Below are 288,358 nucleotides of genomic sequence, written 5' to 3'. Positions count from 1 at the left end.
TCCTGCACTGTATTCTTCACTCACATTTGGCTGCTCAGCTTCTGCTGACTGGCCTTTCTAGATACCACTCAGTAAACTGACTGAAACATAATCTCACTTCCAGTCAAATGCCTCTAAGCAGTAAACAGTTACCAGAATGGGTAAAAGGCTTTGTTTTGGATCTGCCTGGTTGGCAGGACCTGGATGGGCACAGGCTTTGCTTTTGCTGCTGCTAAGCCAATTACCGTACACTTCATAACTAGAGAAATGAAGTCTTGTAGCACAGATGCAAAAGAATAGCTAACGTGCTCAGTAGTGACCAAAATTTTTTTAAACAGTATTTGGGCTGGGGATTGAAACACAAGGAGAAAGAAGGGAAATGCAGTATTCTGACTGCTTCAGAGTGAATGTCTCTTCTTCCTCCCCACTTTTCATGTAGTGTAATTCTTATCTATTGGATTCAGAGCAAGACTGAGGTAGTGTCCTTGGAGAACAAGCCCTTTATTTGGTGGGAGCACTAACATATTAATATGTAAGGTAAGTGAGCAGCTTGTTTCATGGTATGGAGCTGACAGGGAGGAGCTCTGCTGCAGGGAGGAGATTCATTATGGATCTGTGGTGGACCCTTGGGGCATGTCTTCATGTGAGATGAAACAGGTGCAGAGCAGGCAGCTGTTTGGAGCTGTGATATTGTGACTTGGTCAGCATATTCTGTCTGGAGAGCCAAGGAGGAATGCAAGGCCAGATCCTCAGCTGGAGAAATCATCATCAACAGAGTTATGACACCTGAGAATCTGGCAATGCAGTCTTCTCCTGAGTTGGAAATAGATTAGTTTTTATCCAATTTTTTCTGGATTATACTTGAGTATGATAAAATCCAGAATGTCCCTATAGAGATGTCTTAAATACACTCAAAAAAATAAAACAGTTAAGATAAACAGTAAGAAATGACCAGAGTACATTTAAAGAAAATTGTTGTTGCTTTCAACTGCTGCTACTTTTGAGAATTTTCTGTTTGCTTTAGCCTAGTACTTGACTTGGCACTTTTCTGTAAATTTTGATTTAGCCCAAAGTTGGAGCATGACAGACCTGTTACATCCGCTACTTGACTGTGGCCATGTTTCAGCAAAAGAGTTATCCATTGATTTCAATAGTATTTAAGGACATACTTAACTGCTTTGCTGAATTGGGGCATATGTTTTTATTCCTTATCTTTTCATTGAGAATAAGACTATACAAATGAATCTAGAAGCTAATCAGTTTCTAAAATATCATTAGCAATGAGGGACAGAGCTAGGAGCTGTTCATCTGGACAAAAATGTCAAGGTGGCCCAGGTTAAGACAAGACACTCATTGGAGTTTCAGGTTTAGTTTTCACTGTGCTCTTTTGCAACTGACAGGTAGAGAGATGGACACAAGAACCCAACTCCCATCACAGTCTTTGGCAACATTCCCTTCCCATCACTTAAATGCTTAAACGCCAACAAAACAGAAGTGCCTGGTTACATAAAAGAATATGAGCAGAACTGTTCTTCTGTCTCTGGAACGTCCTCTTCTGTCTTCTAGGTGGCAAAATCCTTTTGTTTCTCTTAACAGTAGTCCAGCCTCTATTTAAGTCTTTGAGCCTATCTAGATTCTGTGGCACCTGATCATTTGCTACTGGAAGTGGGATGACTCTGAAAAACTGACATGGATTTAACTTGCAAATCTGTGTTTTTTGCTTTTGTTGCACTAGAGCCTTGGGGAGCTATTGGGTCTGGGTTTCTCACTGATGTGGGGCCAACTTAATAAAAACCTGGTCCCCCTCTGATGCTCAGGGACTCCAATGATGCACTGCAGTAGCTCAGCAAGGGGGGACACCAGAAAGTATCAGAGGAGATGTGGTTTGACCAGGAAGCCTGGCCCACAGAAGACAATGAGGTATGAGACAACTCCTATGAATCAAAGGAAAAATGTTTCTGAATACAAATTTTAATTTTCAACCAAAAAAAGGTTGGTTTCTATTTTTTTGCCAAAAAGTTGAAATTTCTGGCAGGGAAGAAGGAATTTTTTTTTCTAGTGAGCTCTAGTTACAAACATCATTAAGAGGATATAATGCTGTAGCCTATAACATCTATTTAAAATTGTATGCCAAGAAGTTTACATACTAGCTAGCAGGCTTAAAAGGGAAATTCAAATTTCAAGTCTGCAGCACTTTTATGGCAAGTGATATTTGAAAGAACTTCCTATTAATGGTTCCTGTAAATGTCAGGGTGACTAAACTGAGTCATTTTGATCTCTAAATGAGAATTCTTGTACTTAGGTTTTTACTTCAGTACTACTTCTTTCATATCCCGAGCTCTCTGCTTTGGAAATGGAGATATATTGAGGGCTAAATTCTGCCCTCAGATATATGTGCATGGATCCCACTAGTTTTATGGGGAACCATGCATATACCTCAGAAGGAAATAATCAAATTTAGGGCAAATTATCTTATATGGCTTATGAATACCCTACCAACTTTCCATTCTGCTATATTGATGAAAAGTGATTATACTGTTGTCACTTCTTTCTAAAAGTGTTAAAATAAAACAATTGGCATAGAAGTTCCTCTTTTCTGACTTGAAATGGTTTGTATAAGAATAGAACATACTGTAGAAACCCACAGCAGCTGTTTTGGGAGGGGAAAGTAAGTGAAAATAATGAAACGTAAAATTATGAATCATCCGAAATTCACATATATACACAGAGCTTTAAAACATATTCCCACAGTTCAACTAAATGTTTACCCTATTACTGAACATATAGTTGAAATGAAGGTAGTTATTAAAAACCCAATAAGTCTGAAATTTTGGCTTATGTTACAAGAAAAAGTAGGTGTTCACTTTAGAACTCACTGGATGCTCACCTGCATTACAAAACCACCCCACACAGTTCAGTCAGAGAAACTGGCAACATACACAAATGAGTTAATAAGGACTAGAGTAAGCGAAGTACAATAATTAAGGTCAGGTGTGAGGGGCATAGTATAAAATGTGCACAAAAAATCACTGTACTGTACCTGGCTCTAGACAGTACGATGCATCCCTCTCTTACAAGAACAGGAAAATTTCCACATTTTAGAAAACAAGGATTTCTAATGAGCTATTAATTCATATCCCTTTGCCATTGGATTATTGAGGAAGCTACATTGTTATGATAAATTATAGCTGACATTTTGTTTTAAGGTAGAACTGTGTATGTGATTAAATGGAAAGCTTGTTGTCTTCTGGCCCGTTCATTCCCCAGAAACTTTTGTGATTCCATCACCTACTGTGTCTGGTGTATTTTCTTTTACTCTGATTTTTATTTTTCATTTTTATTTCTTACCTTTTGAGCTCATAGAAAGCAAGTTTCAGTGTCGGAAGTATGAGAATTTCTCTATAGTGGAATCCAGTTTGTTGGCATTTTTCAGTGGAAACAGAAATAATTGGCATCTGACGAAGTGGGTATTCACCTACGAAAGCTTATGCTCCAATACATCTTTTAGTCTATAAGGTGCCACAGGACTGTTTGTCGCTTGTTATAGATCCAGATTAACACGGCTACCCCTCTGATGCTTGAGAAATAATTGGGTCAATCAAATGATTATTTGGGCTCATAGGAATATACTGTGAGAGGGAGATATTCAAGCAATTTGAATTGAGGAAATAACTACAGTGAAAAAGTATGCAAGCAAACACTACTGGGCAACACTGGAAGTACCAATTAAGTAGATTTGATGTGCCACTTATCCATTAATTAGTCACTGAAATATGCTGCACTGAGTGTGTGCCTTAGTAGTCCTTCCAATTAAGCAGGTGTGACACTTATCAGGAGGATACTTAACTGGATGTTATTGTATGTCTTTTCCCTCTGATGGAGTATTGCAATCATATTTTCAGGAACACTTTTGCATAAAGAAATTCCCTCAACATTCTTTGACCTTCAAAACTTAGTTTCTCCTCTCATGTAAGTGGATCCCAATCTGTTTTTCTAACATACTTCATTAAAATCCTTTCCCTCTCTGGCAAAGTAGGAGTCCATGACTGAAAATGTCAAAGTGATTTCTTGGCTCCTGCCAAGCTCTTTCTCTCTCCCTTTCTCTGGTTTTCATAGATGGTTATGGAATTAGTTCCTTCAATATCATGTGCCCCCTGAAACTCTAATAGCAGAATAAGAATTGTAGCAGAATATTGCAGGATGTAGGGTTCATAATCCTATTGATCTCTCATCCTGCTAATCTTAAACAGAATATTCTTGTTTGATTAAAATCATCTGTCTTTGACAACCTACTCTATTTAACACCCTCAGACAATTTGGAAAACTACTGGAATTCAGCGACTGCTTATATCAGATCATGTGATTAGATGATCTAAAAACTCCTAATCAGTCTCTTCTAAATATTGTATGCAGCTAATAAATTTTGTTTCTAAATTTTGGTGTTTAAGGGCCACTTTTGAAAGCATGCTTCTGCAGCTTATGGTTTTACAGGGCAACAGTGACAACCAGTGGCCAGTTTGTTTAATCTGACGAGTTTTCACTATGGATGTCTTCCAAGTTATTAGCAATCCACTTCTGCTCTTTAGAGGTAGAAGAAAGAGCCAATTTATTGCCCATGTGTATCTGAACTCTGCTTAGGAGTAGAAAGTCACTGCTTGTCTCCTTGAGAAGATCTTTGTTTTTAACAATTCATGGTACGGTTCCTAAATGTAAGTCAAACGAGACAACTGCTAACCCATGCTGTCATCCGCAATTCTGTCACGTGTGTGTGTGTGTGTGTTTAAAAGTATCATTGACTCTCTGATGCAGCATGACACACAAATCAAATCTCATCAACAATGTAAAGGGAATGATTTTTTTTTCTTCTCCTGAATGAAAAGAAAAAAGCTACTACGTATCTGCAAGAAACGGGTCATTTTACTTTACTGGCAAACAGTGTGAATGCATGTTATTTACTGCTTGAATAGATCTGATTTGAGAATATCCTTTGTTACCTAAAATTTAGGCCATTGCTTGTTCCTAAGCTTTTGAAAAGCCCAAGATATTAATAGGGAAATAACATCAAACACTGCTACCACAATGATTTTTGTAAAGCTGGTAGTAAAAAATAAACAAACAAACATGCCTGGCTTTATGGATTACATGAAGCTAATGTTGATGATTTAGAACCAGATTCTGAGGCTCTTACATTGAGTAGTACCTTATTCCATCAGTAGTTCTATTGGAATCCATAGAACCTACTTACGTAGCAAGGTGCTACACAACTTCAGTAGGGTGTCAGAATCTGGCCCTTAATGTGTAGCTTTGTTTTATATTCTTTCAGACAGTTCTATTTATAACATTTCAAAGCTCGGTACAAGCTAAATGGTTTACAGCAAACTGGAAATACCAGTCCCCCAAGCATCTTATGACATTTCTCCTTTGTATCAAATTGTTTTTTCTCTTCAGTGTAGCTCCAAACCTTCATTTCCTCCTCACTGGCCCTGCTTTAAGAGTGCTTATGGCAAATTTGCTTCTGTAATCATAACCTGAACCCATCTGGGGATGAGATTGGCTGCAAGCTTAGTATTTCCACTTAACATATTCATGATTAGCATGCACAGAAGGAGTAGAATTAGGATGAATGTTTTTGGAACAGTACAGATAAATTCTCATAAATGTAGTACATCATCTCTGGAAATGCACAGTGCTGAAATGTAATGAAGCTGAACTCTGTAGAGAGTATGGTATTCTCAGTACCATGCCTCTCCTAATGAACTCATTTAGATTAGAAAATGGATTTAATATTTTATTGGAATTAACCTGAGCCAGTAAAGGGGATTACAATTTCTTTCCATAAATATGGTGATATTACAGGGTGAGGTAGCATGTTACATGAATATTTAGCACTTTAGGAACATTGTCATGAAGCCAAAAAGAGAGTAAGGTAATTAAGTTTTAATATGGTGATACTGTTCTTATAATAATTAAATTTAAAAAATAATAAAAGTATATTATAACTTACATTTTCAAAACTAAAGAAAGGCTTAAAGTTAAAATCTGGTACTCTTCCTAAACAATCTATTTCAATAGAGTTTGGGATTTGAATTTAAAATACTAAAACTACTAAGAATATTTGAAAAATTGGGTAGCTTGCATAACCATTGTAGGAAGGAGAGAAAGAGGAGGCATGTTTCAGTGAATGTTACTCGAAGCATTGTCTCTACAGCAGCGCTCTCTGTTCATGAAAAAACATGTAGTGAGAGGCTGGGAAAAGAAATCAGAATACAATTTTGAACCAAAAGATAGAAAGATTTTCTCCCCTATGGGCCTAAACTTTGCAAGCTTGTGAAAAAACAAACTTGTCCCTGTCCCCATATCAATTACAGAGAATCTTTGTAGCCACAGATTGATTAATAATCAAAACTTATACTCTTTCTTTAAAAAGATAATTTAATGAAAGAAGGATAAACTATCATGTTTATAATCATTGTAGACTGCATGTAAAACATACGATAAGTTTACTGTAAATAATCTTACTCAAAATGTAGGGCTCGATTCTGGCTTGCTTGCAGTACGCATCATAACGGAACACATCTTTTGTAAAATCAGCTGCTGCACGTATGCTTTTGAACAACTGATGATTTTACAAGCTATGATGCAAACATGCTGCACCAGAGGACAGAGGTTATACTTAGGGCTATACTGAGCAACTACAATTAAAGCTGAGCAACGTACAATAAATGTAATTAGACTGATGTACCAATCTGGGAGAATTTTTCCCCCCAACTATCCGAGTTTCTCACTTAAGATGAATTTGAGTGTTTGAGTACATTCTGAGCCCACTCCAAAGGATTATCCTATGTTGGAGCCTTTCAGCAATTTCAGTTTAAAAACCAGAGTAAATTTTGGAACTTATTTAGTTAAAAATTCAGTCACAATGGCTATCCAGAATGATACTGTTACATTGATGCAAAGAAAATCATTATGGCTGCACGCTTCGTGTTATTGATCATCCTCCTATGAATTGTCAGCATGTGACTGTTTAACAGTAAAAAGGTTCAAGAGGAAGTATTGAGGAGCAGGAGCTTGCAAGGGAGAAAGGGGAGGAAGGCCTGGATGAGTAGACAAATAAATACTACCACAATTTATTTTCTTAGTTAAATTATTTTTCTTGAAACAGTACATAACACAGTAGTTGTAAGCCACAGTCTGTTCAGAGCTCAGCAGTGTAGAACCCTTCCAACCAAAATGGAGGATGACCTTTGTTTCCTTCAGCCATGCCCATATCCTTACACAACAATAGAATCCCATCCCATGGGAAATTCTGACATTTCAACATTTATTTTTGTCCCCAATAAGAAGGAAAAATTGAAATTTCATATTTTTTCTGCAACATGATGATTTTGAAAAATGTTCACTTTTTGTTATTTCCAGTGTTTCAGTTGATTGAATTTATCTGCAACACTTTGATTCAAGTCTGTTCAATATGATACTGAATTTTCCTATAGTAGCATGTTATCTCATGGAAGTTGTAGCTTGGGAGCCTGATGCCCCCATTTGTCTCTATGGGCCAGATAGGTTCCCCGGTTGGACTACATCTCCCATAATGCACCCTGGATCATAACTCCTATGATGCACCATGCAGTGCTGTCAGAAATCTACACTGGGTGATGTAGTTTGAGCCCTTCCTCCCACCATTCTCTTCTATGGGGCCAGTTTGCTGGAAGACTACAACTCCCATAAGGCAAGGCACTGAGAGGGTAATGAAGCTGGAAGTTTTGTTGAACAATTTAAAAATGAAACTGGTGTTGGTGTCAATGCCCTAGTAGTCACAAACCTTTAGTGGCTTCCAGCACTCTTATCACCATATCTATCTCTGAGAGCAATGTCTATGAAGAATTTCATCCCCCAACACTGAGCTCTTTTAAAAATATGGCCTTTAGAAAGCCAGAAATTCTCATGAGATACCTGCAGCTGAGGAGCACACATTTCCCCTTATTTTGATAAAAGATGTTCCTATCATATTCATTGAAATCTTGACCATCTGTATCCATATACTATAACCAGATGTCAGGATGCACATCACAGATTGTATGGCATAGTGAAGGTGGCAGGAAATGGGTTGCAATAACATAGTAGGACTAACATTTTTTAGTCACAACGTCTTAATAGCACAACTTTCAGTTGTAATTTTTATTACCAAATGGGTTTTCTTCCTTGGGCTTTTATCTCTGATCTCATTCAAAATGTTAATCTTCATAATTAATTAAAATGATGATGTTTTATAGACAGTGATTAAATTATCCTATATTGCTTGCCTAAGGTGGTCAAAATTAATCAAAATAAAGAGTGAAAGTTTTGCTATTTTTAATACAACTGATATGATTCCTGAAGTTTTTTGATCAAATGAAAGGGAGGATCAAATTAACCAGGGATTGAACTATATATTTTCACTTAATTTCAGGATATAAAACCAATGTTTTTAGAAGTACATTTGTATTTCACTCTCAATAACTTCCAATGGGAGAAATGTTCGCTCTTTCTCAGATTTAGAACCCTTTATTAAAGCAAAAACAAGAACACATCACCAGCAACATAAATTACTTGATTCCTTTGTCTTTTAAAGTTTTCTTTTTTCTTCTTTTCACAATACTATAGAGAAAAACCTGGTCACTTATAAATTATGAGTCAAAACATTTCTGAACTCATCCTACAAAGCATTGATGTGCCAGATGCCAAAGTGACCCGTGCCCCATGCTGCAGAAGAAGGTGAAAAACCTCCAGGGCCTCTGCCAATCTGCCCTGGAGGAAAATTCCTTCCTGACCCCAAATATGGCGATCAGTTAAACCCTGAGCATTTGGGCAAGACTTACCAGCCAGCACCCAGGAAAGATTTCTCCGTAGTAACTCAGATCCCACCCCATCTAACATCCCATCATAGACCACTGGGCATACTTACCTGCTGATAATCAAAGATCAGTTGCCAAATTAATTGCCAAAATTAGGTATCCCATCATACCATCCCCTCCATAAACGTATCAAGCTTAGTCTTAAAGCCAGATATGTCTTTTGCCCCCACTACTCCCCTTGGAAGACTGTTCCAGAATTTCACTCCTCTAATGGTTAGAAACCTTCATCTAATTTCAAGTCTAAACTTCCTAGTGTCGAGTTTATATCCATTTGTTCTTGTGTCCACATTGGTACTAAGCTTAAATAATTCCTCTCCCTCCCTGATATTTATCCCTCTGATATATTTATAAAGAGCAATCATATCTCCCCTCAGCCTTCTTTTGGTTAAGCTAAACAAGCCTAGCTCTTTCAGTCTCCTTTCATAAGATAGGTTTTCCATTCCTCGGATCATCCTAGTAGCCCTTCTCTGTACCTATTCCAGTTTGAATTCATCCTTCTTAAACATGGGAGACCAGAACTGCACACAGTATTCCAGATGAGGTCTCACCAGTGCCTTGTATAATGGTACTAACACATCCTTATCTTTGCTGGAAATACCTCGCCTGATGCATCCTAAAACTGCATTAGCTTTTTTAATGGCCATATCACATTGGCGGCTCATAGTCATCCTGTAATCAACCAATACTCCGAGGTCCTTCTCCTCTGTTACTTCCAACTGATATGTCCCCAATTTATATCTAAAATTCTTGTTACTAATCCCTAAATGCATGACCTTGCACTTTTCACTATTAAATTTCATCCTATTACTATTACTCCAGTTTACAAGGTCATCCAGATCTTCCTGTATGATATCCCAGTCCTTCTCTGTGCTAGCAATACCTCCCAGCTTTGTGTCGTCTGCAAACTTTATTAGCACATTCCCACTTTTTGTGCCAAGGTCTGTAATAAAAAGATTAAATAAGATTGGTCCCAAAACCGATCCCTGAGGAACTCCACTAGTAACCTCCTTCCAGCCTGATAGTTCACCTTTCAGTACGACACGTTGTAGTCTTCCCTTTAACCAGTTCCTTATCCACCTTTCAATTTTCATATTGATCCCCATCTTTTCCAATTTAACTAATAATTCCCCATGTGGAACTGTAGCAAATGCCTTACTGAAATCGAGGTAAATTATATCCACTGTGTTTCCTTTGTCTAAGAAATCTGTTACCTTCTCAAAGAAAGAGATCAGGTTGGTTTGGCACAATCTATCTTTTATAAAACCATGTTGTATTTTGTCACAATTACCATTGACCTCACTGTCCTTAACTACTTTCTCCTTCAAAATTTTTTCCAAGACCTTACATACTACAGATGTCAAACTAACAGGCCTATAGTTACTCGGATCACCTTTTTTTCCCTTTCTTAAAAATAGGAACTATGTTAGCAATTCTCCAGTCGTAAGGTACAACCCCTGAGTTTACTGATTCATTAAAAATTCTTGCTAATAGGCTTGCAATTTCATGTGGCAGTTCCTTTAATATTCTTGGATGAAGATTATCTGGGCCCTCCGATTTCATCCCATTTTTTTTAAATTATGTAGAAAGTACTCTGGTTCCCTGATAGATTGAATCTATTCCATGTGACCAGGAAGGGAAGATTAGCTGATGAGATGTCGATACACTTTTTCAGAGGAAGAATATTTTGTGTTCTCGTTCTGAGCCAGTGAGGGAAAAAAATTGGTCAATGACAGTAACAGAGAATTGCTTTCTTTTACTCTAAGTTGCAGTGTAGGTGAGGACTGGGGGGACTGTGTAGGTAAATTTACTTATTGGCCTTATACCACCAAGGCCATCTGTGACTGGGGTGGGGGGGCAGTTGCTGAGCATGGCAGCCCTCTGAAAATACTAAAAGGTCTGGCAAAATATTATAGACAGATATATATATATATATATGTGAAAGGGAATTCCATAGGGGCATAATGCATGTGGTCTCTGGTGAGGTTTCTTCACAAGGTTGGGTAAACATCTAAATGCTAAATATTTAAAGATTCCCTAATCACTAGAGTAATGTGCATTTAGATTTTTTCTCCGTTTTGAGTCTGCATATTTTTTTTTAAAAAGTTTATTCCCTCTGGAGACAGGCCAATAGGACTGTTATATTTTGGGCAAGCTATTGGGTGCAGGAGGGACCAGACTGGTTTCTCTCCTGCTGTGCCACAAGAATAACTTCAGCATCAGACTCAGTTCCTTTGTTCCATCTCACCAAAGAGAAAGTCACATGCCTCCTCAGCTGCTTCTCTTCTTGGGAGCCTGCCCTTTCTCCAGGGACTGCTTGAGCAAAAAGGGTAGAGGAGGTCCCCAGGGGTGAGATAAGTAGCTGGGTGCCTACCTGCATCATGAGCTGTAGAACATGAGTGGGTGGGATCCCATTAAAAGGCCAGAGTTCTTGGTCATCTACAATCCTTCTTGCCCATTCGTACTAAGCGAGAGCAGTCCCAGGGCAGCTAAATGCCATTCTCCTGCCTGGTCTGAATCAGCAGAAAGATCTGGCAGCTGATCTCCAGAGCAAAAATAAGTTTGGATTTTGCCTGATGGCCCAAATTTTCTAGTGAGTTACTGCCCTCTTTTATTTTAACTATTGTAGTCACAGCCCCCAGGGCTTGTCAATCCAGCACCTTTTACAAACACCATAGAAAGTGTGCTTTAAAACAGAAAGAGAATCCTACTAAATTGTAATTGTCCACAACAGCTATTCTTTAGTTTGGTCATAAAAGCTCGTCCGTATCAGTTTCTGCTAGGAAACTTACATGTCTGTCTTATATAGTTATTGATTGTAAAGCAGTTCTTGGATAAAAAGTATCAAGGAATAAAGTATTTGTACTGCATATTGTGCCACATGATTTGAAAATGTGGATAAAAATGTTTGATGGAAAAATATTTCACTTGTGCTTTTGAAAAAAAGCCTGGAAATGTAAGGTAGAGTTTCCCACAAAGGGTCAGACATACAGATATATTTGTGCTATCCCCTTGACAACTCTTATCTGTATCATTTCCAGTCCTGGAAATCAGTGATGTGAAGTACATGAGCTCTCTAACCTCATCTATTTTCCTTTAATCTTATGAGCAGACTTGTTGAAATGCTGTCCATTCAGTAACATTTCTTCCACTATACTTATTTCTTCCTACTTGCATTTTAAATACTCCGCTCAGGGGAAAAAAAGAAAAGCCAAAACAAAACCCACACCTGTTAAAAATTGGACTACATTCCTCTTACTCTCTCTTTCTGATGGACATAATCAAAATTCTGCAGCTTCCTCTTTGGTGTTATGTTCTTTACATGACATCTAGAGGCCAAAATTGATGTGAGCTGTAATTAATCTTTGTGAGGCTATGCAGAACGCTTAGTATGCCAGAGATAAGAATCACATTGTCTGAATGTTTAATATTAGTGAGCATCCCACCAAAAATCTGCATTCAGCAACTGCATTTGCTTCATCTGACAGATGTAAAAGATCCGGTGAGAGAAAGCAATCTTAAGAAAAATGTCAGACACAAATTCACTTTAATTTATACACAAGATGTGTAGTAATCTAACTGCACACTGGATCGCATATAAAACAGAGTACCTGACATTTGCCTATGACAGTTAAAACCCTTCATGTCAGGGCCGCCCGGGGGGGGGGGGGCGGGAAGGGGGCAATTTGCCCCAGCCCCTGGGCTCCACAAGGGCCCCAAGAGAAGGGGTGTGGCTCCGGCCCCGGCCCAACCCTGCCTCCGCCCCTTTCCCGGAGCCTCAGCGCATCCAGGAGTGTCCCTGAACAGCTGTGCAGCATGCCTCAGGCCCCGCTGGAGCTCGCAGCCCCACCCCCTTACCATGCGGCTCTGAGGGGGAGAAGCTCAGGCCTCGCTGGCGGCACGCTGCACTGCTGTTCAGGGATGCTCGACACGCTGAGGCTCCGGGTGGGGTCAGGGGAGTTGGATAAGGGCAGGGAGTTCCGGGGATAGTCAGGGGACAGGGAGGGGGCAGAGGTTGGGGGCGGTCAGGGACCGGGGGAGGTTGGATCGTGGGCATTCTGGGGTCTGTCAGGACTCAGTGGGGGGTGGATAGGGGTTGGGGCAGGCAGGGGACAGGGAGCAGGGGTGGGGTCCTGGGGGGGGTGGGGGTCTCTGGGGGATGGTGAGGGGACAAGGAGCAGGATGGGTTGGGAATTCTGAGGGGGGCAGGCAGTTGGGGGGGCAGGAAGTAGGTGAGGTCAGATAGGGGGCAAGGCCAGGCTGTTTGGGAGGCACAGCCTTCCCTCCCTAAAGCTCATTCAGCAGTTTGAGGCTTGCAGAAGAACCAAGCTGTTAGCTTTTCCATTAGGGCTACCATCCCTTTCACTTCTCAAATGCCAAATTATAGTCTACATTTAATTTCAGTGCCATAGGGAGATTCCTGTCAGGGGAGGGTAGCTTCATTTAAAATTAGCCACTGGGGGAGGGATCACATGAGAAGAGCAATATCCTACAACACCTACCTCCTTCCCGACCCTACCAAGGAAGACACCTCCCCCCCCCTGCATTCCCTGAGGCTTCAGAGGTGTTAATTCAGAGGTTCTCAAACTTTTTTCCTGGTGACCCTTTCACATAGCAAACCTCTGAGTGCGACCCCCCCCTTATAAATTGAAAACACTTTTTTATATATTTAACACTATCATAAATGCTGTAGGCAAAGCGAGGTTTGAGGTGGAGACTGACAGCTCGCGACCCCCAGTAATAACCTTGTGACCCCCTGAGGGGTCCCAAACCCCAGTTTGAGAACCCCTGGATTAATTTAATTTTAGCACCCTGTGTCCATTCACATGCATGTGCTATTTTGAGAATGTCATTTTTCACAAGATAGGCTCATCCCAGATTCTGGAACAAGCTTAAATGCTCAGTTCATGGAGTATGTACATAAGCTATACTAAAGACAAACCCACAGTAACCATCTCCAGTTTGTGAGGGACCCCATGGAGCCAGTCTCTAGGAAACAGATAAATGCATGGAGGTTAAGTCCATTAATGGCTATTAGCCAGGATGGGTAAGGAATGGTGTCCCTAGCCTCTGTTTGTCAGAGGGTGGAGATGGATGGCAGGGGAGAGATCACTTGATCATTACCTGTTAGATTCACTCCCGCTGGTGCACTTGGCATTGGCCATTGTCGGTAGACAGGATACTGGGCTGGATGGACCTTTGGTTTGACCCAGTATGGCTGTTCTTATGTTCTAACCTAAATGAACCCAAAGTTATGGAGACAGATATGAGTCAAGGAAGCCAACAGAGTATCAGAAACCTGGAAAAATCTCTGACTGGATGGGCTCAGGCGTTTGTTCACAAGCTGAGGTGGTTCAAAAGTTTTGGATTTTTGTTAAGCAGAATTTTTTTATTGCTTCTTTAAACAATCAAACACAGCAAGCAGCAAATATTTGGCCACACGTTTCTGAAACCCCAAACCATATTCAGGTTTTGGCAGACTAATTTCAGCTTTTCAATTAAAAAACCACAACAAATTTTGAAGGAAAGCAGACATTCTCCATGATTTTTTTCTGCTTTTTAAAAACCCCTAGTTTTCGATCTAAAAAAAGTTTTGAGAGAAAATATTTGTCCAACCCTTTTAATGAGCTTTAGTGCCTTTTAGCACTAGCTGATTCTGAGAACCAGTGATGTCTTGTAAAGAAGTTTTCTCAAAACTGGGTTTGTGCCGAGATGCGGAAGGTTTATTTTTCCCAGGGCCGCTCATGGGGGGGTGCAAGTGGGGCAATTTGCCCAGGCCCCACAGGGGCCCCCAGGAGAATATAGTATTGCAATTTTTTTTATGGAAGGGGCCCCCAAAATTGCTTTGCCCCAGGCCCCGTGAATCCTCTCGGCGGCCCTGCTTCATGTAATCTATAATGCTAATGTAAAGAAGCTGATTAAATTCTTATTCATTGCCATCTAAATTCTCAAATTCACCTTCCCTTTACTACTTCCAAATCCCACCTTATGACTCTCACTTTTGACTCCATCACAGTGTATCCATCAAAGATATGGGGCAACAGTTTGCTACACTACAGACTAAATGATAGGGACATGTCTTATTTCATGTGCAGTTCTGTGAGATTGAAACTTCTCATACAATAAATGCCACACTTACTAAGTCATTATAAACAGAATTCTAAATGCATTTCCAAATATCCAAATGTGGCAACCAGCAGCTAACTCGCATCATGCTATAAAGTTTAAATATTGATGTCTGTGCACTTTGCATAGACTAAATAAGTAATTTCCCCTAGATTTGTCTGTTTTATTAAACCAGAAAAAGAGGTGAAAACTGTGGTGAGGTATTAACAGTGGGATATTATTCACTATTAAACAGGAAGATCTAATACTGTCTTTCCCAAGCCTTTGTGTCTCTCTAATCTTTTTAGGCTGTGTATTTTAACTTCTTTTTCCAAGACTGCATATGAGGTTTACTATTATCCATATCCTGTTTCAAAACTTTCTCTCTCCCGGGATACATCCCATTGACTAACAATTAACTAAGCTTGTTTCAGGTCATACACACTTAAGATTTCTGAATTGATTATGCTGAGCACTTCTAAGTGTGAATCATTTGTACTTACTCTTGTAGCCTTGAGATTCAATTTGGATTACTGTCAATCAACGGCAACTATTTGGGTGCACAAGTAAGACTATTTATTAAAAATGGTGCTTATAACTTGTATAGTGTGTTTCATCTAAGAATTTGAAATTACTTTAGAACCCTCCAAAATCAGATTAACTGTTACACTTTATTTGAAGTCTGAACACTTTACAACTTTTAATTACATGACATTTTCAAAATGGTAGCTCCTGTTTTTGTGGCACAACCTGTTCTGGTGATCAGAGCGGGGGACTTCACTGGGGTTCCACTTAGGCACAAGGGTCAAGGGGGATCAGACAGAAACCTGTGTGTGCATTGGTAGCAATTTCTATCACATCTGTGCACCAGTCATTAATCATTAACCTCAGTGTACTATAGTCCTCCATTTTCTCAACAAAAGAATAGACTACATTCGATAATGTTGTGAGGTTTCTGCTTAAAATCATCATCTGGGGTCTGTGCAGTAAATGTACAGTGTCATATACCTTCTCAGTGTTTTCTATTAGCTTACTGCAAAACTCATCATTTTGATGACAAGACTATTTCAAAGTACTGACATCCTGAGCACATCTCTGTCGTTCACCAAGGTCACACAGGCTCTTAAGTGAGGCGATTTTGAAAAATTTTCACTTTAACCTGTCTGTCTGAAGTCATGCTAGCATCTTGCATACCTTGTGAATAATTTTGGAACATTATACTCAAACAAGACTCTCTGGATACATGTCTAGCAATTTTAAAATCTTGTCCTACTTATGATTGTGAATTTAACTCTGAGTTTTTTCCTAAATGTAATGGTGTAAGTCAGAGGTGGCCAACCTGAGCCAGAGAAGGAGCCAGAATTTACCAATGTACATTGCCAAAGAGCCACAGTAATACGTCAGCAGCCCCCCATCAGCTCCCTCCCCCACTCCTGCTCCCAGTGCCTCTTGCCCACTGGCAGCCCCGCTGATCAGCGCCTCCCCCTTCCTCCCTCCCTGCACCTCCCAATCAGCTGTTTCATGGCATGCAGGAGGCTCTGGAGGAGAGGGGAGGAGTGAGGGCATGGCAGGCTCAGGGAGGAGGCAGGAAGGGGTGCAGTGGGGGCAGGACCTGTGGCAGAGCCAGGGGTTGAGCAGTGAGCATCCCCCGGCACATTGGAAAGCTGGTGCCTGTAGCTCCAGCCCTGGAGTCGGTGCTTATACAAGGAGCTGCATATTAACTTCTGAAGAGTTGCATGTGGCTCCGGAGCCACAGGTTGGCCACCCCTGGTGTAAGTGAACTAATGGGATAAGTAAACTACATTCAAAGTAGAAATGATAGTGGTTATGGAGATCAAATAAGAAAGAGTACTGTCACAAATCTTGTTAGTTCTCCCTGTTGGATGCTCCCCAGTCTGTCCTGAGGGACTCCAAATGCTGAATCCCATGTGCTCTTCACTTGCTGCGGATGGGTAGAGTCTATGCATTGTTCTTGGCTTTGCGCCTTTAGGCTCCCACTCCAGGTGTAAATGGTGTCTAATCCACACAATCTCCAGAGCAGAGCAAAGCAGCCAAAAACAGACAAGTGAATAAGGCCCATTGAAATATTGTTAGAGACCAATGCTTTGTGAAAGGGAGCTGGGAGAGCTCCGTTCTTGAGTCTCAACGTCTCTGGCTTTCAATGGTCCCCATTCACTGTTGCCTCAGTTCTCTTAGCAATACTTCCTCAATCCATCATCATGGGGAGCCTCCAGGCACTGATGTCCAAGTTAGTCTGTGGCCATGAAAGTTTTGCAGAGCAGTGACATTTGGGCAAAGCCATTTACCATTGAGAAATCTTAACACATTTTACACTTAAAGCAGGACTGGACTATTCAATCTCCCTCATGTCACTGACTCATTATAACCAATAGAATTGTAGGTGAATTATGCATGGTGATTGGTTGAGTTACGATGGCCCGCTCTTGAGAGTTGCCTGAGCTCGTGACCTGAGTCTGCCTGTAGGCTATCTAATCATAACAATTAGATACCATATTAATTAATGACATAAGTAGAGCCTCTTTCTTCAAATTTAGCCTACAAAGATTTTAATTAATATTAAATACATTGAAAGTCTGAAGAATCTGCAACATTCTGTAAAAATCATTCAACTCTCTCACACACGCACAGATGGACACAGCAGCTAAATTTCTTAGAGGATTCAATTTTTATTTTAACTCTAACAGATTTACTTGTAAATCATCAGGAAAATTTATTCTATACTCAGAGTATGTACTGTAAGTTTGGGGAGGATATGCCGTATCTCTGTTTTTAAGTGCAAAATGAACTCAGACTTCACTATGGTGTCATGACTGGCACTTCCATAATGTATTCTAAAATGTTATCTGGGAGGTGACTGAATAGCTCAGAAGAAGTGTTTCTGTAAGTCACTATGCTAAGTACAGTCCAACATACTGTAGTAGGTACTAGCCACAAAGTTACTACCTGATGTGGCTGTTCAGTGTTCTGTGTGAAATATGGTGATGGTCTCGTTCCACTTCCCTGTGTACAGGTCCCACACCACAAAAAACAAGATCATAACTATATGACTGTGATCTTGTGGCACTAACTGGTTCCTTCGTTCTCAATTTTAGAAGAGAAGTCAGAGAAATTTTACAGCAGTGTGAAGAATCATTTAGTTCTGCTGCACATATAATATACATGTTCTATGAATAAAGAACTTCAGTTTTCAGTACTATCAACCTTGCATTTTTCACAACCACTAAATTCCCTTAAAATGTAACATTATTTTAGAGTTAGTTATACTGCATTTGGGAACAGCTGTATTTAGTAGCACCCTTTTTTCTGTGTGTTGTCACTTACTGTGCCTGCAAGTGCTCACTCACTGGTGAGATTATTATTGTTTCCCCTCTCCTTACACAATACTGCAGGTTTGGTTTGGCCACTGTCCTACAGGTAGAAACTTTGCCATTTGTGTTTAAAATGTCTTTTTAGTGAATGGTTCTTTAGAAATCAATGAGCTGCTTTGAAATGGCCATTTTTTCAAGTTGCTAATCTCTTCTTTAGCATTTCCATTCTATCAGATCTCAGTATAGTTTAAAGCTGAAGCACAAAATACTCTTTCTCTCTCTTGAAAAGTCTTTCAGAGCCTTCTATTTTTTATCTCTAAGTCTCAGCTTCAGCTGTTGGATTTGGGAAACGTTTGGTATTTAAATACTGAATTTTGATTTTCTTTACAAAGATGAAGAAAAAAAATAAGTTTAAAGATTCTTACAAGAAGCCATATTCTGCAGTCATTACTCAGTTCTCACAAAGGCAAAACTTCTGTTGATTTCAATGTACAGTCTTTCTCAAGCTACCCCCACAAATAAAGTCTGACATTAGTGGAAATTTTGACTGAGTGAGGACTGTAGTTTTGGCCCTGATGTTACACTGTCTGACAAATACCAACAAAACCCTTTAGCACCGTTTGTACCTTCCATCATTAAAAAGCAGCATCCGTAGAAAATTTTTCATGCATGTTACACTTTACCATTGAACTGAACCTGAAAGTTTAAGGATAAAATGGTATTTAAAATAATTGTCAGGTTAACTTCAGAATCTCTTGGAAACAGACACTCATATTTCTCATCCACAGAACAAGGAAGGTGAAGAGTCTCACAAAAGAAAAAATTCTAAAAATGTATAGATATATTCCAGAGTGTAAAAACAAACCCTTGTATCTTGCAAGTAAACTCCTGGAAGCTGAGTAACATCCACACTGTTGAACTTTATATGCTAGATATTTTGTTTCATCTTGTGATTTGATTCTTTAAAATTCAATAGTGACGTGATATAATGAATTTTATTTGTCTGATCTTCTTTTATATGGATCCTGTAGTTATGTTAGCTTTAGAAAATGTTAAACCTTTGCCTCAAGATTTCTTTCCTCCTATTGAGGAACTCATTCCTTTCACTAAAGAAGTTTGTCAGAAATATTGAGATGAGGACTCTCAATATACACATGTATTGCAAGCAAAAAATTGTATGCCTGTTTATCTGAGTTTTATATGTATAGGGAGTATCTCAGGAGATTGGCTATTGATATCAAAAAGATATTAGGAACCAACTATGCAGAGCCCTAAAAAGATATCACTAGAGGAGATATATCCAGGTATCAAAATATAATTGACAACACTAGAGACTTACAGCCTATCAATAATGCGGGGTTGCATTTAGCCACCCATTCAGCTTCTTTATTTTATGACATTATTATGGTGGCATGTTCAATCTGTTATTTGGGGGGAGAACACTATTGCAGAACTTGTAGTTAGGCTAAGAATCTGGCTTATCGCTCCTATGGCTTACAGAGGAGCCAATATTCCAGTTATTGAGGCTGTTACAACAGGAGGGAGATGAAAAATCAGTTGTGGCATAACTATGCACTAGAATATTAGCTATAGCACAAAGAGGCACAGTATGAATTATGGCCTTTGACGAACAATGAGCTCTGGGTGAATGGAACCCTATGGCTTCATGGACCCCTGTTGAAGTAATTGAACACTACTCACCTTCTGTAGTACAATGGAAGGGGTTTGCCTGTGGGAAGGTCATCGCAGATTCAAGGCATAGCCCAGTGTCAGAGAGTGGATGCAGTAAATGTTTATAGTCTAATATGGATACCACCCCTGCATTGTGTACATATAATTTACAGCTATAGATATGCCATTCATTTATCTGCCAGCTTTTACCAAGTTTTGTAATTAATAACTTGTCCTTAAGTTGCTAAAGTCTTACCCAAGATGAACTTTGTGTGGTTTAAGGTTTTGTTACAAACTCAAACCTCAGATCAGGTTAATCCAAATGGTTTCTAAGGTTTTGCACATCTTAAGTGAATCTGGTACCATTTCTGAGCAAGGTTGGATCAATTAGTGGTTTTAGCACGGGATTCGTCTCCCCATACAGCCATCAGATCCCGTACGTCCTGTTCTCTCCATGCTGGGGGTCTTTTGTGATTCGGGGACTCAATCATGGTCACCTTTGCTGATGAGATCTGCACTCACCTGCAGATTGCCACGCTGGCCAAACAGGAAATGAGATTCAAAAGTTTGCGGGCCTTTTCCTGTCTACCTGGCTAGTGCATCGGAGTTGGGAGTGCTGTCCAGAGCAGTCACAATGGAGCACTCTGGGATAGCTCCCGGAGGCCAATACCATCGAATTGTGACCACACTACCCCAAATTGGACCCAGCAAGGTCGATTTCAGCGCTAATCCCCTCCTCGGGGGAGGAGTACAGAAATCGATTTTAAGAGCCCTTTAAGTCAAAAAAACGGCTTTGTCGTGTGGACGGGTGCAGGGTTAAATCGATGTAACACTGCTAAATTAAACCTAAATTCATAGTGTAGGCCAGGGCTGAGTGAAATAAACTAGGTGGAACCCAGCAATTTTGACCAAGTTTGATTCACAATTTTGCCTTTGAACCCGAAACTCAAAGCAAAAGCAGTTGCATAGACCCTTGTGAATCAAAACTTCAGGGATCTGCACAATTTCTACCTCTATGTAGTCCTGGGGGGTAGTAAGATGGACAAAATAGTCTTAGGCCTCGTCTACACTGGTGGGGGGGGTCGATCTAAGGTACGCAACTTCAGGTACGTGAATAGCGTAGCTGAAGTCGAAGTACCTTAGCTCAAATTACTTATCCGTCCTCACGGCGCGGGATCGATGTCCGCGGCTCCGCCGTCGACTCCGCTACCGCTACTCGCTCCGGTGGAGTTCCGGAGTCGACAGGAGCGCGTTCGGGGTTCGATATATCACGTCTAGATGAGACGCGATATATCGAACTCCGAGAAATCGATTGCTACCAGCCGATCCGGCGGGTAGTGAAGACGTACCCTTAGTCACTGATTGAAATGATTAAACTTATGAGACATCAGGGGAAAATGTGACCCTAGTAACTGGAAACATGGAAAGATAACTCAGCAATCTTATCTAAAGATTTTGTATTCTAAATATACAAAAAGTAGATTTACATGCAGTATATAAATAAGATGGAATTACTTAAAATTGGCCTCCACTATGTGTTAAACTTGATCGTTATTACAAAAGCTTACTTAATCCCTTTAAAATTTGTGTGCTGCCATATGTGAATAAAATTTTCTGTTCCAGAAAACAGGTTTATTTTTTTCCAGGCTAGGTCTGCCAAATATCAGATATCATAATAAATGCAACTGCCACTAAGTTTTATGATGTGGTTAATAATGCTCTTGGAAACAGCAAACTCTGTCTGTAAGATTTGCAGAGGAACTCTTTTTCCTGAAAACGGCAGTGTCTGGGTCATTTTAGAAGCAATCATGGGAAAAATATATATTTCTGTTAGTGGCCAGGCATTTGTAGGGTATACATTTTTGTTTCTTACTAGTGAATGAATGAATACATATTGACATTGCTATCAATATTTTTGTAGTACAATCTGTTCATAATATATGCCACACCATTGGATCATTTCCTTATAGGTTATATCTAATACTTTCCTCCTAAATATAATAGGCCATTCAGATTTTCATGTATTTATTTTGCTGCCCTCCAGTACTCCTGTCCTTGCTTCAGTGTCTCTCATTTAAAAATGAAATCAAAGCGTACTGGGGCAATGTTTATACTCTTTCGTTAAAAAGTTTATTAGCTTTTCCATGATCGATTTTGGAAACTTGGAACAATTCCATTATGTCTGATGCATGAAGCACTCTGTGGGGGAAATTATGCTAAATGCAAGCCAGAAGAGTAGGAAGATTAAACGGTGGTACCTGAGTACTTTTGGGGGCAGAGGAAGGGAGCTGATTGGTTGAGAGGACAGTCATCCTCCCAGGACCCAGCAACTTATTTTTCCATTCTCCTTCCCCTCTGTCCCAGTATCCTTTCTGCTGTAGAAACTTTCACTTAAAAGAAACTCTTTGTAGAAGGCCTGTCCACTTGCTACAGAAAGATCCACTTTTTCCTCCCTGTTAATGACCAGTTCTTTCTGTCCTTGGGCAGTTGTATACTAAATGTGGCTTGAAGCTGGGATCTGTAACTTCATAAAGTGGTGTCCACACTACGCTTTTGTTAGTCCTTCCATGGTGACTACTGGTTCATCTTCATCAATGGTAGGACAATGTTAGGAGTGCTAGTGTAGTTAGACCTCCAGGCAGCTGCATTTGTAAGCTCCATTAGTTTGATTTTTTTTAAAAGGTATTTAGGCATCTAAAGATACAGATTGGTGTCTAGTGGGAAATTTCAAAAGCACTTGGGTGCCTAACACCCATATGCACGTTTGAAAATTCTACTAAATAACTAGCTGCATATTTAGGGCCTAAATATCTTTAAAAATCTGACCCTATGTCATCTAACCCTGTACAGAACAAGTCTAAATGACACTGTGCTCAAAAAGCTGGCAGCTGCCCGTGGCCCTATCCATAGTGTGAGCAGAACCAGTGGTCGAAATGGCAGGAAGTTTTTGGAAGAAAGCCGAGAGTATACCGTGTCTCCTGCCATGAGGGAATACTTGAACTATTTAGCTGAAATCTTCTGAGAAAGGAAGCATCCCTGTTGTTTGGACATCCAGGACTGACCCCGCCTAAGGGGAATATCTGTGTTCATCTTCTAACTCTCAAGAAAGAACTAGAGCTGATTGTTGGAACCCTTTAGAGGAGTGCACTGAATTCTGCTCTGCTTAATAAGGGAATTCTGAAGAATTTCCCTTTTCACCTCCCATACATAGATCTCAATGCATTTTGCAAAGGAAGGGAAATACCATTATCCTCATTTTACATATAAGGAAATGTCATCTAGAGAGATTAAATGACTCGTCCACCATCAAATTGTAGGGTAGGAGTAGAACTTGGAATATCACCCAGGTCTCCTGATTCTCAGCCCAGTGCCCTGTCCACTAGACCCATTGCCTCTCCATATTACTTTTGTATTTAATTTTACTTGTAAAGGGTTCAAGACCCTTGATTCATGAGGGCATGGCACAGGATCTCTTACACATACATATGCATTGTGGGCATATCTGTTCTAACCACCTGACAAAGCTGGATTTGAGAAAAGGCAAATTATTTAAGTTGGCTCTTTCTGTTGTATGGGAAACAATTTTAAGTGGTCAGAACACAGGCATTAATTTGTCTCACCCTTCTTAAATGGACAAGAAGTAGCAGGGCAACAGGGAAAAATACACTCTTTTCTTAATGTATGTGTATTTTGACTAGTTCTAATCCTCTTTTATCTTCATTTGATTTTAATAATTAGTGTTGGACTGATTTTATTTTCTCCTATAGAACCTTTAGCCAGGATATAGGAGATATGCTGCTATTACTCTATATCATTAGTTCTCAACCTGTGACCCACTGGCTGCTTGCAGCCCAATCAGCACAGAGCTGCGGCCCATGTGACATCCTTAGGGCCATACAGGTAGTATTGGCCCACATAACACAATGGTAAATAGATTGAGAACTACTGCTCTAGATCTTACTTTCTCTTTTTCCTGGATCCATGAACAATGTGCATAGACGGTGAAGAACTTGGGGCAAGGGAATCTTTTAAACATTCATGCAAAGTTTCTGATGACTAGAATGTGAAGCCTGGGGCTCTGTGACTAGATGCTGAAATTCAGAGATATTATCCACTGAGATTACAAAGTGATGTTTCACTATTATCTGGAGTTCAACTGCTCTGTCTCATTTGCCTTGACGTATTCCTCCCTTTCTGGCTGAGTCATGTGTGCTTTTGCTTAAGTGTCTCTTTACATTCTGTAGAGGAACTTTAGGAAGAAAAACAATTTTCACATTGACAGGTCTGCAGTGGAAGGTGGCAGAACACTGAGGGAATGGGTGTCATTTGGGTGCTATAGTGTAAGCTTCAGAATCCAGCTGTATTCCACTGGAAAAAGTCTAGTTTTAAAGAAAATTCAGCGCATCTATCCAAAATCTATCAGCATTAGTACATTTGTAACGAAAGAAGTGAATTTCCTAACAGCAGTTCTCTAATCTAATAAACTATGCTTGGCCATTTCTCTCTCACAAAGATCTGTGTAGAGATAGTAGACCTGCAACAACTCTAATTATTTTGTCTAGAATAGACTGAATTGTTTGTTATGCATAAGGTATGGGCAACATAAAATAACATGGAGATCTGGTTGGATTTTGTTTTGATAATCATCCAGACTTTTAGCTGTTTATCCTTGGTTTATCTAAACCTCTCTGGTTTGGAAATTACGTTTTCTGGAAACTGGGAGTTGAGATGGAGTCTTGCACGAAAGTTAAGCAGGCTGGTTCACATTTTGTTTAACCCAATTCAGAACCAGTGGGTAGTTCCAGCCACAAGAAAGAAGTATCTCTCATAAACATCACTTCAAAGACAAGAACAAATGGATATAAACTGGCCAATAACAAGTGTAGACTTGCAATTAGATGAAGATTTCTAACCATCTGTGATGTTAGCCCCTCAAAGTAGCACCCTTTAACCCCTGTGTTCATCATATGTATATGGTTGTGATATTTCATATAAAGCACACCATGTAAGATACCATATGAAAGGTCATGATCATCTGAAACTCATTGTTCTGTCAAAATATGTATATCACTATTGTGCATGAAGTTATGGGATTTTGCTATGTGGTGGTTGTTGAAATATGTTGTGAGTTTGGGAGAGACTAAAAAGGTTGTGACCCACACCCATGCAGGCATTTAATGACCATTGATCAGCAGGGAAATTGTAAACAAGAGATTTACAATTCTGTAAAAGACAGTTGCACAAGCACCACACAATGGGGATTGCTCAACTCTGTGACTCTCAAAGCCCACCAGGATATGCCTGGGCCAGTATCTTCCCTGGGAGATGAACTGAGAGTATAAAATAAAGGACAATAGCATCATAAGACAACCTATCACCTTCCCCACCTATGCTGAAGGCAACAAGAATGCTGGGAACACAAAGACTTTGAACTGAGAAGACTGGTCCCAGGCTGAGAAGGAAATTCAGCCTGTGCATTAAGAACTGTAACCAGCCTGAAACATCCAGTGGGGTGAGATGTAGGGGTGTGTTTTTTATGAATCCTCAGATGTATCTGTTCTCCATGGTAGGAGAGAATTTTTTATATGAACATTAAAAAAAAGCTTTTGGTCTGAAAGACCATAACTTCAGTAAAACAACTCCAGTCCTATTTTAGTACAGAACTGGTTCAGATAGAAATGTTCTTGTTAGTCAGTGGTTGATTTTTGTGCAATATTTAGATGTCATTGTGATCAGTATTACAAAGTACTCCCAGAGGCCACATTGTGCTGGGGATTCTAGATTACACATAATATTCTGTGCCGCTAAGGCGTTTACAATCTAAATCAGAGGTGGGCAAGCTATGGCCTGCGGGCCACATCTGGCCCGCGGGACTGTCCTGCCCAGCCCTTGAGCTCCTGGCTGGGGAGGCTAGCTCCTGGCCCCTCCCCCCATGTACCTCCTCCCCCACAGCCACACCGCCACATGGGCAGTGCTCTGGGCAGCGGGGTTGTGTGCTCCTGCCGAGCAGCATGGCAGTGTGTCTGGCTCTGGCCAGGAGGCATGGCTGCCAGACACCATGCCTCTCAGAGCAGCATAAGGGACGGGGCAGTCAGGGGACAGGGAGCAGGGTTCGGTTGGATGGGACGGAGGTTCTGGGGGCTTGTTGGGGCAGGGGTGTGGATAAGAGTTGGGGAACAGGGAGGGTTGGATGGGGGGTGTCCGGGGGGCCTGTCGAGGGGCAGGGGTATGTAAAGGAGTCAAGCAGTCAGGGGACTGGGAGCAGGAGGGTTGGATAGGGGGTGGGGTCCCGGGGGTGGTTAGGGGTGGGGGTCCCGGGAGGAGGTGGTTAGGGGACAAGGAGCAGGGTGGTTGGATGGGTAGGAGGTTCTGAGGGGGGCAGTCAGGGGGTGGGAAGTGGGAGGAGTGGCTAGGGAGCGGGGGCCAGGCTGTTTGGGGAGGCATAGTCTTCCCTACCCGGCCCTCCATACAATTTTGCAATCCCAATGTGGCCCTCGGGCCAAAAAGTTTGCCCACCCCTGATCTAAATAGACAAATCAGACAAAGAATCGGAGAAAGGAAGTGATTCCCCATTTTTCATATAGGTACATGAGGTACTAAAGGATTAAGTGATTTGCCCCAAATGACACAAGAATGTGACAGAACCAGGAATTAAACCCCCATCTCCTGGTTCCCAGTCTACCTTCTTAACTGTAAGACTGTTCTTCCACTGCAGTGTCTGGTGTTTCTTTATAGACAACTAGTACACGTGTTAGTGAAGCCTAACCATATTTAGCATCTGAAATCTGGCTAGATCAGAACTGAAAACAATTTAACAGTAGTTTCAAGGTTACTCATAGAAAAGAGACGATACAGTGCCAGGGGGTCACTGTGGTAAAGCATACACAAATTCTTGCCATGGCTGCATGTGCAAGCAGATGAGAGAGAACTGGAATGGAGTGAGAAGGCAAGAAGAGAAGAAATAGAGGTAGAATCCAGTTTATTTGGAAGTCATATAGTTCCATGTTCCAAGGATAGGTAGAAGGAGCTAAACTTACAATTTACTCTAATTAAAAACCTAAATCCATATAATTAAAAACATGTTTAGACAATATTATTATTGATATGAATAGAGATCAATATAAAATTAATAAAAACACATGCTATAATGGTGGTAAGATTTATTTTTCCTTTTTTGACCCAGAAAAGACATACTCATTTATTTATTGTAAGTATCAGTCAAAGTTGTGTATTTAGAGACCTCTCTATTGAAATAACATTTGAGTCTTGGTTATATAACAAAGTGTCCTCACCCCTAGTCAAGTGCTTAGAGGTTATTTCTCAGGGCTCATTCTTGCACCTTGACTTCTTATGCTATTGATATTTTTTCTCCTTCCTTTGATTAACATTTGTCTTTTTCCACTTTGGAAATCCAGTCTTATGAGACAGTCAACAAGGCCTTGTTCCCTTTGGCATGATGCCTGCAGCAGCACAATGTTTTAACTAATGGGTTATATTCCCATCTCAGTGTGCGCCTGGGACTTTCATTAATGTTAATGGGAACTATGTGAGTATATCAAGGCGAAATAGGACCCCTCAGTGTGACATAAGAACATAAGAACATAAGAAAGGCCGTACCGGGTCAGACCAAAGGTCCATCTAGCCCAGTATCTGTCTACCGACAGTGGCCAATGCCAGGTGCCCCTGAGGGAGTGAACCTAACAGGCAATGATCAAATGATCTCTCTCCTGCCATCCATCTCCATCCTCTGACGAACAGAGGCTAGGGACACCATTCTTACCCATCCTGGCTAATAGCCATTTATGGACTTAGCCACCATGAATTTATCCAGTCCCCTTTTAAACATTGTTATAGTCCTAGCCTTCACAACCTCCTCAGGTAAGGAGTTCCACAAGTTGACTGTGCGCTGCGTGAAGAAGAACTTCCTTTTATTTGTTTTAAACCTGCTGCCTATTAATTTCATTTGGTGACCCCTAGTTCTTGTATTATGGGAATAAGTAAATAACTTTTCCTTATCCACTTTCTCAACATCACTCATGATTTTATATACCTCTATCATGTCCCCCCTTAGTCTTCTCTTTTCCAAACTGAAGAGTCCTAGCCTCTTTAATCTTTCCTCATATGGGACCTTCTCTAAACCCCTAATCATTTTAGTTGCTCTTTTCTGAACCTTTTCTAGTGCTAGAATATCTTTTTGAGGTGAGGAGACCACATCTGTACACAGTATTCGAGAGGCGGGCGTACCATGGATTTATATAAGGGCAATAATATATTCTCAGTCTTATTCTCTATCCCCTTTTGAATGATTCCTAACATCCTGTTTGCTTGTTTGACCGCCTCTGCACACTGCATGGACATCTTCAGAGAACTCTCCACGATAACTCCAAGATCTTTTCCTGACTCGTTGTAGCTAAATTAGCCCCCATCATGTTGTATGTATAGTTGGGGTTATTTTTTCCAATGTGCATTACTTTACATTTATCCACATTAAATTTCATTTGCCATTTTGTTGCCCAATCACTTAGTTTTGTGAGATCTTTTGAAGTTCTTCACAATCTGCTTTGGTCTTAACTATCTTGAGTAGTTTAGTATCATCTGCAAACTTGCCACCTCACTGTTTACCCTTTCTCCAGATCATTTATGAATAAATTGAATAGGATTGGTCCTAGGACTGACCCTTGGGAACACCACTAGTTACCCCTCTCCATTCTGAGAATTTACCATTAATTCCTACCCTTTGTTCCCTGTCCTTTAACCAGTTCTCAATCCATGAAAGGACCTTTCCTTTTATCCCATGACAGCTTAATTTACGTAAGAGCCTTTGGTGAGGACCTTGTCAAAGGCTTTCTGAAATCTAAGTACACTATGTCCACCGGATCCCCCTTGTCCACATGTTTGTTGACCCCTTCAAAGAACTCTAATAGATTAGTAAGACACGATTTCCCTTTACAGAAACCATGTTGACTATTGCTCAAGAGTTTATGTTTTTCTATGTGTCTGACAATTTTATTCTTTACTATTGTTTCAACTAATTTGCCCGGTACCGACGTTAGACTTACCGGTCTGTAATTGCCGGGATCACCCCTAGAGCCCTTTTTAAATATTGGCGTTACATTAGCTAACTTCCAGTCATTGGGTACCAAAGCCGATTTAAAGGACAGGTTACAAACCTTAGTTAATAGTTCCGCAACTTCACATTTGAGTTCTTTCAGAACTCTTGGGTGAATGCCATCTGGTCCCGGTGACTTGTTAATGTTGAGTTTATCAATTAATTCCAAAACCTCCTCTACTGACACTTCAATCTGTGACAGTTCCTCAGATTTGTCACCTACAAAAGCCAGCTCAGGTTTGGGAATCTCCCTAACATCCTCAGCCGTAAAGACTGAGGCAAAGAATCCATTTAGTTTCTCCGCAATGACTTTATCATCTTTAAGCGCTCCTTTTGTATTTTCATCGTCAAGGGGCCCCACTGGTTGTTTAGCAGGCTTCCTGCTTCTGATGTACTTAAAAAACATTTTGTTATTACCTTTGGAGTTTTTGGCTAGCCGTTCTTCAAACTCCTCTTTGGCTTTTCTTATTACACTCTTGCACTTAAGTTGGCAGCGTTTGTGCTCCTTTCTATTTGCCTCACTAGGATTTGACTTCCACTTTTTAAAGGAAGTCTTTTTATCTCTCACTGCTTCTTTTACATGGTGGTTAAGCCACGGTGGCTCTTTTTTAGTTCTTTTACAGTTTTTCTTAATTTGGGGTATACATTGAAGTTGGGCCTCTATTATGGTGTCTTTAAATAGCGCCCACGCAACTTGCTGGGATTTCACTTTAGTCAATTTACCTTTTAACTTTTGTCTAACTAACCGCCTCATTTTTGTATAGTTCCCCTTTGAAATTAAAGGCCACAGTGTTGGGCAGTTGGGATGTTCTTCCCACCACAGGGATGTTGAATGCTATTGTATTATGGTCACTATTTCCAAGCGGTCCTGCTATAGTTACCTCTTGGACCAGCTCCTGCACTCCACTCAGGATTAAATCTAGAGTCGCCTCGCCCATTGTGGGTTACCGTAACAGCTGCTACATGAAGCATTCATTTAAAGTATCAAGAAATTTTATCTCTGCATTTCGTCCTGAAGTGAAATGTTCCCAGTCAATATGGGGATAATTGAAATCCCCCACTATTATTGGGTTCTTAATTTTGATAGCCTCTCTAATTTCCCTTAGCATTTCATCATCACTATTATTGTCCTGGTCAGGTGGTCGATAATAGATCCCTAATGTTATATTTTTACTAGAGCATGAAATTTCTATCCATAGAGACTCTATGGAACCTGTGGATTCGCTTAAGATTTTTACTTCATTTGAATCTACACTTTCTTTAACATATAGTGCCACTCCTCCCCCTGCACGGCCTGTTCTGTCCTTCCGATATATTTTGTACCCCGGAATGATTGTGTCCCATTGATTGCTCTCAGTCCACCAGGTTTCTGTGATGCCTATTATATCAATATCCTCCTTTATCACAAGGCACTCTAGTTCACCCATCTTATTATTTAGACTTCTGGCATTTGTGTACAAGCACTTTAAAAACTTGTCCCTGTTTATTAGCCTGCCTTTTTCTGATGTGCCAGATTCTTTTTTATGTGACTGTTCATCATCTGATCCGGCCCTTACATTATATTTCTCATTCCTCTGCTCCTGACTATAACCTGGAGATTCTCTATCATCAGACTCTCCCCTAAGAGAAGTCTGTGTCCGATCCACACGCTTCTCTGCAGCAGTCGGCTTTCCCCCATCACCTAGTTTAAAAACTGCTCTACAACCTTTTTAATGTTTAGCGCCAGCAGTCTGGTTCCACTTTGGTTTAGGTGGAGCCCATCTCTCCTGTATAGGCTCCTCCCATCCCAGAAGTTTCCCCAGTTCCTAATGAACGTGAACCCCTCCTCTCTACACCATCGTCTCATCCACGCATTGAGACTCTGAAGCTCTGCCTGCCTACCTGGCCCTGCGCGTGGAACTGGGAGCATTTCTGAAAATGCCACCATAGAGGTCCTGGATTTCAGTCTCTTCCCTAGCAGCCTAAATTTGGCTTCCAGGACATCTCTCCTATCCTTCCCTATGTCATTGGTACCTACATGTACCACGACCACCGGCTCCTCCCCAGCACTACACATAAGTCTATCTAGATGCCTCGAGAGATCCGCAACCTTCGCACCAGGCAGGCAAGTCACCATACGGTTCTCCCGGTCATCACAGACCCAGCTATCTACATTTCTAATAATCGAATCTCCCATTACTAACACCTGCCTTTTCCTAGAAACTGGAGTTCCCTCCCCCGGAGAGGCAACCTCAGTGCGAGAGGCAACCCCAGCACCATCTGGAAGGAGGGTCCCAACTACGGGAAGGTTTCCCTCTGCTCCCATTGACTGCTCTACTTCCCTGGGCCCTTCTTCCTCCTCAACAGCACAGGTGCTGTCTAAGCGGAGGTGGGACAATTCTACAGTGTCCCGGAAGGCCTCATCAACATACCTCTCTGCCTCTCTCAGCTCCTCCAGTTCTGCCACCCTGGCCTCCAAAATCCGTACATGGTCTCTGAGGGCCAGGAGCTCCTTGCACCGACTGCACACATACGCAACCCGCCCACAGGGCAGGTAATCATACATGCTACACTCAGTGCAATAAACTGGATAGCCCCCACTCTGCTGCTGGGCTTCTGCCTGCATTGTCTCCTAGTTAGTGAAAGGCTGGTTTACAGAAAGTAGTTTTGGAATGTAGTTTGGTTTATAGGTTTTAGGATTTTAGGGGGGGCTACAGGGAAGGGGTTATGGCCGGCGAGGGGTTCCCACTCCCTTCCCACTCCCCTTCCAAACTCCCTTGCGAAACTCCCTGTTAGCAGACCAATGATGGAAAGGATTGTAAACACATACTGTGCTACCAAATGGCTTTCTGGCTAGAAAGAGTGGATGTCTAGGCCTGTGTTGAATTTTGCTGATATTTTTACCAACAGATTGTGCCTAATTTCAACACAAAATGGTTAATAAAATGCATAAGCTGTGATCAAGAGAGCATAAGATCATCTTCCCTCAAATTCCTTTTACTTGTGTAGTCAAGTAAGGACTCTAAAATATTTAAATGCATTGAAAAAAAGAATCTGCGATAGAAAGAATATCAGTTTGAAAAAGAAACTGAGGAAATAGTAAGAGCAGAAGTGACCAGGAAACAAACCTCTGTTAGTTGTGAGAGACGATGCCTGGTCATCAGCTTTGTTAGGTTTTTAGAATGAAAGATTACACAAATGCAAGTGAATCTAGAGGGTTCTACAGGGGATGCCTCATTCACCTTGTTTAGTCTAGAAGGACAAGCATTCGGTAATAGTGTGTGGCAGTTACTAGACATGCTCAGGTTTCAGAGTAGCAGCCATTTTAGTCTGTATCTGCAAAAAGAACAGGAGTACTTGTGACACCTCTGATAGTGTGGCTGATGTGATTTAGGTCCTATGATGGTGTCCCCTGAATAGATATGTGGACAGAGTTGGCAACGGGCTTTGTTGCAAGGATAGGTTCCTGGGTTAGTGTTTTTGTTGTGTGGTCTGTGGTTGCTGGTGAGTATTTTCTTCAGGTTTGGGGGGCTGTCTGTAAGCAAGGACTGGCCTGTCTCCCAAGATCTATGAGAGTGATGGATCATCCTTCAGGATAGGTTGTAGATCCTTGATGATGTGCTGGAGAGGTTTTAGTTGGGGACTGAAGGTGATGGCTAGTGGCGTTCTGTTACTTTCTTTGTTGGGTCTGCCCTGTAGTAGGTGACTTCTGGGTACTCTTTTGGCTCTGTCAATCTGTTTCTTCACTTCAGCAGGTGGGTATTGTAGTTGAAAGAACGCTTGATAGAGATCTTGTAGGTGTTTGTCTCTGTCTGAGGGGTAGGAGCAAATGTGATTGTATCATAGAGCTTGGCTGTATGGATTGTGTGGTGTGGTCTGGATGAAAGCTGGAGGCATGTAGGTAAGTATAGCGATCAGTAGGTTTCCAGTATAGGGTGATGTTTATATGACCATCGCTTATTAGCACTGTAGTGTCCAGGAAGTGGATCTCTTGTGTGGACTGGTCCAGGCTGAGGTTGATGGTGAGGTGGAAATTGTTGAAATCATGGTGGAATTCCTCAAGGGCTTCTTTTCCATGGGTCCAGATGATGAAGATGTCATCAATGTAGCGCAAGTAGAGCAGAGGTTTTAGGGGACGAGAGCTGAGGAAGTGTTGTTCTAAGTCAGCCATAAAAATGTTGGCATGCTGTGGGGCCATGTGGGTACCCATAGCAGTGCCGCTGATTTGAAGGTATACGTTGTCCCCCAATGTGAAATAGTTATGGGTGAACACAAAGTCACAAAGTTCTGCCACCAGGTTTGCCATGACATTATCGGGGATACTGTTCCTGATGGCTTGTAGTCCATCTTTGTGTGGAATGTTGGTGTAGAGGGCTCCTTCATCCATAGTGGCTAGGATGGTATTTTCAAGAAGATCACCAATGGATTGTAGTTTCCTCAGGAAGTCAGTGGTGTCTCAAAGATAGCTAGGAGTGCTGGTAGCATAGGGCCTGAGGAGGGAGTCTATATAGCCAGACAATCCTGCTGTCAGGGTACAATGCCTGAGATGATGGGGAGTCCAGGATTTCCAGGTTCGTTCACCTGCACATCTACCAATGTGATATATGCCATCATGTGCCAGCAATGTCCCTCTGCCATGTATATTGGCCAAATTGGACAGTCTCTACATAAAAGAATAAATGGACACAAATCAGACGTCAAGAATTATAACATTCAAAATTCAGCCGAACATTTCAATCTCCCTGGTCACTCGATTACAGACCTAAAAGTTGCAATATTACAACAAAAACACTTCAAAAACAGACTCCAACAAGAGACTGCTGAATTGGAATTAATTTGCAAAATGGACACCATTAAATTAGGCTTGAATAAAGACTGGGAGTGGATGGGTCATTACACAAATAAAACTATTTCCCCATATTTATCCCCGACCCCCACTGTTTCTCACACCTTCTTGTCAACTGCTGCAAATGGACCATTTTGATTACCACCACAAAAAGTTTTTTTCTCTCCTGCTGGTAATAGCTCACCTTAACTGATCACTCTCGTTAGAGTGTGTATGGTAACACCCATAGTTTCATGTTCTGTGTGTGTGTGTGTGTGTGTGTATATATATATCTATATATAGATATCTTCCTACTGTATTTTCCACTGCATGCATCCGATGAAGTGGGCTGTAGCCCACGAAAACTTCTGCTCAAATAAATTTGTTAGTCTCTAAAGTGCCACAAGTACTCCTGTTCTTTTCTTTAGACATGCTCAGTAGCTGTTTCTGAAGCTACATAAGACGTTCTCATGCAGGACAAATATTTTTGTAGGTACCACAAATTCACCATTTGAGAACCAAGCCACTCAGAGTGGGTGGCTGTAGGTTTTAAACATAGCCCTGTGTGCGCTTAGCAGCTGATCAAAGCAGGACCAAGAGATGTCTGCTGTGAGGGATGGGTTTCACTTCCCCTACTGCTTTGAATAGAGGTGTTATTGTCCCAGACACACAGGAAGAAAGACAAAAAGTGAGAAATGTGGTTTAATTAGGCTACAACTTTATTTATTGAATTTATCTGGGAACTATTAGGAATGGCACATAGAGTGCAGGTCATAATTCCTTTCTTAATTGCTCCCACCTGGTGGAGGGCTGCCATCAGCCCCCTACTCCTTCACAGCTGATCCCCAGTCCATGGCTGGGACCCATCATACTTGCCATCATACATAAGGATTAAGAGGCTGGGAAAAGGGGTCTGTTTTCTCACTGTACCAGACATTAATAGCCCAGATCCCATTCTTGATCTTCTTTAAGGGTTTTCTTCCTCTAAATCCACTTCTGACTCAAGATTATCAGGTTAACGGACCAGCTACAGAATGAATAACTACCCTGGATATCTCGTATTGGTAATCTGGGCGTGAAAGGGTCTGGCTGAAGGGACAGGGTTTATGTACCTTTCTCCAGCTTACCTAAACTCCACTGCCCTGCACACCTGCTCAGGTGATGCCTTCTCCATCTGACTACACCCGTCTCCTAACCCAAGATGGGAGCAACCCTTAAAGAAGCCTCTACTCTTCCCCCACCACACCACTCAAGACAAAAACCCCTATGGCAGTTGTGGGGATACATTCTAGATTTACTTACTAGAGAAGTTCTTCATTAAGAAAATATTTTGTCCACTGTTGTGGTATTTTATACAGCAAGAGGCAGAATTGGGAGAGGAGCATCTGTCACCCCTAGAGATTACTCAGGCCATGGAATTTATTAGTTAACTGCTTTAAAGTGTCATTTGGTCCCAATTAAAGAGAATAGGAACATAGCTCAGTGAGGTGAAGGTTTTATAAGTTCTTACCTGTCTTAGCTGGGCTTATGGGGAAAAGACACTGTCATGTAGAGTGAGAACCTTATAGATATCTGGGGAAGGGATATCATATATGCTGATCTCAATACCTGTACCTCTTTGGATATGGGCTACAGATTTCTTGTCTGACCAGAAATGGAGACCAATCCACTATTAACCCAAAGGCTTGAATGCTGCTAGCAGTAAGGATCTCAGATTTTAGTTTATTAACAAAGCTTTGAAGTGTTTGGAAAAGAACTGAGATGCTGCCTTTCTGCTCAAGCTCTGAAGAGCCCAACTGGGTCACAAGACATATTATGATCACATTATAAAGGCTGAGAAATCCTCTCTGGAAGAAGATCGGAAGGCAATGTGTTCATAAGTATGGGCTAAAGTATAGAAATGTAAATATTATGTTGACACTCTGCATTTAAATATCACTAACAGCAACAAGGGGGGATTTTGTATAAAGAACACCATAATGCATACTGCCTAGCTTTAGTTTAAGTTATTCATAAGTATTCTGAATATTTTTTACAATGTTTGAGTATTAAATGCTTTTTTACTAAGAAATTGGATAGTAGCCCCTTTGAAGCTGACTAGGAACTGTTATTAATGTCTATATGCGGTGTTTTACACACAGTAGGCCTGAGATGTAATACTTTACAGAAAGTCTTGAAAGGACAGAACTCTGGCCTGTGCCTCAGCAAAGAGTTAAGCTGAGGTGCAGGAAAAAGGGGAGTGTAATAGTTATAGGTAATATTCCATTGGTATCCCACACTAGCAACATGTTAGGATGGTAAGCATGAAAATACTCTGGTCTTAAGGAACAGGAGAAGTCAATGACTTAGAAGAGTAAACCATATTAAATTATTGTACATGAATATTTAAAATCTAGGTTTCAGTTGACATTCAAAATATTTTCTATTTAAAACTGAAAATTGCTGGGAGCAGCAAGCACTGGGCAGTTTAGGAAATTTAGCCTTTATGAGCTATAAAAGAAAGTTCTGTCTTCATCCACAGGGTTTGTGTAACATCTCAGTAAGGAGCACTTCAGGTACAGAGAACTACGGTGTCAGAAAGGAGGGATGTACTGAGTTTGTGGTCCCTGTAAGAACACTAATATCCCACGTTCCTCCTAAAATCTACCTAGAAAAGTTGTCTCTTTGAGGGGAACAACAGAGAGGAGGAAAAAAGTTTCTGCTGCATCTTTGATAAGAGGAATATGGTTTGATCATATATATTTAGAAATGTGGGGTCAAAGCTCTAAATTGGATGTCTGGGAACTTGATTTTCCTACTCACATGAGCCATAATGAGACACCTTACACACACACACACACACACACACACACACACACACACACACACACACACACACACACACACACACACACACACACACACACACACACTCTGGTATTGGAAAGTTTGGTTTCCGAAAAATCATGCTTATGTGAGAACTGCAGACGCTTTAAAGTAGGCTTCACTCTGTCTTGCTAAACATTATATAAACCATTCAGAATGCACAGAACCATCATAGGCCTGATTCTTTATAGCACTGCACCTTGTGTAGTCATATGCAATAGCACAGAGCAGGTCCCAAGTACTACTATTCTGATTCAGTAGCACTGTGAGCCCGCTTTGCATTGGTTTAAGTGACTGCAGAAGGTTCAGGGCAACAGAGAATCAAGCCCTACATTTTTTATAACCTAGGAAAAGAGAAGTGTGTTTACACAAGCCACACCTGCTCAAGTTTCAGAGAATGCTACTTCTAGTGCTCAGAAAGCTGTTGCACCTGTGATCCCTTCTGTATCAATTCATGCTCATAGCTGTTGTGAGGAGCTTGCTTTGGACCTTAACATTGTTAGATGAGAAATACCAGTCTCAGGATCAAATTCAGCTGTGATAGAAACAGCTGTGGTATTGATGTATTATGTCCGAGCCAACTTTGTTTCTCAGGACCCAGATAAGGAGTTTCTGCTGCAGATAATAACTTGTCATTTGATTTATGGAACTGTTTGGGAGGTATGAAAAGAGAATCAACTTCTAACCAGGAAGCAAATTTGCAAGGAGATTTAGTACTTCAGCCAATTTTAAATGAAATAATTATGTAGAGAAACCCAAACCAAAAATGAGGGAAAGGAAGTTTTCTTATATAATTAATATTTGTGAAATAATACAAAGAGATGGAACAAAAAAGACCTGCATGTTTAATGGCAAAGATCTATGTTTTGTATCATGTATATTGTAGAAATTGTTTGTGTACATAATTGTAACAATAGTGTCTTATCCCTTTAGCAATGCCACGGCTGCTGTGATTTGCTAGATTGGTAGAAAAGTAGCCTTTAGTTTTCTATATCTTTTAAGTTGTCAACCATGTTTAAAATAAGTCCCCTTCTTCAAAATGTATCTAAGCCATATGAGAATGGTGCCCTTGATCTATTGCACTACACTGTGCATTATATAATCAGGAAGATTGTGTCAGTATCATGCAATCAACTGAAGCTGAGGATTCTCCATGACAAACCAGACTGGTTTGTGGGGGGGTTTTTGGGTGTGGGGAGGGGGGAAGTTTTATGTAATCCAGCAGGGGGAACTGTTACATAGCAATGAGTACAGAGGGGGAGCAACCCAAGTTATAATTCTTACTGAACAGCAATTGTGTAAGAACAAGTTTAGTTCCTTCAAAGCCATCCTCTCTATTTACTTATATCTTAATTAACACATAAATAAAATTGGAAAACAACAAAAAAATGGAAAACTGAATGGACTGATATATGAATAGAGATAAAGCTAAATATAGTTTGGCTAAAAGGCAGTGAATGATGGGTGTTGGTGGGATGTGAGAGACATAAACCCTTCAAATGTTTGTTGTTATAACATCAAGGATAGAGGTGATCATCCATTTATAAATAGGAGAGATGAGGTAAAATGAAGATGAACACTTAGGTTGATTATCAAGAAAATATTCATTGTTGGATTTGTTTGGTTGTGGAATAATCTCTGAAGGGAAAGTCATGAAATCTCCATCGCTTAGGACATTTTAAAAATAAATGGGACAAAATACTGGAAAAAGTAGTGTAGGGAACAATCCTGCACTGTCATGGAGATGGCCTTTGTGTTTTCCATCTCAGTTAGGAGCCTGAAAAATGTTGGTGAAAAACATTGAACAAATGTCATTTTTTTCTACATATTTTTTTTAATTTAATTTTTTTTTAATTTTAATTTTTTAATCTAGGGGAATTTTTGTGTTTGTATTGTTACAGACATACTTGCTGACAGTATTTTGAAATAATTTACCAAAATAATTGAAATTGGTGTGATTATGTAGTGCTATTTTGGCAAATGAAATTTGCAGAATTTTGAAGAATTTTTAAAATTTTGGTGCAGAATTTTAATTTTTTTTGGTGCAGAATGCTCCCAGGAGTAATACAGCATTGTGTAGTAATATAGGAGGAATAGGATTTGTGTGTGTATATATAGTTATTTTACCTCTGTATTTGGCACTGGTATGACAGCTCCTGGAATACTGTGTCCAGTTCTGGTGCCCACAGTTCAAGAAGGATGTTGATAAGTTGGAGAGGTTTCAGAAGAGCCAAGAGAATGATTAAAGGATGAGAAAACATTCATTTTACTGATAGATTTACGGAGAACAATCTATTTAGTTTAACAAAGAGAAGGTTAAGGGGTAACTTGATTATAATCTGTCAGTACCTACAGAGGGATCAAATATTTGATAATAGACTTTTCAATTTAGTAAATAAAGTTGTAACACAATCCAGTCGCTGGAAGCTGAAGCTTGACAAATTAAAACTAGAAAGGTGTACTTTAAGTGAGAATAATTAATCATTGGAACAATTTACCAAGGGTCATGATGGATTCTCCATCATTGACAGTTTGAAATCAAGATTGGATATTTTCCTAAAAGGTATACTCTAGGAATTATTTTTGGGAAATTCTATGGCCTGTGTTATACAGGGGGTCAGACTAGATGATCACTGTGGTCCCTTCTGGACTTGGAGTCTATAAAATGTTCATTACTTTTTCTCTGAGTATCATATAAATATAAGTTTCCATTTGCTGTATTAAAAGGACTTTCTGTTAGTTAATATTTTCTATGGTATGATGAGAGCAGATTTCATTCAGAATATGGACCCTGTTTTTCCCATTGATTTGTACATATTTTTATAACTGAAAGCATTATACCAACAGTTTGAACTGGATATTCTACTGTGTCTAGAACCGGTTGAAAACTAGAAAAACAATTTCATAATACACTTCAAAACTGTTTTATTTTGTAGTGGTCAGAATTGACCCATTTCCTATTTTCTGAAAATAGTTTCCACAACATTGTCATTTTTTTAAAAACCAAATTGTTTAGATGCATTTCGAGTATACGGAAATGTTCAATAACAATATCAAACATGAATTGAATAAAAACTAGATAAAAAGGTTGTGGAAAATTTTCACAGAAATATGTATTTTTAAAGATGCTAACAATTTGTCATGAAAAGTTCCATTTCCCAGAAGGCAGCAAGTTTTTAATTGAAAAAAAGTGTGTGAAATCATTTGACCAGATTTACCTGCATCCGATTTTTGTTGAGGAAAATAGCAGAGAAAGGTAGGCTGCTAGGGAGCCAGTTACAGCTCCCTGAGTTCTTCTCACCAGCTCTGTCCCTGTTCCTAACCCCTAGGAACATGGTAGAACAGCCTGGGGGGTGTTCAACATTGTGCCAGCTGGGGACTGTCAGTGCATTGCGCTCACCCATCTCTGTATTGGGAATATGGAATAGGCCACTCACCCCAACACAATCTCTATGGTTGGGTCAGCAGGAAGGGAGCTTTTAGGCGCCAACTCTGCTGGCTCTGTGCCTGCTTAGGCTCCCCCACCATGCTGCGATTATGATCCCCAGAGGATGTGTGGGAGCAAGACCAAGCATCTGCCTCGTATCTTTCTCCTTCTGTAGCAAGATCATATTTAGAAAGGAAAACATCTAGAACAACATGTTAAGGGCAACTCCTGACTATGCAACCGCAAATCATTTCTAGGCAGTGGATTCTGCTGTGCAAGAGTAGGTGTGGATTTTTTCATTCCTTTTGGGACCGCTTGTATTTCTGCTATGTTTTTCTCAATGCAGGGTGACCAGAACTGAACACAGTAATCATAGTGGAGATTTACCATAGATTTATACAATGCTATTAAAATATTTTCCATATTTTCTATCCCTCTCTTCATATAGTCTAATGTTTTGTTTGCATTTTTCACCACTGAAGCATGCTGAACCCACCTTTTCATTGTGCTGACCACAGTGACACATACAGTGAGATTACATCTGAGGTGGTTACAATGAAAATAAACACCCATTGGTGTATATCAGTAGTTCAAATTCTTCCTTCGAATGTGCACTACCTTGCATTTGTCAGTGATAGTTTTCATCTGCCAGCATGTTGCCCAAACCATCTAGCTTTAAGTTGTTCTGAAATTCTTCCTTGCCTTTTCCATCTTGACTAACCTAAATAATTTTGTTACATGTTAATTTTGCCAGCTAATCATTTTCATTCCTCACGAATTGGCAAATAAATATATTGTTTTCCTACACGACCTGAGCAGTTAACCAAGTTCAGGGTGCTGCGGGGGTTGTTCCAGTTAGGAGGAGAAATTGATGATTAAGCCAGGAATTTTCTTTGATGCAATCTTGTTTATTTACAAAGATAATATATAAGTCCTGTTTCCTGAATACAGTAGAGATCAAACAGCAGGGGAGAGTTCCTTTGTTCATTGTTCCATACCTGGCTTTCCAGCCAGCACTCTATGCCCAGAAAGGTGTCTCTTAACTTTCTTTCAGAGCCACATTACCACCACTTCTGTTACTGTCTTCTTGGCTTTCTGGCCACCTCTCTCTCTTTGCCCCTTCTCTCTCCGACAAATACAGTTCCACGATCAAAGCCCATACATTTGCTATCAATGTCTAAGGGAAACCTCTTAGAACCACCGGTTTTAGTTTCTACTTGAGCTCTTCCATGTGCCTGTTTTTGGGTGCTGCTGCTATTGTTTCAGCCATCTGGTTAAAATGGTTTATTTATATTTATTCTGAATAAAAGGTGTTGTTTACATCCCGACCAATGACAAGAAGATATAAAATCCATGACATTATTAAGGAACATAATTCTTATTGTGGAATCTTTGAACATCTTTTGTCCTGTTGAAAACTGGTCATTTATTTCTATTTTTGTTTTGTTCTCAGCCCCGTTTTTGAACCCATGACACAACTTTACTCCTCATCCCACAACTACTTAGTTCCCTTAGTAGCCTCTTTTGAGCAGCTTTGTCAAAAACTTTTTCAAAATTCGAATAAGTTATGTCAGAGAGTTCTCCTTTTGTTTACTAGTCTTCAATTTTCTGAAGGGTGCCTGAGTGAAGGATGGGGTAACAGCTACTGCCTCATGTACAGTTTCTGAGGAGAGCTGTTTTAATTCTTGCCAGGTCTGTATGAGTCTTTACTGGTGGAAGCCTCATAAGGGAGGTGTAGAATCAATTCACTGCCTTTTTCCTCAGGCCATACTTCTCTTCAGCTAATATCAGCCACTTTTCTGTCAGTAAATGACACTATAGGTGAGTATGGCCTAAGGTATTCAGCTCACAATATGGACAAAATATCAATGACATGCTCATGTCATATCAATATATCTTAGTTTTGTATATGTTTAAAGATAAACACTGTGCATCCTCTGCATAGCGGGATTATAAAGCGTGAACTGAGATACATCAAAGCAAAATTTACATTGAGCACACTCCTTTTTGCTCAAATAGATTAAGGCTGGTTTACAGTCAAGCTGAAGTTGAAATAATGTAGAAGACAGATGTGATCTTTTTATATACTCTAAGAACTGTTCTGTATGGATCAGTAAAATCCATAAATCAATTAAAAAAATGTTCAGAGCATATTGAGCATTTCCTATGGGGACAACTGCCTGCACATATTGTACAAAATGAGTTTTTGCAACCAATTATGAAGCTTTAAAAGTGGCTACAGAGGTGGGCCACAGTGGCCATTTTGGATTAACTACTTTGAAATTTCTGGATTTTGTGAAAGGAGAAAGTTAACTGTAGCTCTTCAAAATTTCTAACATAATAGCACTGGAAATACTAGGCCAGATCCTGAGTCTTGTGCCAGCTGTTCTTAACTCTTAAAAAAATTGGTCATAAATATTGCTCCATATTTTGGGTGATAAAATGTCACTTAAAACAAAGAACCAGAACCATTTTAGATTTATAGGAACCAAGCCATGTAGTATTTCAATGTTCTTTTCTGTTGCATTCCAAGTGAAAAATAATTCAAACTGTGCCACTGCAGGGCTCAGAATAAAAATTGTGCGATACTTAATCTCTTGTCTCTAGGCTGTCTGTAGGTTAGTTCAGTAGTGTCATAAAGTAATTACCACCTGATGTCTGACTGACCGATGTTTGTGACCGATGAGTTGGTGGACTCAGGCCAGTTCTTAGTGAGCAAGTACCAACATAAAAGTAAATATAAATAAAAGGCCATTATAATTGCAACTAGAGGTGGTCATAATGTGATTTTTTTTTCAAAAATTTCACTGACATGTTTTTTCATAGAAATATGAAATTTATATAGTGTTGAATTTTTTTAACCAACTCCAGTGGTAATATTGGTAACTTAGTTGAGCTACTAAAGTGATACTTTGGTAGTGAGACAAAGAATTAGCTGGACATAGAAACTAACTATCCCTTTGCCCACAGAATGGGTCACTCCAGTACAGAGTTAAGCCACAATGGTAGAGAAGCTAGTGCTACCTGCTCTGTGAAGAAAAGAGAACTTCCTTCTATAGTGTTGTCTTAAGTCAACAGGAGACTTTTTCTGTTGATTTCATTGGGTTATGGATTAGGCACTTAATTCATTTTAAAGGGTTTTTAATTATTCTTATTTAAATTGTTTTGGGGATCAGCTCAGTTTGACATGTTTAAACTCAGAAATGAAATTTTACAGATGAACTACCGTATATACTTGTTCATTAGCCTGTTCGTTTATAAGCCAACCCTCCAAAATGGATAGGTAAAAATAGCAAAAATTGTATGACCCTTTCATAAGCCAACCCTATATTTCAGGGGTTGGAAAACTTTGGCTCCTGGCCCATCAGGGTAAGCCACTGGCTGGTCGGGACGTTTTGTTTACTTGGAGTGTCTGCAGACATGGAGCCCCTCATCTCCCTGTGCACGCGGTTCGCCGTTCCCAGCCAATGGGAGCTGTGGGCAGTGGCACCACAGGGAGCTAAGGGGCTCCATGCCTGCTGACGCTGCAGGTAAACAAAACTACAATCTATTAGATCAGGGATTGGCAACCTTTGGCACACGGCCTGCCAGGGTAAGTACCCTGATGGGCCGGGCTGGTTTGTTTACCTGCCGCGTCCACAGGTTCAGCCGATCACGGCTCCCACTGGCCATGGTTCGCTGCTCCAGGCCAATGGGGGCTGCGGGAAACGGCACAGGCCAAGGGATGTGCTGGCCACCCTTCCTGCCACCCCCATTGGCCTGGAGCGGTGAACCGTGGCCAGTGGGAGCCATGATCAGCTGAACCTGCGGATGCGGCAGGTAAACAAACTGACCTAGCCCGCTTACCCGGGGTGCTTACCCTGGCAGGCCATGTGCCAAAGATTGCCAATCCCTGTATTAGATATTCAATTCAGTGATTCCATAGAGTTTAAAATAATCAAATTTTGGTGTAGACCCATTTATAAGCCGACCCCCGCTCTTTGATGCGTCAATTTTTTATCAAAAATATTCAGTTTATGAAAGAGTATATATGGTATGTAACTCTTCAAGTGGAAGGTTTTAGTATTGAACCCCTGACAGAACTTTGGCTATAGCTAAGCCCCAGCAGCCATATATGTAACTTATTTAAAGAGATATGAGAAGTGTGTACAATTTTTTAGCTGGGTGATAAACCATATAGTGGTGGTTTTTGAACAGCCTAATAAATTAAGAAATAGAAAATGGACTTTAGTTCTTTGAAGTTATTTCTCTCAATGTATCTTTGAAGTGTATATTATTAGTCTGTCCTAATGCAAAGCTAGCAACTGAAACTAATCTCACTAATGAGGTTCATTTGTTCCTTGACAAAGCAATAAATAGTTTCTTCAAGGAAAAACTTAACTAATAGTGTAGCTACAGCCTTATAATTAATTTTCTTCTCCAATTCTAGCAAGCATGAAAACAAACAGTAAATTTTTCATTTGTTCATCTCTTTAGAACAACTGTTTAGCACAGATATGCTTGATTAATGGATTTAATTTGTTCTCTTCTTCTGTAGTCAGTTTTCATTTTACACTGGTTATCAGAGGATAGGACAATAATGTGGGCATTCTCATTGTACTGTATTCCATCAGTGTCAGGGCTGCCTTCTAGCTCTGGGTCTGCATCTTTAACCTCTGTAGTCCTGCAGAATCTTTCATCAATCTGTGTTACAGTCACCTTGGGAAGAAAAGGCAGAAGCACTCAGTCAGCACTTACAGGTAGTAAAGTGTCATTATTTCTAACAAAATGCTGGCAGCAATGTACCTTTCTTTTCCAACAGAAATATGATTTGTGAGATCAGCAAGCCGACTGTTAAAGAGAAAAAGTAAGGTAATAGTCTAGCCAATACTAGGTTTTTATATAAATATAAACATTTACACACACAGGTATGAATCCCTGAGTTTTCCATTCTAGTTCTACAAATTGAAAATTATTATCTAATGTGAGTTCCTATGTAAGGTTCAAGCATCATCGTAAAACACGTAAGGGTAGTGAGTTCATTTTTTTTTCTGCTAAGCTTATTTTTAGGGCCCGTTATAGCAAAGCACTGAGCACTTGTGTGACATGTATTGCCGTCCATGCCTAGTGATGCGAACAGGAGTTGAGGGTACAGCTCCTTTCAGGATAGAACTCTCAATGAATTCTTTTGGCATATGTTTAATCTAGATCTTGTGGCAAAATGCAACTTCAGAAAATGATACATTTGTAATTACATCCTTATGTAATTAATTTGATGAAGCAAAAATTATTACATAAATTTTTAAATATTTGTAGATACATAATAGATATGAAATGCAGCATGTTCATTGGCTGAGGATGACGTAAACTGGAAAAGTAATTTGTGGATCAGATCCTCAGAGGGTGTAAATCAGTAGATTTATAGGTGAGGCTCTGGGCCTCTTCTTAATAGAAGTCTTGTTATATTGTTGTTTGTAATTTGACTAATACCTTTCAGTGGTGGTTGTTATAAGGGCTCCATTGCATGAATATGGTGAGAGAGAATCTCTGTGCCAAAGAGCTTATGGTTTAAATAGACAAGACAAATGGTGGGAGTTAGAACCCAGGTTCCCTGAATCCCAGTAAAATAGCCTATCCACTGGACCTCAACATGACACTATTTAAATACACTTCATCCAACTTATTTTTGACATACTTTGATTATCAGGACAGACAAATCCTTATGGTTCCCTTGGCATTTTGAATAGACCTATACTATACAGGGGCAATACACCTATCACAGATTTTACTAAAAAAAAAAATGCATTGCAGTCAATGATTTACAATCTCCAAGGTAGTGATAAGATGGCACAAAAACCATTCTGGAACCTTTTGTTACAAATTATTTTTGTCCATTTCATCATGAAAGTATCAACCACTCTACACTATTATTATTCAGTCCTGTTAGGAGTGGGAAAGAGCGGTCAGAAATAGCTATTATAATAGAATCCATGCCACACAACTTTCTTTAATGTAATAGAACCCTTGTGAAAAAGATGTTAAAAACAAAAATTAAAATGTACTTGATTTTTTTAAATTTATATTCTTCTACCATATACATGATAACACTATAATATCTAAGCATGATATGAAGGCAGATAATACCAAATAAGACACATGTAAGGAAATAAGATAAGATTAATAGAATTGCATCCAAACGTAAAATTTTGTATCAGATATTGGCCAGAGTAAATATGTTTTTGGTTTTGCAAGACTTCATCAGTCTTGTTTTATTTTTGTAAGATAACAGCCTGATCCAAAGCTTATCTGCAGTCAATGGAAAGCCATCATTAACTTGAGTGGATTTTGCATCAGGTCTTAAAAAAGCGACAGTATGAGTAGTTTGCATGTGAGTCCCATTTTATCTTATCAGATAAATATGTGGAGGGAGTTACACAGGAACTTCTGCCTCTGTCCCATCCTGTTAATGAGCAAATCAAGTTAAGTTTGGTTTTTGCAAATACAATTAAGGTTCAGAGCTGGGTTCTTTTTCTAAACCACCAAAGTTTGAGGGGTCAGAAATCAGGTTGCAGTTTTAAACCATCTCTGTTTGATAAAATTTATTTTTAAAACTCTAATTAGGTCCTATGATTTCCAAACACCTAATTCTTCATAAAAATACACTGAGATAGAATGATTATAGGTTTAATAGGGCTGCCCTAAATGTGACAAGTTCAGTGTCATTCTCATATTCACTAGGCTTCTAAATTGTGGGACTTTGCAGTTTTTAGAAATGACATGATTTATCAGCCAGGTGTTAAATAAGTGGTTCTATTGTGAGGTTCAAAAGTAGAGGGAAAAGATTCTAACTAGAGTTAGACACAACTTTTTCAACAAAACTTTCCCTTTGAAAACAGTTTTAATAAAAAACTACAATACTAATGGGAAATTTTTTGATAGTTTCTTTAAAAAATATTTTATAGGAAATGTCAGGACAAAATTAAATGAACATTTGTCTTTTGACTTGAAACTTTTTGGTTTTCAAAATGATTCCTTCCCTCCTCCCTCCCGCCCCCTCCCCAGCAAATTTTGGATTTGCATTATTTTCCTCCTTTTTTGTTCAGGTGTGTGTGTCCATTAGCGGGGGGAGGTTGTTTTGTTTGTTTTTGTTTTCTTTAAATTTACTTTTTCCTATTTCTACTGGATCAAACTTTTCCATATTTGGAAATGTTGCAAACTGACAAAGAAAAATTGAAACATTGCAACGCTGACAGTCCGTAATTTTTCTAAAGTTGGACAAGTATTGAAAATTTACAATATTTAAAAAAAAAAAAAAACCATGAAGGAGGTTGAAAAATCCCTAGACATTCAGTCTATTACATTTAGTGGGAAAAAAGGAAGCAAGATAGAGGAAGGAGAAAAAAATTTTTTTTCCTGGTTTTGAAATGCCCAATGAAACAAATCTCTGTTTGAATCAAAATGGAAATTTCCATTAAAATCAAAATTAAATGAAAAATGCATTTTGTTCCAAAACTTTTTCCTCCACTGCCCAAAATTTCAAAGGAAAATTTGAGATAAGGTAGGTGAGATAATATCTTTTATTGGACCAATTTCTGTTGGTGGAAGATAGATGGTTTTAAGCTACACAGAGCTCTTCTTGAGGCCTGTGTAATGCTTCAGTGTAGAGACTAACTGTTGTATTGGTGATGTCTTTCCACAGCAAGCCTCTGAGTGCAACCCTCCCCCCCCCATACAAATTAAAACACTTTTTAAAATATTTAACATTATTTTATAAATGCTGGATGCAAAGCGGGGCTTGGGGGTGGAGGCTGACAGCTAGCAATCCCCAGTTTGAGAACCCCTGAGCTATATATGTATGGGAGGGATTCTCCCATCAGTATAAGCAATCCACCTTCCCGAGAGGTGGTAGCTAGATCGGCAGAAAAAATTGTTCCTCTCTACACCAGAGATCAGGCTGGCATAGCTACATGTCTTGGGGTGTGAATTTTTCACACGCCTGAACAATGTAGCTGGGTCGACCTCACTTTTTAGTGTATACAAGGTCTATATTTACACACATTGCTACAGTGGTACAGTTGCTGCACTGCACTCGCTGTAGTGAGATACTAACTTGAGATAACTTGGTGAAAGGTTAGGTGTGTAGTTAATACTGCTATCAAACAAGAAGCCATTAGATATTTTCTAATAAAGGTGTAATATGACAAAACAATCTTATTTTCATTATAACTGAATAATTAGTTCTAAGGAGGTGAGAAGCAATTAAGAAAAGTAACAGAAAAACTAGTCAACTTGAATTACGCTCATCCAGTATAGAAGAGACTAGTTTTTCAGTGTCCAGCCAAGTAAAGGATTGTTAACAGCATAGCAATTATCATTGTATATTAGGAATTCTTTTAATGTTAAGATGCTTGAGCCAGTAGTCAAAAAAAATTCTTGATGTCACCAACAGTTTTGCCTGAATACAGATTGAGTATGACATTAGCATGAGTTTCTAGCACTTGCATCTGCAGGTGTGACCAAGTTAAGGCTCTCAACAGTGAATGGGAAAAGCATATTGATAATTGTTAGTTTAAGGAAAGTCCTACTTTACCAGGATTCAAATATAAAGCAAAATAGCAGCTATCCAAGCCTGGTTCACAGTTAAATAGGATATAAACAGAAACATCATCTCACTGGAATCTTAATACATTCCATAAACACTACATCTCTTAGAGGGAAGTAGCAACTTTTGCAGTTCTCCTGGACATCTGGGAGGCATTTTGCCCCTCTCTCAGAGCTCCCAATGAGGCAGTGCAGCTTAAAGTGCATACTTGACCCTCAGGCTTCAGTCCAGCACTTGCTTAACTTGAAGCATGAGTAACTGTCAAAGACTGGCACCACACATTTGCTTAGAGTTAAGCGGGAGGTGAAGTTGGAACCAAAATGAACTACTGAAATAAACCACTGTTGGGACTAGAATAAGGTTCTTCATTTTAATGTGAGTGATCTGACCCGAGGTTTTGACAGAAGCCTTCAAAATTATGAAGGCCGTGGTGAAAATTGTTGCCTTCCTTTTACTCCCTGCCACATAATACAAGAACACAGGAAGTGAAATTAAAAAGCAATACATTTAGAGCATGTCAGTACCTATAGCTAATCCTGGCATTCACAGAAGGTCAGTAAGCCCAACACCGCTTCTGGAATTTTTAAAGGTACGGGATACTGTTATGACAATTAGTTTTTTTAACTATGCAAAATTAATGGCATAAAGTAATCAGATGTCCTGTGTCAAGGTGTGAGCTGATCATCAGGGGAAGGGGAGATCAAGTAATATTTCACATACATAATGCTTTTCACAACAGGCTAGTGTCAGTTATAGCATAGGAAATGTGGATCATAGGCTGATAAATAAGTCTAGTGAATAGGTGAAGGGCAGAAAGCAACCAGAAGTATTAGTAAATATCAAAAGACTTCATTTAATATCTTGTTAAAAGCCTATTAATTAACTTATAAAAGTTCCAATAGCAACAGTCATATGAAAATCCCCTTTAATAAAATCCGTCTTTAAAGGTAAGAATGCTGAAACGCCTTAACTAAAGTTGAATCAGCACTAGGACTCAGTGTGTGCTGAGTACTTACTCCAGACTAAACTTTCCAATCTTGACTGCGTTCCTAGGAATAGCATAAACCTCAAACCCTGGAGCCAACTCCTGAGCTAATCTAATTTCCAAGCATGGATGAGCTCCTTGCCTGAAGATGAACTTTATACTCCATTAGCTGTATAACTTATTATCATTAGCCAATCAGTTTCCTCCATCTCTCCATACAGTTTCATTGGGAAGCTGTATTGCTTCCTCAATTGCAGTATTAACACTAGATGGTGTGGTACTTCCAATCCCTCCTCACCCGTGGACAAACACTGTGGCTTCCACTGGTCTAGGGAAAACTGCATCAAAACATTGCCTCCAGGTGAGAATACCAAAGTCTCATTTTTTAATTTAAGGAGAAGCGAAGCGTGGAGCATGCACCCTATAGTTGGATTCTGCTTTCTTATATTCCTTTGAGACTTTAAACAGTATTCCCAACCCCAGAAGTTCAAACACCAGTAATCAGACTCCAACAAATCATGAGGCTGACCAAAAAACCACAAATTGTATGCAGTGGCGCTGTAGCAGTGTTAGTCCCAGCATATTAGAGAAATAAGGTAGGTGAGGTACTATTTTTTATTGGACCAACTTGTGTTGGTGAGAGAGGCAAACTTTCTAGCTTACACAGAGCTCTTCAGACCTCTTACCCAGAACTGAAGAAGAGCTCTGTGTAAGCTTGAAAGCTTGCCTTTCACCAACACAAGTTGATCCAATAAAAGATATTACCTCACCCATCTGTCTCTCTGAAAATCATGAGGATTTTCTTTAATCACATGTGAGGTTTTTTTGGACTCTCTTGATTATTTTTTTTTGAGCTCTCCACCGTGTGTGTGTGTGTGTGTGTGTAAATTAGCATAGCCAAATTTGTCAGGTTTTGTCCCCTGCTGCAGTCATAGGCACAGGCTTCTTACTGGCCCCGGGGCTGCTCAATCCCTTGCCCACGCCCCACCCACACCTGCCCCCAAATCCCTGCCCCGTGTTTACTCTACTCCCGTCCTGCCTCTTCTTGCCCAGTTCTCCCCTTCCCCCATCAGTGCTTCCTGCATGCCATAGAACAGCTGATCACGGCAGGCAGGTAGCACTGGGAGGGAGGGTGGAGGAGTTGATCAAGGGGGCCAAAGGGAGGCGCTGGGAGCTGGCTGTCAGTGGGTGCTGAGCACCCATTATTTTTTTTTCCATTGGTGATCCAGGGCTGGAGTCACCGCCTATGACTGCAGGAGCTTTCTCTAGCTGCCTGATGGCCTGGTGATTCTAGCTTCTTCCCAGACTCAAAAATTTTGAAATGATTCTGTTCCCCTGTGGTCCCCACTCGGCTTGTCCCCCAGCCTAGCAGTTAATTATGTGCCACCCAACCCCATTTCTGCTTCTCTTACAGCTTCAGGTGGTTTTCACCCCCCTCCTCCCTTTCCAGGCCAGATGTTGGAGGGAGGAATGGGGGAGGAACAGAATAGGCGGAAGGACCAGAGATGCTCTGAGTTACTGGGCTTTCTCATCCCCCTTCTTCCCTCCCTCCTGCAAGAATGATGTTGGCTGCTTCCACTCCCCTCTTCCTTACACAAAAACTCCTCTTTGTAGCAGAGGACAGGGTTACTTCCTCTGAGAGACCAAAAAAAAAAAATCCTGAGCCCATAAACTGGAAAGCTTGCAGTGGGTACTGAGCACCCTTTCAAATTTCCTGGAAAAACTACCACAAAAATGGACAGCTGGCAGTCTGGTGCTAATTCAGATACTTCCAGTGTGGGAAAGGGCAATTTTTTCAGATCAGAATTCAAATATAGAATAAAAAAACCCAACTTAATGGAGAATTTTTGCTTGATAGTACTTCAAACTAAATAGATTACATACAATACATAGTTCAGTAAAATAGTGCAGGCTACAAACACCACTGAACACTACATTTTTGTCCTTGGGTAAACTTACACTTTTTTTTTTTTCTTATGCTACATTGCATTGAAAAGTGTTGGGTATTATAAAGAGACATTTCAGTAATACATACACACATGGGCACACAAAGCAGTGGTTGGAGTACCTTTTAACTTTCAAGAGTTTGTGTTAAAAACCACGCAAGGTTAGAAACCTAGCGAAATAGGAGATCCCCTGCATTTCCTCCCAGGAGCCCCTATCCACTCCCTCCCAAGGAACCTCAGACCTGAGGAAGCTGACCTACTGTCCCCTCCAGGAGTCCCAGTTCTTATCCCTCCCTGTTGGCTTAAGCTCAGGGCTGCCCAGAGGGGGGGGTCAAGAGGGGCAATTTGCCCCAGGCCCCGAGCCCCACAGGGGCCCCCACGAGAGTTTTTCAGGGCCCCTGGAGCGGGGTCCCTCACTCGCTCCGGGGGGCCCGGAAAACTCTTGTGGGGCCGGGCGCAGGAGCTTTTTCGCTCCCGGTCCTCGCCGGCGGGGGGTCCTTCCGCTCCCGGGCGGAAGGACCCCCCCGCTGGCAAATTACTGCCGAAGACGGAGCGGAACCCGCCACCAAGTTCAGCTCGGTCTTTGGCGGTAATTTGGTGGCGGGGGGCCCTTCCGTTCCGGGACCCGCCGCCGAAGTGCCCCGCAGACCCGCGGCGGGGCCCCCCTCCGCCGAATTACCGCCGAAGACCGGGCTGCACTTCGGCGGCGGGTCCCGCTTCGGCGGTAATTCGGCGGCGGGGGGGGGGCCCGCCACGGGTCTTCGGGGCACTTCGGCGGCAGGTCCCGGAAAGGAAGGGCCCCCCACTGCCGAAGACCCCGGGCCCCCGGAATCCTCTGGGCGGCACTGCTCAAGCTTCCTTGTGGGAAGGGATTTTAGGATCTTCCTGTCTATGCCCCACAGCCAGCTCTGCTTCCCACTCCCTAGGAGGGAATTGCAGGAGCGCATTAACTGGGCATTCCTCTGCCCCACTAGCAATGGCAGCACAGGTTCCCCCTTCCCTGTGCCATAGCTTCCTGCCTCCCCCACCCTGCTCCTTCACCCTCTCTGCTGGCTCGAGGTTTCCTTTGGTACTGAAAGTAGCTACTATGGGTTCCAGCATGGGGGTCTGCCAGGTAGAGTTGGACTCAGCTACCTTACGCACTCCATCCCATGAGCCCCTGACTCTCCCACCTTCCTCCTTACCATACCCCTCCTCCCTCCTGGCTTGAGGCTTCCTGCTGGTCCCTGAAACTGAGAAGAGCTGCTGTGGGTGGCCACCCTTCCAGCCGCATGAGATGTGCAGTAGGTACCATGTCACTTAGTAAGTGCAGAAATCTGGGGGAGGGCATTCGTGAGACAAGCTGCAGACCCAAAATAATATTGTGAGGAAATTCAGGGCTGGCAATGCTGGTAACATATAATTCAAGAAGGAGTTTTAATACAAAAACCATTGTGATACTGACAGACTAGCCGACCTGTGTGTGACCCATGACAATTTAACAAGAGGTATTGAAATGTAAGCAAGACAATCTACCTGCATGTGAATTTCAAAGAGATGTACTAGACGAGCAATCATTCACCCATTTATCTGTAGTAATAGAAATCAAAGCTGGATGCTACATGTATTTGTCTCTGTTTACCTATTTCTGGTTAGAAGCTTAACAATGTAGCCAGATTAGTTTGTAGGTGCTAATTCCATTTCATGTCTTAATTGCTTTATATTATCCAAGCAGATGTTTCAGTTAACCTAAAGATGTAAAAAGCGGCAAAGAGTCCTGTGGCACTTTACAGACTAACAGAAGTATTGGAGCATAAGCTTTCGTGAGTGAATACCCACTTCGTCAGACACTCTGTCACTTTTTACAGATCCAGACTAACATGGCTACCCCTCTGGTACTAAAGAAGTAAGATACTGCAGGAAACTAATAATATTATTTACATTGTCTTCAGCTTAATTATCTATGCTATAATGAAGTACTGGCTAATTGCCTTATGTGAATGAATACAACTAGTTTACCTGTGTATTTATAGGAAATAGAAGATTAGTTTCAAAGCAAAAACATGCACTGCCTATTCTTAATCCAGGGAAGGTCCTTGTAACGCTCCCTCACTCACCCCGGAGGAGGGAGGTCCCTGGAGGGCTCCGATAGCCTGTCTCCAGGCTTATCTCTGTTTACCTGAGTACTGGGCTTGCCAGGGCTCAGGCAGCCCATCCCCCAACAGTCTTAAGGGGCTGGATATAGCCCGGGCGGGGCTCAGGCAGCCAGCAAACAACAGTCTCAAAGGGGACTGGCTTTAACCTGCATGGAGCTCAGGCTGCCAGCAAACAGTTTCAAGGGGCTGGGGCCACTTCTCTCCAGAGTGAGAGCCCCTTGCAGAGGGATGAGGGTTAGCCACCCAGGGGGAGGGGCAGGGGGATGCGGGCCCTCCCTACTCCTCCTCGTCCCAGCCCAGGGCCCTGACATGGGCAGAGTCAGCTGCCTCAGGGTCATCGGGGATTAGGGTGACCAGATGTCTCGATTTTATAGGGACAGTCCCGATTTTTGGGTCTTTTTCTTATACAGGCTCCTATTACCCGCCCATCCCTTGTCCTGATTTTTCATACTTCCTGTCTGATCACCCTAGCGAGGATCCAGCCACAACACGCCAATGCTGGGGGTCTGGGCTTTGCAGCCAGCCCTATGGCAGCTGCCCCTGGGCCACTTCCTGCCTCCCCTGGGGTGGGTACCTCCTGCATCCAGGCATTGTCCAGCTCTTCTGGGTAAATGGCAGCCGGTATTCCAGGCCTGTCGTCATCCGCATCTGGGGCGTGGACTGAGCTAGGCGGGGGATCCACCTCAAGCTGCTCCAGAACCAGCGGGACGTCCTTCTCCTCTTCAGGTTTCCCCCAGAATGGGCTGCGGGTCTGGTCTTTTATACTTCTGGCCTCATCCCTCTCCTTCCGGCGAAGGGGCAGGGGCAGGGAGGCTTAGGCTCTGCCCTCCAAGGGGTGGGTAACTCTCCCTCACTCACCCTGGAGGAAGGAGGCCCATCTGCCTCACTACAGTCCTGTTGTGACAATTGCTGTGAGGAGTACTTTTTGTCTCAGGTCTGCCAAAGTTTAACAGGAAAGGTCTAAGCCAGAGGTTGGCAACCTTTCAGAAGTAGTGTGCCGAGTCTTCATTTATTCACTCTAATTTAAGATTTCGCATGCCAGTAATACATTTTAACGTTTTTAGAGTGTCTTTCTATAAGTCTATAATATATAACTAAACTATTGTTGTATGCAGAGTAAATAAGGTTTTTTAAATGTTTAAGAAGCTTCATGTAAATTAAATTTAAAATGCAGAGCCCCCCGGACCAGTGGCCAGAACCCGGGCAGTGTGAGTGCCACTGAAAATCAGCTCGCGTGCCGCCTTCGGCATGCGTGCCATAGGTTGCCTACCCCTGGTCTAAGCCATAAAATTGAGGTCTCTAGGTTTATCCTGGATTACCCTGGAATTCTCTTGGAAGAACTTGAACAGACTCTATGCCTAGACTGTCTATTGAACTACAACCTTTTAAATTGATTCCAGAAAGAATTTTACATATCAGCAGCTTCACCATCTCTGCTATGAAACTGACCTAAGGACTTTACACATATTTGTATGTATAAAGATCTTTTAACCATTGCAAATCTCTTCTTTGTTTTTCCTTTTATTCATAATTATTAATGTATTAATTACTAAAGGATTGGCATCAGCGTGATTATTGGGTAAGATCTGAGACTCCTATTGAGCTGGGGATCATTGTCCGGTCCTTTGGGATTGGTGAATCTGGTTGTCAGTAATCCCCCAGTATATTAGACTTGGCTGGATGTTAAGGGCTGGAATGCTTAAAGGGGACTGTATCTGGCTCCTTGGTGACCAGTGTGGTATTACAGAAGCTGTTTTGTTACTGGCTTAGTGAATCTAATTATAGAATAAACCACCTGTTTGGGGATTATCTGCCCCATTCCTTACAGTCTGCCCTGAATGTAGCATTCTCAGTGTAGTCCATCCAGGCACCTGGTCACACCAATAGATTATTATATTAACCCTTTCATGAGTCTGTCCTTGGGATTTCCAGATTGTCTCTGTGATGGCGTGTTGGGTATGTTTATAAGTGTTCTGCAATTTTCTAGGTTTTTTTTTTTTCTGGAGGAAGGCTACTGGACTAGATGGGTCACAATAGTTTTTTCTCTCATTTTGTTAATATCTTAACATAAGATGTTAATTAGGGTTACCTTAGATTCTCCTCCAAAACACTGGGAAAGAACCCCCTCCACAACCTGTGATCAATAAAAGGTTAACATGGATTTGAGAAACAAGCTGCATATAGTAGATACCTTCAGGTAGCATCAAGTATCATAGTGACAATCACCATGGAGACTGACAGAAATCAAAAAGTGCGAAGGAGAAAAAAATATAGAAGTTGGAGATATTCCAGATTACTTTGCTACTTGCAGGAGAAACACCACTCACTAAATACGATATACAGTGCACTCTTTATGGCAAATTCCAAAAACATACATGCAGAAAATTATGAAATGGTATAAATCAGTATATATTTTGAATTGTAGGCAAAGCTTACAATAGAAAACTTTGAGTACTTGTTGGTTTTATAGGTATGTTACAATAGTGTGTGTATTTTTAATTGAAGTCACCAGGCGGAGCAATATTTGTTAACTAGCTCAAACACAGTCCTGTGTGACTTTACTGGATAAGTTGCTAGTCACTTGTTTTCAATGGCAGTTAGTTGCTTAAGTACCTTTGAGAATTTGGGTCTTAGTCTCCGCGTTTCAGTTCCTATCTATACTTCCGTACCTCACACAGGTGTTATCAGGATAATTCTGTTAGAGTGTGAGGTGCTCAAATACTGTGGTAATACGAGACATATAAATTACCTGTGATGGGGCATCTTATTTGCTTGTATCTCCCTGAAGAGTTTACCATCTGTGGACCTAATCCTGAAAACTACTGACCATTGATAATGCTTAGTACTGCAAGTATCCCTCTTGATTCAGTCATGATTTGTTACCAAAGTTCACAACTTGGGGGTTTGATTAGATTCCCATTTATTTTTAGATTACCAATAGTGGTAGGGCCATGACTGGTGTTTCTATCTGTGTCTGGTAAAGAGGCATCCTTTCTTTTCTCAGATGTGGTTACCATGATCCAGACCATTTGTTTCCTCTAGGTTGGATGTTTGTAAAATAGGGATGCACCTTAAACCCATTTGAAGTGAAAGTTAGGAGAAAAATGTGGCAGCCTGCTAAGCAGGGTAGTCTACTATGACCATGACACCAGGTTCTGTGATCTTTGTTTGCTGTCTATTGGTTTTTGAGTGGAATTTAGCATGTTGATTTTGACTTAAAGCTCTAAACAGACTGGGACTATTTTACCTGAAGCTTTGTCTACACTGCTGGCAGCATGTAGTGTATGTGGAGATATATGTAGTGTGAAGCAGGCTACATCCATGCTGTGGGGTGTAGCTACACTCAGGAATGAAAGCTTCTCATGGTGGGAGGCAGCTCCCAAAGCCTTTTCCTGCTGCTTCTCCACTTGTCAGAGCCTTTCCCCGCAGCAGGGAAAGTCTTCAGAAGCAGGGAGCAGCCCAAGTTTTCTCTGCCACCTTCCCCATCCTGGAGCCTTTCCCTGTGAGAGGGAGAGACACCAGAAGTGGGGAGACAGCTGGACACTATAGTGCTAGTAATAGCTGTGTAGATGGGGGAAGCACTGCTTGACTGTGTAGTGCATATATGCCATATAGCCATATAGTGCATATACTCTAAGTTTCTGACATGTCTTTCCTCACCTAAGCCATGCCTCACCGTCTATACTGCTATTTATACTTACACTGCAGGTCCCCTAGCATATGTACCCTACATGCTGCTGTAAGGAGTGTGCAGTGTAGATGTATCTCTGAGAGTACACATGTTGTCCTGGGCCCACAGCTGCAATTGAGATCAGCAGAGTACTCATGCTTGGGTCCTCTCAAAATAAGAGAGGGATGTGCTGACAGGGATTTCTCCATGAAGACCTCTTGACTTTGAAATTCACTCTCCTTCTGAGTCCAGTTCACTCTCCTCCAATGTGCTGACCTGGTGTCGTGCTGCAAAGGCTTTCTTTCTGAGAAGCCATTTGGGGTGGGCTGATGAGCGGGTGTGGTATGTCCTTTAGGAATTTGGTGGCTGAAGGGGAGGAGATTTGTTGTTGTTGTGTTTTGCTTTGCAGTGGTTGTATCTATTTCATAGAAGAGCATGTGGTTCTTTTTTGCTGTTTAATGATTGTAGTTTTATAGGCTAGCAAGGGATCCTAGAACCCAGAATAGGCCTTCTTTTATGTGTTGTTTAAATCAAAATATATTACCTGCTTTATACCTATTTTTCTTAAATGGGGTGAAAATTTTTAACACAGAAGAAATACTAGCTAGTGACAAGTTAAAAATACAGAGAGCCTGCTCCCATGGAAGTCAGTGAAGATTTTGCCAGTGAGAACAGGATTGGGCCCATAATATATCTTCAAGCAAGTTCAGTCTCTCTCATGAAGGGAAACAGTGACATAGTGTGATATGAAGAAGATTAGCTGTGTCTCGCTTCTTCTAGCAGCACATTATGTTCATGTCATGTTCCTGAATTTCATTTACAGATAAGCACTGTGAGTAATTGTAACATGCTTCTTAAAATTGTAATCTACTATTGATGTATAGAAACACAGGGAATTAGAATGAGGGCATCTTTCAAGTGACTTTTTGTATGGATTTAATCTATATGGTGTGACAAAGTTCCTCCTCTATCTTGGTGGGTCCTGCGCTTATTGGCAGATTGGTTCGTCTCAGAGATTCACCATGTGGGTCAGGGAACAGCCCAGAGACCTTCCCCTCTGGTAGAACCCACAGTCCAGGTCAATTCCTCCTGAGTCTGATCAGGAGTTGGGAGGTTTGGGGGGAACCAGGGCCGGCTCCAGACCCCAGCGCGCCAAGCGCGCCCTTGGGGCGGCATTTTGCTGGCAGGGCAGCAAGCGGCTCCGGCGGACCTTCCGCAGTCATGCCTGCGGGAGGTCCACCGGAGCCGCCAGACCAGCGGACCTCCCGCAGGCACGACTGCGGTGGGTTCGCTGGTCCCGCGGCTCGGGTGGACCTCCCGCAGGCATGACTGCGGAAGGTCCGCCGGAGCCACCTGCCGCCCTCCCAGCGCACCTTCCGCAGGCGCGTCTGCAAGAGGTCCCCCGCAGCCGCGGGACCGGCAGCGCGGCCCCTGCGGCATGACGCCCTATTTGGGGCGGCCAAATTTCTAGAGCCGCCCCTGGGGGGAACCCAGGCCTGCCTTCTACTCCTGGTTCCAGCCCAGGGCCCTGTGGATTGCAGCTGTCTAGAGTGCCTCCTGGTACAGCTGTGCAACAGCTACAACTCCCTGGGCTACTTCCCCTGGCTTCCTCCCAACACCTTCTTTATCCTCACCACAGGACCTTTCTCCTGGTGTCTGATGATGCTTGTACTCTTCAATCCTCCAGCAATATGCCTTCCCACTCTCAGCTCCTAGTGCCTCTTGCTCCCAGCTCCTCGCATACATGCTACAAACTGAAGTGAGGTCCTTTTTAAACTCAGGTGCCCTGATTAGCCAGCCTGTCCTAATTGATTCTAGCAGTTTCTTCTTAATTGGCTCCAGGTGTCTTAATTAGCCTGATTGCCTTAATTGGTTCCAGCAAGTTCCTGCTTGTTCTGGAACTGCCCCTGTTACCTTACCCAGGGAAAAGGGATCTACTTAATCTGAGACTAATATATCTGCCTTCTAACACTCTCCTGTAGCCATCTGGCCTCACCCTGTCACAATGGTTTTCCATATGCAGAACAAATCTTTCCCTCTGCCACCTTCCCCCATTTAATTTATTTTACAGTCTGCAGCAGATTATGGGTTCAGATAGGAGGGATGGGCTAACGGCAACCGATCCCTTAAATTAGCTACTTTAGATATTTTTCCTTTAATGCAATAAGTCATATAGGCCTGAAAAGCAGTAGTGTTCATACATTACCCCATAAGCCTGAATAGTATTAAAAAATTACTATAAATGACAGTAATTACACTTTAAGTGATATTTAACCAAAAAGCAATATTCTAGAATGCCCCTCCATGTTTCTGCCACTTCCAAGAAGTTACTGGCAAAATAATGTGTGTGAATTACTGAATTCCCCATATGACCCTAGAAAAATCCTGAAATGTTAAGGCTCAACAGAAAATAGAATTTGGTTTTATAATACCAGTGTTCATAATTAAGGTATCTCTTGCAGCTTTTTCAAAGTGATGATTAAAATGTGGATTGCATTCGTGACTTTATAGGCCACCGATGTTGCCATTCTGTGTTCCACAGCAGTTGATACTAAAGTTGGGGCAATAGAATGTCTTTTAATATCAGAAGAAATTTTCATGAAAACACCCTTTGACCTGATGATAGGTTGCTAAAAGAGAGGGAGATTTGGCCTGCTGGAGAAGCAGAAGTGATGATTAGAGTCAAAATTTTCAGAATTTCATTTTTTGAGGATTTTTTTCTATCAATGATAGAATTGATTAGGAGACAGTTAAAATAAAGCCTAGGCTCTATAATATTCCCTCCCCCCCCGCCACTGACCCCTTGCTACTTCAGCTGAGAATGACTCTTGCCAGAAGTATTGAGAGTTAACTTTGTCACCTTGCAGTCACAGTGACATAGCATAAACTTTACTCTTTTGTCCTATAACCCCCTAGAAAACTGTACAGTCTGTAAAAGAGCTGAATGTTAACCAGTGTGCTTAAGGGTTCAGTGGTTTCCTAGGAACTTTCCATCATCATCATCATCAACTGCTAAGAAAGAGTAGTGCTGCAAACGGCTGTTCATCCCTCTACAATACTGTAGCCTCTTTAGGAATTACAAGTTATTTTTGCTTAAGACTCACTGTTAGCTGAAAGTATCAGAGGAGTAGCCGTGTTAGTCTGGATCTGTAAAAGCAGCAAAGAGTCCTGTGGCACCTTATAGACTAACAGACATTTTGGAGCATGAGCTTTCGTGGGTGAATACCCACTTCGTCGGATGCATGCATGTATTCACCCATGAAAGCTCATGCTCCAAAATGTCTGTTAGTCTATAAGGTGCCACAGGACTCTTTGCTGCTGTTAGCTGAAAGATAGTATTGCTCCTATTGTGGAGAAATTAAGTGAAAATAGCAAAAGGTGTTTATTTATTTCATTGTTACTAAGTTATGCTGCTGTTTCACAAATATTGTTAAAGACAAAGAAGACTAGACATCTGCTAATAGGTTAGGAATTGAGCATGAAGAGGCAGAATGCATATAACTCTTCCATTCTACATTGGTAGACTACTACCCCTGGAAGGCAGAAATATTACTAACTAGAATTGAAAAATAGCAAATATATGTATTTTTGGCAACAGTTGAGGCACTAAATTAGCCCCTCATTCATTTCCTTGGCTCCCTTTAATTTAACTTGGTGTCCCAAACCTATTTTGATTCAATTTCAACAGTAGTTTTTGTGGGCTAGATTTGCAGGACACTGCCATTTGCCTTGGATTCTTTTAGTCTCTATTAAGTTCTGTTCTGCTTATTGATAAAAAGAAGGGCCCAATTCTCTAGTCCCAAAGCACACACCGCTTCTATGGAATTTAGTAGGAGATTGGTGCATTCATAAATAGAACAAAGCATATTTAATTTTCTGCATTGTGTTTGATTCAATTTTGATGGATAATAACCAAGTCAATGGATGGAACTGGGGTAATAAGTTTTTATTTGAAAGCACCTAGAGTTTTATTTCAAGGCATCTTTAACCAAGCTGGCAGCCCATGAAGCAGTCTCATAATTCACAGGTGTGATTTCACCTCAAGATTCAGCTAACTGATAAAAATTGTTCACTACTGTGGGACTGCTGCTCCAGTAGCAATTCAATTTGGGCTGCTCAGGGAGCATTTTATGTATAGTCACTTCAGAGAAAGGAGTTCCTGCCTGGCCACTCTTCAAGGGAAGCTACTACCTCAGTAGTTGACATAGGAGAGGGCAGAGGAAAGTGTCATATATGTATATCTCTGTGCCACAGGATATCTGAGTCAGGACACCATGGATTCAACCACGGAAATTCACAGTTAAAATCTCTGAAGGCCTTCAGTGATTGCTAAAGATTTTCTAGGCTGTGTGCCATGAAGTTTCCCCTCAACCTGACTCATCGACTCTACTGCCACTTGAGCATCTTTGATCAGCTCAAACTCCTGCAGATTCCCAACAAAGGATAGGTGGATTTTTAAAGGACTGACTCCTGTCAAAGGGACTGAGATGTCAGTCCCTGCACAATATGTAGTTGTTGACCTCTGATGCTGTCGTGCCTTTTTAATTACCTTAGAGGAGTATATTAATATTGATAGGTTTGAAGGGCTATTAGTTTGAAACATACTGGAGGAAAGTAAGAAACACAAATAAGAGGGGTGCTAGGCTATGATAAGAAATGGGCATTTATCATGTGTGAGGCCTTGTGTGACAGGCTTGATTTGTAGTTATCCTAAGTAGGCCAAAGGACTTAAAGCCAGGTCACAAATAGTGCCTTCTCATTGTGTGTAACAAACAAGTCAATCACAATAAATAAATAGGAATGCTTCAAGTTTGCAAAGGTAATTTGGAAATAGTATTTCTTTGAGAGGGGGAGGGTGTCTTGCAATATTTTGTAATATAGTAATTAGGCTGTTAGACCTAATGGATGTATATGATTTTTTTAAGAAATCGATTGACACAAATTGCTTTAGTCAGTGATCCGAAATATAATTATGGTAATCCAGAATGCCATAGATGGATAATGGTCAGGAATAAAGTTTATTATGGACACAGAAAGGGTGAAAGATGGCTGTATATCTTCGTGGTTACAGAAAAGAGAGGTATAAAGGGTCTGGCTTTGTTCCCGAAAATATGGGCATGTTGGGTTCCTGAAACAGTTGTGATGGACTCTCTGATGTGCTCCATTGACTGATTTCTTCTACCTTGGTTTTCAATACGTTTTGGGAGATGTAAGTATGGTAGCAATTCTAAAACCCCTCTCTGCATATTGTTTGTGTTGTTTGGTTATGTTAATGAGAGGACTTATTTGGATTTATGTAAAGCATTTATTTGTATCTCTTGCATGTGCCATAAATCCCAAATCAACAATCTTCTGTGTAGCTGCCTGTACAGAAGATCTTGTAATATACTCAATAAAGACATAAAGAAATATAATCGATTAATGCACTTGTAATATTTATCACTTTTAATATTGTATAGGGCCAAAACACAGCAATCACTGAAGCCATGCAGAGATTTTAACAGTGAATTTCCTCAGTTGAATCCATGGTGTTCTTTATCACATATCACATGTCTTCACAGTAAACTGGACACTCTTTCCCTTGATCGTCCCACGAAGCATCTACTTTTTCAGTATCCCAGTTGGTGGCATATTAGGGATAATACCTCCTATATACAAGTGTTGGTCTTTCATTAGAATCCATCCTATAGAATCCAACTGCTGTTTCCTTTCAGTCACTTCCAAATCCCATTATGACTCTACCTTAGTCCAGCTGGATAACCAACAAATGTATGATTTTAAGCACTCTGTTAATCAAACCTATACAAGCTATTAGATGTGTTTATGTAAAGGTTTTTCCCTTTGGTATATGACAACACTGGAGGATGGGAGTTATCCAACAATGTTGGATGGGAGCTTAAAGCTCCTTGATTTAGGCCCTGATCCAAAGTTGAATTCAGTTAGAATCTTTCTGCTGACTTCATTGGGACTTGGGTCAAGCTTTTATTAACTATAGGAATTTTATTGCGTTCTTGAACTCACACCTCAGGAACAGTCACATCCAAATTTGTCATTCTAGTAGTTGGTGTTGTGTTCTATTTCTCTGTGGGGCTAGATTTGTACAAGGAATACCATTTGTGCCGTTGCCATTTTAAAGCAAGACAGATCCTGAAATTGAATATGATAATTATTTTAATGTGACATTTTTTGTTTTCATAGATTTTTTTTTAATGTGAGAAGGGATTATCATCTGTGAATCTGACATCCCATAAAACATAGGCTATATATACTATTTTACCTAGTAATTCTTTCATTGAGCCTAGTAATTTGTGGTACACCAATCAAGGCCTCATCTATAGCAGTTAAAGATAAAAAGCCAATGTGGATCAAAAGGTTCATGAGCCTTTCAAACAAATATGGGCTAATTTATAGTTCAGTGTCAAAGCAAAACAGAGTTTTGCCTGGTTTCAGCATCATTGCAGGTAAAACTAGGAAGGCTTGACTGAGTCTCATTTTGAATTTCAAGGTTCAGTCAAACCTGAGATTCAATATAAGGCTCAGGGAGTGTGAACCCATACTGATCAAAGCCAAAACAAATTGCATGAACCAACAGGTTTGTATGAACCTTTGTGAATTGAAACCAATACATTTTATCCTGTTCTCGTTATTGCTCCCATAATTCACAGCTGCCTACTATTTATTCTTGGTACACACTATGTTTTGTAACAGTGAACATTAAGAAACTGAGCTTCATTCTAACAAACATGCCGTGCTAAATTACCAATCTTCTGGTCACTAAACAAAACACTAGATAGCTCACACTAAGTCAAGTAACTTATTTACCTTCCAAACTGAAACACAAACTCTATTAAATAACTGAAACATATCTATTTAGACACATATTAGGAGAATATTTGTATGATCTGTCAGTCTATATAGCTATTTCAGAGTGGAAGGGTTTACTTCAACATATTTCTCCAATAAGAATTTACATGAATGTTAATTACACAAACTGCATGGATCATTGGTTAACAGATTTGTAATCATTAGGAAATGACACTTTTATCCATGTATGGAGTGTTGTTGTAGACATGTTAGTCCCAGGATATTGGAGATACACGGTGGGTGAAGTAATATCTTATACTGGACCAGGACTGAAGAGCTCATATAGGCTCCCATAGCAGTGCATAAGTACAAAGATGCCACTACGTTCATATTGAATGTAAACATAAACCAAGCTTCAGAAAGGAATGTACACAAATGCTGTCCATTCACAAATATTTGTAGCCAAGCAACAAGTAGAACAAATGGAGAGAGACAAATTCAGCCTAAACACACATTTCAGCTTACGTGTTCCAAGGTGGTGTTAGGAGTATATGAAAACTGTTAAGCCCTGTAGATTTTGAAAATATGATTTAAACTTTGACAGCACCCTGACCAAGAAAAAGCTGGAAGCAGGACATGTTCAGAAAAAGATATTTCCATTCACAACAATCTAGAAATGGCTTCCTGCTGAGGTATCTAGTGCTGCCTCTGCCTTAGCTTCCTTCTCACTATCAGTGATGTCCCTCTTGCTGGTTAGTCAGTGTCCCTCCAAGAGATTGCATCAGTTAGATAAATGGGTATCTAATAAGATTGGTTGAAAAATTTCAGTTAAAAATGTCTGATGGAAAATGGAATTGCTGACAAAATGAAAATTTTAATGGGAAGTATTTGCTTTCCTTTTTATTTTTTCATAGGAAAACCACAAATATTCAGGTTTGGGAGTTTTGGGGGCAAAACAAAGGTCTATGAAAACTTTTCAGTTTTCAAATCGAAAGTCAAAAATTCCTGCTGGGAAAACAAATCAACAAGCTTTCCAACTAGCTCTAGTAACCCCACTACCTCAGGGTGGCACTACTGAGGCATAGGAGAACAGGTGCCTTCTCTCTACCACAGGCATCAGCCCTGAGGTCCTAAACAACGAAGCAGGCATCCTTTCTAGTCTGAAACATTCTCACTTCTGGCCTCTTGTGGGGTTACTTCTTATGCTTGCTTTCCTATCTGCTCAGGTTTTTTTCCCCCCAAAGTTTCTTCTGCATGGTTCTGGTAAGTCCTTCTGGAAGCTACAACCCCAGAATGCTTTGGGGTTTGGCTGAAACTGTAACAGAAGCAATGGGTCCACCCTCTAAAGGTGTATTTAAAGGTCAACATGACCACAGATGCCAACTTCTTCTGGCACCGGTGGGTGCTCGACCCCCCCACTCCACCCTTGCCCTGCCTCCTCCCTCCCCTACCCCACCCCCTTCCCCAAAGTCCCCAACCCAATTCTGCCACCTCCCTGCCCCTATTGGACTCCTTCCTCAAATCCCTGTGCTGGCTCTGCCTCCTCCCCGAGCGTTCTGCGTTCCCACTCCTCCCCCCTCCCTCCCACAGCTGTTTCACAGCAGCAAGTGCTGGGAGGAGAAGTGAGGGCGGGGTGGGGACTTGGCTGCTGGTGGGTGCAGAGCACCCACCAATTTTTCGCTGTGAGTGCTCCAGCCCCGGAGCACTCACGGAGTCGGCACCTATGAAAATGACTTGTTACAGATATATACACATGCTGTCTGAGGAATGTGTCCCGGCCTGCTTTCTGCTTGTCTTATCAAATCTGTGAACAGCCTCTTTTTGCTCATTTGGACCCCTCACAAAAGACTATAGAATTATTGGCAAATCCAAGCATTTAACAATCTTGAGTTGGGCCCCCAAAATCATGAAATTGGCTTAAAAAATCAGTGTTTTAAAATAATAGAAGCTAGGTTCTTTTTTTTTTTCTGGTTTGAGTCTTAAAACTGTGTCCTCAGATCATGATTACAAGTTTACTCCTCAATCATGAGGGCTAGAAACTTACTTATTTTTAAATGAAAGCAGATATTCTCACATAATCACTAGAATCCAGGACCTGAAACTAAGACCCCCCCCCTACACACAAATATTGCTATTACCTTCAAATTGACTTTCTACATAACAGACAAGCTACCAGTGTAAAGGTGGTAATATAGCTAAGCATTGTTCTGCTCTCCACACATACAGAGCAACATATGTATTTCTGTTTCTCAATCTCAATGATATATTTCAGATTAAAGGTATGTAACAAAATGAACACAAAAGATATATAGGACCAGCTCCGCGGTTTGTGTAAATTGGGATAGCTACATTGTCTTTAACTGAGCTATGCCACTTGACAAATGAGGCAGATGCGGATCTGACCCAAAGTCTTCCAGAGAGAGAGAGAGAGAACATTTTGTGCATCTAAATTGAAAAACAAAATATCAGCTGCCTCAAATTTAAAGTGAAAAGCATAGGAAAAAAGTAAACAGTACCTTTCAGTTGCATAGCTCTGTACACTTCAACCATATGGAGCCAAATCCTGCTCCCCTTCCTCACTGAGTGTTCCCATCCCCATGAAGTGTTCTCAGAGTCCTCTTACTACAAACAATCCATGGATAAAATTACAGACACAACGGGAGTGAGGTGATATCTTTTATTGGACCAACTTCTGGTGGTGAGAGAGACAAGCTTTTGAGCTCACACAGACCTCAGTCCTGAAAAACCTGGTCCAAAGGCCACTGAAGTCAATGAAAAGATTCCCATTGACTGTAATGGGCTGTGACTTAGACCCTTAAGGAACAGAGTTCAATACCATTAAACAGTTCCCTTTTGTTGTGTCTTTTTTTTTTTGTTTTTAATTATTAAAATAATTCATTAAGGTATAATTAGGTTTGCAAATTAATTCATGTTTCTGCCTTAATTTTTCATCCTAATTCAAGGGGGTATTTTTTCCATTTTATTCCACTCAGATCAAAATGCTTTGGAAGCTGTTTTTTTACAAAATTTGAGCAACAATTTATGGTAAAATTCTATAGAACTTAATTGAAAAAAATTCCTTTTCGATATGATTTTTAAGTTAAGTTAATTTGAACAATTCTGTGGCAATGATATAAATAATTCCATAGATAAATTTATAAATTGTATAAAAAAAGACATTCTCTAATTTGAATAGAGTTTTAGAATTAATCTCTATTGAACCATCTGAAATTTTTTTTTATAGAGCCCTGTTGGACTGTTCCCTATTAAATAATGAAGAACTTCTCCATTAGGGGAATGTAAAATGATGGTACTGTTTTATGGAGTCCTTAGAGAGGAACGGGTTTGCAGAAATTGAATGAAAGCAGTAGTGTTTTTGTTATTGTTTTAAAATAAAACCCTTATTCTGAGGAGTTGAGTCATCAAATGATTGAAGTGCTTCTTCACAGATGAAGTACTTTAGACTATAACAAGGATAGTTTCATCTTTGCAATGCAATTTATTTTTTGAGGAGAGCAGCAAGGCAAGGCCAGTTTTTTAGCAAAGCTAATAATACTGAGGGAAAGAATCCTTTCTGTTCAGGCTGGAAGGGATACAGATGGCACCATACAGATAAATAGAATTTTAACCTTGCTATTGGAAGGTTTTATCAGCAATTACTCATCTATGCTTTAGGGGATGTTCATTCTGTGGCCAACATAATGTCTAAGATTTCCCTTCCTAATATTCTCATCCATCTGATAGAGAAATTAGAGCCTCCCATTAGGCTGGTACAGCTTTACAGAACGAGTTATTAAATCACTAAAGTCATCAGATAAAGAGTTTGGTCCATATGGATGATGGATTTTGTGGCCAGTTTTTTCCAAAGATAGGAGAATGAATTAGGCAATTGACTGCGTACATTATTGTTCTCATTTAAAAATCTGAGGGAGTTTAGAGAACTTACATAGACTTCAGTGGGTTTTAAATCAAGCTTTTAATACTCATAAAAGGGGAAGCATAATAGTACATCCTAGAGCCAGACAGAGGTTTTTGCCAAGTAAAACACAAACTTCCCCATATTGTTCTGCTAATGCACCTCAAGCCTGACCAGGCATACCCAACTCAAACAATGTCAAATTTGTAATAGTAGTTTTTTGCCCATTTCAAAACTGACTGCTTTTAATTAGATCCATAACAATTAGCTAATTACTGATTTCCAGGAAACTGCACTGAGAAACTCCACTCACCTTTTACTTATAAGCATCTAGGCTGGTCAGAAAATGTCAATTTGTTGAAATTGAGGTGTTCCATGAGTTTCCTGCCTGGTTTGCTTCCAGTTTAGTGGGCAACCTGGAAACCCAAGGGTTTCTGATAACTTCCAGCCATGCTGTGTGTTGCATAGCTGGGAACCTGGAAGCTTTGGCCCCAGATTTTCTGCCAGGTTTCCGTGCCTGGAAAACCTTTTTTAAAAGTCAAAAGAAAATCTTTGATATTTTTTCTACACAAAATGTAAGCATTCCCATTTTTTGGGAAAATTCAAAATTTAGTAATTTTCCGTGGATGGGAATTCCAGCTCTACAATCTTGGTACCTTCTTCAGGAGACTGCAAAGGTGAAGACTTTTGTGAGGAAATGGGCATAGGCCAGGATTTGTTCCAGGCAATAGTCCCAATCTGCTATATATTTTGGATACAGGAACTTCTTTATTTTATTCCTAGAGCAGTTTGCTCGAATTGAGGTGTCAAAATATTTTTTTTCTGAGACACAATAGCACTTAGAGATCCAGGCTTTCACAAATTAGTGTGCCTGATTTTTTTCTGCTTTATATGACTTTTGTGGAGAGTAGTGGAACCAAGAAGCATGAAAAATAAGCAATATCTATTTGATTGGGAAAAGGACATAGTAGTTCCAAGCAGGGTTGAGGGAGACTCAGAAGAGTGTCAAATAGTTTAAGAAATAAAAGATGTAGGGCCTTGCATTTCTGGAAATAAGACTAAGAGTGAGAATGATGTGAGTCCTAGAGCCATCCTGAGAAAATGTGTGTATCTACTGGGGGAGGAAAACAGTGCTGTGACCTTTCCCTCCCCATTTCCCTCCTCCCTATCAAAACCCTACCAGATAATGTGCACCACTGAATGATTTTTAAACACTATCTCAGAAATAATAAATCATAAAGAAATGCATTGTCTAGAGTATCACTGCTATTATGAAATTAGATTAATTAAATATCAGATCCATGAATGAATGTATTTGGGATTACAGACATGGGTCTGACATGGCCTATTGTTCTGAAAGCCCTATTTGTATCTTGAGCTCTTTATATAATTATAGTTACGTGTGTGTTTTTATTTTAAATCTTAGCAGCAAAGGATTTTTTAATGTTGTTTTCATTTTCTTAGATGTTCAAAATAGGAGAGGAGAATATCTCAACTCCCTGCCAGGCAATGCAGCAGCAAATTGATTTTAAGTAGATGTCCACTAGGGACACACCAAATTTAATCTATATTTCAAAATGCCTCCTGACTCTCCTGGCAAAAGATAACCTGACTTGGGAACAAGAATCTCTCACATTAATTTTTTCCTCTTCATTCATTAGAGGTTCCCACTACACTGGGTGGTGATCAGAAACACTGCGTGTGGTCTTGTATAATTATATCAAATGGAATATAAGCCTGCTGGTTGGAATGCTGACTGGATGAATATTAATTCAATGATCAAAAGGAAAACAAATCTGTCATAAAATAACCTATTCACAACAATAAATTAAACCTCCCATTGATTTCAGTGGTCTTAGGTTCAGGCCATAATTCAATAGACATGGTTTTATTGAAAATTGTACTGTTCTAAACATAGAAATCTTTGACTTAATCAGAATTCAGACTTTCAATAGACAATACATTGATCTTTCTCACGTCCTCACCAATATTAGTCACACAAGAAGATCACAATGACCACTTCAAATGATAGAAGCTTTTTTCTTGTATACATTAGGTATAAATAGACTTCAATTTTCAGTAAATGTGAATGACATCTCATCAGCTATCTCTCAATATGAGGATGTCTGGCAGGGGGAAGTCACTGATGAGACTTAAGATGGCTGAGGAGTCTACAGGTTTTTCCACATATATGAGAGGTAGTTGTTTGGAGAGAGGATGCTGGCCAGGATGCTGTACCTTTCCTTCTGCCTCTGCTGTTTCTCAGCCTCTTGAGCATGTGACATCTTAGAATGACATCTAAGAAGAATCTGCGTATAATAATTATTCTTCTGTGTCATCTTTCATCTGAGTATCCCAAAACACTAATTTATTTTAAATCTTGGAACATCCCTGCATAGTAGAGAAAAGATATATAAGAATCATGTTCCCCACCAATGATATACAGCAGCTGTTCAACAAAGGTTTGGCATAGGCACTAAAGAAGAATAATATATTCAGTTTAAACTTGATTGTGGATTTAGGTAGGCAGATTAAAATTATGGAATTTGGATAAATATGGAGTCCCTAGGCCAAGATTTTTAAAAGCAACCAAGGATTTCTGGATGACTCACATTTTGGTTGCCCAACTTGAAACAACTTAAAGGGGATTCACTTTCAGATGATGGTGCTTAGTGTTTTCTGAAAATCTGACTTTATAGTGTCTCAAATTGGGTGACCAAAAATTAAGGCATCTAAAAATCACTGCTCACTTTTGAAAATCTTTGTCAAAGTCCCTGCCTTGAAGCACGTAAATCTGAAACAGACAAAATCTAGTTAAAGAACCAGTGGAAGGATGCAGCCTAAAAGCAAAATAATTGAACAATTATATTTATCATGAGTCACCTTGCTATGGCTTCCACTATGAACCCCCTTTTGGCAGAGGTTTGATTAGCTTACGATTGTAATTTTTGTTATGACTTCTTTGTTGGTAGGACAAATATTTCATGAATCCCATAAATAAGTGTATTGTGGAAATGCTTGAAGGAAGAGAGACTGGAGTCAAGGTGGACCAGGTCAGGAAGCAAATTACAAGTATAGATTGCTGGGGAAAAGGTATGGGAATGGGAGAGATGATCAAGGTAAGTAGGTGTACCTGGATTTAAGAAGGTGATGAGAGACTGAAGAGAAATAGGGGCACATTGAAGTCAATAGGAGACTTTATATACTTTGGTTCAGGCTGTTGTGAGCAGAAAGGTAGGCAAAAATTGCACTACGTTGTGCAGAGGCACAACTTAGTGCAAGATCCTTAATGCAATTCAGAATTAAGAGGAAGCAAGTGAATGGTGGACCAAGTTTACAAAAAATCCACTTATGAGAACAGACAACCTTGTTTTTACCCCTCTTTCAGGACATAGTATCTCCATTAACACAGCAACCCCTGAAACGAGGCTGTGACATTTGGTCAGTACTGGTTGAACAAAGAGTGAAACTGAATCACAGACATCAGCTTCTCTACCAAGAGGGTTTTCCTCCACTCAAGTAATAATCCAGCCCCACTTGTTTTGCTTGCAAGATGTGGCTGAGTTTCAGCATAAGGCCTTGATCCTGCAAACACCTTAACATGTGGTTAGTTGTAATGACATGAGCAGTCACATTGGGTATGTCTAAACAGCAATTAAAAACCTGTGACTGGCCTGTTTTAGCTGATTCAGACTTTAAGGGTTTGGGTTTAATGCAGTGTAGATGTTCAGGCTGGGGCTGGAGCCCGGGTTCTCAGACCCTGTGAGGTGGGAGGGTCCCAGAGCTCAGGCTGCAGCATAAGCCCAAATGGCTACACCATAGTTAAACATCCCCATAGCCTGAGCCTCATGAGCCCAAGTCCAGCTGACAAGGACCAGTTGCATGTGTCTAATTGCAGTTTAGACACACCCATTGACTTACTGGGACTGTTCAAGTGAGTACAGATAAGCCCTTGCATAAGTGTTTGTAGGATTGGGCTTGAAATGGTGGACTGCAGGGAAAGCTTCCTGAAAAAATTATGCAATTGAGATTCTTATATAAATAAAGATTTAAGTCAGTTTGTAGTATTTTCCGCTAATTTCTGATTTTTTTTACACTTCGTATGATATCAATTAGTGATATCTGAATTTATTCTCCAATAATAGTTTGCCATTTCTAAAATAAATATTTCAATTTTTCAATTGATGACCACTATCTGGACACAAACTTGAACTTTATTAATATTATCATTGGAAGAAATTAAAGCAATGTGCAAAGCATTGATAACTCTCTACATATTTAGCTTATTTGATGAAATAAACTTTACAAGCATAATACTCAGCTATGCAAAAAACTGAGAACCAACCTTACTGTGTAAACATAGATTTATACATTCATAGCTGAATGCATACAAAGTAATTAGTCTACTGTCTAAATAATGCATGTTTTAAAAACTACACATATGTGTTGTCTTGAGAGGAATTCCTTACTACTTGAATTTAGGTTTAGACAAGTTGTGCTATGAATACTATAAAGGGATTTTAAAATCTACAATTTTCAAACCTGATGCATTGGTTGTGCCTGCAAAAATGCATATAATCTCATTCTGCATATGCAAAAAAAACCCCACATCCACAATCCAGGATTTTTGTGTGAAAACATGGCAATATTATGTGCAGACAAATAGACATGTAATTGAATGTGGTGCATGTATATCAGAGATGGCTCCAAATATCCATGAAAATGGTTCTGACTCGCAAATCTGGATACCTTTCTGAGTTTGTAGCCCAAATCTATCTCTGTAACCATCTTAATCCAAGTTCCCTAGACTTGGAAAAAAGATTGTACCCAGAGTTTGAGAGCTAAAGTCCCTGAATGCTCAAATCTGATCATTTTGGTTTGTCCAGTTAAAGATATAAAGTTGAGTTTCAGATCTGGGATTAATTTCTGGAGGTTTGATTCATTTTGCAAATGCAGGGTGATGGCAGAGACTTCACTGGCTGATTCACATTTTTATGGTTTTAATGGCATCTCTTTTGAATATTGAATTAATACTTTAAGGATTTTTTATTAAATACTTAAATCAACATCAAAAGCAACAATAATATAACAAATGAAATAAAAAATGTTACAAAAAGTAGGGTCTGATTCCACAAAGCCAGGAAATTCAGTAAATGATAATCAGTTTTAATACACCTTGTTTGATGCATACCTTTATATTTTTGAGAAGGAGTCTTGCATGACAAAATGACAACAGTTTGTTTGTATAACTTGGAATGATGGATTTTATGTGTGTAAACACATCTCTAGTTCTATTAATGTGTATAACATATGATATAGATAGCTATCGTCTATATTTACAAGAAGTGTACTTTCTACGTCTAAATCTAAATTAAATGGCAGTGGGCTAATAAAAAAGAGGTAAGGATCCTGAAACAAATTGCCTCTGAAATAGATTTCTACTTTGTAAGACTTATCAGTGTCTCACATCTAGTGGGGAAGGCGAAATATGAAATAACTATTAAATTTATATCTCAGCAATTACAAAATGGAGTTTCTGTATCTACAGTACATAAGATGACTGTTCTGAGATGCCTGTAAACCCAAGGAATCTGTAGTTTGATTACTTAGGAATTAGCTATCAAATTCAGGGCTATATTTCTCATCAGTGAGGCAAAGAGTTTCACAGTTATTATCACAAGTAGTCCTATTACCTGCTCACACAAGTAAATGCTCACCAGTGAGAGTAAGGATGGCAGAATCTGGCCTTGGGAGAATTAATAGATAAACTCACTGCACTTTTAACAATTGTATTTCTTAAGTTACAGAGAACCTGAGACAGACTGAAAGTGTGAAGACTATCAAATGTCATACCAGTCTTCAAAAACAGAAAGAGCAGGAATCCTGGCAATTGCATCCACAGTTTAAATAATGCCACACATTAATAAAAATGAAATGTTGCCAAACTTTTAGACGATAATGAAACTATGAAAACTAAGCACAATACCGTAAATAGTTTTTTATAGAGAATAAATTCTGGCTGACAAACTTGACTTGTTAAAATAGAATTATCAAAGTAGTGGAAGAATAGAAAGTGATAAATATAATATTTAGTTTAATAAAGCATGTCATATCTGTCTTTCAAAATCCTGAAAAATAATATAAATGACTTGGATATGGGCTTTGTAATGTCTATGGAAAGTTGGCTGAAAGAACTAAGTACAACAATAAATGTAAATTGTTGGAAGGGAGTGTCTAATGGGGTTGGAGTTAAGATTGATCATATCTAACACCTTCATTAACATTTCTGGAAAAGGGAGTAAACAGTATATTATTGAAAATTGTAGATAATATTTGTAGGAGCTGTGAACACTATTATGGGAATTGTAATAACATAAGTGCCTGCAGCATCTTCACCTACTCTAAAGATAAGCTTTTGGGACAAGCAGTGGGAAAGCTTGGAAATGAGCTCTGAAGTTGTAAAGGTCCATGCACTGGACACCTTCTAGTAACAAGCTTCCCCAATCTAATCTTCCCAGCTGTTAAATTCCTCCTTATCCTTGGTGGAAAGGGACACATACTTTCCCAGCTGTTAACCCTCAGTCAGAACATCTGACAGCAAAATTTGTGTTCCATAATACACAGGAAGGCCATGCTGTATCACTATACTTGTGCAAATCTTTCACCATGAGAATTTCACATATCACGGGCAGAGAAGGCAATTCAATTTCTATTCATTCCCTATTACAATACTAGTCATTCAGCATGGTCTCTACCACTTTACTGCTTTAATTTATATTTCTCCCCACTCCTCTTTCTCAACCCATTAACCAAGGAATCTGGCTGTAGAAAGAAAATATCATGTACTGTAATTCAGTGCAAACTAAGACCTTCTCTCAGTGCAATAATTAGGCCTTTCCCTTTTGTATGGATAGGAGGTGGGAGAGGTGCATGCTGGAAATTTGCAACTGCATCTTTTAGTTGACACGTGTTAAAATGAAATAAAGTAGAGAAAATGAGCTTTGTCACTAATACAAACTTGTTACTCTCATAATCCAGTATTATTAGTGGAATAACAGGGGAACTGCTCTGCTTTACAAAGCAATCATCTCTTTCTCAGTGGAGATTGCTGTTGCTATTGCTGAGAGAAAAGAGAGCCCCCATATTATCTCTTAGACTCTTCTCTCAAGCAAAAAATAAACTCTGTTCAAATCCATACAGTAAAAAGGCAGTAGCATACCCGGTTTGCAGGCCAATTTAGGAAGCTGAATCTAAAATCACACCATACTTGCCCAGACATGTCAACCGTGCTATGGAAATTTGCATCATAAAGCTCTTCCTGCCCTCCATCATTAGGTTTGCTAGAAAGATAGAGATAGAAAATATCACTGTGGCACCGAAGATTAGCTCAGTGGTACTTTACATTGAGAAGTGAGGAGTTGGATCCCCACACTTTATGCCTTAAGAATGGATAGTATGCGCCACACATGAAACTGAAACGGAGGTTATGATACATGACTTAAGGAGCTTGCAATGCAAGGACCAAGTTCTGCAAAGACTTATGCATATACTTAACTTTTATTCACTGTGAATAGCAGCAAAGAGTCTTGTGGCACCTTATAGACTAACAGACGTTTTGGAGCATGAGCTTTCGTGGGTGAATACCCACTTCGTCAGATGCAATAGTATCATTGAACTCACGGAGCTACTCAGAGTGCATAAAGTTCAGTGTGTGCCTATGTATTTGCAGAATTGGGGAATAAGAACCTGATTCAAAACCTACTGAAGTCAGTGGGAGTTTGTCCATTAATTTCAATGAGCTTTGGGTCAGGCCTTAGTGTTGTGTCTATAATAGAAAAATTAGTAGCCTATTCCAGCAATGAGCAACATCCAGCAATGATTAAATTGTGTCATTGCTAGAATAAGGATATACATGTCTATTGTAGAAAGGGCCTAAAGGACAAAGATCAGATAGGAATGGACACGGAAAAGCTTGGGGACATGATGAGTATGGTTAGGGCTGGCCAGAAAACAACAATTTTGTTTCCTGAAAAAAATTCAAGATTTCAACATTCGACTTAATTCTAATGTGGAATGAAAATTAGACCTTCAGAATTTTTTAATGGGGCGGGAGGAGACCCCAGAATAGCCAGTAGCCTGGTGCATAGGGCACTCACCTTCCAAATCAGGAATGGAGTTGAACATAGGTTTCCCACCTCCTAGTTGAGTGTCCTAAAGTTAGTCTCACTTTTTTTGACTCAATAAATATTTATTTATACAAAGTGGAACAGCTCTAAAGGAGAGCTAGAGAAAGACCCTTGAACCTGGGTCCTCCTGATGAGTCCCCTAATGTAAAAACATAAGAATTGCTATATTGGGTCAGACCAATGGTCCATCTAGCCCAGTAGCCTGTCTTCCAACAGTGGCCAATGCCAGGTGCTTCTGAGGGAATGAACAGAACAGGTAATCCTCTAGTGATCCAGCCCCTGTCCGCCACTCCTAGCTTCTGGCAGTCAGAGGCTACAGATGCCCAGATCATGGGGTTCCATCCCTGACTATTTTGGCTAATAGCCATTTATGGACCTGTCCTCTAGGAACTTATCTAATTCTTTTTTGAACCCCATTATGCTTTTGGACTTCACAATGTCCCCTGGCAACAAGTTCCACGGGTTGTCTGTGAGTTGTGTGAAATATTACCTTTAGTTTGTTTTAAATCTGCTCCCTATTAATTTCATTGGGTGACTCCAGATTCTTGTGTTATGTGAAGAAATATATAACACTTTCTCCACACCAGTCATGATTTTGTAGACCTCTATCATATATCCTATTAGTTGTCTCTCTTCTAAACTGGGTGTTTTTTAATCTCTCATATGGAAGCTGTTTTATACCCTTAATCATTTTTGTTGCCCTTCTCTGAACCTTTACCAATTCTAAGATATCTTTTTGAGGTGAGGCAACCAGCAGTATTCAAGCTGTCAGTGTACCAGGGATTTATATAGTGGCATTATGATATTTTCTGTCTTGGTATCTATCATTTTCTTAATGATTCCTAATATTCTGCTAGCATTTTTGACTGCCGCTTCACACTGAGAGGATGTTTTAAGACCACTCGGCTATTCTGGTGTCTTTTTCTGTTATGACCAGAAATTCCATCCTCAAACTTTGAAATATTTGAAAAAATTAGTAAGTTTCTATGCAATATTTTGGTTTGGACAAAACTGATTTTTCATCAAAAATTTTTCAACCATGTTAAGTTCTGATGGGGATTTACAGTTGGAAGAAGTGGAGCTTCAGAAGAGATTTGAGTGTATTTAGATTTAGAAAATGTCCATCTATCCCATCCTCCTTATGGGCACCAACTATACAAATTTATATTCACAATATAATTTATTTATATAATGATTTACTCATACTTCAAAGAACAGATAAATATCTACCAGAAAATATAATAAAATAGCCTGTCCCTCTTAGCAAACGTAAACATGCTCCACCTCCTAAGCTTAAGGAAAAATGTGGCTTTTCAGCATACCTGGGAAGTTAATGGTAAAAAAATTTCAAAGCTGAGCCCACTTCATGGAAATATCCTGCCACCAGTTATCTTCCTTTAAAATCAAGAGGGCTACAGCTGAAGAGTTCGCTTTGTTTTGTTTTACTCATTTTTAACTAATTGAAAGTAATACCATTTTTTCCCCAAGAGCATAATTAGCTCATGGAACGCATTGCCAAATTGTCATTGAGTCCTAGAGGTTAGTTGGATTCAAAACATATTTTTGTTTCATTTTGCTGAGGATTCACAGTTAAATTGCAGGTGATCATGCCTATTTCTATTCTATCATGGCACAAACCACAGCAGAACAGAACCGTCAGTCTGTTTTGTACATACATTAACTGTGGAAAACATGCAGATTGGAATATTGGTGAATTAGTGATTAAAAATTGGGTTGCCAATACCAATCAAGCAAATATGCTGGTTTTGTTCACAAACATACTCATGAAATCTGTTTGCTGTAATTGCTCAGCACTTCTGCCCAGAGGCAAAGCATACAACTATTTATTTTTGGGGGGGGGGGAGGATGGAAATGTAGTAATTGGTGTCTACTTGCTTATTTAAGTATAAGTGAGAGAGAAGACCACTTTGGAGCAGAAAGTAGTAAGCATTGACCCATCCCTCTTAAAGTACTAAATACATCTTTAAATGGATACAGGATAAATAATAGTGATGGCCCTGTGGTCAAACTGAAGTTTTCAATGTTACCCCACATCAGAGATCAGCTTTATTACCAATTTCAGACCCCCTTGGTTCTTAAGTCAGCATCTATGCATTTCTAGTGTGTATTTTTTTCCTCCTTTCCTGTGATTCCATGGGTCAAACAATGTTTTTTTTGGCCCTAAGGGTCAACGTATTTATGTGGCCCGTTAGTTTTAAAAAAAAGACAAAATCAACCAGAACTGACACATGACATGTAATGCACATGTGTTTGATGAAATGCAGTCCTGGTGCTATATTTTAAAGTTTATATACACATTTTTGTTGCTTATATATTATGCAATAAAGCCTGTGAATTGAAATTAGTTCTGTCCCATCATTTTTAGAACTAGGTGAGGTGTTATACTGATGCAAAACCATCCAGTTAGAACTTGAATATATACAGTACTAAAGCTCTGAGATAAAATGAGAACAAAGGACTTTTGCAATGCCTGAATCATAAAAAGCAGCTCTGTTCTCATTTATGCCTCAATCCTTTTTATTTTTCCTGCTAAGTTCCTTAAGTTTGCCTCTAAAGGAGACATGCACAGAGTAATATAGATTGGTTGAATAAGTAAGTGATATCCCAAGTAATAAGGAACCTGAAAAAAAATCATTAATTTCCTTCTTCAACTTATACAATTTGTATACATTTGAAAAACAGATACTAGTAAAATTGGAAACGTCTTTCCCAGAGCTATTCCTGGAATCAGGTTGCTGAGATCAAAACATTAAGATGCCTGCAATGCTTGCCAAGTAGTGCATAACCTGGCTCATCAGGCACTTTGTGGCCATCCATTATATCTTTGATTTTTTAAAAAAAAATTATTTAACTGAAAGTTGTTTGTTGAAGAGTGAGATGAGAATCCATTGGGAGGGAATAAGGAGACAGGATTTTTTGCAGCTCACGTTTCTTTACTTGCTGCCTGCTCTTTGTTCCTTCCTGCAGCTCCCTTCATTTCCTTTAATAATCCAGTAATCCAACATTGCCAGTTTAAACGAACATCTGAGTGAACTGTCTGACCTTCTAAATAAATAACACTTTCCAATCTATATGCAGAAGCTGAGTTAATGCAGGCAGGAGCTTGCAGGAGTAAGATTCTACCTCTTAAGGAAAAAGGCACTAGTAGCACTTTGCCTGTTTGCCTTCATTGCACAGTGACTCTTCTTCCCAAAATACAGGATAGTGATAGTGCTCTGTCCACTTATCTGCATTTTACCTGGGGGATATTGCCATTCACCAAGTGCCTTTCTAGAATAAACTAGCTGAATTAGCAATTTAAATGGCCCTATATTGTGAGTTTAAACCTGACACAAACTTTCAGTGCATGCAATGACACATCACAATGTATTCACACAGCCTTGCAATGCAACATTGTCATATGACACTGACGACCAAATTTGTGAGCTCTCCTTCCTTTTTAACCACTAGATATATAGTGCTTTCAAATATGTGGCATAGGATTATTTTGCATTCTAGGGAAGAACATAGTGTTCATACAATCAAGTTAAAGGGCCTGATTCCCAGGTCCATTATGGCAGATATATGCCAATATATTGGCATAAAGGTACCTTGGAGCCAAGTTAACCAGATAGTGGAAAATTCCCCTTGCTGTAGCAACTCGTATAGGGCAATTCCTCTGGTGTTATGTTTTTGGCATACATACAGAAGTTAGATAATAGCCATACGTACTCTTTGTGGAAGGTTGCAATGTAACACTACTTTATTTCTCAAAATACAGAACAAGAACCCTGAAACAGATTAACAGACAAAGCAGGCTGCTCCCTAAAACAAAGAGGCATAATTCAACACAGCTTACTTTAGGCTGACTCGCTGAAGGCCTGGCTTTGAGCCATAGAGTCCCCTACCCTGCAAATAGTACCTTAGTTTTTAAAGGGGTGGCTTGTAATTTGTAGAATTTCTACCACATGGGAGAAGTAGCCATGTCACCAGCCATATCTGGCTGCAACAGCCCATTAGAGCTTTTGGAAGTTGGCATAGATTGAATCAGGCAGTTCTGATCTGTACTGGGCACTGGGATGGTGCAGAACTGGCCTTAGTATCGGGCACAACAGCTGAGATTCTGGGCCAATACATTTAGTTATGGAGTGAAATTTTGAAAAGTGCCTAAGTCCTATTTTCTAAAGTAAGGTAAAGACTATTAGGAGCTTAGGGCCAGATTTGCAAAGGTATTTAGGCCCAATGGGAGTTATGCTATTTTATAAATTCCAGTGGATACCTAAAACACTATTGTAAGTCTGGCCTCTAAGCCTTATTGAAAGTCAGACTCTCAGTTACTTAGATGCTTTTGAACATGTTATCCATAGCGTATATTACAAATGATAAATATTATTTATAAGAATATAAATATATATAATACGTTATCAATATATGAAATCACATACTACTAATACTGTCAGAACGTGCTTATATTGTCATAATTCTTGTACATTTAGACCTCTGTATCAATTGCAAGCATTCTAAATATAACATTTATATACCAAGGAGAAAAAATAAATGTGAATTATTACAATCATTTTGGGTACAAATGCCAAATAAGGATTTTGCAAAATGACCTTTTTTATATGAAACTTTGATACTCAATCCTGGTGTCACTAAGAGATTTCATTATCTTCTTGCCATTGTCTGTGATGGATATTTCAACCTTAACCACTTTAAATCCATTTTAAAATTCTAACTCTGATTGGAAGAAATACTGGATGTTATATATGTTATATTATCTCATAATCTCTCTATACTCAAGGGTAATGAACCCTGTGGAACTATCAACAACAACACTATTATGATGCTACAATATGGCAAACTGTGGCAGTTAACTCAATAAGCAACACGTAACTTGTGAATCTCAGATTTTCCAAAGCAGTGAAAATACAATGTCTTATTTCTTCTGTCTCTGTACAACAGATAACGTCTCCTTTTCATTCTCATCTATTTAACATTGTCATTTTAAGGCTGGCACTGAGAGATGCTCCGACTGCTACTCTGCAACAATTAAAGTGGACAAAATCTTTTCTCAGTGATGCTGCATCGCTGATCCCAAACCAAATTCATTCTATCCTATCTATCCAACTTAACCTAAACTCCCAGTTTTTCTAAGCGCTCATACACTGCAACCCATCATTATATATTTCAATATGCACTACAGCTACTTCAAGAGCAAAATCTCCTTCCCTCTCATTATAAAGTTCAAACATACTCTGCTGCTGTATGTGATGACACTCATAAAATATTAAGGTTAATATTATTTATTTGTATTAAGGTAGCATCAAGAGTGTTATACAGACCTGGACTCAATAAAATTACAGTGAGACAATTTCCACTAATTTTCCGCAGGGTGGTTGTTCTAATGGATACTTAAGCAACAGCCTACAAAGCTACAGCTTTCTGATAGGTTTGTGAAAGAGTATTTTTTCCATTTTTTGGTGATATACTTTAAATAGACAAATGAAATATTAATATTAGGATCTAAAATTTTATTCTATTTGATACTGTAGTCACTTGGGCAATTCAGGAAATAAATTAGACCCTTTTGATAGGGAATCAAACTTATACAAAGAAAGGAGTTGATTCAAAGTTTCAGTGTAAATCTGTGGAAAGGCTGTGGCAGCTTTATCCAAACCTTAGGAGATGACAAAGGTCAGCTTTGGAGGAAATTCTGTTGCTAGGAGACAGTAACTGCTAAGGTATCACAGTAAGGGCTGCTCATTTTAAGGCCTGGTCTACACTACGCATTTATACCGAATTTAGCAGCGTTAAACTGATTTTACGCTGCACCCATCCACACAACAAAGCCCTTTATATTGATATAAAGGGCACTTAATACCGATATCTGTAATCCTCCCCGACGAGGGGAGTAGCGCTCAAATCGGTATTGCCATGTCGGATTAGGGTTAGTGTGGCTGCAAATTGACGGTATTGGCCTCCAGGAGCTATCCCACAGTGCACCATTGTGACTGCTCTGGAAAGCCATCTGAACTCGGATGCACTGGCCAGGTAGAGAGGAAAAGCCCCACGAACTTTTGAATTTCATTTCCTGTTTGGCCAGCGTGGAGAGCTCATCAGCACTGGTGACCACGCAGAGCTCATCAGCACAGGTAACAATGCAGTCTCCTGAGAATTGAAAAAGAGCTCCAGCATGGACCGCATGGGAGTTACTGGATCTGATCGCTGTATGGGGAGAGGATTCCGTGCTAACAGAACTCCGTTCCAAAAGACAAAATGAAAAAACATTTGAAAAAATCTCCAAGGCCATGATGCAGAGGGGACACACCAGGGACTCAGTACAGTGCCGTGTGAAAGTTAAAGAGCTCAGACAAGCCTACCAGAAAACCAAAGAAGCAAATGGAAGGTCCGGGGCAGGGCCGAAAACATGCCGCTTCTATGCTGAGCTGCATGCAATTCTAGAGGGGTCCGCCACCACTACCCCACCCCTGTCCGTGGATTCCAAGGTGGGGGTGGTAATCGCAGCCATGGCTGAGGATTCTGCGGACGAGGAAGATGAGGAGGAGGAAGAGGAGGATGAGCTTGTAGAGAGCACAGGAGCTTTTTCTCACCCTGACGGAATTACCCTCCCAGCCCTCCCAAGCAACTATCCCAGACAATGAAGCCATGTAAGGGACCTCTGGTGAGTGTACCTTGTAAATATAAGACATGGTTTAAAAGCAAGCGTTTTTTAATGATTTTGCCCTGAGGACTTGGGATGCATTCGCGGCCAGTACAGTTACTGTTAAAAGTCTGTTAACATGTCTGAGGATGGAGCAGAAATCCTCTAGGGATATCTCCATGAAGCTCTCCTGGAGGTACTCCAAAAGCCTTTGCAGAAGGTTTCTGGGCAGCGCTGCTTTATTCCATCCTCCATGGTAGGACACTTGACCACACCATGCATGTAGCAAGTAATCTGGTATCATTGCATGACAAAGCCTAGCTGCGTATGGTCCCGGTGTTTGCTGGCATTCAAGCAACATCTGTTCTTTATCTCGCTGTGTTATCCTAAGGAGAGTGATATCGTTCATGGTAACCTGGTTGAAATTCAGGAATTTAATTAAGGGGACAGAGATGGCCATTCCTACTGGGCTGTTTGCCTGTTGCTTAAAAGAAATCCTTCCCTGCAGGTAGCCAAGCGGGGGAAAGGGTCGGGGGGGGGGCGCGATTGGCGCTGAGCTTTTCCGCGTTTGGCTAGCAGGGATCTTTCCTGCTACCAGCCACGCAGTTGGGGGGTGGGAAAGGGGGGTGTTTAGCAGTGATCTTCCATGATACCAGCCATGGGGTGGTTTCTGCTGCTGCACGTTAACAGGAAAGAAGCAGCACTCAACAGGCTTTGCTTGCTATTTGGGAAAGGAGGGCGCTGGATAGATGAAGGCTGCAGAAGACGAAAGACAATGGCTTACCATGGCCGCATGCAAGCCGAATTCTGCTGCCTGGACCTGCGTCTGTGATCTGTAACACCAAAGCCGCAGGCACTGAATATTAAGATGCAAAATGCGACCTTGTAGTGAAAACACATGTGCTATGTAAGGTGAATAGTGTTGTTCACCGTGAAAGAGTATGACCATTGTTCTCTAAAATGTATCTTTTTAAATACTTCTCTCCCTTTTTTCCCTCCCTCATGCAGCTGCAAATTTTTCAAGCCTCCCTACTCCGTCCCGAAGGCTATCTCAGATAAGGCGGCAGAAAAAAAAGATGCGAGAAGAAATGTTTTCAGAAATCATGGAAGTGACCCGCAATGAAAGAGCTCATCTGAATGAGTGGAAGAACGTGGTAGCAAAGTACAGGAAAGATGCCAGTGACTGTGAGGACAGGAGGGACCAACGTGAGGACAGGAGGGACCAACGTGAGGACAGGAGGGATGCTCGAGATGAGAGAAGAGATGCTCGAGATGAGAGGTGGTGGCAGGAAGATCAGCGGTGGCAGGATGCAACTCTGGGGCTGCTGCGTGATCAAACTGACATGCTCCGGTGTATGGTGGAGCTTCAGGAACGGCAGCAGTATCACAGAGTGCCGCTGCAGCCCCTGTATAACCACCCTCACCCCTCACCATGTTCCTTAGCCTCCTCACCCGCCAGATGAGTAAGAACTCGTGGGGGTAGGCTCCGTGCACCCGCCCACGGACAGCCCAACCAAAAGGCTCTCATTATTATGAAATTATGAAATTTTTATAGTGGCCTTTTACTTCCCTACTATTCTTCTCCCAAACCCCACCTGGGCTACCTTGTCAGTTCTCTCCCTCTTTTTATAATTAAGTAATAAAGAATACATGATTTTTAAAAGAGAGTGACTTTATTTCCTTAGAAAGCAAGCTGTGATCAAAGGGGGGGTGGGTGGCTTACAGGGAATGAGTCAATAAAGGGGGGGGTGTTCATCTAGGAGAAAGAAACACAACAGTCAGACTGTACCCTGGCCAGTGATGAAACTGGTTTTCAAAGCTTCTCTAATGCGCACCGCTTCCTGGTGTGCTCTTCTAATCGCCCTGGTGTCTGGCTGTGCGTAATCAGCGGCCAGGTGATTTGCCTCAGCCTCCCACCCCACCATAAAGGACTCCCACTTACTCTCACAGAGATTGTGGAGCACACAGCAAGCAGCAATAACAATGGGGACATTGGTTTGGCTGAGGTCTGAGCGAGTCAGTAATGTGCGCCAGCGCGCCTTGAAATGGCCAAATGCACATTCTACCACCATTCTGCACTTGCTCAGCCTGTAGTTGAACAGCTCCTGACTACTGTCCAGGCTGCCTGTGTATGGCTTCATGAGCCATGGCATCAAGGGGTAGGCTGGGTCCCCCAGGATAACGACAGGCATTTCAACATCCCCAACTATTATTTTCTGGTCTGGGAAGTAATTCCCTTGCTGCAGCCGTGTAAACAGAGTAGTGTTCCTGAAGACACGAGCGTCATGAACCCTTCCTGGCCATCCCACGTGGATGTTGGTGAAACGTCCCTTGTGATCCACCAGTGCTTGCAGCACCATTGAAAAGTACCCCTTGCGGTTTACGTACTGGGTGCCCTGGTGCTCCGGTGCCAAGATAGGGATATGGGTTCCATCTATCGCCCCACCACAGTTAGGGATTCCCATTTCAGCAAAGCCATCCACTATGACCTGCACATTTCCCAGAGTCACTACCTTTCGTAGCAGCAGCTTAGTGATTGCTTTGGCTACTTGCATCACAGCAGCCCCCGCAATAGATTTGCCCACTCCAAATTGATTCCCGACTGACCGGTAGCTGTCTGGCGTTGCAAGCTTCCAGAGGGCTGTTGCCACTCGCTTCTCAACTGTGAGGGCTGCTCTCATCTTTGTATTCTGGCGCTTCAGGGCAGGGGAAAGCAAGTCACAAAGTTCCATGAAAGTGCCCTTCCGCATGCGAAAGTTTCACAGCCACTGGGAATCGTCCCACACCTGCAACATTATGCGGTCCCACCAGTCTGTGCTTGTTTCCCGGGCCCAAAATCGGCATTCAATGGCTAGAACCTGCCCCATTACCAGCAGGATCTCCAAAGCGCAGGGACCCGCAGTTTGACAGAATTCTGTGTCCATGTCCTCATCACTCTTGTCGCTGCGCTGCCGTAGCCGCCGCCTCTTCGCCTGGCTTTGCAGGTCCTGGTTCAGCATTGAGTGCACGAGAATGTGTGAGGTTTTTAAAATGTCCATGATTGCGGTATTGAGCTGAGCAGGGTCCATGCTTGCTGTGCTATGGCATCTGCACAGTTCACCCAGGAAAAAAGGTGCGAAACGGTTGGCTGCTGCTGCTTTCATGGAGGGAGGGGTGAGGCTGTACCCAGAAGCACCCGCGACAATGTTTTTTGCCCCATCAGGCACTGGGATCTCAACCCAGAATTCCAAGGGGCGGGGGAGACTGCGGGAACTATGGGATAGCTATGGGATAGTTACCCACAGTGCAACGCTCTGGAAATCGATGCTAGCCTCGGTATATGGACGCACACCGCCGAATTAATGTGCTTAGTGTGGCCGCGTGCACTCAACTGTATACAATCTGTTTTAAAAAACCGGTTTCGGTAAAATCGGTATAATCCCGTAGGGTAGACATACCCTAAGTAGTTAATGGATTAAGAAATGTTAAATAACCATTGATTAAAAAACAGGTAATAAACAAAGGGACATCAAAGACTATGGGTTTTATAATATCTGGAAAAGCCAACACAAATCTAAAATAATTGAGTCCAATGGCTTTTGGTCATCTTATGATTAGTTCACTACATCCTTTGGTGACAAGGCTGTGACAGGGAGGGCCGATCATCACAAAGCATTAGAAAAATAACACAAATCCATCTTTAGCTTTATATTATTTATTACACAATATCATTTGAGTGGGTGTTATCTCCTCCACAATTTTTAAAGGCACAAGAGCATCCAAGGCTTCCCTTAATTAAGAACAGCCCACTAATAAAACTTTCGAATTCCATTTGTATATTCTTAATATTCTGTATTCTTTTATATAAATGCAACATTACAGCTGCACCGTTGAAATCCCCCAAAGCCTCCTCCCCACCCCCATCAAAAAATACAAAGAATAAGGCTTCAGCAGCAATGTTAACTTGGCTGCATCAAACATCCTTTGTTTTATTGTATACAAAACATTTAACAACAAACAAATACAAAGTGCCTTGCTTGACCAAAGAGGTGACTGTAGGGGGGAAAGGGAATAGAAAATATTTTCCCAGAGCTTCATTATCTCATGACTTTGCCATTTTGCCCCAACCTGCCTTTTTTTTTTAATCCATTCAAAACACTACTGCAAAGATCACTCTTCTCTTCACAACTCTCCACTGGCTCCACCTTTTCCAATGCATTAAATGCTTAACCTCATCATAGCTATGATCTCTTATATGATATTGAGCTGTTGACCTCCATCTCCACTCTGTCAGGTTTCACTGCCTATTTGTCCAACTTTCTCTCAAATACTGTCACACTTTCTTCTAGCTCCCTATAAAATCCGCAAAGCCACTGCATAGTTCTTTTTCATATGCATCTTTTAAAAAAACTCTCTGCTGTTATTTCTACAAAACACTTTGAGAAGAGAAGGAAGCAGCCCATTACCTAGAGGTCTTTGGCTTTACTGATGTCAAGTATTGACAATACATATTGTGGACAAAATTCTGACACTTTAAATACTGTTTTAATCTCAAAATGGAGTAAAAACTTGAAATTTCAAAATTTTTCTGTAGACTGGAATCTCCAAAAAAGTGTGATTCAAACATGTTCAAATATTTTGTTTTCATGTTTCAGGTAGAAATACAACATTTCAACATTCTTAAAATTGAAATGTTTCATTTTAGTTTGTTGACATAACACTGAATCATGTGACTCCCATGAATGATGAACCACATACAGAAAATCTGCATTGCATTTTGGGAGATGTCATAGACCAGGGATCCCAGCTGATAGAGAATGGGGGCTGGCTCTAGAATTACCATAAGACAATTAACAATAGGGAAATGCAGTTTTATTTTTTTTTAAACTGATTTAAATGAAACATTTCAGGTCAGTTAATTGGATTTTTTTTTCAGTTTGAATTGACCCCAAATTAATATTCAATTTTGATTTTTCTGAATATATAATTGAAAAAAAAATCAGCAAAATCAAATTTTTCCCAGTGGAAAATTCCCAGCCATGTCTTGCTGCTTCCAAAGATGGATTTGATTTTTTGGGGCCATTTTGATTGAAGGAATTCTGTGTATGGGGAAAACAACTGTTATGGAGAAGGTGATACAGGAGGGTGTTTTTGTTTTTTTGGTTTTTTTGCACATGAGGGTTTTGTAGCTCTTTGCAAACAATCTGAAAAACAGAAATTAGAACCATATAAAAAGGACTCAGGGTGTTTTCAAGGGTTAGTTGATTCTTTAAACAAGGTTTCATTGTTTTTCTGTATGTTTTAATCTTTGCCTGAGGTGCAATTAATCCCTTCAGCCTTTTGCTGGAACCCAATTTGAGTAACACAGGGGAATTGCCACAGGGAAAAATGAAGGATAAATCTCCCCATCCCTCACCAGGATTGCTATTCTGTGCCTGCTACTATGGGTTCATTGTGCCCAGAGTTGTATTTCCTAACCCCCCAAGTTGCTACATGCAGCCATTCTGGGAATCCCCATGGAGCTCAGTTCCTGCATCCAGGAGAGAACTGGTATTAGCTCTTATACTTAGATTGCTTAACACCTTCATTAATGAAGAGTTCCTCCAACCTTTTCTTTATGAAACTCTCACACCTGCATTATTTGCCGAAAGCCTTTGGGGGAACCCTCTTGGGCTACAGAAATGCCTGTTCTTTGTCCAGTGAAATTCCATTCAGGTTTGGCTGAGAAATAGTGTTGGAAATTGCCATTTCCCTTATCACATGGGTTTGTCAAGAAAATTGTGGCAGCCTGCCAAAATGACTCTTTCAGTGCAGGGCTCACGTTGCCTTTGCCACAGCAATAGCTGCACATGCTGTACTGGTAACAGAGAGAAGCTGCTAGAGCAAGGTTAGGGAAAGAGTTGTGCTCCACTCCATGGTGCAGATGGGTGGAGATGGCTCCTACCATTGTAGAATGGAGTTCAGTGATGTCATTTATGTGTTTGTGGTATGAGGACAATAGTGGTGGGCACAGTCCTGGTCCCAAAGAGTTGGGTTTAAGGGGTTAAATGGTGTGGAAGGCATTGTATGAGCCTTGTTCACTGGAGTGAATTTCACCATTTAGCTGTGATCCAGACAAGGGGACTGCTTGTGCTTAAAGTTAAATGAGTGCTTAAATTCTTTCCTGGACTGGGGCCTTTGAGAATAGTTAAGGAACAAAAATCAGAAAATTACAGTGTTCAAGTCTGGCATGCCACACACTAAAATTATGATTTTTAAAGCTCCTACAATAACTTTATGGATGATATTTCCGGAGTACTCATTCCCTCTTCTTCTGTTAGCTATTAGCTTATTATAACTACTGTGTGTTTGGCTATGGCTCTATAAACATTCAAACACAAGGGAACATTTGTTGCATCTCTTCCTTTTGTGATAGCTTTTTATGGCATGTTGTCCCTGCACATAACTGGATTCCAGTGTATGTAAACTGAAAATTAAAGTATTTTGTCTATTTGAAAACCAAATATGAATAAATCATGACTCTAATAATACCTTATTATATTATGGTATTATCACAGTGTAATTTCATATTGCAAGCTACCAGAGATACTCTTTATTATTGGTAATAAATCTCTTTGTATTGCAAATGATTATTTTATCTTTTCAGAAAATACTATTAAGCTGGTGAAACAAACAACTTGTTTGTTATGTCAATCCTGTAATGCCTCTTACAGTGGTTTCTTTGTTTCCACTGGTTTCAAGTATTATGATGTATATATTTTTGCACTTTAAAGCATGCTGTAATTTACTGTTCCGTACATTTTCATACTTTTACAAGGCAGCATTACAATCCTAATAAAACAGTCATGTAATGCTATTGCCAATCAATAAAAAAAAATTGTCTAGTACCTAAAAGAGGATGAAAGAATTTATGGGATTTGCAGAACTGAATTTAGGACAGGGAGATTATTTCATTTAGAGGGCTCATCAGCAAAACTGCAAGCATCATATGTTTCCTAATAACTTCACACAGCTGACATGGTATCATTACTGGAATGTAACATTGAGGAGTTCTGATTGATACCAGATGTTTTCTACAATTACACAGCTGAATGCACAACACATTGGAGCTTAAGCCTGATTTAGTAATGGAAATGAAATGTATGCAAAGTACCAAAAGTGGTCTACAAGTAGGAAAACACTGAGGTTTAGAGTGAATAAAATACCCCCAATCTAGAGTAAGGCATACTATTTTTTGATAATTTTAAGGTACTGATACTGATCCACACATTTATCATACTCCCCATGCCTCCTGATAACTCATTGGCAAATCTGGGTGATCTTCTAGTTCTCCTAATTTGCTTCCCATAGATAATCTTTCAAATGTGCCTGTCTTCCCAGTCTTCACCAATGCACCCCCACCCAGCTACTCTGACTCTTCAGAACACCTTCTGGGGCTTATGGATGAATCACAACCCTCTTTCCCTCTCTGATGCTGCCTCTGCAATAACGTACCCTTCCCCCTCCCCACCTACCCCAATGCACTAGCCAGCAGTCACATATAGTACTACACCTTCAGAAGTGGTGTAACAGCAGCAGGGCTATATCTAGAAGGCCACATGATGTGGACAGAGGAGTCCAGCTTCCCTCTGACCCCAGCGAGGAGCTATACCTTAAACACATAACTTTCCCCTCTCCCCCTCTATAATTGTTTTCCAGGTTTACCAAGAAACTCAAATCACTAGCTCTGGATTTAAAAAAATAACTGTTATTTGTGGGGGAGACACATTCCTCATGTAACTATTGAAATCAATAGCATTACAAGGTAAATGTAGTGCATGACATTACCACAAACAGACCCTGATTCAAGAGACATCAATTGTCTCTCTTCATTCTCTGGGACTATTCATATGCTTAAGTTTGGCACCTGCTCCAGTACATTCCTGAACTGGAGCAACACTGGACATATTTCATTTCTATTACGCTTACAAGAATGATTTTTTTCATTAGTCAATATTTTCTAGCATTTTCATTATACTATTATTTTTGCTTAATACTTCATTTTTAAGCTAACTGAGTTTTATATGGACTATAATACACATTTTATTGAATTGTGAATTCCAACTCAAAGCAATCATCGTAGGAAAACAACAGAGTTTGTTTTTTTAAAAAGGGTATAGCAAATGTATGACTGTCCAATACCAAGGTTATGACTATGAGCTAGCTACATTATCATTTGTGTTCTGTAATTCCTGTTCATGCAGAGAGAGAGGCTGATAGATGTGTGTGTGTATAAATATGCATATGTATAAATAAAATATGCATATGCACCTATCGGAATAAAAACAAATACCTCCAGTATGTGGAGGTGAACAACCATGTGATGTATTTCAGAGCCATGTGCCATATTGCATTTGCATTCACTTTTGACTGATGCATGTACACTCCCATTAGTTTTTCTCCTCCCTGGACTATGTTTACTCCCAGATATGAAAGCAATTTAAACTAATTTTTAAAGATACTGCCCTGAAGAGGTTCCCCTCTTTCCTTTGCTGACTCACATAGGGCCGGTCTTCCATACTTATTCACATTTACAGTACAACCTCAGAGTTACGAACACCAGAGTTAACTCACCAGTCAACCACACCTCATTTGGAACCAGAAGTATGCAAGCAGGCAGTAGTAGAGACCAAAAAAGAAAAGCAAATACAGTACAGTACTGTGTTAAATGTAAATTATTAAAAAATGAAGAGAAAGTTTTAAAAAATTGACAACGTAAGGAAACTGCTTCTGTGCTTGTTTGATTTAAATTAAGATGGTTAAAAGCAGCATTTTTCTTCTTCATAGTAAAGTTTCAAAGCTTTATTAAGTTAATGTTCAGTTGTAAACTTTTGAAAGAACAACCATAATGTTTTTTGTATAGAGTTACAAACATTTCAGAGTTACAAACAACCTCCATTCCTGAGGTGTTTATAATTCTGAGGTTCTACTGTAGTAGTGACACAGCAAATAGTCCCATTAATTTCACTGGGACTATTTGAGGATTAAGGTTCTACTGAATGTGCATAAGTGTGGCAGAATTTAGCCATGTAGTTCCCTGTCTATCTTGAGATGCAAGATGGGCATTATTCAGTCCTGGATCAGAGAGAGATTTAAGGTCTTATAGTCAATGAGATATGAGAGGGTTATTCACCCTGTGCAGTAACTGAGGTTCCTCAAGATGCATGGTGCTCCACTGTAGGTGAGGTAATGTCCCTGCACCTGGGATCAGAAATTTTTGGTACAGTGCCCATTGGGATGCACATGCACTCCTCCCCATCTCATGCCATGAGTGGCATCTATATAGTACTGTGCAGTCCAACTACCTTCTCCAGCATAGATCTTATCTTTGAGCTCCAAAGCAGAGGGAAGGAAGGTGGGTAGTTGAGCACCCACAGGGGGACACGTCTCAAAGAATATCAATAACTTCTTTGAATAGTGTCCCTACAGGTGCTCCACTGTAGGAGACTGTAGAGCAGTGCCTCTAGTTGGAAAGCTGGGACTTCAGAGTGATCTCTACTGAGGAGGATAGGACAGTGAGTTCTAATAAGGTGTCTGATGTTGCATCATGGGTGATAACGTAATGTTGACAGAAGATGTCTGTGAATTCCCAGGCTGGCATTTGTCCATAATCAGCACATTATTCAAAAAGGCTTTGGAGGTAAATAATGGTCGAATGGAGTGTGTTCAAGGGCCAGGTGAGGGCCAAAGTTTGTGGTGTTGGTAGTAAAGGTGGATGCACTCTGAGATCTATTCCAAAAGAGGATATTTGGATACAGCTGACCCCTTTGATTTTTTGGCGACAGACAGGAATAAATATGGCGACAATCTGAATGATTTGGTTCTGTCAGGGTTGAAGGCTGATGCTCATCTGACATCTAAAGTGAATAGCGTGGCCTCACCTCATGCTGGCTGCCATGTGGCTTGAGGAAGGGGAGGTGGAGAGGCTGGTTTAGATGGAAAGAGGATGGTATCTTGTGTAAAAATTTTGTGTGGGGTCATAACATGACCTTATCTTTGTAGAAGATTATGTATAGAAGGTACACCATGAAGGCACCTATTTTTCCTTCCGGCAGACAGATGTAATGGCTATGAGAAATGAAGTTTACATAAGAACATAAGAACAGCCATACGGGGTCAGACCAAAGGTCCATCCAGCCCAGTATCCTGTCTACCAACAGTGGCCAATGCCAGGTGCCCCAGACGGAGTGAACCTAACAGGTAATGATCAAGTGATCTCTCTCCTGCCATCCATCTCCACGCTCTGACAAACAGAGGCTAGGACACCATTCCTTACCCATCCCCGCTAATAGCCATTAATGGACTTAACCTCCATGAATTTATCCAGTTCTCTTTTAAACCCTGTTATAGTCCTAGCCTTCACAACCTCCTCAGGCAAGGAGTTCCACAGGTTGACTGTGCACTGTGTGAAGAAGAACTTCCTTTTATTTGTTTTAAACCTGCTGCCCATTAATTTCATTTGGTGGCCCCTAGTTCTTATATTATGGGAACAAGTAAATAACTTTTCCTTAGTCACTTTCTCCACACCACTCATGATTTTATATACCTCTATCATATCTCCCCTTAGTCTCCTCTTTTCCAAGCTGAAAATTCCTAGCCTCTTTAATCTCTCCTCATATGGGACCCGTTCCAAACCCCTAATCATTTTAGTTGCACTTTTCTGAACTTTTTCTAATGCCAGTATATCTTTTTTGAGATGAGGAGACCACATCTGTTCACAATATTCAAGATATTTGGGCATACAATGGATTTATATAAGGGCAATAAGATATTCTTCATCTTATTCTCTACTCCTTTTTTAATCCTAACATCCTGTTTGCTTTTTTGATTGCCCGCACACTGCGTGGACATCTTCAGAGAATTATCCACAATGTCTCCAAGATCTCTTTCCTGATTAGTTGTAACTAAATTAGACTCCATCATATTGTATGTATAGTTGGGGTTATTTTTTCCAATGTGCATAACTTTACATTTATCCATGTTAAATTTAATTTGCCATTTTGTTGCCCAATCACTTAGTTTTGTGAGATCTTTTTGAGTGGTTTGAGCATTGGCCTGCTAAACCCAGGGTTGTGAGTTCAATCCTTGAGGAAGGCACTTAGGGATCTGGGGCAAAAATCAGTACTTGGTCATGCTAGTGAAGGCAGGGGGCTGGACTTGATGACCTTTCAAGGTCCCTTCCAGTTCTATGAGATAGGCATATCTCCATATATTGAGTTCTTCACAGTCTGCTTTGGTCTTAACTATCTTGAGCAGTTTAGTATCATCTGCAAACTTTGCCACCTCACTGTTTACCCCTTTCTCCAGATCATTTATGAATAAATTGAATAGGATTGGTCCTACCACTAGTTACCCCTCTCCATTCTGAAAATTTACCATTTATTCCTACCCTTTGTTCCCTGTCTTTTAACCAGTTCTCAGTCCATGAAAGGGTCTTCCCTCTCATCCCATGACAACTTAATTTACGTAAGAGCCTTTGGTGAGGGACCTTGTCAAAGGCTTTCTGGAAATCTAAGTACACTATGTCCACTGGATCCCCCTTGTCCACATGTTTGTTGACCCCTTCAAAGAACTCTAATAGATTAGTAAGACATGATTTCCCTTTACAGAAACCATTTTGACTTTTGCCCAACAAGTTATGTTTTTCTATGTGACTGTAATTCTTTACTATTGTTTCAACAAATTTGCCCGGTACTGACATTAGACTTACCGGTCTGTAATTGTCGGGATCATCTCTAGAGCTCTTTTTAAATATTGGCATTACATTAGCTATCTTCCAGTCATTGGGTACAGTAGCTGATTTAAAGGACACGTTACAAACCATAGTTAATAGTTATGCAATTTCACATTTGAGTTCTTTCAGAACTCTTGAGTGAATGCCATCTGGTCCTGGTGACTTGTTACTGTTAAGTTTATCAATTAATTACAAAACGTCCTCTAGTGACACTTCAATTTGTGACAATTCCTCAGATTTGTCCCCTACAAAGGACGGCTCAGGTTTGGGAATCTCCCTAACATCCTAAGCCATGAAGACTGAAGCAAAGAATTCATATAGTTTCTCTGCAATGACTTTATTGTCTTTAAGTGCTCCTTCTGTATCTCAATTGTCCAGGGGCCCCACTGGTTGTTTAGCAGGCTCACTGCTTCTGATGTACTTAAAAAAACATTTTGTTGTTATCTTTTGAGTTTTTGGCTAGCTGTTTTTCAAACTCCTTTTTGGCTTTTCTTATTACATTTTTACACTTAATTTGGCAGTGTTTATGTTTCTTTCTATTTACCTCACTAGGATTTGACTTCCACTTTTCAAAAGATGCCTTTTTATCTCTCACTGCTTCTTTTACATGATTGTTATGCCACATTGGCTCTTTTTTAGTTCTTTTACTGTACTTTTTTAATTTGGAGTATACATTTATGTTGGGCCTCTATTATGGTGTCTTTAAAAAACGCCCGTGCAGCTTGCAGGGATTTCACTCTAGTCACTATACCTTTTAATTTCTGTTTAACTAACCTCCTCATTTTTGCATAGTTCCCCTTTCTGAAGTTAAATGCCACAGTGTTGGGCTGTTGAGGTGTTCTTTCCACCACAGGAATGTTAAATGTTGTTATATTATTGTCACTATTTCCAAGTGGTCCTGTTATAGTTACCTCTTGGACCAGATCCTGCGCTCCACTCAGGACTAAATTGAGAATTGCCTCTACCTTTGTGGGTTCCTGTACTAGCTGCTCCAAGAAGCAGTCATTTAAAGTATCGAGAAATTTTGTCTCTGCATTTTGTCCTGAGGTGACGTACCCAGTCAATATGGGGATAATTGAAATCCCACACTATTATCTAGTTCTTTATTTTGATAGCCTCTCTAATCCCCCTTAGCATTTCATCGTCACTATCACTGTCCTTGTCAGGTGTTCGATAATAGATCCCTACCGTTATATTCTTATTAGAGCATGGAATTACTATCCATAGAGATTTTATGGAGCATGTTGATTCATTTAAGATTTTTACTTCATTTGATTCTACATTTTCTTTCACGTATAGTGCCACTCCTTGTCCCCCACCCCACCCGCACGACCTGTTCTGTCCTTCCAATATATTTTGTACCCTGGAATGATTGTGTCCCATTGATTGCCCCCACTCCACCAGGTTTCTGTGATGTCTATTATATCAATATCCTCCTTTAACACGAGGCACTCTAGTTCACCCATCTTATTATTTAGACTTCTAGCATTTCTGTACAAGCACTTTAAAAAATTGTCACTGTTTATTTGTCTGCCCTTTTGTGATGTGTCAGATTCTTTTTTATGCGAAAGTTTCTCATCTAACCTGGCCCATACTTTATCCTCTTCCATCCTCTCCTCCTGACTAGAACCTTTCATAGATAGATACATGTAGAAACAGGTCACCATAGGTTCCAATGGGGGCCTGGTGAGACAGAGCTAGGCTGAAGTCCCTAGCCTGGTGGGATGGGGTCTCATACTTCAGGATAAAGATTTTGAAGGCCCTTAAGGAATTGTTTTGTTATTGGGTGGGTAGATACTGACTGACCTCCTATCTTAGAGTGGAATGCAGTAATGGCGGCCCAATATACATAAACGGAGCTTGTAGATCGCTCCAATCTCTTGAGCTGTAGGAAGTAATCCAAAATGAGTGGTAAAGGAGTGCTCATTTCTGAGGTATGTTTAGTGTCACAGTAAGTCTGGAATCTTTTCCAGTTTTGCACGTAAGTATAGTGAGTTGTTGAATTCCTTCACCTCTTCTGAACAGGTCATTTCCAGTTCCTGGAATCATGAAGGAGCCATGCTGGAGAAGTTTTAGATTCGGATGGAGAATTTGGCCTGCTTCCTGTGAGAGTAGGTGCGGAGTCAACTGCAGGGTGATCGGTGGACAGATCATCATGCACAAGAGGTAGGGATACCATATCTGTTGTGACTATGAGAAACAATTGGAATAAGCCAGAGTCAATCTTGTGAAGCACTTTGAATAGCAGAGGAAAGGGTGGAAAGGAGAAGAAGCATGCATCCTATATAATGAGGAAGGCGTCCCCCAGAGGTCAGTGATCCAGACTCACTTTTGAGCAGAACTGTGGGCATTTGGTGTTCTCAAGTGTGGTGAACAGATCTATATTTGTGAATTTCCAGAGGCTGAATATGTGTTGTTTGGGTTCTTGTGTCTATCTCCCACTTGTGTTCTGGTGAGAACCTCCTGTTCAGTGAATCTGCCAGGATGTACTGGTGTCCAGATAGGTATGCTGATTTTTGTTGTTGTTGTTGGATATATCTGTTCCACAAGTTTAGGGCTTTGGACCTTGTTCCCACCATCTGTTGATATAAAACATGAAGGCAATGGTTGTCCATCATTACATTTATGGTATTTTGTCTGACTTTTGATATAAAGTGTAGGTACCCATTGAGCACTGCACATAATTCTAGGAGGTTGATGTGAAGCACAGATTCTGATAGGGACCACTTGCCCTGTACCATGTGATTTTGTAGATGTGCTTCCCAGACAAGTAGGGAAGCATCGGTTGTCAGTATAAAGGATGGTAGTGGTTGGAGGAAGGGAACTCCCATACAGACATTTTGGGGTTGTGTCCACCAGTCTGAGTTCTTGTCCTTGAGTGGGAACAAGAGAAGTTTTCAGACTGTGTCTTTGTGGTATGTACGCTTTTCATAGCCATCCCTGGAGGAAGTGTCTGTGTAATCTGGCATGTTTTATCATGAATGTGGCTGCTGCCATATGGCTGAGTAACTGTAGACAAGTTCTGGGAGAGATCTGTGGGCTGGTTCTCCTGGTGGAGATGAGACTGATTATTGCAGAAAATCTGTGAGCTGGGAGGAAAGTTCTGGCCTCTCTAGTATCTAGTGGGGCACCAATAATATCCAGTTGTTGTACTGGTGTTAGCATTGATTTTTGCGTGTTTATATGGAGGCCAAGTTTCGAGAAAAAGTCCATTTTCTTATGGCTTCAAATGTGTTGACTCTGGATGGAGCCTTGATGAGGCAGTCATTGAGATATGGGAGTATTACAATCCCTTGTTTGTGGAGGTGTCACCACCACTGTGAGGACTTTGGAAAATACCCTGGACACTATGGAGAGACCAAAGGATAGTACCTTGCATTGATAATGGTTGGATCTCAGGACAAATCTGTGGGAAGTATGTATAGTGATATGGAAGTATTGTGTTGGAGGTGGAGGGCCGATAACCAGTCCTCCTGTTTCAGTGTTGGGATTATTGTTGATAGCGTGACTATCTTGAAGCATTGTAGTTTGAAGAACTTGTTGAGGTTCCTCAAGTCTAGGATCAGTCTCCATCTACCCAATTTCTTTTGGATTAGAAAATAGTGGTCCCATCTCAACACGTTTCCCTCTGTTGAGATGGGACCAGTTCTGTGGCTCTGAGTCATAGAAGATGGTTTACTACTTCTCATAGAAGGTGTGGGCTGGTGGTGTAACATCTTCATCCATTTCTTCCTGATGCTGATCTACCAATTCTGGCTCAGGGTCAGGAGACCTAGAGATCGATGAAGATGGAGAGTATATTTGTATCTGTTCTGCAGGTGGTTTGGTAAAGTGTGACCTATATGCATCCCAAGGGTCCAAATATGGCCACTGTGGGGAAATAGGCATATGGAGCTGCGTTCAGGGGTGTCCGTACTAAGGACCTGGTTCATTTCTTGTCTCTGGGTATGGAGGGCGGTAGTATGATTCTCGGAGAGGAGTCCTGTTATACCATGGTGGAAAGTCAGATGTACGGGAGTACTCCTCATCTTCCTCCTCTCTGGAGAATGGTGGAGCAGTCCGCGATGGTGAAGGAGAGCGATGTGATACAAGATGTGTTTCTGGAGGGGAGGCCTGCACCACTGGGAGCTCTGTATGGAGGGGTGATGATTCTGGGGTGTTGGAGACGATCAGATCTCTGGGGTAGCGGAACTCTTCTGGTACTGGCAAAAGCATCATCACTACTGGAGGTTGTACATGTATTGGTACAGAAAGTGAGGATATTGATGATGCTGAAGTTAGATTGCATTCCATGGAATGGCCCAGTACATGGTGCCAGGGGCTTCATTGGTGCTGTGCCCTTGAAATTGTTTTGTCTTGGTGCTGAGGGATGGTGTTCCTGTATGTGGTTCTGCCTTCTTAGGGTCCTTCACATGCTCACTAGTGCTGGTACTGGAGGTGATCCAGATGGTCACAGGAGCCAGGTCTTGCCCCCAAAGATGTCAAGGATACAGACCAAAAAAAAGGCATCTCCCATGAGATGTGGCTCCTTGGTGGGTGAACTCAGGGCCCGTTTCTTCTCATTTTGGAGGGAGAGTATAGATTTTCTTTTCATCATGTATGGTGAATGAGGGTCAGAAGATGACCGTGCTGATGGTGACCCTCACAGAGAAGAGGTATCAAACGCAGGATCTGAGAAAAATTTTAATGATGGAGAGTTTTAATTTCAAACCCCTTTCTTTCCAAGACCATGTATTTAATTTGAGGCAGTAGGTGCACTTTTGCAATACGTGCCCCTCTCTCGGAGAACAGACTCACCATGAGTGGCTGTCACTCACTGGGATGGCCTCATGGCAGGAGAGGCACTCTTAAACCCAGGGGATCTGGGCATAACCTGGGTAGGAAGAGTTTCCCCATAGAGAAAGGAATCAGAAAAAAGGAAACCTATGTGAATCTAAAAATTAGCAAGAATTATAATTTTAAAACAATATATATTAGAAAACCTCCAAAGTCAGAAGTATATTATGAAGTCTATGAGTTTAGAAAGTCTTGTTCGCAAACACTGTTTTTTCCCCCTCATTGAGACAGTTTCTGGAAGTTTCAGGTCCTGAAGTGCCCATCACGATGAATGAGGTGCAAACGTAAATATTGTAACTGATTATTACATTGACACATTTTGTCTTCAGCTTTAAAAACAACAGTTTGTTAAAAATATTATAAATAGGAGAGGATTTTCACAGAACTATATTCAGTTTTTAAAAGCACTGTAATTAATATTGTCTGTAGTATTTCCCTTAGCTATAGTACTGACTATCTAGACACATTTTTTTATTCCTAAAAGGGTGTTCTGCTAATAAACAGCAACATTAGTTTTTTTCTAATCCTCTATGGAGTTATGCTGCTGACACACCAATAGAATCAGCCTTAAATTTAACAATGCAAGACATAAATTAACTGGAGCAGTAAATAAAGGAAATAAAATGTTTGAAAGGGAAAAAATAAAATGCTGGGTAAGATGTTAAAAATGATTATGTTGAGCATTGCTATTTTGTATATACACTTTATGCAACCTATAGCTTTCTCACCTAGGAACTTATCTGGTGCTGTCAGGAGAAACCTATAAATGCAAACTTATCAAATACATGTTATCTGACCTCAGATGTATTAGTAAAATTAGGTTTCATGGGGATAAGTTCAGTTTTAAATGGGAGCTGTCTGTATCTTTTAAGTCAATAAAGTCCCTCAGGCTAACACTGTCTCTGCTATTGAACCCTCTATTCTTCACTTGAACTTCAGAGACAAGGCATGTGAATTATTACACAGATGAATAATGATTATTCACCAAGACTATCTTCCCTAAAAAACAAGTTGTCTCACTGGACAGTCCATAAATATTAATAAAAGGCTATGCTTTAGGAATCAGTGGAAGATCAGAGAAGTATCCAGAACCTCTGTAGTAGAGCTTGCCTAAGGGGATATGATACTACCTAGGTCAGGATGGATTAGTGTAACCATGATGAAGGTGGACAGCAAATCTCTTAAATCAGAAAGGGAACAATTTATAAAGAACAGTGATATTGTTGGGTGAAAAAAGCATTGATATTTATCTATATTCCATAATGGTAGTGAAATTGAGTTTTAAAGGGACAGGAAAATAAACAGTTCCTTTCTAAATATAGTTTAGAAGGAGGTTGATTTTAAATTTAAAAGATATAGTGTATTTAAATAATATTTATAATGATGCTCATTATACAGTTATTTTAATGCAGCCAGATCAGCTCACAATGTGATCACATTGCAGGGACACCCGTATAGCCAGTTATACTGCATAAAGCAAATATTCTGATTAATTAAATAGGATGGAACGGATAATAAAGATTTCTGTAGGATGAGTTTGGCATGGTCACATTACTTAGGGTGACAGCGTCATGAGCGAGTTATGGAGGCCATGCCAAATGAGTGCCAATGAAATCTTTATAACCGAACGTACTATCATGCAGTCTGCACCAGCAATCTATTTTTAAAAAGTATTTTATAAATGTTTTAAAAGGTTCTTAAAATATTACTTTTTCCATCTCCTTTGACTTCAAAAAGCAAGTGCCTTAGCTAGAATTGGCCAAAACATCTGATGAGCCTGAGCTACACTTGGAGCACCAGAGGAAAAGAAAATGTCAATAAATGTCTGTCCACCTCATTTATACCTCTGCACCTTCAGCCCCTGATCCTGTGCTACTGGATCAGTGGAGGCCTGCTCAGCCAAAGGTAAAAGTTAGAGCTGCCCTCAGACCATTCCGTTGGAGCAGAAAGTGATTTGCCTTATTCTTCCTTTGCACTGAATGCCTGTTACTCCTTGGGGAAGCCAGAAGCAGGTATCATAGCACCATCTTTGGCAGGTTTACATTTTCCTAGACAAGAGGAATGCCCATAGGGATATTTAACCTAGTTCACTGTCCTGTTTGTACCATCAGTTCAAAAGTGACTCTGAGTCAAACTGCATGGTCCCCAGAGGAAAAGTAATGACATAGCCAAAAAGAAAAAAATATCCAATAAAAGTTACTTAAAATTAATTTTCACTATGTAATCATGTTACAATTTTAAGATTCAGTATGTCAGGACAATCAAGGTAGGAGCAAGTTCCATATCCTATTGGAACTGTGATTCTCTTCTTTCCAGGCATGTAAAACTTTAGTATATCTTTTTTCAAGTAGTGTCCCTATGAGTGCTGTAGGAGAGGTAGCATCCATGCATCTGGGATTGGAGATTTTCGGTAGCAGTGTCCGTTGGGCTGCACATGTGCTCCTTCCCATCTCACGCTGTCCATATAGTGCGGTGCAGTCTGACCACCCTCAATTCCTTCTCAATAACCCTTGGTCTGGGATTGAATCCCTAGCAGAGCCCTTCATATGCCTTTAGTTCCCTTACTAATATTAGTGCTTCCATTGCTATTGTAGGTCTTTCCTTTATTTATTTCTTCCCCTTACCCCCTCTTATTTTTTTTCTTTTGGCTCTTTCCTCCCTTGGTTAATAACATAGTAAAAACATCCTGATTGGTTAATAATTAAATCACACAATGTTTTGATATCATGTGTTGCAAAGAGCTGCAGGAGACCCATTAAAAGAGCTACTTGAGGCTCATAAACCTCAGTCTGAGTATCGCTCATCTAGAAGTAAATCCAGTTGCTGCTGGTTACTCCCTCATAATATAGGAATTAGTTTTAAACCGAAAGGCACACATTTCAAATTAAAAGAAATCTACTTCACTGTTAGAGACCACAGGTCTCAAGCCATGGTTCACAGGGCACTTAATAGCAAGGTAGTCCCAAACTGCCACTCAGTGACCTGCTAGAATAGCAGCTGCACTCTAGCAGAGGATTCCATTCCTGGGATCTGTTCGATGGAACTCTAGAGAGTCCTGATTGGTCCCCAGCCTCTCTTTAACCCAAGGACTGGCACAGGACATTGTGCAGGCAATTGAGTTCTCCCTGCTTTGTTCTGCTTCCCCTATGATACCTTCTCCTGCTGATGATCTTCTGGTAATCTGACCTTGCCTGACACCTGATTTATCCTCTGGCCTATTTTGGACTCTGGCCTCCTGGTATTGGACGTGGCCTGACTCAAGACTGCTGCTCCAACCACTAGGTCAGACCGCCCATGTCTCAGTTGTGACATTTACAGAAAATGTATTTTATCTGTGGAACTAATTACTGTGAAGGATCATTAAGGCCTACATTTTTGTAGTAGTCACGAAGAGTTTGTATTTGTGTGGAAAACAAGAAACAGGAGCTTCCAAAGTTACTTTAGAGAGGCTGAAAAAAAGGGGGATTCAAATCTTCTGGACATAAGGCAACCACTAAATCAGAGGTAGGCAACCTATGGCACGGGTGCCGAAGGTGGCACACAAGCTGATTTTCAGTGGCACTCACACTGCCCGGGTCCTGGCCACCGGTCCGAGGGGCTCTGCATTTTAATTTATTTTTAAATGAAGCTTCTTAAACATTTTAAAAACCTTATTTACTTTACATACAACAATAGTTTAGTTATATATTATAGACCTATAGAAAGAGACCTTCTAAAAAATGTTAAAATGTATTACCGGCACACGAAACCTTAAATGAGAGTGAATAAATGAAGACTCAGCACACCACTTCTGAAAGGTTGCTGACCCCTGCACTAAATGATAGGGTTAGGAAGGAAATTCCCCCATAAGCAGCTTACTGAACAACTGTCCACTGCAGGGTGTTTTGAATCTTCCTCTCTAGTATCTGGTACTGATGAGGCTGTCATGTCCTGAAGACCTGGAATTTAAATACATTTTTTTAAATCTTATTTAACAAGTGTGGATATTTTCATTATTATCCTTATAAATGTCTACTGTTGATGAATCCTGTTATTTTGGCCTTCATGATACTTAGCAGCATTGACTTCCACAGATTAATTACATGTTGTGCATAGGAGGATTTTTTTCATTAGAAAAATGTCAGGTGGTATTTGTCAGTGACACGGTACTGGACCAGATGAACCACTGTCTGATACAGCATGGCAATCCCTATGTTCAAAATACAGCAGGTATAGTAATGTGGCTTTGTGACTGTTTGGGTGGTGGCGAGACTGGAAGTGCATTTTGGTTTTGACCCAGGACACAAGGGATTGTATTTTGCCTACAGGTACACCTGTGCAACCTCACTGGAGTCATTGGGTAAAACTGAGGGAAGAATTTGGTCCACGATCAATCTTTCTTAAGCACCGAGGCTAGTTTCTAGCCTGTGTTGCCTCCTCAGGTCTCAGTGTCCCTTTTACTGTAGGAGAATTATAGTATGTGTATAATTGCTCTGGGCCTGCCCTGCCCTCACCCACCATGCCCCAAAATACTGTCATCACCCTACCTTGCAGGAAGGTCCTACTGAGCTGGTGACATGATCTGCACCAAAATTATCCAAGTGAATCTCTTTGACCTACAGTTTATACATCTATCTGGTTGTCAATAATTGCTTTTGTTTGTATGACATATCATCCTGGAACAATGAATATTTAGGGCCTGATTTTCCACACCATTGACTTCAGCAAACTGTTCACTGACAGTGGTGAGTGTGAGTGAATAATCAGACCCGTAATCTTTACCTGTTCCAGTTGTGTGGCAATCTTGATATTTAACTGAAAGACAAGGTACATACAAATGCAACTTAGCAAGACATAAAAATAATTTACTTTTACACACAACCTTTTATCCAGAAGTAACTTGAAGTGCCTTATAAATTTCAACTGACATATACTGATTGTATTTAGGGATTACTTCACATCCCAGTAGAATGCAGCAGGGTGGAGGCAAATGTTTAACAGTGCATGGTGAACACAGCAGTTAAGATGTGAAGAAGTAGACTGTGTCTCATTTGAAATTCAGGTTAGCAGGCTGTAATTAACCCAATTAAAATTTTGCTGGAAAGCACCTTGTGACTGAGTCTCCTTTTGCACCAATGTAAATGAAAACTATTTCTAATGAAGTTACACTGGTGTAATACTGGTGGAAGACAGTGGAGAATCAGGCCAGCTGCCTCTGGAATAGAAGTGCTGTGGAAACGTTAATAGTTCCAAGTGGTCAGGCAGTCAGTTTTACATCTCATCCAAAAGACAGTGCTTTGGCAACACAGTTAGTGTCCCCACTGGAAGAATGCTATCTAATGTATCACCAAGAAAACTTCTTGTAGCATGTTCTGTACTTATTTCTTGGCCTCTTGTCCAACTACTTACTAGCCCAACACCTGCTTATTTTTTGCAATCTGAGATTGTAGCATAAAGAGGGAAAACTGCAAGAGACACTGTGTTTCTGTTAAAAAATTTTTTTAAAGTGTGGCGTGTGGTGACTAATAAATAGACCAAAAAGTAGAGACGATTGTTCTCTTATAAACCAAGGCACAGGCTTTTCCTGCACAAGGTTAGCTTACACATACTCTCTGATTTGACCATGAATTAGAGGTGAAGATGATTTAGAGCATGGCTACACTTGCAATTTAGAGCACATTAAAGCAGCCCCATGCTTTCTCACTCACGATGCGGCCACACTGGCAAGGCATGTAGAGTGCTCTGACTCCGCGGCTAGAGCGCTCCTGGTAACCCACCTCAGCGAGTGGAATAATGTTTGATGCGCCCCTGCTGGAGCACCGCAGTGCCAGTGTGGACACCCTGGTCTGTTAATGCACTCTGATCGGCCTCCAAAAGTGTCCCACAATGCCTGTTCTAGCCACTCTGGTCATCAGTTTGAACTCTACTGCCCTGCCCTCAGGTGACCAACCGTCAGACCCGTCCTTTAAATTCTCTGGGAATTTTGAAAATTCCCTTCCTGTTTGCTCAGCCAGGTGTAGAGTGCTCTCAGTGAATCTTTCCAGGTGACGATGCCTCCATGCATCAGGCGATCCCCAGTATGGAGCAATTGTGAGGTGCTGGACCTCATCAGTGTTTGGAGAGAGAAAGATATCAAGTCCCTGCTGCACTCCAGCTGTAGGAATTACAATACCTTCGAGCAGATATCAAGGGACATGATGGAACGGGGCCATGACCGGGATGCTCTGCAGTGCAGGGTTAAAGAATGCGGAATGCCTACTGCAAAGACCTCCAGACAAATAGCCGCTCCAGTGCTGCCCCCATGACCTGCCGTTTTTACAAAGAGCTGGACACAATACTTGGGGGCGACCCCACCTCCATTCTGAGTACCACCATGGACACTTCAGAGCCCAGTCCAACAAGGTAGGAGGAGGAGGAGGAAAGCAGGAGTGAGGGTGCTGAGGAGGAGGAAGACACCCCAGCATCCCTAGATCCTCTCAAGCCAGGAGGAGGGTAGCCAGTTGCGGGGGCCGGTGCTTCGGGAAGGAGAAACACCAGAGGAGGTTCCCAGTAAGTGGCTTTTATTTTGCGAAGGAAGTTATTTGGTGCAGGCTCTTGGAGTGAGGAAGGTTAGGGCTCCTCCCCGGTGAGTTTCCTAACCACTGGGCTGTTGCCTAATCTGGGATGGGTGTCTCTCAATCTCTCCTGTTGAAACTGTTTCCCTTTGAATAAATAACTAAATATTTGTTGAACCACGGACATGAGCCCATGTTTCCCACTCTCAGGTGAGTTCCCTAATTACAAGGATATACAGTCATTCTCACTCTCTGGGCATGTCTAGACAGAGGGGGAAGAAAAAAACCCACAGCAGAGAGTCTCGGAGCTGGGTCAATTGACTTGGGCTTGCGCCATGTGGCTAAAAATAGCAGTGTAGATATTTGGGCTGGACCGTTGGCTCTAAAATCTGGTTAAGGAGGAGGGTCTTGGACCCCAGCATAAGCCCGACCTCTACACTGCTATTTTTAGCCCCAAAACTTGAGCCCTGCGAGCCCAAATCAGTTGACCCAGGCGCTTAGACTCACTGTGCAGGGTGCTTAGGTTTTTTTTGTTTGTTTTTTTGCTGTGCAGACATATCCTCTGTGTCTCACCCAATGACTATTCAAGTATTTTATTTATGTGTCCCTCACCAGTGGACTATTAATAGAAGACCACCACCACAATCTGCTGCTACTCTTGTATTGCGAATAGTCCTAAGTCTTTCTGTGAATGTAGCCCAAAACGTTATTTTGTTTGCAACTATTTGGCAAATTCGTGAATAGAGTTGTTTGACCCGAAACCATGGCAAATAAACTATTCCTCCAAAGATACTTTTAGATGAAATCAATCTTACTGCTGATAGAAATAATTGTATACCACACAGTTCATATTTTAAATTATTTAGAATGTTAGAGACTTCATTGACAGCAGTGGTCATTGATTTTATACTTAATGTGTTAAATACTAAGGTATACAGTTTGTAAAACTTGAGAGGTATTTTGTGTTGGCAGTTTACCATGTCTCTAGGCCAAAGTAATTGCCTGTAACTGCCCATACTCATCCATACAAATGGTATGGATAAAGTGATTCTGATGAAAGAGGCTGAATGTGAAATACTAGTTTACCTCTCAAATATTGCAACTGGAGACCCTGTTTGGAGTTTTATATTGAGATCTAAATCTCTGAATTCTTTGAAACCAGTTGGAAAATGTATCTCAGATATGGTCCCTGATGTTAAGAAAAAAATACTATGCTTAATTCAAAATTGATTAAGCAACAAATTTTACTCCTGTGTGCCCTGCCCCGCAACCCCCTCAAACCAGGCTATAGGAGAATAAGCCTTAACTAACCTTTTTAAAATTATTTCCCATCTGTGAAATTCTCTGCCACTTGGTTGTATCATTCCATCTCTCAACCAAGGCCCCACATGTCTGACACAGACCCAAATGAGAGACATGAAAACAAATTGTGCTGGAAACCAAAGATACTGTGAGATTATTCCTTTAGTGTAAATAACTCTTTATAACATCTTCAGAATTAATTATTTGTGATCAAAATAATTTTCAAGAGTGAATATGAAAGGACATCATATTTATATGGAATGAAGGTAAATTTGAGACTCAAATGAGTGATGCCTCAAAGTGAGGGACATTTGAAAGATATGGGTTTGTTGAAATTATTTCAGAATACTTCTTTCTGTGCCATCAAAGATCCAATGGGTTTCATGTGTTGTGATGAATCCTCTCATGGTAATAGTCACAGAATAGTGCCTATTTTAGTGAACTGGGAAATGCTGGGCAGATACAGAAGGCAAAAAATAACTTTAAAAAAAGTTAGCTAGAACTTATTTCTATTCTAGACGTACCCCGTGCTCCGGTTAGTGTTTGGGAGTCTGTCACAGGACACTCTCTCAGCTACCCAGTTGGTCACTCTGTCTGGCCTGTTTGGATTGTCTCTTACTCACAATACACCCACAGTCAGTTTCTTATCCCCATGTGTATCTTTAATCTTTAGATTCCCAGCTTTGCAGAACATAGTACAGGAATGTGTCAGGAGGAGCCTTCCATCCACCTTTCTCTATCACACCCAGCTCATTCACTAAGCTCCCCCTTTCTTCATGTTTCTGCCTTTTATATATCTTTAGTCCAATCATTCACCCCAAGTGTCGACATAACAGGTTAATTGCCTCACAGTAAAATGTAATCTTTTCTGTTATGCAATTACCAAAGTGACCAGGGTGCTACAGCTAGCCCTCTGTCACGGTGTCCAAATAAAGATTTAGGTATCTAATGTTGGGCATTAAAGTCTGAAAACTTTGATCTGAATTATTTAAAATAGCTTATATTTTGCAGAAGCTAATGGGACCACCAAAGAAATGATTGTTTAGCCTAACCCCTGGCCACTTCCAAAACTGCTACTGAGAGAGTCAAAACTGCAGTGACTTCTTCAAACCTTCCTGATTGTAGCCCCAATACATCAAAGTACTTAAGTAAGGCCTGGTCTAGACTGGGGCAGTATATAATGAGTATATAACTGAAGAGAGCTCCATACAAAAGCATCTTTCACAACCTCTATTCAAAACTGAAATAGTGGCTGAGCAGGAGAAGGTGATTAGGCCCTGTTAGAGCATTATGGTTATGATGGATGACCAGTAAACCTAATCTAATGTTTCTTTTCTGGATAGGGAAAATGATACAGAATTGTAAGGTTTACTATATCCAAAGAATGGAAGCAAATTCTCATATTAAGCCAAGCCATACCTATAACCATGGCAATAGCTAGTGCATTGTTCTAGAAACTAGACCAGCAGAGAGAGGGGTATTCGGATCATTTGAATTGTTAGTGTTGTCTTTATTAATGTTATTGTCCACATAGGCATTTCACAGATGAAAAACACATATTTGATTGTTTGCTGATAGGAGTGTTATTAGGTATCTAATGTTGGGCATTAAAGTCTGAAAACTTTGATCTGAATTATTTAAAATAGCTTATATTTTGCAGAAGCTAATGGGACCACCAAAGAAATGATTGTTTAGCCTAACCCCTGGCCACTTCCAAAACTGCTACTGAGAGAGTCAAAACTGCAGTGACTTCTTCAAACCTTCCTGATTGTAGCCCCAATACATCAAAGTACTTAAGTAAGGCCTGGTCTAGACTGGGGCAGGGGGAAGGGTTTGATCTAAGTTACGCAACTTCAGCTACGTGAATAACGTTGCTGGAGGCAACGTACTTAGATCTACTTACCGCAGTGTCTTCACTGTGGTAAATCAACAGCTGATGCTCCTCCATCGACTCCACCTGCGCCTCTTGCCCTGGTGGAGTACCGGTGTCAACAGGAGAGAGAGCTCGGCAGTCGATTTATCGTGTCTAGACTGGACGCCCTCTGGATCAATTGCTGCCCGTTGATCCAGCCAGTAATGTAGACAAGCCCTAAGAGAGTTGTCCCAGGAAATCAGTGGGATTATTCACATGCTTAAATGTTTTAATGGATCCATATGAGTTATCCTTATCCAATCAAGGAATAGAAAATATACCATGTAACCAATCACAACAGACCAGCACAGATTCAATAATATGCTTCCATTTTAAGGAATAGTCATTTCATGTTTTATGTTTTTAATGTTTCTTTTCTTATTTTTCCTGCTGTTCCCTTCCTTATGTCTCTGCTAAATGCTGGAGGACACTTGTTTTATATGTAGTATATTTGTAGGGAAAGGATGCCTGACAGTGAAACAAAATGGCATATTATTATCACAATGAAAATCAGTTGCATATTTGCTAAAGGCTTATAAACAACAGGTTTGTTAGTGAGCGATTGTTTGTGACTCCTGGCCCCCCAGTGAAGGAGAGACCCAGTGTAGGATCAGTATACAAGACACTCAGCATAATGGAATGAATACTTTAAAATTGCCAAACATCTGTCTGTTGAAAAGAGTGCATGGGAAAAAGCAATTTCTCTGTAAACTCAAGTACCAAAGGATCCTTCTAAGCAGAGAGTCTCCTCTCTACAGTTTACAATGAGTATATAACTGAAGAGAGCTCCATACAAAAGCATCTTTCACAACCTCTATTCAAAACTGAAATAGTGGCTGTGCAGGAGAAGGTGATTAGGCCCTGTTAGAACATTATGGTTATGATGGATGACCAGTAAACCTAATCTAATGTTTCTTTTCTGGATAGGGAAAATGATACAGAATTGTAAGGTTTACTATATCCAAAGAATGGAAGCAAATTCTCATATTAAGCCAAGCCATACCTATAACCATGGCAATAGCTAGTGCATTGTTCTAGAAACTAGACCAGCAGAGAGAGGGGTATTCGGATCATTTGAATTGTTAGTGTTGTCTTTATTAATGTTATTGTCCACATAGGCATTTCACAGATGAAAAACACATATTTGATTGTTTGCTGAGAGGAGTGTTGGAGTGATTTCTGGATGAATTTCTGCCTCCACGAAGGATATAGAATGGCTGCCCACGCCACAGCATGAGAATTTGGAAAAAGCTGTCAGAGAGGGAGGCCCTCACCACAGCCTAGAGACCACAGTAGATGGATGATATCAAGGGTTTATGCGGTAGGCTCAAAAGAAGATGGCAGGAAAGTTGCCTGGAGTCTGAATTTCATAACTGAGCCTACAGATGAACTATGATAGAGGCCATGGCCACCACAAACTACCATGCAACTGGATTTTTGTAAGTAGTGCACAGTACTAGCAGAGTACTAGCAGTTCCTTCACATGATTTATGTGATAAGCTTGCTACGCTCTTTCCATAAAAGACAGAGAAGCTCAAGGCTGGTATCTCCTTTCCAGAGGAAGAGCCTATGAGCAATCTGTACTTCACTTGTGCCAGAAAGGATTCATCAAGCCAAGAAAAATTAAGTAACTTTCACAAGGCCACATGGCAGTCAGTGGCAGAGTTGGGATTTGACTCTATAATCTGATAATCTGGAGACTGTAAATAAACTGGGAGTTATGCTAGATGGCGACATTAGTTTAATAAATCTATTCTAATTTATTCAGATCATTTTTAGGTAAGACCACCTCATGTTCTGGCTACAGCACATTCCAAACTCATATAATTTGCCTGCATACAGCTTGAATTAGTGCATTATGTAGCATTATGGCATACCTGCTTCTCTTCAAAGTTGTCTAGTGCTCCATCCTTTTTTTTTAATGAAAGTCTCTAGCCATTATAGCTGCAAAAAAAAATCCTTGGAGAATGTGAACGGACTATAGAAGATACAGTGATGTTTTCCTGTGTCTGCAGAGAGCCTGAAACAGTAGCTCAGAAGTGTGAACTGCTGCATTCATCAAAATCAGGTGTTAATTTGGATGTCCAGTGATGATACTTTAAATGCCAACATTGCTAACTATTTCATTTTGGAAAGAAGAATGAGGATCATATAATGAAGATTTGCATAATCTACTGTGAATGACAATTCATATTGGCACCATTAGTAGGTGGTGTTTGGGAGAATACAGTCACTTTTTTCCCCATTCAAGAAGGTACCAATCCCAAATATCCTACTGGAGCCCAGAAGGGCATCTGAACCCAACTGAGAGGGAGATGAGCCAAGCCCAAATTGATAGTGGAGCATTCAAGCCGCACCAAGTGAAAGCCAAACCTGAGGACCATATTTGAGCTCATGGTCGTGTTTGAACCACAATGGGGGCAATCCAAAATTCAGGGAGCATACTCATTGTATTTTGTGCAGCTTTTCAATCTACTAGGAGTGGTGTCTTATTTTTTGCAATTTTAAGTGAGTAGGCATGTTTTGTAGATGGAGATTGAAAGAGCACCACCACCAGTCTCTCTCCATTTTGACTCCTGCTACTGTGCCCATAGGCAAGGTTCCCATAACAGCATACCATTCACATGCATGCGTCTCTTGGGCAATGATCTCTCTGTTTTGGCTGTGTAATCTGATGATTTTCTACAATATAAGAAACACTCTGGTATCATTCCGTAGTTAACTTATATTTATAAATTAGATAGTTGCCCAGTGGAATGTTACATGACTTATTGTAATGTAATTGAAGATCATCATGTTTGTCTGACATATAAAGCTATATGAAGATCTGCTGACATCCAAAAGTGAAAGGAATCTTTCACCAGACACTGCTGGGTATGGGAGGTGGCTGGTGGATTTTGGTACTGTGGATCTACTAGCCATTACTGTGGCCTGCCCCCAAAGTCTTCCTTCCTGTTGAGGGTGGTCCCACAGAGTTGTAATATTGGTGTTGTCCGAGAAAAACTCAGTTCTCGCTTTTTGTTTGGGTGCAGCAGAGTCAGATACTTTATTCTGTTTAGCAGCTACAGGAGGGAGAGAGTGCACTAGGACATAAGGTCTCCCATTCCTAGACAGGTCTCTCAACAGGTAAATAATTACAGCAAGCATTTATACTTTTGTTACAGACATTAATAAGCAACAGCTGCATTTTGTTTATACATAGGTCATCCTGATATCTTGTTTTTCTCACTTCTAAAGAGATGCCAGTCTACATATTTTGTTATCAGTGCAAGGTCGCAACAACTTCTCACACAGTTCTTTTCCACTCGCCTCACACAATCCTCGCTTCTACAAATCTCACGTTATTAGGGTTACAGCTAGCCTAACTCTTGCTAACAGAGACTGTCATGCATTAAGATCCCCTACAAATCCCTGTCAGTTCTTTCTACTTCCACAGTGTGCATGGAGAGTTATCATCCTGTGACGGTTCCTGTATGTTGCCCCAAATAATATTATTGGTTCTGTTGCATTCAGGAGCCTCTATGCTAAGAATGTGTATTTGCACAATAGAACCAAATTCAGGCCCTCTTCAGTTTTGCAACCAAAATATGTGCAAAATAGTACTGAAATATCAGTCTAATCTGTTTTTTGTTTGCACTGTGGCTGGTCCAGGAGTTCCTCAGATTGCACTCTCCCTCATGCAACCACAGGAGCATGTGAAAGCTTCTGAGGGAGTTCTGGTCACTGAGAAACTGCAGAATGTGAACATCCATTTTTGAGAGACCCAAAAGCTGGAATGCAGAATATTTCCCCCTCTGTTGGCTGTGTCTGTTCTCAGGTACTGGTTGAATTTGGCCCATTGAGTGCATTTGGATAGATTTTGTTGTTTTTGTTCAAGTAGCTAGTTTGCATTAAGAATAGTTTAAATCTTAGCTGAATATTTCTGTTTTGATGGAACATGAGTCTATTTTTCATTAGGTGATCTTCTGTTGGGCAGAGCTGGATTCCGCTATTATAAGTTACCACTGTGGATGGATTGAAATGGCAGTAAAGTATTGATGTGCAACAATGAGAAATGAGAGGTGGGGGAGAGACAACCATGGCCGGCTCCAGGCCCCAGCAGGCCTAGCGCATGCTTGGGGCGGCATGCTGCGGGGGGCGCTCTGCCGGTTGCCGGGAGGGCGGCATGCCTGCAGAGGGTCCGCTGGTCCCGCGACTCCAGTGGACCTCCCGCAGGCATGCCTGCAGAGGGTCTGCTGGTCCCGCGCCTTCAGTGGAGCCGTGGGTCCAGCGGACCCTCCGCAGGCACGCCTGCAGGAGGTCCACCGAAGCCACGGGACCAGCGGACCCTCCGCAGGCACGCCTGCGGGAGGTCCACCGGAGCCGCAGGACCGGCGACCAGCAGAGCGCCCCCCACGGCATGCCGCCGTGCTTGGGGCGGTGAAATGTGTAGAGCCGCCCCTGGAGACAACTCCTTGAAATTCGTCTGTTCCATAACTTCAGTGTGAAAATGGAGTTGTGGGGACATCTAGTGCAACAGGGCAGGCCTAATCAGGGGCCAAGGCTTAATGAGAGATAACAAAGCAGGTCATGTCTGAGTGGACTCTCAAATAATTAATTTACTTATCAGTTCTGTCTCATTAAATCTTTTTCCTTGTCTTTCTCCTGTGATGATTTCCTTACATCTGTTTTATTGTTTTCATCCATGTCACTCATTATTGTCTCTGTTCAAGCAAAGCAGGAAGCAGCTCTTTTCTTTCAGCAATCAGCTAAATCACAATGGTACTAACATGACAATCACATTTTCTGAGCTCCTGCTCACTTTTAAGCAAGATGAAGGAACACTAATTTTAAATAAGTGAAAATGGCTTAAGTTAATCAGAAAAATGTAGAAAAATGAATGAGTGGCCTATGGGATCTATCCTTTGTTCAGATGACTTCATCCTGGCATGTTGCATTCTTGGAGGTGTGCTGCAATATGAAGGGTTAAGCTTTAGTAGGAAATTTAAATTTGCCACACATCCTCCAGGACAAAGTACAGTGCCACTCTCTGATTATGTGACAGGGACCAGCTGCAGAGACTGAGATGGGAAATGTAGCCAGTATAGATTACACCAGCTGTGTTTATTTTCATAATTTATTACCCATTTTTTATCCTAAAAGCTACATTTAGTCACCATTAAAAGCTTCCATGGTACCAAAGTTGGCACATGTGTCCATTGGATATTTAACCTCCGATTCTAGTTCTATGAATAGAAAAGATGTCTGGCATTCAGTGACTAATCTAATTTACAACAAAAGAATGTATGAATAAGATTTAATCTAGTCAGACTGTATTCTGTGTCTCAGTCTCAGCAGCTACAGGAACAGAGTAGCTAGTGGAACAGAGTAGCTACAACACCATTGGAAGAGGCATAGTATAAAAAACAAACCTATCTTTTCTCCTTTCTCTGTGGTCTTCCAGTTTGGAGAATTAATTCTCTAATGTTAAAAAGGTACCCAGCAAAATGTCTTTTGAAAAATTAAACTGATAATTGATGTTCCCTGTCAAGAGAGAGTAACTTTCTGAAGACCAAACAAGTGGTAATGCTCAAATCAGTGCAGTTCATAGAATCATAGAAATATAGGACTGGAAAGGACCTAGATAGGTCATTTATTCCAATCCCCTGCACTGAAAAAGGGCTAAGTATTATCTAGATCATGCCTGTTTTTCTTACCTGTTCTTAAAAAACCTACAATGATGGAGATTCCTCAATCTCCCTAGGTAATTTGTTCCAGTGCTTAACTACCCTTAGAGTTAGGAAGCTTTTCCTAATGTATGACCTAAATCTCCCTTGCTACAATTTAAGCCCATTACTTTTTGTCTTGTCCTCAGTGGTTAAGGAGAACAATTTATCACCCTCTTTTTTATAATAACCTTTTATGTACCTTGAAGACTGTTTTCATATCTCCCCTCAGGCATCTTTTCTGTAGACTAAACAAAATCATTTTTTTCAATCTTAGGTTATGTTTTCCAGACGTTTGATCATTTTTGTTGCTCTCCTCTGAACTTTCTCCAGTTTGTCCACATCTTACCTGAAGTGTGGTGCCCAGAACTGGACACAGGATTCCATCTGAGGCCTTATCGGGGATGAGTAGAGTAGAAGAATTACTTCTTGTATTTTGCTTACAACACTCCTGCTAATACATCCCAGAATGATGTATGCTTTTTGCAACAATATTACATTGTTGACTCATATTTAGTTTGACTCACAATAGCCTCCGCATCTTTTTCTGTTGTACTGCTTCCTAGGCAGTTATTTCCCATTTTGTATTTGTGCAACTGATTATTCCATTCTGAGTGGAGTATTTTGCATTTGTCCTTATTGAATTTCATCCAATTTTATTTTAGACCATTCTCCAGTTTGCCAAGATCATTTTGAATTCTAATCCTCTCCTCCAAAGTGCTTGCAACCCATCCCAACTAGTGCTAAGGGAGTGAAATATGTGTAGCATGCACATGTAGGAGACCAGTAGATCCCTATTTTTTTAAAAAAGTGAAAGAAGATACTGCAAAATACAATGGATTATAGTAATAGTCCCACTTAGTGTTCCCAGTAAGAACAAAAGTTAAGTAGTTGAGATGAGTCCAGGAAGAACTAGTGGCTGATTCAGACAATGATGGACTTAAGAAAAGTAGGGAATTGGTGGCAAGAAAAGGAAGAGAGAAAGAAAGGAATAGATAAAGACAGAGGGAGGAAAAAAGAAAGATACAAAAGGAGGGAAGAAAGGATTCGAAGAGAGTTAACTGCTCTGGATAATATAGTGGAAACAGAGTTTGAGGAGAGAATAGACAAGAGAACAGAAGAAGAATATAACAGTTGAAGGGAAGAAGGAGCTGAGAATACATATTTGAGATAGAACATGTAAGGGGGCATATACCCCATCCTTTCTCGGAAAAGGTTAATGTGGGCATCGGAGGGCAATTAACCCATCTGGCTGCACATGGAGGGTTGGCCAGGTCTGATTAAAGATGAAGCCCAGGTGGGGAAGGAGCTGGATGGTGACTATAAACAAAGGAGGTAAAGAGTAGAAAAAGGCTTTAAGAAGAGAGGGGAAAAAACACTGAAGTCCCTTTCTTGGTGTTAGAGACATGAGATCAGAAGGGCGGAAGAGGAAGCACAGAGGGATAGTTGACCCAGAGGATTCTCTCCTGAGTAGAAAAAAATGTGGCAAGAGGCCAGGAGAGAGACAAATCAACATGACAGAGAAGGCTCCAGAGGTGAGCTCTGACAAATGGGGGAGTTATGTTATAGGGGCCCTAGACTGGAACCTGGTATAGTGGGAAGTCCTGAGATTTTCTACCAGCCATTGGGGAAGGTGGCGAGAGGCCTCTGAGAGGGGACTAAGGATAAATGAAAAGCCTGAGAAAAAGATGTGAGAGATCATGGAGCCCAGAGTAAAATAGAGGCCAAAGACATTTTGTAAGGATTTTGGACTTTGTTACCCTGGAAGGAGTGGAACTAAAATGCGAGCTGGCTTGAGGGCCAAATCACACAAAGAGGCAGATCACCCCAAGACCAGAGCAGCTATCGGCAGGGGGTTCTAAAGAAGAATGGTTTACTACACCAACTCCAGCCATGAGAGGGTGTGTGCCACTAGTGAGTTGACCCTTTACAGGGTAGTTAAGAGAGGTACAATGGAACTGCTGTTGGACTTTGGGTTGGAAACATGGGAAAGAGGGAAGCAAGGAAGATGAGGTACCAGAGAACTGGAGGAGGGAAATGGCAAAGAAATAATTGAGACCCACCCAAAAGGAAATGTGAAATGGGTAACAAAATAAGGCCAAGGGAGAAGCCACAATCATTGCAAATAAAGGAAAGTGTCTTGCTTTACAGAAGGAAATGAAAAATACTATAGCAAAATGAATGATAGGAGGGTAACAGAAGAAGATGGATGTACAGTCAGAAAAAAAGGCAACAAGAAATTTAGTGTTGGGTGTGAATCTCAGACCTAGATGTGATCACCCCAAAATTTGGATAAATTTGGATAGCGGATCCAACATTTTTCAAGCTGGATCATCTCTAAAATAAATATAGGAGATGGGGAGGTGAAATCCCTAATGAGGGACCCTTAACTTTTATGTAAGTGATCTGTGTTTTATTTATTGCTGGAGGGCTGTTCTGCAGGTCTGCACATTTGGGGAAATGGATCTGCAAAATATTGTGAGCATTTGAGTCTTATTGCTTCCACTGTTACTGTTGGACATGTAACCCAATAAGACATGGATTTTAAAAAAATACAGAAGGATTGGGTAATTTCTTGCTCCTGAGGTATTATCTACACTGCAGAGTAAGTCAGTGTAAATTATGCAATTTAAGTTACATAATGTATGTAGTTTAAGTCAATGTAGTTTACATTGACTTACTGCTATGTCGTCGGAAGGCACTCTCCTGTTGACACATCTTCCACCTCTCGTTGAGGCGGAGTACTGAAATTGATGGGAGAGTACTCTGCCATCAACTTATTGCGTCTTCACCAGACCCACTAACTTGACACCTCTGCATTGATTGCAGCAGTTCTGATTTAGCCTTCAGTGAAGACGAGCCCTGAGTTTCAACTTCCCTTGGAACAGAAGAGAAGGTTCCAGAACTGTTTAGGAAAAACTGAGAGGTCTTAAAGAGACTGGCAGGAGAAGGATAGCCTTTAGCATTTGTACCTTTTAGATAAGGACTTCTTCAAAATTAGGATTATTATCCAGTACAGAATGCATGTCCATCAGCCCAGTGCTGGTGTGTGTGGCCTGTTTGGAATTTACTTCCAAAGTAGGCTGTAATTAAAAACAACAAACATACATGAATGTAATTTTAATTCTTATGTGCGAAACTGCATGGTGACAAATTCTGTCTGCTCTTTACAGGGGTGCACACAATGGGAAGGAAGGCACACAGAATTATCCTGCTTTTGTTCAGTCTGCATAACAGCCAGACAAGACTTACAGCCTCTGCACTGCTCCCTACTTTTCCAGGAATACATGGTACCGCAGAGAAGTTAGTATGAGACCAGTACAGAGGGGATAGTAGGCTACATCTTATAAATAGTGTTGCCTCAGGAACACTTCTCCTCTGCACTGGAGAACCTTGAATGGCATTCACTGAGGCTGAATTCTTCATAGAGTTGTCCCTGGGAGATGGCTCCATACCATCCCTTACTATGTGCTGTCTCTAATATAGTATTTAATTAGATGTAGTGCATGTTCAACCATATATGTAAGCAGACATTTCTGGAGAAAGTAGGCTGTGAAGGAGAGGTTCATTTCTCTTGCTAAAATCTTTTCAAAATACATAGAGTTTAAGGCCAAAAGGGATCATTAATTCATTTAGTCTGATCTCCTTTGTATCACAGGCCATTACTTTCACCCAGTTATCCTTTACTTAGCCCAGTGTGTTTAGTGTTTGACTAAAGCATATTTTTCAGTCAGGCATCCAGCCTCGAGATGGAGAATTCACCACTTCCCTTGGTAGTTTGTTCCAGTGGTTAATCACCCTTGATGGTTAAAAACTTGTGCATAATTTCTAATTTGAATTTGTCTGACTTCTCCTTCCAGCTACTGATTCTTTATCCCTTTCTCTTCTAGGTTTAAGACCCCCTTAGTACCTAGTGTTTTCTCTCCATTAAGGTATTAATACACTGTACTGAGAGTACATTAGTATTATTGATGTAGTAACAGATTGACTCTTTAAGTCTCATCACCCTGGAAGTTTGTGTGCACTTGCTTGTCTACTATGACCTTTACATCTTTTTTGGAATCACTGCTTTCCAGGATACAGTCCCCCATTCTGAAGGTATGGCTTGCATTCCTTGTTCTTAGATGCATAACTTTGCATTTGGCTGTAATAAATATATTCTGTTTGAATGGGACTGGTTTACCAAGTGATCCTGATTGCTCTGTATCACTGCCTTGCCCTCAGAATTTAACACTCCATCAATCTTTGTGTCATCTGCACATGCTATCAGCAGTGATTTTTATATTGACTTGCACATCAGTGATGAAAGTGTTGAATAACATCAGACCTAGTACTGATCCCTGCCTAACCCCACAAGAAACACCCTGATTTAATGATGATTCCCCATAGACAATGCCTTTTTGAGATCTGTCAGTTAGCAAGCTTTTAATCCATCTAATGTGTGCTCTATTGATATTATATAGTACAGATGTCCCCCGGGTTACGCAAACCCAATTTACGCAAATCCGCACTTACAGAAAAAGTTATTTAAGCTAGAAATAGGAGGGTTTTTTGTGAGTGTTTGTTTTGCATAATGGTCAGGTATACGTTTCCGACTTATGCAAAATTCAAGTTTTGCAAGGCGTTCCAGAACAGAACGCTTGCATATGCTCCTTTTTTAATCAGAACATCATGTGGTACTTAATCAAGTGTCTTTACAGAAGATTAAATATATTACATCCAGATCAACCAAATTTGTTATCTCATCAAAGATTGAAATGAGGCTTGTTTAACAAGCCTTATTTTCCATTCACCATATTAAATGGCATTAATTATATATATTTCCTTTCATTCTTTATAAATTGAATCACCTATCAGCTTTTCTATTACTTTACGTGGGAGTGGTGTCAGGTTACTGGCTGATAGTTACTTAGGTCATCCCACTTGCCCTTTTGAAAATTAGCACAATATTAGCATTCTTACTTTTCTGTAATTTCCCTGGTATTCCAAGTTTTATTAAAAATTAACATCAGCAGGCCAGAAATCTCCTCAACCAGCTCTTTTTCACTTTTAGGTGCAAGTTAACAAGGTGTACGGATTTAAAAAATGTTTATCCTTCAGAGTTGTTGTTTAACATCTTCCTTGCTTACTAATGGACCAAAAAGTATTTCATCTTCCTAACGTGATACAAATCCTGCTTCTTTCCAAATACAGAACAAAAATGTGTATTGAATATGCCTGTCTTTTCTGCATAATTATTAAAAAAAAGTACTATATCATCCAGTAATGGGTCTATTCCATTCTTTGGATTTCTTTTTTCCTAATATACTTTAAAAATTCCTTCTTATTGTCCTTAGCCTTGCCAACTATGGATTTTTCCCTAGTATCTTTCCTTTCCTTATTAACTTTCTATACTTCATAATTTCAAATTTATACTGATTGCTATCAATTTCCCCTTTTATCAGTTTATTATATATTGCTTTTTATTTCCAATTTCTGACTTCATTTTATCACTGAACCATGTGGGGCTTTTAGACATAATTGTCCTCTTTCTAGATAGCAGAATTGTTGCTTTTTTGGTCATCTAATAAACTCTTCTTAAAGAACTCCCAATTCTCATTTATCTTTTCTATCTGAATGAGTTGTTGGATTCTATATTGCTGCAATATATTGTAATCATATCTTGGATCTTTTGTAGATAGAAAACACTTTTTTTGGGAATAAATCCATATAATGCCTGCTTTCAGAACTTGTTTTCAAACAACTTTCTCTCTGAAATCATCACTTTGCACGGGTGACCCTCAAATTGTTTGAGGAAAGAATAGTAGGAATGAACTGTTCTGCAGAGATGGAATAAATAATGATCCATTGGTCATTGGTTCTCCTAGAAGCAAAAGCAATGATAATGCCAAAAAAGTATATGATGACCACATCGCCCATCCCTCTTCCCCCACTACACCCCCCCCCACAAAAAGCAAGATTTTTGAGGATACCTAAATTTTGGGGGTTTTTTGGGGGGGGTCAGTTTTCAAAGATAGAGAACACAGCAGGGAAGGGAAGGGAAGGCATCCAACCCTCCATTAAAGCAATTGTAGGTCATTTTGATTTTTTTTAATAAAATATAGACAAAATGTTAGTCACATATGTTAACATTCTTGTCTTTTAAACCATTGCTCCATTACTAAACTGCTGGATATTTCTAATTAAATGTTAATGACAATAGGATTTAGGGAAAAAAACCTGTGTGTTCAAAATAAAACAAATTGCCATTTTCTGGGAGTAAATTCTGTCCTTTTTTCATTATACAGTGTATGTGGAAAGCAGGATTGATTATTTATTTTTCAGGTCTACATCTTGTTAGAACTTAATGCTTTTATTTTGCATGATAGTAAATCTGTTCAAGTCTCTCTTATTATTTCTAGTCATTAGGTCCTAATCTCTGGAATGCCCAGAATCCTCAAATACCTGAAGGACTGGAAGCATTAGGCAGTCTTAAATCTTTATCACATGATAGTTGTTAAGGACACTTGTTCCATCAGTCATAGGCTCATCAGAACAAAAGGCCTATTTTATCATTTGTTTTGTTAATTCTTTTGATATATTCATATATCCATCAAGAAAACACAAACCGTCCTCTTTGATTCTCCAGGTGCTTTTGACAACTGTTAAAAATACAAATGACAAATATATCAGCAAATCAAACAATATCTTCACCCCCTAGCCAAAAGAAAGACTAAATAACTAAATTAAAACCACCCATGTTTCTCTCCGACACCAACCCATCACTTTCCCTAAAAATACAGACATACAAGGCCAGATTCCATGTGTAGTGTTGCTGCTTTGCACAATGCTGTCAGCAGTAAAATGACCCTAAAACAAGAATAGATTTTCACAGGGAGATCATACCAGTGTAGTGTCCCATGACATATATCTAGCAGAGCAGTTCCTACCTCCTCCTTCCTCATGTGCTGTCAACTGTCCATCAGGCAAATATCTGTCCAAGACAGCACTAAGGTCCACCTGCTTATCAGCTTCTTTGATGCAATCTATCCATCTCTTCCTTGTTTTTTCCCCACCCTCTCTTTTCATGCTATCTTCACCAGATCCCCCTCATACATCCTTTACATGTGTCCAAACCAGTGTCCCATGTGCTTCCTGGATTTTGTCCATCACATCAGATTTTGACTAGCAGCTCCTTTGCCAATCTCAGCGCTCTTGCTTGCTGAAGTACTGTGTGTGGCAGGGGTTCCCTGATCCCTTGTGATCCCTGGCTGCCATATCACCTCATTGGCTCCATTGGCACCAGTGTAAATTAAATCAACCATAGGCTGCTCTGACTTATGTTGGAGAAGCAATCTGATGCACAGCTGGTTCAGGATCGGGACAAAGAGGATTTTCCATATCCCCTTCCTCAGCCACAATCAAGCATTAAATCTATGCATATTGGAGGGGGGGATATGATGCCGTAGAGTGAAACAAATGTCATTTGTCTGAGCCCACTTATGCCACACAGGAGCCAGGAAGCTGTGTTCTGCATTAGTTGGAACTGCTGGGCAGACTTCAAGGGCTGCTCTGAGTAAAAAGTGTGACATGTTGTGGATGACAGTGGCAAAGTCCACATTTGAAAGGGTTGTCTGCAACCTTTTACTCTTTAGTGGCTGGTAATTATGGGCCTTCTGTGTTGGGTTGTATGCTATTTGTGGATAGATGAAATAACTGTTGTATTATATTTCTATATGGAATGCTACGAACTGGGAATTAATCAAATTAAACTTACAACAGAGCAAACAGTGGTGTAATGGGAATGATCAAGGCTATGGAACAATCATGGGAGCTAGAGCAGCAGTGTGGAATTTGTAAAATGGCAACAATAGGTTTCTGGTATAGAAAATGGCCTAGGCTGAGCATCTGGTGCCTGTCAGAAGAATGATACGTGGCAAATTAGCTTCCATATGGACTCTGGTGGTGTGGGGCCACACCCTCCTTTTGCACTGGCTAGTGGTCTGAAGCCAGAGTCAGAGGTAGCACTTTTCACCACTTAACAGTGGAGCCACTCCTACTCTCCTCAGTGCCTCAGGGTGCCACCTGCCTCTGCAGGATGCCTTTGGGAAATGCTATTCATACAGCAGCTTTGCTGTGCTTGACTATGGCTCCTAAAGCCTAGATGAAGCCATCTGTGGTAAAAGGCTTCAGGAACCTGTTAAACTGGAGTTTTGGAAAGGGCTTCCCATAACAGGAAAAGGGGTGGGAAGGAGTTATTTTGGAGGTGGCTGGGTGGCTGAGTTCCTGTTTGAAATGAGTATTTTAATACTGCTGGGGTTTTGCTGTGTTAATAATTGTGTTAGGGCACATAGAGTATTATATAGATGTCTTTTTCTATTAAGTTTAAATAAGTTAAATAAAGTTACCGTCATGCCATCTAGAGTGGCTCACAAGCCAGAATACCAACCTCAGGGCAGATTATTAAGAAACAGGGCACAAATTCCAAATGGGATGTGAGTTCTATATATAGATTTCACCAACCAAGTAACAAATGTAAACGTCTCAGACATTATACAGGCTTGACATGGAGTCACAGACAGTCCTCTTGGGCATTCCAGCCTATCTTGCCATCCTGGCAAACTGTACTTAGTGATAGATGGTCACTTACACTAAAGATCACAAAATATTCAGGTTACTCCCAGTCCCAAAGGACCAGTCACTTACCCCAAATCAAACTGCACCTTACATCTCACACCCGAGACAGCACTTGTAGCCAATCCTGTAACAAACCACCTAAAGGTTTATTAACTAGCAAAAAGAATTTACAGTTATTTACAAGGTTAAAGCAGTCAAACATACACACAAATGAGATATAATCTTAAATTCAAAAGGTAGTAGAAACTGCTATAATAAGCAAGATTTGATGTCCTTTTGGGCTAACCCAAGCCAGGCAGTTTGGGAAATCTTTGCCCCTCAGATTCCAAACAGCATAAAATACCCTGATTCCTTCTGGTAAGGGATTTTTATCCTCACCTCCCGAGAATCCAAGCTAATGGAACAAGCACTTCTGCATGTAACCTCTTAATTAGGGTTGCCAACTTTCTAATCACACAAAACCGAACACCCTTATCCTGCCCCAAGACACTGCCACAGCTCTGCCCCTGCTCAGTCCATCCCCCCTCGCTCAATTGCTCACCCTTCCCTACCCTCACTCACTTTCACTGGGCTGGGACAGGGGGTTGGGGTGTGGGATGGGGTGAGGGTTCTGGCTGGGGGTGAAGGCCCTAGAGTGGGGCCAGAAATGAGAGGTTCAAGGTACATGAGAGAGGGCTCCGGCTTGGGGCAGGGAGTTGGGGTATGGGAGGGGGTGAGGACTCTGGTTGGGGTTGCGAGCTCTGGTGTGGGGCTGCGAATGAGGAGTTTGGGATACAGGAGGGGGTTCAGGGCTGCAGCAGGGGTTTAGGGTATGGGAGGGGGTGTGGGATCTGGCTGGGGGTGTGGGCTCTAGGGTGAGGCTGGGGATGAGGGGTTTGAGATGCAGGAGGGGACTTGGGACTGGGGCAGAGGGGTGCAGGCTGCGGGATGGGGCTTGGCTGGGGCAGGGGCTGGGATGTTGGAGGGGGTGCAGGCTCTGGGAGGGAGTTAGAGTGTGGGAGGGGGTTCCCATCTGGGGCAGAGGGTTGGGGTTGTGGGTAGGAGTTTGTGGGGGCAGGCTCCAGCCAGGCAGCACTGACCTCAGGCGGCTCCTGGAAGTGGCTAACATATCCCTCTGGCTCCTAGGTGGAGGGGCCAGGGGGCTCTGCACACTGACTGCGCCCACAGGTGCCGGCTCCGCAGCTCCCATTCGCCATGGTTCCCACTAATGGGAGCTGTGGAGCCAGTGCCCAGTGCAGGGGCAGCGCGTGCAGCCCCTGTGGCTGCCCTGTGCCTAGCAGTCAGATATGTCAGCCACTTCCAGGAGCCACACAGAGCCAGGGCAGACTGGGAACCTGCCTTAGCCCCGCTGCGCACCTGACTGGACTTTTAGCGGCGCAGTCAGTGGTGCTGACCAGAGCCATCAAGGTTTCTTTTTGACTGGGCATTCTGATAAAAAAACTGAATGCCTGGCAATCCTACTCTCCATGTGTGGATGTGGGGGAGCAATTGACAAAGTCTTTGTTCCATTGGATTCAATAGTATTGAATTGCCTGATGGACAGGACCTTCTGTAGGAATCCAGAACTGTGCATTAGGTAAAGTTTTTTGCCCATTTGGCGAGTTACATAGTTTCAGAACAAGCATTTTACCATTATAGAGCAAATATGCAGTATTACCTTAGAGCATAGGATAAAGATATCATAAGTATTATTAATGCATGCAGCATCCTAAAAGAATTCCATAAAGTCTATTTTAACTACCCGCAGATGAGCCAGACTGGTTTTCAGCTCTGCATTTGTCAGTGCAACCTCGGACCTTGGCAGGAGCTGGCACCTGATCTGCCAGCATCCCAGTTACAAATCAGTAGTTTTAGCAAAGAGGAAATGCTATAGAATGTTTCCAACCAATGGCTAAAACAGGTACAAAGAGGTCTGAGAACTAAAGTTACAGTCACTTGTATTCTGGCTAGTATATCTGAAATCTGAAAGCTATTGGAGACAAAATTCATCTATATGAGCTGCCTATCCTATTTGTGGATCTTTCCCAGTATCTGACTTCCTGGTGATGGGGAGGAAGATAAGAGGGAAAGCAAAATTGAAAAGCCAGATAGTTTTCATTTCATTAGTTACTTTCTCTAATAAACAATATCCAGATGGATGACATCATGAGGCCTATCAGCCTTAAGAGATGCACTTTCTGTCTACATTAGGTACATATATTGTCTCCATTACTGCAGTATCTGAGCACCTGATGGTCCTTAATGGATTTATCGTTACAACCCCTGTGAGGTAGGGAAGTGTTCTCATCCTCATTTTAAAGATAGGAAATGAGGCACAGAGAGACCAAGTAACTTGTCCAAGATCACCTAGGAAATCTCTGGTGGAGAGGGGAACTGAATCCAGGTCACAAGTCCCAGCTAGTGCCCTAACCACTGGTTTTCCATATTCTCAGGTGTTTCTGGTGTGTTGATAATATTCTTGTAAGCATCACTTTTGGAGAAGTACTTGTGGGGTGGAGAATACTATATTATTCATTGAAATTCAATATCAATGTTTATTTTTTATTTTTTTAAAAGACAAATGGATGCACAAGGCTTTCTAATGAACAGGACTCCTACAAAAGTTGGAGCTTATTAAAAAATTAATATAATAAAGGTGACATGTAAATGGAAGCGATACAAGCTAATGTACTATATAGTCAGGCCCTGAGTCATGAAAGCACTTGAGTAGCACATACATAAAATTAAGTTCCATTGATTTAAATAGGATTTGATTTAGTTATGTTCTGATAGGCATGCTTTGCCTGAACTGGGTCATAATAAGTAATTAGCCATGAATCAACACAACAAAGAACTAAATGTGAAATATTCTACCAGTGTTGGATCAAAGCACTGACTTTTCCCAACATCATAATAAAGAATGTAAAAAATAAATTGTAAATGAAGTCTCCTGTGAGTAAACACTAAAACAGAAAATCATCGCACTTACCTCAGACTTCAAGGATAAATGACAAGTATGATGTCTTTAGATTTCATTACCTTAAATAAAAATACTGCAGAATATTTTATGCACTGCTTATTAATAATTCACAAACATTTCCATGCATTTATATACAGTGGTTGTTTTTATGCAAGTGAATCTTGGAATATATGTGTATTTACTGTGTGTTATTATAGTCTATATTTTGTTATAAGTTGGATTCTATTTTGTATAATCATTTTCTAAATTTAACATTATTTTAGCTCAAAAATACCATTAGAAAATGCCAAATTATATTTTTACTGAAAGTTTATAGAAATATATAAACACTACAGCACTTCTCTGTTATTAATCAAAACAGTCTAAATTCATCCCCGGTGTAACTTCACAATTTACATATGCTGATTTCATAGAGTTACATCAAAAACAAAATTGGCCCAAAGTTTTTTGTTTTTTTCCCCCTCCTTCCATATCTCATGAATGAGTGCCTTAGGGGAAGGTGTAAAGCCATTTGGCTCATAAAATCTCATCTTTCATTAGCACTTCATTTCCATCCAGGATTTGCTCTACTTGTTATTTAAATAACTTACACGATGTTGGACTCAACAAAATGCTTTCATGCTGAATCAAACTAGGTTTAGTTTAGTATACATACTTTATTTTGATTTGGAAGCAGGGAATGCTAAAAGAGTGGAGGTCATTCCTCCTTATCCCAACTGCTACCAATTCTCTGTGGCTTTCCAATACTATTTGTGGCCACATACTCTATGGAGCTTTTTATTTCTAATGCAGTCTGCTCTCTCATCTCCCTTTCCCTACTAACTTTCATGGGATATGTAATGATTTTAGTTGTGCTTTGTTACTTCCTTTTTCTGTTGGTCACTGTGCACCTTTTTCAGGCCATTTTACCTTTTACAAGTACCATGAAATACATAATGCAAATGATGGAAGGTTTGGATGATATGAAATCTGAGGAGAGAGTGAGGAAGCCATATTTATGAAGTGTACACAAGAGAAGATGCAGGGGGAATATGATCACAGCTCATAAGTACCTCTAGTGGAAGTTTTGTGTGCTCTTGTGATGGAATTTCCCATGGAAGTAGAAAGGGTCTGAGGGAGGGAGGATTTGGAGTGTGAGATTGATGGGGGACAGGGGAACACAGACAGCCAGGAAAGGGAGCTAATGAATACTCAAGGTGTTTATGGAGAGTGAAGTTTCTGTGCTCTTGATAAGTATCCAAATGTTCAGAAACTTTACCTGAACACCTAAACCTTTTGAACTTTAACAGTCTTAAGCAGAAATCAAATGTTTTTTTTAAAATGTGGCAAGAACCAACCTGAATTCAACCAAGAACTTCCAGTCCTTGAATAAATGTGAATTCTGATAAATCTGAACCAGTCTGCACTTATGCCAATGTTGCCAATTCTCACATTTTTAATCATAAATCTTACAATAGGCTGATATTTTTCTTAAAACTCCATCTCCTGGAGTCATGTGATTAAATTGGAATTTCAGTTGAAAAAGCAAGTTTATAGCCCTCATGACTGTGAAGAAAAGCTTGAAAACATGAAGCCCAGAGTGCTCAAAAACCAGAAAGTAAATCAAAATAACCTGTAACTTTGCATTTAAAAATCTCATGGTTTTTAAGACAGCCTTTTTATTTGACTCAGGATTTTTCAATACTTGGGAATGACAATGCTGCTATTTATAACCTTAATGTTTAGTTCAGTTCAGGAATTCTAAAAATCTATACTACGGTTGATCAATAAATTTCCTTCAAAATGATTTTTCAACAGATTTTTTTCTTTTTTTCATGAGAAGTGTCTGTTTTCTGCAGAAACTTTGGGCGACTTGTTGAAAAAAACGATTAATTGAAAGCTGAAAATTCCAGCTGATGCATGAAATTTTAATTCAGAAATCCCACTGTATTGTGTCCTCTGAGTTTTAGTTCTGGTGCTTCATATCTCCATTCTCCTCTACAGTCCAGGCTTCCCTGCCAGACTCTATTTCCCATGATGCACCATGTGGCTCAGCGTGAAACGGGACTGTGGTATATCATGTGAGATGTTGCCTACTCAGTGATCCCAGCCCATTGAGAAGAATGGGGATATGAAGCACCTGAAATAAAATTTCCATGAGCCAGTCTAGCAGTGTTTCTGAATTGGAATTGACAGTTTTCAGCTAAAAGTTTTTTCTATTTTTTTGTGGGGGGCGGGGGTCAAAAAGAAAATTCAACCAACTCTGCTATATATGCTACCATTTTTATAAAGGACAAACAAGTAAATACAGATACCTTATAAATCTGAGATTAAATTAGCAGGAAAAATGTAAATAGTGTACATGATGAATAGCAACAGTGACTGATCAGGAAACGATGATAATCCCAACATCCTGTGTTCAAATAAAATATTGATTTTATCGTTTAACTGGAGTGATGCACAGTGCTGGTGGTACCTCCTGATAAACATAAGTGCAACAATCAGACTTCAACCTCAAAGTGCAGAATGAAAGTTAGAAAATACTTTAAGAGAAGGGCATCCTCCACCCCCAACAGGAATTTATATAGACTAGATAACAGAAACAAAGCAGAACATGAAAAGCAGAATGAATTATGAATTAAGAGAAAATAAAATAAGTGTATCTTTTCACTGTGAAAATTCACCCATGTGAATTGAGTCCTATACATAATATTAACATAAACAATGATCTTGAGTGAGCAGAAAGGATACATAGCCTTGGACCTTTGTAGGGTGACCAGATAGCAACTGTGAAAAAACAGGACATGGGGTGCGAGGTGATAGGCGCCTACATAAGAAAAAGTCCTCAAAAATGAGACTGTCCCTTTAAAAACAGGACATCTGGTCACCCTAGACCAGGGATCGGCAACCTTTGGCATGCGGGGCGGTGGGAAGTGGCGGCCAGCACATCCCTCGGCCCGTGCCACTTCCCGCAGTCCCCATAGGCCTGGAGCGGTGAACCGTGGCCAGTGGGAGCCACGATCGGCCAAACCTGCGGATGCAGCAGGTAAACAAACTGGCCCGGCCTGCCAGGGTGCTTATCCTGGCAGGCCGTGTGCCAGAGGTTGCCGATCCCTGCCCTAGTTGATTAACTAACTAGAAAACCCACCCTACCAAAGACAGGCAAAAAACCCTAAGGAACCTGTGGGGGGAGTGGGGGAAACAACCATGCAACCCTTAAGGAATTGTGAAGCTGTGCTGGGAAGAGCACTCTTGTAAAGCCTCCCCTTTCTTTTATTCTGCTACTTCTTAACTGTATCTGCTCCTTCCTCTAACCCTTTGCCCTGATACCTAGCTTTGTGGGACTGCACAAACCACAGGAATTCCTAGATCTAGAGCAGCTCTCATGTCCTGCTCCATGGTTGGAAGAGACCTGATTTCCTACAATACACTCTGCTGCTCATGGGAGATCCCCTTCACTGCATCTGCTGTGGCGGGTACTCTGGGTGAGCTCCTCAAATGGAAATCTCCTTGGCCTACTCCATCCCTTTCTCTCTCCAAATGCTTTTGGAGGGAATGAACTCTTGGGACTCATGGCTCCACCTCATTCCCTTACCTGATAACCTAGTTTCAGATCTCTTCCAGGGTGAGATTGTGTCAGTTTGCCTGTTCCCACCCTGGAAGACTGGCCCTCACTCATAGCAATCAGATGGCAAATCCAGCCATGGAAATATTAAGGCTACAGGAAGTCATTGCTGAGGGTGAGGCAGCCTCTTGAAATAAGGAATAGCGTCTGCCAAGAACACACAATGAATTTCTATGGGTCAGTAGCCATTGCTGCTGCTGCTTGTTAAACAGGGACTGGAAACTGCAATTGTGGTTTCATAATCCATTTGAAAAATCTATGTCAGTCTTGACTGTCAGTCTCAAGTCTAATTTTCACAGAGCTCGGGAAGGGAAGTATCCCTCTAGATGAGCTAGAGAAAAATCAAACTTGTTTAACTTCAGTCTGAATATAAATCTTACAGATTTCATTCTCCATGGAATTCAAAGTCTGCCTTTTGCTATGCTAATAAAATTACCATATTTGCAAGGTTTATTACCCCTAAAAGCTTTTTTAAAAAATTTATACAGCTATATTCGCTTTCTGAATTAATTATATGGAGGATATGAAAAATGTACATAGTTATTTATCACTTACAGTGCAGTAATACCCTGAGGCCCCAATAAGTATCCAAGCTGGGCTTTGTACAAATACAGAGGAAGGCACACACTAAGGTCCCAATCCTGCAAGGTACATCACATGGGCAGAGCTCTGTGTTTGCACAAAGACCTAATGATTTACATGACCATGGCTAGATGATGTTTGCACTGTTATAAACTGTGTAAATTATATTTCTGAACCAAATTTTGGGTGTATTTTATTTCTGACTTATTTACCATATAAAAATAATATTCAGCCTAGAATCTTTACCTAAGTCATGTACATGAACTAAATTACACGGTATGGCAATATCCATTTTCTGTAGAACATAACTCCAAGTGACTTTTTATTTCCTTTTTAGTTGAGGCTGTTTTTTAATGTTGTGACTTTGAAATAGAAGGATTTATTCTTATTTGGTTTACAATATGACTTTTATGACTGCAAAAAAATAAATAAATTATAGGCGACATGTCCCAGAGAACCTTTAAAGTATTTATCCTCCCGGCATTGTCAGCCAGGAAGTTTTATATACAATAGCTGCATACTGTTAAAAAACAAAACAAAAACCATGCAAATGTATGCTCATGTAAAAGTAAAATAATTAAAACAAATAAGTATTGTAAACCCAATAAGCTAATAGACAATGATTTCTATGTGAAGTGGCTACTTATTGCTGATCTATTGATAAAATATTATTGAAACTGACTTTAGGAATTAAGGATATCCCAACCTGAATCAATTATGGACATTTTTAGATTATTTAAAGACTTACACAATGCTTCTGACTTTAAATTGGTATAGCAGGAAAATTAATTATGGCTTTAAAGTGATGTAGTGGGGAAAAATTGTATTAGCAGGGGAGAGCTCTCCAAAGCTCCAAGCGTAAACTAATATTTCAATAAAATGTTGTTTCATTTTTTATTGCTGGCAAAACCAAACCCCTTCACCAAAACATACACATACAATAAACAGCTAAGGTGTCTGTTATTTAATAGCCTTTATTTGTTTCATAATGACAGTATGCTCAGTACTGGACAGATCATAGCCTAATACCCAGCTCCTGCCCCAAGGAAAGTCCCTAACGTCTGGTCCAAATCTCACTGAACTCAGTTCAATAGACTCCCATTGGCTTCAGTGGGCTTTGGATCAAGCCCTTAAAAAGTAGGAAGACAAATCTAGATCAGTTACTCTGTGTGAAATCCTGGTCCTATTGAAGTCAATGGCAAAATGCATTTGGCTTCAATCTGGTCAGAATTTCAGTGAAATCCTGACCCTGTTGATTGGGCTCAGTCATGAGCACATGAGTAGTGCTTGCCATGCCTGGGGTGGGGTGCAAAGCTGTCTTTCTGCTGTCTTTCTGTTCCCATACCCTATCCTGGTAATAGCTGGGGGTTCAGCTGCGAGGGCTGCTTTAAACTCCCTTTGCTGTGTTGGAGTGCTACAAAGAGGATTTAGCAGGGGCCGCTCTGTCCTGTAGTATGAATATATGACTCTAATGGAACTTTTTTTCCCCTAAATTCCCTACTGGATATCTGATTTCTTTGAAGGCATTCGTTCACAGTTCTGGTCTTTGGAAAACAGTCAGGTATTGTCTTTGGCTCATACTGGTAATTTAAGGGACCAACTGCATCGTCATGTCAGATGGTTGTACAATATATACAATTATACAGTATAGCTTTTATGTCCTTGCTTTTATTGTTACAATTTGGCTATTGGTTGTGTAGCGGGGGCCAAGCTATGTTTTTACTGAATTATGTGACATCCCTTGCCTTTACAGAGCTTTAACAGGATTCAATAACATGATCAAAACATAGTTACAGCAGGTCCTGTCTATACAAACAAGACCAAGCAAAGCTAAAATACAGTCAGGGGAGTATTGTTTTACAGCTCTGTGCTCTATAATGTTTATGTAGTCAGGCCCTAAAACTATCTATGAATGTACATTTCCTGTCTATAAAAATTTAAACATGAGCTCTGCCAAGGTATTAACTGCAAAAACTTAAGTAGGAAAATAAAAAAAAAAATCTCCTTTTTCTTCTCTGAGCTGTAATCACAGGCCCTCTTGCCAAATTGCTTTTACAGGGATTTAATCTCTCTTCACTGGTTTTATTCACATTAATTAAAAGCAAACTCTCAGTCATCTTACTTCTGGACTGAGAAGAGGACAATGCTCTAGTCTAAATCATTCTCAAGGAAAATCTTCTTTTAGTTTCAGCACTTTCATCTAGATGAATCTCAGCTAAATGCAACACATACTTTCCTTTTACATTAGCACATAACTCTAGAGGAGAGATTTTCTTTTTGAACCTCTATCCCCATTCCCCAGGATGGAAGGACAATACTCCAGGCTAGTTCACTGATTCCAGAGGTGACGCATGGGGGGTTATGTACCCTCCCCAGATTTGTTGCTTGGCTTGTACTGAACAGGCTCATACGGATTGAGCTTGCTCATTAAAGCTCCTGATGCTGGCTGCCCTCATGCTGTCCCACAACTATCGGCAGGCTCGGGTCATGTCTGACTGATTTCACCTTGCTATACTAAAATTTTCATTCAGAGGAATGCAGCACCCAGTTCTGCTATGCATACTGTTAGTGAGAATTTTAGTGACCCATAACCAAGATGATTTTTTAAAAGTGATTCTTTATTGTAAATTTTCGGACAGGTCAGTTAAAGGGCAAGTGGTATTATAATGGGGGAAGAGAGGAGGGCAGCATCCCCAATATTCAGGTTGTCTCACCTACTCCACTATAAAACATTTTTGTAACCTTGTTCTTTTTTTAAAGAGCGCTAGCATCTTCATGGTTTGCAGCAGGACTTTGACATTTGGCAGGAGGTCAGTCCTGAGTCAGGGACATATTTCTTGATGTGTTTGTGAAAATTTGTTCAGATTTGGCTGAGTTATAAATTGTTGAAAATTGCCATTCACTTCTGTGGTTTGTAGAGTAAAGCTACAATGCAATATATATAAATTAACTAATCTCCTGATATTAAGCAACTTGATCTGTGGAGAGGAAAGTTGGATTGTCAGTGCTCATATTAATAACTAAAAAGCATACCACACTCTCTATATTATTGTATAGATAAATATTCAAACATACAGGAAAGCTGGTTGAATTCTATTTGTTGAATACATTATACTGTAACTTCTGGTTTTCATCAAATTTATTTGAGAAATCATTGTTTTTGCAGTATTAAAATAGCTGTTGGCTGGGTAAATAATGTTCCTCTATTTTTTGACGGGTAGTAGCAATGTCCATTGAATGACTTATTCAGCTGATTTTTTTAAACTATTCAATCAATTCTAATACATGTAGAGTACAAAATAGAAAACAGTGAAGAAGTATGTTACTTTGGCTTGATTTCAGTTATCAAGATCAGTAATTAAGTACACGTTTGGTCTGTTGTAAATTTTAGTCCTTCATACTTATCAAGAATGAGCATATTGTATCGAATATTTGTAATTGTTCACTTCATAGGATATTTCGTAGAGTTGCTAAATTGCTCCTTGATATGATTCAGTCTTTAATCATAGGTGTTAATTAGGATTTCTATATTTTTATTAATTTGATTTTTAGGTTTGATATCAATTCCTGGGCAGTGCAATCACTGCACCCACATTTAGAAGGGTACAACAAATGCTTTTTTGCAGGCTGGGCAATTCCTGGCACATGTATAATGGAGCAGGAAACAATCTGGATTGTTTTGAGATTTTTGGTTGTTTTTTTAAGTTGGACAGTTACTATGAAATTATTCTTGCCAAGTAACTGACCAGTCAGTAGGATTCCAGTATCAAGCCATTCTTGCTATCTGTGTTTATTTCTCTCGTGCTGATTGACTCCATATGCATCAATGACGTGTACAAAAATAATTAATATTAGATTTTTTTTCTCATCTGGCCACTTTTCTCCAGTCCTCCTTGTCTGAGGTATTATCTAATGCCAGATCTAGAAGTATGACGTTTTCTGCTATAGCTAGAGAAACAGGGGAGATAAACATGTCACACAGTAAAATCTATGTATCCTGAGTTTTCTGGAAACAGCCTTTGATCTGATTAGAGTAAGGTAAGGGACTGATCTTATGAGGTCCTAATCATCCTCAACACTCATTGAAATTGATCAGGACCTAAATCAGGCAGTGTCAGTTTCTATGCTAGGGATAAAGGAGAATTTGTTAGCTTCCCTTGCGCTTAGAAAAATAAATAAATAGTGTGGTTTTGTTGAAGTAAACCTTTGATCAATAAAGTGTTCAGTATGTAAATAAGACAGAGAAAGATATTTATTTTTAATGCTATTGACTTTCCTCCCCATTACGAGTCGGGAACTTTATCTCATCTATCCAAATCTAGGTTAATGGTACCTATTAGTGGCTGGAGGTGTGTTTATTAGGTAATGTAGTTTAAGTGTTTATACAGAAACCTATATACAGAACTTCAACCCACGTGGAAACAATTTCAGTTTTCAAAGTGAAACCACAACTTACTTAAACATGTAATGATTACCATGAAAAATGTGACAGTTACTGTATATTTGTGGCATTAGCACACTGTATTATACATTCTATGTGAATCATTCAGCAGCCATATTAAAGGAAATCTAAAATGAAATGGTCAGAGTTAAGGTATTTAAGGTGAATGCTCACATGCATGTCTTGTTGGTAATTAAATGGAAGAGAAAAACAAGAAACATGAGAAGCCATACAGGCAAACACTTAGTGGATACAGACAACTTTATATGTTTGGCAGATTGGCCTAGTTTCAATAGTGAAAACCTAAACGTAGAGTCCTAAATCCATATTTAAAAGCTTAAATAATTGTCCAGATTCTTATAAATCCTGAGCACCAACAAACTTCCTTTGATCTAAATTGATAATCTTAGCTTTGAGGCTTTGGGGCACCTAAATTCTACAGAATGAAAACATTATGAACCCAGCACCTAATGTTTTCAGTGCTGTGAGCCTGGAATTCTTTGGACAGTTTATGCACTGGTTGCCTACCTTCTTTTTTTAATGGAGTGAAACCCCTAATAATTTGTACAGAAACTATTTGACAATGACATTTCAAGTTTTCAGTACTTACTATACATGGTTTACATTGTAATAACCCTCCCCCACCAACCTAGATTCCAGCCTTTGTCTCCATTGTGGTATGAAGTCATATTTTTTTTTACATCTAAATTAGACAATGGTATACAAAGAATTAATGTTTCTATCCACGTAGAGATCTGAATTTAGGATATCTGTTGTGATGGGCTGGATCACAAAAACCCTCTTGGGAGCTGCCACCTGATGTTTCAAGACTACTTCTGCCCCTGCTTTCCCTGCCAGCTTGGGACCCCAGCACCCTGTCTTGCTGAGCCAGACACTCCCGTCTGCTCCAACAAAGGGTCTGACTTACTGTATACATCTTATATAGGGTAAACTCATAAATTGTTTGCCCTCTATAACACTGATAGAGAGATATGCACAGTTGTTTGCTCCACCAGGTATTAATACATACTCTGAGTTAATCAGTAAGTAAAAAGTGATTTTATTAAATACAGAAAGTAGGATTTAAGTGGTTCCAAGTAGTAACAGACAGAACAAAGTAAGTCACCAAGCAAAATAAAATAAAATGCGCAAATTTATGTCTAATTAAACTGAATACAGATAAGATCCTCACCAGTTTCAGAATGCTTCCTTTGACAAACTAATTTCCTGTTAGTCGGGGTCCAGCAATCACTCACCTCCTTGCAGTTTCTTTAAGGTCTCTTTTGGGATGGGGAGGATCTCTCTTTAGCCAGCTCAAGACAAACTGGAGGGGTGTCCCGGGGTTTAAATAGACGTTTTCTTGTGGATGGAGACCCCCTCTTCACTCCTATGCAAAGTCCAGCTCCAAAAAGCAGTTCTGGAGTCACCTGATCAAGTCATATGTCCATGCATGAGTCTCAGTCTTTGCAGGCACAAGCCATTGTCCACATGGTATCTTGTATGTCCCAAGAAGACTTCTTATGTGGATTGCAGCATTCCAAGATGCATTATTCCCCAAGTGCTTCCTGATCAGGTACTTAACCTTGCAAATTCCTTCCTAAAGAAGCTGACCAAATGCCTCACAAAGCTTACTTAGAAGTCAAGCAAGTGTACAGCCAATATTATTAACCTCAAGTACAAAATGATAAATGCGTACAAATAGGATGAATAGATATAGTAGACTATAACCTTTACAGAGATATGTTATTTGGCCCAGGCAGCACAAAACACATTACAGTTATGTCATTCCCATAAAGCATTATGGGGTACAGCGTCACACCTGTGAGGAAGTATCAATTGTGAAAATACACCCTTAATGAAAAGTCCTGATAATGAGATTGATATTCATTTTTTTCCACATAATTTTATTGAGAATTTCATGGACAAGGTTCAATAAGAATGAAAGCTCTTCTATCACACTGTGAACATTTCAGTCCATTTAAACAGAGGAAGGTTTATGAAAGTAGTCATTATTACCATCAGTGTCTGACCTTTCACAAACATTGAGAGTCTGTAAAACAAACCTGACTATGGGAGTTATGGCTGTAATTCTGTAATTTGATTCTTCAGCATCTAAGTTACCTATATGTTATTACTGAAATGAATGGTTTAATTTTAAACTAACTATTGACTCTTCTTCTATATGTTATAGGTTTTAAGGGCAGGAAAGTGGCATTAGATTTAGGCTTGACGGCTGCCAGTTATGTTGGATGTCAAATACAGATAAAAATACCTACCTTCAACACAGAGAATAGTTTAAACTGGGAACATTGTAGATGGAGTGGAGATGATTCCATGCACATACAACCACCTGACACTTATATAGTGCTTTACATTAAGAAATATCCCAACATGATATATCAGCTGTGTGCCTGGTCCAAAATCCATTTAAGTCAATGGGTGTCTGTCCACTAACTTTAGGATTGGGATCATAAACAAGTTTTGGATCAGGCTTTAAATCTTTATTTAGGCAAAATATTTGTTTAGGTTGAACCTTTTTCCTGGACGAGGCTGCTGGATTGAGAAATATACAGCAGCTGGCTCCAACCTGTACACTGCACAAAGGATGTAGGACTCTTTACCTCAGTCCCTGTAGAACTTAAATATTGTGCAGCAGTTGAGAGAGGGCGTTCTGTATTTGTAATATATGGAAGGGCTCATCAGGAGCCTTTATTTCTTCCATTGGTAGGTAGCTTAATCTTCCATCTATGAGTTCAACTTTTCTCATCCTACTCTGACTGAGATTGGAAAGGAGGGTTGTGATTGGTTAGCCAGGAACAATGGGGACAGTAGACCAGGATTAGCACCCTCGGATGCAACACATCCGGCCCCATGGACTTGTGCTCGTCCAGTTTTTCTAAATAGTCCCGAACCACTTCTTTCTCCACACAGGACTGGTCACCTTCTCCCCATACAGTGCTGCCCAGTGCAGCAGTTTGGGAGCTGATCTTGTTTGTGAAGACAGAGGCAAAAAAATCATTGAGCACATTAGCTTTTTCCACATCCTCTGTCACTAGGTTGCCTCCCTCATTCAGTAAGGGGCCCACACTTTCCTTGACTTTCTTCTTGTTGCTAACATACCTGAATAAACCGTTCTTGTTACTCTTAACTTCTCTTGCTAGCTGCAACTCCAAGTGTGATTTGGCCTTCCTGATTTCACTCCTGCATGCCTGAGCAATATTTTTATACTCCTCCCTGGTCATTTGTCCAATCTTCCACTTCTTGTAAGCTTCTTTTTTGCATTTAATATCAGCAAGGATTTCACTGTTAAGCTAAGCTGGTCTTCTGCTGTATTTACTATTCTTTCTATACATCGGGATTTTTTTTCCTGCAGCCTCAATAAGGATTCTTTAAAATACAGCCAGCTCTCCTGGACTCCTTTCCCCCTCATGTTAGTCTCCCAGGGGATCCTGCCCATCAGCTCCCTGAGGGAGTCAAAGTCTGCTTTTCTGAAGTCCAGGGTCCATATTCTGCTGCTCTCCTTTCTTCCTTGTGTCAGGATCCTGAACTCGACCATCTCATGGTCATTGCCTCCCAGGTTCCCATCCACTTTTGCTTCCCCTACTAATTCTTCCCAGTTTGTGAGCAGCAGGTCTAGAAGAGCTCTGCTCCTAGTTGGTTCCTCCAGCACTTGCACCAGGAAATTGTTCCCTACACTTTCCAAAAACTTCCTGGATTACCTGTGTACCGCTGTGTTACTCTCCCAGCAGATATCAGGGTCAGGGCCGGTGCAGGAATGTTTTGCACCCTAGGCGAAACTTCCGCCTTGCACCCCGCCCCACGCCCTGACCCTGAGGCACCTCCCCTCCACCCTGAGGCGCCCCCCCGCATGGCAGCTCCCCCCTCTGCCCTTAGGCGCCCCCCTTGCAGCAGCTCCCCACACCCCACCCTCCACCCTGAGGCACCCTCCTGCCCCAGCTCGCCCCTGCTCCGAGCACGAGCACTCCGAGCACGCCGTTGCTGCTTCACTTCTCCCACCTCCCAGGCTTGTGGTGCCTAAGCTGATTGGCGCCGCAAGCCTGGGAGGCGGGAGAAGTGAAGCGGCTCACCCCTGCCCCGCCTCCCCGAGCATGCCGTGGCTGCTTCACGTCTCCCGCCTCCCAGGCTTGCGGCGCCAATCAGCTTAGGCGCCGCAAGCCTGGAAGGTGGGAGAAGTGAAGCAGCCACAGCATGCTCGGGGAGGAGGCGGGGCAGGGGTGAGCTGGGGCGGGGAGTTCCCCTGCGTGCCGCCCCCCCCTTTACTTGCTGCAGGCGGCACTCCCCGCGCTCCCCTGCCCCAGCTCCCTCTGCCTAAATGCCGGCGGTTACCGGGGAGGCCGAACATCCAGCCACCGCGGTCGCTGCCGAAGAAAATGCCTCCCCCCCACAAATCCTAGCGCCCTAGGCGACCGCCTAGGTCACCTAAATGGTTGCACCGGCCCTGATCAGGGTGATTAAAGTTTCCCATGAGAACCAGGGCCTGCGATCTAGTAACTTCTGCTAGTTGCCAGAAGAAAGCCTCATCCACCTCATCCCCCTGGTCTGGTGGTCTATAGCAGACTCCCACCACAACATCACCCTTGTTGCTCACTTCTAAACTTAATCCAGAGACTCTGAGATTTTTCTGCAGTTTCATACCGGAGCTCTGAGCAGTCATACTGCTCTCTTACATACAATACAACTCCTCCACCTTTTCTGCCCTGTCTGTCCTTCCTGAACAGTTTATATCCATCCATGACAGTACTCCAGTCATGTGAGTTATCCCACCAAGTCTTTGTTATTCCAATCACATCATATTCCTTGAATGTGCCAGGGCTTCCAGTTCTCCCAGCTTGTTTCCCAGGCTTCTTGCATTTGTGTATAAGCACTTAAGATAACTCACTGATTGTCCCGTTTTCATAACTCACTGATTGTCCCGTTTTCTCAGTCTTAGACAGGAGTCCTCTCCTCTTGCACTCTCCTGCTCATGCTTCCTCCCGGTATCCCATTTCCCCACTTACCTCAGGGCTTTGGCCTCCTTCCCCCAGTGAACTTAGTTTAAAGCCCTCCTCACTAGGTTAGCCAGCCTGCTTGCGAAGATACTCTTCCCTGTCTTCGTTAGGTGGAGCTCGTCTCTGCCTAGCACTCCTCCTTCTTGGAACACCATCTCATGGTCATAGAATCCAAAGCCTTCTCTCCGACACCACCTGCGTAGCCATTGGTTGACTTCCACAATTTGACGGTATCTACCCAGGCCTTTTCCCTGCATAGGGAAGATGGACGAGAACACCACTTGCGCCTCAAATTCCTTTATCCTTCTTCCCAGAGCCACATAGTCTGCAGGCACCTGTCTAGCAGAGCTCCAGATTCTAGTGCCAGGGACTCACCACAGCTACAGCTCTCCAAACTGAATATTCTGATCTAGAGCATCTGAACAAAGCTACAATTCCTTTTATATGTAATATAGACCTTCAACTAAATTGTAAATATCTAGCTATAGTCCTGCCAGCTTCAGAGGGATGTATCATATGACAACTCTGCTGAATCTAATGCAGGAATATGATATAATTGCTTTCATTATTTTTATTCCAAATCACATTAATAGTCAGAAAAATCTAATTTTTAATCTGGTAGATTAGATTCCTGCAAATTTGTGACATTTTTGATGCAAGTGTGACAGGTGATCCGTGTTTGACATAGATAGCTACATCTTGGGGACCCTCAGTGCTATTTGGGGGGGGCGGAGAGGGGAGGAGAAATTCCTTCAATCTACTTCTGGCTAAAACTGAGGCTAGTGAGTTTCACCATTCTTGGTGTATTTCTAGGCATTTATGGTGAATACTGAATCTGTCTTTTTTAAGCCAATAGCTTTAGTTTTTCCTAAATATAAGTATGTAAAAGCCATCCTTTCTGCCAAATGTTTGAATTTGAGTCTGATGATTTGGGTTTCAGAGACATACACCTGTAAAAATCAACTACGTGTATTCTCCTACAGCAGTGGCTCTCAACCTTTCCAGACTACTGTACACCTTTCAGGAGTCTGATTTGGCTTGCATAGCCCCAAGTTACACTTCCCTTAAAAACTACTTGCTCACAAAAATCAGACGTAAAAATACAAAAGGGTCACAGGGCACTATTATTGAAAAATTTCTGACTTTCTCATTTTTACCATATAATTATAAAATAAATCAATTGGAATATAAATATTGTTCCTACATTTCAGTGTATAGTGTTTAGAGAAGTATAAACAAGTCATTGTCCGTATGAAATTTTAGTTTGTACTGACTTTGCTAGTGTTTTTTGTGTAGCCTGTTGTAAAACTAGGCAAATATCTAGATAAGTTGATGTACCCCCGGAAGACTTCTGTGTACCCCCAGAGGTAGGTGTACCCCTGGTTGAAAACCACTGTCCTACAGAGTATCAATACTTGATGAAAATTTCATCTTACTCTTCCTTCCTCTATTTTTTGTTTTGTTTTCCTTAAGAGAAAAGGTTGAACTGGTGATTACATCGATATATGTCACTAGTCTGTCATAGAATCTCAGGACAAGAATTAAAATACCCCCATGTAGTAAAGAATAAGGACTCAGTGCTGTTCTTGTTGAAGTGAATAAACCAAATTCAAAATATAATGTGGAAGGGAGATGGTGTAAATTTGATTCAATTAAACATTTTTAAGATTGAGTTTGATTCCCTTACACTTAAGAAGACTTCCTTACACATACACTCACCAATGTATAAGGGACTCTAAATTAGTATAAATTACACATTGAGGAGATGAAATAAGGTGTAAATGAAATGGGGTAATATTTTCAAAAGTGACTTAGACACTTTAGCTCTTCTGTCCTATTGACTTTCAATGAGCCTTAAGCTCCTAAGTACCCAAGTCTCTGTTGAAAATGGAATTTAAACTCCTAAGTGTTTTGGAAAATTTACCTATGATCTACTTTTATTTACACATGTTGGCATCCTTCTGACGGCTGCTTTTCTTTCTATAGTCTGTTCTTCTGGCACCTATCAGTGTGAGAGTTATACCAGTTTAGACTCTCTTAGACTCTCTAGGCCAAATTCAGAGGTGATATGTAAATCAGACATTGGTAATTTGGTGTGAATCTAAATAGGCAGGGAAAATCTAAGGCGGTGTAATATAGGACACATGAAGGGGCAAGAGAAGGTGTTAGTTACATTGACTTGGGCTGCCTCTAGAGCTAATTAATCTCCTTTAGATATAGACTCATAGACTCATAGACTTTAAGGTCAGAAGGGACCATTTTGATCATCTAGTCTGACCTCCTGCACAATGCAGGCCACAGAATCTCACCCATCCACTTCTATAACAACCCCCTAGCCTATTTCTGAGTTATTGAAGTCCCCAAATTGCGGTTTGAAGACCTCAAGCTGCAGAGAATCCTCCAGCAAGTGAGCCGTGCCCCATGCTGCAGAGGAAGGCGAAAAACCTCCAGGGCCTCTGCCAATCTGCCCTGGAGGAAAATTCCTTCCCGACCCCAAATATGGTGATCAGTTAAACCCTGAGCATGTGGGCAAGACTCACCAGCCAGCACCCAGGAAAGAATTCTCTGTAGTAACTCAGATCCCAACCCATCTAACATCCCATCACAGACCACTGGGCATACTTACCTGCTGATAATCAAAGATCAATTGCTAAATTAATTGCCAAAATTAGGCTATCCCATCATACCATCCCCTCCATAAATTTATCAAGCTTAGTCTTAAAGCCAGATATGTCTTTTGCCCCCACTACTCCCCTTGGAAGGCTGTTCCAGAACTTCACTCCTCTAATGGTTAGAAACCTTCGTCTAATTTCAAGCCTAATAGGAGCAAAATTGGGCCCTGGGAGAACTGAAACTTATATTGGTATTTAAGAAAATGAAAGTACCAGCCTCTTGGATGCCCACTTCAATGCTGTTGCTGCTAAATCTAAAAAGAAAAAAGAAGTTGGAGCAGTAGGGTTTTTTTAAGAGCTGTCCCGTGGAGTAGTTTTGGTTTTCAAAGCCTTGATGAGGCATTCAGTGGTGGACATTTTAGAGCAATGTGCAGACATATAGTCCAGGTAAAGTCTACACATGATTGGAGCCAGCAGGAAATGACACACAGTAGCCTCCAGATTAGTGGAGCGAAGGGATCCCTCCCTAGGTGTTGTCAGTCAGCAAGCATCAAGTTTAAAAAATCACTGGAGCGTGATCAAGTAAGTAGGCCCCTTTTGTATGAGATTTGGGAAATTTCATTCGGCACAATTTTTTTTTTCCTCTGGCAACCTGCAGTCATTTGAATGGTAAAGAGTGAAATTTGCCTCTGTGCAGAAAGGCAACACAAGGCCTATGCAACATTTTGTCTCTTTAGAATGCAGTTTGAGGACTGACATGGTGCATTTTTGCTGGTCTTCTGTGTTAAGGTGAATTTCATACTAAGTAAAAATCCAATTAGTGAACAATGTAAAGTTTCCCCAAATGATAAATGCAGCATACTGGAGCATCACAGGGTGAGGGGAATGGCAGTGTGCATAAATTGTCTCGTTTAACTTCACAAATTAATATTTCTTATCAGGGTACTGCAGAGTCCAAACAAACAGAACACCATAAAGAAGGCCCATACCTTAGTATACAGAACTAAAGAAAATACAATCACTAAGATTCCACAGTACAAATCCAACTTTAGTAACTCCCAAATGTATAATCTTGGATGGTCACCTTTCTCCCCAGTTTACCTGTAGGGAAAATTAGATAAAAACTAAAAAACCAACCTAATGGGAAAATCAGACGATGCATCTGAGTCTATTCATTACCAAAAAGTGTGTGGAACTAGTTAGGAGATGGTTCTTAGCTAATAAATTAATTTACAATAAGTATATCATGAAAATCATTTAATTTAGAAGTTGTTAAAACAACTGTGAAAATATTAAATATTAATTTGATTTTTTTTAAAAGAAAACATCCTGAGGTTTAATCAGTGACATACCCAGATAAATCTAGCTGTCACATAATCAATTTAGATTATTTTAGTAAAGAGCTGGAGTATTTTTCCTTTTCCTACTAGCGTAGGAATTGTAGGGTATGTCTAGCTTTTGTAGGGTATGTCTAGCTGTTTAAGTAGCATTTAAGAGGCAAGAGCAGTGGTATTAAATGCAAATATGATACTGAATATTATATGTATTAATACTGAAGTCATGATCGTTAATATTTGTATTACTGTAAAGCCTGAAGCTTTAGCCATGGTCCAGGAATCCATTGTGCTAGAACATAAAACAAAAAGAAGGAGCTTATCCCAAGCTACCCCAAGGAGCTTACAATGCTGTTTATTATGGTTACCAGTTTATTAGAGCTTCAATTAACAAAGTCTGATGAACCAGCCTCTTGTAGCTCACTTTGGATTTGTCTGTAATGGGAAAATGGGTTGTGTTTAGAAAATATGTGAATGAATGTTATTAAACATTATTTAGACAAAGTCAGTCATGTTTAAAACCATATTTGCTGGTGTTTAACACCTGGTGTTTAACCCATGTAATAGGTTTTTAAACATGCCTGGGCCAGATTCTCTCCTGTGTTAGATCTCTGGGCTCAGGAAAGTGGGAGTTTCAAGAAGGACGAGAGACACTGGATGTGGTTTAATTAGGTTGTAAATTTATTCCTAAATATCTGGGAGTACCTGGCAGATAAAATTTTGCAGTGCAGGTCATTCCATAATCATTTATATATACCTGCCAGGAAGTGTATGTATATGCCAGTAGTGCCCCAACCTACACCCATCCTGGTCCCCGGCCAATCCATGGCTGAGACCTCATCATTCCTCCCTTTGAATGAGGGTAAAAGGGGGCTGTAAAGGAATGTGGGTTGGCTCCTTGCTGAACCAATCATAGGAACCCCGAATGTGACCTCCCACCACATTTCTGCCCCTTTAAAGAATACCTCCTTTCCCAATCAATTTTTTCTGATCACTGTATCCCTTTCTTACAGAGCAATGAACATCTGTCACAAGGAGGCACCAGCAATTAGCGTGGCTGCCTCCCCTGCATACCTACCTGGGCATAAATAGTCTTCTCCTCTTCCGGTCACCTGTGGGAGGATTATTCCAATGTACTGGAATATGTACTTGGAATGGTGCTGACCATGTTGCAGGTAATCTCCTGGCTCTGTGGCCTCCCTTAAAAGGACAACACCTCCTCTGCCAAGCTCAACACAGGTCCCCACCCCTTCATGTGCAGAGGTCATTTTTAACAACACAGCTTTTCTCTTCATGATCTTGCGTATCAAGTGCTGATACCAATGGAGGCACCCGTGGAAAGTTTGATCCCATATGGGAAGCACTTCAGGGTATGTTCACACTATGTTTTAAAACCCACAGCCACTCACCCCGGTCCACTCTACAAATTTATGTCAATATAGCTATGTTACTCAGGGATTTGCGGAAAATTCTTGAGCGACCAATCTACCCACCAGTGTGGATAGGGCTATGTTGATGGGAGGGCTTTTCCTGTAGACATAACTACGGTCTCTCATGGAGGTGGAGTACCTACACTGATGGGAGAGCAGCGCTACAAGTGTAGACAAGTCCATGACAGCTGTTGAAGAGGCTAAGGAAGAATATTTGTATGATAGTCAGAGTGGGGTGACCAATGACCATTTTCCACCCCATGCCCATGCTGTATTCAAGTTTTTTTGTGGATATGTATGAGCAACAATTGTCTCAACTTGATCCTTAATATTGAAGTCTATAAAAGACTACTTAAGGCATACAGTCAGACTCTGCATTTTACAGGACTGAAAAACAGGATTATGGCTTCAAGTAAGGAATAAGCAGCTGTGGCAGATGAACTCTTAAGAATCAAAGAGCCTGATTTCCCTGTAAATAGTCTCAGTGATGAACAATAAGGGGAACAAAATGTCTACTATTAATGTAAAACGTGACATCTTATGCTTCTGGTGTTGCCATCTGTAGAGTTCCCCTGCTAATTATTGTTGTACATTGGAATAATCACTAGTACTCTGACTTAAAATCTCTGAACACTGAAATGAGATTCACTGGGGATATCAGAGCAAACACAGTGTAACATTGTACAGTGGTGTTTCTCTGGTTTTGGTTATGCTATAGTTATGTTTCAGAATGTACTTTATTAAAAGTCCCAGTCCTGAAGACATTGAGTTAAAACATTGAACTCCTTCCAGATGATGATTTGGTATCCTCTCACACTGCGTATACCTCTCTGGGGGAAGGAACTCCAGCTATTAGAAAGAGATAGGTATTAGTAATGGGCAATTCAATCATTAAAAACATAGATAGCTGGTGTCAAGTATCAGAGGGGTAACCGTGTTAGTCTGGTTCTGTAGAAGCAGCAAAGAATCCTGTGGCACCTTATAGACTAACAGAAGTTTTGCAGCATGAGCTTTCGTGGGTGAATACCCACTTCTTCGGATGCAAGCAGTGGGTATTCGAAGAAGTGGGTATTCACCCACGAAAGCTCATGCTGCAAAACTTCTGTTAGTCTATAAGGTGCCACAGGATTCTTTGCTGCTTCTATAGATAGCTGGGTTTGCGATGACCAGGAGAGCCACATGGTGACTTGTCTGCCTGGTGCAAAGGTTGCAGATTTATGGTGTCCCAGATTGAGGTATTATTAGAGGAGGTTTTGGAACAAATCGATAAATTAAACAGCAATAAGTTACCAGGACCAGATGGTATTCACCCAAGAGTTATGAAGGAACTAAAATGTGAAATTGCAGAAGTACTAACTGTAGTCTGTAACCTATCATTTAAATCAGCTTCTTTACCAAATGACTGGAGGATAGCTTATGTGATGCTAATTTTTAAAAAGGGCTCTAGACGTGATCCTGGAAATTACAGGCTTGTAAGCCTGTCTTCAGTGCCAAGCAAACTGGTTGAAACTATAATAAAGAACAATATTGTCAGACATATAGATGAATGTAATTTTTTGTGGAAGATTCAACATGGTTTTAGTAAAGGGAAATCATGCCTCACCAATCTACTAGAATTCTTTGAAGGGGTCAACAAGCATGCGGACCAAAGGGATCCAGTGGATATAGTCTACTTAGATTTTCAGAAAGCCTTTGACAAGGTCCTTCACTAAAGGCAAAGTAAGCTGCCACGCGATAAAAGGGAAGTTGCTTTCATGGATTGGTAACTGGTTAAAAGATAGGAAACAAAGGGTAGGTATAAATGGTCGGTTTTCAGAATGGGGAGAGGTAAATAGTGGTGTCCCCCCAGGGGTCTGTTCTGGGACCAGTCCTATTCAACATATTCATAAATATGTGGGAAAAGGTGTAAACAGTGAGGTAGCAAAATTTGCAGATGATAAAAAATTACTAAAGATAGTTTGCAGCATGAGCTTTCGTGGGTGAATACCCACTTCTTCGGACTGCTTGCATCCGAAGAAGTGGGTATTCACCCACGAAAGCTCATGCTGCAAAACATCTGTTAGTCTATAAGGTGCCACAGGATTCTTTGCTGCTTCTACAGAACCAGACTAACACGGCTACCCCTCTGATACTAAAGATAGTTAAGACCCAGGCAGACTGCAAAGAGTTACAAAAGTGGGTGACTGGGCAACAAAATGGCAGATGAAATTTAATGTTGAAAAATGCAAAGTAATGCACATTGGAAAGCATAATTCCAACTATATATATAAAATGATGGGGTCTAACTTAGCTGTTACCACTCAAGGAAGAGATCTTGGAGTCATTGTGGATAGTTCTCTGAAAACATCCACTCAATATGCAGCAGTAGTCAAAAAAGCGAACAGAATGCTGGGAATAATTAAGAAAGTGATGGATAATAGGACAGAAAATATCATATCGCCTCTATATAAATCCATGGTACACTCGCATCTTGAATATTGTGTGCAGATGTGGTTGCCCCCATCTCAAAAAATATATTCAAATTGGAAAAGGTTCAGGAAAGGGCAACAAAAATTATTAGGGGTATTTCCATATGAGGAGAGATTAATAAGATGGGGACTTTTCAGCTTGGAAAGAGGAGACTAAGGGGGGATATGATAGAGGTATATAAAATCATGAGTGGTGTGGAGAAAGTGAATAAGGAAAAGTTATTTACTTGCTCCCATAATATAAGAACAAGGGCCACCAAATGAAATTAATGGGCAGCAGGTTTAAAACAAATAAAAGGAAGTTCTTCTTCACACAGTGCACAGTCAACCTGTGAAACTCCTTGCCTGAGGAGGTGGTGAAGGCTCGGTCTATAATAGGGTTTAAAAGAGAACTAGATAAATTCATGGAGGTTAAGTCCATTAATGGCTATTAGCCAGGATGGGTAAGGAATGGTGTCCCTAGCCTCTGTTTGCCAGAATCTGGGAATGAGAGACCGGGGATGGATCACTTGATGATTACCTGTTCTGTTCATTCCCTCTGGGGCACCTGGCACTGGCCACTGTTGAAAGACAGGATACTGGGCTAGATGGACATTTGGTCTGACCCAATAAGGCCATTCTTATGTTCTTATAGAAAAGATGGTGATAAAATAAGCTAAGATCCCTCCTGACCAAGATATTTTACAAGAGGAGGAGAGTTTTTGGATGTTTAATTCAGGAAACATCCTGAAAACTGTGAAAAAACTGCTGGACTTACACTCTTTTTTATACAGACTTGTTTGGTATAGAAATGTAGGTCTCCTAGGAATATACAAATATTTCACTTTTTAAATTTTGAGTGGTTTGTTTTAGGTTGAATATTTGTAGCCTGATTTAGGGTGTTCTGATAATATTAATTTGGATAATATGGGAATTTAATTTATTAATTAAATTTTATTTGATCTTAATAATATTAATAATTATCATCAATATTAATTAGTATGGGTTTTAGGCTTGCCAATCTGTTTGATCAGAAGATAAAAGCTTTTGTCCTAAATCAGGCTCCACAGAATTTATAAAGGACCCTGGAGGGTATGACACGAAGCTCACACTGAGACAGATACAGCCTTAAAGACTTTTTATTAAAATTAATAATAGTAAGTAAATGGTAAAATACCCAGAGTTACAAAGTTACAATTGCATTACTACTATTCAATAGATGCGTATAATACTATATTATCATATGTAACAAAGCTTTGGTTAACATACTCACACCCTTCCTTGATAACCTGGTGATAAGAGACACAGGAACAGCCTTGCTGTTCAGGTTTCTCAATTCTTGAGTGAGGGATGCAGTGCTTAGAAAATGCTAAGAGCTATCAAAGCTGACTAGGGTTTACTTGACAAACTTAAATCAAAACCTAATCAACAAACTAAGAATAAAACTTAGGGAAACCAAGCTTAGCCTAGTTCCTTTGAAAGTTAAAGTTTAAGAAGAACAAGTATAGCCCACTAATAGTAGCAGTCATTGTAGATAGACAGAATAGATAGAGTGGAGGAAGTAAGTGAGAATAGAGATGGAGTGAAGTGAGAACTGGAGATGGAATAAAGTGAGAACTGGAGCAAGTGAGAAAATGGAGTACTCTATTGAGGTGGGTCACCTCTTTTATAGGGCAAAGTGCTGGAAATCCTTCCTCCTATGCCCAAATTTCATTCTTCACCCACAGAAATGTTAGGGTACACTTACCCCATAGGCTAATATGTATGTGCGTATTGATGACAGGTATGTACGCACATCAGTTTCTTGTGGTGTACTTGTTAAGTCTGTGGGTACAAAATTGAACCCCCCCCATGCCATTCTCCATTGTCTATTGGTCTAAATAAAAGGTCATAGGCGTAGGTACTCATCTATTTAGATAATAAGCTATAGGTCAACTTTTCTTTCTGAGTAAAAGGTCTTAATATAGATATGCTAACTTTGCTTCAGCTTAACATACAGGATATAGCCTGTAGGTCTCTTGCATTACAGCCAAACTTACTTTAATATAAATCTATAAACTTATTACAATAAACCAAATACTTTAAAATATAAGAAAATTATATATATATATATATATATATATATATATGAAAGCAAGCAGGTTAGTCCTATAGGCTACATACTGAAAGAATTAGAGGTCGTTTGTTTTAATGTATGGGCACTAAGCATTGTTTAATTTGCAAATTGATCTATGATTTTTCATTTAGAACTAGAAATGCCATTATCCTGCTGGTTTCTGCTAAGGCAAGAAATTGATAATACATGTATATTCCATGTAGGAATTAAAAGAACCATTCTCACACTCCAGGAAGCTTTAAATATATATTTTCCCAACCACCAGAGAACATTCAGGTACTGTATTTTATCTGTATTTCCTAACAACCATAAGCATGATAACATCATTGTGCTAATAGAAGCATTTTCCTTGCTAATCAGAACATTTGTCTTAATTCATTTAATGATACCCCAGTTATGGATAAATAAACTTGAACCACAGAACTTTGAGCTTATTTTGATCAGAAAAGTTTAGTTTAGTTAACTTTTGTTTGTATATTTTTTTTCCTTTGCTTCTTGACACCCTGGTTGTAAATGGAAGCAGAAAAACTGCAAAAAAGACATAATTTTTTGAACCTAGAAAGGGGCTGTGGAACTAAGAATGTCAGATAAGAATCTAAACTGAACCTCTGAAACATTGGGGTATTTAATCTTCCTTATGTTTCTCTGAAATAAAGTCCCCAGAGTTCACCTTTTGTAAATGCTGATGAAATTTCTGTTCATCATGGAAGCATTACTGTGATGCCACAAACATTAGACTTATCATGAGATAACTCTGGAAGGAGTAGTCTGATTAGAAAAGAGGCTATAGCTCTTTCATGATATTCTGAAGGCTTAAAGAGGACATAATGCCACCTTTGGGAATTCACCCAGTATTGGGTTGCTGTTAGACCAACATAGTGAGCTCTGAGTTGCCATGTTGTATAGTGCCTATGTAGATGAATGCTGGTCTATACTAGACAATAGTGGTGGAGATGGCTAGAGTGCAAAGCAGCCTATACGTGATCATAAATTAGAGCACACCTTCAGGATGCTCTAACTTGTGTCAGCCGTACTGGGCCCATTAGCAATCCAGAACTAGCAAGGTCTAGAAGTGGCATATTAGGTGCACCAATATGCTGCACAATCCGTGTTGTGCTTTTTTAAAACCATAGCATAGAATCTGCCCCTATACTTATATTCGTGGTGCTTGGTAAACAGAAATGTTGGGGAAATAAAAATGTAGAACCAGTTTGTCACAGCATAATGTGGCTTTGATAGAATAGGACACTTTAGAAACATTGCCAGTGTATGGCACTGGCTGCTTCAGATGTAATCTTTCTGGCAGCTCGTTACAGCAATGTTAAATAATAAAATAAAACATACTGGCAGAATTATCCAATGGGGGGGGCGGGGGAGAGAGAGAGAGAGTGAGAGCTGAAAAAGCTTTAGAAAATCTGGCCCAAGGAAAACAAAAAGAAAAGTTAGCTTGAGGAACTGAAGTGAAATGTCGTTCTAAATGAGGGTTTGCTTTTTTTCATAACAGGGAAATGCCCCCATTAAATTATTCTTTCTTTACAGTACAGAAAAAAAACTAAGGAGCTACTTCATAGTATGTACTTGACTAACAGTAGAAACTGTCTATTAAACACTGATATAAACAAATTTAAAAATACCCATTTTTATAATAAAATATTTGTTTTATATTAAAGCATCTGATTCTTCCTGAAATAAGCAGAACAATTCCAGTCACTCAGCTAAAACTGGTTCTGTGCCTTAGAAATAAGGGTCAGATATCCAGAATCTTGTCTCTTTCATTGTTACTTTGAAGGACTGGGTATGTTGTCATAAGGTAATACAGGAAAGATGTCTAACAGGTAGAGTAGTAGTCCCGGGAGTTGGGACTCCCGAGTTCTGTTTGTAGTTCTCCCATCACATTGCTGGGGGACTTTGGGAAAGTTATTTAAAACCTCAGTGCCTTCGTGTCCTCATTCATTGCCAGAAACACAGAAAACTTCATTACGCTGCTGTGCTGATTAATATAACCTTTATGCAAACAAGAATATGACAATTGAAATGCAGAGACATTTTCACTGAAGGTAATTTTATATAAATATTCCATCACCCTTGCAAGGTTTGTACATTCATGGAATGCCAATATTCACATGTAAAACATCACAATATAGTGCAAGTGAAAATCCTGCAAACCATTATTTCAATACAGTCGAACCCATTTATCTCGACCTCGGTTAACTTGCCAATCCTATTAAGTCGACGTTTTAGAAGTGGAACCGCCAAACTCCCTCTTTGTCTTATGGGTTTCTCATCCGTTATGTCGATTCTTTAATCTCGCCGAACCCTAATATCTCGAGCCCGGCTCCCCGCGTCCCCAACCCACCGTGTCCCCAGCCACCCGCTCCCCGGCTCTCCAGCCACGCGGTTCCCCAGCCGCCCGCTCCCCGCGTCCCCAGCCACCCGGCTCCCCGCGTCCCCGACCCACCGTGTCCCCAGCCGCCCGCTCCCCGGCTCCCCAGCCGCGCAGTTCCCCAGCCGCCCGCTCCCCACGTCCCCAGCTGCCCGGCTCCCCGCGTCCCCGACCCACCGTGTCCCCAGCCGCCTGCTCCCCGGCTCCCCAGCCGCACGGTTCCCCAGCCGCCCGCTTCCCGCGTCCCCAGCCGCCCGGCTCCCCGCGTCCCCGACCCACCGTGTCCCCAGCCGCCCGCTCCCCGCGTCCCCAGCCACCCGGCTTCCCGCGTCCCCGGCCCCGCGGTTCCCACGTACCCGTCCGCCCGGCCCCGCATACCCGGTCCCGCCGCGCCCGCCCGGCCCGCTTCCCGGTCCCGCCGCGCCCGCCCGGCCCGCTTCCCGGTCCCAGCCGCGCCCGCCCGTCCGCCCGGCCCGCTTCCCGGTCCCCGCCCGCCCGCCCGGCCCCGCTTACCCGGTCCCCGCTTCGCCTGCCGCCCGGCCCGCTTACCGGGTCCCGCTTCTTTGGCTGCCCGGCTCCGGGTCCCCGTCCACGGCCGCCCGGCCCCGCTTCCCCGTCCCGCTTCGCCGGATCCAGCCACGTGCAGGCGGCGTGGTAAGGGGGCGGGGAGGGGGTGTTGGAGAGAGGGCAGGGGAGTTCAGGGGTGGGGTTATCTCGATCATCAGTTATCTCGCCGCTTTTTGGCAAACCCCTAGGCCGGTGACATAACAGGGTTCAACTGTATTGTTGGCATGAAGCATAATTTTTACACATCTTTGATATTACACTTGACTATATCTAAATGTATAGTAAGAATGTTAAAAATTATATTTTGGCTCCCTTTTTAATTTCATGTAATTGATGTATCATATTAACGGAAACATTGAATTATGGTGATTTATATTAAGTCATTACAAGCTTGTAATTTTATACACAAATTAGGCTTGAATTTCGGACACAAATGGGTGCACTTAAGATGTATAAAAAACTGTCCCTTAATTTATGTTTTAGACGAATCTACTCACTATTAATTACTCATACACAGAATATATTGTTCAGAAAGACAATAGTGTAGCAAATGCATGTAGTGCTTATTGCCTTGATTCAACAAAACATTAAGCACGTGGTTATGTCTATCTCTGTTTGGCAAAGCATTTAAATTTATGTGAAGCATTGCTTAACTATAAAAACAGCGAGGCATCCAGTGGCACCTTAAAGACTAACAGATTTATTTGGGCATAAGCTTTCGTGGGTAAAAAAAACCCACTTCTTCAGATGCATGGAGTGAAAATTACAGACGCAGGCATTATTATACTGACACATGAAGAGAAGGGAGTTACCTTACAAGTGGAAAACCAATGTTGACAATGCCAATTCAATTAGGGTGGATGTAGTCCATTCCCAATAATTGATGAGGAGCTGTTAATATCAGGAGAGGGAAAGTTGCTTTTGTAGTGAGCCAGCCACTCCCAGTCCCTATTCAAGATCAAATTAATGGTGTTAAATATGCAACTGAATTTTAGTTCTGCAGTTTCTCTTTGAAGTCTGTTTTTGAAGTTTTTTTTGTTCAAGTATGGCTACTTTTAAGTCAGTTCTAGAATGTCCAGGGAGATTGAAGTGTTCTCCTATGGCTTTTGTATGTTACCATTCCTGATGTCTGATTAGTGTCCATTTATTCTTTTACGTAGAGACTGTCTGGTTTGGCCAATGGCATAGAGGCATTGCTGGCACATGATGGCATATATCAAATTAGTAGATGTGCAGGTGAATGAGCCCCTGATGGTGTGGCTGATGTAGTTGGGTTCTATGATGGTGTCGCTAGAGTAGATATGGGGACAGAGTAGGCAATGAGGTTTGTTACATGGATAGGTTCCTGGGTTAGTGTTTCTGTGGTGTGGTGTGTAGTTGCTGGTGAGAATTTGCTTCAGGTTGGGGGACTGTCTTTAAGCGAGGACTGGCCTGCCTCCTAAGGTCTGTGAGAGTGAAGGATCGTTTTCCAGGATAAGTTGTAGATCATTGATGATGTGCTGAAGAGGTTTTAGCTGGGGGCTGTATGTGATGGCCAGTGGTGTTTTTTTATTTTCCCTGTTGGGCCTGTCCTGTAGTAAGTGACTTCTGGGTACGCGTCTCACTCTGTCAATCTGTTTCCTCACTTCCCCAGGTGGGTATGATAGTTTTAAGAATGCTTGATAAAGATCTTGTAGGTGTTTGTCTCTGTCTGAGGGATTGTAGCAAATTTGGTTGTATCTTAGGGCTTTGCTGTAGATAATGGATCGTGTGATGTCCTGGATGGAAGCTGGAGGCATATAGGTAAGTATAGGGGTCAGTAGATTTCTGGTATAGGGTGGTGTTTATATGACCGTCACTTATTTGCACTGTAGTGTCCAGGAAATGGATATCTTGTGTAGACTGGTCCAGGCTAAGGTTGATGGTGCAGTGGAAATTGTCAATGGCGGGGTGGAAATTTTCAACTTTGAAATTTTCAACTTTAAACATTTAAATTTAAAACAATTCAAAACTCAGTAATCAAAATGTAAAAATATCTTTATTTTTATATTGTTATCAGTAAAATTAGAAACTGTAAATCCCTTGCATTACAATGAACTATTTCTTTAACTGTTTGTATAAAGTGTTTGTATAAAGTTTCCCTTCACTTTTAGCTCTAGCATTTGAGGATGCCCCATCATTAGAGTGTATTTTGAGAATCCAGACACTTCAGAGCAGCATTACCTAAAAGGAAACATTTTTGTATTTATTGGGGCAGTGGTTAGGGTTAGGGCTCATACTAAATTAACACCTTAAGCAGTGTACCTTGTTAATTATCCCTTATCTTAATATTTGATATTGTTTTAATATTCTTTCTTCTTCTTCCATACTTATGGTAACTTTTTAAAAATATATATCATATCTAGGTTTTTTTTTTCTACTGGTGGCCCACATCCACACATTACCTTGATATTGGTGCTGCACATAATAAAATTCATTCCATACATGGATGAAAAAAATTAGAGAGAACATTGGCTGAGATTCTTTCTCATAAAATCAAACCTCCTGTTGGCTTGTCCTCACAGATTGAAGGGATAACTAGGTGTTCATCTGCACTCCAGAAATGGTTTCCAATTGTATTAGTCCTAAACAGGACTAATCCATTTTTGTTTTTCTCCTCTAGCCCCCAGAGTCTATTGATTTAGCATTTTGCTCAGACTGTAAATGAGCATTCATTGTGAACCATACAGTACTCAATTTGCACATGACTAGAGAACATATTTTTAGTATATATACCATAATTCTTCACATATTTTCCACACACATGTCCCACAATGACCAGTATGACTCAGGCTTTCATTAGCGATATTATGACATCCTTTGGAGGACTAGTAGATGCCAGACTCAGGGGACTTCTGCAATGAAATTCTCATGTATCCCTTTGCCAGTTGCCATCAATATGTCCTTAGGTCACATCAGTCTCAAATGAAATTTGTTTGCCTTCACACTCTTCAGAAAAATCAGTCTGTTGGGACATTTCCAGGAACTGGATAACCTTCCTTCCCCTCCTTCGTGTCTCCCCAAGGCCTTGACACTGGACATAGGTATTAATTTATGGCCACAACACCTTTCATCCCATTCTCAAGTGTCATGATGAATCTCAGCACTATCCCTGCTTCTTCTGCAGCTTCTCTGCTTCTGACATCCTCATCTAAGAAAATCCAAAGACTAACTAGGGCAAATACTAAATAAGGTTCTGTTCTGATTAAATTCTAATACAGCCCCTGTTTCCTTGGTGTCAGAGTCCCTACGATCAAGCCTTGAATGCACACACTTACATATAAGATTTTGTTTTACAGGGGGATAGTCTAATTTAGCAGCAGATCCTGAGCTGGTATATGCGGTCATAGCTCCATTGAAGTCATTCACAATTTACATGAGATGAGGATTTGCCCCATTATTATGTACTATTTTCTTTGGTGATATAGTTTGAAGCATCTTATCTTAAAACATGTCTTTTCTCCATAGCCTGTGTCTAATTGTGTTTTCCTTTTATTATTGGCCTTCTGCCATTCATCCACCCTTAAGTGTCTTTAATCCACTGTTTTCTTTCATTCACACTGTATAGTTGCTGCAGTTATTGAACTAAATTATTATGTAAAGCAATTTAGGATAGTGTTTATATGAAAAAGCACTGCACAAAAGGAACTAAATTGTTGTGTAAGTAAACACATGAGAAACAGCTAGTGGTAATGATGCTGATAGAAATCAGAGAAGAAAAGGGGAAAGTCAAATTAACTCTTGGATTTGAAGCACCTCCCACCCACCGTCTGCCCATTGAACCACCCAAATATAAAATTACATCAGAAATTATCATTGTGAATATTGCTTTTAATTAGTAACAGACACATTAATTGTGATGATATGTGTTTCTCCCTCAACAAAATTGGTAAATCAGAAATCTCATTCATCTTATTCATCTTAGCTGCTCTTTTTTTGGAGCAAGCAAATAAGTTACCATCTAATTTATGTTTTGGGTATGATAATAAATAGGTATTCGCCTACAGTGAAGCCACTTGTTAGTTGTAACAGATGTATTATTTAGAGGCAGTATTAACCCTAAACTTTCTCATTATTATCAATCTCAATAGACATAGATCCGCAAAGAGCAATGTGGTTTTCATAAAACCATGGTGTCTGTGCAACTGCTGTAACCACTGGCCAGCTCATCAGCTGGTGTTAATCGGCAAAGCTCCATTGAGGTCAACGTAGCTTTGCCAATTTATGCCAGTTGAAAATCTGGACTTACATATGTTTGAATAAGAGGCAAGGATTATGTTTCCATGCACCCACAATAAAAATGTACCTTTCAGAAAAGACTAGGGGTATAATTTTCAAAAGTGCTCAAGTCCCATTTTCAAAGGTGACTTAGTCCCAGTGAATTTCCATAAGACTTAGACTTCCAAGTACCTAAATTGCTTTTGAAAATGTTACCATTAAATAAATCCCAGTTGAATACATTACCCTTACACTCAGTTGCATTGTGTCACTTTGCAAGTGCTCCAGCAGTATTGGTAGGGCCTTCACTAGGGCTGGTGGAGAAAAAAAGCAAAGAAACCTTTTTCTGCTGTAAAATGCTGTCTTGTCAAAACCAAAATGTTTACATAAGAACAGCCATAGTGGATCAGACCAAAGGTCCATCTAGCCCAGTATCCTGTCTTGCGACAGTGGCCAATGCCAGGTGCCTCAGAGGGAACAAACAGAACAGGTAATCATCAAGTGATCCATCCCCTGTCGCCCATTGTCAGCTTCTGGCAAACAGAGGCTAGGGACACCATCAGAGGCTAGGGTCATCATGGAATTATACTGGTATTAAGAAATGTGTGTTGTTTCTCAGGTCTTGGGTGGAATTTGGAGGGGGAGGGAAGAGAAGAGACTCCAGAACAGCCAACTGTTTAGTGCACTCTCGTGGGATGTGGGAGATCCAAGTTTGAGTCCCTACTCCGAATCAGGCAGTACAGGAGACTTGATCCTAACCACTGTGCAGTTCTGGGGTGGGTCACTTTCTGCAGGAGTGGATTTTTCTTATGAAAATGAGTTAAAGGTCTCATTTTCCTTCTGGATCAGAACTAAACAAAAATTCCCAAACTTTGGAATTTTTTGTGAACCAGAATTGTTGTTTTTGGCCAGCCTTACTCCTTTAGAAACCTGCTAACCTGGACTCACTATTACTATCTGTGTCTGTTTTAGATTGTATCAGAGGGGTAGCTGTGTTAGTCTGGATCTGTAAAAGCAGCAAAGAGTCCTGTGGCTCCTTATAGACTAACAGTGATATTGGAGCATGAGCTTTCGTGGGTGAATACCCACTTCGTCAGAGGCATGTAGTGGAAATTTCCAGGGGCAGCTAAATATATATGCAAGCAAGAAACAGGCTAGAGATAACGAGGTTGCTTGCATATATATACCTGCCCCTGGAAATTTCCACTACATGCCTCCGACGAAGTGAGTATTCACCCACAAAAGCTCAAGCTCCAATACCACTGTTAGTCTATAAGGTGCCACAGGACTCTTTGCTGTTTTAGATTGGAAATTCTCATTCTTGCCTTTGAAAACTTCATTCTTCATGTTTCATTCTTCTCACAGTAACTGCCAGTAACTCCCTTCCTGGTGTAAGAGAAATGAGTGAGGATTTCATCTGTCAGTTGATGTGATTGAATAAGATCAGGATAAGAACAGAAGAGCAGGATTTTATGTGCTAAACAGCAGATGTGTGAGTAAAGATTTAGAAAGAATAAAATAGCTTGAAAATTGTACTTTCAGGTGTATTGGTACTGCATGCACACAGAGAGTGAATACTACATCACATCCTAATAAGAGGCATTTGATATGAGATGGTTACAGAAAAGACCAAGGGCAGAAGAAAAATTATCAGTTATACCTAACAATTCATTGAACTGCTAGTTGACACAGTATGGTCTAGCAGCAGCTAGAGCACTGTACTTGGGAGTCAGAAGACCTAGTTTCTATTCTCTGCTGATATACCATGGACAAGTTTCTATGCCACTGTATAATCTAAACAGACAAATGGGAAGACAACAAATTCTTTGAGGCAAAGACTTTTTCACTGTTTCTATACTGCCTAACACAATGGGGTCCTGGTTTTGTCAGGCCTGTACTTGTACTTGCTACTATAATGTTAATTCTAATAACAATCTGGTGTGCAGAAAGATGTGGAACCTTTAAAGTGGTGATGCATAAAATGTTCAAACCATGATAACTCTGTAATTGTTTGTTACTGCTCAGACAGAAGTTATAGCCACACATGGCCCCTCGTAGCAAAGAGTGAGAAGAAGCAATGCCTCCAGAAAAGTTGACAAACAAGGTGTTACTTTGCAAGATGAATAAGGCAGCACTAAGAGCTTGGGAGAGTTAACATGGATTATAATATTGATCCTGAATTGAATTGTGTGCTCTCACACAAACCCTTAACTGATATGCTGTGGTGCTTTTAAATAGAGTTGGCTGGCCTTCCCTGGGGTATAAAGTACAGCTCATCAACTGCTAGTGTTAGTACAATCACTCTGTGAGGTTTGAGTAATGTTTCAGTGTGGCCTCTCTCATTCACGTTAGGCTAACTAAAGTGTGGATAACTGAAGTTATTTTTTCAGTGAAGATATAACCTGAGGAACTCCCAGTAAGCTAGATACTGTGCCTTTTACACTGGTTTCTATATAATTCTGAGCCCAGGACCCTAACCCTCTGATCCTTTATGTGGCAGACAAATAAGCCTAAATAAACATCTTTGTTCTATTATGTAAATTAATTATTTTTTCAACAGACCTGTGCTGACCTATCCTTCCAGTGGCATGTTATTTACAGTGATGTCCATCACATAACATGAATGTTACCAGGCTATAGTGCATAATATGTGAAAAAATGAAGTAACCATGCATACTAATGAAAAATAAGTAGGTTTTATTTTATTTTTTACAGTAAAAAAGACGATCTTATTTTTAAGCCTTTTAAAAAAACTCTTTGCTTTGAACAGTACTTGCATCTTCAAGATTTTTGCAAGAACAATTGCAGATAAGTATTTTCAGGCACTGCTGTTTGTGGATGGCAAATATTCTACAGTTACTTCTGTACAGGATGGAATTTGATTGTATGTTAGCTGTACAAAAGTGACAATATTTGCTACTGAGAGACATCTTTCAACTTCATAGCCCATATCTTTCCAAAAGGCCCAGTTCTACAATGAAGTATGGTGTTCAAATACGGGGTTTTTTTACTGGATTGTGCAAATCATAGACTTGTAGGACTGGAAGGAACCCCAAGAAGTCATCTAGTCCAGTCCCATACACTTATGGCAGGACTAAATATCATCTACATCATCCCTGCTGGGTGTTTGTCTAACCTGCTCTTAAAAATCTCCAATGATAGAGATTCCACAATTTCCCTAGGCAATTTATTCCAGTGCTTAACCACAGTGTTTCATTGTAATCTCCTTCACTCATTGGTAACATTGTTTCTTATGCATATATTTCACCTTTAATCAGAAAAATGTGAATGGTAATTGGGAATCATGCAAGTACACCTTACTAGAGACTCAAAAATCTACAATCAAGGAAGAAGGCTATGCTGGTTTTTTTTTAAATGTTTTAGAGGGGAAGTGAAAGCAGCTGTAAAATATATATCTAAACAAATGGAACAAAGGGGAAGTTGATAGGAATGAAGAGTTGGAAATTAGGAATTGTAGAAGACTGGTAAGGGAAGCAAGGGAACACAAGGAGAAAATTGTGCCCAACAGAGTTGAGGACAGTTAGGAAGAGGTTTTTAAAAATATATTAGGAACAAACAGAATTCTGATAATGGTATTGGTCCATTACTAGATGAAAAAGGTAGAATTATTAATAATATGGAAAAGGCAGATGAATTCAATAAACATTTTTGTTCCGCATATAGGGGAAGAAACAGATGATATAATCTCGTGGTGATAACACTCTTCCTATTCCACCAGCATCTTTGTAGGATATTAAACTGAAGCTATTAACATTAGAGAGTCTTAAAACAGAAGATTCAGGTAACTTGCATCCAAGAATTTTAAAAAAGCTGGTTGAGGATCTCGCTGGACTGTTAATATTGATTTTCAATAAGTCTTGGAGTACGGGAGAAGTTCCAGAAGATTGGAAGAAAGCTAATGTTGTATCAATTTTTAAATAGTGTAAATAGGATGACCCAGGTAATTATAGGTCTGTCAACTCAATATCAATCACAGGCAAGCTAATAGAGTGGGAGACTCAATTAATAAAGAATTATCGGAAGGTAGTGTAATCAATGCAAATCAACATGGGTTTATGGAAAATAGATCCTGTCAAACTAACTTGATATTTTTTTTGATGAGGTTACAAGTTTGGTTGATAAAGGTAACAGTGTTATATACTTAGACTTTTGTAAAGCGTTTGACTTCGTACTGCACAACATTTTGATTAAAAAAACTAGAACAGTATACGATTAACATGGCACATTAAATGGATTAAAAATTGGCTGATTGACATTTCTCAAAATTTAACCGTAAAGAGGGAATTGTCATTAAGAGTGTGTGTTTTTGGTGGTGTCCCACAGGGATTGGTTCTTGGCTTTATGCTACGTAGGGCATACTCACTAGATAGGGGACTCTGTCTTGGGAAGCGGTGACTGAAAAAGATTTGGGGGTAGTAATGACTAATCCGCAGAACATAAGCTTCTCATGCAAAGCTGTGGCCGAAATTGCTAATGCAATCCTGGGATGCATGAACAGTGGAATCTTGAGTAGGAGCAAAGTCATTATTTTTACCTCTCTATTTGGCACTGGTGGGATTGCCACTGGAGCATTTTGTCCAGGTCTGGTTCTTGCAATTCAAGAAGAATGTTGATAAATTGGAGAGAGTTTAGAGAAGAGCCGCAAGAATAATTACAGGATTAAAAACATGCCTTAGAGATATGCTAAATAGACTGAGTCTGAGTCTAACAAAAAAAAGTTTAAGTGGTGATTTAATTACAGTCTATAAGTATTAACACGAGGAAGAAATATTTTAAAATGGGCTCTTTAATCTAGCAGAGAAAGGTATATCATGATCCAGTGGTTGGAAGTTGAAGTTAGACAAATTCAGACAGGAAATGAGGAATACGTTTTTGGCAATCAGTGTTATTAACCATTGGAACAACTTACCCAATGGTTGTAGTAGATCCTCAATCACTGGCAATTCATAAATCAAAACTGGATTTTTTTCTTCTAAAAGATATACTCTAGATATTATTTTGGAAAAATTCTATGGCCTCTGTTATGCAGGAAGTCAGATTAGATTATTACAGTGGTCCTGCCTGGCGTTGGAATTTATCAGTCTATAAAACCTTATAGAAGGTTTTGCAGTTGATTGAAAACTTTATGAAACCCACAAAGATTTGGCTGAGATAACAGTATTTCACTGGGGAGGTGATTTTTTTTTCTTGTATGAAAGAAGGATGTTTGCAATTCTGAAGGATGACCATGAGTATTTTGTAGATCATTTATTTTGTGAAAAGTGTCCTCTTACTCTTGCAATGAAGCATGCATACTGAACCATGTGTGGTTTTCTTTTGTTGCTTTAACATAAGGAAAACTAATATCGGTTTTGGTTTTAACAGGCAAGATGTTGGACTTATCCTTTAATTTCCGATGCATGTTGGTGCAGTGATTTGTCTAGTCATGGAGCCATTGCAAAGAGTTCCACTCTCTCAAAGCAATGAAATTATTTGATTGAGACTAGTAAGTCCTCTTGGCTGGTTCTTCAGCTCCTTTCCCATAAAACTACTACTTCTTCTCTTCCCTTATCAATAGCATACAATTTCCTCTCGTTGTCTGCCTGCTGACATAGCTCCTTTTGGGAGGCATATAATGGCACCTGAAAACAGCATGCCAACTGATCCATTACCTCACAGCTCCTCCCACTCTTCTATATTCACACTTCCTGCTGCTCCCTGAAGCTGTGGTTGCATCCATGTGCCTTTCTCCACACTGCTGCAGCTCATCCCTCCTTATCACATTTGTCACTGTTTTGCTTCCTTTTGCTCTTGCAACAAATCAGGCACAAAGGGATTAAGTTTCTGCATCTATTTTCCTCCATAATGGGCTAAACATTAGGGGAACTATAGCTGTGTTAAATGTTCCTGGCAGTTTCAATTAGTCATTGGCACTAGAGAGCACAGATTGTTAGCGGAAGGGTGGTTCTTTTCTCTTCCTCTCTAGTTCTTCTCTTTAGGATACCAGAGCATTTGCAGCTCTGTCTCTGAAATGGTGTAGAACAGTTGCATTAGTGCTGGTGATGCAGCCCAGAATAAGCAGCTGCTTCCCCTCCACCCTGATGAATTCTCTTCCATGTGGAATTACTTAATGGAAAAGCATTCTATTACCAGAAATGAGATGGGAAAGCAAGGGAGGAATAATTAACAACATCACTAAGAAAAGTGACAATCTTTTCCCTTAATGCTCTAGAAAAGGACCAGACTATAAAGACCAGACCAATCCCTTCAGTCTAAGTTACAAGGAGAAGTCTACACTACAAAATTAAGTTGACCTAAGTTATGGTGACGTACAATCATCACAGTAATTGAATGGCTTTTGCATCTCCATTCTACACTCCTTGTGTCAGTGGGGCACATCCTCATCAGGAGTGCTTGCACCACTTTAGCAGTCAGCGTGGGGCGTTGTGGGACGGCTTCTGAAAGGCAGCAACAGTCGATGTAATAAGCAACAGTGTAGACACTGACACTGTATCGACCTAACTACATGGACCCTATAACTCCGCCTCTCATGGAGGCAGAGTTATTAAGTTGGTGTAGTAGCTGAGTTACGTTGGTGGGAGCTACATTTTAGTGTAAACACTTAGCGTTAGGTTGACAAACTGCCTTATGTCGACCTAACTCTGTAGGATTGACCAGACCTAAGGAAAGGTGAGCTCCACTATTTGGGAAAGATAAAATAAGCCAATGAAATGTAATGTGCATAGATTTCACAGATTTTTTAAGGCAGAAAGGACCATTGTGATCATTGCAGCCTGACCTCCTGCATAACACAGGCCATAGAATTTCACAAGTTAAATCCTGCATCCATCCAGTGTACCTTAAAAAAACACCACCACCACCAGTGTCACAGCTTAGTGGGTCACAGCTGAGCATGCCAAATTCAGGACAAGCTGCTGAGAAACAGGGCAGACTCACCCCAAACTGGTGTTTATTCTATCATTAGATTATACCAAGCCAGTAAGAAAAGTAAACCTCTGTCTCACCACACTGGTCAACAGGAAGTAAAAAAATGCAGTCTCCTTAGGTATTCCAGCCCTTGTCTCACCACCCAGACACTGGAATCTATGATAAGTGGTTACTGAAAATCAATTTAATCAAACATAGGGTCCTTTTAATCCTGAGAGATCAGCGACTAAGCAAGGTCAATATATAACTTAGATCTTACCCAATAATCACACTAATGCCAATCCTTTAGTAACTAAAATTAAAGGTTTAATAATAAAAGAAAAGAAGAAAGTTGTTAATAGATCATGTACATACAAATAATCACAAAGTCCTTATATCAGGTTTGTAGCAGTGATAGAATAACTGCTGGATTGTAATGTGTCTCTGGTAACTTCTGAAAGATTGGAAGGTCCTCAGTCCATAGTTCAAAATGCTCCTTTTAGTTGTAAATACCCAGTCCAAAGAATTAGGGCATGAAAGAAGCGAAATGGAGACATCTGTGGGGTCTTTTATATTCTCTGCCATGTGCCTGGAAATTTACTGACTCAAGATGGACAGGGGTGGCTCTAGGAATTCCGCCGCCCCAAGCAGAGCGGTGCGCCGCGGGGCACGCTCTGGCGGTCACCGGTCCCGCGGCTGCAGGGGACCTCCTGCAGACATGCCTGCGAAGTGTCCGCTGGTCCCACGGCTCTGGTGGATCTCCCGCAGGCATGCCTGCGGATGGTCCACCAGAGCCGCGGGACCAGCGGACCCTCCGCAGGCATTTCTGCGGGAGGTCCACCGGGGCTGCAGGACCAGTGGACCCTCCGCAGTCATGCCTGCGGGAGGTCTACCAGAACCGCCTGCCACCCTGCTGGCAAAATGCCGCCCCAAGCGCACGCTTGGCGCGCTGGGGTCTGGAGCCGGCCCTGAAGATGGAGTCTAGGCTCACATGAGCATATCACATATCCTTACACAGTTTGATGACTCACAGGGGCATCCATTGCCCATATTCTTACTGAGGCATCCACAGGAAGATCTTTCTGGGTGGAATGAGTTTCTTCAGTGGCCCATTGTGAAATCTAAGAATCCTTGATGGGCCATCAATACATAGCTGTCTAGCCTTAAAGTAAATCTGATCTGGTGCATGTTACCCAGGGATACAATACATGTATAAGACACAATTCCATGCCCAGTATTCATAACTTTAGACAAAAAGATGATACATGCATGTAAACAGGATAATCATATTGAGCAAATCATAACTTTTCCATTGACACCTTAGATAACATATTCTTTGTACAAGATTTGTTGCAATGGTATAACAGTGGCAATATCAATGATAGAAATGGTCATATTCAATCATACAGCATCACAGTCAACTAACCTTCTCAGCCATATCAGTTGCTAAGAGTACATCACCCTGATAATCTGCTAACTGAACTAGTCGCCCAAATTCAAAATCTGGTTTTAATCATCAAGCCCCACCATGGAAATAGTTCTTTACCTACTTTTTCTCCAAGATAGCAATCTGCCTCAACAACTGCATTCCTAAGGCTCTGTGAGATTGTCATTCCTGAGAATGGGAGGAAGGGAGTTTTCTCAGCAGCAGGCCCAAGGCTTGGAAACTCAGAACAGGAGGATAAAATGATCACAAATGTCAGTGCATGGGGCAGAATGAAGAACTGAGTGCTAGTCAGAAAACAAACCATGGGATGCATCCTTCTTACTGTCACTTTTCTCATGTTTTTTTCCCATGCAACCTTGCTTGGTTGCCCCATTTACTACAATGTAGATTTCTCATCTAGCCATGTATCAGGCAGAACTCCTGTACAACTGAAAGGAAGTAAGAAAATGTATTTGTTAACCAAATTCTAAGAAATTCGTTAACCTGAAGTTAATAGGCTTTCACACATCTATCCTCTGATTTAAGTGCAAAGCGATGGACCCAAGGAAGTACTACTTTACTATGACAAATCAAAACTAATAGCATTCTAGAATGAGCCTCATTCTGACCTTACTTATGTCATAGTCATAAGCAATTTATCTGAAGTCAATGGACCCAATTCAAAGTTATGAATGCTACTTTATGCTTCTCTAGAAGCTTTAATGCCAGATTAACTGGCTATCTGTGTATTTGCCCAGCATCAGTGATAGCAGGTGTAGCATACAGAGGGTCACTGGTACAGAGCGCACTGTGTCCCCAGTATAGATGGGGTGGCCAAGGAACTTCTCGTCCTAACTACTGCCAACTGCTGGACTACATCTTTTGGGCGGTGGGAAGCTGAGCATCAGTTACAACGGCCTTTGAGCTGCACTAACTTTAACTGGGGCAAAACTGGTCACCAACCTGAACTATGCTGAAAGCAGTACACAAACAGCTGAAAATCAGAACTAGTGGAATTCCACCAGTTGAAAACTATTATAAATGAGATCAGAAAATTTCTGGGACCTACTCATTCCCTTTCCCCTGCTTACTATGCAGAATTTATGCAAACTGAACGTAAGGTGCTACCACTCTGACTTGGTTTGAGTTTTAAACCCACTTTGCACAAGTATAAATGGCTGCACAAAATGCAGATCACTGAACCCCTTGTTCTTAGAAATCTTATCCATTTTATGTGTGAACAAAAAACCTTGTATGCACCATGTGAAGCCATTTACACTTTTGTGAAGTGATTGTAAAAATATTATCAGACCAAAAGTGTAAATAAGTATATGAAAAGAATGAAGAATTCCTCCCCTCTGCCTTATGGTAGGTAGAACCAACAAAACAGATATTACAGGTACCTGAAAATGTATTCCCCACCTTCTGTTGCTCAAATGAGTGAGAGGATCTAGGTGATTGTCACTTCACAAGGAAAGTTCAAAGTAGTGGTTGGCTGGCTGAATAGTTTATAGCCACATTCCACCTGCACTGCTACAGCAGTAGAAGTTTAAGAATTAGTTGGAAATTACCCCACTGTAGGAAAATTCTTGGGAAACAAAGGGATGTTCTAGCCAGCCCAACACCAGCCCCCAGCCTCGGTGTCAGAAGATGAGCTGTGAGGTGACCAGAAAATAGCTGCACTCCAATAGCCTCTAGATTCCCAAATAGCCTCTAGCCCACTAATGGAGCCAGGCACAAATTAGAGCAGGCTTAGGGCAGCTCTAACTTGCACTAGCTGTAGCTGATTTGGATTTGGAATGCTCTGGCAGTGAACCAAAATAAAGATATCATTCAACCTGTAACAGGTCCTCTGCCTGCCCCTCTTCCTGGGGCCCACTGGCTGCCCCAATAAAGCTCAGAGAGGCTTCTAGTTCTACAGCACCCATGGCTTTATTTACACCCTGTTCTCCCACCACCAGTGATATACTATATACAGAGCTTGCAGGCCTTATAATCTCATCTCCTACAGAGTCTGCCTTCAGCCTGGAGACTGACCTTCCCCTGGCCATTCCCCCTTCTTCTGGCTGCCAGCCAGCCTTTATAGCCCTTGAACCCTCAGGCCCGCAGGTCCAGCCAGTTCCAACAGCCAGGCACCAGACTTCTCCCCAGCCCCAATCTATTTCCCCTGATTGGGGCTGGCTGAGCAGGGGCTAATTAAGTGCCTTTGCACCAGCACCCTGCTACACAACCATTTCCATACCCCTTTCCCCAGGTCGTACATCAAGCACAGCTCAGCCAATCTGAGCATTGTACCTAACATTAGACACTGGGTGGGTTTAGTCCTTTAGCAATAGATTTTTGGTAAATATTTTGAATTCTATTTATAGTATTGTACTATATACGTGCTATAAGAATCATTATACATTTAAGTAACTGTCTGTATTGTTTATATTTTATTATTCTGTGGGGAACCATTGCATGAATGGAAAGAGAATAAAACAAGTCAGATAAATTCCACAAGAAAACCTTTCATTTCTGAATGAGTGAGATGTGTTCTGAGATGTACTCTGCTGTGTTATTCTATTATGTAATCATTATAGCCCTCTAGGTTGGGAGTGTTCTGGCTTCCCCAGGACACATCAGTAATAAGGTACTTTTTTCTTTAAAATGACATTTTGGGTTGATTTTAACACACTCAGGAAGCTGAGAATCTGATAGCAGTGGCTACAGACAGATATCATGAAAGCTTCCTTACACATCTTTGCTAATGTACCTCCATTTTGCTGTGCTGCTTATTATTTTAATACAGGGCCTCACTGCAGTAGAGAGTATCAATTGGGCAAAAGTCCATTGGGAAAGGTGTGAGCGTGGAGGGGGTGTTCTTTGAACAATTGTCCAGTGTGGCCCAGGATTGAGAGCAGCCAATTTACTTTGCACATTGAAGTTGCAAGTACATATATGATGCTTCCCAGGGGCACCTCAGGTTTTGAGGCACCTCACCACTACCTGCCCTTAGCATGAAGCAATCTTATTGCTGCCTTCTGTAGCCCAACTCCCCGAAACCAATAACCTCTGGCCACACATACGCAGTGACTTTCAGAGACCTACAGACCTCAGTCTCTCCGTGCAGGCTGATGATAGACACACACCAACCCCAGGGTCCTCAGGATGCTCCCTGCAGTATTCAGCATTCTTTTGCTGGACATTGAGGCTGTGTCTACACTACAAAAGCTATCGTGACACAGCTGCATTGTTGTAGTATAGATAGTTTCTACAGTGACGGAAGGGGTTCTTCTGTCGCTGTAGTCAATTCAATTCTCCAAGAGGTGGTAGCTAAGTTGACCTAGTGGTCTCTACGCTAGGGCTTAGGTGGGCTTAGTTAACCTCATGGGGGCATGCAATTTTTCACAGCCTTCAGTGATGTAGTTTAGCTGACCTAACTTTCAAGCGTAAACCAGCCCTGACAGAAATTATCAGGTAAGCTGTCCCCAAAAGGACTGCATGTACACAGCTTGACTGGTACAACTCAGGACCAGGTCCTTCATAACATTACGGTACTGAAATATATTAATAGTGAAATGATCATAAGTTTAGTATAAAAGAAGTAGCTAGAAAGGACAATAAGTGGAAACAAAATAATCTTTCTTAGAGTCTAGACTTTAACAGGCCTAAATCCTTGTCTAAAGTACTTTTGCACCTAAAGTAAACTCCCAGCATCACCAACCCACCTAGCTCGGATCCACCATTCCTGGATGCAAAAAGTGCTGTCCTTTTTGCTCCCTCAGTAATGGATGACAAAATGTCTGCTTTGTCCCCCAGTTATAGCCAAGTAAACCTTTCAAGTGTACGTCTAGACAAAGCTCTAGACTGCTGTTCCTCTCTTCCTGTTGACTTCCCATCCCCTTGTTGACTCGTATGTAAATAGGAGTCCAGTTGTTTTTGTCTTACAATGATTAATTTACATTTGACAGATACATTTTTTTTTCTTCTCTCCAGAAGAAACCTATTTGTCAGCTCTGCTTGGGACTCAATTTCTAAAACACATTTTAAGTACATACACACAGCTCCTTAAATAACAGACATACGTAGATCTTGCAATGATGTTAATGACCAGCATGATCCTGGCTTTCATTTAAGACTTCACATGGCATTCTTGATAGATAAATACTATGACAGCAGTGTGTTAGGTGTAATGAGTTTGTCAGGCCTGTTAGGAGTTGCTAACACAGAGTCGTGAACCTGCTGCCAGCTGGCACCAGTGGGCCTGTGTCTCACAGTGTGTTAATCAGTATTGAAAAACTGCTGCAGAAACTCACTCCATAACCCTAAGGTGAGTACTTACAGGTCTCTGTACAGTAGTCATACTTTCTAAAGGAGCTGCTATGTAGCTACTCTATATAACAGTCACTGTGAAATGCCGCACAGTGTTTCAATGGAACTCCTTCAGTAATTTTGGCTGCCAGATGTAACATGTGAATGCTCTGTGTAAGTAACTCTCAAATGCAAAGGGCCAAATTTAACCATGATGTAATTTTACTGGAGCCAATGGAGGTACAGCAGATATGGATTTGGCCCAGTGATTTAAGATAGCTACTGTACACACATCCAAAACAGTCTCACACAGACACAAATGCTGTGCTCACCCATTCATTTTTTACTGTGCTCAGGTATTCTGTATCCTTTCTGTTGAGGAAAACGTTGCTGTCTCTTTCATCTGTTAATCTTATCTCTTGCCTAATGTGGCTCTTGCTACTGCAGTATCTCAGCTTCTACCCCCCTAAAAAGTGTGTGTGTGTGTGTGAGAGAGAGGGGGGGGGAAAATCCATGGTCATATTCACAGTGAGTGACATGTATGGATGTGATTCCTCTAATTGTGTTAGGAAACCTGTCCAGTGGTATCATCTAAAAAGTATGGTGAACTCATATGTCTGAACAACCAAACTTTGAGATGAAGTTAATGATGCTGCATGGGGGAGGGGGGGAGTCCCATGTCCCTATGAGCATTTGTATTGCACGATCTGCAAAGGGTATACATATGATCAAAGGACAGCGTTTTGAATCTGACAGCCCTTTCTGTGACATCCCTTTGCTGCTGTGAAAGATGACAAAAGCACTAGATCCCATGATATTTTAGCACAGGCCACTGGTCTCATGTAGTGAGGTTTATCATGTTTCTTACAATGCAAACTACCCCAGATGGAAATGAAAGCAATCCAGAAGAGGACTGACCACCTACATGCCCCCAGACTATTAGATAAACACGACAAGATCCAGAGAAAGTAGGAGGGAATCTAGCTGGAGAGTCAGATGTCAGGCAGAAAAAGATATTTTAGAGCATTTTTGGCAACCAGTGTCTTACAGTTACCAAGTTATAGATGTTTAGCCATGATTGTGCCTGATCATCTTTTTCTTGACAGAGCTCAGAGACAAGAAGCGGCCATGGTGTGTGAGAACACTGTATGTGAACGAATAGGTGAGCATAGCATTTGTATTTGTGAGAGACTGTTTTGGAAGTGTATACAGTAGCTTTCTTAAATCATTGGGCCAAGCCCAGATCTCAATTGGCTCCAGTGAAATTACATCATGGTTAAATTTGGCCCCTTGCATAAGAGAGTTACTTACACAGGGCATTCACATGTGACACCTGGATAGTGGCGGCCAAAATTTCTTAATGTGTTCCCTTGAAATACTTTGTGGTATTTCACGGTGACTGCTGTATAGACTACCTACATAGCAGTTCCTTTAGAAAATACAACTGTACAGAGACTTGTAGGTACTCACCTACAAAGAGACGTTATGGGGTAGATCAGTTGAGTCACCACTGTACAGTGGCTTGTAATAAGAAAGTGGAGAGGAAGATTGTAAGTCAAATGTCTGGTGATAAAATAATTAGGAATGGCTGCAGGCCAGTATTTTGGAATAAAACAGTGTTCAGATGCAGTACTGATGGTGTCTAATTATATTGCTTAAAATACCGGTTTTGTTCCAGGTGCTTCAAATTGCCCTGTTCAGGAGAAAAGAGTGACCAAGAGCCGGGGATACTGATTCCAACCAATTGTAAAATCAACACTATTAAGACTAAGTTTTAATAAAGTAGATAAAAAATGGAAAAAAAAATCCACCCTCCTCCCCCTTTTTAATGGTGTAGTTTTATGGTTTTGGTTTCTGTACAGTTGTCAGTGGCCGTATCCTTTTTCCAGTGAAGTCCTTGGCAAAACTCCCATTAATTTCAGTGAGAGCAGGATGAGGCCTTATGTTTGCAATGTTACTACATAGTGTGAGAATGTCATCAATAGCCTTCTGCCCTGGATTTTGTTCTTGCTTTGGTTTATTGTAATTCAGAATCAGTGGCTAGATTCCAGTGGATGCATTAAATGAGCTGCCTTTTTATTAATTTTTTGAATCTGTATCCCTGCTTGTAATGTGGGATTATGTAATGCAGTGTCTAAAGCTCTTGTAGCTTAAGGTTGGTTGTACGAATAAAAATGTAGTTGATTAACCCTGAGTGATTTAATGCTCACATGAAACTTAAAAAAATCTCCAGTAATCTCTAAAAGAAAAATATGCTCAGGGCATTTATGAGGGGCAGTGACTCTTATGAATCATGTTGGTTATCATCAGTGCTGAAGGGCAGAACACTGGTAGTTTTTTCTTATATAGAGACATACATGGATTTTTTTTTAAATTCATTTTGTTTAACTTACAGCAAAATATTTGCACTTAAATGCAGGATAAATGAAGGGTTAAAGGAATACTGCAAAATTCAACTGCAGCCATGTCCTGCTAGACTAAACCATAGTTTGTATATTTTAGTTCATGTTTTAAAGCAATATTAATGTGTTCTGGGAACTCCAAGGATATCTTTTTTTCTGTCAGACACCAGCTACTTTTTGGGCTGTGTCTCCCTCCAGAGGCACTTGTAGAAGAATGTGTTCCCATTTGTTGCCAGTGAATTTTATGAAGCAGAACCAATGCAGGGAAATTACTCTGAGTCTATTTTACACTAACAGTCAGAGGTAATTATCTAGCCAGCATAATGTTGCATTAAAATTCTGAGAACTTCCTGAGGATGTTGATTTAAAAAAGCAGGCTACAGGAAAAGTAGGGGAAATGTGGTGTTTGGGATAAGCAGCCCTGAAACATCATAAGGTGTTTTGCACTCAGTGAACAGGGATTATCATCTACTAAAATGTTATGGTTTAGATTGTCACAGTTCTTACTCCCTTTTTTCATCTGCTGAGATTGAGGTGTGGAGAGCACGGGCTACTCACCTCCTTCTACCAATTGTGAGCAAGTGGGTAGAGAGGGTTTGGAGGAGGTGGAAATGGGGGTAGCTCTAACTCCACCCCTGTACTCACTAGCCAGGGCAGCTGACTGAGTGCACAGCTGGGTCCCAGATGCTCCATGAAAAGATTGAAGTAATTTTTCTCTCTGTGGGGATCAGGGAAGGAACTGGGACTCTGTCAGTTAGTTTTCTGCTCTGTTCCTGGGGCACTGCAGCAATGCCCCATTCCTTTCTCCAGGTAGATTGTAAAATTACAGTCTAGTCCTGTGCTATCAAGAACATATGTTTCATAACAAATATGAGGACAAACATTCCTCTTCCACATACTTCATCCCCCTCTGGGGTGTTTTATGTTGAAAATGACAGGGTGGAGAACAGGAACCATTTACCTTTCTGAAAGTATTGGGCAGGAGGGATTTAGCGGATATCTGACAATGCTCAGATTGAGGACCAATGAAGAATCCCAATCCTAATCCCAATTCTGAGGATTTTGAGGTATCTCGGTGGAGTGACAACCTCCTCATGGTCTCTTCTGTCCCTCACTCTGGCAGCAGAGAGTTTGTTGGCCATGCTGAAACTATTTCCTCTGTCATCTTTGCACCTTCCTACCTTTTTCAAGGGTGGAGGCTAGGGCTGCTCCTTGTCAGGTCTGCTTCTGCTTCAGCTAGCCATGCCTCCCAAGTTTTCACAAAGTCCCAAGTGTGCATTTTTCACAAAGAGTGAACACTATGTGGAAAGCTATGAGCTCAGAACACCGTACCCTGCAGCCATCATCACTCCTTTCAGTGTTGTTCCAATGCTGTTTCCCTCCCTGTGTGTTACTGTGACTGTTGTTTATTTAAGATGCTAGAGTTAGCACCCCCTTTACTTTAATTTCCAGATGTCTACAAGCAAGCTATTTTCAATGACGTAATCTGCCTTATTTCATGTCTTGGTTCCACAGGATCCAGGGGTGAAAGTAAGTCAGGACACTTACCAGTACAGGCTGGGGGGGCCTCTGGCCCCTGGAAGGGGTGAGGCTGGGGAGCCAGCATCCCTCAACCAGCCCTTCTAGGCCCCCTGGCCCGTGTTGCCTGGGACTCCATGTTGATTTAAAGGGCCTGGGGCTCCAGATGCTGCTGCTGAGCTAGTGGCAGCAGCGTACAGAGCCCCAGGCCCTTTTAAATCGACCCCAGGGCAACTGCTCCCTTCCCCCCCCCACCTGTGGGATGCTGCGGGGGGGGGGGGGAAGGGGCAGGGATATTAAAGCGCTGCATGGTCCTTTGCCGCAGCAGCGCTTTAACGTCATTGCCCCTCCCCCCGCCCCCCCCCCCCCCGAGGCCCTGCCAGTACGGACCCTACCGGCAGGGCCACCGACAGGGGAGGCAAAAGGGGCATGGCAGCGCTTTAATGTGGGCTGGTGCGGGTTCTTACCGGTACAGAGTACTGGCCCCTACCGGCTCACTTTCACCCCTGACAGGGTCTAAGCCTGTTGACCTTCAGGTCACATTGCAAGGCCTAATTGTTCTCTTGGATTTATACTGGAGGTCAGGGCTAAGCTGATGAGTGGGGATACTGAAAGTTCATGGGTTGGCCTGGAAGGATTTTGGAACTCTGTTTGCACTCACTGAATGATGGTTTAATTATATACAACCATATACACACACATACGTGTGTCCCCACAGTATTGGAAGCAGTCGGGGGAATGGTTTTGAGATTAAAGCACTGGATTAGGACTCTAGGTGTGATGCAGACTCCCAATAGAACCCTGAGCAAATCATATAATCTCTCTGTGCCTCAGTTCCAAAACTGTAAAATGGGGATAATGATACTTCCTTTTGCCCAGCATTTGTTTATTTTATCTGCTTGCTTTAGATGCTTCTCAGGGCAGTGGCTGTCTGTTACTCTGTATTTGCACAGTGTTTAAGTGTCTTTTAATGCTACAGTAATGGTAACAAATGATTTAGAAATACAATCAAATGTATTTATTTCACATATCTATTTTATTTATTTTGTCAGGTTTTAAAAATGTGTCTATCAAATGTATGTGTGCCCAGAGCATTGACTATAAAGGCATAATGACAATTTAGGACCAGTGTCCAACAAATTGAGCCCTCCTAAACCCCTTGGATTCACACATTTGTTTCCCTCTGTTCTGTACAGCAAAAGGGAATATTAGGCCAGAGTCAGAAAAACATAGTTTTCAGCTACAATTACATTTAACAGATGGCCAAGGTCAGCAAGCTCATGTGAAGACTCTAACAGGTCACAGAAGGATTCACCAGTTGCATCTTGTGTCTGTCATGTTAAATATTTACTTTTCATAGATGGGTCAGTAAACTGAAGTTTAAAAACAAATGTTTCTTACTCTGAATATTCCTTTAGTTCTTGGCTTACTGACCCTCTTCTTGTTTCTCATTTTCCCTTTTTCTTCTTTCACCTCTCTAAGGCAATGTAACAGTGTAGCAACCAGTTGATCGCAGCTGTCACTGAAGAAATTTTTGGTATCCTGAAATGAAGTTTTGATGTCTCAGCAAATCAGATGATACTTTCAATTTAGCACATGGCAAATTGCTTTTCAGAGTGGGTGACTCAGGGGATCAGTAATGGAATATGGAGCCTTTCATCTGTTTATATCCAACTCAGGTTGGTAGTGAATGAAAGGTATTAGCCACAGCATGGTAGACTCAGCTGACAAATGTCTGAATCACAGTTGGTACTAATTGGCATCCTTGTTGAAAGGGAGACCGGTGACTGGAGATATAACTTATCCTCTTTCCCTTAGAAGTGGTCCCACAAAATCAAGGTTGAGCCATATTTCACAGTTGCAGCTTATGCTTATCTGTTCAAGGGATAAAGGATTTCAGTTGCCAATGCTGTCAACTTGGAACTTTACACCAATACTAAATTATTTTTAAAATTGTAAATAGCGTGCTTTTCAATTTCTTCATACTGCAATATATTTGCATATGTGGTGCATAATTTGCAAACAAACGCACAATCCCTTTGAAGATTATACATAACATTTCCTAAATATCTGAGCCACAAAAATATTAAAGGCTCAGTACTGAACTTTTATTATTTTTTTATTACTAACAAAACTAGAAAAAGGTGACGTACTCTGCCCATTATGGGCAAGCTTCATCCCTTTATTCACCCACACAATCCCAGTAACTAGGATGGGGATTGCACAGGAGTAAACAAAAAGGTCAAATTCTGCCCTATGCATCTGACATCTACACAACTTCATCCTTTAAAGCTAGTAAAAAAAAATAGGGCATACTTTTAATGAAAATGTTTTATCAGCTCTCCTGTTGAACTCAGTAATTCTGTACATGATATAAGTCTGTTCAGAATTTATTCCTAAAAGAGCAACACCAACTCTGCTGTCTTGGTCTTGGTGGATCTGTGTACACCCATCTGCAGGCAGATGAAATTTCCATAAATATGCTTTTTGCCAAAGGTCAGTGATCAGCCAGTACTCCCTTAGAACTGTTCAGATTATTCTTTGCTACCAAATTATCTCATTTTTCTATGAATAATTTGCTAACCCTTTGTAAAAATCAAACATTCACTGTTCATAATCCTTTGGTAACAATTTATGGAAACTGTTTGAGACCAGTTCACTTTGATTATTCATGATTCATAGTGTGTGATTGGTCACCTAAGTCACATGGTATTGTTTCTTCTCCTTGATTGGATGATTGTAACATTTAAAATAGCAGTGAATAACAAATATTCATCTTCATGCACAAATATTGTGGCTTCCATGTGAATATGGGTATTTGACTGTTTCACATGGCTGTTCACATTTGTGAATGCCAATTTTTTTTTTCAGAATTTGACCAAATGTCCATGAACACAGTTTCTGAAGTATCAACCAGCTCTACTCTATTTTTATGCACTTTAGTTTACCATTACCCTCTTTTTGCCTCCCGAGTCCAGGACAGGATTCCTAAATACTAGCTAGCAATAGTATCTGTTATACCAGGATATTGACTGAGACCAGCTTTGAGTCAATTACTGACTTCACATGCGTAGATGCTATTCCTGTTGAAGTTGATGAGTACTGAGGTCAGGAAAGAATTTGTCTTAACATAGGAAAAACATAGTCTGCATTAGAAACTGCAGGCTCCAAAGAAACTTACAAACGTGTGCTCATCCACATTCTCCAAACAGTATTTTGAAAGTTGCAAACCCAACTTACATGTGGCCCAGTGATACTGTATACCACTCATGTCTTGCAAACTGGATATTGCTCTTCATGGTCCTGCTTGCAGGACCCATGCATCTGTTTTGCCGTCCTCTCCTTGAGGTCTCTGGCAGAATGACCAGAATGCCAATCAGAGTTCTTCTGTGCTGTCAGTAAAGCTATCATTACAAGGTACTTTGCGTCAGTAATAAGCAGTTGATGTTGGTCAATGGAATGAGCCAAGGGAATAATTAATAGACAATGGTATAACGGTTTTGGGGCTATGCTTTTTAAGAATAAAATGTGTGGGTATAAGAAATTCCTTTGCTAAGCAAGTGGCCTGTGTTTACTTGCTTTACTGTCACATCATCATCCCTTATGGGTGTAACCAGAAAACTAGAGCTCCCCACAGCAAGATGTATTCTGGAGGAAATGTGTCCAAGCAACTAGGAGTTTGAGAGGGTTGAGGCACTGATTCTAGGGTATGGTAATAGTTAATTAAAATAATTTCCTAACCTTTATCTTAAATCTTCAGTTAAATATAGCCACAAACAATATGTTTCTATTTTATGGTTTTATATTGCTGCCTTTCACTATAATATCTCAGTATCTTCCATGTAAAATCATTAGAGATTAGTGAAATCTCTAGTGGACTTCATGGAATCTTGGGTAGTTTTCCCTAGTCAGAGTAAAAAGCTCTTCTTGGGGAAGTTTATTTTTGGGGGAATGAGGACTGGGTTGTAGGAGTTTGAGAATAGAAGGTAGTGTTCATATTGTGAGTGTCCCTCACGATGGAGAGGCTTTCCCAAAGAGGAAGGTTTTGCAATGTTTCCTAAAGTTGGCCAGACTCAGGATTCTCCCACCTCTCTAGAAGATTGTTCCATAACTGTATCCCCGGGACTTAATCCTGTGCTTTGTGGTCTATACTGTACCACAAGAGAGCAGTTGTCTCAGTGGCTCATCAATTGATATTTAGTCTTTGATGAATTTGGGGACTGATCCGTTAATTGCCCTGAGAATTCAGACCAAGGCCATTAAACTGCCATCAGAAGCTGATAGGGGAGGCAGTGGAAGGAATTGAGCACAGGCCTGATATGCTCATGGTAGCTTAAACCATGGAGAAAACAGGCTGATGCATTCTGTACCAGCTGGAACGTGTACCTTATCTTTACATTTAGTTTCAGGTACAGTGAGCTACATGAATCCAGTCTGCCCATGACAAACTCATAAATTACAGTGCCCGGGTCCTTGCTCAGGAGGAAGAGACAAAGTTTCCTAGCAAACTGGAGGTAAAAAAAGCCATTTTTGGAAACCAATGCTGTCTGGTCACCTAAGCTTAGTGAGGAGTTAAATGGGAGATAAAGGCTTTGCACCACTTTTGACAAATGGGGGCTGAATATCTTTAAAGAACAGGAGACAAATTTTGGCCAGCTCTTAGAAACCTTTCCCTTTTCTGACCAGCACCACTTCAGTCTTGCCTGGGTTCAGCTTGAGCCAGCTGCTTTTTATCCATGCTTTAGTTCCTGTAGGCATTCTGACATTTTAGAAGTGGGATGATAGCATCAGTTGAGTATGAAATGTATAGTTCAATGTCATTGGCATATTGTTGTTTTTAGTCTATGGTGTCCCACTTCTCTTCAATGCCTGCATGATATAGTAGCAATAGTATGGATGCTGTGGGACCCTGCAGGTGAAGGCCATTGGAGCAGAGGAGCAGTTACCCATTACCGCTCTGAGAGTTCTACTGGAGAGGAATGATTGAAGGCATTGTAATGCTGTGCATTCTACTTCTGCAGTGTGATGGGTAATGTTAGTAGTCTACTTGGTCAAAGGCTGAAGAGGTCCATCAGTCTGAGCATGAAGATATTACCCATATCCATGGTCATGGGAAGGTCCTCTTTCTGTGCTACTAGTGACTATGTTCGAACCCTGATTGCCAGGCATACACAATGTTGAGTGATGTCACATGTTGGAGATTGGTCATTATTTTCTCTATTATTTTGCCCCCAAATCCAACCAGCTCCACAAAATCTTTCAATTTCAATGAATAGACAAATTTCAACTAAAGAAAGTTTTGTCAGAATTTTTCTGACCTGTTCTAGTGGATAGTTAGTAGTCCATTAGCAGTATGCATAATTGTTTTTCACTGGCTTTTACCAGCTAGGAAGGACAGTTTTGCATGGTGTGGCTCTAATATTTTTCAGCTTCTGTGTGTGTGATGGACACTCAGTCAGAGGCAGTGGGGCAGATAATACAAACTGGTCAGGAGTGGAATTTTCTTTCCCAGTAAGTACCATAATAATTAGTTGATCTTATCAGTGAAGTATGCTGTCAGCTCCTCACAGTGGTGGATGCTTGGGTCTGGGCTGTGCAGTCTAGGTTTGATTAGTTGGTTCACTATGCAGAATCTCTCTCCTGGCCATGATTCTGAATTAGGAAGTGCAACAGCTCACACTTAAACAAGATCTCTCAGAACAGGGATTAGTTACATGTCTGAGGCTTGCAATACCATTGCCAGTACTTACGTGTGTGTGTGTGCGCATGCGTGCACATGCAAAAATGGATAAGTAGAGGACTTCAGTCCAGTACTTTCAATCTTGCACCATTCACAAACACTAAATTCATGCACACAGTACAATGAGCATTTCATTAACATATATTTGCATCATAAATGCAAGAAGCTTTGGAGAAGCCACTGGGTTGCATTAAGTCAAGAATCTGTCTTTATATGCAGTAAATCCTCAATTACATATTTGTCATACACATTTTTAAAAGACTGTATAAAAGGTATTTGCATAATACAACCATAACAGAGCTACTGCATTGTGATCCATCATCTGAGCCCTCAGATACTCTCAGCAGGGTTTATATTCTATTTGCCACAAAAAAAATAAAAAAAATCCTAGACTGATTATCTCCTTACTTGGTGTTAAAATATGCAAATTCCATATTCCTCCCAAAACTATGGAATAAAACCCATGTTTATACTTGTGAAATTTTACTGGTGTTCTTCCACTTACAAACCTCCACATATTCATTATCTCTTTAGAAGACCTTCTCTTCACAGAATTCAGTATCACACAGAAAACTGAAAGCTTTATGCATTAGATTAATTATTCCTGATGTCACAGAAGGATATACATTTGGAAATTTAGACTGCTTTAAAGCTAAGAAAACTTATCTTTAAAAATCAATTTAATATAATATTTTATATTGATTTTCCTGATAGAAATTTTTAGTTTTTGGCTAAATATTTTTGACAAAAAAATCGAAGTTTTGACAAAATGTTCCTTGGAGGAAAATTCCTATTTCCTGACTAGCTCTGTCTGGGACAACAGGTCATTGCAAGCATTGCCATACATGCAATAATAGTCCTGTGCCCTGTATCTTTTTCAGCACCACATCCACAGCTGTAGTTTTATTTTTGTTGTTGTTTCAACTCACAGTGTGTGTTTCTAGTAATGCCCATACCTGGCTGCTGCAAACAGATTCCCCCTCCCCTCCCCATATCTATATGGGAATGCCTACCATGCCATTCAAAGCCCAATTTTTTAGTGAGTTGTTGACATTCAGGATCTGCTTCTATAAATCCCATTGACCTCAATGGAACTAAATACAGGCGGAAGGGTTTGTGCTAGTGGATCCTGAGGCAAGATGAGGGCCATAGTCCTTTCTGGGCCTGTTCATTGCAAAGGGGACATATGGTTCATGGAGTCCAGTGTTCTGTCTGCAGTATTATAAACTTTGCTCAAATTTTACTTGAGATTTCTCAGTATTACTTCTATCATAGTAGCTTCTGATGTAAAATGCCTGATTTTTCAACCCAACTCATTCCTGGCCTCTCTTCTTATGTCCATAATTTTGGCACAATATGTAGAGATAATCAATCTTTGGGAAAATAAATATATCTTTTATTGCTTAATGTCTGTAAAGCATCTAGCATCATGGAGCCTTGGTCAGAGCCCTTAGGTGCCACTGTGGTTAGAATATTAGGTAATAGAGGCACAAGTTGAGTGAGGTAATATTTTTTTTTTATTGGACCAACTTATGTCGGTGAAAGAGACAAACTTTTGAACTTATGCAGAGCTCTTCTTCAGGTGGTAGGTAAGACATATAGAGCACCTGCAAACTGTTGTGGATTCAAAGAAAGAAACCAGGTGAAAAAAATTGTCTAAAAAGGCAAGGTTAAATGTGAAATTTCTCTGAGTGATGATTCTATATTCCTGGTTTTTGGGGTAGCAGATTTCCCACCCACCTTAAACTCAGTGGTATTTACATCTGAAATTGTCATTCCATCGGGGTAAAGTACTAGTTCCTAGCATAATATCTCTGTTTAAAGTGTCATCGGTGTGATTGTAATAGGCAACACATTATAATGTAAGGGTTCTGGCTATATGGAGGCTAAATAAGATTAATTCTGTTTATTTTTTGAAGTAATAATATAGGTAAACATGAAGATTTGGAATTACCCAAGAAATATGGTACCTTTCCCAAAGTAGCTGCTGATTAGCAATAGAGAACAGAATGGATTAGTCTAATTATTATATATGGGAGTGAAGATGTTGCTTCTTTACTAGGCTTTTCATATTGACGCCATCTAAGTCACCTGAACAAAAATATTATTTAGGATCCATCTTTCTCCTTCAAAACTCATGTGCCTTTTGCTGTTTCACATTTATTTTACTGCACAATTAGAAACCAAAATCTTGAACCTGATCTTTTACTTTTTCCTGCAAACTCTAAAGATATAAGCACTCTTCTTGTAGCTCTCTGCCTTCAGTACATAAATGATGGATATGCCCTTGGCCCCATTTCCTCCCAGTTTGAGATCTATAACCCTTTGGCTATTACTGTGTACTTTAAACAGATATCCTCTGAAAAGCAGCGATGAGGAAAGCAGTTTAGCCCTCCCTTATCACAGATTGACAAAATATCATCACTGAACTCCTCTGGGAGATTATAAAAATTGCTTCTATCTCTTGGAGGAAAAGGCTTAATGAATGAATCCTTAAATTTTATCTCTAGCAGTCAATATAGGACACAGGGAGCTCTGGAGTTTGGGCAAAGGACTAGTCAGTTAGACCAATGACACCTAATCCTGAAACACATGAAGAGAAAGCTATTAACTGAGATTTATAAAATGGTTACAATCAGTTACCTCTCATTATTGCAGTGACATTCTGCTGTTATAGTACATTTAATACCCACGTTCCCATAGTTTTTATATGAATGTTATCTATTAATAAGTTAACTTATCTGTTGTTGTTAATTTGATTTATCCAAAATGTAATTGAATGCTCTATTTCACCACATACTTAGTTTTTAATATCAGTTGGGTTTGCAAGCCTGTCATCTTCTCAAAAGAAGAGGCATTTAATACAAATTTACTATACATGAAAAATTAAACGTGAGGTTCAAGTTATACATGTTAAAATCATGGTGTATGTGTATATGACTACTTTGTGTATGTGCATGCACACACATGTAGTACATTATCTATCCCTGTACAGTACAGAGAAACACAGAAAGAGATTGTCTTTTGGTTAAGGCACTAGACTGGGACTCGAGAGAAATGAGTTTAGTTCCCAGCTCTGCTACAGATTTCATGTTGAACCTTTGCCTCAGTTCCCCATTTGTAAAATGGGGATAATAATACTTCCTTTTTTCTCATCATTTGTCTGTCTTGTCTATTTGGATTTTATTATTTGGATAGGTAGTGCTCCATTTCGTGGAGATCTCTAGGCACTTGCATTATATATATATAATTACATACCATATATATATACATACATATATATATGGTATGTAATTATAATTCAGGCATGCGTGTGTAGTGGGTGGTCCAATAAACTTAAAGTTCAGGTTTTTCACCACTGTGTGGGGGACTTAACGTGGATAATTTCCCTAATCCAATTAACGCTAATGGATCTGTGATGCTTTGGGACTCCACCCAGACAAGAAAAGGGTTGTGTCACCACCTGCCCTGCAGCTCTGGGTGCCTTAAATGCTGTGCTGCTGTGGCTCACAGCCCTGATATCAGCAGCCAGCATACAAGCATGAAGGTCACAGCCTGGCTTCCACCAACCATTATTTTTTGTGGTGACCCCAACACCTGCCCCTACTCCTGAGTTTCCCCAACCATCTGCATTTGTAGTGTTTGGCTTTCTCCTGGGGCACTCTCAGAAGTTAAGTTTATTGCTCCTTTAAAGAGTCAGTACACTGCAGCTCGTTAATTTAATGGGTGTTCGACAAACACTCTTATTTCAGTCACAGCACTGAACTGGTTTATAGTAAAAATAAAACTAGTTTGTTAAACAAACCAAAAAAGTGATCTGTTTAAGAAAATGATCGGTTTAAGTGATTCCAAGTACAAGGAGTACGGATAGAAATGGTTACTGACAAGCAAAATTAACATGTGCTTCTAAGACTAAAACTTCAGAAAGTTCTCTTTTTTCCTAAGCAATTTTCTCACCTATATTCAGTTTCTAGAGACTTTAATCCCATTGGCTGAAGGACCCAGTGTTTTGTGATCTCACAAACTTTGGTCCCTTGTAGCCCCCAAGTGATGGACAATTATAGGGTGTTCTTCCCTTTCTTTTTATAGTCCAGTAAAGCTTTGGAATATATTCTTTGAAAAGGAAGCCCAGGCAAAGCCTCTAGCCTGATGGGGTGTAGATGCTGCGCTGTCTTCCCAAAATTTGTTGACCAAGATGCAGGAAGGCTCCTTAGGAGAGCAGTGTCCATCCTCCTGCTGATTTATATGTAAATTTATATTAATTGTTCTGATTCTACACTACTTAATTTACATTGGAGATGGGTAGACAGCTGTCTTCCCTCCTGTCTGGGAAAGAACCTATTTCTTCCAGTGTTTGGTCAGAGACTTTAAAGCATAATATCAGTGAGTATCCATAATTCCTCATACAGTGTTAATGCATACATTTCACAGTGATATTAATCACCAGTGTTTCTCAGGCTTTCAAAAAGATCTTACTTGCTACACTTTTTGCTTATCATTTGAGGTTCAGACTCTTTGTTTACATAGTTGAGGCTATATCCCCCATTTGCTAGTTTGATGGCTTTGTTTATCATTTATGTAAATGTACCTTCATTACCTCATTTTATGTAAAAGTACCTTCATGACAATCAGGCTGTTCAGACAAGCAAATTCACATTCCTTTGTCTAAGGCAGAATGGGCTTATGCATTGCTTGCCAAACACATTTTAAGAACATAAATCTAGCACATATTTATAACTCTTTGTATACACCCTGTACATACACCATGCAAGAATATTAATGATCAGTGAGTTAGGCCTGGTCTACACTAAGGGGGGGGGGTTCGTCAAACTAGGGTACGCATATTCGCGTAGCTGAACTCGAAGTACCTTAGTTCGACTGACTTACCCGTCCAGACGAGGCGGGGTTGAACTCCGCGGCTCCAAGGTCAACTCCACCACCGCCGTTCACGGTGGTGGAGTGCCGGAGTCGACCGGAGCGCGCGGGGAGTTTGAACTATAGCATCTTGATTAGACGCAATAGTTTGAACTCCAAGAAGTTGAACTCACCGCATCGACCCGGACGGTGAGTATAAACCTACCCTTAGTTTTCCAGTGGTATATTACATGCTGCCTTTTGGGTATGTATCATGAGAACAGTGAGTGTGATGACTATTTAAGACCTGACAAGAGTGGCTATAAGGATATTTGGGACTAGAACTGGTGGAGCCTGGAACAGCTGATATTCCCATTCCTCCACCAGGAAGCTATGCAGAGCCACATCCATGGAGCACTGTGGAGATTAGGCACCACAGTAAGTTCTGCCCAAAGGTTCCAGAGTGACAGAACCCTGCGGCCATCTGATTGGTCTATACTCATTATTTAACTCTGATGGGTGCCCTAGGAAGTTGTCTGGGCAACTGCACAGACTTCTAGCCTGCTGCAACTGCAGAACTCACCTTGCTTTCTGATCTCCAGTCTCTGACACCAGCCTGACTCTGACTATTGCCCCCTGACTTCAGCTTGGTGTGATCTCTGATCTCTAGCCTCTAAACCCCTCCTGAGTCTGACCCTAACTCATGCTTACTGATCCTGGCTCTGGTGACTACTCCAATCCCTGCTCACTGACTACCATCTTGTGACTATCCTTGACTTGCGGGCACCAGCTCATCTGTGATCACTATATAAGACTGCCTATGCCTCAGTCCCTTACAATTGCTGACCTAGAAAAGTGAACAACCAGTAGGCCTTTGTGTTACAGGGCCATATAGAGAGTTGTACTACAAGTTCTTATGTAAAGGTGGGTTGGCTTAACTCCACTGCAGTTTGTAAAGAGTTTCCCTAAATTTGTCGTTCACAACACTGTTTCTCAAAGAAGGTATTTAGGGGCCGTATCTGCAAAAGATCATTTTACAGTTTTAAAACTGCCAACAAGATAGCTGAGTTTTGTATTTCTCACTGTTACAATCTCTTACCCAAAAATGGATATGTATTGAGTAAAATCCTATTCTTATTTGACACTCTTCTTTGTCTGGGAAACATATTGTATGTGCAATGTTCTGTTTCCATTCCTTACTGTACAATTCATAGACAAGACAGAATGTTTTTTTTCCTGGATGATATGGTTTTTGATTCATTAACTTATTTCTCTACAGCAGGGGAAATGTCTTTAACTTTTGGCCACCAATCCAACACAATACTATAATGATTATGGATAAAATTTTCCAAAGCATGTAAATAATGTAGGAGTCTGTCCCATTGAATGCCAATAAGATTTAGGTTTCTAAGTCATTTAAGACTTAAATACAATAATAAGACATTTTAAATACATTAGGAACAATGTTATAGTCCTATTACTAAAAGCAGATGGAAAACTGTTAAAGATGCAGAAAAGGCAAAAGTAGTCAATAAATATTCACTTCTGTATTTGGCAAGAAACAGGAGGATGTACTTTTATCGTATGAGGATAATGAAGTGTTTTGCAGTTCATTAGTAACTGAGATCTTAGACGTCATCTTGTAGGGATAATTTTTTAAAAATCATCAGGCCAGGATAACTTGCATCCAAGAGTCCTAAAAGAGTTGGCTGAAGAGATCTTTGGCTCAATATTAATTGTTGTTAAACCTTGGAATGTCTGGGAAATTCCAGGAGACTAGAAAAGTGCTAATGTTCAGCCTGTATTCAGAAAGGGCAAGTGGGATGATGCAGGTAACTATGGGCTGGTTAGCCTGACATTAGTCTTGAGCAAAATAATGGAAAAGAAGATACAGGATTCAACTGATACAGACCTAAATGATAGGAATATACTTAATGCTAGTTGTGATGCTGTATGATTGAAACATGACAATTTATATCATTAATATTGCCACTGTCAGACAATTTGCAACAAATCTTGTACAAGGTATATCATGCAAGATGTCAATGGAAAAGTTATGACTTGCTGAGTATGATTTATCTTGTTTATATGCACGTATCATTTTTATATCAAAAGTAATGAATATTAGCTAGGTAGCTGATTTCTTGGGAATAAAGGACCTTATATGTGATGAAATTGGTTTTCAGTAACCATTAATCATAAAGTCTAGCGTCTGGGTGGTGAAACAAGGGCTGGGATGCCTCAGGAGACTGCAGTTTGGACTTCTTGTTAACCGGTGTGGTGAGACAGAAGTTTACTTTTGTTTCTGGCTTGGTATATCTAATAATAGAATAACCACCGTTTTGGTGTGAATCTGCCCTATTTCTCAGCAGTCTGTCCTGAATCTGCCATCCTCAGCTGTGACCCACTGAAGCACGGTGACACTAGTCAATATGGTTTTATGGAAAATAGATCTTGTCAAACAAACCTGACTTCATTCTTTAAGATTACAAGCTTGTATGATAAAGGTAATTGCGTAGCTGTAATATTCTTAGACTTTTGTAAGATGTTTGACTTAGTACAGTATGTTTAGACTTAACAAGTAAAAGCACTATACAATGTCAGTAGAGCACATGCTAAAGGAGAAAGAACTGAATAACTGACAGTTCTCAAAAAGTAGACATCAATAGGGAATCATCATAAAACGGAGGTGTTTCTAGTGGGATTCTTCAGTCATCAGAACTATTAACTATTAACAATTTTCCTAAACAATCTGGAAAATCAGTGCTGATAACATCTCAGGATGACACAAAGATTGATGGAGTGGTAAATAATGATGAGAACAAGACAGTCACACAGAGCGATCTGGATCAGTTGGTAACCTGGGTCCATTCAAACAAAATGTGTTTTAGTACAGCCAAATGCAAAGCTATACATCAAAGAACCAGGAATGCAGGCCATACCTACAGAATGGGGAACTGTATTTTGGAAACTAGTGACTATGAAATGGATGCAAAGGTCACAGTGGATGAACAACTCGGCATGAGCTCCCAGTGTGATGCTGTGGCAAAAGGGATAACTCGATCCTTGGCTGTATAAACAGGGGTGTAGAGATCTGATTTGGCCTCTGTATATGGCATTAGTGAGACCTATGTTGTGATACTGTATACATTTCTGGAGTCCCCATTTTAAAAAGTATATTGAACAATTGGAAAAAGCTCAGAAAAGAGCCACAAAAATTATTTTAGGGCCAGAGAAAATACCTTAGTCAGAGACTTAGAGTTCAATCAGTTTACTTTATCAAAAAGAAGATTGAAAAAGGTTGCTATTTTGTGGTCCCGTTTGCTATCTGGAAAGAGGAGAAATTAAAGCATTTGCTTCTGTTTTGCAAATGGATCAGTTGAGTCCCTGTGGAGGGAGATCCCACCCTGTGGTATTACTTAAACTCTTCCTGAAATACTGGCAAAATTTCCCTGATTCTGCTTTCACTGAATGCAGCCATTCTAATCTACTTTAGACCTGAAATGTAATGGCCTGGTGGTTCCTGTGTGCACTTCAAAAGCCACCAAGTGTTTTATGAGAGATCAAGAGCAGTAAATGGGGAGAGAGTCTTCTGTTTGGTAAACAACAGTTTCAAATACTCTGTTAAGGCTAATTCCCCACTCTGGCACTTCAAATCCCACAAGGATTCTAAAAATTAATAGTGGCCACTCCAGGCTTGTATAAAATTCCCAAGGTTACAGCTTTTCTTTGCCATTGAGTGGTGGCAGCATCTAACAATCTAAGTGCAGAACCCCTTTGGGAGCCCAGAAAGGTGCACTTGGGAATTCCTTCCTGTGGGGCACCCTCAAGCCCTTTAACCTGCCCTGCTGGGAAAGAGCTGAGAAAGAGGGTGGGGGGAGGAAATCAGCTGTTGCCCCCAGCTAATTAAACAATGTGCACAAACCTCTTAAGACACAAACATCCAATTCTGTTATTAAAAAAGGTAAATTTTATTAATAAAAAAAAGAGAGAGAAAATGTCGGGGAACTCAGAGTATTGCTTGATTTTAAAAGAGCAATTACAAGGATTAAGCAACAAGAATAGCTTTCTTGAGGTCCAGTTTAAAGGTTACAAGCAAAACAAAAGCACTTGGGGTTAGCACAGAGGAGTTCACCAGCCATAAAGAAATAAAAAGAGATAAATCACATCTTCCTAGGCATTTCCTGATTTACTTACACATCTGGGGTTTCAAATGAGTAGTTTCTAGGTATGATACAGAGGATTTTTCATACGTGGCCCAAAGCTTCTTACAGCATAGCTGTTGCCCTGTCTGCCTCCTCCCTGGAGAACAACAACAGACAGACAAAAGGGGAGCCTTTGTTCAAGTTTAAAAATTTGTAGCCTTCCCTTTGGCTCTTCTGGCCAGGTGCCCACTCACTTCCTTTTACTATGCATTGCAGTGAGACTTTTTAACCCTTTACAGGTAGAGCAATTAGAGAACAGCTACTAAGAGGATTTTATAGCTACTGGCTGGCTGTCCATAAAAGGGAGCTACCTCTCCCCTCCATTTATCACACACTCCATAAAAGATTTTCTCTTATATCTGAAATAATTTAAAAAAAAATCAAAGGACTCCGTTATTGTATTAAAATCAATTGCAAGTTGCTTTCTTCAGTAAACTATGTGCATGCTCACAAAAATAAAGCTGGATAAACTAAACAAGCTATGTCTCCTATAGTTTTGGAAGAAAGATTATTTATCTTCTTAAATATCTGGCAGGTTTTCAGATGGTATAGTGATATAGGGCATATAAGACACAATGGAAAAGCTCCCATTGATTTGGGTAAGCTTGGAGTTAGTAGCACAAATAGAAATGAGCAGGAAATATAAAACATAAATGTAATTAGCAGGGGCAGAGGATAAATACAAATGTGGCTTTTATGTATGACCTGTTTCATTCAAAAACAGAGCCATTATATTGGCTTCATGATATGGAGAGGACAGAGAAAAACTCTTCAGTCATGCCAAAATGAGGCCATAGATTGTACCTGGAATGGGTCACTGCATGTCATGCTTCCTCCTCACTAGCCTCCAGCATACTCTCCTTTGGTAATCAGCACTGTAATATGAGCGATTTTAGGGGGAAAAACTGGCCTGCATCCTTCCCCAATACATTCTAATTGACATGGCAAATTTGTTAGTTACAAGATGCAGAAATCAACCCCTTCTTTGCAGCTTCTGCCTCCCTCTGAAGTGGGAAATAATGATAATGTATAGACATACTGGGGGAGTCGGGTGCATAGCTAATGCATCAATCGTGCTGCCAGTGAAGAGAGGGGTCTGGAGACCAGTGTAAGGCTGGCTTAACTAACATGAACAGGACAAAGGCCTGGTCTATGCTACGCGTTTAAACCGAATTTAGCAGTGTTAAACCGATTTAACCCTGCACCTGTCCACACAATGAGGCCCTTTATATCGATATAAAGGGCTCTTTAAACCGATTTCTGTACTCCTCCCCGACAAGAGGATTGAGTGACGACATTTACCCAGAATCACCCGCGACACTGTTTTTGCCCCATCATGCATTGGGATCTCAATCCAGAATTCCAATGGGCGGGGGAGACTGTGGGAACTATGGGACAGCTACGGGATAGCTACTCACAGTTCAACGCTCCGGAAATCAACGCTAGCCTCGGTACATGGACGCACACCGCCGAATTAATGTGCTTAGTGTGGCCGCGTGCACTTGACTTTATACAATCTGTTTTTAAAAAACGGTTTCTGTAAAATCGGAATAATCCCGTAGTGTAGACATACCTTAAATTAAGACAGGACATGCCTGAACAAGTAACTGCTGAACTAGCCTAAACAAGTAATTGCTGAAACAACTAACTATTGTGAAAATGTTCACAGTAAATAAGGGAGGCAGAAACTAGCTAAACTATTGTAGGCATCCTTAGAGTAAACAAAGTAGTCAGAAACACTCTAAACTGATAAGTTTGCTGTTCCCAATCTGCAAAGCCATTGGTTTTTATGTGTAAGAAGTATAGATGTTTGTAGCTAGGAAAGATGTGTATAAATGTGTGACATGGATTGGAATTGTGGTATCACCTTGTACCCAACACCTTTGCATGTCTTACATGCCTAATAAAATAACCTGAATGGTAATTTGGAGTCCAACTGAGTATTTTGGGTCCCAGAGAACAGGATGAAGTATTCTCCCAGAACTGGACAAGATGTTCTGGATAAGCCAAGCGGAAAAGATCTTGGAGGGAATCTCAAAAAACAGTGTAGAAGGACAGATACTCTATATGGAGCTCCAAGGTTAGTGTGATTGGTACTCATTTTCTCTGCAGATCCTTGAGTTCACAGCTCTGAGATGCATCTCCTGGCTTTTGCATGTCTCTGTTAGCCCAGCCTATCAAGGAGAGAATGTGGCACTATCCTCATTCTCTAAACTATGCAGAATTATTGTAGACTTTTCTCCTCTACTTCCCTGCTACAATGGTGATGAATGTGGCCCAATCATTCTTCTTTAATATAAACGGAGTTTAATTGTATAGGGCATCATAATTGTCCCCACCACAGTCATCATTGCTATTTTACAATTTAAAATTAAATGTTTTGCTTTGAATATGAAGGGGAGAGAACATTGAGGAAGCCATTTCCCCAAGTTAATTATCTGCTGGTACAAATGGACAAATTGCTACCCAGGTGAACGGCAGCAGTAACCACCTGCCAGAAAAAAAAATGCATTTTTTCCTTTCCGTTTTAAAATGCTGAAGCACCAGCAGGTGTCTAGGAGCTTCAGAAAGCGTGAAATCCAAGCATTAAAATGCTGTCTGTATGCCATAGTGGTTTGTCCTAGTCATCTAACTACACTCAGGGTCCTGTAGTCTCTCTCTCATAAAGATGATTTGCAAATAGGATTCAGAAAACACCATTAACTCTAGAATAATATACAGAATGCACCAAATACACTGTCAACTGTGTGAGAGACTCAGCCTTGAAACTTTTTCTTTCTTTTGTTATTTCATTCGTTCTTTTAGCTACAACAAAGGCATGGATCACTGCCTCCCTTTCAGTGTGATGGCCCCAGCATTCTCTGCAGTTATCATATCCACCTTGGAAAATCAGTGGAGCATAGAGCTCATCTACGGGAATCAGGCAGGCGGTGACTTATTTAGTATATTTTATGGGTTTGGAAATTTCTAAACTGTGCATTCTAAGGCCTCTATTCTACAAACACTGCACATCTACATAATCACCTGAATAGTCCTTCTTGAAATCAATATGACTAACTCTCATGAGTAGAGATATGCTTACACAGAGTGTGTGTTTGCAGGAAGAGGATTGGTTCTGTAATCAATAGGAGTAGCTAACAGAAACTTACCAAACTGAGATACTACGGTGAGAGTAAAAAACCCTAAATGAGGCCGGGGGAGAAGGAAATATCCTCTGCATCGTTGCCATGTGAAGAATTTGTCGTAGCTGTATGTGTCTCGGCAAAACTTAGAAATGATGTAACGTAATGTAACAATCCTCACACCATTTCTAACTCTGAGTAAAATACAGTATTTGAACATTCTTGTTAGTTCACTTTGCTAGTATTCATGAATACTCGGATAAGGGGAGGTTGTTTGCAAGACTGTCTGCAGGAAGCAAAAAATGACTTAAATATCAGTTCAAGTAAACATTCTCTTAATAATTGAAGCTTTCTTGTTATGCTGTAAAAGAGTAGTGATCCTCAGTACAATGTTACACTCAGTGAAAATGAGCATGGCAGTGATCAGAGTATGTGAAGGATAAGGAAAAGGCTGACATGGAATATCATGCCATTTGATTAGCACCCTTCTTGGCAATCTCAGCAGAGGAACTAAGGAATGAATGTGTTTGGAGACCACATGTAGAAAAAGTGCACTAGAAAAACAACAAACAAAAAAAAAACCCTTTGCCATTTTGAGGAGATCTCTAGTATTTGCACAATAATTTTGTCTAATGCCTATGTATGTTCACTGATAACTTTTACAAACAGCAAAGAGAATTCTTCCTGTTTCTAAAGCTTAATTGATCCAATCAGGGACCAGAAAGTATACAGTGTGACTGAGTGGCCAATTACGTAGCGACTGATCACAGTGAGCAGTTCACAAAGAGACCTAACACTGTTTGCACAAACTGTTCACTGAACAGTTGCAAATAAACAGACATGTAAAAATCCATGATCTCTTCTTGGCTAAATCACAAAACATTAAAAAGGTCTAATTTGATTTGATTTGATTTGATTTAATCACAACAAAGAGCTAGGTCAGCTGGAACAATGATAAAGATAACATCACAGTCCCCTTGGAGCAGCCGGTTTGTGGATCTTTCTACAAACTGTGGCAGTTGTTGGCTATCAAAAATCAAGATGGCCTGAGTACAAGAAATAGTGTTGGGTTATGGAATCCACTCTTCCTACATCCTATCTCTGATCCTTTAAAATTAATAAACTTGCTACATTGGAAAATGAAACTTTCAGAGTCACATAAAATCTATAGCCTGGTCAATAGAAATTACCACTTGCTTTTATCATCCCACCAGTGGTTTTTATTTTTTTTTTCACCTAGACTTTAAAGCATGGCTGTGTGATCTCCATGTACATTTGTTCCTTGATTTCTCTGCTAAGATTGCCAAAAAGGGTGCTAATTGGATGGCATGATATCCATATAAGCCTTTTCCTTTGGCTCCACATGCTCTGATCACTGACATGCCCATTTTCTCCAAGCATTACTTAGTACTGAGGATTGCTACTCTTTTACAGCGTAACAAGAAAGCTGCCATTATTAATTAATTATTAATCTAATTTTATGTGGTTAAGTCAAATATAAACCACCTAACCATATGACCTCAGTTAATTGAATAACTTGATATGTACCAGAGAGCTGTTTTCTTTTTCTTCTAATACTGACTTCACTTAGGTTAAGATTTACCTGCATTGTCTCCTGCTAAACTTGACTTTGCTCAGTGATGTGTATTGAAATCTCATAAGCCATCCTCACTGCTTACCTTTCCCTCATTTGCAAAAGTCAAATAGGGAGCGGGGGGGAAAATGAACAAGATCCCCATATCTATTTAGCATTGATTCAGCATGAGAAGTTCCTATTGCACACTCAGAGCAGCCTGTTAGTGCCCTCTACTGTTTTTTTCCCCTCCTCTAACTTGTAATCATTTCTGGAAAAAGAAGAACATAGTAGGCAAAAATGTATTTTCTCCCATTATTGTACTTCAAAGATTTCTTTTGTGTGGAACAGCAGGAAAAAAATTCAGTTTATAAAATACTTTTTTTTTTAGAACAGAATGTTCTAAATTCTTAACTTTGCCCACAATAAAGGGCACAGTGAGGAAGGGGGGAACAAATATGCTTCCAAGTGCATCCCCTTCACAATGAACTTCTCCAGTCCAGAGTGCTTGAGGGAAGTGGAACTGATGTAGGAATGCTGTATATTTTATACACTTTGCTTAGCACAGATTAGACATGGCCATAACAAAAGAAGCTTTTCTTGAGAGAAAATAAATTTTAAAAACCTTTAAAATTTCCTTTTATGTGTCATATTTTCCTTTTATTTCCCATCAGTTCAAATGGAAGAGGAGAGGAGCTTTTAAACCAAACTGATTTTAAATACATATTATTGTTTTTACCCCCAAATTAGCCAGCCACTCAAGTCCAAGACATTTTGAAATTGACTTGTACACTCAAGCTCTGATCTTGCAATTAATTGTACATGACAGACTGCTGTTGTGGCATGTGCTATCAATTGCAAGATCCTAAGTAGACCATACTTTAGAACACTTATTTATTATAATGATATAGATAGATTCTATCGTTGTTGTTTTGGGCACTGTTTATGTAACTAAAACCAATTAAGGGGCCATTTTATCAGGGAATAAATGAATAAGTCTCTTCACCACTGTTGTGTGATGGACCCCAATAATTTTTTGTTAGGCACATAATAAATGTGGTTGCTCTTAACTATTGTAAGTACATGTTTGAATTTCCTTTTCAGTTCTTCTGATGAGATATTTATATACATTTACGATGTTATTTCCCCTAATTTTGGTTGGGAATATGAACTAATCTGCCAGGGATGAGCACAAACTCTTTGGATTATAGTCACTTTGTATTGTGATATTTGGAGTACATATGAAAATCAGCTGCAAATTCCATTTAAAAATGGTTCCGGTTTGTTTTAAACCTGGTTTGGCAAGGCAGTACTGGTTTGATAAGGAACAAACCTTTAATTTTTTTCTCAAGAGTAAGTTTGAACATAGGTGATGCTAGTCACTCTGACCAGTGCAAATATGTTTGAAATGAGTACAAAGACCATTCAAAACCTAGTGTAAGTAGAGCCGTTAAGTTCTTTTCAGGCTGATGAATGTCTGTTAGAAGAACCTGCCCCAATATTTGGGTAACTAAGCATGCTCAGTGGAGTCGTTGATCTCGTTCTTAAGAATTAGTTGCTTTAAACAACAAGAGGAATAGGCGAGGAAGTGTCAGATTCTGTTCTGGAAAACTGTTTAATGCAGAATACCTTATGCTCCATGTACAATGTGATCATGTAGCTGTGTGAACTTCTGACTAAATGTACCAGAATCTAAAAATAATTAAATTGGTAGCCCTTATGTTTACAAAAACAACTTTCTAAATATTAAATCAATGTAAATAGATGCAGAATTATCCTGGATCTGCTGACAGCTAGAAATAATAATTAGGAGAAGTGTGAACAATGCCCTATCAACCAGGCATTTATTCTGAAGCCTAAGGTTGATGTTATAAATATCAGTGTTGTTGACTACTTCACGACTGATCACTTTAGAAGTAACATCAGGCTAATGTACCCAGTAGTTGGGTGGATTGGGGCAGCTTCAGGGTTCACTATTCTGCTCAGTGAAGAACTCATGCTCCCACAATATACAATTTAAAATCTTTTGTTCCACTGTCCAAAAAGAGGAAGGGAGAGAGGCAAAAACCACAACAGCCTCTTCACTGTCAAATGGATCCCCGAGCTGACTCCTATGCTTTCCTGGGTGACAAAAACCCCAACCCTTTTCCAGCTGCCAAAGCCTATAGCTTTCCCCAATAACGTCTACAGTGAAATTGTGCATTTTTGAAAACCGAAACCCTGGGGGAAGCATCCAATTGAAATAATATGAAAATAATTGAGATAATGGTAATGGACATGACTGAAGGGGTCCCTCAGTGAGGGAAAGAGCTATGTGCACACCTTGGGGGTCCTTGGTGTCACATTGAGTATAGTGTGTACAGTAAAGACTTGAAGCCTTAAGAATGCTGGGAAGGAGGGCCTTTTCTTTAAAGCCCTTAGCGGACTAAAGGTCTTGCTGCCTCAAAGGCCATTTCTCTGTCTGCCCCTTATCATCACAGCAAATATCAGCAAGAGGTCTGAAGCTCACAGTTGTCAGGGTCTAGTTAAAGACAGCTACCAAAAACAGGCTCTGCAGTTGTACTCTGCAGCCTTGGGTTTCTGGTAAGTTTCTGTAGGCCAGTAGCTACAGGGAACTATTTTCATCTGGTTCAAGGCCTCCAGAAGCAATGTTTAATTTGCATCTATTGTACATTGTTTTGTGTTGGAATACATTTGGCTCCTGGCACTTTCCTGTAGTAGTAAATTTTACACCTACTGACAGCAAGAATAATTGCTATGAACAGAATGAAAATGCGTACTTAAAGTTGTTTCTTCACTTCTATTTTTACAATGTGAGCATTACTGATATGTAAGTTTAAAAACACCAATAATTTCTTAGGTCTTCTGCTGTGAAAGCATCTAGAAAGCTTAGTTGCCAAAATGGAAAGTTAAGAATAATAGGGCTATTTCTAAATCAATACCACTTTATTTCCTGGTTGTTTCTTTCACATTGGTTGCTATTACTTTGACTCGTGGCTGTCATTTTGCAGATACTAAAAGATTTTGATTTCCAGTTTTAGGACTCTTCATAAAACAACAATGGCCAGTTTTAAAAAGAGGGACACTGTCAAGTCATCTAAAATGTTCTTACCATTCTCCATTATTAAAATATTACATTACACTCTTAAGGCCAATGTAGGATGTATGTGACCTCCCCATCCTTCCTATGTTGCCAAATGGGATGTGGGTCACAGTATGGAGAAGGTTGAGAATACAGCTACTTAGGAAATGATTTATTAAAACAATGTCATTAAAAATTGTTTTTAATAAAACATGCTGAATTTTAGTCGAAAAAAGGAAAAGAGCAGCCAGACTACTTCCCTCTCCCTGCAAACAGAAAAGGGGGGGGGGCGGAAATTGACCAGATTCAGTTGAGAACTGCTGTTCTATGAGACAATGCACAGTAGCCTCTTACTCCCCATATCATAATCTGTCCTATGGCTGGACCCATCCTCAGCGTAGTTTTGGAAAAAGGCTGCAGAATAGTTCTTCATATTTGCTTTGTGGTGGAATCCAATGAGTGGGGGTGGATGCTTTTGGAAATGAAGTAGTCATTCTCATAACCTCCTTCTGCAAATCCTAGTACCCATTTCCTCTAGCATAGAGTTCACAGAGAAGATTGTGCAGTCATGGAAGTACAACAAACACCTCAAAGAAACTTGGGGAAAGAAAATAAAAGTAGGGTAGTTCCCTAAGTGTTGTTTACACAGACACACACTCAATCACATGAACAACCTAAAAGTTGAGGTTTGCCTTGAACAAACCCTATAATAAAGCTAGAATGCAGACCAGTGTAATTCCCCCTGGAATACCAGTCTTGGAGGCTTATTTAGCTCAAGAAGTTATTTGAAAAGATGGAGGGAGAGAGGTTTTAATGTTAATGATAGATTGGTGTTTCCTAATGTATGTCTATGGTGCCTAGCTAATATGGTGTTTGGAGCATTTGTTATGGGTGGGATAGGTATGTTGCAGAGATAAATACTTAATGTTAGGCTGCTAAAGATTTCTAAAATACTTATTTCCATTAATGCAAAGGTTTGGGTGTTCACCAACTACTAACAACTTCAATGTAGATAATATTTTTTCAGAGAAGACATCAAGGGGCTGTAACAAAGCAGTGTAATAATTCAATAATACGTCTGCTGAGTGCAGTAAGAGTTTGAAATCAGCGAAAAATTGTCTTTCATTCTTTAAATCAAAACTAAAATCTATCAGCATCTGTAACATCCCTAGAAAGAACTTTCCAAAGAGAAGGTACTAAGGGCTAAGGAAATAGCTGCTTACATAAATCGATATTAGACTGTAGGCTGCCAACTAATGGCCTGATCGAAAGGCAGATATAACCAATTAGCACACTCTCCAGATTACTTCTTGTTCATCCTTCACTTTAGCACCGATGAGACTCGAGATGGGGCTCCTAATTTGGGGCAGCAGTTTTATTAGGGTAAACAGAACCATAGATGAGACAATAGAAATCTGCAGGGATTACTCCCACAACCAAAGTCTGAGGCATTCCAGTGGAGTTTGTTTCCAATTTTACTTGATCCACTCTTACTTTAGTTCCATGTACTATAACTCAAAATGTACGCCACAAACTGCTTGCAATATCCTGACTATTTAGTGCACCAATACCATGTCCATTCAGTAGTCATCTCAATGATGTAGCCCTTTAGAACAGAAACACTTGAACTGTGGGCATCATTATGCTCTCTGCTTTATAAAATGGTAGACCTTAAAGTCAATGTGGTTAGTTAACTGATTCTAGGTTGAATGAATGAATTTTAATTTAAAAGCAGAGATTTTGTTTAATGTGTTCATAGATTGTCATTAGTTGTAGAAAAGAATACTACCAAGATATTTTCTTTATTTACATATACAGTGATTTCATAAAAAGTTTCTGCTGTTTTGAAAGAGAAACTCTTGCATCAGTTTTTCTCATTCTAAGTATAGGAAATATTTCTCCAGCTGGGAATTTTTTTTTAAATGGAAGTAACTTAAGTGCAACCACTGAATACAATACATTACAGAAGCAGCTATTTAAAATGAGCAGTGACAGTTGAATCCTACTTAAAATAAGTATATAATTAATGCTGATGAGCTAGGTATCTGCTGCACTGGGAATGAAGGTATTCCCAGCTCAATTAATAAACAGCACTGAATCAGGTCTGAGGCATCACCAACATTCATAATGGGCTCAGCAGAAGAAAATACAAACACATATAATGGCATTGTCAAGAAAGCATTGCCAACTTTCCTTAAATTGATAAGGTCATCATAGCCAAATGCCAACTTAAAGCAGAGACAGGTCTCTTATATTTATTAAACTCTTTAAAATATACAGTGGTAAGTGTTCTTATCCATATGGAAGAATCCCAGCTATTAAATGGTGGCAATCATTGATGTCGCTTATTTAACAATACTACTTCTATTTTTTACTAATGATTTAACTTTAGTCTGCTATTTTCTATCATCCTGTCTTCCAAAAATCTAGCCTTTCTGGTGGCCAATTTACTAGTTAAATCTCTTGAGGAGAGGATAATACCAGGCTGCTGTTACTTCTTTCTGTAATGTGCTTGACAGATATAAAGCTACTTTTGTTCTCACCTTCTTTGAAAGACAATGGAGAAGGAATTAAGCATTCATTATTATGCACATTAGCTTCTTGTTCCTGTTAGTGGCGCAAGCTCCTGGCATTTGGGTTTTATTTTTCTTGGTGTGAGACTGGGAGTGGTAGTTTGTTTTTTCTGCTATGGGATTTCTGTTTCTAGCTGTTAAACTATGGATCAGGCCAGTTTCACAAGTCTCATTTTGGGTGTTCCTCACTGCTGCTGTGGTTGGTAGATAATTGCAGATCGGCAGAGAGACAGTGGGATAATAATGGACTCCAGTAAACAATGTAATTGTTCATCTGACAGCTAGGCAGTCATGAGGGAGAGAAAACAAACCACCATGAAAACTGCTGTTATGTCTAAGGAAAGAAATAAAAGGGGCTACAGGCTTATCCATGGACAAACAAATGAATTTTTGTAATGGCTTTCAAATCAATTTTTATGCACACGCTGACCTATCCCTCTCTTATTGTTGGTCCTGGGGGGCAGCGGATCCACTGATATCCCCTTATCTATTTTCCTCTTCCCACACACTCAGGCTTCCTGTATCTACTGACCCTCTGGTGAAGGCAGATGAGGCACATTCCTTTCCTCACAAAGGCCCAGAAATCTTTACGGACCTGCTCCCATTGAAATAAAATGGTAAGACTTACATTGACTACAGCGGGGAGGGAGGCAAGGCCAACCCCCCAATGTATATCAAGGCACTCCCAGCTCCTGCTCGCCTAGATGGTGGATGATCAGCTGCATAACTTGAATTCATATTATGTAGTTAATCTTAGGAACTGACAGCAAGATTAAAAACATTGGACATTGTTATGGATAATTAGAACGTCCACATTAACATTAGATAAATAAATAAAGGTATATAACCCTGGGGCTTCAGGTCATAAGCCAACTTTTTTGCCTAGGGTTAGGAAGAAACCTCTCATACAGTGAAATTATTTTATAATTTCTCACTATGAGGGTTCTTGCACCTTCTGTTGAAGCATCTAGTACTGGTCACCTTCTGAGAGATGACACTGGTCTGGAGGGATGACTAGTTTGATCCAGTATGTCATTCTCATGTTCCTATATTTTCTCACAAATTTGGACTAAGCATGCCACTTTTTCAGTGAGGAAGACATTTCTATAGCAAATTGTATGTGATTTGAAAATAGGAATTCATAATGATAGTCTATCACTATGCTAACATTTCACTATTCTAGAGTTCTACATATCTACCATCATTTCTATATACATCCATTTAGCATTGTCTTATAATTCATGTGTAAACCCTAGTTATTTACTGACACTTAGAGGACTGAAGTCTATAGCAAAACATACGTTTTGATAGCTACTTTCACTTTAAAAGATTTCTACAGAATTATACAAACTAAATAAACTGATATAGAAACTATCATAGTGATCACATCACCCACTACTGAAATGCAGCCAGGGGTTGGGTGGGACACCAGCACACACAACAACAGTAAACAATAGTTTAAAAAGGAGAGTGAAGAAGGGAACCATGCTTTCCTAGAAGCAGAACATATAGCCTGAGGCTTACTGGTCTCCAGAGAAATAAAATACCAGAAGCCAGCTGCCTTTATAAACAACTGCAGTCCAGGAATACAAAGCCATGACTAGCCTCATCTTCTGAGGCTGTGACTTCATTGTTATGTCCATTAAAAGCTGCAACAAACTGTATTTATTCAAAGTTGTATACTTCAAACTGGAGTAATATTCATCAAAACAACAAGGAGTCCAGTGACACCTTAACGACTAACAGTTTTATTTGGGCATAAGCTTTCGTGGGTAAAAAAACCTCACTTCTTCATCAAAACAGAAACACTACATCTATTCAAAGCCACATTCAAACCAAGTTTACTTGCTACTGCTCTGAGGCTGTATATGGATGCTGCAATATATAAGACTGATTATTTACAAGGGCAATGAGATTTATCACAGCGATTTTTATTACATTTAGCCTTTTAGGTATAGTTCAGTATATTAACATGTTGGTATTGCTTGTTTCCCACTTCAAGTCATATATGTATGTTGAGTTGCATGTCAAAGCACCTCCTAAGCATCCCACCTGTCTTTTTATTTTTGCAAAGCGCTACGCACATTTATGGCACTAAGCATTAAAGGTTAGCAAATAGATTTGGGGAAGAATTTTGTAGGGACTTTAAAAGCCCATTAACTGGCTATGGAAGAATTGCCCCAGCAGAGGCACGGTGTGAAACAGTTGTAGGCTGCCCTGTCCCTGGCAAAGGGAGGTGTATTAGGATGGTGCTGTGATATTACACCCCATATTCCTTATGGAAATATGCTTATGATATGGATATGGCATAACTGAGATATATTTTATGCAAGATGGGTCTTGTAAGGTATCATTGGAAAGGTCATGATTTACTGAATGTGATTATCCAATTTGTATGCATGTATCACTTCTGTATCTGGAGTTAGGAATATTAACTATGTAACAATTACAACTGTGTTTGTATTTGGGAGACACCCATCAGACAACAGGCCATCAGCCTTGATGGGTCATTAGGAAGAAACAATAAGACTTTGACGATACTAATCTCTTTCCTTCCTGAGAAGTGTCCTGGGATGTAGCTGTGACACTACTAGGTCAGGTGGTCCTCTCACCTGGTACTAAACACCATCTTGGACTTCTAGTAATTATCCACTAAGGGGAGTGGGAGGTCAAGACTGGGAAACAAAAGATTCCTACTTTATGTAAATCTTATTTAAGGCTGGGAGGTAAAGCAAACAGGACTCTTCTCTGCCCAAGAGAAGGACTCTTCTCTGCCTTGCCTTTCTGCCCAAGAAGAAAGATGGCTGAAAGTACCTGGAAGAACAAAGGAACTGGGCGGTGGGAAAGGCAAGGGCTGAGTCCAGAGTAAGACAGGAGTCTAATCTGTAAAGAGAAATAACTGGAACTCTAAGCTACAGAAACTCTGCAACTTGCCTAAAACAACATTTAGGGTAAGAAATTACTTCTGAAAACCAGTCTCTTTAAGATCTTAAGCTTAGTATGCGTGTTTTGTTTTGTTTGCTTGGTAATCTGCTTTGTTCTGTTTGCTATTCCTTATAATCACTTAAAATCTGCCTTTATAGTTAATAAACTTGTTTTTGTTTATTATGAAACCCAGTTTGTGCAATTTCTAACTGGGGGGGGGAGGGGGGAAGAAGTTGTGCTTATCTTCCTCCACATTGAGGGAGGGGGCAAATTTATGAGCTTACATTTTATAGATTTATCTACAGCACAAGACAATATTATTTTGAGTGTACTTTCCAGAAGGGAGCTGCACTTGAGTGCTGGGCAATTTCCTAGCTGAGTCATCTCATAGAGAGCTGTTTTCAGACTCTGTGTGATTCTACAGCTGGTGCATCCGTGTGTGTGTGTGTGTGTGTGTGTGTGTGTGTGTGTGTTAGCCCAGGCTAATGGAGCAGACAGGCTCAGTGAAATCCCAGTACATCAGGTGGCAACCCAGAAGGTGGGTACAACCTGTCACACATGCCATGACTACTTTCAGCAGCTCTCTAATTTAGAGCAGCTCTTTAATATGCCTGAATTATGCTGGGGACTGTTATCAGCCATGCTGCCAGCTCAGAATCCCAGGGACACAAGAGGTACATCATACAATCTGACCCTGAGACTTTACACAAGGTGAGATGTAATAGATAGTGTGTAGCAGCACAACCCCGGTCATAATTCCTTTCCTGGTTCTCCCTTGCTTCAGGGGAAAAGTAATCTGCTCCTTGAACTTGATCAGTTAAAAAAAAATTCCTCATAGCCAGTGCTTTAGGTAGGGGAAGGAAATAATCGTATATTGGTCAGGATGAAGTAGGAGGTGCAGAACCAGGTAGAACTAGTCAAAGTTCTACTCCCCTGCCTTTTTTGTAGTAAGTACAGGCCCTGATAAAGGCCCAGTATGAGGCCTGAGGCCTGAACTGAAGTAATGAACAAGACTCTGCTAACATAAAAGCAAAGTTAAGCTGTGAGCCAGAATCCGGCTTGGTTCACAGAAGCTGGCACGGAAAGGGCTGATGCTGCAGAAACATATTCACCTAGCATACTGAAGTATAAACATAATACTAGAACACACTATACTGAAACATTCCATAGATAACAAAAGGACAGGCCGACCCATCCCAATGACAGGGGCAAAAGGGTAAAATGATGGATAGAGTTGTTTTGATCGAACCAACATGTACAAGGTAGAAGGCGGTACCTAAATACGTAGAAAGGTTGAACCTTGCTACGTAGAGGGGTGGCCCCTCAATACGTCAGATGTGATGTGTAACTTGTTTGTATCTGTGTATAAGAATGCATTCCTGGGGAGATGCCTTTGTCCGGCCGAGGGGGCAGTGGAAAGTCCCGCCACTGACTGAGCCGGGTCCATTGCCAAGAGGCACTTTCTCGTAGTATGCCCTGAATTAGGCTAAGAGACCTACAGGGAACTGCCATTGTGTCCGAGGTCACAATAAACCTAGTCGACGTGACTTTGCATCTTACTGGACTCTGTGATTATTGGGGGTTTTCGTCGGGTCTGCTGTGTCAGCTATCTGCAGAGCTGGGGCAGCACACAGAGGGAACTCACGCACGCAGCCGAGTGATATCAACATTGGAGAGAGCAGAGCACCAAACCGGTAGCACTCTGACAACATTTTTTACCTGCTTCATCCCCATTTGCATGGAGGAAGTGGTGTAGGAGCCCATATTAACCTACTTTCATCCTCTGGGTACAGAGTGGCAATGCATGGTGTACTCCACTGTATAAGTATATAGGGCTGTTCACAGAGTTCTGCCCTAATCGCTCATTTCAACACATTTGTGTTTCTGCTAATGGAAAATGGAAAAGATAAAGGGAAAACTGAAATGGGGAAAAAGTGGGCTGGAGAGAAGAGAAAATGCATAGAATCATATAATATCAGGGTTGGAAGGGACTTCAGGAGGTCATCTAGTCCAACCCCCTGCCCAAAGCAGGACCAATCCCCAACTAAATAATCCCAGCCAGGGATTTGTCAAGCCAGGCCTTAAAAATCTCTAAAGATGGAGATTCCTCCCTAGGTAACCCATTCCAGTGCTTCATCACCCTCCTAGTGAAAAAGTTTTTCCTAATATCCAACCTAAACTTCTCCCACCATTACTTCTTGTTCTGTCATCTGCTACCACTGAGAACAGTCTAGATCCATCCTCTTTGGAGCCCCCTTTCAGGTAGTTGAAAGCGGCTATCAAATCCCCCTTCGTTCTTCTCTTCTGCAGACTAAATAATCCCAGTTCCCTCAGCCTCTCCTCATAAATCATGTGCATCAGCCCCCTAATCAATTTTTGTTGTCCTCCACTGGACTCTTTCCATCAGTGGGAGACTGAAGAATGGAATAAAAAAAGGCAGCTTGGGAGGCTGGGTAAAGAAGAAAAAGGAAGAAAAAACCTAATGAAAAGGTGGAAGAAAACTAAGAAGGGGAAAGAGAGAAACATACATGGAGGAAATAAACTGTCAAATGGATGGAGGGAAAAGGGAACAGAGAGGGGAAATGGGAGAGAAACAAGGAGAAGTTTCATTGATATTTATGTAAATGTGTAGTTGCGGTCCTTCAGGAACATTTGGCAAGTTGTCAATATGGCCTCTATGTTGCAAAAAGGTCTGCACCATAGCCATATAAAATTGAGAGGCTGGAGGGAGTTTAGGTTGGTACAATTTAATAACCCTGTGGCAGGGTATTACCAGAACTTCTAAGGCCCCCTGCTGGAGGCCTTGTGACCCTGCCATAGCCTGCCCCAAAAAGGGGCAGTGGAGAGGGTCCTCCAAGCTGCCTAGAGTGGCTCGGTGGGACATGGCCAATCAGGGCCCAGTAGCCTAGTATAAGAAGAGCTGCAGGGCTAAAGAGAGTTCTGTTTCTTGAAGGAGCTGTCGGAGTGTGGATGGTGTTTGACTGGCTGACAGAGCTACAGAACCAGGGACAGGGCAGTGCTGCTAGAAGCTGGGGAGAGTGAGAAGGAGCCCTGAACTGGTTGCTGGGATTCCATTAGGACAAGGCCCTGAGGTAAGGGTCAACATGGCTCAGGGCCATGGGGAAGTGGCCCTGGAAATTAGAGAAGCTACGCGACAGTTAGAGGGACACAGCAGATGTCAACTATTTGCAGGGTCCCTGGTCTGGGATCTAGGTTGCCTGTAAGCTGTGTGGCATACTATTTAGGGCTGTGCAGGTCCCCCAGCCTGGCCCAGCCCCTCCAGAGTTGCTGGGGAGAGGGGCCCAGGTCCCTCAGCCCAGACGAGGCCCGCTGAAGCGGCCAGGGAGAGGAGCCCTTCCCTTGGCCTAGCCCAGCCCCACTGGAGCCACCACAGTGGGGAGAGGTGCTCCCGCACCCACCCAGATGCTTCTGTGGGGGGAGAGACCTAGGGGGTGTCCTATCTCTCTGGGGAAGCCTGCACCCTAAACCTCCTATCCCTGGACCCACCTCAGAGCCTGCACCCCCAGCCAGAGCCCTCACCGTCCCGCATCCCAATCTTCTGCCCCAGCCCTGAGCCCCTCATCCATGGCCCCACCCCAGGGCCCATACTGTCAGCAAGAGCCTTCACCCCCCTACACTCCAGCCCTCTTCCCCAGTCCTGAGCCCCCTCCAACACTCTGAACCTCTGGGCCACACCACACCACACCACGTGAATTTTGTTATGTACACCAATATGGAGGTGATGTGTCAGACATCACCTCCATATTAGTGCATGTAGCGGAGTGGTCACCCTGCTCTGGCCATGAAGGAGTTAAAGCAGCCCTGGAGAGGGCTGTAGCTGGGGAAAAGGGAGGCTGATGGGGAAAGCAGCCACAGCTGTGGACAGCTTAATCAGGGCCCAGCTGGCCCTTATAAGAAGGCTGTGGGCCAGAAGCTAACTCTCTCTCTCTCTCTCTAGCTTCTTGAGAGAGAAGGACCTGGCTACCTGGGAGTTGACAAGGGTACCTGAGGTGGAGCAGTGCTGGGGAAGGGCAGAGGGAGCTGGGGAGCTCCAGCCAGGAAAAAAACAGGCTGCAGGCCTGGCTAAAAGGGCCAAATAGGTACTGGACTGCAGAGGGGCAGCCCAGAGATAGGCAAAGGCAGCAGGTTCTAAACCCCTTGCCAATGATGAGTGGCCATGACAGACTGCAGTTGGCCCCAGGGAGCGGGGGGGTCTAGATGATGACTGGCAGTAGCCACTGAGGCAAGGTGGGCTTAGAGGGTTGGGGGTTCCCCTGGGATAAGAGACCCAGAGTGAGGGGGCATTGTGGTGGGCAGAACCCCTGGACAAAGGGCATTGGAGTCTGGGAGGGACATGGGAACAGCGACAGGCGAGACACTGTGAGTGCTCCAGGCTGGAAAGAGCTATCTCTCGAGACAGCCAGCAGGAGGCGCCATGTCGGTGAATCTTCATCCCGCCACAGTGCACATAACAAAATTAATTCCACACATGAGTGGGAAAAATTAGAGGGAACACTGGCTGGACCCAGAGTCATGGGCAGGCCTGGGTCTTCACCACCCCCATTAGCCACTGGGGTGAAGTGGCCTCGATATTGAGGCACCCCAGAGGGAGAACTGAACTATAGTGGCTCAGCTGGACAGATGTAGCCAGGAAGCCCAAGAGAGTGAAGACATTTTCTCCAGGGAGGGAGCCCTGGGTCACTGCTCTATCCCAGAGCAGGGACAATTTGAGAGTGTGTGTGCAGGCACATGCACTCAGCCAAGGGGATGTTCATGAGAGGTGAGTGCACCCCCCTACACTGGTACTAAGGGTGTGGATTCAGGACCAACCCCTGAAACAAGGGACAATGGAGGAGTTGTTAAGACTGCTTGCCCAGCAGCATCACTGTTCTACTGAAACCCGGAGGACACTAGTTGAAATGCAATATGAGGCACAGCAAGCTGTACTCCTGGTGCTTCAGCTCCAGCAGCAATTCCAGGAGGCATTGTTGCAGCAACTAGGTAGCTCAGCCTCCTCAAAGCAGTTGAACGCTGGGCCAGGGATACCACAGGCCAAGGTGGGGCTGCATGATGATCCGGAGGCCTGCTTAGTCACCATTGAGGAGATAGCCACAACCGCTGGTTGGGATAAAGATGACTGGGCCACTCGCATGGCCTCATTCCTGTCCAGGGAAGCTCAGGCGGCTTACTAGGCGCTGGATGATGAAGAAATTATTGGACAGTGAAGGCTGCCATACTTGACGGCCTGGGAGTATCCCCAGAAACCTACCAGTACAGGTTCCTCTCAGAGCTTTTTGCCTCTGGGGCTTGCCCCAATGCCGTAGCTCCACGCCTGAAAGACTATGCCCTCAGGTCCACATGACTGCGGAGATAATAGACATGATAATCTTAGATCAGTAGGTCTTGCAGCTGACTCATTCAATACCGTCAGTCAGCCATCTTGGTTGGGGGGAAAAACATTAGCCCACTAATGTCAGTTCTTCTGGCCAAGGATCTATAGGGAGGTCTCTAATTTCTGTTAATCTTTTCCAGACTGTCAGCAGATTGCACCAAAGGGTTCAGTGTGGGCTCCTCTAATACCCCTAACTTTAGTAGGGATGCCCTTTGAGAAGATAGGTATCGATATTCTGGGCCCCCTAGAGAAGTGCCTGGGGCCATCAACACATACTGGTCATGGTAGACTATGCCACACGATATCCAGAAGGTGTTACCTATGTGCTCAATAACCACACAAACTAGCAACAGAGCTAGTTCAACTTTTTTCTCTGGTGGGTGTACCTACCAAAATACTGAGCGACCAAGGGACAAATTTCATGTCTGGGTTGTTAAAGGAGGTGTGGACACTTCTCAAGTTTAAGCCTCTCAGGACCTCCATGTACCACCCCGAAACAGATGGCCTGGTGGTGAAGTTCAATCAAACCTTGAAAAACATTGGAAAAAAATTGTAAATGCCGACCCTCGCAATTGTGACCAACTCTTACCCTATCTTATGTTTGCAGTATGAGAGGTGCCACAGGCCTCAATGGGATTTTCCCCGATTGAGCTGCTTTATGGTCGGCAACCCTGAGAGATATTCGACCTTCTCAAGGAAATGTGGGAAGAGCAACCTTCCCAAGCCCAAAATGTAATTCAATAGGTCTTACAAATGCATGAATCACTAGATCAGGTGTTCAGGTTTGCCTTAGAGAATCTGGAGCAGGCCCAACAAACCCAGGCTCACCACTATAATAAAGGAGTCTGTGAAAAAGTCTATCAACTCAGTGACCAGGTTTTGCTATTGTTACCCAGCTCTGAAAGTAAGCTCCTGACCAAATGGCTAGGGCCCTGAGTGGATGAACTCTTGGATTGGCTTGGAAAGGCAAAGTACATAAACATTGGAATTAATCAAAGGATATTGGTACATACCCCTTACAAAAGATTTCTGGGGAAAAAGCTCCCCTAGGACTGTTCCATTTTATAACTGTGCTCTTCAAATACGTGGGGTACCAGTCACATTTCTAAAACCTGATGGATAAGGTACTGCATCACCATGGTTTAATTTGCAGCTGCCAATTTAGATGATGTAGTGGTCTGCAGTGAAGATTGGAGGTCACACTTAATGCACGTAGCATCTGTTCTGCAGTCATTGAGAGAGGCTGGGCTCACAGCGAACCCAAAGAAATGTAAATTTGATATACAAGAGACCAAATACCTTGGGTGTCTGGTAGGAAATGGGAAGATACAGCCTATACAAGATAAAACCAAAGCTCTAGGAAAAACTCCAGTTTCAAAAACAAACAAACAAAAAAACCCAACAACCAGGTTTGGACCTTTTTAGGCCTGGCCAGTTAATACCGTTGTTTTCCCTCATTTTGCAACACTAGTGGCACCACTGACAGACCTGACCAAGACGTCACACCGAATGTGGTACTATAGACACAGGAATGCCTGGTGGTGTTTCAAAGCATAAAAAACATTTTGGGGTAGCAGCCGGTGCTCTGATGCCCTGACTTTGCCCTACCATTTATCCTGCACACAGATGTGCCCATTGTAGGCTTGAGGGCTGTACTGTCCCAGAACTTCCAAGGGTCAGACATCCAATCCCCTATCTGAGCAAAACACTTCAGCTGTGAGAGACTAGGTATTCCGCCACAGAATGAGTGTGCTTGGTTATCCACTGGGCAGTGGTGGCACTATGTTACTACCTACTGGGAGCCCCATTTGAACTCCTCACAGACTGCACTCCTTTGAAATGAATGCAAACCATGAAAGACACAAACCCCCGGATTATACAACAGTATCTGGTGTTGCAACCTTATGCCTTCACAATAAGACATCACCGGGGGCACCACCATGGGAATGCAGATTTCTTCTCCCGAACAAGAGTTGACACTGTTTTTGGGATGACGTCCTGACACCAATCTTTTCTGCGGGGGAGATATGTAACAGGGTATTCCAGAGCCTCTGAGGCCTTGTGGCCCTGCTACACCCTGCCCCAAAAAAGGCCAGTGCAGAGAGAGTCCTCCAAGCTACCTAGAGTGGCTCTGCGGGACACAGCCAATCAGGGCCCAGCAGCCTAGTATAAGAAGAGCTGCAGGGCCAGAGAGAGTTCAGTTTCTTGCTGGAGCCATAGGAGTGTGGATGGTGTGTGGCTGGCTGATGGAGCTACAGAACCCTGGACAGGGTAGCACTTCTAGAAGCCAGGGAGAGCAAAAAGGAGCCCAGAACAGGTTGCTTGGACTCCATTAGGACACGGCCCTGAGGTGACTGTGAACATGGCGGAGGGCCGCAGGGAATTAAAGCCATGCAACATACTTACAGGGGCACAGCAGACAGCTGCTATCTACAGGGCCCCTGGACTGGGACCTGGAGAGCTGGGTGGGTCCAGGTTTTCTCCCCCCCCCCCCCCGCACCTCCCATTAGCTACTGTGGGGAAGTGGCCTGGACAGTGAGGCACCCTAGAGGGAGGAACTGAACTATAGTGGCCCAGCTGGACAGCTGTAGCCAGGAAGCCCAATAGGGTGAAGAAATTATCTCCAGGGAGGGAGCCCTGGGGCACATTGCTCTGTCCCTGCTCTGGAATAATCTGAGTGTGTGTGAAAGCATGCACACTCGGCTAAGCAGGTGCTCACAAGAGGTGAGTGCACCCTGTTATATACCAAAATTAAACATTGGAGTTTGGTCATGACATTGGTGTAAAATCTGTTTCTTGCCTTGCTCTTGCAAGATGTTCCATGAGATTTTTTAACAGTCATAGTGTCAAGGCCTAGTTTTATCATGGGTTTGGATGTGATGGAATTGAATTTCAAGGTGTGTCACTTTTAATCAGATAACTTTGCATTGCTCCCCACCTGCCCTGCATTGTGTGGCATACTGTACAGCAGCATAAGAACAAACACAATGCAATAAAACCATAATAAAATACCACCCTCTTCCACTTTAACAAAAGATAGGGATTGAAATGGAAAGTAATACAGTTAAGAACAATAGTAGTCATCATACAAGTATCTTTAAACTAAATTTGTTTTGTTTTTCCTTAATGTGGGAAAGGGCTGAAATTACACTGATCTCATGTAATGTCAACACTTTAGAAGGAATTACAACTTTCTCCTACTATTTTCTCACAGAAAGGCAGAAATGCTGAACAATAGGTTTGGAACATTCAGAGGTGGGTAGTGCCTAATATGGAGCATAAATGGGATTTAAGCATCCGTGGAATTGTCAGAAAGATGTGGAATTGCCAGGTGACTGAGCACGTTGGGGAGAGATTGCGTGTATTTCCATCATTGTGGACATGACTGTGAGATACCCTACAGAAAGAATCACAATACTCAATGATGGGCGGGGAGGAGGACAATAACTGAAAATGTGGAAATGGCCGAGGGGCTTAATGACATCTTTGTTTTGGTTTTCACCAAGAAGTTTTGGTGGGGACTGGAGCTTTAACATGGTGAATGCCAGTAAAAATGAGATAGGATCAGAGGCTAAAATAGGGAAAGAACAAGTTAAAAATTACTTAGACAAGTTAGATGTCTTCAAGTCACCAGGGCCTGATGAAATGTATCCTAGAATACTTAAAGAGTTGACTGGGGAGATATCTGAGCCATTAGTGATTATCTTTAAAAAGTCATGGAAGACGGGAGAGATTGCAGAAGACTGGAAAAGGACAAATATAGTGCCAATCTATAAAAAGGGAAATAAGGACAACCCCAGGGAATTAAAGACCAGTCAGCTTTCTGTACCCGGAAAGATAATGGGGCAAATAGTTAAGCAATCAATTTGCAAACATCCAGAAGATAATAAGGTGATAAGTGACAGTCATCATGGATTTGTCAAGACCAAATTATATTAAACCAACCTGATACCTTTCTTTGACAGGGTAACAAGCCTCGTGGATAGGGGGGGAGTGGCAGACATGGTATATCCTGACTTAGATAAAATTTTTCAAACTGTCTTGCATGATCTTCTCATAAACAAATTAGGAACATGCAACCTAGATGGAGCTACTATAAGGTGGATGCATAACTAGTTGGAAAACTGTTCCCAGAGAATAGTTGTCAGTGGCTCACAGTCATGCTAGAAGGGCATAATGAGTAGGGTCCAGTTCTGTTCAATATCTTTATCAGTGACTTACATAATGGCGTAGAGAGTACGCTTATAGAATTTGGAGACAATACCAAACTGGGAGGGGTTGCAATTGCTTTGGAGGTTAGGATTATAATTCAAAATGATCTGGAGAAATGGTCTGAAGTAAATAGGACGAATTCCAATAAGGACAAATGCAAAGTACTCCACTTCGGAAGGAATCAGTTGCACACATACAATATGGGAAATGACTGCCTAGGAAGGAGTACTGCAGGAAAGGGATCTGGGGGTCATAGTGGACCACAAGCTAAATATGAGTGAACAGTGTAACACTATTGTGCCAAAAAATATATCTCAGAATATTTGCTCTTTTTTTATCAGAAGAGTTGAAAGAAAGACATGAGAAGTAATTCTGCCACTCTACTCGGTGGTGATTAGGCCTCAACTGGAGTACTGTGTCCAGTTCTGGGCACCACATTTCAGGAAAGATGCGGGCAAATTGGAGAAAGTCCAGAGAAAAGCAACAAAAGTGATTAAAGGTCTAGAATGCATGATCCATGAAAGAAGATTGAAAAATTGGGTTTGCTTAGTCTGGAAAAGAGAAGAGTGAGAGGGGACATAACAGTTTTCAAGTACATAAAAGGTTGTTACAAGAGGAAGGGAGAAGAATTATTGTTCTTAACCTCTCAGGATAGGATAATGGGCTTAAATTGCAGCAAGGGAGTTATAGGTTGGACATTAGGAAAAACTTCCTAACTGTCAGGATGGTTAAGCACTGGGAATAAATTGCCTAGGTAGGTTGTGGAATCTATGCTTTGATTCTATATTGCGGGGGAAGGGAGGGAGAGATCATAACAAGAATAAAGCACTGATTAATTCAGGCTCTCTTGGCATGGTCATACTAGGGTAGAGGTTCTGGGTTAATGCTGACTGACTTGTGGAAGGGAGTCTGTGCTCTTGCAAAATTCCTCCTGAAATTAGGCACATCATTCAGGGTGCTATAATACACACCCCTTTGTTCTGTATATGGGCTGAATTCACCATTACCCTGGTGACTTTTAAGCTGCTATCCTTCCCATTAGCAGCCTTCAAAAATGGATGGGAAATAAATTCAATATGAATTCATATAGGAGCATTGTAGTCTACAAACACACAGAGAGACGAAAAGAGCACAGTATATTGTTGCTTAATTGAGCTATTGCTATGGAAATAAATCCTAGAAGAGAGTATTATATTCCTAGTCAATGATCTATGAAAAATCCACTTCTGAGTTCCTTGTGATATTCAGATCTGATCCAATTTTCAAGTCAAAGAAAAATCTTCATATCGAGAGAATCAATATCTTAGAATACTTTTCTACTTCAAGCATAGAAATACATTAGAAGTGCTTGTGAAGGTAAAAATGACTATGGAAATTCATAGACTGGCTTGGGTATTTTTATGTATATTATAAAACAGAAAAATGAAGGTTTTCTTTTTCTCCCCCCAGGGATAAAAATATTGAATCTCACAGGGAAAAACTGAAAGTGCAAAGTTGAGTTTGGCACTTGAAATCTCTAAAATGTCGTTAGTCTGTGTCAAGTAACTCACTCCTTGAAAAAGAGTAGAAGGAAACAACCCAAGTTTAGACAGCTCTCTTGAGAATACAAGTTTTCACAGTTGTCAGTGTATAACATCTAAACAGCATTTGAAACATAATGTGATTTCAGTAGAATTACTACGCCCTACGCTTTTATTTGGGGTGGAGCACAGCTGATTTAATACAATGTGAGAGAAAATATAGGCATACAAAGAAAAAAACCAGAGGTAAGCTACAACTTGTCTATTTGAAGCAGTTTTTCCACTTTACTTTCATATTAGACTCAAGGCCAACTCCTAAGTGTTCCCTGGTAAAATGGTTCTTTACTTTTTTAAAAACACTTTATTTGGATCCTCAAAATGATAGACAATAATGGATGAGGATGGCTGGAATTAGAGAATTAGAATGTAAAAGCTATTGATGTACAATTATAGTCTGAGCTAGCCAGAGATGGTCTGATTCTCATCTCACACGGGTTTACATTGATGTGACTACTGACTTCACTTGAGTTACTGCTGACTTATGCCAGTGTAAGGAAGAAAAGAATTGGGCCCACAGAGAGATGGAAGAGACACAAGAATATATTCCATGATATATAATTGTGGCTCTCCAGCTCTATCATTCTGAGCACCACTTCATGAGAAAGCATTTTTCATTACTGAGGTATTTACATACAATCTACAGTGGGAGTCAATGCTAATATTGTCATAAATGTTTAGGGTTTTTTCCCCAGAAAATTTCTGGTAAGTTTGAAAGAAAAAAAAACTATCAAAAAATGTATTTCTGTTAACAGGCCATCTTTAGATTTGGAGGGGCCACCCGCACACAAACCACATTGATATGTGTTGTCTGTCCAGTTTACCTGATCTGTGGCTTCATGTAGATGTTGAAAAGGTATATACAGAAAATTGATACTTGTGGGACTCCAAGTGGTGATTGTAGTGGTGAAGATGCAGTTTCCCATTGTTAGTGTTGGGTGTGTCCCTTCAAGAAGACCAAGAAGCATTTTAGTGGATTACCCTGGACTCCTACTGCCTCTCTCAGGCAAGACAACAATACCTCATGGTCAGCAGTGTTGAATGCTGCAGAGAAATCCAGGAAGCTGAGAATGGGTGTATGCTCTCTATCCATTGACAGGAGATCATCCTTCCATGTAACTAAAGTGGTTTCAGTTCCATGTCCTAGCCTGAATCCAGATTGAGCTGGATATAGAATATTTACCTCAGATAAGGTTGTAGCTGGCCTTTAGCTAGCTTCTCTGAGTTGGCTCCAAGATGGGAGATTTGATACCAGGAAATAGTTGGCCAGAACTTAAATATCCAAGGTGAGTTTCTTCAGTATCAGTCATATTATTGCATGCTTGCAGGAGGAAGGGAAAATTCCTTTTCTAAATGATGTACTGGCTTTTTCAGTCAAGAATGATACCAGTTCTTCATGACTATTTTACACAAGCCAGGAAGGGCATAGGGCAGATTCATAAGTAGTGGGTTGAGACTCCTTATAGCAGGGGTGGGCAAACTTTTTGGCCCGAGGGCCACATCTGGGAATAGAAATTGAATGGCTGGCCATAAATATTCACACAATTGGGGTGAGGGCTCTGGTTGGGGGTGCAGGCTCTGGGATGGGGTTGGAGATGAGGATTTTGGCATGTAGGACGGTGGGAGGGCTGGTGGATCAGGGCTGGTGCAGGAGGTTGGGGCATGGGGAGAGGCTCAGGGGTGCAGGCTCTGGGCGGTGCTTACCTCAAGTGTCTCCCGGAAGCAGCGGCATGTCCCTACTCCGGCTCCTACATGGAAGTGCAGCCAGGTGGCTCTGTGCGCTGCCCCATCCACTGGCATCACCCCTGAAGCTCCCATTGGCTGTTGTTCCCAGTCAATGGGAGCTGCGGCTGCGGGGTGGGGCAGAGCAGAGCCCCCTGGCTGCCCCTATGCATAAGAACCAGAGGAGGGCCATGCCACTGCTTCCAAGGGCAGCATGGAGTGGCCCCCGACCCTGCTCCCTGGCTGGAGCACCGGAGCGGGGCAAGCCCCGGACCCCGCTCACCAGCGGGAACTCGAAGGCCGGATTAAAATGTCTGGTGGGCCAGATGCAGCCTGCGGGCCGTAGTTTGACCATCTATGCCTATAGAATGTCCTCGACTTCTTGGTGGGCATATATCCTGAACTCTGGGGATGCTGGTAGGCTTTTGGTTGGTTGATAAAGGCAAAGAAGATTCATGTTGGGCTCCATGGGGGTTCCCCTTGCATCACTGAACAGTAGGATGGGTCAAAGTTTTATGTGGGCAAAATTAATGTGGTAGTGTGGCCTCTCCAAGTACAGAGGGGATTAACGCCCCTTGCTGGGTGCCACCAACCCTGCCCTGCCACCCTCGCAGAAAGTGTGGGTGTGGGACAGGAAGTTCAAGAATAGGGCCCTGCAGCTCAGTTGTGGTTGGACCAGGGAAGGAGTCAGATGTCCCTCACAGGGAGCTGAGCCCTCAGCAGAGCCCATGACTGGTAGCAGGGAAAAAAGGCAACCCACAGCCCCAGGAAATGGGAGACTGGAGGAAAGACCACCTGACAGAGCCAGGACCCACTAGCGATGGAGCAGCGATGGCAGGAACCAATAGGAAATAGGGAAACAAGATCTTGGTCCAGTTGTGTTGCCGGGACATGAGTCAGTGACCATGTTTCCCCGCTGTCCCAGTGGTGGGATCGCCCACCACTGCTAGGACCATGGCCTGGTACCTGGTGGAGCAGGGTGAGTCCAGGTCTCCCTAACCCCAGCCCTGTGTACAGGCAGTGCACTAACTTTAGGCCAGAAGGCTGGTGACATAGACTGTTTAATTGTTGCTGTTTGCCCCATCCAGGAGAGTGAGGGCTATAAACTGTTTAATTGCTCCACCCATGCCAAGCAGGCTGGAGTCCTAGGCTGTTGCTGCTTGCCCCAGCCTGGAGGCTGAGGACCATAGACTGTTGAAATGTTTCACCCACACTCAGACCCTAGACTCTATTGTGCACCCCAGTTAGGAGGCCGGGGCTACCAGCTGACTGGTGGTGTCTCAATCCCTCCTTTTTGGAGACCTGAAGTGATGTCTCGGTCATTGTGCAGCCGCAAGATAGAATGACTGACAAATGACCGATGGACATCCCCAACACCGCCAAGATGGGGCACCCTGACAACAAGAGGAGGATGGTAACACTAATCCATGATCCTAGGGACATATCTTTTAATAGTACTGCCAAAAGAGTTTGAGCAAAATGCTGGTATTTAGCTCTTGCTATCAGTACTCTGATAGTTATGAGAGCAACTTATCAGAAAATTCCTTTATTTGCCCTTATGTTTATAGTTTATTTATCAAATTTTGGTTTATTCAACAGAATTTGAGTCCATGGTTCTATTGTAAGACCTGAAAATACCGCACACTAGATGCAATCTCCTTGAAGACTGCTTAGTAAGGATATATTCTAAACAGGGGCGGCTCTAGAAATCGGGCTGCCCCAAGCAGCGCGGAGCGCTGCGCCGCCCTTCCCGGGTCCCGCGGCGGGTCCCCTCTTCCCGCGGCTCCGGTTGAGCTCCTGCCGGCATGTCTGCGGCAGGTCCACCGGAGCCCGGGACGAGCGGACCTGCCGCAGTCATGCCTGCGGGAGCTCAACCGGAGCCGCGGGAAGACGGGACCCGCCGCAGTCATGCCTGCGGCAGGTCCGCTCATCCCGGGCTCCGGTGGACCTGCCGCAGGCATGCCGGCGGGAGCTCCACCGGAGCCAAATGCCGCCCACCGGGAAACGGCCGCCCCAAGCGCCTGCTTGGCGCGCTGGTGCCTAGAGCCGCCCCTGATTCTAAAAGATTCCTCTCAACAACAAAAATTATAGCACTATGGAAGTAATAAGTAATTTTTCAATGAATGAAAGTGATCAAAGAGCAAAGCAAGCTCTTTTGGCATACACAGACAAGTTAATTTAATTTCCCAAGATGCTTGTAGGGATATTAGAAATTTCTCTCTCTATATTTTATACATGTACATCTGACCCTTCCAAAATATCCTACACTTTATTTCTCTTGGTTATAGTCTAATGCATATGGCAGTGCCTCAGCCATAGATGGGATCTGACCAAAACTGAATGTGGCAGAGGATTGCAAATGTTAGCCTAAGTCTCTCTTTTTGGATCATGTAAGGGAATATTGTGTAGTTCTTACTCCAGCAAAACAACATGGAAATCAATGGGAGTTTTGCCCTGTTGCAGGGAAAGGCTCTGTGAGCTTTCTGATGCTGGAGCCCTTCTTCAGTGCAGGAAGAGAATCTGTCAACAGGAAGATGCTCACATCTTTCCCTGCTGCCTCTCTTCTGCCAGTGGAGCCTTTCACTGACACCTATAGCTACACACTGCAATGTGGGTGCAGACTGCTTTTCACTGTGGTGTGTAGCTACACATACACTGCGTGCCACTGCCCGTGGTGTGCAGTATTAGACATAGGCTATGCTACCAGGATAAATAGTGTTCATGAAATTCTACCACAAAGAGGAATGGTAATGTCGAAGCAGATGGAGCACACAAGTGTCTGCTAGAAAACAGTCTCCAGGTAATGTACTTTTGCAAGGTACAAATTCATTGCTCTGGTAAGTCACACAGATTTTACTTCAAACCTTGCCCCGATACTAGTGTTTAATTTGCCCCATCACCAAAACAAATATTTACCATGCAATTATATCCAAATCAGAATGTAGCTATCTCTTGAAAAATTGCTATTATCTGCTATTCTATAAAAGTGATCGATGAATAGAGCTCCAACCTTGTTTCATCCTTTATTATAACTCAATACCAAGCCCAGGCTCAGATTTGCCACCCTCACTTTTGTTGAGAAGTGCCTTTCTCTGTGAGTTATCTCCTCAACTGGAGTAAAGGTAGCAGAATGTGGCTCCAAATGAGGAAAACAAATATGCAACATTTGTGGCATACCTTAAAATTTTACATGAAGGGTTGTTTTTAAAAGAATTTTATATGAATGGTTATGTAGCAACAGGGACAGAGCTTTCTTTCAAAGTTGCCTGAAGAAATAGACAAACATGTTATGGTTTGATGTGATATGTTGAGTGTTTAAGGGAAAGTAGTTTGTACTTTTTTGATAACAAAGCTTTCATTTACTACATTGTATTGCTATGAAAACATCATTTGTCAAATCTTAAATTGAAAGCAGTGTATGACTGATACCTTAAGTGAATCTATAATGGAATTTTGTATTTATCAATTTAAAATTGACTACACTTCTTGCCTTTATTTTTAACCTGAGCTCTTCATATTAATGAAATAAGAATGGAAATTATTTCTTGAATGGTTTGACAATCAATTACTTATTTCTCCCTTCCATTCCAGGCACCAACTAATCAAAACACATTTAACCACAAATTGCTCCTGGAAACTGTGTATAAAGTAGTATGATAAAGCAAGCTGCAGGAAAGAGATACATACTCTAATAAACCGTGTAGATTATGTTTCTGATGCAAAAATGCAGTGTTTTCCAAAATAAATTAGGCTTGGATGTAATCACTTTGTTGTTACAGATATATTTCATCTATGTTCAGATGTATTTTCTTTTTAACTTGCATTTTATTATCTAGTTCTTACAATCTCCCCTTTCTCCCCATCATTAAAGTAGAAAATAAATAGAGAGTAAAACATGGGAGCCAAATAAGATAACAAATGCCTGGAGTTTTCCATTTAATGTTACCCTCCTGTTCTAATTAATAATAACCTCAGGTCACCTGTACGTTCAAATATGCTACAGTGTGGTCTGGATCACAGACTAAGTCTGATGACTTCGTTTATATTGACCTGTCAGTTCCAGATGGATGAACCTTATTTTCACTTGCCAAAATGTGACGACGTGAACAAGTATTTTCAACAATTACTGATAAAAGGGCCAATCCTCCCACAACTTTTCACTGGGTGCTCGTTGTAGTGCTTAGTGCAGTCCCACAGAATTAGCTTACTTATATTATCAGCGTTCATACATTTTTGTTAAGACTCTGTTGTCCCCAGTCACAGCAGTGTCAGAGTGCCCTCTCCACTACTGAATTTGTGGGATTAAAAAAGAGCGAAATAAAGTAGTTCCTTAAAAATGAGGGTGTTTATTACACCAACAGACATAATAACTTACAATTCCAATTCCCCACAAAGCTCTTAGTGCTCTTGGTCCCCCAAAATCTTTTGCAAGCAGTACAAGCTTTTTTAACCAAGAGAACTCCTTCAGTTATAGGGATTTGTTCTATGACTGAAGTTACTAAGAACATAAGTCTTTGCAGGATCAGTAACTTTTACTCATTAGGGTGCCTCACAACACAGCAGAACTGGCTCAGTCCACTCTCAGTAATGGGGTAGGATTTGGAGACCCCTACTAGTCTTTGCCCTCTTGCCCGTCCCCTATATGCCATAGAGCCAACTTCAATGTTGGGCTGCCTCTGCAGCCCTGTGCAGTAGGATTTGGGAATAGGCTGGGAAAGAGCAAGGATAGGCTAGGTAGACCCACCAGCTAATCCCCCCCTGCCCCCGAGAGGTGGGCTAGTGCTAGTGTAGCTTTAGTACCACTCCACAGCCTAGGGTGGGAGGATCTTTTTATTCCTGTTCACCACCAGGGGTGCTGAGACCCACGGAACCAAACTGTAAACCCTGTATATAATGGAAACCACTTCAAGTCAGGGTGCTGCAGCATCCTCTACACCCCTAGGTCCAGCAACTATGTTCCTCACATAACTTCCTTGATCAAGCTCAGCTAATTAATGCTTACTCCTGGCATGTGTGTGTGTTGTTGTGTGCAGGTGATGGGGGGTGAGGGAAAGATTTCTCTTTAGATTTTAGTACCTGATGTTGGTGACCCAATTGTCATAATGCTGAGCAACCACATCTCCCTTTGACAGTGGTAGCAGTAGTTGCTCAACACCTCAGAAAACCATGCCATAGGAAAGTGTTGCAGAGAGAGAACAAATTTTTTTAGCCTCCTGTGACACACTATCTCAGGAAAACACCCTGTGGCCCCATGTTCATCCTTATAATATGATTGTGTGGAATCCAATATAAAGTTTGTCATGTCGGGTGTCTCCGGAAGGCTCATTATGCACTGAGCATGGTTGTTATAGTTATGTTATAGGTTGTAATTTCATTTGTATAGTTATGATGCTGAAAATGTGTCCTCGTGGCTTAAAACAAGCCCAGACAAAACTCTCCAGGAACAGAGGGGCAGTTCACACCCCATCGGGGCATGTATGGGACAAACCCAGCCCAGCGTCACAAGAACAAAGCACACTGGCCTAGGCAGCAACAAAGGATCTGTTGGACTCTCAAGTGAGTCAACCCCCTTCCCTTGGTCAGTTGGGGACTACGGTGAGGTAATGCTCACCTGACTCTGAAGGGGTAGCTGGAAAGCCAAGAGGTTAGGAAGGATGTGATAAAAGGGAGAGATGTTTGCCGTGCTCTCTCTTTTTCCCACCTCCACCTACAGACATTACCACCAAGCGACTGACGCGCTGATCAAAAGGGGGAGCCTGGCTGAAGGGCAACCAGTCAGCCTGTGGTGAGAAGCATCTAAGTTTGTAAGATCTAAGGCTGTAGATCCATTGTCTACAGCCAAGCACTGAGGTACAACCGTATCTGCTCTAACCCCGCAGACAGAGACCAACACCTAGAAAATCTCCACCAAGCATTCTCAAGACTACAGTACCCACACGAGGAAATAAGGAAACAGATCAACAGAGCCAGACGTGTACCCAGAAGCCTCCTACTGGAAGACAAACCCAAGAAAGAACCCAACAGGACTCCACTGGCCATCACATACAGTCCCCAGCTAAAACCCCTACAACGCATCATCAGGGATCTACAACCCATCCTGGACAATGATCCCTTGGGTGGCAGACCAGTCCTCGCCCACAGACAACCTGCCAACCTGAAACATATTCTCACCAGCAACTGCACACCGCACCATAGTAACTCTAGCTCAGGAACCAATCCATGCAACAAACCTCAATGCCAACTCTGCCCACATATCTACACCAGCAACACCATCACAGGACCAAACCAGATCAGCCACAACATCACCGGTTCATTCACCTGCACTTCCACCAATGTAATATATGCCATCATATGCCAGCAATGCCCCTCTGCTATGTACATCGGTCAAACTGGACAGTCTCTAAGGAAAAGGATAAATGGACACAAATCAGACATTAGGAATGGCAATATACAAAAACCTGTAGGAGAACACTTCAACCTCCCTGGCCACACTATAGCAGATCTTAAGGTGGCCATCCTACAGCAAAAAAACTTTAGGACCAGACTTCAAAGAGAAACTGCTGAGCTCCAGTTCATCTGCAAATTTGACACCATCAGCTCAGGACTAAACAAAGACTGTGAATGGCTTGCCAATTACAGAACCAGTTTCTCCTCCCTTGGTTTTCACACTTCAACTGCTAGAACAGGGCCTCATCCTCCCTGATTGATCTGACCTCGTTATCTCTAGCTTGCTTCTTGCTTGCTTATATATACCTGCCCCAGGAAATTTCCACCACTTGCATCCGAAGAAGTGGGTATTCACCCACGAAAGCTCATGCTGCAAAAATGTCTGTTAGTCTATAAGGTGCCACAGGATTCTTTGCTGCTTTTACAGAACCAGACTAACACGGCTACCCCTCTGATACTTAAGTTTGTAAGGGCACTGAAAGTATTAAGATCAGCTTAGAATGCATTTTGCTTTTGTTTCATTTGACCAAATCTGACTACTTGTGCTTTGACTTATAATCACTTAAATCTATCTTTTGTAGTTAATAAATGTGTTTGTTCTGTCTGAAGCAGTGTTTGGTTTGAAGTGTGTCAGAGATTTCCCCTTGAGATAACAAGCTGGGTACATATAAATGTCTTTGTTAAATTGATGAACTCATATAAGCTTTCAGCATCCAGTGGGCAAAACTGGACACCGCAAGATGGAGGTTCCTAGGGTTGTGTCTGGGACTGGAGATATTGGCTACTGTCATTCAATTGCACAATCCAAGCAGCTTACATGCTAGAGGTTCTGTGAGAACAGCTCAGGAGTGGGGGTTCTCACAGCCGAGCAGGGTATGGCTGGCTCCCAGAGTCAAGTATTGGAGTGACCTAGCAGATCACCGGTACAGATAATGCCAGGGGAACATCACACCTTAGTCATGACATAGGGCTTCAAAAGTTACTGTAAACAGTTAAATGTTTAAAAGGATGGCCATTACCACTGCTCTAACCTAGCTAGTCCCTATCCCCTTCATCACTCACATGCCATTTGTTTTCCAAGGTAACCTAAGAGGATGTGAATGGAAACTCAAGGACTATGAATGCATATTTATTAAAATGGAGGAAAGGTTGTCACAAAACTCTTTTATTCAAAACTGCTGAGTTTTGAAATGCGTCAGTGATAATTTTTCTTAAATATTTTCCCTATCTCATACTCTAAAATTACGAAGAAATAAATGGTCCCAAATTAAGTTGTTGAACTGATGTTTACTAGTAATGATACACTTCTGAAAAGCTACATCCAACATTAATTTATTGTGGGACATCTGCTAAAAACTTTCTTATTCCTATTTAGGGAATGACTTCACTTAACTAAGAAATGTGAATCTAAATCCCAATAAAAAGCCAGTTTGGGAGGAATGCTTGAACATTTATAATACAAAGACAAATTGGTTTAGTGGTGGTGGTCCCAAGCCTAATACTCTGTTTTTCAGATTAAAAGTGATTTATTTAATTGGATTCAAATAAATGTACCTTTACCATACATGCCTGAAGAACAGAATTATGCATGGACTACAAACTGAAGTTATATTAACTGACATCTAAATAGTTACAGAGTAATTATATTATGGAGAAGGGTAACATATTTTCTTACATATGTCCTTCCCCTTAATTTTGATCTGTTTTTGTTTGGTTTGTTTGTCTTTTTTGATAGCTGCTATTAAACTCTTTTCTGCTGTCTAGGAAGAGGGGTAAACAGCTGCCTCAACAATTGATGCTCTTGCTGTTCCCCAGTAGACCATCTGTGTCACCTCCTACTAACAGATGTATGTAGCACTGTGAAAGCTTGGGAGAAAGAAAAACTATTGAGTAAACTCTTTTTTGTTAAATAAAGCCTTTATTATACAGAGTTATATTCAGGGGAGATATTTTCAAGTGAAAACTGAGGAAGTTGCCATTTTTCACTTTGATTTTTCCCTTGAGTTATGCAAGACTGCAACAAAGTGAAATTAGTGCATAATTAAAACTGGGTGAACAACTTGTAATGATTGTTTTGTGTGGCCAGTCTAGCCCCTTCGTCAGTTCATAAATTAACCACAAATAGATTTTGATTTTATGAATACATTCATTATTTGTAATTGTTCAATAAGTGTTTTGAATAAACTTTAGCTTAATGATTAATGGCAATCTGGCTGCTGTACCAGTAACTACTGTACTCTGTGGACACAGACCCCATATCATATTTCAAGGAAATTAATCTTAGTTAACCAGGCCATGTGACTCGGGTCAAGAAGTAAAATTCACTCTTAATAGCACTTCTTGTTGCACCTTTAATACAGCTGTCATTCGTCTAGTCAATATTCAAACTGGGTGACTGGTCACCTAGATTACCTGATATGGTTTTTCTTCCTGGACTGGATGATCTAAACTTTATAAACAGGAGAGGTGCGTGAAAAAAAAATCATACCGAGTTGAGGCTATCAGGAGGCCTAGGAAATTGTAGGACATTTTCCATAAGGAGAAATATTATATTTGGTATGTACATAGAGCCCTGTGTTTCTTTGATTAATAACAGGCCTTATTTTGGGGCTGTCTAGCAAAATTTACAGTCCATCCTCTCTCTTCACACCAAAGAGGGCGTTAACTTTATCTTTTTATTTTGCCAGAGATGCCAGCATCAACAAATTTCCCTTATTCATCTCCTTCTTTTGTTCCTTTTTATATGCTGCCTCTTAGATTTGGGATTGTATTCCATGTGTACTTCACCAAAACACACTCTTTCCCCATTCTAATCCCTGCTTTGTATTATTTTTTTCTCATCATGCCCATGAGAAATTAAACATAATATTGTAAAAACAAAAGCAGCAACAAACAAACAACCCCTGTAAATTATTTTCTCCTCTAGGTATCCTACTCTTCACTATACCTCTTTCTTAGTCATAAAATTCCTTAGGATTTGGATGACTTTTATTTTTGTCACATACAGCTGTGAGCACATCAGCCCTTTACATAATGAGTAATCTTGCAAATAAAACTTTACCTACATGATTTTTCTCAGGAAAGCCAATAACAAAAGTCACAGTTAACAGTGGAAAAAAAACTTGTAGATTTTATTTTCAATAACATTCATGCCTTCCCCCCACTCTCAGATGCCTAGTTCTAAGATTGGTAATGTCATGGTCCATTAGTAGAGCTATGCAGATTATAATCAGGGAGCTTGGGATCCATTACTTAAGTGGTGATATAAGTTCAGACCTCATGAAGCTCATGGCTGGAGCCTTCTATGGATAGTTTCTAACCACGCTAATGCCCTTCCCTTTGTGATTTCAGTGACTTCATCCCCCTCCTTCCACACATGCATGCTCTCTCTCTCTCTCTCCCCCCACCCAGCCCCCACCCTATAGGTCTATAATATTGAATCCCCTAATAAGAATATAACATCATGCTACACTTTTTCTATGTTTGAAAAATAAAGACAGACACTATGAAAGCTATTGCACATTATTCTCCTGCATTAATATGTTATATATTGCTGTGAATGTCATTGTGTCATCTTAATAACTATATTTCTGCAAGGGGGAGGTTAGAAGGAAATGTTTTGGTGCTTCTTCTTTGGTGCTTCTTCCACATAGGATTTCTGTGGTTTTCAAGTTTACAGTGGCCATTTTTTTTCTTTAGTCCTGAGGAAGAAATCCCTTCATTGGGTAATATAACTTTTATAAATCTTTGTTTTCACATTGGCAATTTTAATGTCTGGCTGAAATCAAAAGCAGACAAAGGCAGACTCTACAAACCAGATGTGAGTGAAGTTGAGTAATTGCTATATATTTTAAAAAGGAATAACTCTGAAAGCCTGCTATTAGGAAATAATATTCCTGGTGATCTTTAGCACTTGGAACAAGCTAGATTTTTCAGTTCTGACATGATCAGAAAGATATTTCAAAGCTCTATTTAAACAGCTTATATACTGTGAAATGTCACAACTTTTTCTCCTTCAATGACAGTAGAGTTTTGATATCTTTTAAATATGTATAATACACAATGATATGGGTAATTAGTTGTGGAGATTGTCATCTAAAGAGCTCTTAATGGCACAAATCTGTGTGTAAACACAGAGCAATGGATGCTCTCAAAATCCTGACATTTAAACAACTTTAAGATGTATCTACTACAAACAAAACAAAACACAAACCTACACACTTAAATGAGTGTTTGCTTATTCAAATGTGCATTTTATTCAGGGCCAGATTAAGGCAGGGGGCTTTAGGGGCTGCAGCTCAGGGCCCCAGCTCAAGGGGGCACCACAAAAATAAATCACAGGTAGTGATCTCCAACTCCAGGCTGCTAAAAGTCCTCCGGCACTCAGGCAGGCTGCCTGCGTGCCATAGCCCCACACTGTTCCCGGAAGTGGCTGGCTGCTAGCGCATTTCTGCAGCCTCTGGGGGTAGGGTGACATTATGTCTCCATGAGCAAACCGCAGCCACTGGGAGCTGCGGGCGGCTGTGCCTGCGGACGGTCAATGTAAACACTGTCTCGTTGCCCGCCACTGAGTTACAGGCTTAGATTTAAAAAGGTAATATAAGCTTCTACAATAAGCAGCTGTAGATGTCTTTTAGGGCTGACCCATGCCGAGCAACATGGGGATCTATTGCTTATGTTTAGGAACCTTTGCCCATCAGAGCTCAGACAGCATAAAGATCACAGTTTCTCCTTGTCAGGGATTTTTTTTTTATCCCCTTCACCCCAAATAGGATGAATTCATACACAGTCCTCTCTCTCCTGGTTGGAGTGAGGAATGCAATCAACAAGGTCTTTGTCCTTTGACACTACATGTCTCTCATGCCTTCAGCAGACCACCTTTACTTTAATTAGTGCTGCTTTTCCTGTTTGGTGAGTTACACAATTACTGAGGTTAAAATGCAAACACTCAATATAACTTTATACCATGGGATACTGATATTATAATTAGGATTAATACATGTAGAATCCTACAGGCATTCCATAAAGTCTAAACACACTCCTATAACTCCAATATCTATTTTAACCATACTGACCCACAGATAAGCCAGACTGGTTTCCGGCTATGCATTTGTGACTGTTCAGTGAGGTCCTGGGTCTTGGCATGAGTTAGTACCTGGTCTGCCAGACTCACAATGGTCTTAAAGTTACAAACCAAATTAAAAAGATTGTGAAAGGGCTTTGACTGCTCAGGTTGATCAGTTCTTTTGTGTTCATAGTGGTATTTTTGAGTCCTTCTACAACATTACTCTGAAAAAAAGACAACAACTTACTCCATTCTCTTTATCTGTCTACAGGTTGTCACTTTCACCTTCTTTCTGCCTTTGAAAGGATAGATGTCTATTTCCTTCAACAGCAGCAGCTTGATGCTGCCAAGACTGACATATCAAAATAGATTTTGTATTAATTTTTTTAAAGGCCAGATCACTTGGTGTAATGCTGATTTACAGCAGCTGAGCATTAGGTCCAATTGGTAATATACACAAGAGAGAACTTATAAATCACTCTTAAATATTAGAAGTAAGATATGAATGGTATGACAAACTCCTTTTAAGTGCCTATAGTGATATTACAGAATAATGGTACCTGTGCCAGTTTACCTGTTCTACTACATGGCATATTATAGCAGACTTACATAGCACTCTCCATCCAAGGATCTCTTTATTTAATATAGCTGAGACTGCAATGATCATGTTGGTCAGTGGTCTCTAAGGGTATGGCTACACTTACGGTTTGCAGCGCTGGTAGTTTGCAGCGCTGGTCATCTAGCTGTGTAGGAGCAGCGCTGGTGTGTGGCCACACTCACAGCTACCAGTGCTGGTGTGTGGCCACATTTGCAGTATTAGCAGCGCTGTTGGGAGTGCTGCATTATGGGCAGCTATCCCAGCATTCAAGTGCAACAACGTGCTTTTCAAAAGAGGGTGGTGGAGGGTGGTGTACTGTGACAGGGAGCGGGGAAGATAGAGAGTGGATTTTTGGAGCCAACACTGTTGTGTGTTAGCTTCCTGGATTGGAAAAATCACAAAATGTTCATGAGCCCTTAGTCTTAACTCTTAATTGCATACAGCCTGCCTCCAACATGGACTCCCCGCTGTTTCACTCACTCCCTGTGGTGTACTGTGACAGGGAGCGGGGAAGAGAGAGATTGGAAAAATCACAAAATGTTTGCGAACCCTGCATCCAACGCTGTTTCCCCTGCCTCTCATTTGATCGTTCACAGCCAGGTACAGATAGCTCCCGTTTGCTGTGATCAGTATTTGTTTTAGATTAGCAGTTCAACGGAGCTCCGATCGGTTCTGTTTCATTCACTCTCCCTGCCTCTCATTTGATTGTTTACAGCCAGGTACAGATGATCACAGCAAACAGGAGCTCTGTTCGGAGCTCCGATCGGAGCTCCTTCACAACAAAACAAAGAGAGGCTGCATAACAAAACAAAGAGAGTAATTTATAAAAGCTTTCTGGGATACACCTTATACCCTGGAGGCCAATCACAGCGCTGGTGTGTGGCCACACTTGATGACCAGCGCTGCAGCACCAGCGCTGGAATCCTTATTCCCCATGCCAAGTGAGGTGTACGGCCAGCGCTGCAGCCAGGGAGTTGCAGCGCTGGAAGTGCCCTGCAGGTGTGGCCACTTACTAATTGCAGCACTGGTGGAGGCTTTCCAGCGCTGCAAATTGCCAGTGTAGCCATACCCTAAGTTGGTCAGTGATGGATGTGGGTCTTGTGTTTATGCTGCTATTAGATCTATTACCTGTTGCTAATACCACTGACCCTGGGGAGTTCTTGACCTGCAGACCCTTTCCTCTTGGATATATTTCAACAAGTAGTTTTGGGCAGTTGCTTCTTTTGCAAGAGAGCTCTCAAGTATAAGATGTCCCAGGATACTGTACTGTCAGGATATTGTACTGTCAACCTCCTATTTCATGTCCATTCTGGGTAGTTAGGAGGGTTAGTAAGGAGAAATGGGGTGCAATGTTTTCACTATGATGATATCCATCTGTATGTGTCTAGCTTGTCTGTCTCTGATGATGCTATTTAGTGCCTCAGCCTTTGTCTAACTTGAGATTGGGGCATGGATGAGAGTGAGGTGCCTGATGCTCAATCTGGACAAGATTGGAAATGATGGTGGGTTGGGGGAAACAACCAGGGAAGATAGTATAATTAATATCAATCTTTGTGATTTGAGAGAGAACATCCCCCATCAATTGTTTATAACTAAGGGGTTTCTTTAGATCTCAGTGTGGCTAGGAAGTTGCAACCTTAACTTTAGGATGTAGAGCCTGTCACTGTTGTCAGGTCAATGTTAGACTATTGCTGTGCACTCTTTCTGAGGGGCTGTGCCTTGAATCCATTTGGAAACCAAACTCTTGCAGAATGTTGGAAACTTGTGACACTAGTGCTCCAGGAGATGCACTGGCTGCCTGTCTCTGGGTGAAGTTTAAGGTGTTGGTTATAACCTATAAAACCTGCAAGGTCCTGGAACTGGCTGACCTGAGGTGTTGCCTCTCTCCTGGAGCCACGCTATCACAGGTGCCGTTAGCATGGGTGCTTCATCTAGGTCTCTCTTATGAAAGAGTGAACTGTCACATGGGGGAGGAAAGAAAGAAATAAAACCAAAGCAGCTGATTCCAAGTAATCTCTCATGGTATGTCTACACTTCAATGTAAGCCCAGGGTTAGTGGGACTTGAGTCAGCTGACCCATGTTAGGAAACCCTGAGCGTGAGTATCTGCATTGTATTTTAACCCAATGGTAAGACTTTTCTAATCTGTGCTTGAACCTAGGTCTCAGATGTCCACACTGCATTGCACAGATCCCAACCAAAGTAACTACATCCCAGAGTCCCTAGTGCCACCTCCCAATGTGGCCACTCTAGCCCTAGGACTATGGTGCACCGTGCGAAAACTTTATTGCCCACCCTGCATGTTACCAGGAAGCAGCTTGCTTTGTAAAAGGCTTGATAGTTTGTTCTGCATCAGAAGTCTGTCTGATAGAGTGCTGGCAGACTGGTGATCAGAAGAGAATGGCAGAATGGATTAATGCTGACCTGAGCTGCTGCCATTTGCAAAGGGGGAATGGCTGCCATTTTCAATACAGTAAATTGCAGATTGTTGGAAGAGAGAGAGCTAAGGAAGTTGTCCCATGGAATTGTGGGACACCTCTGGTTGACTCCCAGGACCTGAGTCAAGCAGGACTGCATCTACACTGCAAAGCAATATGGCTTGAAGCCTGGGTCCCAGCTTAATTCCAGCTCAGACCCTGCAGCCCTGAAAGGTCCTGGGACCCTGGATCAGCATAATTGTAATGTAGATGCAAGTGGGGTTAGACTTGAACCCGGGCTCAAGCACGAGCTTATGTTCTAGTATAGACATACCCTCAGAGGCTGCTGAGACTTTGAGGGGCCTGGTTCTGTGCAAGCAGACCCAGATCATTCCAAGGTCAGAGCAAAGGATGAGACAGTTCTCTAGAAAACTAGGAAGCTGGAGAAGTGCCGGGGGAGAGGGAGAGAGTGATCTAGCTCCAGAAAGAAGCGAGAAAAAGAGACAAACAGCTGCTGGGAAAAATATACTGAGTTTAGTGAAACTTGGGCACAGGCTAGAGTCTGCTTCCCCTGAAAAATGTGGACTTGCCATAGAGGTAAGAAAATTATGGGAAGTGGGACTATAGACATTGGGTGTAGATGATGATAAACTAAATACTGATTCACCCTTTTATATATTACTACGTATTCCAGGGCTCTGTTTTTTTCTTCAATACCCATCTGCACCCTCCCCCTCTTTATTTTCTTCTAAGGTGGTCAGGTCATCCTGGATCACCAGATGATAGCTTGGTGATATCCTTCCTATTAAAGAGAGGGGGAGGCTGCTAAGGCATTCTCTTCGAGAGCTCCAGGCCTCTGGAACTTGCTCCCACCTTAGTCCAAAATGTCCTGAATTTGGTGACTTTCCAAGCACACTGCAAAAGACCTCTGTTTGAAAGGCTGAGGGTACACTCCCATGACAATAAAGGAATGGGAATGAGTTTCTGTAGGTACCTGGCTGGCTGAGTTCATGTTGGAATTATTTGAGTGCTGCTGGATTTTATTATGTTGTACGTTTAATTAACATTAGGGTGCTGAGTGCTTTGGGTAGGTATCTTTTCTCATTATAAATCTGAATAAACAAACATTTGCAGACACTAATGAACTAAGGCTCACCGCAGTCCTGTGCGGGAGGATAAGTATTACTATCACCATTTCACAAATGTGAAAAACTGAGAGCAGAGGGTGATTGCTTGTGGTCATATAAAAAACGCATGTCAGAGACAGGAATAGAACATGCCTTTCCAGGCTCTCATTCATAAACCTCAGACCCAGGACTAGTTTCCTAATATTCTGCTCCCTCCCTTATTGTAACATTAATTTATATTGGTTAATGAATTACATTAAATAATGTGTTAGAAGGAGGGAAAGATGTAACCTAACTCAAAGCTTTATTAATAGCTGCAAAGAACTGTAATTGGTGTGTGTGGGTGGGAAAGATTTACTGGCAGTACCATTTCACCCTGTGACGGCTAAAAATGTCTTTACTGACATGAGGAGGTTGGTGAGCAATGAAGCCTGAAGAGTTTACCACTGCAATCTCTAGCAATTTATTAACATTAAATGTTCAACCGCTTGCTTGAAAGTGATTATTTGATGAACTCCGGTAAGCTATGATGCATGTAGGCAATTTCCTTTTGTCTAATGTCAGCAGTAGTCACTACATAACCTTACAAATAATTTTGCTAGAAGGTCTATTTGGTTTCCCACTCATTAAGTAAGTAAACTGTAATTTCATTTGTATCAAAATTGGAGTGTGGAGGAGCAAAATGAATATTAGCCAGAGGTGTCTCTTTATTATTATTATTTCATAAAATTACAGTTGAGTTATACTTCTTTCAAAATGAACCGTCTCAGGCAGACTTCCCTGCAGTATGTAATTACCTAATTGTATTTTCAGCTGCACAAAAGGGTTAACTTGACTACCTTACCATAAAATAGATGCTGAAATGTCAATTCCCGATTGTTAAATAATGGTTTCTGATAATAAAAGAAGTCTGTTGGGCTACCTTGGAGCCTATTGTTCTGAAATTCAATTTGAAGCATATATAAATTGGTGTACTGCCAGGAGTAGCGCTCCTGGAAATCTCAGTGGATCTGGCCCCATAGATTTCATTACATTTAAGAATGGCTAGTTTTGCTGCAGAAAAGACAAATTGTGTTTATGAAATGATGGAGTGTATGTCCCTTATCCCTGCTGTCATCCCAGCTGCAAGGTGTTACCAAAAGACAAATCAAATTCCTCCAAACTGGTTTGTAGCCATGGATTTAGTGTCAGGTTCATAAACCTGAATTTGTAAATACTGTTAGGCCTCTAGAGAAAATCTGGAATGCTTTCATATTCTTTCTACTTTGTATCTCATATGCAACGACCCAGGGGTGTTCTGATAATTATTTTTGCTATTTAAATTCCCCAAGCCTACTCATTCAGTTGTTGAAATTTGCTCACAACATTTTTTTCTTTATTCCTCTCTAGTGTTTGCATTAGGATATAAGCTATTCAGTTCTGTGTTTGCTTTAGCTATCATCTTTCCCATTGCTATACAAATTAGATTCATTGCTTATATTACCCTTTCAATAACCAAAAGAATAAGCAATAATGCACAGCATGACATGGCTGGATTGTGAGCTTGGAGTGCCATTACACAGGGACAAATCTCTCGATTACACTTGAGTAACAACAGAGTAACACCACTGAACTCAATGGGAGTTGCTCCTGATTCTTGTCAGTCTGGGGAGAATCTGACCTGGTATGTCTATGCCAGTTCTATTTGTTTATATGGAATTCACTGTGATTTACTATATTTGTAGCTGACATTTATTTGATACTCAGGAAATGAAGTATAGATCCCTGAGGAGCCACTGGCAAGCTTTAAAACCTGTCAGTGTTCAAGCTCAGGTTGAGAGAAAACAGAAAATTTTCATTTCTTCCTAATCACTTTCTAAAACTATGAATGAGATCCCTAGCTGATGTAAACTGGCATAGCTCCAGTGACTTCAGTTTACACCAGCTGAGGATCTGGTCCACATGTTATTAAGCAGAACAACTCTTGGTAATTCTTTTGAACAACTGGGCCAGATCCTCAGCCAGGTTAAATTCTACATTTATTTTCTATTTTATATGTATTTTAAATAAAAACAATTTTAATTTTTCAACCTAAACTTTCCAAAGCCAAAAAAGTCTAGAATAAAGGCCAAAATTATCATCCTGTGCTTGCTCCCATTTTTGCCTTCCTACAACAGGAGGGGTCTCAAGCACACCATAAAAGCTGCAACAGCTGGAATCTGATCTCGCGTGTATTTTTTTGGTCAAAACTCCCATTGTAGGCAGTGGGCATTGTGCTAAAGGAAAACAATAGCATAGGGCCTCTAACTACTATTAGCCTAGTTCTGCTACCCAGGTCTAGATGTACAGGTTGAACCTTTCTAGTCCAGCACCCTTGGGACCTGACTGGTGCAAAACCAGAGAATTTGCTGAACCACGAGAGGGCCAGCAAATCTCCATAGGCATGGGAAGTAGGGGAGTGGGGGGCACTGCAGCATCCGAAGGCTTTGCACCCAGCGTGGTCCCCCGCACAGGGGCCCCATAGCCACTCAAGGTCCCAGCTGTCAGCCCACTCCCGGAGCTTGAACGCCACAAATCATCTGTTCACAGTGCTCCAGAAGCACTGAGAGGGAGGAGGAGGAGTTGGTAAATGTGGGGCTGCTGGTACGCAAGAGGTGCAGGGGGCAGAGGGGGAAGCTTGGTGTCAGTGGATGAGCTACATGCACTAATTTTTCCCCATGGGTGCTCCAGCCCCGGAGCACCCACGGAGTTGGCACCTATGCCAGACCACGGATGTTGCCGGACCAGGGAGTGCCAGATTAGAGAAGTGCAACCTGTACCTTACTTTGTGAGAAGACCCATTAGTTTTCACAGGACTTTTCACAGAGGAAAGTACTTCTTGACATAGGTAAGTGTGGCAAGAGTTAGGCTCAGTGTAACATGTCTAAAATGGAGTTTTAACTTTTGACCATGAATCTGCGGTGAGCTTTGTACATGGAAACCATCAGGAAGCTCATTCCAGGATGGAGGTTTTTGAGATGCTGAAATTTTAAAACTAAAAGTCTGACTAAATTTAAAGTTGCTAGAGACTCTAATAGGAAAAGACTTATAAATTTAAGGGCTATGCTTTCCAGGGCCACCTGGTGGGGGCAAGTGGGACAATTTTCCCCAGGCCCCACAGGGGGCCCGCGAGTCTTGGCCTGGTGGCAGTCTGGGTCTTTGGCCGGCATTTTGGCAGTGGGGGGCCCTTCAATGTTGCCTAAGATGCGGAGCGACTGAAGGGCCCCCCACCACCAAAATACCACCGAAGACCCGGACCGCCGCTGCTTCCCTGCTTTACTCCAGGCCCCCTGAATCCTCTGGGTGGCCCTGATGCTTTACAAGGGTCTGTGCCACTAAATGAAGCACCTGCCTGAGTGATAACAGCTATAAATAAGGTAAGCACTCACATCTCTTTTTTCAGAAGAGGTGTAGCTGAAGCTCAGATGTATTTAGAATGACCAGACAGCAAGTGTGAAAAATCAGGACGGGGGTGTGGGGTAATAGGCAACTATATAAGAAAAAGTCCCAAATATAGGGACTATCCCTATAAAATCTGGACATCTGGTCACCCTAGATGTATTGGATGTGTCTGGAGAGGTATGTTGGAACTGACCAAGAAAATTTGCTCTCCATAAAATCTTGAAAGGCATGCAATTGGGCACCAGTGTCAACTGCTATGGAAGAGTAAATGTCACAGGGTTTAAGTTAGTTGATGACAGTAGTGTTCCTTTATTTTTATGTGGAAGGTCTACAATCAGATTGTGATTTCCTCTAATTTTATCATTGTTTATTTTTTTTCTGAAGTAACTTTTCATTTATTTATTATTTTTGGATGGATAGATTGTGAATATTCAAAATTTAAGCAATCCTGCTTAATTGTGATTTAGTCAGATAAGTCACATGTTCTTGTTCCTTGATTGGGTAAATGAGCACAAACTTTGGTGTAAATACTTGTATACCTAAGTTACTGCAAGTAGCTCTTGGTACCTCACTACCAAAGCAAAACATGTACTAAATGGAAGACATTCAGGGAAGAGCAATACAAATTTGGGGGTGGATTGAGAGATTGACTCCTTGTCACCTATTCAACAAAGTATTTAAGCACTTGTTTCATTTTAAGCATGTATTTAATTCCAGTGGCCAAAATTAAAATGGTAACAAATAAGCATGTGCTTCACTGCTCAGCTGAATTGGGGTCTGAATGAGGAAAGTTCACAAGAACTAAATATTAGGTCTGGCCAAAAACCTGAACTTCTGTCCCAGGAGAAATTCTGATATTTTGAAATTTGCTTTAATTCTGAATTGAGCCAAAAAGCCGAAGTATCAAAATATGCAATGGAACAGAGAGTTCTTTAAAAAAAAATTCAGAAACACTGATGTTGAAACAAAACGCTTCAAAGTTTCTGAATTAATATTCTTTGGGAGAGGAAGGTGGCTCCTGTCTGTCATATTGGACTGTCTAGTATATGTCTGGTAAAGCTTTGCTTCCTGTTGGTTGGTGGGAAGAATTCTATCCGCTGTGCGCTGCTGACCAGATTAATTCTATTCTCTCCCTACCTGCATCCTGACTGCTGACAGGGAAATGGAGTATCATGATCTCCTTCTGTAAAGGGCATCAATGGACCTTTTTCTCCATCCCATAGGGGAGGATTCTTTAGCATCTAAAGCCAGTGGTGGACAGCCTGCAGGCCGCAGGCAGCCCATCAGGGTAGTCTGCTGTTGGGCCACGAGACAGTGTTTATACTGACCGTCCACAGGCACGGCTGCCAGCAGCTCCCAGTGCCAGCAGTTCGCCATTCCTGGCTAATCAGAGCTGCGGGAAGTGGGCCGCAGGTTGCCAACCACTGAAGCTCTGAGACTCCCTATCATTGCTGTGCCTGAAACACATATGGAGAGAAGGGAACAGAAAGTTTTGGAGTTTGTTTTAATATTTCCAGCAAACATGACAGATGTACAAAGCTGTTGCCTATGTTGATGTCAAAAAGAAAGTGGAAATGTGAAAATTAAGGCTAATGTCACAGAAGAGGGGACTCTTGAATTAAATGGCAGCTTGTACTTATCTCCCTTCCAGGGGCATTTAAGATGGTTAGTTCAAACTACCTGATCATTGACAACAGGCAAGTCATAGAGAGGGATAGCAAAAGATTCCTTGCTCTAACTGCAGGCTAACAGGGTGCTCCTAGGTTTGCAGGTCCTTCATACTTGTGTAATTTCCACTTTGAATTAATGTGAAAACTTAGATAACCCTGGCAATATTTGGTGTGATTACAATAATGATTTTCTTAGGAGCCAAGGATGGAAAAGTGTTGCACAGAAACAACAATTCCCACCTTCTGAGAGCCCACAGGGGACCTGTGTTTGCCAGCGTGTTAAAGATTCCATAGTGTAATTCCAGGCAATAGATTCCCAGCTGCCTTGTTATATTAGAAAATTTAAATTAGTTCTGTTGATATACAAGGTTTATTTTATTTTGATTACCGCTTACATTATGCATTTTGAATTCAGGATCCATAATTCTTCATATGGAAATTGATACTGGATTTTATTTTTTGCCTTGTTTAAAAATCAGGGCATTTTTCTTTGTTATAATGTGGCTAATGACCAATATGTATCAAAGTAAAATAAGTCCTCTGCATTTTAATAGCAATTATATTATAATATGAACAAAACAAGATAAAAGACTTAAAGATTCTAATAGGGTTTTTTGTTTGTTTGTTGTTTTTTTTAAAGTAGTTCTTGTTTCAGGTAAAATGTCTCTGAGAATACAATGTCTGAACAACAGAAATAATTAATGTATCAAGTGTCATTGCTTGCAAATGAAAACCCAAAGTAAAGTATTCTAGCTCAGTAAAAAATAAATCATTACTCTTTTAATCTGCTTTCTTCTAGACATATAACATATTAAGAGGTACAGTGAACTAATATTGGATTATTAGAATAAGATAGTTTAATAGTAAGAAAATCACATAGTAATTTGTCTTTGCCTGTTTGGACCACACAGGAGAATTTACCAAATGCAATATGATATTATTATTATTATTATTATTATTATTATTATTATTATTATTATAGGAAAGTCCCATATTTATTACCACATTACTTCATTTTTTACTGTGGATAGGAAGTGTGAGCCTAAAAACCACATGTGCTATATATATATGCTATTCTGGTTCTCATGTCACACTCATCATTATGGTGTCTGAGCACCACAATGAGATACTGGGACAGACCCTCAGCAGGTATGAATCAGTATAACTCCATGAGGGTTTGCTCCATTATCAAGGATATCCCATCACTGCAGTGGCTCAGTGCAATTGTAATGAATGATACCAAGTATCAGAGGCGTAATCATGTTAGTCTGTATGCACAAAAACAATGAGGAGTCCGGTGGCACCTTAAAGACCTTTAAGAGTCACCGAACTCCTCATTGTTTTTGTAATGAATGACATTTCTTTAAATAACGATTTCAGAAGGAGGAATTCCATCATGGACTGAAATCTGAGCTATACCACCACACTTAATTTCCCTCTTATACTATCTAGGCTGGTTTTAGGATTTGGGGAGGCCCCTCCCTTCACTCTCTCCCTCCCTTCATTCTCTCCCTCCCACTTAAAAATCTTCTGGCTTTCCATTCCTCCTCTTTGGCCCACCAATCTCCCAGTCAGTCTGATAGCAGGAAATCCCACTGTCCCATCTCAAATTTGGGATTACCCTGCCATTTGGCCTCTTTGGTTCTGTGTGTGTCACCCTTAAATGCCAGTTCTATATAATATATTCTCTCTCTCTCTCTGTGTATAACAAACTTTTAGAATGAAGTGATCCTAGTGATGTTGCTATTATATGTGGAGAGATTGTGTTAACCGCCAACCCAGGTGTTGGGCAGGTTTACTTGCTCCCAAAAAAGCACATACCTTTATCTACCCACCTGGGTTTAACACAGGGTGGATTATAATACTTTGGGAAGTTCTTCACTTGGGGAAAATTAATCCAGAAATTGTATTACAGGTCAAGCAGTGCTGCTAACTAATCATGTCATTCCCTGCCATACTGCCCTGAGGAATGGAAGGAGATATTCCCAGGAATAACTTCATGTATTGGTTTGGTGAGTATGATAAGAATGATGTTGGACATCCTCCAAAGTGCATTCAAATCAATTGGAAGATGCCCATAGACATCAACAGATGTTGGATTGGGAATGTTTTGACAGTCCATGGTCAAATCCTGTGTCGCCCTAGTACTTTACTGTATGTTATAGGCCTCACTCTAGTTGTATGGAAAAGTACCAGAATGCATGCTTCCATGTACATGTAGCATTAACTTACATATATTTGCAATAAGCAGATTTTTTTTTTAAATTATATTGCCACCAAGTTTACTTTCTGCAAAAGGTTATGCAAGCTGGATAGAAATATCAGACCTACTACCTTTACTTCTTACACTAACTTCCAAGTATATTTACATCTAAATAGCAAGTCAGTATTTCACAGTGAACTGCTGCCAGCTGACACTGAGAAGCAAAAATATCAGACTACAACAATCTACAAATTGACAGCAGAGGGCACCCGTATCCTGCAATGCAGAATAACTGAGTTGCTTTTCTATGTAAATTGTACCATAAATCCTTATTTGCTCCTGCCAGCTTAATGCAAAGAAGCCCAGGCAAGATGTCAATTTTAACAGATCTTTAAGGTTTAATATTTTTGGTGTTGCAAATATATATATATTTGTTATAAAAATTCAGTTTTAAGCCTATCATACCCCTTTCCTCCACCAAAAAAAAAAAATTCTGTTCATCAAAATACATTAGCTACACATTTCCTAAAGACAATCTGTTTTTAGGGGGTTATTGTTCTTTTTTATTATTATTGCACTGATAAATTCCTATAATATTGCTAGTTATTTATGCTTTTTCAAGCATCAGTATGACAATCTAACTGTGATTTCTATTACAATCATTTTAATACAATGTAACAAGCAATCCTGGAGAAAATGTCAGTTGAAGTGTTGCATCAAAATATTAACTGCTTCTTTGAAAATGACTAAGGTTGAGGTGAGTACAAGACTCGTATATTTACACATGCAAATATAGTCTTAGCCGTGTGTGTATATACACATGTAATATCTATAATATCTATATCTATACTAACACGTATCTATCTTAGCACTAAATATGTACGTAAGTGTAAAATATCCTGCCCCAATCCTGCAACTGGCTCTGGATAGGTGTGAGCCCCTTTGTCTACCTGGAGCGCCTCTGACTTCAGTGAGGTTCTGCATGGGCACAATGATCTACCACCTGGAACTACTCGCAGGATTAAGGCCATAATATGTGTATGTGAGTACATTATACATCATTTCAATGCACATACTTATATGTATTTTCATTAAATAAACATTTATTTTGTAGTGTGTTACGTTAGCTTGGGTAACATCTTCACTGAATAGAGAGTAGGAGCAAGTTTGTTCATGAAAACCCTTTGTTTTGTTCATCACTTTGCACTCATGATGCATGTTCAGAGAATGACTGACTGAAATCATAATCTTGCTGAAAACTAAACTTCAGCTAAATAGTAAGTCAGTCCACTGGTTATTTACTCTGACTTCTTAATTTATTGTTACCTTACATTAATATTATTTTTTGTCTGTTGCAAATAGCAGTCATTCAAGTATACTGATCTTCGGCCCATTCTTAGCTTTTATGGCACTCTCATCAACCTAGTCTCCTAGAAGTTCAGATGTTGGCATGGTCTAAACTTGTAATACGATACTTCCCCCCTTAATTGGCATGCATAGAAAATATTTATTTAATAAATAATTGATGAAAGAAGATTATTTTATCTATTCACTAGACTCCAGAGTAATATATGTTCATTAGTAGTAGATAAATAACAGTATTAATATTCTTTGTTTACAACAGAAGGTCACATGGATGAGTACATGAATATGTAAGTTGTGACCTTCACACTTTGTCAGCTTTAACGACAGTGGAGTTGTTTCCCTCATATATTCTGTCTTGTGTTTGATTTCTGGCTTTAATTAAAGCAATTAAATTCATTCTCAGTTACAGCTATAAATGCATTATGATTGACAAACATGGATGTCTTTTTTGGTTACATTTACTCTTTTTAGTTAAAAATATTAAATTGCTGATTATAAATGTAAGTAAGTTATTAAAAGGTTCATCTCCACTCACAAACCATAGAATAAAAATGGCAGATTACAAGTGGATATAGAAGTAACCAAAATCAAGAATAAATTGTAAGTACAGTTTTGAGTTGGAAGGACCCCATTTTATAAATACCACAAAAGGAAATTATGGTGGTTAAAAGTGAAGTTCCACATTTTGCTCTCTTTTACAATGAACATCACAATGGTGTTACCTAGCACCAATATCTCTAAAAAACTAGAGGATTGCCTTTTAGCTCTATCTCTGTCTTATCTGAAGGAACTCAAATGTGAAATTGCAGGCCTACTAACTGTCATCTGTAACCTATCATTTAAATCAGCTTCTGTACCAAATGACTGGAGGATAGCTAATGTGATGCCAATTTTTAAAAAGGGCTCCAGAGGTGACCCTGGCAACTACAGGCCAGTAAACCTCACTTCAGTACTGGGCAAATTGGTTGAAACAATCGTAAAGAATAAAATTGTCGGACACATAGATGAACATAATTTGTTGGGAAATAGTCAACATGGTTTTAGTAAAGGGAAATCATGCCTTACCAATCTACTAGAATTGTTTGAGGGGGTCAACAAGCATGTGGACAAAGGAGATCCAGTGGATATAGTGTATTTAGATTTTCAGAAAGCCTTTGACAAGGTCCCTCATCAAAGGCTCTTAAGCAAAATAAGCAGTCATGGGATAAGAGGGAAGGTTCTCTCATGGATTGGTAACTGGTTAAAAGATAAGAAACAAACGGTAGGAATAAATGGTCAGTTTTCAGAATGGAGAGAGGTAAATAGTGGTGTCCCCCAGGGATCTGTACTGGGCCCAGTCCTATTCAACATATTCATGAATGATCTGGAAAAAGGGGTAAAAAGCGGGGTGGCAAAATTTGAAGATGATGCAAAACTACTCAAGATAGTTAAGTCCCAGGCAGACTGCAAAGAGCTATGAAAGTATCTCACAAAACTGGGTGACTGGGCAACAAAATGGCAGATGAAATTTAATGTTGATAAATGCAAAGTAATGCACATTGGAAAACATAATCCTAACTATACATATACAATGATGGGGTCTAACTTAGCTGTTACCACTCAAGAAAAAGAACTTGGAGTCATTGTGGATAGTTCTCTGAAATCATCCCCTTAATGTGCAGCGGCAGTCAAAAAAGCAAACAGAATGTTGGGAATCATCAAGCAAGAGATATATAATAAGACAGAAAATATCATATTGCCTCTATATAAATCCATGGTACGTCCACACCTTGAATACTGCATGTAAATGTGGTCACCCCATCTAAAAAAAAAGATATATTGGAATTGGAAAAGGTTCAGAAAAGGGCAACAAAAATGATTAAGGGTATAGAACGGCTTCCGTATGAGGAGAGATTAATAAGACTGGGACTTTTCAGCTTGGAAAAGAGACGACTAAGGGGGGATATGATAGAGGCCTATAAAATCATGAGTGGTATAGAGAAAGTAAATAAGGAAGTGTTATTTACTCCTTCTCACAATACAAGAACAAGGGGCCACCAAATCAAATTAATAGGTAGCAGGTTTAAAACAAACACAAGAAAGTATTTTTTCACACAATGCACTGTCAACCTCTGGAACTCCTTTCCAGAGGGTGTTGTGAAGGCCAATACTATAATAGGATTCAAAAGGGAGCTAGATAGATTCATGGAAGATAGATCCATCAATGCCTATTAGCCAGGATGGGCAGGAATGGTGTCCCTAGCCTCTGTTTGCCAGAAGCTGGGATTGGGTGACAGGGCATGGATCACTTGATGATAACCTGTCTGTTCATTCCCTTTGGGGCACCTGCCATTGGCCACTGTCAGAGGACAGGACACTAGACTTGATGGACCTTTGGTCTGATCCAGTATGGCCATTCTTATGTTCTTATCTTTCAAGCATTGTTACATAGAGTAGGAGAAAGAGCAAAGAGTTAGTTACTGGAGCCGGTCAGGAATTTTCTGTCAAAATGTTTTTGATGTCAACTGCGGTTTCCACAAAATCAAAATTTTCTATGGGAATCATTGCAATGCATCATGGGTATCAATGGCTATGGGTGCATCATGGGAGATGTAACTTGGCTGGTTGAGGAGCACAAGTGCGAGAGGCACCTTAGTAACCCATGAGGCACCAAGACTGCTCAGATTCCATCAAAAATGTTACTATTTTGACTCACCTGATTTCAGGATGAAAACAAAGGTCAAAATGTCAGAATTTCCAATTTCTGACCAGCTCTAAAGAACTATGGTGTTGCCAAGGAGGAAGAAATTGTTCCAATGAGATGTTTGTCTGCTCTGAACGGAGATAAAATGGACTGTTTACAGCCAAAATGGTTGCCCTGTTAAGACTTTTTACTAAGTTGATTGTCTCTGGTACTTAATAAGGAACTAACAATTTGTTATTTTTTTGTCTACTGTAACTCTGTTATTCTTGCTGCACTAGAGGTACCATTTGGAATGGCAGGGGGCAGGTCAGTTTGGGGAGAGAGAGAGAAATGGAACGGACTGCAAAATAAAAAGAGAGTGAACAGTGAGGAAAGAGAAAGAGAGAAAAGAGTTGTTTATCTACCATATTTAGGCTTTTTTTCTCGCTAATCATTTTGGTATCATCCATCTTCTTCTCCAAAGGCAGAGCTGGAAAAAGGTATTGCATCTTTTTCTTACTTATGAACCTGTTTGTTGGCTTCCTTTCCTCATTAATAACATGCTGAAAATGCAGTCTTCAGCTATTGCCTTTCTGCAGTATCCTGTCATAATCTCTGTTTTCTAACATTTAGGCACTAGTAAAGGTATAACAACTTGTTTCCTTTCTCTTAAGTTCAAAAGAATGAAACAAACAGTGCAAACTGTGCTTTATCACTTGATTTTGATTTGCATTTCATTAAGTTCCTTTTCCTCCATATATTAGCATTTCCTTCTCATTTGCATACCATAGCATAAATATGCACATATAACATTGGATGTGAAGGAGTCAGCTGAAAGAGGGCCAATAAAAAATTACGCATATTTAAAACCAAAAACAAAGAAGTGAAATGCATTATAGCCCTTCAATGAGCAGTTATTTACAATATTGGATGAAAACGTCAGTTTAATAATCTAGGATAAAATTGTACCTTCCTATGGAGATACCCATGGGAGAAAGATAGAGGAAATGCTGCAGAGAGGTTTTATAGTGTTTAGGAAAATTGCCTCCTTTTGGGAGAGGAATTTATTGGTCTGCAGAGGAGGTATAGAGTACTCTGTCCTTATCTCACTGGTCTGATCTAAAGTGGGACAAAACATTTCAAAATTTCTCATCAAAATTATATGTTTCCACGAAAAACCCTCCACATTTTTTGCAAATGAGATTTTTCAGTTTTCAATAAGCTCTAATTTTATACAGACCAGAGCAGGATATGATCTGAGATCTTAAATCTCTTGTCGAAAATAATAATTCCTATGACAGCTATATTCATTAGAATCTATATTAAAGCCCATAACTTCCAGGGTATTTGCAATAAATCGGCATACTTGTTACATATTATTTGTGGCTGATAAAATTGTTAAATTATTAGAATAAGACATTACATTTCCCTGTGGGCAGCTATTCAAAGTGCACACAGGGCCACAACTGGCATTCTTCCTGGAATTTTCTGTAGAGAGAGCAACATCTGAATGAATATGCAGATTGAAATGGCCTCTCAAGTGCAAACAGTATTCCTCCAGGTCAGGGTTTAGGAAGATCAGTGTGGGAAATCCTGCTCTGCTTGTGCCAGTACTTTACTTGTTTGGTGAATAGTGACTGCCATCTCCTGGGCTGTCCATCTGCACTTTAACATTTTGGATAATGCTTATTAAGAAATGAAGATTGATTTTCTTTTAATAATCCTTTGCTTTTGAAACAGATGGTCTTGAAAGGCTCCTGTAAAAAATGTTATATCTCTTAAAATCATACCTTACTTACAGCAAGGTTAAGAGAAAGAAATATATACATCCATCCTTAATTTAGACTGTGCAGTGGTATAAATTACTAGTTTTCTGGTGATGTGCATTTAAATTCAATTTATTTCACAAATACAGCTGACCAAAAACCAAAATGACTATCCTGTTGTGAAATTCTGATATTTCCGTTTGTTTGCCCTGATTCAAAATATCAAATCCTTTTAATCAAACAAAAAGTTCTAAAAACTTTTGATTCCGAAATGTTGAAATTTTTCATGTCAGCGTATTTATTTGAAAGAATTCATGTAGTCATTCATGAACTGAAAAGCTTCATGCATCGTAGGAGTTCCATGAGGCACAATAGTAGCTTTGCCTCTGGCACAGGCCATGGTACAGTATGGGATGTGTAGTGTAGCCAGAGAGAAAGGGAATACAAGGGATCCACAACTACAACTTCTGTGAGGCATTGCAGCAGCTCATACAGACACAAAGATTAATTTTGACCCCAAACTAAACATTTCAATTTTTTTCTGATTGAAAATTCAGATAAAATCAGCCTTTTCCAACAGAGAACATTGATTATGATGAAACCCCAGTCCCCAGATTGTAGATACAACATAAACTTTCACGTTAATATGCAAAAATGGCTTTAAAAAATTGCCACAATTCAACACTTCTAAAATCTCTGTTGTGCTAGTTCTCTTCAGGATCTATCTCTCTGCCAAGATATAGACTATCTTTAAAAGGAAGGATCAGCCAACAATAAAAAAACAAGGACACAAAAAAAATTCAGCCAGACCCTGAATTTCAAAGTATTTAAGAATTTATGATGAGAAACTAATAAATAAATAAATCACAGAAAATGCAAAGGGCATGAAAACAAACTCTGTAGAAATTTTCAAATTTAAGTTGTCTGATGTTATTGTTAACAATATTTAATACTTATTCATAAGGCTATTTATCAAAATTATTTGCTGTGCTGAACTGCAAGTTTTATTATGCATGTGTGAAGTGAAAGCACGAGTATGGTTGCATATAATATATATGTATTGTTCCTCTCAAATTGACTTCAATGCTGACAATAGAGAAATAAGTTTATATCACTTCATAGACTCAATACATACAGTTCATTTAGTTTTGGATTTTCCTCTGTTATGCATTTTGGAGGGACAGTTTGTTTCACTTGTTTGTTTTTGAAGATCTTTTATCTTTAGGGGATTAGTACACACTACATCACATTATTTGCTTCATATTAGTGCTTAATATTATGCACCAAATTTTAATTGTTTTAGGAGTTAGAATTTCCCCAATAAAGCTTCTTAATATAACTATGCTGCTTAATGTAAACTTTATGCTATAAAACAATTTTACTATGGCTCTGCCTACAAATTCCCACATTTATGAAATGCACCTTAAAATGTCATTCAGAGTCAATACTTTCTCGTACAGCACTAGCAAGAAGTGGTGCTGTGTTTTCTTTGAAATTATGAAAGCCCTTGGCTTAGGAAAGAATATACTTACAGAGCCTCAATGCGCTATGGAACTTTGCCTCTGATCCAAAGCTCAGTGAAGAAAATGAAAAGATTCCAACTGACTTAAATGGGCTTGAAATCAGGACCCAAACTACTTTGAAATGCCACAGGGTTTGAATGCCAAAAATAGCCTGAAATGAGACAAGATAGAGTTGTGTAGTTAACTCACAGGTAGGGAAGGCATTTTATATTATTTCAAAAAGCACCTTCTGCATAACTGGTTCCTGTGGGAATCCTGTCACAATATTAACTTGCTAACTGAGACCATAGTTCTGGAAGGAGCAGGGATGAGAACAGGTGTGTACTGTATGAAAGTGGCTTTTTCTTTTTAGACTATAGTAAAAAAGAATATTTGATGCAATGAATGGGCCAGAAGAAAAAGGGAAGGGTTGGAAGGGTCTGGGTACAGAAGGTTTGTAAAATAGATGGGGTGGGATTGTGAAAATGTTTGTGAAATATTATTTTTGTCACTTCATTTTTGTCAAATATTTCCAATCAGTTCTACAGCTGGGAAAAAGTAAAAGCTGATAGATTAAAAAAGATTCTGAATAAAATAGTTTCAGAGGAAAGAGAGTAGGAAAGTTGGTGGAAGAAAAAGGAGCAGCTAGATTAATCAAACTACCAGTTGTGTTTTTTGTGATCAGTGAAACACAGCTTGGTTTGATTGTTTTTTAAAAAAGAATACTTGGGGGGAAGAGAGGTGAAGGATAGAACTGATAATTTTTTTTTTGACAGAACCATTTACTGTTGGAAAATTCAGTTCCAGCTAAATCTAAATGCTTCAAGAAATTCATCAAAACTTTATTGTGGAGAAAATCTGGGGAACAGTTCCAACAATGTTGAAATGTCTTATTTAATCATTTTTAGAATTAAAGCTTTTGGGGGTTTTGGTTTTGAAATGACTTTGTTTTGATTTTTTAAAAATATAATAATATAAAACAGTCTAAATCAGTGGTTCCCAAACTTGTTCAGCCGCTTGTGCAGGGAAAGCCCCTGGCGGGCTGGTCTGGTCTGTGTATTTGCCGCATCCGCAGGTTCGGCCAATCGTGGTTCCCAGTGGCCGCGGTTCACCGCTCCAGGCCAATGCCAGGGAGCTGCTGGAAGTGGCGCGGGCCGAGGGAGGTACACAAACCATCCCGGCCTGCCAGGGGCTTTCCCTGCACAAGCGGTGGAACACGTTTGGGAGCCACTGGTCTAAATCAAAATTAGATTTTTAAAACAAAACATTTCAATTGATCCAAAATTATTTTTTTAGAATTTTCCTTCTCAGAGAATTTATAATTTTTCAGGTTTCATTTCTATTCAAAATGAAGTCAGATTTTGAAATCTCAACATGCTTCGCAAAACAGAATTTCCATCCTCTGCACAGCTCTAGTGGAGGAAAGATTTCATGAGTTGATCAGGAGTCAGCACAAATTAAGAGTAAAGAAGGGCTTGAATCTGTGAGATATTTAAAATGTCTTTAGGGTCTAATTCAACTATATCTCTCCTTTAAAACTATTGGTAAATCTGCAAGTTTAACTTCATATAAGCACCCTATTCAGATTGTTTTTCTTTTGTGTCTGAATATCCTCTAAAAACTGACCTGAATATAACCTACTCATTTTTTAAAAAAGTTGAGTACTGAGAACAGCACCGATTGACTTCCCAAGAGACTGAAATCCTTTCTTTACCTACAGACCAGTGGCACTGCAGGCTTCCCCAGGCTGCCTCAACTCTATTCTGCAGATCCCACCTCTAGGGATGTTCTGTTTCCATGTCTAGTCAAATTGTATCCTCTCTACTGAGACTTCCAACAAGGTGCTAATAATGTCTGTAGTGATGTGGACACTTGATCATTAACAACTGCACCAACCCCACAAAATCATTTCATGCAAGTTGCTAAACATCCTTTGTTTGTTAATGACTTTTTACTTGTGCTCACTTCGAATTGCTACTCTGGAAATGAAAGGTTCCATTTCTAGTCTCCTGATTCAACTAGTCCAGGGGTCGGCAACCTCTGGCACGCGGCTTACCAGGGTAAGCACCCTGGCGGGCCTGGCCAGTTTGTTTACCTGCGCGTTGGCAGGTTCAGCCAATTGCAGCTCCCACTGGCTGCGGTTCGCCATCCCAGGCCAATTAGGGTGGCGGGAAGCACCGCAGGCTGAGGGATGTGTTGGCTGCAGCTTCCCGCCACCTGCATTGGCCCGGGACAGCGAACCGTGGCCAGTGGGAGCCGCAGTCCACCGAACCTGCTGATGCGGCAGATAAACAAACTGACCCGGCCCACCAGGGTGCTTACCCTGGCGAGCTGTGTGCCAGAGGTTGCCGACCCCTGAACTAGTCTCTCAGAATATGTTTAGACTGTCAGTGAAATGGAGGTTCACTGTGTTCTAGAACCCTAATAACCCAAAGGTTCTCTTTTTCATTAGCATAGACACCAATCTGTTCTCTCCAGCACCTCAGTGGGTTGAGAGCCCAGCTGCTCCTGAACCTCTGTAATCTTAGTCTGCTTGTCAAATCCACCCATTTTCTATTATCCCCATTGAGATCTCTCAAGATGGACAGAGAGGATTCTTTCCTGGAGATTAACAGTCAAACAAAACTATTATTTATTGAAGAAATACATTAAAACAAAAATATATTTAAAATTCTCTGACCTAGTCACACCTGGGGGAAGCCATATCACAGCCACACTTTTTCTGGTCTGCCCACACAAATTGAGTACCTGTTCCCCACCCCCAGTTCTTGTGGATGACAGTCAACTGCAGTAACCACATGGGTAATCTTTCTCTTCCTTCAGTTGCCTGTCTCATTCACTATACATCTATTGCTTCTGCAACAAATGAAATAGGGTTCCCACAGAAAACACTCTCATTGACTACATGACCCTTTTATGTTCACTATGCAACATCCATCATGCAAACTGAATTTAAGAACAAACAAGTAGTTGAATGTGAAATCAATTGGAAAATAACTTTGTTATGGGAAATAACTTCAAATGTAATCACATGAGAAGCTATATATAGTATAAACTTCATTGAAATGATGATCGATCAGTGTAATCACTATAAATGATACCCGCAATATAATTTTGCACAACTATATCACAGATGCACATTTAAACATTGTTAAATGCATTTATTTGAGGCACCTGAAGAGCTTTAAATAGGAACATCTCATTTGGAGACACCTGGTGCTGATTAGCCATGATTCGTCAGTCGGTGGTAATTCCGATGGTATTTTAGTAAGTCCGATTTCCTTAAATTTTTTTTTTAAAAAAAAGCTTCATGAAAGTATGGAAAATTAATTGTGTTGATTTTAAATGATAGGTACGTTTGTCTATTGAAAATTTTGATGAGCTATAAAGTGAGAAATAGTTGCTAATTCAAGGGAAAAGATAAATGTTGCCTGTATAACACTGTTCTGTATAATCCATGCTTCCATTTCTGAACTGTCAGATAACCTACAGTATTAATATGACCTTATCAAAATACTATAGTACTTCGCTGCCTCCTTTACAAAATGAATGTGAGGAATTTCAGCCAAGTTCCTACCTTATAAATAGGGTAGCTAATACAATTTACATGTTGAGGAACTGCTTACCAGAGAATGGTTAAATAGTTGGGGATTTAATTGCCCCAGAGACAGAAAAAAGATCTTGTATTATGACAAGAGGGCAGCTGCTCCCCTTTATTATAACCTATACCAGTATTGTTGTTTTTAAAAAAAATCATATATGTAGTGTTAGCATATCTACATATTTCTACATCAGTGTTTGTTCATAACCCTCTTATGACTTGCATACTCACCAATGGACTAAAGTGGCCTGATTCACCTCTCATGCCAGTTTCACACCAGTGTAATTCCAATTAATTCATTGTACAATAACTCCTCACTTAACATTGTAGTTATGTTCCTGAAAAATGCAAATTTAAGCGAAACAATGTTAAGCAAATCCAATTTCCCCATAAGAATTAATGTAAATGAGGGGGTTAGGTTCCAGGGAAATGTTTTTCACCAGATAAAAGACTGTAGTGTGTGTGTATATATATATATAAACACACACACACACACACACAGACTATATGTTTCTAACAAACAATTTAATACTGGTACACAGTGATGATGATTGTGGAGCTTGGTTGAGGTGGAGGAGTCAGAGGGTGGGATATTTCCCAGGGAATGCCTTACTGCTAAATGATGAACTAGCAATTGGCTGAGGCCCTCAAGGGTTAACTCTCACAGTCTACAAGACAGCAGGAATGGAGGAAGGAGAGGCAGCATTTCAGAAAGAGAAACACACCATATGTGTGTGTGAGAGAGAGATGCGCATTTCCCCTTTAAGTACACTGCCTTGTTAATTAGATTAGCTTGCGGAGACCGAAGCTGCTGCCAGCAAGCTCCCTCCATCCTGAGCCCTGTCATGTGTCCCCCCTGCTCTATGAAAGATAGGGTAAGCAGGGTGCAGGAGCAGGGGGGAGGGGGACACCCTGACAACCCCCCTCTTCCTCCCTTCCCCCCTGCATAGCAAGTAGGAGTCTCTGGGAGCAGCTCCAAGGCAGAGGGCAAGAGTAGCACATGGCAGTGGGGGGAGGGACAGCTGCAGTTGCTAGCCTGCTGGGCAGCTGCTGCATAGGCAACTTAGGGGAGTGGGGAGCTGATTGATGGGGGGCTGCTGGTCCACCCTGGTTACAAGCCCTCACCAGCTAGCTGCAACGGGCTACTCTTCCTGCAAGCAGTGGACAAAACAGGCGGCTAGAAACAGACATTAGAAGGGAGCATTACCCAATTTTAAATGAGCATGTTACCTAATTGATCAGCAACGTAACAATGAAACAACATTAATCGGGACAACTTAAATGAAGAGTTACTGTAGTTGCACCTGATTTATTCTGGTGAAATTGAGAGGAGAATCATCTTCAAGGGTTTTACATTGAATTCATACCACTAAGGAAACAAAGAATTAAGAATTACCCTTCTGCCTACTTGAAAAATCACATAATAAATCTTAATTTAAATTTTGGGCAACATTTTACCCTTAGAAACACAAATCTACAGTGACTTTTACTGAATACAGTGTTTATCATGATAATTCAACTCCAACTACTGTGTTAATACTTAACTTAAAACCACTTTCTAATTTCTTTCTTGAAATATTTAATTAGGAGTAGCCATAAGGAATATGTAGCTATCTTAAGGTTTTATCTTGCTGCTCATTACTGTTGTATCTCACCGCCGTCCACATAAAATCAGTAGCAGTAGCAAGTCCCTAGCAGACTTCATGAAGTCTCTGGCATTTTTCCATTTTTTGTAGTCAAAACTTTCCTTCAGGTAGTTTTTTCTTGGAATGGAGGACTGAGGAGTTTAGTAAGGATTTGGGAATAGAAAAGGATGTTTGTGTTATGAATATCACTTATGATATGCCAACATTTCCTAAAGATGGTCAGACTTTGGATTCTACTCAAACTTTTTTCGATAGCTGGATCCCCTCAACAGAGAATGCTTTGTCCCCAACTCTCACATGGTTTGTTCTGGGCTTTGTAATCTGCATTGTCCTATGTTGCACATAACCCTAATCCTTTTAGATTACTGTACCCCTTTGTTGTTTTACTTTATTTATTTTAACCAAATGTTAGAAACATAAAGACACTTAATTCATTAATTCCAGCTATTTCTTCAATAGCTGAGATGCTGACCATATCATATCCTATCACAGGTATGTATTATTTAAATAACCATGTAAAGGCTGTAAATTCTCATATAAACACACATGCTTTCTTTTTAATTCAATTTTACACTATGAGTAGAACAATGATATTTGAAAGTAGTGGGCTATGTTTACATGGTATAGAGAATTTAAAGGACTGAATCAGGGATCGGCAACCTTTGGCACGTGGTTCGCCAGGGTAAGCCCCCGGGCGGTCCGGGCCAGTTTGTTTACTTGCCACGTCCATAGGTTCGGCCGATCGCCGCTCCCACTGGCCGCAGTTCGCTGCTCCAGGCCAATGGGGGCTACGGGAAGCAGTGCAGGACAAGGGATGTGCTGGCTACTGCTTCCCACAGCTCCCATTGGCCTGGAGCGGCAAACCAAGGCCAGTGGGAGCCACGATTGGCCGAACCTGTGGATGTGGCAGGTGAACAAACCATCCTGGCCCACCAGGGGGCTTACCCTGGTGAGCCGCATGCCAAAAGTTGCCGATTCCTGGTCTAAATACTCTTGACAACAACTACTTATTGATTAAAAATTCTTGTAAATACCAAGTGATGAACTTATAAGTAAACTACAAGTAACGGTAAAGCTTTGATCATATTTATTTTCTTGAAATTCAGGTCTAATTTTTTAAAGAAGTGATTAAAGATATAACCTGTGTGAAAATGCATATATAGTATTACTCCCGAGGGAATTGCTACCAAAAAAATTCTAAATTCTGCACACAACATTTTAAAATCATGCAAAATTCTGACAAATAAAATGTGCAGTAAATAAATGTGGAGGCTTCATCATGGCAGTGGAGATCATCCTGCAAACCCTCCCACCCCCCAGGGACTAGGTAGGCTGCACCTAACTCTGACAATAGTAGATAGGTGTGAGCAGGAAGGCTCAGCCCAACAAGATCCAAATGTGGAAGGGCTTAATGTGGTGGATCCAGGTGTGGGATGAGAGGGTTCTGTGTGGGGCAATCTGGCTGCGGGCAGCTCAGTGGGGGATCTGGATGAACAGGGGCTCGTTTGCGAGGGATGGGGGTTCCAGATACAGGGGGAATGGGACTTTGCAGAGAATCCATGTGAAGGTGTTGCAGCTTGACAGAGGGATGTAGGTGAGGGGGAATGGGGTTTGGCAGAGGGGAGTGGATGTGGAGGTACTCAGCAGGCTTGTCTAGGTGGTGGGTGAGTGGGGTTTGGTGTGGTGGAGGTCCAGGTGCAACTGGTTGGGGCTCATTGGGGCAGGGGTTTGGGTGCAGAGGGCTCTTTGGAGTGGGGGGGTTGATGGTCCTACTTAATGGGGAGCCCCAGCTGTTGGTGCTGTTGAGGTTCCCGCATGTCAGGCTCCTGCTTCCTCTACATTCCCCTTCTCTTATCCACTGCCTCTTCCCCATCCCCTACCCCTTCCTGTCCCCACTGTCCCCTTCTCTATCCCCCGCATCTCACTTCCACATCTGCCTCCCCCTGCCATGCCCCATTGCCTCTTCCAACCCTGCCCCCGCTTACCCTGTCCCCCAAGGGGAACTCACCCTTGCACAGAAAACAGGAAGGCTCCCAGCACACAGAAGGGGAGAACAACTGGCATTAGAACCCAGGAGGTAGCATCCTGCTCGGGAGTCAGCAGCCAGAGCTGAACCCTCCTTCAGCTGAGCAGCTCTGGCCTTGCAGAAATGGGATGGGGGCAGTGGCACGTGACCCTGTGTGCCTCACCCATGCCTTACCTCCGTTTGCAGGGGCAATGCCCTGCCCCAAATTACATCCATGGATGTCCCCAGGCCTACTGCTCCAGGCCCTGGAAACCACAAGGGCGCATGATCACTCTTGCAGCTTCTCTTTGCTTCCTCATCATTTTCTGTGGGGAAGCAAAGAAATCTGTGGAGGGACTTGAATTCTGTGCCTGCACAGTGATGCAGAATTCCCCCAGGAGTAATATATTATGTCTTTCATTACCTACCAAGATGAAACCAGAATTTAGATGTGAATTCTCTATATCTGTAGATAATGAATGAATCTACATATTTTTCTGACCCATCTTGAATGGATCTACCTACTTTTGAGGCCTCTGCCAAATATGTTACAGGCCTGATTCTTTTCTCCCTTATACCAGGGTGTATTTGTAAATCAAGACTAGCTCCACTGGAGACAACAGAGTTGTACTGATGTAAAACCAGGATAAGAAAGAGAAGAATTAGGGCCTGTATAGCTTTGGGCCAACAATTTCAAGAATGTATGCCTAAAGTTTGGCCTCTAAGTCCTCCATATATAGATGTAACAGTCTGTACCCCTATGTTCACCCCTTTTACAAGACTATGCTATATCTTGTACAAAGCATACTGTGTAAGGTATCATTTGAAAAAAATGTGATTTGCTGATCATTATTGTCCTGGGAAAATGTGTGGCAACATTTTTATTTAAAGATATAAGATTCCACTGTACAATGTTACCAACATGTTCAGGAGGGCTGTCACAAACAGGTTCCCCAGAGACAACAGGCTAGCCTCAGCCAGGTGTCAAGAGGATCAAAGGGACCATCACCTGATTAAGTGGCCACTCTTCCAAAGGAGAGAGGGAGTGAGCAAAAAGCTACATTTTGACAAAAGAAACAGCTTGAGGTTCCCAGCCATACTGACTTCTGTCTCCTGAATATCAGCTGGAGATGATTCTTGTACAAGAGAAAGGGCTATAAGAGGAGAGAGTAGACATCCCAAATCATATCTCCCTTGCTCTCTACCCAATGGCATCATCAACAGCCGAGGAACAAAGGAAGCAGCATTGGACTGGCTGAAAGATCCTGACTGAAAGAGGTTCAGTCAGTAAAACTGCTGGAACATGTGGCGTGAGAGAGACCTTTGCTCTGTATTCACTTAACTTGTTAAGTTAGATGTTAGTTGTGTTTTGCCTTTTATTTCACTGTAACTGATTCTGACTTTTAAACCTCATTATTGTCATTTAAAATCTCTTTCCCTAGTAGTTAATAAACTTATTTGCTTGTTTGTTTTTTTAAATATAAACTAGTGTGTTTCAGTTGAAGTGTTTCAGAAACAAGATTTGTGCATATCATTGTTAATAAATGATGGACTTTATGGGAGCTTGTATCCAGGAGGGTGATGGGCAGTACAAGATGCACATTTCTGGGGGAAAGTCTAGGACTGGGAGTTTTCTGGTGTTGATCTGCAGTGTAATTCAGGACTGACTGGCTCTCGCACTCATAGAGTATAGCTGTGAGTGATTTCCGTGTTGGAGGCTGTGTGTGGGCAGACCACGAGCGGTTGCTTTCACATCAAAGCAATGTAAAAGGCACCCCAGGTTGGAGAATGGAGGGGATATAGCTATCTATCAGTCCAGATTTTATCCTGGGTAATATCACAATAGGCACCTAAATAAGTGTCCTGATTTTTCAATAGTGTTGAGCACCCAACAGCTTCCACTGACTTTAAGGGGAAGTGCTGGGAGCTCAATACTTCTGAAACTCAGACCACTTATTTAGGTGCCTAAATATGGATTATGGGGTGGGTTTTTCAAAAGCATTTAAATGGCATAGTCACAGAAGTCCCTTTAAAAGTAATTTGGAGGTGCGTGCCTGCCATTTGTGCCTTTAAAAACCTCCCCCTCTGAACATAATATTAGGCACCCATTTTTGAAAATCATGTTCATAGTCTTGAGCTAGTATCACTGTGATGCTCACTTAAGGTATGTCTGCACAGTCCACAGCAAGGACTCTGGGTAGCGTGGCTCACACCAGCACTCTAAAGTGTGCTTTGCCCACTGTGCTTTGAAGGTGTGGCTCAGGTTAGAGCTCAAGCACTGAAGACCACCCCTTCCCCTAGGCTGAAAGACGAGATATAATGAATGTAATCAGTAAAAACACTCCAACCCAGCTAGCTGTAATCTTCCATCCCATCCAGGTGACTTTTCACTTAAGGGAAGGATTTGCTGTAAACAAGAGGACCTCCATTGTTGATAGGTCTCAATGTAATTGTAAATTGGCGGTAATCATATATGCGTTTAGTGGGATCTCATAGGGACTGGTTCTTGATCCTACGCTATTTAAAATTTTAATCATTTTCTTTTTATCTTTACCTGAAAGCAAACAAAATCATCATTGATACAAATTGGGGGAGTGGTAAATAATGAAGGGGTAAGGTCACTGATTCCAAGTGATCCAGATTGCTCTGTAAACTGGGCACAAAAACCATATGCCTTTGAATATGACTAAATGTAAGTGTATTCATCTATGAACAAAGAACATAGGCCATACTTACAGGATGGGGGACTTTATCTTGGAAAGTAGTGACTGTAAAAAAGATTTGGGGGATAAATATTCAGCTGAATAAGACCTCTCAGTGTGACATTGTGGCCAAAAGGGCTAATGTGATCCTTGGACACATAAACAGTGGAATCTTGAAAAGAAGTAGAGAGGTTATTTTGCCCCTCTATTTGGCACTGGAATAGTGTCCATTTTTAGTGTCAATAATTCAAGAAGGATGTTGATAAATTGGAGGGAGATTGTAGAAAAACCACGAGAATGATTAAAGGACTGGAATACTTGCTTTATAGTGATAGACTCAAGGAACTCAATCTATTTAACTTATGGTAGAGACGGTTAAGGAATTACTTGATTAGTCTGTAAGTACCTATATGGGGAACAAATATTTAATAATGGGCTCATCAATCTAGAAGAGAAAGGTATAACATGATCCACGGGCTGAAAGTTGAAGCTAGACAAATTCAGACAGGAAATAAAGACATATGTTTTTAATAGTGAGAGTAATTAACCATTTTCCCTAGGGGCATGGGGAGTCTCCATCACTGACAATTTTTAAATCAAGTTTGGATTTTTTCCCCCTAAAAGATATGCTCTAGGAATTATTTTTGGGGAATTACTATATCCTGTATTATTCAGGTGACCAGATTTAGATGATCACAATAGTCCCTTCTGGTCTTGGAATCTATGACATCTATGAAAATAGCAGCATAATTGTAACTAATTTTGATTAGGGTTACATGGAGATTTCTACTTTTCATTTGCAACATATAATGTGTTACAGATTTATCATTATAGTTTACTCCAGCATAGAATCTGATCATTTAATATGATCTCTGATAAAATGAAAACACATTTGTTTACTGATTTCTATCACTTGTTACTCTTGGAACAAATTAATCACCATTTAATAATTTATTATGACAGATAATATCATGTGAGTATGGTTCCCTAGTAACAAGATTTCATACAAAGAGAGAAAGTATGTCATTTCAGGTTCTCTTTGTTCAGGCCTCCTTGACAGTTTTAGTTGTCTAAAAATAGTATCCAAATTTGTAAAGTGACAATGAAAGTTCCTAGAAATTCTTCATTTTCTTGCTTCTAGTAGCTAATTTCTTTCTTTCTATTTGTTTCCAGGACCATATATTTTGTGAAGTGGCACTTGAATTATAGTCTCTTGGATATATAATGTGTATTCTGCTTACATCCTGTGTTAAGCTTCATATTTTTACTTAAAAATCCTCATAAACTACTGTGCTACTAGTATTGGTAATAATGGTGTGTGTGTGTGTTTATAACACACACAAAAAGCATGCCCCTTCCATTTTACCTCCCTGTAAACCAGGGGTTATCAGACTGGAGTCGAGACCCCTCAGGGGGTCATGAGGTTATGCGGGGGTGTCACAAGCTTTCAGCCTCCACCCCAAACCCCACTTTGCCTCCATCATTTATAATGGTGTTAAATATATTTAAAAGGTCACACTCAGAGGCTTGCTATGTGAAAGGGGTCACCAGTACAAAAGTTTGAGACTCACTGCTGTAGACTCAATTGGAGGACCAGACACTGAAAGCCAGATTTTGAAAAAGGTGCCCCAAGGTCTGCTCACAAAATTGCATGTGCAGTTGATCTGTATATGTGCGTGCATTTACCATGCTTACGTGAGGAATTCAAGAACTTTTGTATCAAATGGGTGGCATCGTTAGCAGTTTTGCACAATTCAGGCACAAAGAATTAGAGAGAATGGTGTATGTGCTATCAAGTTGAAGTTTTGAGTTCTGCTGGCTTTAAAACAAATGTGGTTAATTTTAGCTCATCCATTGTTGCTGGTTTCTGGGGAACGTTTTTGTGGCTAGCATCACTCTTAAGATGAAGTCTATATTGGTGACTAGGAGAAACTTCTCAATGTACTGAAAACAAGGTGTTAGAGTGTCTTTGCCTCTGTGGGCAAGAGCTACTGCGGGAGGATGATTGAATGTCACCAGCAAGTATGGAGTCAGCAAAGAGGTGTGCCTCACTACCTGCTCCACAAGGAAGCTTTTTGAATCTGTTCTGTTACTGTAGTTGATAGGGAGGCAGTAGTGGAAAGAATAGGGAATAACACCATAGGCTATGGAACATGTGCGATAAAACAGGAAGGTATCACTAGGAGCTAGTGTCATGTTCTTATCATAAGCATAGGTGCAGGCTTCAAGAAAGTTGGAGGCACAGGAAGATATGGTCCTGAGGAGGCAGGAACAGAGGTTGTTGGTGAGATGAGGAAGTATTCCTAAGTAGAGCTTTGCAAAATTTTGGCAAATAATAAATTCACTGAAAAAAAAGGTGTTTTTTTCAGGATACTGAAACTATTCACAAATTTGGGTCAAATTTAGCAAATAAATAAATTAAAATTGAAAAAGTCAAAATGTGGGAGGGAGGTGAAAAATATCCATCCAGAAAAGACCTGAAAAAAGCTGAAAAATAATTCATTTTGGATCAAACAAAACATTAGTTTGACTTGAAATTATTCTTTTTCTTCATTTCTGTGAGGGGGAATAAACAAAAACAAAACAATTCAATATTGGTTCAAACCAAAATGCATTTTTTTTCTAGATTTTTCACTTTGGCTCATTTTATGGAAAACACTTCCACTAATGTTATTTCTAAAATGCTAACACTATATTAAAGCATGCAGTTTGAACCATGAATTCAGTCTAAGCAATAGTGTATGATGACCAATGAGTTTATAGTATATATTGGTTATCAGGTTATATACTGTTTCTTTTTAAGACAATAGAAAGTTTTACTGCATTGAATAGTTGCCCTCCCCCTGGTGGCAGTAACAAAGTGAGTAACTATTGATAGGAAAGGCCATTTAGAGAGAGAGAGAGAGAGAGAGAGAGAGAGAGAGGGAGAGGGAGAGAGTGCATGCATGCCTTTCCTATCAATGGTTTATCTTTTGTCACTAACCACTCTTGCCTTGTTTCCAGAACTATAAAATTGATCAAAATCATGTTGCAATCTTAAGCTTAAATTAGTTACACATTTTACATAGACTAGAGTGACCTTCAGCACCCATGACATCTGTTATAAGTAGTTGAAGATGAAAGAAAGTCTATTGAATAATCTGATTTTTGCTAATGTAAGCTGTTTTGCTTTCTTAAGCAGTCATTGTTCATTAATCCTTGACAATAAGTTCAAACAGCAGCTTATATGCTTTTTGGCTTTGGGGAAATCATCTTTTTTTGTTTTATAATTCTTGCCAATGTAAATGAAATGAAACTTAGTCTTCCCTTGCTTATATCAATCATCATCAATATTTAATTCAAACATTGTGATCTTTTCTGTGCTCTTTTTGTAGCTAGAATTGTCTGTAGATTTTTTAAAAAGCACAACTTGGATTTTACAGTGATCATGGTGCTAAGTGAAAGGTGCAGGATAAAAGCTCTAGAGAATAAAGCCTTCTCACCATAAAATGGTACAGCCTAGGAAATGGTGATACAAACATCCCTATTCCACCATAACACTGTTCCTCAACTCTGTTATAGAGGGATTGCCTTCAAATTTGAGAAAGTAGTTTAATCCAGATGCCTAGTCAGTGTTTGGCATCTTTGTTGAAAGCAAAGTACCAAGTAATCTGCCTATTAATCCAATTTATGACAATATCTTTGTGATATGGATGCTCATCCCACAGTAAACTGAACTGAAACCTTTCAAGACTGCCAATTTGGTGAAATTCCTATTTGAAATCACCCACTAGTGAAGACTTGTTTAGAGTGGCACCAGTGTTGGTCCTATGTAGGTGGTATATTGTCTTGGCTCCTATCTTCTTTAGACTCCTAATGGTTTTGGTGACCTTCTAATATTACTCCCAGTTGATCTGACTGCTGAGGCATCAGTCATCTATGGACTAGGTTGGAAGAGGGTCACAGTAAGTCTTGTGTCATTACTAGAGATGAATGACTAAACTCACAGCAAGTCATTTAATTTTTTTCCCTCTGAATTTTCCCTGAGCAGTTCATTATTTTCTTGAGTGTATTTGCTCTCTAAAATTATTCACCAGATTTATTGCCCCTTGCATTTAAAGGTGTTTGTCATCTGTTGTTCACAACTTGGAGTTTGGTTGAATCCTAATTATTGTTTTACAATTAGGTTAGCCAGGACGGCCTTTTTTCATTTGTCTGGCTAGAAGGTTGCAACCTTTTCTTTTTGACATGGAGTTCACTACTATGATTCATGCCTTTGTCTCCTCAAGCCTAGATTACTCTAATGTGTTCTACTAAGGGCTACATTTTAAATCCATTCAGACATTTAAGCTGGTGTAGAATACAGTAGGCCACTTGTCAAGCAGAATGACTCACTGCAAGCCTATTATACCAGTACTCTGAGCACGGTTTCTGTTACCTGACTATATGCAGGTACATCTTAAGTTTCCAGTGAAATTCCCTTGGTTAGAAGTTTGAAATTTACAGTCTGTAAAGATTGTCTAATATTTGTTGAAATATCATTTCCTTGAAGATTCAAAATTCATTTCCTATAACATTCATGTAAAGTAAACACAAAAGAGACATATACACAGCGGAAGCAAATTCATTGTTTTATTCAAGTGGACATTTCTGGAACCCTTTGAGAGAGGTATTCATTCTGCTTTCATAGTCACCTTATTTTTGGTTTTCTGTCTGTGTTCCTGAATCTTTTCTTATAAAGAAAGCAAATTTTTAGCACATTTAGTATACAATACTGAAATTGTGCTTAATTATAGAAATAGTATGTGCCAAATCCTTAGCTGGTGAGAATCAGCATTGTGCCACTGAAATAATTGGAGCTATGCTAATTCATACCAGCTTAGTATTTTGCTCCATAAGTATATATGAATTCTTGTTCACCTTGAATGATGCAGGGCGGTCCTCAAAATATAGTAGATAAGCAGACCTAAATACTATACATTTCAGCTGAAAGAGTCACTGCCTGGTAAACATGTTGGCTGATCCACACTCCCTGTAACATTTCTTGTTAGCCTAAATTTCATTCTTGGACTTTCATTACACAGGAGATATCTTAAAAACAAATAAACCACGTGGCAAGTGAAACTTCATTCCATCCCCTATACATGTGGTCATACTGTGTTAAAATTAGTTTTCTAGACCTTGATTTTTTCAGTTTATTTTTGTGGGATGTCTTTTGCAAGTTGCAGGCATCATTTAGGTTTCCTGTTTCATAGTTCATGTGCAAATAATTTAATATGTTTTCATAGATCGCATCTTTTGGACAGTTCAAAAGTTTTTCATGTAATATATCCACTGTCCCATCCTGTCTTGTTACTATACCAGTCATTTTATATAGCTAGGAGAGAAAAACTGGTGTCTTCCTATTACACTAGATAATAAAATCCCTCTTGCCCATTACAATTATCTCATTTCCCTTAAAACAAAAAATATCCTCTGCTGCCTGTAATACAAGTGACATGTCAAATGGAAGCATAGCCAGAGGATATGCCCTTTATTCCCCTATAAGGGAGCTGCTTCAAAGACCACTTCTTCATCTTCTGTACAGAGATCTGTAAAAATGCTGCTAATTACCATTGACCCAATCTGTGACACTATGAATTAAATCATTGACTTTCAAGTGTAAATACAGCAACAAGCTAGTCCTTAGCTTAATCATTATACCATCTCTTTCCTTCCTGCTTGGAACGCTGGGGAAGGGGATTAAAAGCCATAAAACATGGTGTGTAACCTGTGAACCTTGTATTTAATCTTTGCAGTTTTGGGAGCAATGAAAATTGTTGTAACCTTCACAATCTTTATCTCTTTGTCTGCTGCTATTTATGCAAACACATTATATGCACTATTTTTTCCAATAGAACTCTTAAAAAATTTACATGGTGTGAGATAGAGTACCAAACATCATAAAACTAATCAGATGACTGATACACACTACTTAGCCCAAGAAATGGATGTATCATTAATAAAAGTTATCAATCATTAATTTCCTTGGTCACAATGTTATATATGAAATTTTTTAGAGGTGTTTCTTCACAGACATTGTATACACAATACAAGTCCTTGCTTTTTATAGCTTTAAAAGAGATGTGTTAATCAGATCTCTTGTGGCATTGGAAAAATCCTGGGATTTCTATTTCTTTGAAAATGAAGATTTTTTTTTAAAGTGAGCCTCACAATTTCTAAGCCCTTGGAGATGAGAAGGTTATTTCTCTATTGATTTAGTAGTCATTTTTCAAATGCTTGTTGCAGAACTTCATTTTTATAAAGGATGGGAATTTAATTGACTGACAACTTTTTTTCTGATTTTTTATAACGATGCTTCTTGTTGATATTTTGTAACTGCTGTGATGTAAATGCTAGTATTGTTGCACACGTGTGTAACAATAATAGGTATTACATTTTGTCACACGCTATCTACATAAATTAAAGTTCCAGCCTACAAATTACTCCCACGTTCTGCCTTCATGGAGCAAACTGAAGAATTAGGGCCAATTACTAATAAGTGACAAGCCAGATCTGTAAATAAGCCATATGAATTCCTTCCACTTAGCCTTAGAAATAGGTAAGCTATGGAATACCTTCTTCTAGCAATGGATAATAAATATTTTATTGTGATAGGTCACAATAATTATACTTTGCATTTAAATATCACCATTCAACTGTGGATTTTAAAGCATTTTATATATATTCATTAAGCTTCATAATGTTCCTTGAGGTAGGTATTCCATGCATTTTAAACTAAAACTGGAGTGCACAGATGTTTGATAAAACATTTTAAAATTGCCACTGATATAGCTTGCATCAATTTTTGGATGCCCAACTTTGAGACACTTTGGATGTGAAGATAAACAAAAATGATTAAAGATCTAGAAAACTTGATCTGTGAGGGAAGATTGAAAAAAATGGGTTTGTTTAGTCTGGAAAAGAGAAGACAGAGGGAACATGATAATAGTTTTCAAGTACATAAAAAGGTTGCTACAAGGAGGAGGGAGACAAATTGTTCTTCTTAACCCCTGAGGAGAGGACAAGAAGCAATGGGCTAAACTGCAGCAAGGGTGGTTTAGGTTAGACATTAGGAAAAAAACTTTCTAACTGTCAGGATGGTTAAGCACTGAAATAAATTGCCCAGGGAGGTTGTGGAATCTCCATCATTGGAGATTTTTTAAGAGCAGGTTAGACAAACACCTGTCAGGAATAGTCTAGATAATATTTAGTCCTGCCATGAGTGCAGGGGACTGGACTAGATGACCTCTCGAGGTCCCTTTCAGTCCTATGATTTTCAGAGACATTGAGCACCAACAAATGCCATTTACCTCTTGTGAAGATGTGGGTATTCAGCACTTGTGAAAATCAGTCCCAAAGAAGCTCATTTTGGGCCTGCCAAACACTGCCATTTTTTGATAATTTTGGCTTACGTGAATTTGTCAATGTCATACAGCAAGTTAGTGGTGGAACTGGCTAATAGTCTGGTTATAATTTTTATTAGAAAAAATATCTTGAACATTTTCAGAAATTTTCAAAGGAAACAATTGAGAAATGTAGCTTTTTGGGTGTTTTCCAGTTTCAATTTAGGTTTAAATTGGTGAACTTAGTCACATACAGGAAACATTTTTCACTTTTGAAAATTAATGCTTTAAAAAGAGAACTTTTGCTGGAATTCTGCAGAAAATTGTTTAAAATTCTCTTTAAAAAACTAACAATGAAATTAAATTTTCTTTGATACGTTCAGCATTCCTGCAGTTTCCCCTTTTGTTTTTTAGCTAGCTCTGCTCAAGACTATTGTCTGCCAGCCCTTTATGTTACAGGGATCGCCTTGAGCATTAGCCATGTTGTACCAATAGAATAAAAACCAGCAGGATCTTATTAAGAGGGATAAGGCAAAGATGCCACATTTATTGTAAATATAATAATAAAGCAACAGTTAAAATAAACAACATTGTTTAACCACTTATTCCTATTACTACCTATTCCTTACACACACACACACACACACACATATATATACATAGTGTTCACTTCAAGAACAAAGTCAATTAACTTGTTTGTAAATTTTACATAGTAATAGAGTATCTTTCACAGGATAGATACAATCAATGTTTTCTGCAGACAGGAGCTTACAAGTTTTAACAGAAGAACTAAAAGATTTTTGTACTTGGTGAAACTGGGGGGAGGGGAGAGGGGGTCACTGTCACTTGGGGGAATCACTGTTAGTACCTTCTTTAATATCCCTACAGCCACTCCCCCAGTGCACATGCAATGTGTAATAAAAATCTAATTTTGGAATTTTAAGGATATTAAAATGTCTGAAAGATTTCTTTTCAAATTTTCAGAAGAGAAAGCCAGGAATTGTTTATTGACTTATAAAACTCCCTCTGGCTTTCAGTAGGACCAGGATTTCTGGTCTGAGAAACTGAGTGGCTTGCTTAACACAGTATGTGGCTTTCCTTCTGCAACTAGCAGAAGTTACTAGATCACAGGCCCTGGTTCTCATGGGAGACTTTAATCACCCTGATATCTGCTGGGAGAGCAATACAGTGGTGCACAGACAATCCAGGAAGTTTTTGGAAAGTGTAGGGGACAATTTCCTGGTCCAACTAGAGGCAGAGCTCTTCTTGACCTGCTGCTCACAGAGAAGAGTTAGTAGGGGAAGCAAAAGTGGATGGGAACCTGGGAGGCAATGACCATGAGATGGTCGAGTTCAGGATCCTGACACAAGGAAGAAAGGAGAGCAGCAGAATATGGACCCTGGACTTCAGAAAAGCAGACTTTGACTCCCTCAGGGAACTGATGGGCAGGATCCCCTGGGAGACTAACATGAGGGGGAAAGGAGTCCAGGAGAGCTGGCTTTATTTTAAAGAATTCTTATTGAGGTTGCAGGGGAAAAAAAATCCCGATGTGTAGAAAGAATAGTAAATATGGCAGGCGACCAGCTTGGCTTAACAGCGAAATCCTTGTTGATCTTAAACACAAAAAAGAAGCTTACAAGAAGTGGAAGATTGAACAAATGACCAGGGAGGAGTATGAAAATATTGCTCAGGCATGCAGGAGTGAAATCAGGAAGACCAAATCACACTTGGAGTTGCAGCTAGCAAGAGAGGTTAAGAGCAACAAGAAGGGTTTCTTCAGATATGTTAGCAACAAGAAGAAAGTCAAGGAAAGTGTGGGCCCCTTACTGAATGAGGGAGGCAACCTAGTGAAAGAGGATGTGGAAAAAGCTAATGTACTCAATGATTTTTTTTGCCTCTGGCTTCACAAACAAGATCAGCTCCCAAACTGCTGCACTGGGCAGCACTGTATGGGGAGAAGGTGACCAGTCCTCTGTGGAGAAAGAAGTGGTTCGGGACTACTTGGAAAAACTGGACAAGCACAAGTCCATGGGGCTGGATGTGCTGCATCCGAGGGTGCTAAAGGAGTTGGTGGATGTTATTGCAGAGCCATTGGCCACTATCTTGGAAAACTCATGGCGAATGGGGGAGGTCCTGGATGACTGGAAAAAGGCTAATGTAGTGTCCATCTTTAAAAAAGGGAAGAAGGAGAATCCAGGGAACTACAGGCCAGACAGCCTCACCTCAGTCCCTGGAAAAATCTTAGAGCAGGTCCTCAAGGAATTAATTCTGAAGCACTTAGAGGAGAGGAAAGTGATCAGGAACAGTCAGCATGGATTCACCAAGGGTAAGTTGTGCCTGACTAACCTAATTGCCTTCTATGAGGAGATAATGGGCTCTGTGGATGAGGGGAAAGCAGTGGATGTGTTATTACTTGACTTTAGCAAAGCTTTTGATACGGTCTCCCACAGTATTCTTGCCTGCAAGTTAAAGAAGTATGGGCTGGATGAATGGACTATAAGGTGGATAGAAAGCTGGCTAGATCGTCGGGCTCAACGGATAGTGATCAATGGCTCCATGTCTAGTTGGCAGCCGGTTTCAAGTGGAGTGCCCCAAGGGTCGGTCCTGGGGCCAGTTTTATTCAACATCTTCATTAATGATCTGGAGGATGGTGTGGACTGCACTCTCAGCAAGTTTGCAGATGACACTAAACTGGGAGGAGTAGTAGATACACTGGAGGGTAGGGATAGGATACAGAGGGACCTAGGCAAATTAGAGGACTAGACCAAAAGAAATCTGATGAGGTTCAACAAGGACAAGTGCAGAGTCCTGCACTTAGGATGGAAGAATCCCATTCACTGTTACAGACTAGGGACCGAATAGCTAGGAAGCAGTTCTGCAGAAAAGGACCTAGGGGTTATAGTGTATGAGAAGCTGGATATGAGTCAACAGTGTGCCCTTGTTGCCAAGAAGGCTAACGGCATTTTGGGCTGTATAAGTAGGGGCATTGCCAACAGATCGAGGGACATGATCATTCCCCTCTATTCGACATTGGTGAGGCCTCATCTGGAGTACTGTGTCCAGTTTTGGGCCCTACACTACAAGAAGGATGTGGAGAAATTGGAAAGAGTCCAGCGGAGGGCAACAACAATTATTAGGGGGCTGGAGCACATGATTTATGAGGGGAGGCTGAGGGAACTGGGGCTTGGCTACACTGGAGAGTTGCAGCGCTGGTGGAGGCTTTACAGCGCTGCAACTTAGTAACTGTCCACACCTGCAAGGCACATCCAGCGCTGCAACTCCCTGGCTGCAGCGCTGGCTGTACACCTGGTCTTCTTGGGGTATAACAAGTGCAGCGCTGGTGATGCAGCACTGCTCCTCAAGTGTGGCCACACACCAGCACTGTTATTGGCCTCCAGGGTATTAGAAGATATCCCAGAATGCTTTTAACTAAATTACTCTCTTTGTTTTGTTATGATGCCTCTCTTTGTTTTGTTGTGAACTCGGGGCTCCGGGAGCTGCTTATCTAAAAAACAAACACAGCTCTTGTTTGCTGTGATCAATCTGTAACTGACTGTGAACAATCAATTGAGATAACCCACTACCTTGCTGTGAATGAGCAGGCAGGGGGATGAATGCTGTTTGCTTAAGGAGAGAAACAGGGGGGGGAGGGGGAGAAAGGGAGTCCATTGGAGCAGCTGCTTATCTGGTCTGCAGGCTATTTGCAGTTAAGAGTGAATGAGGGGTCGAGAAATGTTCAGATTTTGCAAGGGAGGGAGCTGACACACAGTGTCGGCTCCAAAAATCCTCTCTCTCTCTCTCTCTCTCTCTCCCGCTCCCTGTCACACTCCACCCAACCCCCCTCTTTTGAAAAGCACATTGCTGCCACTTGAATGCTGGGATAGCTGCCCATAATGCACCACTCCCAACAGCGCTGCAAATGCTGCAAATGTGGCCACACTGCAGCGCTGGTAGCTGTGAGTGTGGCCACACACCAGTGCTTTCCCTACACAGCTGTACGAAGACAGCTTTAACTCCCAGCGCTGCACATCTGTAAGTGTAGCCATGCCCTGGGACTGTTTAGTCTGCAAAAGAGAAGAATGAGGTGGGATTTGATAGCTGCTTTCAACTACCTGAAAGGGGGTTCCAAAGAGGATGGATCTAGACTGTTCTCAGTGGTACCAGATGACAGAACAAGGAGTAATGGTCTCAAGTTGCAGTGGGGGAGGTTTAGGTTGGATATTAGGAAAAACTTTTTCACTAGGAGGGCGGTGAAGCACTGGACTGGGTTATCTAGAGAGGCGGTGGAATCTCCTTCCTTAGAGGTTTTTAAGGTCAGGCTTGACAAAGTCCTGGCTGAGATGATTTAGTTGGGAATTGGTCCTGCTTTGAGCAGGGGGTTGGACTAGATGACCTCCTGAGGTCCCTTCCAACCCTGAGATTCTATGATTCTGTGTTCCCAAGATCATTCCTATTCCTTTCAGAATGTTGCATGATGTCTTCCTACATCATGACAAACAGTAGTCAGAACCAGATTGACACCCCAAATAACAATATCCAGTATCCAAGAGTATATGAACATGATCATTTTATTTTTAAACCAAACATACTTTTAAATGCTTTGCTCCTGATTTTTCTTGTTCCTGGTCCCTCAAAGGCATTATTTGTGATTTATATCAGTGTGAGGGGCAAATCACGACACACTCTCCCTATCTTTTAAAGCAAAATAGAATTATTCTTTAAAAGATTTGGATGTAGATGTATTCCCCTGGATTGTTTGAATGTATACCTGGGCAATCAGAAGTACACATTGATTTGATTAAGCACATTCTCCTCTAGCCAACCGACAAACTAACCCAGCTCACATTATAGCATTTTCTCTGAAGAACATGTATTGAGAGTACAGAAGCCTTGCTTCTCATATCAAGGCTTTTATTTCACAAAGACTGCTAACATTCAAGCCTCTGTAATTACAATAAGAGTAGGTAGAATGAATGGTCAGTTTCATTAAAAAAAAAATATAATTCAACTATCAGTCTTTGAATAAGACAAAATGCCACCCACATTTTATTGTCTTTTGCCTGCAGCTTGATCTCCCATTTGTATTGTCTCCTTTGATTGATTTATCATTTGGTGGCAGCTGAACTGTTTCAAGATCTTTTGTATAGATTTAATCATATGATGGAAATCACACATTTGATTGACAGTAATAATTTATAATCACTGTTCTACCAAGAACAGCTGTCCATCTTTAAAGCTTTTTTCTTTAGCATTAGATAATTTTCTTTAGTCTTTTCATTTAAAAGGAATGGAGTTAGGTATATACGAAGCCAAACTCTCTATTGGGATTAATGTTTACAACGCATTTTCTCTTGAAGCATGAACAAAATATTTATTCAGAAATGTATATTGAAAATAGTGCCATTTGTCTCTCTTTCTTGCAAATAATCAAAAGGAATAAAAAAAATAGAATAAAACAAACAGTGCTGAATAATTTGTGGCTTGAAATTGTAAGTACAATATGGCTTAACATTAATTCATAATTGGAGAAAAGAAAAACCTTATAATGAAGACTGATTTTTTTTCAAATGAAGGAGGTTGGGCTCATTTGATTTTTATAGGCTACTAATAAACCTAGAACTACTTTTGAAGTATGCTAAAGCAGCTGCAAATTCTTAACATAATAATTACATATTTCTAGGGTCAACAGATTAAATACTAATTATTTGGAATTTGGATACACCATGTAATAATTTGTTTTAATTCATTTAATATATCTCTTAATACCTAATATTACACTCTATATTATCATTATTTATTTCTTATGAAATGAGTAAAAGCTTATCATTTGTTATGACTCATTGGTGCAGGGCTCACCCACTATTTTTCCTCAATAATTGTATTATGAGATTTTAATTCTTAGCACAATATACCACAAGAGAGACATGGTTTTCCTAAATAACTTTTGCCTATTATTCATATTGTGGTGTTGGTGCCTTGAAAAGCTAGGTGAATGATTGATGACTTTTAATCCACAATTATTGCAGCATCATGGAATGAGCATTACAATTTGGAGACTCTCCAGCCCAAATTAACCTCCATGCATGCTGGCCTAGAGAACCTCTCTGGGTCTACTTGGCTATGCAACTGTGGAATATGTGTCCTATTTCAAGGGAGTTGAAGCCAGAGTATGTAATAACAAAACTAACGCTACGTATGGCTGCAGAAGACTTGGTCTAACCCACGGTTTGGCAACCTTTGAGAAGTGGTGTTCCAAGTCTTCATTAATTTAAGGTTTCATGTGCCAGTAATACATTTTACATTTACAGGGGCCGGAGGATGGAATCCCAGACCAGCAGCGGGCTGATGGTCTCGGCCACATCTCAGCCCACTGCTGAGATCTGGGATTCCGTCCACTGGCTCCTGCCAGCTGGGGTCCAGGCCGCCGGCCCCACTCAGCCCGCTGCAGACCTGGGGTTCCATTCATCCAGGCAGGCAGCAGGCTGTGCGGGCTGGCATCCAGGACCCCACTAAAAATCAGCTTGTGTGCTGCCTTTGGCATGCATGCTGCAGGTTGCCGACCCCTGGTCTATCTCAACTGCTCGATACACCACTCAGGCACAAAGGAATTATGGTGCAGGTATCTAAGAGATTGTGAAGCCTTTTTTTTGTATTCTGTTTACTTCACCTTTTATTTCTTTAAAAATAGTCCATTTTGGTGTAGTTCAACAGGCTTTTTGTTCTCAGAGCTTGCTGCAGCAACTCCTGCACATACTCTCTAATGGAGTCTTTCCTTTTTTCTTTCTTTCCTTTAAAACAATTATTTTAAACTAAAAATACATTTTTAATGTTGGATAGGGGGACATGCCAAATAAGACTGGTTGTTAAAGATAAGGCATGCTCATTGCATCACTTAACATTCTAAAATGGGGGATAAGTTATTCCATGGCTGGGAGAAAGTTTAAGACTATCAGGTGTTCTCACAGGAATCTTCCTTCATTAGCTCTCTCCCTCCAGTCCACCATAACTCTGTACACATACAGTCCCTGCCCTGGTGAATTCACAACGAGTAGGAGAAAGGAAGTATCATCATCCCCATTTTACAGATGAGGAACTGAGGCAGCAAGAAATTAAATGACTTGCTCCAGGTCATACTGTATGCAGCAGAGCTAGGAACTGAACCCCAGTCTCCTGCATCCCTGTCTAGTGTCCTAAGCACAAGATCATCCTTCCTCTCATCTTGTCCCTGGAAGAGAGTGTGGAGGAATATGTGCTGTATTGCGGAGAGGCATTGCAGTGTGGTAGAGTTGGGATGGATGGAATAAAGGCAGCAGTGAAAGGAGGAGAGAGGGAGCAAATTCCTTCTTTCTTTCTCCTTCTCCTTCCACTGGGGCATTAATTAATAATTACAATTGGTGACATTTATTCTGAACACACTGTGTGATTTTTTTCATGGCACAGCCTGAGTGAATGCATATCTATTGGTAGAGCTGGCCATATAGTAATAAAAACAAAATGCCCCCTGTCCCCCCACAATCCTGCCTCAAAAAAAGACAAAACAAAACCCAAAACCTCAGTGTAATGGGGCGGGACTCACCACTGCAGTGCCTCCTGCTGGCTGTCTGTGGAATTAGCTCTCACTTCACCAGAGTACCCTCATCTAGTGGTGTCTCGCCCATGAGCTCTCGCCTCCATCTCTAGAACCCAGGTTACTCCCTGGACCATGGCATCCTCTTTTGGACACAGCCCTCTGGCTGTGCCCCACTTGGTTCTCTCCCCTCTTCCAAGGGACCCAACAGTCCTCAGTCCAGCCACTTGCCTCAGTGGCAAACTGCAGTCCCTGCACTGACCACTCCCCTCAGTGGCAAGTGTGTGTGTGTGTGAGAAACAAAGAGGCAGAGGATCCAGGCCCACCCACTTCTCTGGGTCCTGGCCCAGGGACCCTATAGCCAGCAGCCATATACTGCCCCTCCTCCTACTCCACCATCTGTTTCCCTGGGCCACTTCCCCACTGCGCTCACACCTTCTCCACCCTTGTATCAGGGACTCGGTCTGGCAACCGTCAGGCTGGAACTCCCACTCCCTCTCCCTCTCCTTCTTCTTCCTCCTCTTCCTCCCCTGACCCTGACCCTGACTGACTCTGTCCATTGTTCTGTCTCTCTCAACCCTCCTATAGGGCAGCCAGTCCTCCTGCCTGGGCCTCCAGGGAGAGACTGCCTCTGTTCTGCTCAGCAGCCCTTCTTATATGGGCCATCCTGGCCCTGATTGGCTGCTCCACTAAGCCTTCCCCCTGATGGCTAGCTCAATAAGCCCTCTTCTAATTGGCTGAGTTCTGAGCAGCCTCCCCAAGACTGCTTTAACCCTTCTTCTGCCTGTGTAAAGCATCCGCCCATCACACTCAGTCATAAATATTTTTTATGAATACAAGTGCTAAGTTCTGCTCTTTGTGGGGTCATATGTTTTGTTATTTATAAGCATTTGTACAACCACTTGTTGTAGGAGCAGCAGTGATCTGTATGCTTTGTATGACTATGCTCTGTATAACCTGTAGGTTCAAAAGGTCTATTGCCCCCCCCCTTTTTCTCTCCTCTCCCTCGTTGAATACTTGTGAAGTGGCTTTCCTGCTCCCACTCCCTCCTGGAATGCTTGTGGGATGAATGGGCTGCTTGAGCAGCTGGAAGATCAGAAGGGCTCCCAGGTAGCCAAGGTGTCTGGGGCTCTGATTAGGCAGCGATCACATGCCCAATGTATGGACACTGCCCAAGGTGGAGTGTGACCAACCAGACGCAGCCAAGTCATCTCTAGTCGTAGGCCATGAGGAACAGGTCCTTAAAGGGGAAGGGGCCATGTGCTCAGGAGTACACTCACAAGATTGTACTTCCCGTGAAGGCCCTTTGCCCAGACCGTCTGGCCAGTGGTTGGCTGTGTTGCATTTCATCGTGCCTCGGGAAGACTTACCTTCATCATATCGTCCATCACTGCACTATGGGACACTTACCTTAAATTATCCTGACATCTCCAATGCCATGCCACTCCTGGGAGCGTGAGTATGCAAGTATGAGTGTGACACCTGTCCCTCCCTGCCCCCCCTTCTGAGCTTAGTTATCAATATAATAAATGTGCTGCTTTCTGCCAAACTCTTGTGGGTCATTAGTCCTCCCTAAGCTTACTAGCTGGACCAATGTCGGGTAACACCACTGGGTATCCTTGAAAATGTTGGCAAATCCTGGATGTTCCACTATTTAAAGCACAAATAAATATTTATCTAGAAATGTACTGGAAGGGCATTATTTGCTCTTTATCGGTTTTTATTTTCCTGGTAAAAATATTAAACAGGCATCCCTGTCATGGAACACAAGAAATAATACATAACTCAGAGGAGCAGCCCTAGAATACGAATCATTAAAGAAAACAATGTGAACAACCTATTGTCTGAAAACTATTTACCCAAAATAGTCAGCAAATATTTACAGATAAATATATTAGACCAAAATGACGAATGGTTTGTGAACAATTCAAAAGGGGCTTCATTTGCAATGAGAGCTGTGAAATAATTAATCTAGCTATGTTTGATAGGATGCCTAAGAATTATATGCCACTGTGCATATTACCAGCACATTTATTTGCTTGACTTTTGCTAATTACTGAACTAGTGTCATGCAAGAGGAATATTCTTATTACAGATATAAAAGAGATGAATAATAATAAATCTTCTTGACTCTTGAGCTTGCCTTTTACATAGGAAACTCTGCTGATTTGAAGTTTGATATTTTAAAAGTCTGCCACCAAGGAAGATATATTTCAGAGAATTATTTTTCAGCACCATCAGCTCAGCATTTCTGCTGAGGGGAGCAAGGCAATGCCCTTCAGTTTTTGATGAAAAATCATCAGTGTTTGAACTGTATTTCTGCTCTGAACTAAAGCTGCAGCTAATTAAAATACTCCCACCCATTTTTTTTTCTTCTTGGAACATTTCTTTGGCTACATACAGGAGAAAGAAGATTACTATTCTCATGTAGAAATGCAGCAGATCAGATTCAGAAGGGACAGTTTGTGTGTGTATTGACTAGACAGAGTCAGAATGCGGTGGGTGAGACTCTTCGAGCCCTGGGAGAGAGGAGAGGGTGAAGGTTGCTTAAGCTACCTTTACACCTTCCCAATTCCAGCTTGCTGTGGGGCCCCAAACCACACCCTGTATAACATCTTGAACTGGGAGAGCTGCTCCCAGGCTGCCTTTGGCCAGCAGCAATGCCCTTGAATTGGCTGTGGGACTACCTGCATGTGTATGCTCCCTCCAGCCCCTTGGCATCTTCCTATACTGTGGCTGATGTAGGGCAGCCACACTGCATACACTGGGAACATTCTGCACTGGCTAGCTAAGAGGCTGTTAGTGCCCCTGCACACTGAGCCACATTGTGGGTGATGTTGTGGAAAAATGACCCCGTGTTGTGTTTGGATCAGAACCATCTGAGGCCCCTTTATTACAAGCATGCAAGGGGGGTACCAGCGAACCGGCAGTATCCCTGAATACAGATTTTCAGTAACTTATATAACGTAAAACCATAATTAGTGATACATACTTCCTTGTTAACAATTTTTCCCATAAATGGAATACACTTTCCATAAAAGGAAGACAGCACCAGCCAGCTTTCCTCTTATTCACAGTTTGCCTTTTGCAGTTACAAGCTTCTTCTAACACCAGCAGTGGGCAGTTATATTTCGCAAGCCTGGTGATTACAAATAGTTCTGCTTTTGTATTTTTCCTTTACCCTGTCTCCAGTTACCTCCCCCCCCTTTTACAGTTAACTTGACCAAAGTTTAGGCCTGAGCCAATTTTCTACTGCAGTGAGAATCTCATCCAGTTCATCTGAACGTGCTGCTAGGGCCAAATCAGGCACACCCAGAGTCCCCTGTGAGACCATTCAGCTGGGGCTGCTTTTTGTGATGATGTACATGGTCAAAAGTTTAAAAGTGGCCAATAATTGGGAGCCTCAGATTTGGGGGTACCCAGCTTGAGACTGCTAAGAAGCAGTAATGGCTCAGTAAGTCTGGTGGAATACAAAGGAAATAGTATGGCAAGTTACATTAATCCTATCACACTGCAATTAACTTGTGTCACCAATGTATTGCAATATTTATATCTGAGTTGCCCAAGGTTTAAAATATCTCTTCTCACATTATGTATGAGATTTTGATTTTCAAAAGCTATTTGATTTTGTTGGAGCTTCATGTCCAATTAAAAATGGTTTGAACACAATGATGAAAGCTGGAATATGATGCCAGAATACATTCCTCTTTTTCCATATTAATGTTGAAATTCCCCACAATGAGATTCCAAGAATAAGAGCCAGACAGACTCCCAGAGCATTTGAAATATCATGAATCCTTTCAGCTTTATATTTGGGTATTTCTGAATTAAATTGATTGGAATTCTAATTGTGTACAGTATCTAGTTATATTAAGCTTTGTTTCTGGCAATCACTTTCTGGCCTGAAACTTGCAAACTTTTGCCCTTATTCAAAATGGTCACTATTTCTGATTACTTACAATAGGACTGAAGATACAGACTACTCTCAGTCAAGATGGCCAGTATTTCCTTACTGCCTTTTATGTGTGGAAGTGAGAATGTCCCTGGTAAGTGTGGCCACCTTCTTCAATTGTCTACAGTAGGACTGAAGCCAGGTTGCCCTCTGGAAAGATGGCCATCTCCTGGACTTGAAATTTAAGAAGTTGGACTGATAGCCATGGGAAATAGGACTTGTACCCATTTTTAGTGGTCTATCCCAGACCCTTAAAACTGGACTCCCAAGTGTCACCTCCTATGGTCATCACCTTCCCTCTCTCCTTCTGTCTAGAAGGGGTCACTGCTGCACACCCTGCAAAGCTGTTCTTTCCAGCCACAGACACCACAGTGCTTTCAGGCAAAGCTTAACAGAGTTATCAGGGTGATGGCAACCAGCTCAACACTACCACCAAGGCCTGGCAGACAGTACAGCACCACCTGTGTGGCAGGAGTAGGTCTCAGCCAGCAACCAGAAGCATCACCTGTGCCACTCAAGCCAGCAGGGGACAATGGCAGCACCAGTCTGGCAGATACTGGGCATCCTCTGTACATTCGGGATTGGCACAAGCAAATCTGCTGATGGAGCAACTCCTCTTTGGATCTCAACTCACAATTTGGGAACTGCTGGCCTAGGACAATGGAGCTGGAGCACTCTAGGCTCTACTGCAATACCAATAATGAAGTGAATCATAAAAATTGGGATTTTAGCTTGCTTAACAAAAAATTTGCCATGTTACTTAAAATAAGGTATTAAAAATGTACTATTTCAGATAACTAGTTAGCTTTATGGATAACAGTCTAGTTGTGCAGTTTGTTTTTTGGCTGTTATGTTTCTTCATTCTTCTTTATGAAGGATGCCAATTTAGGCCACTTAAACTAAAGTTAAGGGTTATGCTACAGAAATTCCTGACGCCAATGATGCAAATAATATGATAACTATGCTGTTTGGGTTTCCTTGGCACTTTAAAAAAAAGTGGTTTAAAATTCTCATTGTTCTTTCCTCTGACTCTGAGAAAAGCTGGTCGTGTGCTTGAAATCAAAGCCTTTGGAAAATCAGAAAAAGTTGCAGCAGACAACTGAAGTGCTGATGGGCTTTATATGAATGATGTATTATAGAGGGAGCTGTTTCCTCCAATTTGGCCATTTCATTATATGCAGAGAAAAACTTTGTTACAATGTTCTTGCTCTAGAAGAATGTGACAGGCTGCAAAGCCTCTGTAGAAGATGTTGACATCAATGCTTCTGGCAGTTAAGGTCACAGTATACTGCATTTTCCTACTATTTTTATATACACATTGAACTGCCATATTAACTGAAGGACTGTTGTTTGACATCTGTTTATACACTAGTGACCTTAGTTAATTTTCAACATTGCTGCTGCTGACGAAGGTTTTGGCAATGCTATTATTTGTTGGATATTGGAATATTCACTGAAACATAAGTGAACAAGCACAGTGACTCACTTCTCAAATCCCTGCTGCTCCATTGACAAAGACTGCATAAGTGGATCTAAAAAGGGATATTCTATTGTTAGTGTCTCTCTTGGAACACATTGTTGTAGATAAATGGTGTCATTTTTGGATACTAAGCATAATATCATCCAGGCATTTTGATTAAAGACAGTCTAATGAAGAACACTTTATACATCATAGATTAAATACTAATATGCATATACCACCGCTTTGCTTCTGTTAGGCCTGATGACAGGACGGAAACTCTACCTCTCTGTTGTTGAAATTGATTAAAAAATGCCCTAGCATACAATGAGGTGGAGTGGCCTCCCTCCAGACTGGACAAAAAGGGACCCACTCCCCTTCCCCTGGTGGGCAAAGCCAAACCCACACCCTCCTTCCTCCCTCGCTGGATGTACTGGGACAGAACCGGAAGTATAAAAGGAGAACACTGGAGCTCATTTGGTGCTGGACCACTGGATAATGAGGGACCACTACATACCTTAACCATTTTCTGAACCTTTAGTATCATAGAGGAGCAGGTAGAGTCATTAATTTTCTGAGTGATTATGTAGCTGTATAAGGATGAATTTACATTTTCATAGAGATTTGCTTATGCTCTGGAGTTGTGTTATTTCTTCTAAAATACCTCTGTTTCCTGAAATAAACTCTGACCAGGTTTTATTTTGTTTTTATTCTTTTCTATATCAAATTCCAGCCCCTTACTGAATCTTTTTTTTTCTTTTGTGAAAATGGTGAGATGAAGAGCTTGTATACCATATTTCTTTGTCTTGGAGTCCCTTGTCACTTTCCAACAGCAGCTTTGATAGGAAAAATGATGGTATTCCTGTGTTTTTGCAGAGGTCCCTTGAGTGGAGGTACTGGAAGAGCAAAGGACCAAGGGGGGAGGGAGAGCTCAGTGGTTTGAGCATTGGCCTGCTAAACCCAGGGTTGTGAGCTTAATCCTTAAGGGGGCCCCTTAGGGAACTGAGGTAAAAATCTATTTGAGGATTGGTCCTGATTTTGAGCAGGGAGTTGGACTAGATGACCTTCTGAGGTCCCTTCCAACCCTGATATTCTATGAGGTGCCAGCTATTCAACCTGATCCATTGAACATGGAAGGGGCTGTGCCTTGAAACCCACAGCCCAGAGAAGATTATGGAAATGATAGTGTTGGACAAGGTCATGAGGGGACTACCACCTGACCTACAGGGATGGGTCAGCCAGAATGATCTGTCCTCCTCTGATGAGTTATTTTCCTTTGTAGAGAGGTGCTTAACAGACAAAGAACTTTCTCAGACTACCGGGGAAGAGCTGTGCTGGGTCAAGAGGCCAGTCCCTGCCCCGAGGGCCCGGCTTCCAAAGTGCTGCACAGAACTGTGTTGGTGAGGAAGGAGGCTGAAGAGTGGCCGGAGGAACTGCAGAGAGAGGGTCATGAGGTAAGGCCCAATAGCCCAAGGAATAGGAGAATACCCCGAGTAGGATATAGGTGTTATGTATTTGGGGAAGAAGGACATATAGTAGCCCACTGTCCTAATGTGGAGGAGCTCATGCAATGTAATCTGGGGGCTCCTGAAGATACATGTGGCTTGATAAACCTTGTGGGAGTCGTGATGGCTAGTTAAAGATGAATGGCATAGAGACCATTGCCTTAGTAGACTCTGGGAGTGCCATCATGCTGGTCGCAGGGAAATTAGTGGGGTGTGACCAGCTGTCTCAGGCCAAGCATACAGGAATAACCTGTGTACACGGAGCCGTCAACTATTATCCAACTATCCCTGTACAAACTGAGGTCCAGGGAATACCACAAGAGTGACGGCGGGTGTGGTTCCGAAGTTCCGATGCCCGGTCCTCATAGGATGAGACTTCCAAAGGTTTGGAGGCCTACTTCCCATAGATGAGTCAGAGGAGGGTAGTGACCCTGGGATCAATATGATGGCCCCAGTAGCTAGCTTTCTTCCAGTCTTCCATGAATTCACCCAGGATCTATTCTCTACAGGTTGGAAGCCCCAGAAGACTAGGCAAGAAAGGAGGGCAGATAAAAGGTTGGGAATCAGAATCTTGGCCCAGAACTGAAAGGTTGTGCTCATAGGGAAGAAGTCGATCCAGCTGACTTGGCCAATGCAGATGAGTCAGAAGCTGGACCCAGTTCTGCAGAGCCTCCCCCCCAGAGAGAAACAGAAATAGGTCCCCTTGAGTTTGGGCATATTGGACCCTCCTTTTGGGCAGGATCAGGCCAATGATCTGCTATACGATAACATTAGGAAAGAAGTAGTTAAGGTGAATGGGGTCCCAGTGGAGGGGAAAACCAAAGGCCTAGGGCCATACTTTATGATAAAAAGGGACCTATTATACAGAGTAGTCAGAATACAATAGCAAGAAGTGGAGCAGCTCTTGGTACCTTGAGGGAACCAGAGGGAAGTGTTGGACCTAGCTCATAGTCATTTGTTCAAAGATGGGGTGGATAAAACCCTTGACTGAATCCTTCGGAGGTTCTTTTGGCCAGGAGTTTATATGGATGTCTGACAATATTGCACCTTCTGTCCAGAATGCCAATTACATGACCCCCCAGCTGCACCTAAGGGCCCCTTTAGCGCCATTGCCAATTATTGATGCTCCCTTTGAGAGGCTACTCATAGACCTGATAGGCCCACTAGAGAAGTCAGCCCAGGGCCAACAGAGTGTGCTCATTGTACTGGGCTACACTATTCAATACCAAGAAACCATATCCCTATGAAACACAATGTCCAAGATGACAGCTAAGGAATTAGGGATACCCAAGGAAATTTTGATGGATCAAGGGACCCCCTTTGTGTCCAGGTTGATGAAAGACTTGTGTGCAATGGTCCACATATGGGCCCTAAGGATGTCAGTCTACCATCCACAGACCAATGCCCTTGTTGAACGCTTTAATAGGACGCTGAAGACCATGATACAGAAAGTGATGGACTGGGATTGGAAAAATTGGATACCTTATTACCTTACCTGATGTTTGCTATAAGGGAGGTCCCCCAAACTTCAACTGGATTTTCCCCTTTTGAACTGTTATATGGTCGCAGTAGCCCCTCCCACTCCGGGCATACAGGACATCACCAAGGAGGGCTGGAAAGAACAGCCTAACCAGGGAAAACGCATCATTGAGCATGTTCTGTAAATGAAGGACAGGATAACCCAAGTCACCCCCATAGTGGGGGAACACATGGAGAAGGCACAAGAAGCCCAACAGATCTATTACAATTGCTGCACAATGGCCCAGAAATTCCAAGTGGGAGATCAGGTAATGGTGATGGTGCCCACAGCAGAGAGAGAGCTCCTGGACAGATGGCAGAGGCCATATGAAGTAATAGAAGCCATTGAGGAGGTTGACTGTAAAGTTTGACAGCCTGATCATCGAAAGTCAGAACAGATCTACCATATCAACCTATTGAAACCATGGCAAGACAGGGGTGTTCATCTTGTCACCGTAGAGACACCACCCCAAGGAAGCAAACCTTAGGGGCAGGTAGGAATATCCCCTGAATTGACACCTGAACAACGAGCCGACATCATCGGTATGATTTTACGAAACCACAACACGTTCTCAGAAAGGCCAGGAAGGACCACAAAAATTCACCATCACATCATCATGGATCCTGGAATAAAGGTGAATGTTAAGCCATACTGGATCCCAGAGGCAAAAAGAGTGGAGATCAAGACCAAAGTTAGGAAAATGTTGGAGCTAGGAGTCATTGAGGAATCCCATAATCAATGGTCCAGTCCAATTGTTCTGGTACATGAGCCAGATGGCAGCATGAGATTCTGGAATGATTTCTGAAAATTAAACAAGGTGTCCCGGTTTGATGCTTACCCCATACCTCGGATAGACGAGCTACTAGACTGACTGGGAAAAGCACAATTCTTATCCACCCTTGACCTAACCAAAGGTTATTGGCAAATCCCTCTGGCCAAGGAGGCCAAAGAGAAGACTTTTAGACACCAGAAGGATTGCACCAGTAAGCTGTCCTCCCTTTTGAGCTATATGGGGCTCCCCCAACCTTCCAGAGGCTCATGGAGAAGCTGTTACATCCACAGGGCAATTATGCGGCTGCTTACCTTGACAATGTTGTCATACATAGCCCAGACTGGGAGACACGCCTACAAAAGGTGGAAGTGGTACTGGACACCCTAAGAAAGGCTGGTCTCATTGCAAATCCCTCCAAATGTGCAATAGGGCTAGCAGAAGCCAAATACCTTGGGTGCATCCTGGGAAAGGGCATAGTGAAGTCCCAACTGAAAAAAAGTAGAGGCAATACAAAGTTGGCCCCAACCAATCCAGAAGAAACAGGTCAGAGCAGTTCTTGGGATAGTTGGGTACTACAGACGATTAATTCCCCACTTTGCTACCAGAGCATACCCATTGACTGATTTGATAAAAGCCAGAGGCTCAGACATAGTGAAATGGACCAGCACAGCTGAAGAAAATTTTGCAGATCTGAGGATTGCCCTTTGTAGTAACCTGGTGCTAATAGCCCTGGACTTTGAGAAGGAGTTATTGCTGCAAACAGACACCTCTGAGGACAGGTTGGGAGCCATATGTTCGCAAATGGTAGGAGTGAAGAACTCCCAATCTTATTCTTTAGGAGGAAACTCCTGCCCAGAGAACAAAAGTATGCGGTTGTGGAGAAGGAATGCCTTGCTGTAAAAGGGGACATGGAAACCCTCCAATATTACTTACTCACATGGAGGTTTACCCTTGTCACTGACCATGTCCCCCTGAATTGGATGCACCAGAACAAAGAAGGAAATGCAAAGGTAACAAGATGGTTCCTGTTATTACAACCCTTCACTTCAGGTTGCAACACAGGTCAGGGGTCAGGCCTGGCAACGCTGATGGCCTATTACTGGTACACTATTTTTTGACCCAAGTAGCCCAACTCCATAGTGTGGATCAGGGAAGGGGGATATGTGACAAAGTCAGGCCAGATGGCTGCAAGAAGGTGTGGGAAGGCAGAGATGTTAGCCCTAGAATAAGGGCCCTCTTCCCTATAAGCTGAGAAGGGGTTACCTCAGGTCAATTAGGAACACCTGGATCTAGTTAAGGGCTGCCTGAGACAAGCTGCTATCAGGCTAGTGGCAGCAGGGAAGCAAGCTTCTCCAGAAGGGTAGGCTGCACTCCTCCACATCGGGGAAGCAGACAAGCCTGAGTACTTGCTAGGGGAAGGATTGACACCCCAGGTCAGACTACAGGGTGAGACCCAGCCCCAGCGAGGAGGCAGGAGAAGGTATCACCCTTTGTGTTTATGGGACTATTCCCCTTTTGTTTGGTGGAGGATCACCCCATAGGCAATAGGTCTACCTTGAGGTCTACCCAGGAAAAATGGCCAAAGGAGCACAGAAGAGGGGAGGACGAATGCTGCCCAGAGTGGTGTGGGGCTGATTTATCCCAGGACTGCCATTGCCAGAGGGGGAAGTGTGTGATGGATTTTGGTATAGTCTGCATTAGAGTCAATGTGCACTCAAACATGCTTTTAAAAATCCTGTTCTTCCTCTGAAAGGGTAGTCAACATCATTCTTGGTACTTTAGGTGGAAGTTTGTCCAAGTATTTGAATCCAAGAAGGCCTGTGTTCTAGTTTTGATAGTGAACTCTCTACCCATCCAGTAAACTGAACACATATGTATGCTAATGAGTGAATTATTTCTCTGATGTACAGCTCAAAATGGTTCTGCTTCTATTAGGAGTTAGGAAATGAAGGCAACTTGTTGCTTCTCTTTTTTTGTTGATGTTTTCTAAGAACTGGCCACAGGCTGTCTGAGGCACTTTCCATCTTCTGCACCTTATGTTGAAATGGTGGAGTCATGAGTTTTCTGTCTGTATAACTTTTACAAGAATATTTCTGAATTTTCTCACACTTGATTATCATTCAGAGTCTTCTCATTATTCCTGAATTATCTTCATTTGCTTGAAAACCTGTGAACAGTTTTAGTTTGCTTAGATCAGGCTTTATTCGATATAAAAACATATATTTGTATTGTAATAATTCCAGGAGTCCCAGTCAAGATCAGGACCCATCTGTGCTGTTACCATAAAAGGGTCCTTTCCCTAAAGAGCTTACATTCTAAACTGACAACACATAAAATAGTTGAAGCAGGATACAGTATATGAGAAAGGGATCAGGGTGATAAGAGGTGCACATCTTGTTAATTCAGTCTTTCCCTCCTTATCTTCTTCAAGAGAAGCAACATATCAAATTAGAGGAGAGGGATTATAATCAAAATATGCAGAATTTTTCATATACATTATATATACTTAAGAAACACATTTTTATGTACCTTGTATGCCTTTTTTGTTATCGTATTTAACCAACATACCCCACAGTAGATCCCAGTTAATATATTATTGGGGTGGGGGGAGAGAGGTTCCACTGGCCATTTGAGGGTGGGGTGGGAAATTCATTCAGGTCAAAACAAAATTGAAAATTATGAAAAATTTTGGCAAATTGAAAAAAGTCAGTTTCAGGTTGAAAGAAACATTTTGTTTGACCTGAAACATTTTGTTTCCAGGTGTTTTTAAAGGGATAGATTCACAAAACAAGAAGTAGGAAGGAGAAGGTGGTGGGGATAGTTCTCCTTATCAACTTTAGCCCCATGGTTAGGGGACACACCTGGAATGTACAAAACATGGGTTCAAATCCCCTTTCCCTCTCCCCCGATGTAGAGAAATTATTTTAACTTGGGTCTACCCTATGGCAGAAGAGTTCCCTTACCCCTTGGATACAGAAAGGTCTGAGGTTGGGCTTTCTCAATCTCTCTGTTTAAGTTATTCCACCCTGTATAAGTAATTAAATAGTCATTGGGACACAGAGAGAGGTGGTGTTTCCTGTCAACCTTTTCCCCCCTTTGCAATAGCATTCTATAATGTGTATTTCCTGTTATAACTTTTTGTGTGTGTGGTGCCTACCATTTTGTATGTAAAGTGCACGTCTAAGGTGAAATCATTGGATTCTGAAGATTTCTTCCAGTGACTTTTTTTTTTAAATCCAAGAAGGGTGAAGAAAAGCCTGTGATCTAATGAACTCCACATCCCATAAATTACATGTAAAGTCCTCTGCACACCCAAGTTGCTGCAATTTATGTATTTATTCATTCCATCTTGAGTGCATAGTTGCTCTATTTCTATTAGGTTTTTGGAGATTAAAGCAATTTAGCTGTTAACTGTTGTTGATGTTACCAAATATCAGGTCCGGTCTCCAGCTACTACCATTGTCTCTGCTTTGTTACGATATTGTACCAAATACATGGAAACATCAGGAGCTCCTTTATCTCAGTAATCCCATGCCCTCTGTATATAATCCCCTGTTCATACATATGTCCATGAAGGAGCTCTGTGAACGGTTGTATAATATGAGCGAAATTGAATTATGAATTTTCCATGTAGGGGATTGTTCCTACGATTCTCTGTACTCCTGAAATCTCTCAACATGCCTATCTTGACTACAGGAGGTTTAGTCCCATCCACAGTGATAACCTAATTTTTGCGCCTATGATGGCTCTGCCCTATCCAGGGATTCCTCATGGCAGGGGACTCCCCTGCTGCACCTTTAGGGGTCTGGCCTTTTCTGTAGTCTCATGGAAAACTGAAACTTTCCATAAATATTGAAATCTTCCAGTCCAACCAGTGCAGCTTTCCGTGTTTGTACAATTTAATTTCTCAGGGGCTATTACCAAGGATACTCTTTCCATAGATATTTTTCACCCTCATTCTCTGGGTCCTTTCCAATTTTTGTTGCAGTAGTAGTAGTATCATCACGGGTCTGCTCTTGGAATGTGTCTTCTCTTTCCTGACTGCTCTGGAGATGCTCTCAGTAATCCCAGACTGCAGATGCACTTTGTCTCCTGTTTTCCCTTTGCTGAGTTTTTTTTCTTTTTCATTTGCTCCCTTTGTTGTCTCTTTGTGTAATTCATGCCTGCTTGGTGTGGCACTCTGTCCCCCTCGATTGGCATCTAGACCAGCTAGAGATTGATGAACCTGCTACAGCCTTGGTAAAAGACACATCTTTTAGCTCATGCAGTAGAGGGTCATGCATTAAGCTCCAGAAGTCCCAGGTTTAATCCCAGCTGACAACAACCAAGGTTTTTTGGGATTACGTTTGCTCTGCCTTTTCTACTGGAACAGGGAGGTACTTCTTGCCCTCTACATTCCCATGCCTTTTGCTTTTAATGTTCTAAAGTGACTGGCTGCAGCACTCCTTGCTTCAATCACACTCTTGGCTCTGCCTTGCTAACCTCTCTCCCTTGACCCTTGACTTCCATAGCTATCAGGTATTTTGTGAGTGGGCTAGAAAATGGGGCTCTCACCCATGCAAGATCAACTGTGGGTCCCCTACCATCCCCCACAAGCTGCACTGAGTCCCCAGCCCTGCTTGGTTTATGAGTGGGTTCCAACTCCCCATTCCACCTTTCACTTTTCCTCACACACTTATGCAGGGCTCCCTCAGTCACTTGCAGACAACCACTATGCTTTGTGCACACAGCAAACCCTGGCGTGGCACCTCCCACTCTGCTCCTGCATATACATCCTAGGGGAGGAAATAAAATCATCTGTCTCATTTTTGTTACCCCACAATTCCTCCTCCTCCTCCTTGTTTTGAGGAAAGGGAATGAAGAATTGTTGTTTCTCTCCTAGCTGTCCGGAGGAGAAAGATGAGCAGACTCTTCCCAGGTTCCCTACAGATCCCTTACATACTACCCAGGACATGGCAATGAAGACTTGCCCCCTATTCACCTCCATCTGGCACTCCTGCTGCCTGACAGAGGGGAGTAGTGATGCCCTCCATGACACCTACACCCCACCTCCTTCCCTGAGGGAGAAAGGGTATGATTACTCCCTGTCACAGGATGGCTGCCCCTATAAGGGGAGTTGGGTTCAAATTTGCCTGTGACATAGCAGATATCTGACTGAACTTTGGTTGCTAGATAGAAATGGGTTTTCTTGTTTGTTTTTGTCCTTAATTTATTTTCTTCAGTTCTTAGTGGTTGTGAACTCTAGTTTCCTGCTGTCAAATATATCTCCTCAGGCTAGCATTCCACCTGAAGACCTACACAATCACGGTTTTTGAAATAAAAGAGGACTTCTGTTCAGGAAGTAGGGCTCATCACTCTGATCTATGTAGGATTTTGTGGGTGTCTTGTGTTAACTTCCCTGAGGAGTGGAATATATAATTATTTTCTAATTGTCCCAGTTCTTCCCAGCTTCTGACAAGACCACCAACTTTCTACTGTTTTGTGATTTGATTTTGATTTGTATTGCCTTGGGACAGGAAAGGCCCTCTTTCTCAAATCAGTTTTGTTTAATTGTTTTATGGGGGGGAAAAAGTTGAAATTTGGAATCTGAACTACCCATGCAGATGACATTCAGGAATGGAATATAGAAGATGGAGAAAGATAAGGGGTACTATGTGCTGCACTCATACAGATATTTTCAGGCAAGCACCCTACCATGGCATCTATGAAACAACTCTTGTGATAAATGGACTGAGTTTGTTGTGGATGTGACCCCTGCATTGTGGCCTCTGATCACAACCCCCTCACTCATAACTCACCTTCCTGCTTGAAAACCAAGCTTGCAACAGAATCTATTCTGATGTCATTCAATTCCACTCCTGAAGTCTTGCCATGCCCATTGCTATAGCAACATAACACTATATGTTTCTAATGTTACAAAGGTGCCACAGTTTTGAAATTAAGTGCAAACTCGCAAATTGAATATTGTAAATTGTTGCTCTAATATTTACATGTATTTGAGTGTACAATCCCCATTATTTTTAGAAAGAAACTCTCTTGCAGAAAATGCATCTTTAGCTTTGTTACATTTCTTAATCTTTTATATCTGTCACCCTCTCTTTTTTATACCCCATGTCTCTTGGTTTTAATGGCTCTCACATGGAACTTTTAAAGGGCGAAGACAGTTGGGCCAAATCTACTAGTGAGAACTCTTGACACACTAGTGGCCTGTTCAAACTGCTCCTATTCTATCATGCAAGTTAGCTCTAGAGGAAGGGTCATGATCTGTCAAATTCTCTCTGATATCACAATGCACTCAGTAAAGACCTGAACTGTTGACCTGACCATGCCTATAGTCTGTGTGATCATAACAATTAAATACAATTGCTAATAATGCACTTCTGAGGGAAGTAGGAAATGTCCAGGTTATTTCATTACTAATACAATTAAAGACAAAATAAATTACATCCAAACCTACAATTCTTAATTCGTGTTCATTCATAACTTAACTAATGGATTTACTTGTAAAGTTTCTGAAATTCATTTCATACTCAAAGAATAAGTACTGTAATTATGAAAAAATGCACTCTATTATTCCTAAGTAACATTGAGAGTTTAAACCCTGCATTGACAGCAAAACTCAGCTCAATCTTAACCAAAGAGTTCTGACAAGAATGCTTCTAAGAGAGTGAGTGCAACGATGAGTAACTGTTTAAGAAATAAATTAATTTTAGTCATTATAGAGTAATGGAGACGATGACTGGCTGGTCAAGAAGACTGGAACAGGGATTAGAAGCCTGAGGAGTGGAAACTTGGGGTAGGTAGGTAAGGAGAATGGAATTGAGTAGAGAAGGGAAAAGATAAAATGTATCTACATAGAGGATGACAACCTGCTACTGCTACCAGTTACTCCATTAGCTCAAGTGGCAGAGATCGGCACAGTGGATCTAAAGATTCCAAACTTACTGATGACATAAGTGGGTATCAATATAATGCTATATAATAGAATTTCTGTTTTTGTTTTTGTTTTCAATTTGTTGTTTTAAAAGCATAGGAAATCTAAGTTTAAAGAATATTATTAAGTTTGCAAAGTTAAGAAATGTTTGAATTAAGGTTGCAATGCCAGTATAAGTTTAAATCAGTCCCTGCAAGCATGCATTATAATACAATCTTCAATTACTACTTCTCAGAGGATCCATCATGCTACTTTTTCCCTTCTTCCCTCAGAGCTATGAGTCCTGTGTTGCTCTGCCCTAGGGTGGATTCTTTTCTGGGTGGCTATAGCCTGAGTGGGAGGGAACATGGTGCTCAATCTCATTTTGCTATATCAAGCCAGCCTTGAGCAGCCTGGGAAAACTCCCACTTATGTTCCATCTAATTAATACAGAAGTCATCAGGGGGCTTCCCTTATAACCATCCTGTACTTTCATTGTCTTGTAGGTGTCACAATCGCTCCTTTTCCTCCTATGCACCTTCTGAAGGCAGACTAATGGTACATCCTGGCTATGGGGCAAGTGTTTTAGATATCAGAACGGAAAAGGATGTGTGATATGATTTGTGTTTAGGAAGATGCATCAGGACTTGGGCAACAGCCTTGATAGTGCTTCCTCTTGCAGCAGAAACTGCCCTTCTTAAATTATTTAACTTTAAATTGCCCTGGTTTTAGAGGTGTAAATGGTGTGAGCATGGCTTAGATATAATTTACAGTTGCTGCTTTGGGAAAGGCCCAATAGAATATTAGGAATGAGGTGTATTGGGAAAGCTGTTCAGTGAAGCTTTATGGTTCATTTCTCCACACTGCCAGAGCAAAGCTCTCATATTAATAAGGGGGAAATGTCATGTCAGTTCATGTGCAAAGTTAGAACTTGAGAATGAAGTAAATCATAAAGTACTAGTTAACTTGCCAAATTTCCTTTCGACTTCATGAGATCTTTTTTTCCCCACATATCAGTGATTTTAGAGAACTTGGTTTTTAGGATCTTTAAGAAGATGTTTTTGCTTTCTGCTAAACATATACAAAGTGCTTATGTGAAGGAGTGGACTACCCCATTGAAGGACAGCCAGGAGGTCATAAGCAAAATAGCCTGGGTGTAATCAAGGAGTCTACCTGCTCTGCTCTGGGGCTGGGCTACGCAATGGGTGGTTGTGTATCTCAAGCCCCAGGACACTAGAGTCATAGAGTCATAGATTTTAAGGTCAGAAGGGACCATTATGATTCTCTAGTCTGACCTGCACAACCAAGGCGACAGAATCTCACCCACCCACTCTTGTAATAAATCCCTAACCTATGTCTGAGCTATTGAAGTCCTCAAATCATGGTTTAAAGACTTCAAGGTGCAGAGAATCCTCCAGCAAGTGACCCATGTCCCACACTGCAGAGGAAGGCGAAAAACCCGCAGGGCCTCTGCCAATCTGCCCTGGAGGAAAATTCCTTCCCAACCCCAACTATGGCAATCAGCTAAACCCTGAGCATGTGGGCAAGACTCACCAGCCAGACACCCAGGAAATAGTTCTCTGTAGTAACTCAGATCACACCCCATCACAGGCCATTGGACATATTTACCACTAATAGCGAAAGATCAATTAATTGCCAAAATTAGGCTATCCCATTATACCATCCCCTCCATAAACTTATCAAGCTCAGTCTTGAAGCCAGATATGTCATTTGCCCCCACTACTCCCCTTGGAAGGCTGTTCCAGAACTTCACTCCTTTGATGGTTAGAAATGTTCATCTAATTTCAAGTCTAAACTTCCTGATGGCCATTGTTTATATCCATTCTGTCCACATTAGTACTGAGCTTAAATAATTCCTCTCCCTCCCTGGTATTTATCCCTCGGATATATTTACAGATAGCAATCATATTCCCCTCAGCCTTCTTTTGGTTAGGCTAAACAAGTCAAGCTTTCTGAGTCTCCTTTGATATGACAGGTTTTCTATTCCTCGGATCATCCTAGTAGCCCTTCTCTGAACCTGTTCCAGTCTGAATTCATCCTTCTTAAACATGGGAAACCAGAATTGCACACAGTATTCCAGTTGAGGTCTCACCAGTGCCTTGTACAAG

This window comes from Mauremys reevesii, linkage group 1 (genome assembly GCF_016161935.1).
Source record: "Mauremys reevesii isolate NIE-2019 linkage group 1, ASM1616193v1, whole genome shotgun sequence".
Lineage (NCBI taxonomy): Eukaryota > Metazoa > Chordata > Testudines > Geoemydidae > Mauremys > Mauremys reevesii.
Note: the sequence above shows the minus strand (reverse complement) of the source record.